At 41.3% G+C, this 242,753-nt stretch overlaps 1 protein-coding gene, 1 long non-coding RNA gene, 1 other non-coding gene and 1 pseudogene across 7 annotated transcripts; 3 read left to right on the top strand and 1 right to left on the bottom strand.

Annotated features, from left to right (window-relative positions):
- Window positions 1–17,703: 17,703 nt before the first annotated feature.
- LOC128592219 (calmodulin-like) lies at window positions 17,704–20,785 on the bottom strand (annotated as a pseudogene).
- Window positions 20,786–69,746: 48,961 nt separating this feature from the next.
- Window positions 69,747–86,153, top strand: LOC128592221 (uncharacterized). Its single transcript, XR_008381804.1, has 4 exons — window positions 69,747–69,877; window positions 80,415–80,456; window positions 83,385–83,488; window positions 86,017–86,153. It is a non-coding gene; the product is annotated as an uncharacterized LOC128592221 (long non-coding RNA).
- A 3,238-nt stretch (window positions 86,154–89,391) lies between these two features.
- On the top strand, window positions 89,392–233,341 carry PPARG (peroxisome proliferator activated receptor gamma). 5 transcript variants are annotated; one of them, XM_053600088.1, is made up of 8 exons: window positions 89,392–89,512; window positions 113,118–113,191; window positions 180,523–180,750; window positions 182,130–182,299; window positions 190,057–190,195; window positions 202,546–202,745; window positions 212,949–213,399; window positions 232,895–233,341. In XM_053600088.1, the coding sequence occupies exons 3-8, from the start codon at window positions 180,531–180,533 to the stop codon at window positions 233,140–233,142; spliced, it is 1,428 nt and encodes a 475-aa protein (XP_053456063.1). In that variant the 5' UTR covers window positions 89,392–89,512; window positions 113,118–113,191; window positions 180,523–180,530; the 3' UTR covers window positions 233,143–233,341. The 5 variants fall into 5 exon arrangements, with proteins under 5 accessions (XP_053456063.1, XP_053456062.1, XP_053456061.1 ...); XM_053600087.1 differs by lacking the exon at window positions 89,392–89,512 and adding an exon at window positions 89,741–89,878; XM_053600086.1 differs by lacking the exon at window positions 89,392–89,512 and adding an exon at window positions 89,795–89,925.
- On the top strand, window positions 165,190–165,292 carry LOC128592947 (U6 spliceosomal RNA). Its single transcript, XR_008382152.1, has one exon. It is a non-coding gene; the product is annotated as a U6 spliceosomal RNA (small nuclear RNA).
- Window positions 233,342–242,753: the final 9,412 nt, after the last annotated feature.

The following is a 242,753-nucleotide window of genomic DNA, read 5'->3' as shown; positions in this document are numbered from 1 at the left end:
AAGAAATACAGGAGAACCTCCATAGCTGACCACTTCTCTACACTGCCCACCTTAAGTTGAACTAATTTTCACAAACTGGACACCACATGTACGTATCAACACAGTAGGCCTAGTTCTTTGTGTTGACCACCTCTGTGCGTTGACCAGTTTGTTACAGTCCCTTGGGCAGTCAGCTTAACAGAGGCTCTGTTGTAGTTGCTAATACTTTCATAGTACCTATTAAATTTCAGGCACTATTCCAAATACTTAACATATACCAGCTTATTCATTCCTTACAACAAGCCTACATGATAGGTGCTATAATATTATTACTTTACAAATGAGAAATGGAGGCTCATCAAGGTCCAATGGTTGCTCAGTCAAGGTCACCCAACTGGTCAGGTGAACCCAAGCAGTGCAGCAGTACAACTCGTAGTCTTAACAACTCTGTTATATTTTATTTAATCTAGCAGAGGCAACAAGACATGATTTTATTACATTTTACATAATGTGATCAGGAAGTAAGAGGCACTCAAAAAATGCTTCACTTCCATACCCACCTCCTTTCTTCACTGTCTTTCTATCCCCTGACCCGAGGGAAAGGTGGATGAGAGGTTAGGAAGCTTGTCACCAATGCTGCTGACCCCTTGTCCTAAACCATGAGTAACATACACCATGTATCTCATTCTGATCAAATACAATTCTGGTTCTTAAAAAATTACTCATTCTTCCACATGTGATGTCAGACCAAAACCCACAAGTGGCTTATTTAGAAAATGAGTCAGCCTGGAACTGCTAGGGGTGACAAAAAGGAGAGGCATTTACCAGAGGTCATGCAGCACCCTAGTCCAAAGAACACATGGATTCTGTCCAACCCTTAGTAACAGGGCGGGACTGGGGGTGGGGGACTTCCATTCAAAAATAGCCCTCTTAGAACCTACTAAAAATAGCCCTAGAGACTAAGAAATTGGCAACTCACAATAATCAATAAATATTCAATGCATGTTGTAATAAAAAATGTCTCCAAAATGTTCCTCCCAGTCCTCTGTAGACCTTGAAGCCTTTGGTCTTATATGGGTTATGACCACTGTGAAACCACCTAGCAGTTTATGGGACTTCCTCCCCATGCCTTCACTCCAGATCAGTAAAGACAGACAGCCTCTTCCCTACCCTCTTGGAACTCACTCCCATCTCCTTGAGTTAAGATGAACTGATTCTGTTCTTTATTTATTTGTGCACAACTCTATACTTGGTACTTGCTAAAACAGTACATTTTGTGGGAGGATATAAAAATGAGTTCAGCAAGGATTCTGCCCTCACAAAGCTTACAGTAAGGGAGATAAGTTAATATAAAGAAGAAAGTGAAGTGCCATAAGACACATGAAGTCAAAATGTTTGTAAGAAAATTAAGCTTTGGTGAGGAGATGGGACCGTCACGTGTTGCTAGGGGAGCATGTGCTAGTATTACCACTGTGGGGAACAATTGGGCAATATCTAATGCACAAACCCTGTGACTAAGCAATTCCATTTCTGGACATTTACTCTAGACACTCTCTTGCAAGTGTACATAAGGAAGCAAGTAAAAGAATATTGGTTGCACCATTGTTTATTCAAAGAATGGAAACAACCATCTCTCCTAGGGGAATGAAAACGTATAGTGTGGTTTATTCACAAATTGGAATACTGTGTAGGCCTGTGGTCCCCAACCCCCAGGCCACCTGTGGCCTGTTAGGAAAGGAAGCTTCATCAGTATTTACAGCTGCTCCCCATGACTCACTGCACAGCAGGAGGCAAGTGAGCTGTTAGCAAGGAAGCTTCATCTGTATTTACAGCTGCTCCCCATCACTCACCACACAGCAGGAGGCGAGTGGCCTGTTAGCAAGGAAGCTTCATCAGTGTTTACAGCTGCTCCCCATGACTCACTGCACAGCAGGAGGCGAGTGAGCTGTTAGCAAGGAAGCTTCATCAGTATTTACAGCAGCTCCCCATCACTCACTGCACAGCAGAAGGCGAGTACCCTGTTAGCAAGGAAGCTTCATCAGTATTTACAGCTGCTCCCCATCACTCACTCCCTGCCTGAGCTCCACCTGTCAGAGCAGCAGCAGCATTAGATTCTCCTAGGAGTGTAAACCCTACTGCAAACTGTACAAGTGAGGGAATCTAGATTTCAGGCTCCTAGTAGAACCTAATGCCTGATGTGAGTTGGAGCTGAGGCTCTGATGCTGGTACTGGGACCGTGTAGTTGCAGGGAAACAATCTCAGGGCTCCCACGGATTCTGCAGTATGGTAGTTGTATAATTATTTCATTAGATATTATAATGTAATGCTGCATAATAGAAATAAAATGTACAATAAATGCAATGCACTTGAATCATCCCCAAACCATCCCCCTACTCTGGTCAATGGAAAAACTGTCTTCTGTGAAACCAGTCCCTAGTGCCAAAAAGGTTGGAGGTCGCTGATGTAGGAGTTAAACCAAGTATGTGAGGAATTCAGATGAGTTCAGATAAGATACGGAAAGAGAGTGAATAAGATGAGCCGGGCAAGTGTGCAGGAACAAGAAGCAGTGTGTGTGGTTGCAGGGGAGTGTACTTCGAGCCCAGGTGGTCAGCGAAGGCTGCACCCTACAGATGAGCTGCACAGCCCACAGGGAGGCCAGCTGGGAGGGCAAAATGCAGTCCCAGAATTTTGTAGCCTGAAGTTGCACCTCGTTCTGTTCCTTCTTTCTACAGAGGAGAAAATTGTAGCCCAGGCAACTTCAGAGGTTTGGCAAGGTCACAGAGGTAACTGGTAATAGAAGCGAATGAATCTCAATCCTATGTATCTGATGGGCTGTTCAAAACACCATCGTTTGGCAGATGAATGAAATGGGTTTCATTCCCAGGAATCCTCCAGGCAGGGAGAGGCTTAGTGGAGCATTTCATAGAGGTCAGGACAAATGGGAAGAGACAGTGTCCGGCAGTGGAAAGAACCTGGACTTTTGGAATCAAATCTGAGTTTAAATCCTGGCTCTGCAAATTATTAATGATCAACTTTGATTATAAGTTGTTTAGCTTTTCTGTGTCTCAATTTTCTCATCTATAAAATGACTACAACACCACCTTTCTAAGGGGTTGTCTTAAGAACCAAACGAGCTAAAAAACTGTTCTTAACAGCAGTTAGCATGTGAAGGATCACAAGACCATCTCTGTCTCACAGAGAGAGCACAAGTCCCACAGTCCCCGCTGCGACTCCGCCAGGAGCAGCCAAACGCCAGCCACGCCTTTCTTCAACTCCAGCGCCTGCTGAGGCTGCTGGGCAGTTCCAGTGCATCTGATGCCTTTTCCTAGGGCCATGCTTATTTTAAAGCTGAATTGGCTAAACTGAGTTGAGGGTAGACACCTGGGGAGGCGGAGGCTGCTGCCAAGGTATCACGCCAGCAATGAACACACAGGTATGGAAGCACATGTGTACATGCTCACGTGTCCCCTAAAACCACTGCAGCTATAGAAATGACAATACTCACCCAGTGACCATTGCATGCATTTTCTTTTATTGCGATTTTTGGCCGAGGCTGGGTCTGAACCCACCACCTCCAGCATATGGGGCCGGCGCCCCACTCCTTTGAGCCACAGGTACCACCCCTATTGCATGCATTTTTAAACACCTGCACCACATCCTCACTCCTACAGCAGTGCAGCTCCCTTCAAAGCAATTCCTTTGGAAGACTAAACATTTATTCCTACAAAGCTGGTGCTTATGCTCAGAAAATCGTTGCCCTTGGCTCTGTAGTATGTGAGTGGAATTTTCTGTAACTCTTGGAAGATCAGCTCTTTACTTGGAACCCAGAAGTTCCTGTGCAATCTTTTCTGTGCGTTCAGTGTATTGCACTTTTTGGCAGGTTCTCAACACACACAAGATTACAAATCATTGCTTTAGGAAGTGAATTTTGATATTTTTAAAAAATAAAAACACTTGGGCGGCACCTGTGGCTCAGTGAGTAGGGCGCCGGCCCTATATATGGAGGGTGGCAGGTTTGAACCCAGCCCCGGCCAAACCGCAACAAAAAAATAGCCGGGCGTTGTGTCGGGTGCCTGTAGTCCCAGCTACTCGGGAGGCTGAGGCAAGAGAATCGCCTAAGCCCAAGAGCTGGTGGTTGCTGTGAGCTGTGATGCCACAGCACTCTACTGAGGGCGGTAAGGTGAAACTCTGTTTCTAAAAAAAAAACACTCAATAAAAATTTCTTAGGATTCAAATCTTACAATTAAGCTAGATGATATGTAAGGTCTATAAGTCAATGAGATGTTATGTGGCTTACAAACGGGTTCTAAAGGAAATTAATCCCAGAAAAGGTGTTCCAGACAAGTTTTTCTCTTTATTTTCATAATATTTTATTTGATTAAAAAAGAGATACATTTGTTCTAGAAAATTTATGAAATACAGAAAAGCACAAAGAAGAACACAAAATAAAGTTTTTTTATTCTATCTCTATCTTTGTGTCTCTCAGTCATTCTCATCTAGATAAGTTTTGAACAGTTACTCTTTGAAATAAACATCTAGCCCCACCAAGGTTATCAGTTTTGAAAGAGAGGAGATGCATTCCAACAGGTGCATTCTGTTGTTCGCTAAAAATAAACTTCTTACTGCTGTCTAATTTGCAGATTACAGGCTACGCTCAGAATAAATTTTCCCTTTCAAGTAATCATGTGAATTATCCTTCCATTGGTATAGCTCTTTACAATCTATATGGCCCTTGGAGCTTAAGTCCTTTTACAACTTAAAAAGCACTGATTCAGCTGTCATTTTGTTTTATTTTTATTTATTTTTTATCAAATCGTAACTGTGTACAATAATGCATTTCATTTTGCTTGAGCCCCACGAGGTTCCCCGTCACTGTAGCTCACTTCACAGCATCTGGGCTTGGTTTGGGCTCCCTGGAGATGGTACTTTTTCTTCTACTTAAAGTCTTGGACTTGAAGCCTGTTGATTGTAAACATGTGGGAAAATAATGCAATTAGGCGTTCCCTGTGCTCCGCCCTCCTGTTATTCAACACCCTGTCACTTGGAGAACTTGCTTTCTATCTTGCCTAGATATTGATGGAGTCTCTCTCTCTCTCTCAAACACACACACACACACACACACACACACACATGCTTGTCCACTGGTCTGGATTCTCAGGACTCTTTCTTGTTTCCTGGGCCCTACTCCCCAGCCTGCTACCTTTATCAAGGAGATAACCCAAAAGAGAAGGGAAGGCGGGAACACCACGGAGCTGTTTACAGGGGCCCCACCCCTTGTGTAAATGAATGCTCCACGGGGAGCCCCACCCCTCTGGTCATTTTCAGCCACCTCCTATCCACGCACATCTCTTCCCATAAGAATTTCCACCCTTCAGCTAACTCCTCCAGGCAGGTCACAGCAGAAAGCTACAGCCACCTCTGTGGGTCAGGTGAAGATCAGCGGCCTCGGACAAACCCTAGCTGTTCTAGACCCAGTCCCTAGGGAAGCGAGGGTAGTGCTATGGGACTGCCCACGGGAGGGGTTCGGACTTCCTGCATCCACTCTGGAGCTCACTGGTCGTGCTAGAGAATTGCAAGACGAGGCCCAGAGGGGTTCCATAGACGCTCAGCAAATCCTGACCTTTCTATCCCCGGAGGACCTCCAGCTGGTCCTGAGGACTGCGTGGTCAGGCACTAGAAGGAACTTGGACTGCTCTTTTGGAGTTTTCCGGGACTGACACACTCTAACTCTTGGGCTCTAAAGACACTTTTGATTTGAATATTTGACACCAAAGCAGTGAGTTGCTCGATATATTTCAATACAACACCAGTAGAAAGACAAGGCCAGTAGGTTATTTCTTCTGAAGGACTGATCTTTATTCTGTCCTCCTGGCTGTTACGGGGATGATCACACCCCTCATCACGACAGCCTCCTAACTGCAGCACCCGGCTTCGTTTTCTTGCCCAGATCTGCCACTTCTTTCATGATCTTTGAAAGCATCATGACCGAAATCTTCCTGTGGCTCCCTGGGCTTAGCGAACATAGCCCAAACTCCTTAACATGCTGTTTAAGGCCCTCTACAGTCGCACCTCAGTTTACCAGACAGCCTAGGAGTAGGTAAGTATCCAGGCTTTGTGCTGGTTTCAGTACAGGTTGTTAGCTGTGGGGCTGAACATATGACGCAATTCTGAACCTCCGTCTCCCCACAAGTGACAATTTTCCCTCTCTCAATTGGTTGTTGTGAGAATGAAATGAGATAATGTATGGAGAGTGCCAGAGCTTGATATGTGGGTCACCATGAAAGTTTTGAGACAGACTGTGTTAAGTCCATTATTTCACTTGCAGGAAACAGTTGACAGCGTCCTTTCTGATTCGTCTGTTCAACTTTCAACTCCCTGAGCTTATTGGTGTTGTTGGGAGGGCTTTATTTCTTTTCATCTGTGCCGATCTTAACATTTCTTGATTTTAGTGTGTCCCAATCCTTTCATAATGACCCCTGTACATTTTATTTATGGTCACTGTTGTTTTCCAACCTCATCTCCCCCATTCGGCTGCAGCCAAAGTGATTTCCATTCACCATCTTGCTTTTGTGTTTTTATTCCACACTTAGGCTCACTCCTTCATTTTTAGCTCTCCTCGGCCTCAAAAAATCCTTTTCTTATTCTCATTACTCCCTCAATCTTACATATCCCTCAAGGCTCCGCTGAAAGGTTGCCAACTCCCACCTTACTAGTCTTCCTCATGATCTGAACCCTAAGAACACACTTAAGTTTGGCTCTGCATTTTTTTTTTTTTTGGCCAGGGCTGGGTTTGAACCCACCACCTCTGGCATATGGGACCGGCGCCCTACCCCTTTGAGCCACAGGCGCCGCCCAGGCTCTGCTTTTTTGCAAATCACATTTTTTACAAATTCACATAATTTTATTAAAATGTGCATCCATTTTGTCTCTTTATTCTGGTCATAATTTTGAACTTGTTATTGACATCTCTTTTTTGTTTTCTTTTTATTTCATGGATCCTTTTCTTCATCTTTTTTTCCTACCAAAGTCCACATTTAAGGCTATCCCGAACCCCACTTTTTTTTTTTAACATTTTATTGTGAAAATGTTTAAACGCACAGGAAGTTGAAGTAACCGTACAGCGAACATCTTTGTACCCACCATCTACATTCTACGATTAACATTTTATTATTTTTTTTTTAATTTCAGATAAGTATCACACTATGGTAATAGTAATAAAGGCTTTAAGGATGAGCTGCTTCATTCCTTGATTTTATAGATTAAAAAAAACTAGTATCCTAAGACATGAAGTAATTAGTCTAACATTCATCAATCAATAGAGCAACGGAAAAAGTAGAACCTCTACAAGTTGACCCCACAAGGGACTGTAATGAGCTGGTCAACATACAGAGGTGGTCAACATGAGGAACCAGGCCTACTGTACTGATCCGTACATGTGGTGCGTGTCTGGTCTCTGAAAATTAGGTCAATTTAAAGAGGTGGTCAGTGTAGGGAAGTGGTCAGCTATGGAGGTTCTGCTGTATATACTGATCACCTGCTATCTGTCTGATAGTTTGTCAAGTCCTGGGAATATAGTGATGAATAAAACAGATAAAAGTGATTTCAGTTTCTCTACCAAGTTTGTTCTGTTGGGATTGATTGTACCGTTCTAAGGTAAGGACTGAGTCCATAGCTGGGCTCAAGATGAGAAGGTAAGTCAGAGAGTTATCAAAGCGGTATGACCTTCAGACTCTGAAGGCAGAGTCTGGTCACTAGATCAGGTCAATGGACCCAACAAGCACATTCTCAACATCTTTCCACCCGAGACGGCCGTGTCAAAGGACATCTCATTATATCTGAGACTACCTTTCTTGTTTCTTGCCTTTTTTTATTAACCTCTGTAATAAAAAAAGTCTCTTTAGCCTAGAGACTTGCTGAATGAATGGATGTCTCCAACAGGGAAATCGTTAATAGTTGCACTATTGTGTCCAATTCTTCTCCCTCCCTCTGTCTTGTAAGTGGATGGTGCATCCTGACCCAGTGCCCAAGCAACCTGCCTCTGTCCCACAGACGCTAGGCTTGACTCCAGACCTGCTCTAGCCAAGGGCGTGGAAACCAACAGTATTTGAGTGCCGACTTTATTTGGTTTCCTCACTACCCCCAGAAGGGTTAAACTAGGTCTCAGGGGGACAGAAAGACAAGTGTAACAGAACTGTTTCGAGTTTGCAGCTGCCACAATGCCAACGTGAGCCATAAATATGTGTTTGTGTTGTGAGAAATTCCATTTGGGGAGTTATTTTCATGGTGCAGCTGATGGATACATAGTAACTAAAATAGGCCTTTCCTAGAGGTTTGCCTAGAGTGGGTGCGATTCCTCAGGAAGCTAGTTTTTAAACTAGCTCTTGCAACATTGCAAGAAGATGGCTGGAAATTGAAAGAGAGAAATTCAAGATAATAAGGGTAACATTGAGAGAGATGCTAAGTCTACTAAGGAAGAGGAAATGGTGCTTTTTCGACTTTAAAATCTTTGCATTCGTTTGTTACATTCTTCCTGGGCTACCTAGATTGTCCTTTATAAACCTTGGAATTTGGTTTCTTTCAGAAAAGCTGTGGCCTGTGAAATGATTTACAGCATTATTGAAAGATGAGGTTGCTTTTAGTAACTTACAGAGTTCTTTTAAGCACCTGCTTGAAAATAAACCTTTCCGTCAAAAAAAAAAAAAATGTCAAGTGGCACAGAAATCAGTAGGCTTTGATTTTTATCTAAAAACATGGTTATAGATTGTCACACACTAAAACTTTATAAGGAAGAGTCATAGAGAAACTTCTACCTATGGGGTAGTCGTATGCTTTTCACCAATTCCTTTCACAAGACCTACTGAACCCTGAGTGAACTCACCAAGATGTGACAGAAATGGAAATGATAGTTTTTTTTGCTATTGTTTTTTGAGACAGATTCTCACTCTGTTCCCCAGGATAGAGTGCCATGGCATCGACCTAGCTCACAGCAACCTCGAACTCCTGGGTTCAAGTGATCCTCCTGTCTCAGCCTCCCTAGTAGCTGGGACTACAGGCACCCACCACAACGCCTGGCTAATTTTTTTTATTTTCAGTAGAGATGGGGTCTCACTTTTGCTCAGGCTGGTCTCAAATCCTGAGCTCAAGGATCCTGGCATCTCAGAGTGCTAGGATTACAGGGATGAACTACCAAGATTGGCCGAAATAAGAGTATTCTAAAACCAAGACAAAAACAAAACAAAACCAAAAACCAAAACCCAGCTTTCCAACTTCTTATGAACTGGGTCCCAGTTTTGGACTCTCGATGCTGCTGTTTTCAAAAGCAGATGTCACGTTTGTCCAAGTCCCCTAACGATAACCTCCTGATGCTTTTGCAGCTCTCAGACCTGCTTCCTTCATCCTTCAAAAAAAGTTAGGCCAGAGAAAGCCCAAAGCATGATGTTCTTTCATCATAGAACATCCCTAACTCACATACCCAGAATAGCTTGGGCTGGCTCGAGCCTATACACCAATCTATAGATTATCATCAAGGCCTCTGCAAACAAAACCCAGCATCTGGTCTCGGCTGGCTACCACATAAACCTCTGCTCCATCCTAACAGTCTACTCGCTACTCCCCAGCTGGGCTTTCTTACTCAGCTCTGCTCAGGGGGTGGGACATGTGCTCCCTCTTCTGCTTGTCCTCCCTTCAGTCCCGTCAGATTTCACTACGAAGCTCCTCTGACACCGAAGCATGAGGGGTTCAGTCTTCTCGCTACCACAATGAACAAGGGACAGCCCAGGCTTTTTGACCCCAATCCTGATTGCCTTAAAGAAGTCAAAGAACATAACTCATTAGTATAGCTTCTTAAGGGCTAATTAGCACAGAAGGCAAAAAGACACACATCACATTCAAGCTTATTCTATAAGGCCAAGTTCTGCTTCCAGAGTGCTAACTAATTAAAGCTGTCATTAATGACAAATGCAAACACCAAAGTCACATTTCTAAAGTAATGCCATTGCTCAAGCAAGCCTTTCAGAACCTAGAGATAACGGGTCTGATTTTGGTGTCAGAAACTGGAGATGTTGCGTTCTGGCTGGGCGTGGTGGCTCATGCCTGTAATCCCAGCACTCTGGGAGGCTGAGGTGGGCAGATGGCTTGAGTTCAGGCGTTTGAGACCAGCCTTACCAAGAGCGAGACCTAATCTCTACTAAAAGTCAAAAATCTAGCCAGGCGTGGTGGCAGGCACCTGTAGTCCCAGCTTCTCAGGAGGCTGAGGCAAGCGGATGGCTCCAGCGCAGTAGTTTGAGAAGGATGCTGTGAGTTATGACGCCACAGCACTCTACCCAGGGCAACAGAGAGAGACTCTGTCTCAAAAAAAAAAAAAGATTGTGGGTTCTTAGGATATGTGGAGAGTAAGTCTTAAAAGGTAGAGTAATCTATGCATTCCTTAGGAAGCCTATAAACCGTAACTATTATTTTTAGTTCAGTAGTTTTCAAACTTTATTTTTTTGGTAATTGAACACTATTTTTTCGAGGCATTTTTTTTTTGCATGGAACCTTAAATGGTTAGTGCAGGTTGTAGTCAATTTATTCTGATTAAATCAGGAGGCAACAGGTCAGGCACACCCCTGGCGGGACCTCTCTGTTACCCCCTTACCCCCACAAGGCAATACTTGCAACCCTTCCATGGAAATCTGAGTCTCCAAAAATGTTTATCGCTGGTCTAGTTCAGACTAGATGTTTTAGACTTACCACTTAGCTAAGGTTGTTTTATAACCATTACCACATGCTCAAATCCACCTGGGATGCACAGGGCAGAAGCTCTCAGCAGACGGGAACTCGTGGGATGCATGCCGGAGCACTCAGGGGGCAGAGGGTGAGGCTCCCCGTCAGCTTCTGGATCGGGGCCGACCGCCTCCAGCCCAGCCACGATGGGTGGGAAGAGTTCCACGGAGAGTACCTTGGAAAATGGGATTGGACTCCCTGGCAGTGTCTTTATTCCTTAAAATTGCTTCAAGCCTTAGGGCTGCTGGCTGCTTGAACTGTCATTTTAATTAAAACATTTACCCTTAAGTGACAGGATCAATCAATCAATCTAATGAAAGATTCCAAAGAGAATATTAAAAACGTGTTTCACATGTTGCCACTTTGTTGTCACTAACACCCCTTCCAGCTCACTTTGTCTTCTCTAATGAAGTCCAAGACCCCAGTGGGTGAGATCATCCAGGATCACACCATAACACGTTTTGTTCTTCACATGGGAAAGGGAGCTTACAGGCGAAGGGGAAGAGGACGCCTCATGCCAGGTCCCACAGACAAACGAACTGAGGACAAGTCCTGCCTGACAAGTCATCATGGATAAGCCCTAGTGGGAAAACTGAACCTCCTGTGAGCAGTTTTCCAGAACCTCTTGGTGTAACCAAAGGCAGGGCTAAGTTCACATGCAGAGTCTGGTGGGCCTGCCTTCCCACAAGCCCTGGAAGGACTCAGGGAGGGAGAAAGGCGGAGAGGAAGGCACAGTCTATACAGAGGAAAGTGATTAGTTTCAAAACATACAGCAGATAGTGTATAAACGCAACATGAATGTGAGCAGGAGACCCTAACGTGAGTCAAGGCGGATTAGGGAAAAAACCCAAAGTTGGTTTTTGTAGACATGGACCAGCCCACGGGGGAAACACCACAGGTGTCAGACAAGAGCGTGCACATGTCAGGAAGCATGGGGGACAACGGTGCTCCCAGAAAACTCCTGACAAATCCTACCCCGTGGAATTCAGGCCGTCAACCTGAACCGTGCAACACATGTATCAACCTCAAGCCACTTTGCTTCTTCCAAATTATGCTGAAATTGGTTGCGTTGTTCCAAATACAGATGGTTTGTTATTAATGGGCAGCAACGAGGTGCTGGCGGTGGTGGCTTCGTGTTGTCAGCGTCTGAATCCGAGTCATCTGTTCTCCTTGCTGTGTAAGTCACCTCGCAGGACATAGACGGTTGAGATTACTGCCAGCAGGACACAGTGATGTTGGTGATGTCGATAGGGGAGAATCAGCATGGGTGGTGGCCCTGGGAGTAGGGGCTCTGATTGCTAATGGCCGGAACTGTATTCAATATTCCCAGCTTCTGCCACCTCCACCCCTCTTTAGAGAAATTTTCTACCCAGTTAGCAGAAGTCACTCCAGTCTGCTAACAGTCAATCCAGGTGTGCAGCATGAAATGAAGACATTTTCTTTCCCTTTGAGAGCGGTAAAACCTTTCTGAAGAGAGAAGCAATCATTTAAAAAAGATTTTTTTTCTAATTAGCATGTACATTTAGAATAATGTAATCTTGGAATTGAAAGGAATTTCAGATGGCATTTAGCCCAAACCCTGGCATGAAGCTGTGCATGAGGCTTGCAAAGTACCAACAGATAAACAGGCAAACTTCATGCCTTCAAATCCCATTATTTCAAATGTTGCAACATTGTATAAGAAGCGTAGAAGGATAAAAGGGAAAATAAGCCCATGTTATGTATGATATTAAAAGTATATAATCAAAGAGCTCCAGGATCAAAGGCGAAATGCAAAATGATATTGCAGGATTTCTAGAAAATTCTGATTTTGTTTTTTTATTAAATCATAGCTGTGTACATTAATGTGATCATGGGGCACCATACACTAGTTTCATGAAAATTCTGATATTGAAAAGAGATATGTCAGAATCTTGCAATGTAAGTGAGACATGCTCAAAGAAAATTAACAGCATTAAATACCTATGTTCAGAAATACAAAATGTATTAAATGTGCAACTAAAAAGTAGAAAAATAACATAAATGGAAAGGAAGCAGAAAAAAGAAATTGATAAGGATAAAACCATAAATTAATGATATTTAAAATTTGACACAAATAAATCAAAAGGTAGTTCACTGGAAAAAAATGAACAAAAGTAAACAAGATTAGTCAACCTAATCTTTTAGAAGAGGGAGACAAACCAAAGACACCAAATAAGAAATGGTAAGGGGAAAGTGTCAGAAAAAAAGCAATTTTGAAAACCACAACTCTATGCAAATACATTGAAAAACCTACATGAAATAGGTAATTGGTAGAATAGCTTTCTCAGGCTTTTAAAGCTCCTAAACATTACTATTGACTCAAAAGAGCTTTCATGTACGTGGATTTTATCTACTAAGATTTACCACATTAGGCCAGGTGCAGTGGCTCACAACTGTAATCCAAGCACTTTGCGAGGCCAAGGCAGAAATATTGCTTGAGCCCAGGAGTTTGAGATCACCCATGGCAACACGGCAAAACAGCATCTCTTCAAAAACTAAAAGAAATTATCCAGGTGTGGTTCTGGGCACCTGCAGACTCAGCGACACAGAAGGCTGAGGTGAGAGGATGGCTTGTATCCAGGAGTTTGAGGCTACAGTGAGCTCTGATCACAACACTGCACTCCAGCCTGGGCTGAACAAAGCAAGCAAGACCTTGCCTCTTAAAGAAAAAGAATTACCATGTAAGATATTAAATTCAGGAATTTAAAAAGTGTTTATGTAGTAATTAGTTTTTCTTGTTGCATGTTGATTTAAATAATAATTTTATAAAAAATAATTATGTTTTCCTAAACAAAAAGTTGCAAGGAGTGGCTTCTTTACACTTTTAAAGGTCTCTTCAACATCTGGTTTAATCGAAGATGGCTGGATTCTCTCCTCTTCAGCATTCAATCCACTATGCTGTCACAATATACTGTAGGATGACTGTACTGTATGAATACTTGTAAGAGAATCGAAGTACCAAGTCTCAGCATTATTATGAAAATAAATTTAATCTTATTTTACTTCTTTTAGAGGGTATTAGGAAGGGGGGATTCTAGGACCACACTTTGAGACTTGGTGTTCTAGGAAAATATAATTTACCAACAAAGAAAAACTACAGGTCAATCTTATTTTTTTCAAGATAAAAATCTTAAATAAAATATTCAGAGGTAGACTCCAATAGCGAGGCTCATTCCAGAAGGCAAGAATCTTTTGATACAGTATTAGGAAATCTATTAACGGATTTAATCATATCAATGGATCTAAGCATTTGACAAAATCAAACACCCATTCCTGATAGAAACACTCAGTAAAATAAGAATCAATGGATAATTCCTTAAACTGATAAAATACAAAAACCAAGAAATTATGTACATAAGTTTTATATGTGACATAGTCATGGCAATATCTTATCCCCCAGACCCATGTCTTACTTAAAGGAACACTAAAGGGAAAATCAGGCATAAAACAAAGGTGACCAAGACCGCAGTCACTGTTTCTTTTTAACTTGATTTTGGACGAGTCTATCAAGGCTGTTAGACAAAAGAAAGCAGCTAGAGGCATAAGAACTAGAAAAGAGGGGAAAGACTATATTTGGAAAAATCCAAGTGAATGGATAGGAAAACTACAAATAATGAGAGAATTTAGTTAGAAAATAGGAAATCCGGTCTTCCCCACCACTTGTTTGACATGCCACATTTTTGTTTGCTCTTTTTCATTCCATTCAGCTATTTTTCCCTGTGTAAGCCAGTGTCACACTGTTTTAATTACTGTAACTTTACAATATGTTTGATGGTGTTAGGAAAATCCGACCCTTTTCTTCCTTTCTTACTGCTTATAAATCTCTTGATTTAGTTGGGTCTGGAATGGCCCTAAAGAAGCCCTTTCTTCAGTGATATTACATTCATCATCAATACCTTGGCAAGCCAAGCTGTATTTATACACATGTAACGTCTGATGGTGTCAATTTGACTGCTGAGCTTGGAAGACAACAGACTGGAAGCCACAAACCACCATAAAACTGAAGCCACACCTAGGTACAAATAAGGAGAGCAAATGTATCCTTATTTTATGTGACATTGTGACACAACGCTGTCATCCGCAAGGTTCACGCTCAAGAAGTGTGCAGTGGAGTTCCCTGAAAACATCTCATAATGTTTACAGTAAGTATACGATGTCACGTTCAGCCACATTCATAGCCATTCTGGGCTACATGTGGCCCAGGGGTGGTGGGTTGGACATCTCTGCCAAAAAGCATCTGCACAGCAAAGGAAAAAAAAAAATCAATGAAAGGAAAAATCAACCTACAAACCAGGATTGAAAAATATATCTTCATTAAAAAATGAACAAATGAGCCCAAAAGGTATTTCTTCAAAGAAGACATAAAAGTGGCTAACAGGTATAGGAAAAGGTGCTAAACATCATTAATCATCAGAGAAATGCAAATTAAAACCACTGGGAGATATTACCTCATACCCGTAAGGATGGGTATTGTCAAAAAGACAAGAGATGACTAGTGTTGGCGCAGAGGTTGAGAAAAGGGAACCCCAGTGCACTGCTGGTGGGAATGTAGATTGGTAGGGCCATTATGGAGGTTCCTAAAGAAATTAAAAATAGCATTACCATGTGATACTTTTTTTTTTTACAGTACACTTTTATTTTTAATACCTACTATTTCATGAATTCATAGAGAAAAGGTTCTGCTGGCACCTTTCCATTGAATGTGACAAGGCTTATTATGCCATGAATTCAGGGGGAATAGGTTCCAGCACCTTATGTTTCTGTTCCACTGGTTCTCCTGTGTGCTATGCTGTACACCTACTATGCTGTGCATTCATGGGGAATGGGCCCTAGGAGCCCAGGCTCCTTTCTTGTGGCGAGAGGGCCAGACCATGAGTTGGCAGGGCCCCCACCGCCTGGGAGATGTTCAGGGAACGACCTCCAACTGCTTTCCTCCTGCTGAGTCAACATGTTTTTCCTCCTCTTAAAACAACATGTTTTTTCTCCTTCTTAGCTGTTTTGTCAAAAGTCACGTATCTCTTTCTTTACCTAGTTAATCTTTAGAAAGTATGTAGAAAACTATGCAACCCTTCCCTTTTTGTTTCTTGTTATGTTATTTCATGTTATGTTAATGATGTTATGCAGTGAAAACCATTAACAGAATGAATTGTTCTTGATAAAGTTATTTACGTTTTCCAATCATATTGTAAGACCCAAAATATGTTTTTTGTCTATGGTACTTCCTCATAAACAATCCTGCTGAGACACTATAAAATAAAACTGACCTTGTATTGTGGGGCTGGCTGCAGTTGTGACTGCTCCAGACCTCCCAGTCCTGTGCTTGCCTCTTGTATCTTTTCTCTCATTCCCCAGTACTCCCACTCTGCTTCATTCTCTTTCGTGCTGGTTTGCGATACTTTCCATTGGTTCTCACAAAGTATGCTTCTCTGGGGGAGCAGGCCAGTGCTTCGGTTAAACCCAGGTATCTTTCTCTTTGGCTTCCTTCTTTTTCTGATCATTTTCCTTCTTGTGTTTTAGGAAGCTATCTCGGCTCTTAGAGTGCTTAGTATGCTCAATACGAACATTAATCCTTTCGGCAAGAATCTTACTCTTAACTTGTTTGTTTACAACAATGCCAGGCACATGCTGGGTAACACTGTAGACTCTTCCAGTTTTGCCATGGTGACATCTGTGTGGCATGCCTTTTTGAACAGTGCCCATTCCCTTGATGTCTACAATATCACCTTTCTTGTAGATTTGCATATATGTGGCCAAAGGAACAACTCCATGTTTTCTAAAAGGCCTAGAGAACACGTATCGGGGGCCTCTCCTCTTTCCCTTTGTGTTTGTCATTTTGGTGAATTACTGGAAGATGGTGTCTCTGGCCGAAAGGAAGCCATGTGACACTAATTATTTGGAGCCTACATATGTAGTCATGTCATCTGTGGATGACAGTTTCATTTCTTCTTTTCCAATCCTTATGACTTATGACTTTTTGTCTTTCTGGCCTTGCGGCACTGACTAGGGCATTGACTGAAGTAGTGAAAGCAGATGTTCAATCTTGTTTCTGATTTCAGGAGGAAAGATTCCAATATTTTATCATTTTTTAAAGTTAATGGACTTTTATTGGAATAAAAAAGAAACCAGCATTTATTTACAACTTGGAAAGGACATAAATTATCATTTCTTGAACAGCAGTGTTGATGGCTATGCCGAAGTTCATAGCCACAGCCTACTCTGCCAGCTCCAGGTCACGGCTCAGAAGGTTTAAAAACAGAGTCCAAAGATGCTCCCTCGGTTAAGGTTCCTTATTAAAAATTAGTGTGTCTGTACTCTAGTACAGACAATACTAAATCAACATACGTGGGCATGCCACCAGGGTGTGTCATCGTCACCACGGGTCAGAGCACAGAGAAGTACAAGATGACCGTCCTACTAGTGGGGCTACATCTCAACTGTTCATCCTCCGCTTGTCTTTCTGCACGTCACCCTGAGGTAAACCAATCTGAAATGTGTCTGTTTTCAGTAAACCAGCTGTGGCAATTTATACTAACCAAATTGAACGAGAACCCATTTGAATAGGTTTTGAATTCGTTTTTTTCTTTTATCATTTTTAATACAAATGCCTGAAAATGGTCCATCATCAAGCTGCATGCACGAAAAACTGGCCAGCCCAAATCATGCATTAATATTAGCAAATGGGACTTTCAGGAGTCCTTATCATTAAGGTAGTACAAGTATTTATTGTAAAACTGATGTGTATGTAGCTTGATCTTTAGAGGACAGGACCACCAACCAATGCATGCAGACTTTGTGTGTGAACAGAAGGTACTTTTGACATTCAATTTTGCTATATAGAAACAGAATGAATAAATGAACTTTTTTCTTTTTTCACAAGAGGTAAGTAAAAGATTCAATTTGATTCTTCTAGAGAGGAAAAAGGGAGTTGAAAGTAGGTCTTCATTTTGCAGTCATCGTCTATATGAATTCTTCATAGTTGATGTGTCCTCTGCATTGGTATCTGCTTCTCTGATCATGTTATCTACATCTTCATCTGTTAGTTTTTCTCCTAAGTTTGTCATGACCAGACGTAGTTCTGCTGCACTGATATAACCATTGCCAAAGACTCAGAAGCTTCTTGAATTTCTTCTTCCTTTTCTGTACCTTTTCTTTTTCTTTTTCATTGTTGGGGATTCATGCAGAGTCCAAGAAACCGGTTACAGTGATTGCATTTGTTAGGGAAAGTCCCTCTTATAATTGTGTCTTGCCCCCAAAAGGTTTATCACACACCGAGATCCCACCCCCACCCTCCTTCTCCCTCTCTGCTCTCACCCACTCTTCACCAGGTACTAGTTCATTAGTTGTCTTCTATCAAAATTGCGTACATAGGATTTATGCTTCTCCATTCTTGTGATGCTTTACTAAGAATAATGTGTTCCATGTCTTTGTATTAACCTGTGTCAAAGTACCTTACTGTACACCTTAATACAAAGGATTAAAATCTCTATCTTTTTTACTGGCTGAATAGTATTCCATGATATACATATTCCACATCTTGTTAATCCATTTCTGAGTTGGTGGGTATTTAGGCTGTTTCCACATTTTGGCAATTATAAATTGAGCTGCGATAAACAATCTAGTGCAAGTGTCCTTATGGTAAAAGGATATTTTTTCCTTCTGGGTAGATACCCAGTAAAGGGATTGCAGGATCAAATGGGAAGCTTAAGTGCTTAAGTGCTTTGAGGTTTCTGCATACTTCCTTCCAAAAAGATTCTATTAGTTTGCAGTCCCACCATCAGTGTAAAAGTGTTCCCTTCTCTCCACATCCACACCAGCATCTGCAGTTTTGAGATTTTTGTGATGTGGGCCATTCTTCTTGGGGTTAGATGATATCTCAGGGTTGTTTTGATTTTCATTTCTCTAATAATTAGGGACAATGAACATTTTTTCATATCTTTGTTAGCCATTCATCTGTCTTCTTTAGAGAAGGTTCTATTCATCTCTTTTGCCCATTGATATATGGGATTGTTGGCTTTTTTCATGTGGATTAATTTGAGTTCTCTATAGATCCTAGTTATCAAGCTTTTGTCTGATTCAAAATATGCAAATATCCTTTCGCATTGTGTAGGTTGTCTATTTGCTTTGGTTGTTGTCTCCTCAGCTGTACAGAAGCTTTTCAGTTTAATGAAGTCCCACTTGTTTATTTTTGTTGTTGCAATTGCCATGGCAGTCTTCTTCATAAAGTCTTTCCTCAGGCCAATATCATGCACTGTTTTTCCCATGCTTTCTTTGAGGATTTTTATTGTTTCATGCCTTAAATTTAAGTCTTTTATCCATCTTGAATCAATTTTTGGGAGTGGAGAAAGATGCGGGTTTAGTTTCAGTCTTTTACATGTAGACATCCAGTTCTCCCAACACCATTTATTGAATAGGGAGTATTTCCCCCAGTGTATGTTCTTGTTTGGTTCATTGACAAAAAGAAGAGAGGCACAGAAAGAGGGAGACAGGAGTAATAAAGGTGTACAGTAGGGTACTTTGACCCAACCTTAAAAAATCTCAACCTCTGGGGGTGCTGGGTTGGGTGGTTCTCTTGAGGTCAGCAGCTCTTTGCCAGCCTGAGCAGACACAGTACCCCACCTCCACCAAACAGAGAGGACAGACAAAAATACTATAACTCAAATAAAACCAAACAAACAGAAAAACTTATGGGATAAAATTGGGGGAAAAAGAACAAGTAATAGGGGCAGAAACATTAGCAAAAATGAAGTTATTATTATTAAAGAAGGCAACAACGGAAAATTATATTTAAACTAGAAAAATGAAGAAAGAAGGAAGAAAAGAAAAATCTTGAGGGAAAATGTTGAAATTGAAAAAAAAACAAAGCAGTATATAAATCTTGCTGAATATTGTTTGGGCTACAGGTGATCTTCTGGGGTCTGAGATGTTAATCACAATGCTGATCCAGCTGTATGAGATGGAGACTGGAGGCCTCTGCTGATTTCTCGAACCCCGCAGCGTTGAGATACTAAATCTCTCCTCAGCCTGCTTAAAAGACACTTTAAACTGTTAACCTTGCTAAGCAGAAGCTTTCCCAGGAAAGTACTTGTTGCTGGGATCTGTCCTGAAGTGGCTGCCTGCTTATCCAGTGCGCCAAAACCGGTCTCGCTTTATGCTCCTGAGGGCTGAGGCTATGAGGCAACTCTGCTACTGCCAAACTCTGCAATCTCTGCTCTTCCCCAGCGTCTCAGTCCTGGACTTTGGTGCTGCTCAGTCACTCGATTACTCACCCAAAGTTTTCTAGCCAGAGCCTTGCTCTGTGACCCTAAGGGTGGAGCCTGCAGGGGTAATTTTCCACAATGGCTGTGCACAGCCCACAGTCGAACAATATTAGCTCTGTTCAGGCTCAGCAGCTCAGTCTGGGGCCCTAGACAACGCTTAAAGTCATCCGCACTCTTACCCAAGTTCTCCCAAGGTAGTTCAGTGGAGTGCCCAAGTCCAAAACAACAACAACAATAACAACAACAAAAAAAAACAAAACAACCCACAGGGACAGCCTTCCCTGTTTCCAATCTTGCTGCTATTACAGTTACAGCTGTGGCAGCCATGGCCTCAGACTGAACTAACGCAACCACTTGCTACTTCTCCACTGCTTTTGTCCTCCTTCTGGGGTCCAGAAGTCTCTCACTGTCTCTCTGCATCCCCAAAGGGATGTTTCTGGGTAAATCCCACAATCTAGAGATGCCTGTAGTCTTCTCTCCCCAATCTCACGGCGCCTACTCAGTTGCCATCTGGCTCCCTCCGTGTATCTTTCATTTTTCTAGCCATCACAGTCAAAAATTCTGATAAGTCAATGGTGCCATTACCATCAGCATCCACTTCATTGATCACGTGCTGCAGTTCAGCTTCTGTTGGGTTATGACCCAGTGACCTCAGAACAGTTCCAAGTTCCTACGTTGTGATGATGCCATGGCCAGCTTTATTGAATAGGGAGAAAGCTGTCCTTAAATTCAGCAATCTGTTCTTCTATCAGCTGATCAGCCATGGTGCACACGAGGGTAGCTGACAGAGGGTAGCTACAGCAGCACAGACAGGGGCTGCGACGGTGGGGCTGCCTCCAAATAACAGCACTGTGTCCCTGAGACTCTCAGCACCACTGCCCCCAATATTTTATCATTAAATATAATATCTGCTGTTTTTTTCCTTGTCATTTGTTTGGTTGTTTTTTTTTTAAACATTCCTTTTATCAAATCATGGAAATTACTTTATAGTCTTGTTTTAGTAAAAGGTTTTTAAAAATCAAGAATGGGTGTTGAATTTTAATCAAATGATTTTTCCCCACCTGTTAGGTCACAAGACACACTTTCTTTGTTATTATGATTGTATGTGAATTATATTGTTTGGTTTTCAAATTTTAAATCAACTTTGCATTCCTGTAATGGAACAAACCAGACGTGGTCATAATGTATCACCCTATGTATATAACACGGGTTTGGGTTTCTTTAGGTTCCTTGTATCTATATTTATGAGATTTGCCTATAAATTTATTTTCATCATGATGTTCTTGCTAATTTTGTATCTTATTGGCCCCATAACATGATTTGGAAGATGATCCTTTTTTTCTTTTCTCTGGGAAACGTTTTTGTTAGAGTGATGTTATTTCTTCCTTGAATATTTGTAAAAATTCACTGGCGAAACCATCAGAGCCTGGAATTTTCTTCATAAGAATGTTTTAAATCACATTTCAAATTGTTTAGTAAATGGAGTAAGCCTCTGTTTTGGCCACCCAAGGGACTGTAACAAACGGGTCAACATACAGAGGTGGTCAACGTAAGGTACGAGGCTTCTGCGCTGTTATGCACTTGGCACATCACTTCCTTTTAGAGCAGTGGTTCTCAACCTTCCTAATGCCGTGACCCTTTAATACAGTTCCTCGTGTTGTGGTGACCCCCACCCATAAAATTATTTTCATCACTACTTCGTAACTGTAATTTTGCTACTGTTATGAATCGTCATGTAAATATCTGACATGCAGGATGTATTTTCATTGTTACAAAGGGGTCATGACCCGCAGGTTGAGAACCACTGTTTTAGAGCTTTTTTTTAGAGACTATCTTATGGAATCATACATAATCAATACAGTAAAATCATACATACAGTATCAAAATTCATACATTCACTGTTTTCTCAGGGTTTAGTCATTCTTTCTGAAAAAAAGAGTCAGTCTTGGTCTTTTTCTTGTTATTATTACAAACATAAGTGGAGAAAGTGCTTGCCATGCTGGCTACGCCACTCAGCACACCTGGGCATTTTTCCACAGTAAATGACTCCAGCTGCATTATCAGATGCCTGACATCCTCTGCTTTTGGAGTCTCTGCAATTTCTGTGTCATTCTAACTTGCATCTTCATCAGCTGCTTCAGGCACTTTTACAATGGTCTGTACCTTGGTCAATATCCCCGGGAAAATTGCTTCTGGGTCAGGTGCATTACAGGTTGCCATCTGACCATCCATTCAAAATCTATTCCTTTGAATTCTGCCATGAGAGATCGACCGTCTGTTGGGGCCAAAATATTGTGCTCTTGGGTTGTGACAAATCCAACTTGCTTGAAGCACTCTGTATTGTTTCTGGCTGAACTTTATTCCAAGCAGAACGGACCCAGTGGACAGCATCCGGAGCGTTAACTAATGCAGCAGATGAGTTGCTTCCACAGGCGACCACAGGTTTGTGTTTTAGTGATGACCCACTGCAGGAGCTGGGCTTGGGAGTGCATTTAAATGTTTTGATGAAACCTTGGTCAAGAGGTTGGATTTTTGAGGCCACATTTGGAGGCAGAAATTTCAATATCACGTTTGTAAAGTAATTCACTCATGGGCGGTGAAGAGAGTTGTCTACCATCAGTAGGATGGACCATTTCTTCTTCATTTTTCGGTTGATACCCCCTATCCGCTTCTCAAATAGGGCACCAGTCATCCATGAGCATTTATTTCATCTCCAAGTGACTGGGAGCTCTTCAGGTTCTTGAATGCCCAGGGCTTTGCTGATTTACCAGTCACCAAGGGCTTTAGTTTCTCTCCAGCTGAGCTACTGCAAAGCAAAACCGTGAAATACTCTCTGGAAAGTTTTCTGCTCTTAGATTTGTCACCCTTCATGACCAGGCTCCTGTCAGGTGTCACCTTGAAGAGTTCACACTCACCAGCAGTAAAGTTGGCATCGTCTTTGAAGCCTCTGGTGAAGTTCAGGAACTTTCTGAGGAACTCCTCCCCAACTTCTACTGGAACTTCATGGGATTCACCACACAAGGCTTTCTGGGAGATCTCACTTCACAGCTTAAATTTCTTGAGCCAACCACTTGATGCTTGGAAATCTGACGCCCCAAATTTCTGTGCAATTTTTTTTAGCAACTTCTTTAATCAATGGCCTGGCGATTTATGGTTTGCTTTTACCAGCACTTTGCCTACTTTTCCTTCTCTAGTGGCCACATTCAGTGCTTTATCTGTGTGCAGCTGTTGCTCATCATGCTGAGAACAAGAAGGCACGGGGAAGCCCAGAAGGCCTAATGGCTCCAAATGTCACCCTTCAATCAATAACCCTGGTGAATTCCCCCAAGACCCCTCCAGAAATTTGAATTTCTCAATTCTGTGTTTGCAACTGCTCAGAACTGTTATTGTTTTTCAGCAATTTTCTCTTGTATGTGCTTTGATTATGGTTTCCTCTGAATTTTTTTTTTCCTCTGGACACTTGTTCAAATCTTCTGTTTTTCAAATATTCCACCAAAGTCTGTTCTCGAAGTGCCTTTTTTCCCTCACTTTTTACAATACCATTTATTCTTCATACAAAGATGTAATTTTTGTTATTGCATAGAATATCGTATGGGAGGAATTTATGAATTTGTTTCACATTTATTATACCATCTTAATCCTATAATATGTTATTTTAATAATAGTAAGTTGAGATGGTTAATTTCATGTGTCAACTTGACTGGGCCATGAGGTGCCAGATATTTGGCCAAATATTTACTTTAGTGCATCTGGGAGGGTGTCTTGGAGGACACTAACATTCAAATTGGTACCCTGAGCAAAGTAAACTGTATCTCCCCTATGTGGGTGACCGTAATCTAATCAGCTGAGGTTATGACTAGAACCAACAGGCCAATCTTCTCTGTAAAAGGGAATTTCTCCTGCCTGACTGCTTGAGCTGGAACATCGGTCTTTTTCTTAAGACTCAGACCTGAGATTCTTCTTGGGTCTCGCGCCTGATAGCTTTCGGACTGGAACTTACACAATTAGTTCTCCTGGGTCTCAGACCTTCAGACTCAGACTAGAACTACACAAACTGGTCTCCTGGGTCTCCAGCTTATCAACTGTAGATCTTAGGGCTCTGAAACCTCCGTAATTGCACAAACCGATTTCTTACGGTAAATGTACCATTCGTGTGTGTATATGTATGTGTACACACACACACACATGGATATCTTCTTGGTTCTGTTTCTCTGAAGAACCCTGACTAATACACAAGAATTTTTTATTATCAAGAAATAATTGATAAAGAGAATATTTAAGAAACTACAGAGAATGCCATTATATACTTCAGAGACACTCAGTTATGAATAACTTATAGAACAGCAAATTATTGATGGTAGGACCCAGCACAGTGCTTTGACATAAGAAAACTATGTTAAATATTTACTGACTGATTGATAAACATGAGAAAGTTTTCAAAGGCTAGCTATCCCCAAACTTGGCTGTACATTAGAATCGCCTGGATTCCAGGGCCTCGCTCTGAGAGATTTTAGATTCAGCAGATAGAAGGTGAACTAGGAATCTGAGTTTTACAAACACTCACCCAGTGCTTCTGCTAGGCTGCCAGCTTTAGGAACTACTGCTTTTGGGCAATCCTAGGAGTTCAAATTTCATACGTTGTATTTTTTAAAGCCACAGCAGGTTTCCACATATGTTTCTGTACATTTATATTAAGAATTAATCAGGGGCGGCGCCTGTGGCTCAGTCGGTAAGGCGCCGGCCCCATATACCGAGGGTGGCGGGTTCAAGCCCAGCCCCGGCCAAACTGCAACCAAAAAATAGCCGGGCGTTGTGGCGGGCGCCTGTAGTCCCAGCTGCTTGGGAGGCTGAGGCAAGAGAATCGCTTAAGCCCAGGAGTTGGAGATTGCTGTGAGCTGTGTGAGGCCACGGCACTCTACCGAGGGCCATAAAGTAAGACTCTGTCTCTACAAAAAAAAAAAAAAAAAAAAGAATTAATCAGAACTTGGGCCGCACCTGTGGCTCAGTTGGTAGGGCGCTGGCCCCATATACCGAGGGTGGCGGGTTCAAACCCAGCCCCAGCTCAACTGCAACCAAAAAATAGCCGGGCGTTGTGGCAGGCGCCTGTAGCCCCAGCTACTCGGGAGGCTGAGGCAGGAGAATCGTCGAAGCCCGGGAGTTGGAGGTTGCCGTGAGCTGTGTGAGGCCACGGCACTCTACCGAGGGCCATAAAGTGGGGGCAAGACATGATTGCAAGAGGGACTTTACCTAACAATTGCAATCAGTGTAACCTGGCTTATTGTACCCTCAATGAATCCCCAACAATAAAAAAAAAAAAAAAGAAAGAAATAAAATTAAAAAAAAAGAAGAATTAATCCAAACTTATTTAATGTTTTATTGTTTGGAAAGGGCTTTTATGTAATTCTCTCATTTGATTCTCATGGAGTTCTATTTTATACATGTTATAAACTAAGCCCAAAGTTAAAGGGGGGGAGCTAATTTTAATAATATTACTTCCAAATACTGTGCTAAGTGATATAACTTAAATCGTTCTCGTTTAATCTTTATAACAGCACTCCCCGAATTATTCTTGCCCTATAAACAAGAAATGGGCAGCTCAAAGGCCTTCTGTTCCTTGCCAAAGGACAGGACACAGCTAACAAGCACCAAACTGCAATTTAAGGAAGTAAAGTAGTTGGAAGTTTGGACTCCAGGATTAATAGACTTGGTTTTAATTCCTAGCTTTGTCAATTATAAACTATGTAAATGTGGTCAGAACTGCTTAACCTTTCCAATACTCAGCTTCTTCACATGTGTAATGATGATAATAATAGTATCTACTTCACAGTTCTATTGTGAGAAGTCAGTAGTGCAAGGTGTACAAAGAACTGAGCACACTACCAGGCAGCTAGTACATTCTCACAAATGTTAGTTGTGATTATTATTACTAGGTTTAACACCAAAGCCCACACATGTTCCACCATATCAATATACCTTCATCAAAGAATGCGATAAAGAAAAAAGCAGCCTGGGAGGCCACGGCAGAAAGATCACTTAAGCTCAGGAGTTGGAGAGCAGCTTAAGCAAAAGCAAGAGCCCTGTCTCTACTACAAAAAGAAAAACCAGCGAGGTATTATTATGTGCACCTGGAGTCCCAGCTATTCAGGAAGCTGAGGCAGGAGGATTGCTTGAACCCAGGAGTTTGAGGTTGCTGTGAGCTAGGCTGATGCTACAGCGTGCTAACCTGGGTGACAGAGTGAGACTAGGTCTCAAAAATACACAGAAAATAAATAAATAAAAGTCTTTTAAAAGTATAGGATGCCATTGGTTCTTCATTATTTATTGTTAACTCTAAAATCCTGAATTATGTTTCTTCCTGTTCAACAAGGATTTTGTAAATGTGTTTTGATGTTATGACAAATTTACAATCAATACATTCTTAGCTAACATAGTTTTAAATGTTTTGTTGTACGTGGTTAGCTGTAGGTTTTGTTGTTCTGCCACGTCTACTAGCCAAATCCACGTTAGCCCTGCAAGCTTTTGAAAGGTTAGAAGTAAGTCTTGTTGCTTTATCATACGTATTACCATGAAATTCTGAAAGGATTTGATCATAGTCTTTGCACACTAGCTGTGTCTATGCCTATCTGTATAACTAAAAGTGCACGGGGGCAAGGGCACACCTGGTCAATGTTGTGCTTCCTTCCCTAGCATTTAGTTTTTAGCATTTTTGTTTTTGTTTGAGACAGAGTCTCACTTTGTCACCCTCTGTAGAGTGCTGTGCTGTCACAGCTCACAGCAACCTCCAACTCTTGGGCTCAAGCGATTCTCTTGCCTCAGCCTCCCGAGTAGCTGGGACTGCAGGCACCTGTCACAATGCCCAGCTACTTTTAGAGACAGGGTCTCACTCTTGCTCAGGCAGGTCTCAAACCCGGGAGTTCGGGGCAATCCCCTTTCTAGCATTTAGTAAAGACTCATCTTGTATAAATCAATCTATACTGTTAACTACATTAGTTACTATAACCTGCTTTTAAAAACTTTTCGAATAAATTTATGGTGGTATTATTTACATATAGTAAAATGTACTTGTTTCTCAAAGGTTCACAGTTTGTGAGTTGGGGTAGATGTAGACACCCAAGTAACCATCCTCCTGTCAGAACATTTCTCTCTGGAAAAGCTTCTTCCTTCCTGGTATGTCAATCCCAGCACTGATCTGACTTCTGTCACCATAAATTAGTTTTACCTTCCCTTTTTTTTTTTGCTTCCTGGTATCACATTTGATAGACATTTGAGTTCCCAGTTTTTGGCTATTGTAGAGAAAGCTGCTTTAAGCACCCACTTACAAGTCTTTGTAGCTCTCTTAGAGTAGCTCTCTTATTTTGGCAAGTACCTGGGAGTGAAATTGTTGGGAAGGAGACCTTAACTCTCGGGGAGACTAACAAAGAGTTTTCCAAAGTGATTGAACAGTATTATAACTCCAGAAACATATCACAGGTCTGGGTGTTCTCTCCTTGTCAAAACTTGATATTATCAGTCTTTCAAATTTCAGCCATTCTTAAAAGGGCATGAAGGGGGTGGAGTCTCGTTGTGGTTTTGATTTGCATTCCCTAGTGACTAATGATGTTGAGCCTCTCTCCACGTGCTTATTGGTCACTTGTAAATCCTCTTCCGTGAAGTACCTATTTAAACCTTCAGTCCATTTTTAAAAATTGTTTTATTTTCTTCTTAAATGGATGAGCGTTCTTTATTATTTTCCGGATGTTAGTTTCTTGTCAGACACACTTATCATGAATATTTTCTTCCAAGCCGTGGCTTGGCTTTTCTTTCCCCTGTGGCATCTTTCTGAGAGCAGAAGATTATGATCTTGACGAAGTCAAATTTATCGTTATATTTCTCTCATAGTTAGTTCTTTCCTCACGTTACCTAGGACATATTTGCTTAACTCAAGGTTGTGAAAATGTTCTCCTGTGTTTTTTACTGGAAGCTTTACAGTTTTTGATTTTACGTGGGGTCTTGATCCATTTAGAAATGGCTTTGTCAGGTGAAGATCAAGGCTCATTTCTTCCACATTCTTTTTATATGGATTTTCAGCTATCCTAGCACCATCTGTTGTTGAAAAGAACTTCCTTTTTTTTTTCTTTGAGACAGAGTCTCACTATGTCACCCTCTGTAGAGTACTGTGGCATCACAGCTCACAGCAACCTCAAACTCTTGGGCTTAAGCGATATTCTCATCTCAGCCTCCCAAGTAGCTGGGACTACAGGTGCCCACCACAATGCCTGGCTATTTTTTGGTTGCAGTTGTCATTGTTGTTTCTAGCTGGCCCAAGCTGGGTTCGAATCTGTATCTCAGTGTATGTGGCCAGCGCCCTACCCACTGAGCTACAGGCGCCACCTGTTGAAAAGAATTTTCTATCCTCATTGGATTACTGCAGAGTCTTTGTTGAAAATAAATTCACTCTATATTTACATGTGTTATATATGTACGTATATGAGCTTATTTCTTAACTTATTTTTAGGTTCCACTGATTTTTAGGTCTATGCATATGCCAGTTCCACAGTCTTGATTATTATGGTTTGATACGAAGTCCAGACGTCAGGTCATATAAATTCCCTAATTTACTCTTCCTTTTTAAATTTGTTTTGGCTAGTCCAGATCCCTGTTGTTTCTATATAATTTTTAGATTTAGCTCATCTGTTTCCTTTTGTAAAGCTTGTCAGGATTTGATCATGTTGAATCCATAGATCAGTTTGAAAAGAATTCAGTCTTTTAGTTTATGAATGTGGTTTAGTGCTTCATTCATTTTGGCCTTGTTTAGTTTCCTTTAACCATGTTTGCAGTTTTCAGTGTATGGGTTTTGCACACATTTTGTGAAATTTTTTCCTAAGTAATTTATGTTTTGAAAGGTTACTATAAATATTTTTTAAAATTTTACTTTCCAATTGTTCCTTGCTCATATACAGAGATAGGATTGATTTTTGTTCAGTTGTCCCCTCTCATTCATGAGGGATAGGTTCCAAGACCCCCAGTGAATGCCCGAAACCACAAATAGTACCAAACTCTAAATACGAAGTTCTGACAATTAAGTTCATGAACGGGTCCTAGAAAAAGTGCTACATACCTTATCGCTGAGTATCACTATGGTCACCTTCAAGGCACATCCCCTGAGACAGGATGCTCCAAAGCCAGTGCCTAGTTCACCCTTCAAAGCAATTTGGGAACTCTTTCTTTGGGATGGGCATCTGAGCTGCCGTCATAGGAGACCTGACAATTAAGTTCTTGGGCTCGCCACTGTGCACGTGTGACGGCAGAACCGTACAAACAGCTCCGGAAAGTTTCATCCCCCTGCTGCTGTGTCCGAGCTCCCAGCTGTGTCCTGCTGACATGTGGCAATGGCTTCCTGAGTGGCGTCATTACTGTTGTTGCATGTTTCCCTGTACCATACGACGACATCTCTGATGGTCATTCCAGAAGGAGAATTCCAAAATTGATTTGAAGGATAGACTTGGTGCTGGCATCAGTGCGTAGCTTCTCAAAGGGAGTACTTGGAAGGGGACCATGATGGTCAGCAATGAGGCATGTAGCACTTTTTCTAGGATGAGATTGTGAACTTCATTATCAAACCTTGAATACTATTTTTCCTATACATACATACCTATGATAAAGTTTAATTTATAAATTAGGCACAGTAAGACGTTAACAACCACAATAGTAATCATAGAACCATTATAATGACGTAACAAAAGTTGTGTAAATGTGATTCTCTTGTTCACAAAATACCTACTGTACTGACCTATTTTTGAGCAGTGGTTGAATGTAGGTAACTGAAACCAGGGGAAGCAAAACCCCTATGCTGGGCTTGACTTCTCCCTCCTTGGACTGTATGTGGCTCTAACCCCCAGAAAGCTGGGGTGATGAGAGAGTCCCCCTGGCCTCTGTCTCTTCTCTTAGAGATCACAGTCCTGTACTCTCTGTTGTCCGATGTCTTAAATCTGTTGTTCCATGCACTCTGTCTCATTTTGTGGTTGTGGGCAGGGGGAGGGCAAGTTTGGTACTAGCTATTGCCTCGTGCCTGGAAGCAGAAGGCACATCATCCACTCTCTGGTCTCATGGGACAATGACAGTTCAGGGCTGTGTCCTCACTCTGGGTAAAGTAGGAGTGAATAAATGAATGAAATAGAGCAAAATAAATTGCCAGTGGTATAAGCAGATCTCCAACAGCTTAGAGAAGATTTAACTTCTCACCTTAAATAAGAATACTTTGTCAGTTTGCCTGTTTAATTTAAGGTGCGTTCTTCCTCTCAGGCCATGCATATTCCAGAAATTCTCCCCTCATGACAGGCCCCGGGTTAACCACTGAATGCCACTGAATGCCACCTCCCATGACATTAGCTGTTGGCTGTGAGTCTCTGCCAGACAAGCTTAGGGACACTGAAAATGTTCCCAACACACCTTATTTCACTGGGGCGCACACATAAGCCCTAGCTCGTATAATATTGGATATTGTATGATATTGGAGATAAGTCATCCAACCATGTTTTCAGTCAGGCATAGCAATTTTCATAGAGAAAATAAAGTATTTCTTTATAAGATTTAAAAGAATAAAATTCTGCTGCTGAGATGAGATTAGGAACACTGGATCTGTGTTCAGTGTTCGGGTTTTATTAATCATGGGGACGTGGTGAATAGTCTGGGTGGATCTCACCTATTTTTATGTCTATTCTCGCCAAGGCTTCTAATACGCTATATAGTTTATGTGAGCAAAAAATGAACCCTTAGGCTGTAAGTGAAGCTGGGAGTCTGTCAGGGATAAAACTCTATTATTGGAATGAGCATGCATATGACTAGGGAGCATCACACAACTAAGCACCTTAATGCAAACAGGTGAGTAGAAGAGACACAATTATCTCCACTGTTTAACATTTCTTCAAGTGCTCGTAGCACTCCGGCACTGCTCTGAAGATACTGTAGAAGCAAGACTGTTCCCTGGGAGACTGGGGTGGGTGTAGTTAGCAGAGAGCACGTTGTGTGTTCACGCTATGAAAGCACAGGGGTCTATGTTCTACCAAAAGTGCCACAGAAGCCAGGAGGACAAAGAATGTTTGGTGAGAGACAGCAAGAGGCAGGTTTGCATGCATTTACAATGAAAGGATTCCTGATTGTTCTCATAGTATAAGGATCTTACAGAATGTTACGAAGATTTTGAAGTTAAAAAAAAAGAAAGACACCTTCAAGGCCAGTCCTTTAATGACATTCAGGTTTGGGGCACATCCTAGTTCTTAGACTTTATGAATGGAAAAAGGTGGCAAGTATCCACTGCCTTAATCCAAGTTGTCAACAAACCCTCTCTGAAGTTATCGAAATAAGAGGAGTGCACACAGTTACTAAAGATCTTCCGGTGATAAAAGGAGGATTGCATAAACCTCTGGTGGCGTGCACCGGAATGATTCAGCATTTCACAAAAAGTTTACTTGCATTGGCTTTGCAGTGAGGGAAATTTTCAGGAATTCTTTCTGAAAATTTGCTCGGGTAAGTCAGCTGAAGGGTGACAACCGCTCACTGCTGCAGCAGCCTGGGCTTCTGAAAACTGGTCAGAGACCTGCTTTCATGGTGCCTTCTTCACCTCCACTTTCCTCCAAATATCCACTTTGACCAAATGGATGACTGAGCCAGAGCGGGATTCTACCTGCTGGTGGGAAGTTTTTCTAAGGCAGGTTACCAAGGGTGCAATGGAGGGTAAGCAAACAGGGTGCTCCCAACTGCTGCTTGCAGTTGAGTCATCTAATCCACCTGCATGGATCCTCAGCTACCTCGATAATCAAGCACGCTCCCTAGGGGGCCTGATTAAGGAAGGCAAGTAATAGGAGATGGAGGCACTCCCACAGATCTTTCCTGTGGACTTCTACCTAACAAAGCCTCTGTTGAAGCCATGCCCATTAACCTTGAACTCCCATGAGTACCTACAGTCAAAACGTGCCTACACAGAACCTTCTAAGGACAGGGTGAAGTTTGGAGAGCCAAGTTTTCTAGATGGCTATGAATAAGCCGTCGAGCTTTCAAAAAATTAACGATTCTGTAGATGGATAGAAGGAGCCATGTTTAATAACACAGCAAAGTATAATAACAATAAGTTAGGGTAAACTTTAAAATAACTAGGAGTGGGATTGGAATGTTCTTAACACAAAGAAACGTTGATACTCCAATTACTGTGATTTAAATATTTCATGTTGTATGCCTGCATTGAAATGCCCCATGTACCCTATAAAAATACACAACTATTATGTACCCATAATAGTTAAAAATTAAAAAAATGAAATAAAAGAAATTTTTCATTAACTATTCTGAGGGAAATCATTCTGAAATTTGTTTTTGCCTTACAAATAAAATGTATAGACTGCCGTTTTCTTGAAGATATAATCATTACAAAGATCAATCACAGTAGTGAGCTGTCATATGATGATGTACTTTGGCAACTGAGATGCTAGGATGTTTGGTTTTTTTCTGATATAATTTTCTTGGTTGGCTCCTCTCTAACAGATAGATTACTAGTGGTCACATGTTTCTGTTAATAAGAGGTTTGGGCCCAGTGCCCATAGCTCAGCTGCTAGGTCTCCGGCCACATATGGTGGGGCTGGTGGGTTCGAACCCAGCCCAGGCCAGCCAAGCAACAATGACAACTACAACAAAAGAATAGCCGGGCATTGTGATGGGCACCTGTAGTCCCAGCTACTTGGGAGGCCGAAGCAAGAGAATCCTTAAGCCCAAGAGTTTGAGGTTGCTGTGAGCTGTGATGCCACAGCACTCTATCCAGGGTGACATAGTTAGACTCTGTCTCAAAAAAAAAAAAAAAAGGTTTGGGTGTTTTTCTTTTTTATTTTTTTTTTCTGAGACAGTCTGAAGTTGTTGCCCTGGATAGAGTGCTGTAGCGTCACAGCTCACAGCAACCTCCAACTCTTGGGCTTAAGTGATTCTCTTGCCTCAGTCTCCCAAGTAGCTGGGACTACAGGTGCCCGCCACAACACCCCACTATTTTTTGTTGCAGTTGTCACTGTTGTTTGGCAGGCCTGGGCTGGATTCAAACCCACCAGATCCAGTGTATGTGGCGGGTGCCCTAGCAGCTGAGCTACAGGTGCCAAGCCGGTTTGGGCATTTTTATTACCTCTCTTAATTTGTAATTTTTAATTGAATCTGGGAGTAGAAACTATCATTTTCAGACTTCTTGAGCAGAGACTCTCCTGTGAAGAGAGCTCATTAACTTTGGTGCATAGGCTTCATGACATTATTTTGTCTGTTCAAAGATATTTTTTACTCACTTTCATTTGGGGTGGATGTGTTCTAAACAGGTGGAGGTTCTTGGGGAGCTGAGCTCTTTTTTTTTTTTTTTTTTGTAGAGACAGAGTCTCACCGCCTTTAGTAGAGTGCCATGATGTACACAGGACTCACAGCAACCTCCAGCTCTTGGGCTTCCGCGATTCTCCTGCCTCAGCCTCCCAAGCAGCTGGGATTACAGGCGCCCGCCACAACGCCCGGCTATTTTTTGGTTGCAGTTCAGCCGGGGCTGGGTTTGAACCCGCCACCCTCGGTATATGGGGCTGGCGCCCTACTCACTGAGCCACAGGCACCACCCGGGAGCTGAGCTCTTATTAGCTGAGATTCCAGTATGCTATCTAGTCTTTTATATGTTGGAGCTTTGATTCCCATGTTCTTGAAGCACGTGGTGGACGCTGTGCTCTCAGCCACAGGGAGCTGCTTCCCCTAAGGTTAAGTGGCCTCCCCAGGTGCAGTTCATATCCATTGACCAGTTGCTGTGGGTGTGCAAGGCCCACCCTCCCTGTTGGAGTTAACTTTGAAAGACCATTCTGGTTGCAGAACTTTCTACGAGATCAGCTGAGGCCTCTGTTGCTCCCTCACTACTTCACAGACATTGCTCCTGAGCGCAGTCCCAGGGAACCTCTGGCAGGTAAATGTCCCATCTCAGAATCTGTTTCCATGGCTGACTCCAGCCTGGCTGGTCAACTCTTCACAGTGGCATGACGTGAACCTTTTGCTGTATGTGCAGCAGGTGCATCTTGTAATGACATCATGTAATGTCATTTAGTGAAGCATCAGTTCCTTCCAATGTTGATGAGAGAAAAACTGATTATACACCAGGCCGCTCTCATTCTCCCCATGTCCGTGTGAGTTTTCTCCAGAGACTCTGGTGTCTACTTATATCCCAAGGTGGTACACATTAAGTGAGCTGGTACATCTAGGTGGCCGCAGCAGGAGTGAGTGTGAGTATGTGTGAGTGTGCCCTGTGATGGGACAGTGTTCTACCCATGATAAGTTCCCATTGTGGTTTGAGCTGCCAAGCTGCACTCCAGCCACCTGCAACCCTAAACTAGTACAAGTGTGTAAGTCACTACCTTACTTATTTTTATTAATCTTTCTTAAACGCATGTATAGCTCAGATTTATTTCCATGTTTACTAGACAACATTTAGGTCTTTATTTAGAAGTTCGATGATATTTTTGTAACCAAAAAATATGCCACAGGAACTTAACTCTTGTTGATTATCAAGGGGCCTGTGGTAAAATTGGTTTCTTCTGTGAAATCCCCTTCAAAATACCAATGAGATTCTTCATAGAAATAGCAGAACATTCTAAAATTTATTTGGCACTCCAAAGACCCCAAATAGCCAAAGCCATCCTAAAGCAAAAAGGGCGTATCGGGAAACATCACACTACCTGACTTCAAAATTTGCTACAAAGCTGTGGTAACTTAAGCAGCATGTACTGGCATGAAAACAGACACCCAGAGTCGGAGACCAACGAAACAGAATAGAAAACCCAGGTATAATCCCATGCATTTAGAGCCAACTCACCTTTTATAAAAGCACCAAGAATATACAATGGGGAAAGGCTAGTCTCTTTAATAAATGATGTTAGGAAAACTTTATAACTATATGCAAAAAAAGAAACTAGACCTTATCTCTCACCATACACAAAAATCAAATAAAAATGGATTAAGGACTTAACTCTAAGAGCTGAAAGTGTGAAACTACTAGAAGAAAACGTTGAAGAAACATTGGTCTGAGCAAAGATTTTTTTTATGTAAGACTCAAAAGCAACCAAAGCAAAAATAAACAACTGGTATCATCTCAAGCTAAAGAGATTCTGCACAGCAAAGCACCAATCCACAACGTGAAGGGACAGCCAGAGTGCGGGAAAATACCTGCAAATTCCCCACCTGACAAGGAATTAATAACCAGAATACATAAGGAGCTCAAACAACTCAATGGCAAAACACCAAATAATCCGATTAAAAAGTGGGCAAAAGATCTGAAAAGACATTTCTCAAAAGAAGGCATGCAAATGGCCAACAGGTATAGGAAAAAGTGCTCAACATTGCTAATCATCAGAGAAATGCAACCCCAAACCGCAATGTAATATTATCTAACTCCCATCAAAATGCTTTTATCAGGAAGATGCCTAGGCAATAACAGATGCTGGTGAGGCAGTGGAGAGAGGGAAAGCCTGGTACCCTCGTGGTGGGAATGTAAATTAGTACAGCCGCTGTGGAGAACAGTACAGAGGTTCCTCAAAAAACTAAAAATAGAACTACCATACTGGGCAAATATCCAATAGAAAGGAGTCACCGTGCTGGAGAGATACCTGCACGCCCATGTTTCTTTGCAACGCTATTCACAATACACAGCCAAAACATGGAATTGACCTAAGTGCCTATGGACAGATAAATGGATAAAAAATGTGGCATATATACACATTGGAATACTTTTCAGCCTGAAAAAATTAAAGAATTTTGTGACAACATGGGTGAACCTGGAGGACATTATGTTAAGTGAAATAAGCCAGGCACAGAAAGACAAATATCAACTGTCCTCACTCATATGCGGGAACTGAAAATGGGGATCTCATAAGATAAAGAGTCAATTCGTGGTTACCAGTGGCTGGGAAGGGGAGGGCAGAGGTGGGGATAAAGGGGGCAAAAAAGAATATAAATGTATTAACACTGAATAGTAAATCAAAAATGGTAAAGATGTTAAATTTTATATCTCCATTTTATATCCATAAAAAATTAATTTAATTAAAATGGCTTTGTTGGGCATTTTGCTTAAAGTCACGGATTCCAAGAACTTCTCAAACACATTAAGTGAGGGGGTGCCGCACATCTGTCTTCACCTTCTTCTGCTCCACCGTCTTAATTTCCTTTTTTTTTTTTTCAATAAGATTCCTTCTTTTAGTGGGGATTTTGAAGTTTGCCATTTGAGGTCATAAAAATTACGCTTCCGAAGACAGATCATTGGCTAGCATTTATTCATATAACCACCCTTAATGAGAGCTTTACATCTTTGCTTATAGTCTATGAAATGTCAAGAATGTTTCTTATATTATTTCTTCCATGTTAGAAATGTTGCCTTTGATCATCCTGTTTTCTTCATTCTTTTAAACCAAAGCTTATGTTCCAAAAGAAAAAAGACTGTTCGTGAGTCCCTATTTTCCTCTCTTGCCTTCTTCAAATTCCCTAGCTCTTATATTCTTGCTGCTAAAACTTAGCCAAGTATTATATACTTTCATTCTTTTTTTTTTATTTTTTGCAGTTTTTGGCCAGGGCTGGGTTTGAACCTGCCACCTCTGGCATATGGGGCTGGCGCCCTACCTCTCTGAGCCACAGGCGCTGCCCCTATATACTTTCATTTTTTTCTTTTATCTAAGGGTTTCATCCTACTATTTTGACAATCGGCTCTGATCCGCTCTCTACCATGTTAATTCCACCTGGAAGTTTCTAGTCCTAAACTACTAACATAGCCTGATTAACAAGTTGAATGCAGGGACTAGAAAAACCACTGGGGGGGAAAAAAACAAGCATTCTAATGTAGTGTACATTTTAATTTAGTTAAATCATGAATTAACAAAAAAGGAATGGATCACCGATCAAAACCAGCATGCCACAAGCTAATGTAACATTTCGCAGACTGTCTGTCAAGGAAGGGAGATTAGAGATCATCCAACCCAAGCACCTCATTCTACAGTTGCACCCCAGAAAAGAAAATTCCCCAGAGTCACACAACCAGGCAGCAGGGTGACCAAAGCTGGAACCTGAATTTGATCTCTTGACTCAGAGATCTCTCTCCTTTGGCACATAACCACAGAATTCCTTTCACTTTCTCTCCAAATCACTCCATGAACCCAGGGACTCTTCTTGACTCAATACTTTGGTGACCACAGTTATTTTAACTTCTTTGCTCTTTCAACCTCAACTGGGCTTCTGGCATTCCCAGTTCCTAATTCAGTTATGTAGCCCGTCAGCATGATTTAGCCAACACAAGTTTGCTCAAGTGAGAAAACAGTCATTTTCGTCAATATTAGTTTTTTTTAAAGAATAATCTAATAAGACCATTTTTTTATCAGCTCCAGTTGAACCCAGGGTACCCATTATTAGAAAATGTGCACATTCCGTTTATTAAGTGTCTCACATAGCATGCTTCTTTGTGTGAATTTTAGTCCCACTTACCGTAGGATGAAACTCTTTTTCTGACCAAAAAGTACATGGAAATTGGTTCACTATACAAAGCTCCATCTAAAATAAATTGGTTAATTAAATGAGTAACAAACAAATGTCCAATTATACAAATGTTCATCATGGAAATGATGGACAGAGTGGGCCTTCAACTTGTAGAAGACTCTTAGAATGATTCAAAAAAGATTTAGAGTAGGGCCAAGCAGAGGGAAAGGGACCCTGATTCAATTTCACAAATATTTTCCTTTCATATCTCTGGTCTTTGTCAATCTCTCTGGAGTCGCCAAGGCAGACAAGCAATTGACAGTTTCTTGCAGTAAATTATTTTGCCTAGAAATCCTGCGTGGCAGGTATGGCCTGACTCGGCTGGGAATGATAAACCAGCAATGCTGTTATTCGAGTTGTGAGGACCTGAGGAGCTCAAGCTACCTGCTGCTGTGTGTTCAGGCTGTCTCCTTCAGACAGTGATAAAGAGCTTCGATTTAACAGAGGGGGAGTCGGGCGAAGGGGGCACATTTCATTTGGCCTTCAGCCGGACACCAAGACCGAGAATCACCCAGAGAACGTAAACCCAACCTTGCCCTTAACTGTCTCTCCATTCTCTAGCAGCCACAGCTCCAAAGACATCACAGATCTACAAAGATTTCAGTTACAGAAATGTTTCCCTGGCTTCTTGTGAAATTTTCTTCACTGGCTTCTTAAGAAGAGTTCTCATACGTCTGGAGAGGAGGAATGGAACCTGGCCTCTCTTGTTTGCCTGAGTGAATGAACCCCACCAGAACCAGCCTGGTCCCTACCATGGGTTTGGCAGGTGCTGACCCGGAGGGCCCTGCAGGCCTTTTTTTCGGTGTCCGGCTGCTTCTCTGGATCTGGGCGGTCTCCTTTAGAAATTCTCTAGCCTCCTTCTGCAACTCACCCCATGGCGGCCGCCACCACCACTGCCCTCTCCTGGCATTCTTCCCTCGGGCTCTGAGATTCAGGCTGAGACCTGTTTTCTTACAAAGGTGTTTCCTTCCTATCTGGCATATCCCAGGTAGAAATCACGTTTCATAATGTTTTTGTCCTTTTGTTCTCAGAGGTTCTAAGCCGGCTCCAGCACACTGTCAGCGTCAGAACACCTGGGGCCGGGCTGGCTCCCAGAACCACAGGAGAACCTGCCCGGGGGCTGCTGACAGTTTCTCTGCAGTGGGAATCTTAGGACTGAGGCCCAGTTAGGAATACCAGCGATGATGTGGGGGAGGAAAACCGTCGGTTCTTTCTGCTAGAGTAAGGCAGAGTTTGCACACATCATTTCAAGGAAGCCAAGCTTTTGAGCAGAGCGAGGGGGGTGGTCTGTCCCTGCCCCTTCCTTGCAGAGTGACGTGAGCAGTCTCTGTTGCTACCTTCCTGTTGGGATGCTCACTCTGTACTGCGGGGTTCAGCTCTTAAGGGGAGCAAGAAGGCTGCGGAATGTATACAGCACAAGAAGCCCTTTCCTCAACTCTATCTTTTCAATCACTAAGAATGTTGATTCATTAAAGTCCAAACTTGTGCTGGCACCATCTTGGCCTCTCATGCCCTCCCTTGGTCTGTCACGGTCACCTCCACAAAAGCTCCAGTGAGTCAGCTGAAATGGAAAAAAGGAAAGAGGTGTGTTTCTGGCTCCCGTACACGTGACTCTGAGTAAGGAACAATTGCAAACAAAGCCCTTCAGCCTGAAACTCTGAAGGGCAGGGTGTAGGCAGGTTCGCAGCATGGCGCAGGCAGGGTCGAAGCGGCGTGTTGGGCAGGTTGGACGTGTGTACTTGCCCTGCATTTAATAATTAGAAAGGAATTAGCTCTCCTCGCTGCACTGTGGTCTGGCTTCTCATAGAAACTATTAGTAGGACAACACCAAGATTGTGTCCTTACCCACCCCCCACCCCAGTTCCTTATGTCCCAGAATGATTATTAAGTACATTTGGGCTCCTCTGGTTGATTTTGTAGAAAGAGCTGTTCGCAGACATCGAGATCAAGCATCGGCATGCAGATTGGTGGACTGTTCCCTTACAGGCCAGGACGTGAACAGGCCCCCGCTTCGAGCGAGCATTGCCCCGAATACCATTCCTTGAGGTCTGCATAGCCAGCAGTTATCTGCGGTGTTAACAGAGACGACAGTATCACCCCTCTCATACCTCTGTGGAATGCTGCTAGGTAAGAAATGAGAATTTTTCATCCAAAGCCTGGACGATCCACTCATAAAGGACCAGCAGAAACTTTGCAGGAACTTTGGATTGTTTTCCTTAATGTGAGGGTTAAACATCTAGAAAAGCACTATGAAATGTGATTTCAATCTACCTGGGCAGTTAGATTTTTAAACACACACTCATGTTTCTACAGAGACAAGTTTTAGCCTGTATGTTGGAACCCCTGGTTAAATCCCAGAAGAAAAAGAGTGAACCTGTGGGTTTCAAGTGGACTGGAATCAGGCCGCCCAGGTTCAAACCCTGCTCCTTTACTTACTAAGTAGGAGACGACAGCCCAGTGGCTAAATCTCTTTGTGCTTTGGCTTCCTCACCTGTAAAATGGGAACACTGGTGGTCCTTACTGCATAGGGATGTTATAAAGATGAAACAATATTTGTAAAGTGCTTAGAAGTGTGCCTGGCACCCAGAAAGCTCTCTATGGGTGCTTGTTAAATAAATAAAATAAAGACATACTTCTCTACTGCATTTGCTCACGAGGGCTGCCGTCATGGCCTGGACGTTATTCTCACAGTTCTGAAGGCCGGAAGTCTATAATCAGGGCGTCCCAGGGCTGGTTCCTCCGGAGGCCTCTCCCAGGCTTGGCGACGGCCACTCCTCTCTGTGTCCTCACAGGGTCTCCCCCAGGCGTGTCTGGTCCAAATGTCCCTTCCTAGGAGGACACCAGTCATATTGGATTGAGACCTGCCCTGACAACCTCATTTTAATTGAATTGCCCCTGTAAAGACCCCCATCTCCAGATTCTAGGGTTTGGGATTTCAACATGTGACTTTCAGGTCTGCAGTTCAGCCCACATCAGCCATCTTAACATGCGCTTCCCTGGCTCCAGCGAGACCTCATGCAGCTGAAGGAGTCACGTGTCGTAACAGCTACCAGGCCACAGGCAAGGGCTCTTCTACCTGTGTGCACGTCCTGTAAGCCCTGCTACGTTCACCCATTGGACTCTCACTTAAAACTAAACTCACAGTCTGTGCCTCTCCCCGGGACGTCAGGGGATGTTTCTTTAACTGGTTGAGTCTTTTTATTTTCAGGCTGTATTGGATACTCACCAGTTCTAGCATCCTTTCATTAAAACCTGTCTTTGATGACCCTTGATCACGTCACTCATCAATCCCTCACCAAAATAAAAGACTGCTCGACCCTGTAGGACCGCAGGCACATAGACGCAACATGTTTTCTGATTCATATTACAGTTTGGTTTCTATTTTTTCATGACATACCTTCATGGGTGAAATACAGAACCCTCCCTCATGCCACACATGCAAGGGCACTAGCTTACGAGTGAGAGGCTGTGTGTTAGCATCAGACCAAACACACACACACACACACACACACACACACACACACACACGCGGTGTTCTGAAAGGGGAAGGCCATTCAAAGACCTATCACAATTTTATAAATAATAACGAAAATAGGGCAGTGCCTGTGGCTCAAAGGAATAGGGTGCCGGCCCCATATGCTGAAGGTGGTGGGTTCAAGTCCAGCCCCAGCCAAAAACTGAAAAAAAAAAAAAGAAAAGAAAATCCAAGTCTAAGTTGGAATGAATGGAGAGGAAATTTTAAAAATCGATAATCTCCCTAAACCTAAAGACACAGTCTTTTGAGCTTCATAAGAGCAGAACTATCGCCTAACACTGCTCTTTGTTTTCTTCCTAGTTCCTCCATGGTAACTAAGATAATTTCCACACACATAGAGCTCAATGAATATTCATGCATTAAAAACATGTGATTGGGGCGGCACCTGTGGCTCAGTCGGTAAGGCGCCGGCCCCATATACCGAGGGTGGCGGGTTCAAACCCGGCCCCGGCTGAACTGCAAACCAAAAAATAGCTGGGCGTTGTGGCGAGCGCCTGTAGTCCCAGCTGCTCGGGAGGCTGAGGCAAGAGAATCGCTTAAGCCCAGGAGTTGGAGGTTGCTGTGAGCTGTGTGAGGCCACGGCACTCTACCGAGGGTGATAAAGTGAGACTCTGTCTCTACAAAAAAAAAAACAAAAACATGTGATTGAGTCTCAAGTTTAAAAGACACAATCTTACAATTTACCTACAGAAAATCTACGAAGCTCAATTACATGTAAAAGGCAGTACAAGTTGGAAATATAAATGACTCATAAAGGGAACTGAGAAGGAGGGAGCTTTTCTCCTACAGGACCACTTACTCAATGGGAAAAATATCCGAAATATTCTCATACAAATGAGGAACAATCTCTTTGAATTGAGATAACAGTATAACCCGCCTGCTATAAACATAAGAAGAGAAAACGAGAAATCATAGATCACTGAAGGGCTTTTGCCTTTGTTCATCTAAAACGAACCTCTCAACAGAGACTCAGAGAGATTAACTTTGTCCAAGATCATACAGTTAACTGGAAACCAACCTGCTAATCGGATTCCCATATGCTTTGGTTCCCCGCTTTGTCCTGACGATTTATTCATGATTTAAAATATACTACAGTCGCCTGATATGTACAATTAAGGAAGAGAGAAGGGAGCAGCTGGGGCGGAAAGCAGGTACAGCAATTAAGAGGTGACGGCAATCCAGTGTCCAGCGGCAGGCGAGTGGAAAAGCGACATGTGGGCTGTCCAGACAGTGGGATGTTACGCGGCCTTAAAAAGGAACGGGAGCCCACACCAGGGACAAACCTTGAGAATACTGTGTTAAGACAGATAAATAAGAGATGAGGCCTGTGGGAAGAGATGAATGCCGCAGAGAGAGAGAGGAGGAGGCATGGAGACCTTCCCCAGGCACAGAGCTCCCACCTGGGCCCCCACGCTCCAGAATCCCGCTCTGGTTCTCCGTTCCACTTACTGTGCTCATCCACCTGCTCCCCAGATCGCTCTGTTGTTCACAGCACAAGCCCCTGTCCTGCTCACACACATCACCCTACGCCCAAACTCTCCTCCACTTCTGTGTTCACTTCTTCCCCAGAGCCGGAGTGTCACCAAAGCCAAAGCCCTGTCATCCTTTTTCCAGGTGGCCAAGGACCACATCTGAACAAAACTGCGAAAACAGAATTTATTTCCAGAGCCTTCTTCCTCTTCCTTGGCTGCCCAGCACCTCCTGCGGCTCCCTGGCAGGAAAGAGGCGCTCACAGTGCTCAGCCGAGAAATTCTCAGTCTTCTGGGCTGGAGAGCGCTTTGCACAAGTTTCCCTGCCTGGTTCCTGTACCATCTCCTAACTTCCCTCCGTCCCCTCCCCCAATTCATGTCACCATCTCCTCCACACACCATCCAAATTTGCTCTCAAGGAACCATCGCACTAAAAATAGAACCCGACTTCAGAAACCACACGGTAACAGTAAGGAGAGCTTTCAGTTTATTTGTGTTACTGTCCCAGGGAATGTTGGCCTTGCAGTAGGTGACAGCTCAAATGGCCATCTCTTGAATAGGAAAATTTCAGCCATCAGAGGCAGGCCTTCGGGAAAACGGGTTTAGGGGAGCGAGGCTTTTTAGGTACAAAAGATGTCGAGCTCTCTGCCTCGTCCTCCTCATCTCCTGCTCCCTGGGCCTGGTACGTGTCCCCCTCCTGAACTCCAGAGACAGCCGCCTCTATCTTTGTGACACTGTCATCTCAGAGAGAAACAAAACTTAAAATATCAGAGAGTTCATTGGACAAAGTTCCAACTTTCGAGTAGTTTTATAATCCATATCTACTGACTTTCCTGGTTCAAAAGGGTGGTCAACCCTGGTTCTTTGGGTGGTCAATTCTAAAAACCTTCTTATGCGGACACTTCAGAAGTTTGGCCAGTTGAAATGTATCTTTTCATTTCTTAGTAAATAAACCGTTGCCCTTGTCCTCACGGAAGCCCTTCTTGCACCTGCTGCTCTGACAGAGGATCAAAATCTTGTTTGAGCTTCATCTTTTTTTTTTTTATTATTAAATCATAGCTGTCTACATTAATGCAATCATTTAAAATCTCTTCTATGTCTGTTAGAGAAGCTAATGAATGGTAAAATGGTCAAAAACTGCTGAGGACGGTGGAAGAGAAATGAAGAGGATGACTTATAGGGAACTATCAGCTCTTTATTTTACTGTGAGCTGACTCCTGCCAAGTCATCTCCTGGTGAAATAAGGAGCTGATAGTTTTTCTTTTTTAAACTACATGTTTCTAATATAACGTGGTACACAGGAATGACAGAGGTGAACCTTTGAGAATAAATTCTTCACGAAAAAGCATTTCATTGAATGGCATATGTGCCCTAAATCACCAAAAATAATGGTAATTTAGCACTGGGGTAATGAAGCCCTGGGGGCCGTTCGTAGCTGGATTCTGGCTGAGGAGTTTTGCTTGTCCGTCTGACGCAGCGCAGGTTCCCGTCTGCTTTTTCAATCTTTCCTTCCTAAGCCAAACCCCTAAACATCCTGGTGTCAGTCTTTGCCCCGATGAATAGACTTTCTGTTCTCACCTTCAGTTGCGAGAATCAGAGATCAGATAATGTTAATTGTTTTCGATGGCACTTGGCGGAAGGGACCTCTGCAACCCCCAGCTTGTTTTTTATCACTCTCTTTTCGAAGCCTTATGCCAAGTAAAGCAAGAATCCCTCCTGTAGCATACGGAAAGCCACCCCAATTTTCACCAGGAGAAAGTTCAAGACGAGAATTTGTTTTCTAAGGAAGACCAGCACAAATAAACCAGCTCCCTCAGACAGACTGCGATCCGATGAGCAAGAAAGATGAAAACACCAGCCAACCAAGGCAGCGACAGGGACAGCCCAGCCACTGTGGGAACTGACAGCTGGAATTTCTTCAAAGGCGAATCCCATTCCATAATGAGGGGAGCTGAGCTAACACTCCCGGGGAACCCGGGGAAGTGTCCAGTAATCCTCCTTTTCCTCTCTCAGTTATTTCATTTTTGTCCTGTATCGTTTGGGACAATGACTCATATTTGCTGTTGGGTAGTCAGTCACCTTTACTACTCAGCTTTCATTTTAGACATAAGGCACACAGCACCCTTTCAAATAACATGGAATTCCTTTTCTAGTGAACATGTTATGGCAAATTCTACAGACCGTAAACCTAAGTAAATCTTATTTATAAACAAGTTATCTCCTTTCATCTCCTGAAGTTTTATTTTTTTAAATACACTTTTAAAAGGAAGAAATAATACAGTTTTCCCAAGGGCTAAAACTTTAGTCTCTATTTCAACTCTTTCTTTACTCACTTGAATGGCAATGTATTTTTTTCTAATGGACTAAGTTAAACTTGGCTATTGGGAGCAAAGAAGCCAGATGCTTTTCCTAGTATTCCCCTAAGCTTCATTACCTTAACTAACACTTTCTCTAAGAATTAACCCTGAAGGGATTTAATTCATTTTCTTATCCTAAAAGCTACGCTTTCATCTTTTTGTTTTGCTTTTTTGAGATCAGGTCTCTCTTTGTCACCCTGGCTAAAGTGGCTTGGCCTCTGCCCAGCTCACAGCAACCTCAGACTCCCAGGCCCAAGTGATTCTCCTGCCTCAGCCTCCCTGGTAGCTGGGACTCCAGCCATGAGCCACCAGGCTTGGCCTGATCTTGATCTTTGAAAAAAAAAAGAGTAAAACAGAAAAAATGGAGAGTTTCTGTAAAGATTTTTAAATGTCAGGCATTAGAATGGCTACGTTCGCAATATATTTTATAATCGTTGCCATTATCACATTGCAAAGCATTTATTAAGCCGCAAAGTGTGCATGGCGCTGTGCTAAGCAGAGCAAAAGAAGAACTCCGCAGAGATAATTCCCATTTCCACGGGTGGAAAGGGGAAGCTAAGGCCGGGGCACAACCTGAAGGAGACGGATGTGCTCCAGTGGGCAAGAAGCTGTGAAGACTGAGAAACGTCTGAGGGTTTTGCTTGTTTTCACAGTTCAGTTTGTTAAAAAGCAAACTAAACCTACAGCTGCAGAAGCAGGAGAGGCCTTGAGGATCAGCCAGCCCAGCCGTCTTATTTTACCCTTGAGGAGACTGATCCCACAGTGGCCAAGTGACTTGTCCAAAGTGAAGCAAAAGACACACTTGGAATCACAAACTAGGTTTCCTAAATCCAAGCTGAATATTCTTCTCATCGCACTGGTTTGCCTGCGTGTTTTCTAAAATGTGTATAGATGCTCTGTGTCGGCTACGCCAGAACTGTTAAGGTTAGACCGCAGGATTCGTGTAAGAGGAGAAAAAGGGAAAGAGGAAGAGAACAGTGTCTGAGGGAGAGAAAAGTTTAAGCGGCGAGTGGGAATGGGGAAGGAACTGTAAGTTAACACTCAGTCCCTCCTACCAACCAGAAGTAGCAGTGAGGTCTGGGAAACAGCCGAGAACACAGCACCAGGGACAGGCTGGCTGGGTCCCGCCTCTCATCGGCTCTGGGACCCCGGGTCTCTTAACACCTCCGTACAAAGAGTTGGACTGAATTCCCTCTGTGCTGGCCTTTCCCACTGCCTCGTGCCATAACATGAGTCTGTTCTTTCACGGGCACCCAAACATTGTGTAATCCTAGAAAGAGAATCCCACGGTGTAATGGAAGAACGTGCAAACTTCCCCCAGAGTCAGGTGTGAAAATCACCTCGTAGTCAAGGGCCATGGCCTCAGCCACTCAGAAAATCAGGAAGCATTTTTGTCTGTTTCCATCTTGGTTTCTGCTTTGCATATGGGATCATTTGGGTTTGGTCTTTATTCATTTATATGTCAGAACTATGAGATCCAGGGGCGGCGCCTGGGGCTCAGGGAGTAGGGCGCCAGTCCCATATGCCGGAGGTGGCGGGTTCAAACACAGCTCTGGCCAAAAAAAAAAGAACTATGAGATCCAGATTTACTTGTTCTCAGCTTTAGGTCCATATATATGTATGTACATATGTACAGGGCGGCCATAAAGTTACATTGCACATGAACTTTTTGCCCGTAGTATCATTGGTAATAGAAGTGTTTCTTTTTTTCATTATTAATTTGGTTAAATTCTTCCTCCCTCTCCTAATTTCCTGAGTGAAGGGGCAGGGTCCTCTGATGTGGGTGGGTCAGGGTGCTGCGCTCAGCTGGGGAATCCTGTGAGCATATGGTTTTCTCACCCTGCACTGAATACTCATTCCTACATTGTCCTCAGTTAAAAAAAAAAAAAAAAGAAAATGACAACTAGATCACACTAATTGACTCCCTGATATTATGTTAAAAATGCAGCTACCAGGTGTCCACTAGATACAAAGTTGACCACTAAAATAAATTTTATGCATTCCTGATCCTGGTTAGCAAACCCAACGGTACAACTTTTTTTTTCCCCCACAATGAGCCAAACAAAAGTTTCAAACTTATGCATGTGATTATAGAGGCAAAGAGTTGCAATCATAACTCCTATCAGCAGAAGGTCAAGCTGGCTTGAAGCATGCTTAAACAAAACCATGCACTTTCCACAGCGCATTTCCCAAGGCCTGGGGTAAGCCGTGAGCAGCCGGCTACCCCATCCCAAATATTTGGACATGGCCCGCAAGTGTGTGTGTGTTTTGAGTTATGCCATTTGGATGTTTTGTCTACAGGACACTGAATATCTAGATGTTTGGTAACATCCAGATGATGGGTTTTAAAATTTTTGTTTGGATGGGATATTTGGCTTTATAACCAAGGAGCACTTCCCAACAGTAAATGGACATCATTACCCTTTAAAAAAAGCACATGCTTCATTTTATTTTAGATTGACATGAGAGAGGAGAAAAACTTCATGGCTATAACATTTTAACTCAGTTTTGTGTATTGACTTTCCATTTGCGAGAATTATAGTTTGAAATATTATAAACCAAAAAGCCCCTAAAGGTTTTAGAACATTCTCACACAGTGTCTCCCTGTCTGTCTTCTTTTGTTTTTTAATCATTAAAATTTGATCTTTGCCTTATTGGAACTATGAAGAAATCTAAATCTGAATAGCCCTTTTTATAACACACGGTCATTGTTTGTACTTGCAAAACTGGATTAAGAAATCACTGGTAGTCTTACATGTTTTTGTTTTTGCCAAAGAAAATTCAGCATATTTCTGCTTAGCCTTGAAATTTCCACCAACCAGACAGAGAGACTGTGTACCACCTACACTCCTCTTCTTAGCGCCCCAAGTCCCTGGGGAAATCTCCCCCGGAATCCTAGAGAACATGTGTCAACTCCTCTTGCGCCTTGCTCTGTTACACTTGTCCAGCCGGTGAAATAGTTCCCTAGCTGGACCACATCATGAGGGTAAGCACATCATTGGTTAAAATCAAGCCAACGTCTGTCTGTGTTTCCCCCATCCGCATTCTGTCCTGTATCCAGAAATATAGACAACAACCTTCGCTTTGGTGAGAACACCTTTCTGTGAACCAATCTTTATGTGATGGTTGTACATGATGATTTATTATAATTCCTGGACTCCCTTTCCATTTACAGCAAGCCCTCAGCATTTTATCAAAAGCAAAAGTCCATCTGTCCATACATCCTCCCACCCAGCATCCATCCATCTATCTACTTACCTACCTGACTGCCACTTTCCCTCCCTCCCTCCCTCCCACCTGTCTATCTTTAGAATGGATTCACGGGCTTCTATTTTTTTCAATGGTTTATAATTCATTGCTGTGTCTATTTTTTTTCTAGAATTCCTATTTTTCAAATTCTAGCCCAAGCCCTTGTTTATAATTCTTTTTGTTTTCCTGTTTTTCACCTCTTGGTCTTTTAGCTCTCTGCTTTTTGGGATGGTGTCTCCACATTATCTTCCAATTCTTGTAGTGACTACCTTTATCCTTAGCTATCATTTTTAATTTTCTTGAGCTCTGATTTGTTTCTGATTGTTCTTATTTCATGGATACAGTGTATTCTCTTTTTGACTCTCACAATAGCATGGAATTTGTTTTCTGCTTTCTGAATCGTTTCTGTTTGTTTTCTCTGAGTTCTCTTCTTTCGGATGATTTGTTTTGACTTTTCCATTCTGTGTATGCCTGTGATGTTGGAGGTGTTCCTCAAATGTTTAGCAATACCTGACAGTTCATATTTGAGAGCCAGGTATATTGACCTGTGGGCTTTGCTGTGTTGTGATTCAGTAGGGCCCATTTGATTCACTGAGAGGTAATAGAAAATTGGAGTAGGGCTCAGCGCCCATAGCGCAGTGGTTACGGCGCCGGCCACATACATCAAGGCTGGCGGGTTCAAGCCAGGCCCGGGCCAGCTAGACAATGACAACTGCAACAAAAAAATAGCCAAGCGTTGTGGCAGGTGCCTGTAGTCCCAGCTACTAGGGAGGCTGAGGCAAGAGAATGACTTGAGCCCGAGAGTTTGAGGTTGCTGTGAGCTGTGATGCGACAGCACTCTACTGAGGGCAACATAGTGAGACTCTGTCTCAAAAAAATAAAGAGAATTGGAGCAGATGGGGAGTAAGTGTTCTTGACACAGAGTTCCAGCAGCCCTCCCTGCTCTCTATCTGAGGTTCACCGGATGCAGCTAACGCCTGCTGCTCTTCTCCTTGCTCTGCACCTGCACGTCCGTACACTTGGGTCTTGCTCTTTCTTCACTTAGTAAAGTCAGTTAACGCTGGGCCTTCCACTTCCCGTCCACTAAAAAGGTGGAGTCTTCCATCCATTGTTGCTCCCTCTCAGATTTCCTCTGTACCGGTGAGTCCGTGCCATTATAAATTCTTATTTTTGTCATTTTGATGACGTTTCAAAGGGGAACTAGAGATAAAGATAGGCATCTGTTCCACCTTGTTTAACTAGAATGTAAACAAAAACTTGAATCTGGATGAGAGAAGCAAAGTCCAAGATCACAATGAGCATTCTGGCTGCCCGCACTTATTCTTTTCCAAGTCACGTGCAAATAGCGCCTGGGGTTGAGGGCTGTGCGTGGAAGTCTGTTTGTGGTCGGGTGAAAGGCCGGATCCTAGAGAATTAGTTTCTTGGGGACAATGCAATGCACCTTCTCAGGGGAGAATGTGAAGAGAAACGATTTACATCCCATTTCCAGGTATAATAAGTTGACGCTGGGTTTCATCTGCCCCACCCACATGCCCTTGCCAGATGGATCTAGAAAAATGAAAGAATTGAGACATCAACATGTGGAATAGATATAAATGCTATATTTTTACCATGTAAGATGTTAATTCAAAACCAATATAGAATACAGGGGTAAGTTGAATAGGAACTTCCGTCAGAAAACAGATGTTGATTTTCACATGCCCAACACTTGTGTTCAACAACTCCTGGGTGCCAGACAGCAATGGAAGGGCTCATATTCGACATTTTTCTTGCTAGGTTATCACCAATACCCTCAACAGGAGAATGTGTTTTCGCCAGAACTGCAGACAAACCCAAATGACAGTGACGAAATCGGGAAACTGTGGTTGACTCTCTACAGCAATAAAACTGGAGAGGGACCATAAAGTATAATCAGCCCAGGGTGCAGGGAGGCTTATCTCTCAGGGACTTGCTAGTTTTACCACATTCGAACAATAAAATGTTACGTAGGTTTGTAAAGAGACTATATTTTATGACTCCACAACTCACTGGAAATGAAGCAATTTGGCAGAATTAGTAGTTTATTTGCAAATGTGCGCTCTTTATGTGTGAAACCACAGCCAGTGTGCAGCTGAAGTTTCTCTTCTCAGACAGCGTCATATGTACAGAAGAAGGAAGACATATTAGGTGAGCCGCCAGATTGAGGAGAAGAGACCCCATGTATCATACGGTACTCCATTAACACCTGCCTGAGTTTTAAATTGTGTGACAAAGGAAGAAATGAATATTTTCCTAGACAACCCCTTCACAGACTTTATTGGTGGTGAGTGTTAAGAGGGTCAGGGAACTGTGCAACCCTCTAGAAAGTATTGTTGAATGAAGAAACGAGCCCATGATACAGATTACAATATACGGTCTGTGTTTAAAAGGGGGAAATGTCTGGGCGACGCCTGTGGCTCAGTCGGTAGGGCGCCGGCCCCATATACCGAGGGTGGTGGGTTCAAACCCGGCCCCGGCTGAACTGCAACCAAACAGTAGCTGGGCGTTGTGGCGGGTGCCTGTAGTCCCAGCTACTCGGGAGGCTGAGGCAAGAGAATCGCTTAAGCCCAGGAGTTGGAGGTTGCTGTGAGCTGTGTGATGCCACGGCACTCTACCGAGGGTGATAAAGTGAGACTCTGTCTCTACAAAAAAAAAAATAATAATAAAAGGGGGAAATGTCCACATCCTGTTTATAGAGGGAGTCCAGAAGTATTTGCACAAATGGTTAAGAGAGGTGATAGAAAATTTATAGGATTCATTAAACCAACTGATGACCGCCATGCCCCAAATATCAAAAATATGGAACAAAACAACTACTAATATACTGTTACTGGGAGGGGAAGTTGGTACAGCCCTACCATTTTGGAGGGAAATTTGGAGCTTCACAACAGAGAAATGCAAACTAAAACAGTGATGAGATACCATCGGTGTGTATGAGATTGGAAGCAATTTTAAAACCCTACCATTCTAAGCGCTGGCAAGCAGATGGGAAACTTGACACAGTGTAAATCCACATGACCACTTTGAAAGCATTTTGGCAATAGCTAGGAAGACTGAACAAGGTCCTACTCTGTGACTCAGACATTGCCACTTTTCATTTTATTTCAGCACTCGGTTGATTAGAGTATATCATCAGGGAGTCTTTTTGGGAAGGGTCTGTCCCCAGAATCCTTTGCCTCCCTGAGGCTGTCTGCTGTCTATCCACGTGAATGACTTTGAGCACAGCACTTTCCTGGAACTTTTCATTTATTTATTTATTTATTTTTGGAGACAGAGTCTCACTCTCTTGCCCTGGGTAGAGTGCCATGGCACCATGGTAGCTCAAAGCAAATTCAAACTCTTGGACTCAAGCAATCCTCTTGCCTCAGCCACCCAAGAAGCTAGGACTACAGGTACCTGTCACAAGACCTGGATAGTTTTTCTATTTTTAGTACAGATGGGGGTCTTGCTCTTGCTCAGGCTGGTCTCAAACTCCTGAGCTCCAGGGATCCTCCCGCCTCGGCCTCCCAGAGTGCCGGGATTACAGGTGTGAGCCGCCGCGAGCAGCCCTGTGACGTCTTCAGCCGAAGGAATTCCTTCTCCCCGGGCAGGTGGTTTGAACCTCTCCTCCAGGATACCTTCAGGGATTTTTCTTATTTTCAGCAGCTTCCATAGTATTCCTTTTGACTAATTATTTTCCATTTATTCCCTGAAATAATTTGATGTGCAAGTTGAACTAATCCTTTCAGAAGTGTTTCCTTCTGTCACTGAATCTCTCTTTGACTTGGTTTTCCATGTTTGTTCATTTCTTTGTTCTGAGATTGCACTGTTTTCTCCTCACTTCCTTTCCTTGGCATTTCCAACTTCTTTTGGATCTTATTCTTTCATTTTGTTATTTTATCTTCTCCATAATCTCCTCAAGAGTGTGAAGAACATAGTATCCAGACATTTCTTCTCTTCCCCGGGTAAGTTTTCTTCCCATCTGGATTCTTTGCTAGTCTTGGGCATTTCTTTTTCCCGTATAGGGGCCTGTGCAGGAGAGACAGATAGATTTTTCCACAGGACCCACATTCAGTTTGCTTTGCCTATTCTTTGACACAAGGCAATCAGGTCCTGGCCTATTTGCTCCCAAAATAGCATGGGCAAATTCTCCTGGACTCCAAGGAGCTTATCTGGGTTATGCACATATTTAGATCTTCTCCTTAGAACGTGAGTTTAAGGGCTGGTTTAAGTGGGTTGTAGGTTTGCTCTACCCTTCACCTGCCTGTGGAGAGCAGGGAGAGATGAGATGAAAGGGCCAGAGCTTGGGGCAGATGAGATCATGAAGTTCCGTCACCACTCTCTGTGCGTAATGAGCCCTGGAACAAGAAGTCATTCTATTGAGCTGGGGGAGAGGGAGCCTGCCATTGTAGACAAATAGCTGGGGCAATGAGGTGCTCTCCAGTTTTAAAGTGCTTTCAGGGTAAACCATCGAGCTGGTGTGTGTAGTGGGAGAACGTTCGGAGTTTCAACTTTGAGTCTGGTGTGGCCGAATGCTGCTCCCTCCCCCCACCCCATCTAGAAAACTTAATTTCTGCTTTATACAAATAAACAAAAAAACTTCCTTTCAATTTGTACCTCACTGGTGGGAAAACAAAGCAAATTCACTGAGTTTTTCTAAACTTGGCTTATGACCTGGTTATGAAAGATAGGAGAGAGTGGCTTACGATTAGAAGTGTTCGCTTCTGAATTGTCACCCAAATCCCCAATCTTCATAACAAAACTCAGTGATTTTTTTTCAGAACTTTCTCTCGATACTGATTACTTCACTGCTTTTCTCTCTTAAGAGCGGAAGTCAAGAGTCTATTCCTTGCACCTCCGTTCAGTTGGATAAAATTGGCGTTCCAGCTGATGGTATTTTTTGAAGTCTGTAGAATGGAATGGAGACCCTGGCATTGTTTCAACATTTATTATATATTCTTTTGCTCTTTCACTTCTCTGTGTACATTTGCCTTAATTTGGGGGAGGAAAATTCCTTTGCAATTCTACATTTTGGCTGCCCTCTAAAGGTCTTTTCAAGTTCATATTTTATGTATACATACATATATAATCTCTGTCATGAATGTGGTAGATATAAAAAATTATTTACACTGAAGTTTCCTATAGAAAATCATCCCTTCTAATCCTTATCTGAGTATTTTCACCTACTCTTCATCTCTCTCTCTCTCTTTCTTTCTTTCTTTCTTTCTTCTTTTTGAGACAGAGAATCACTCTGTCACCATGGGTAGATTGCCATAGTGTCACTGCTCATAGCAACCTCAAACTCTTGTGCTCGAGAGGTTCTCTCGAGCCTCCCGAGTAGCCGGGACTACAGGCGCCTGCCACAATGTCTGGCTATTTTTAGAGACAAGGTCTTGCTCTGGCTCAGGCTGTTCTGGAACTCATGAGCTCGGGCGATCCACTCTCCTTGGCCTCCCAGAGTGCTAGGATTACTCTGGCTTCACCTGCTCTTTAAGAAATCATTTGTGGTCATTATTATTTCTATACCCTTATGCTTTCCAGCAGCTTACAGCCCCAACGAAGAGGGAAGATATAGTCTTTTAAACAAAATATACTTGATTTGTTGTTTTTACTTTCTGAGGAAAGGAGCATCTGCAATAATAACATGCTTTGAGTAGACTGTTCTGTGCAGGTCAGTATCACTGCCTTACGGGTTACCTGACCATTTTTAACTTTGATATTGGTGAGTATGAACAAAGGTGAAGAAAATTAATAACTTCCAGGATCTTCTTAAACTAAGTGATTTTTGATCTACCAAGATACACCCAATTTATGTGCATACATTAAAATGGTCACCCGGTCACTTACATGAATAGTCAGAAACTATAATTATAGTAGAAAAATCAGAAAAGTTCATTAACAAACCATTTTAAAAAAAATACAAAGTGAGATAGTGGCTTATGCTTATAATCTCAGCACTTTGGGAGGCTGAGGTATAAGGATCACTCGAGGCCAAGAGGTCAAGATCAACCTGGGCAACAGGGTGAGAAAGACCCCCCCACTTAGCCAGGCACGGTTGGGCATGCCTCTGTAGTCCTGGTTACTTGGGAGGCTAAGGAACAAGAATTCAGGTTACAGTGACCTGTGATCAGGCTACTGCACTCCAATTTAGGCAATAGAGCAAGACTTTGTCTTTGGGGAAAAAAAAAGGAAAGAAAAGAAAAAGATACGAATGGCCATTAAACATGATGCTCGCCTCATTAATTATCAAATAAGTTTAAATTTAAAAAAAAGATATCATCCCATTTTTAAAAAGCACAGAACAAATAGCTTCATGGCTGAATTCTACCAAACATTTAAAGAAGAATTAATTCCAATCCTTCTAGAAGTCTTCTAAAAAACTGAAGAGGAGGAAATACTTACAAACTCATTTTATAAGGCCATAATTACCCTGATATCAAAGCCAGACAAGCAACTACAAGAAAAGAAACTTACAGGCCAATATACTTGATGACCGTACATGCTAAAAATCTTCAACAAAATACTAATAGACCAAATTCAAAGTACACAAAAGGATCATTCACCATGGTCAAGTGGTATCTATCCCGAGGATATGTGGATGATTTGATATATGCAAATCAATAAATGTGACATACCACATTAACAGGTGAAAGACACAAGCATATGATCACCTCAACAAATACAGAAAAAAGCATTTGACAAAACTCAACATCCTTTCATGATGAAATCTCTCAACAAATAGTGTATAGAAGAAAAGCAGCTCAACCCAAGAAAGGCTATATGATGTTATAAGCCCACAGGTAACATCATATTCAATGGTGAAAAGTGGAAAGCTTTGCCTCTAAGATCAGAAAAATACCAGGATACCCACTCTCACTAGGTATCATTGCCTAGTTAAAATACATATAAGTTATTCAAATAAAATGAAGTGAAATTGAACTTGTCTTTGTTCACTGATAACATAATTTCTTTTTTCCTTAAAAGATAAAGTCTTGCTCTGTCACCCAGGCTGGAGTCCAATGCCATGATCATAGCTCACTGTAATCTGGAACTTCTGGGCTCAAGGGATCTTTCTGTCTCAACTTTATAAGTAGCTGGGACTCCAGACATATGCCACCATACCTGGATGATTTTTCCTCTTTCCCTTCTTCTTCTTCCTTTTTTAGAGATAGGCTCTTGCTATATCATCTAGACCAGTCTCAAACTCTTGACGCAATCCTCCCACCTTGGCCTCCTAAACCACTGGGATTACAAGTATGAGCCATTGTGCCCATTGAACCATCAACATGATCTTATATATAGAAAACCCTGAAGACTTCATCAACAAACCATTAGAACTGATAAACAAATTAGTAAAGTTGTAGGATATAAAATTAATATACAAAAGTCAGTAATGTCTTCATGCACTACTAATGAATTATTCAACAAAGAAATTAAGAAAATAATCTCACTCATAATAATATTTTTAAAAATAGAATAAGATATTGGGCGGTGCCTGTGGCTTAAAGGAGTAGGTGCTGGCCCCATATGTTGGAGGTGGTGGGTTCAAACCCAGCCCCAGCCAAAAACTGCGGAAAAAAAAAAAAGAATAAGATACTCAAGAGTAAATTTGACAAAGGAAACAAAGCCCCATACCCTGAAAACTATATAACATCAGTGAAAGAAAGAAATTGAAGATGACACAAATAAATGAAAAGATATTCTGTAGTCATGGATTGGAAGAATTAATGTTGTTAAAATATCCATAGTACCCAAATCAATCTACAAATTCAGTGCAATCTCTATCAGGATTCCAGTGTCCCATTTCAAGAAATAAAAAACAATCCTGAAATGTGTATAAAACTACCAAAGATCCTGAACATCCAAAGTGATCTTGATCAATAGGAGCAAATCACTACTGCTATCATCACTACTATTAAGCTTCCACTACCTGATTTTAAAATGTATTACAAAGCTATAATAATCAAAACAGCATAATATAGGCATAAAAACAGATAATACATAGACCAGTGGGGAAGGATAGAAAGTGTAGAAATAAACTCATGCATACACATTGATTTACTTTTTTTTGAGACAGAATCTCACTATGTCACCCTCAGTAGAGTACCATGGTGTCACAGCTCACAGCAACCTCAAACTCTTGGCCTTAAGTGATTCTCTTGCTTCAGCCTCCCAAGTAGGTGGGACTACCAGCGCCTGCCACAATGCCCGGCAATTTTTTGTTGCAGTGGTCATTGTATTTTCGCTGGCCCAGGCTGGGTTCAAACCTGCCAGCCTCAGTGTATGTGGCTGGCGCAGTAACCACTATGCTACAGGCACTGAGCCAGTCCATTGATTTTGATAAAAGTGCCAATAACATACAATGAGGAAAGAACTATCTCTTCAATAAATGATGTTGAGAAAACTGGATACCCACATACAATAGAATGAAAATGGACCCTCACACCATATATAAAAATCAACTCAAGGGCAGCCCCTGTGGCTCAAAGGAATGGGGCGCTGGCCCCATATGCCAGAGGTGGTGGGTTCAAACCCAGCCCCAGCCAAAAACTCCAAAAAAAAATAAAAATAAAAAAATAATTGTAAGACCTGAAACTATAAACCTATTAAGAGAAAACACAGGGGAAAACTTCCACGATTTGGTCTGAGCAATGATTTCTTGGATAGGACCACACAGCATAGGCAACAAAAGCAAAAATCAGATCGCATCAAACTAAAAAGTCTCTGCACAGCAAAAGAAAGAATTAACAGAGTGAAGAGACAACCAGCAGAATGGGAGAAAATATTTACAAACCATACATCTGATAAAACGTTAGTATCCAAAATATGTAAGTAACTCAAACAATTCAACAGCAAGAAAAAAAATTAACCCAATTTAAAAATGGCTAAAGAACCTGAACAAATATTTCTCAAAATAAGATATACCAAATGGCCAACAGGCTCATGAAAAAATGCTCAACAACACTCATCATCAGGGAAATGGAAATTAAAACCACACGGAGCTATCACCATCTGATACCTGTTGAAATGGCTATTATTGAAAGGACAAGTGCCCATCGATCCATGAATGGATTAATAAATTGTGGTATATGTACACCATGGAATATTATGCAGCCTTAAAGAAAGATGGAGACTTTGCCTCTTTCATGTTTATATCGATGGAGCTGGAACATATTCTTCTTAGTAAAGTATCTCAAAAATGGAAGAAAAATTATCCAATGTACTCAGCCCTACTATGAAACTAATTCATGGCTTTCATATGAAAGCTATAACCCAGTTATAACCTAAGAATATGGGGAAGGGGGAGAGGGAGGGGAAGGAGGAGAGGATGGGCAGAGGGAGGGTAATTGGTGGGATTACACTTGTGGTGTATCTTACAAGGGTACATGTGAAACTTAGTAAATGTAGAATATAAATGTGTTAACACAATAACTAAGAAAATGCCAGGAAGGCTATGTTAACCAATGTGATGAAAATGTGTCAAACGGTCTATAAAACCAGTGTATGGTGCCCCATGATCGCATTAATGTACACAGCTATGATTTAATAATAAAATTAAATTTTAAAAAATGAATATAAATGTCTTAACACAATAACTAAGAAAATGCCAGGAAGGCGATGTTAACCCGTGTGATGAAAATGTGTCAAATGGTCTATAAAACCAGTGTATGGTGCCCCATGATTGCATTAATGTACACAGCTATGATTTACTAAAAAGAAGAAAAAAGAAAGGACAAAAAAATACAATCCTAGAACTGCAGGAGACTGAGGTGGGAGGATCACTCTTAAGATCAGAAGTTTGAGACAAGACTGAGCAAGAGCAAGCTCCCATTCTACAAAAAATAGGAAAGATTATCTAAGCATCATGGGGCATGCCTGTAGTCCTAGCTACTGAGGAGGCTGAGGCAGGAGGATTGCTTGAACCTAGGAGTCTGAGGTTGCAGGGAGCTCTGATTGTGATCATACCACTGCACTCTATCTTGGTGACAGAGAAAGCCTCTGTCTCAGAAAAAGAAAAAAAGACAAGTGTTGGTGAAGATGTGGAGAAATGTGGGAACCCTGGTACACTGCTGATGGGAATGTAAATTAGCACAGTCATTATGGAAAACAGTGCGGAGGTTCCTCAAAAAATTAAAAATAGATTTACCATATGATTCAGAAATTTACTTTGGGTATCGGGCATTTAAATCAGTATATGAAAGATACCTGCACAGCCATGTTTATTGCAGCGTTATTCATAACAGCCAGCATGTGGAATCAATGCAAGTGTCTGTCAACGAATGAAGAAAAGGTGGTATATACACACAAGGAAATACCATTCAGGCTTTTAAAAAAAGGAAATTCTGTCATTTGCAACATCATGGGTGAAACTGGAAGACATTTTGCAAAGTGGGATGAACCAAGTACAGAAAGACAAATATTTCATGACCTCGATTATGCAGTAGAACCTCTGTAAGGTGTAGCAAACTGGCCAACGTAAGGAAGTAGGCCCACCGTACTGACACGTACAGCAGTGCATGTCCAGTCTGTGAAAATCAAATGAGGGATGTGGGAGCGATGGAGGGTCTACTGTCTACGGAATTCAAAAGAGTCTAACACAGGGAAGTAGGATGTGGAAGGGTGGTCACCAGGGGCGGCGAGGAATGGGTGAACGGAGACAGTGGAGATAGGGTCAGAGGGTACAGACTCTCAGCCAGACAGGAGAAATACAGGTTAGATATCTATTGTACAGCACGGTGATAATATTTAATAAGAATGCATATTTCAAAATTGCTATGATTAGGTTTTTAATGTTCTTACCCCCAAAAAAGATAAGTGAGGTGATAGATAAGTTGTACCCAATAAATACATATAAAACTATTATTTGTTAATTATAAATAAATAAAAGATATCATGTGATGGTCATATTACCAAAGGCAAAAAATATTGCAAGGGTGGGTGTCAAAGCTGTTAAGAGTAGAGTATAAATGTCTTAACACAACAATTAAGCAAGGTGAAGTTTACGTTAACCAGTTTGATGCAAGCATCCCGAATTGTATATAAAATCAGCCCATTGTACCCCACAAATGCATTCATGTACACAGTTATGAGTCAATAAAAAAAATGTTAAGAGAAAAAAACAAAAAAATCTTTTATCAGGGTTGAGGAAAGTGTAATGAGACGCTCTGATAGAAATAAAAAAGTAAACACAGACACTCTGATAGTAAAAAAGACTAGATGGAAGGTAACTTAAAAATTCTTAGGAAGAAAAAGTTGAGGTGTTTGCTCTTTGATTTAGACATTTGGCTGTGAGGAAATTCTCTCACATAAATCATTAGAAAATAGTAGTAGTCCGTATAATTAGTACCATGTCTAAGAACACTTATTGCACTGTAACTTATCAGAAGAAAAAGACTGAAACTATGGGAGTGCCTAGATAAATTGTACTACTTAAAATGAAATGGTACGTAGTCACAAAAACCACGTTCTGGAAGAACCTTAACAACATGGGAAAAGTGCAAAATATAATGTTAAGTGACAGAGGCAGACCACTCTAGTTAGATTAAATGGTGATCTATGATACACATAGAATAAATATGGCTAGAAATATCCCCGAGTGCTATTAGTGATGTTATTTGGGTAATGGGATGGTAAGTGATGCTTACCTTTTTCTTCTATTCGTATTTTTGAAGAATTCTAGAATGGAAACGCCTTATTTTATGACAAAGCACATTGAAATACGTATTGACCCATGCTCTTCCTAATAGCCACATGTCCACACTCTGTCCTCGGCAGGATAAAGTCTATTATACATCGTTAAGATGACTCCTGGGGTCCCTCATGGTATCTTCCCTGCTTACCTTTCTAGTTTTATCGCTCACTCTTCTCAGATCTTTCCATTTGTTTAAGTCATGCTGAGCTCCTTGCAATCTCCCTGAATATGTCATGTTTATTCTTGTCTGAGCATCTCTACAGATGCTGTTTTTTCTTCCTAGAATGCCCTGGGCTTGATTTCAGGAGCGGAGAAGTTCATTCCTTTGGAGGAAAGACTAGTAAGAACAAGAGAGGCCCTAAGTTCTAAGGAGCCTGGGATATCAGGCAAAACACGGCGACAGAAACTATGGTGCAGGGGGGAGGAATAAAAGGGAGCCCCAGTTATGAGAATCAGGTGACCCCCAAACTATTAAATTAGTGGCTAGAGCGATTTGAAGCTGAGTCCTCAAAGGCTGGGCTAAAATCCTTCCACACTCACTCCCTAAAGATATTACAGATGCCCATATTTTCATCTGAAAACAAAATCAAACTCTGAAACTACATAAGAAATAAATTGCAATGATTGTACCCTTGTCTATCTTCATGAGAAGGGATGGTGGAGAATCCTTGGTGAAATAGTCATCCAGGTCTACTTCTGTTGAGCTTCATCTAAATATAAGCTTCTCAACCTCCACATCATGGAGTCCACAAAAAAAAAACACACACAATATTTTTATGACACATGGGGGTAAATCCAAGAGGCCCCTGTGGACAAAAATGATCAGCCTTAGGTCCCTGTGGGTTCCAGCTCCGGCTCGTTTGCCTTGGGGCCGAGATGATCACTATCGCAACCTGCCTGAGACGCATTCCCCACACGCCAGCTCTGATCTCCATCATTCCAGGCAGAATCTAGTCTGCTGGGAAATGCCCCCAGGAAAAGAGAGCCTCCCCCTCTTCCTGAGGTCATTTTTTCCTTTGGCTGTCTCCTCGGATGTTGCCATCCAAAGAGCAGCCGGAGGTCTAGGCCCTCACCACCATTCGTAAGGACTTTATTTTAGTGTACACCCACGATTGCATTCTTTAAAGAAGCCATTTCCGTCACGCTTTGGTATAACACCCTAACATTCTGCCACACCTTATGTACAGTGACTCGACTGGGACTTGGCATTTTAATAGATGCTCACTAAGCATCTTTCCCCTCAGGAGTCAGCAAAATTCTAGAAGTAGACACAGAAGGAAATCAGTTAGCAAGCAGCTCCCAGTGATTTTACCCTTGTTCTGCATAGGGCCCTGTCGTAGCTCTTTCAGAAAGGAAAAAGGAGAGAGAAGGCACGGGGAGCTTACATTGACCACTATCTTCTGGCTTATTTCCACCTTTCTTATTCTCTGCTAAAAGCCTAACCCCCAAAACGTCTTGCTTGATTTTATCCTATTTCATAAGAATAATGGATATGGAAAAAGGCATTTGTATAGAAACACGACCCACTGCTTACTACGAAGGGAGCCATTCAAATGCTGTCTAATACAAATGACTTGGGTTTAATTTCTTTTCACCAAGGACAGGAAAAGGATGAAACATTTTTTGACTTTCTGAAATTGCCAGTTCACTGAACCAGTCATTACCATGAGTGGCTAATGGAAAAGGCTGGTGCTCTAGATTTGAGGTTCGTTGTTTTTTCCTGTCCCCCCCGCCCACTTCTCCAGTGTAGACAAGTTGATGCTCCAACTGCATAATCACTTCTGTTTTCCTTCCAGCAAAGGCCTCCTTAAAATGGCAAGTGCCTCTCTCGCATGAGAAAACAGTAGCTACTACCCCTTCTCCGAGCTCTTATTTTGCTTAGGAATAATACTTAGTTCTCACAGTGATAGTGGCAGCCGGGGCGGCGCCTGTGGCTCAGCGGGTAGGGCACCGGCCCCATATGCCGAGGGTGGCGGGTTCAAACCCAGCCCCGGCCAAACTGCAACAAAAAAATAGCCGGGTGCTATGGCGGGCACCTGTAGTCCCAACTACTCGGGAGGCTGAGGCAAGAGAATCGCTCAAGCCCAGGAGCTGGAGGTTGCTGTGAGCTGTGTGACGCCACGGCACTCTACCGAGGGCTGTAAAGTGAGACTCTGTCTCTACAAAAAAAAAAAAAAAAAGATAGTGGCAGCCTTAGAAGACTTTCAGAGGATTTAGGCAATTTACTCTTTGTTAGAAAAAAAGTATTTCATTGTCAAATAAAGATTGAATATATTCCAGGTGTACAGCTTGATGATTTGATATTTGTATAACAATCACCACAACCAAGTTAGGAACACATCCATCAACAGCCAGCTGTACATTAGATCCCCAGAACCTGTTCATTTTGTAACCAAATGTTTGTACCCCTTGACCGACATCTTTCCCGTTTCTCCTACCCACAACCCCCTGGCAACCAGCTTGCTCGTCCCTGCTTCTATGAGTTTGACTTTTTCAGATTTCACATATAAGTGAGATCCTGTAGGACTGGTCTTTCCGTGCCTGGTTTATTTCACAGAGCATAATGTCCTCCAGGCTCTTCCATGTTGTTCCCCATGGCGGGATCTCCTTCTGTTTTATGGAAGGATATTATTCCATTGGGTGTATATAGTACCACACCTGTTATGATGGCTGTTATCAAAAAGACAAGGGATGACAAGTATTGGCGAGGGTGTGGAGAAAAGGGAGCCCTGGACACTGCTGGTGAGAATGGTGTAACCATGGTGGAGAAGAGTGTGAAGCCTGCTCAAAAAATTAAAAACGGAACTACTACATGATCCAGCAATTGCACTTTTGGGCATATATCCAAGGCATTGAAATCAGTATGTCAAAGAGATATGTGCTCTCCCGTGTTTGTTACAGCATTATTCACAATAGTTATGGTGTGGAATCAGCCTAAGTGTCCATCCACAGAGGAATGCGTAAAGAAATTATAGTACCCATACCTTACTCTTTATCGACCTTGAGGATGATCTAAACATGGTACAGACAGAGCTTTCCTATAACTTTTAAACAGACATGAGTGATGTATGGACTCTGCATGTTTTTCAGGGCATGTAAACTGTATCATTTGCCTTAGATCTATAGGCTGGGAGGTGCAGGAGGGCTTTCAGAGGCTGTTTTCTGTCACCTGGGTTAACAGGCTTGCAGGTTAGAGGTGGGGCCTTGTGTTACAGTTTTATAAGCCAGTGTGGGTAACTGCAAACAGGGACAGCCCAATCAACTGTTTTTCTGATTTTAAAAATAGCTCAATGATAGCCAGCAATTCCACTCCTGGGTATAAAAATATATGTTCACACAAAATCTCGTACACAAATGTTCCTTGCCAACATTATTCATAGTAGCCAAAAAGTGGAAACAACCCAAACGTTCATCACCTTGTGGATGAGTAAACCAAGTGGGCTGCATCCATACAATGGAACACTTTCAGCAGTAGAAAGGAATGAAACATAACTAATGCTCCAACATGCATGAGCCTTAAAAAACATTACGCGAAGTGAAAGAAGCCGGTCACAGAACCCCGCGTGGTGTGTGAGATGTTCCGCACAGGCGAATCCATAGAAGCGGAACACACATTAGTGGTGGCCATGGGCTGGGGGAGGGGAGGAGGCAACAGAAAAGGGAAATGCCTATTAATGGGTTTCTGTCTGGGATGATGAACTTGTTTTAAAATAGATGCTGGTGTTGCTTGCACAACTCTGAATATATTGAAAACCTCTGAATCACACATTTTCAGTAGGTGAATTGTATGTATATAAATGATATCTCAATAAAGCTGTTATTTAAAAATAGCTCCATGATAATTCACACACACCCCCCCTTAAGAGTGGGCTAGAAATAATGAATTCCTTGCAAAGAGGACAGAGTAGAGAGAGCCGAAAGAGTAACTTGCCAATGGAGAAAGCTGACAGACACATTCTCAGCCAGGCCATCAAGGCTGACCTGACGTGATGGACAGGGACTCACCCTTGTGTGGCCTTCCCCCCAAACCCACAACTCAAGGCTCATCATGAGAAAGACATCAGACAAATCCCTCTTGAAGTGTATTTTGCAAAATACCTGACTGATCCTCCTTAAGACTGTCAAGGTCATCAAAAACTGGGAACATCTCAGAAACTGTCCTCACAATCAACAGGAGCCCAAGGACCCATGATGACTAGATGGAATGTGGCCTCCCGGGCAGGATCCTGGGGCAGAAAAGTGACATTCAAAGAAAACTAGGAAAATCTGAATAAAAAAGCAGGCTATAATTATAATATATACCAATATGGGTCCATTGATTGCGACAAACATATTAGTCTAAAATGTTAATAAGGGGAAACTGAGTCTTACCTGATTCCTCTGTGCCTCAGTTTCCCCATCTATAAGCAGAGTTGATAATGGTACCTGCCTCATTGATTTGTGGAGTTTAAATGACTTACGCCAGGGTGTAACTCTGGAGCAGGGCCTGACGGATGGCAGGTGCTCTGTAACTGTTAGCTATTCTCCTACACTAATGATTCAGACTTTCCGATACTTGGTTTTACAATGAGAGAGTGAGATTAAGAAAAACAATCTACTAGTGCAATTATAAGGCTGGCTATATATTTTTTTTAATTTAACGTGGAAGGATACAGAATCTTCAGAATGTAATGTGTTTTGTGTAGACAAAGTAGCCCACTTCAAAAGAACCATGAAAATACTAAGGTTTTGAAGCAAGCTAGAGAAGATTGTTTTTTTTATTTCTCTGGATGACATTAGTTGGTTTTTGGTGGTGGTTGTTCTATTATGTGAGGTTAATTGAGGGTACAAAGAATTAGGTTACGATGTTTGCATTTGTTAGTGAAGTCCCTCTCATGGTTGTGTCCTTCCCCCGAGAGGTGTGCCATGCACCCTAACGTTGTGCCCATCAAGTGGGAGCACACCCATCCCCCTCTCTCCTCTCTTCTCCCTGCGGCCTCATTCCTTCTCCCCCTTGAATTGCTTTGAGTTTTTCTCTTTTGTGGGTGTGTATTAGAATGTCTGCTGGTTTCATATTGGTACTGAGTACATTGGATACTTGATCTTCCATTATTGTGAAACTTCACTAAGAAGAATGTGTTTCAACTCCACCCAGGTTAATACGAAAGATGTAAAGTCCCCATCTTTTTAAGGGCTATCCATAGTATTCCTTAGTAGGGCGGTGCCTGTGGCTCAGCGGGTAGGGCGCTGGTCCCATATGCCAGAGGTGGCGGGTTCAAACCCAGCCCCGGCCAAAAAAAAATAAATAAATAAATGGTGTTAACATAGTATTCCTTAGTATACATTACCACAAGGGCTGACTGTTTTTAGAAAGGTTCAGAAATGCTGCCCTTTTTTTGGACATTTATTAAAAAATAAGGAATGGAATATGTAAGCTCATGTTTCTCTTAAACCATCTACATTTAAGATGGATTCAGAAGGAACTGAAATAAAGTATCTACCCAAGAGGCCTATTTTATTTATTTATTTATTTATTTTATTATTTTTTTTTGCAGTTTTTAGCCGGGGCTGGGTTTGAACCCGCCACCTCGGGCATATGGGGCCGGCACCCTACCCTTTTGAGCCACAGGCACTGCCCAACCCAAGGGGAAGAATATAAAGTCAGTACTTTAGATAGTGTGCCAGGGAGGAGAAGCAGCAGGGAAACTGTAAATATAGTTAGGCCCCAAATAAAAATCACACAATTCACAAATATTACACAAATACACACAGACAAGTATTATAAATATAGTCAGTTATAAAATACAGAATGCCCAATTAAATTTTAATTTCAGATGAACTGAAAGCTATGCTGATTAGTATGATGTAAGCACTCCAATTTGTACAAATAATCAACACACTGAAATGGGCATAAATGTATTTATGATCTATGCACAAAAGACTTAATAAAAAAAAATAAATTAATAAATAATTAAAAAAATGTTAATTTCAGGGTGGTGCCTGTGGCTCAGTGAGTAGGGTGCTGGCCCCATATACCGAGGGTGGCGGGTTCAAACCCAGCCCAGGCCAAACTGCAACAAAAAAATAGCCAGCTGTTGTGGTGGGTGCCTGTAGTCCCAGCTGCTCAGGAGGCTGAGGCAGGAGAATCACAGAAGCCCAAGAGCTGGAGGTTGCTGTGAGTCCTATGACGTCATGGCACTCTACCGAGGGCAGTAAAGTGAGACTCTGTCTCTACAAAAAAAATGTTAATTCCAGAAGACAACAATTACATTTTTAATATAAATATGTCTCAGATATCACATGGAACATAATTATACTGAACAATTATTAGTTGTTTATCTGAAATTCTAATTTAACAGGTTTTTATTTACTAAACGTATTTTTATTTACTAAATTTGGTGACTCTGCTTAAAGATCATTGTGCATTTCAATGACTACGATATTTTCATCCTGAAACAATCCTAAGAAACTTAGAAGAAATTAGCAGAGCCCCCTCTGAATATCTCATACTTTTTCTAAGCAGTAATTTTGCAAGATGCAGAGGACTTTCCATCAAGTCACCAACTTCTATGGCACACCTGGGTGTGGGACTCCACAACAAGGAGTCTTACCTAACCAATACAAACATTGTAACCTAACGGCTTGTATGTACCCTCACATTAATCTGAAATTAAAAAAGAAAAGAAGAAAAAAGAAAAGCCATAATGTTAATAATAGCAAAAAAATAAATAAATAAAAGTCACTAACTCTTAGGGAAAAAGCAATTAGAAGTTACAACCATGCCACCTTTTTTATTTTTATTTTTATTTTTATTTTTTGTTGTTGTTGCATTTGGCCGGGGCTGGGCTCGAACTTGCCCCCCTCGGTACATGGGGCCAGCATCCCACTCACTGAGCCACAGGCACCACCCACATCCATGCCATCTTTAAAGAAATATAAATTTACTGAATCATTTTTTTCCATTTAAATTCAGGAGTGAAAATGGTTTATGTTGTAACTTGGGAGAAAAAAGAGGTGGCTAGGCGTGAAGAAAAGAGAAACAAAGTAGAACAAGAAACCTGGAGATGGAAGGAGGCGTGCACACGGATGTGAGGGAAGATGGGGGGGGGGGGTGGACAGAGAGAAGGACCACAGGAAGCCGGACACAGAGGCTCCCGGGGAGCCCGCAGGGGCCTGAGTAGCACAGGGAGTGTTTGGGACGCAATGGTCATCTTCCCCGGATCAAAGCCTCTCTCTGGACTGGGCACAATTAAACTGCAGGTTGGGTGTGCAGTATCCTACCCGCGCTGCTGCGACAGAACCCTTTGCTTCCAGATGGAGTACATGCCGGGAAGGAGACAACCGCACCCAGGACTTTACCTTATTGATGCAAACAGTGCAACCTAATCGTGTGCACCCTCGTACTAATCTGAAATTTAAAAATAAAAGAACCTTTTGCTTTAAGCTGAGACCACCCGGAATGAAGGAAGGAAGGAAAGGAAGGTGTGACAGAGGATAGGAAGAAGGAAAACTGGGGAGACCAGAGGAAGAAAAGGAACTTTCACAGGTAATCATTGATCTAACTCGGAAAGAGAGATGTTTACAAATAAACAACAGGCCTGCTCAGTGGCTCACGCCTGTAAGCCTTGCACTGTGGGAGGCCGAGGCAGGTGGATGGCTTGAAATCAGGAGTTCAAGACCAGCCAGAGCCGGGCGTTGTAGTGGGCACCTGTAGTCCCAGCTACTCTGGAGGCTGAGGCAAGAGGATCTCTTGAGCTGCTGTGAGCTACGACACCACGGCACTCTACCCCAGGCAAAAGAGTGAGAGTCTGTGTCAGTCAATCGATCAATAAAAATAATGAACAATCTTGAGTTTGGCTTGGTAATTAAATCTCTCTCTTTCTCCCTTTCTCTCAGTCACACACACACACCGTGATTAGACTCTCTGTGTTTGACCCTGACTCATTTCAGTTTCCTTTTAGTCATCATTGGACTTGGATAATTGGCAATGGTAGGAAAGAGCTGAGTCACCAAAGACAAAGTATAATTCAAGTAAATCACCTATAAATCATAAAGATTCAGTTGCACATTAAATTGTTGCCAGGCCTAAAGGGTCAGACTTTGAGAAAAGATTTTGAGCTGCTATACATATTTTGGATCAATGTCAAATGGAAAATGGTAGTATTTTACTATCAAGGCTGGGAAAATTCCTATTTTTTTTTTGAGGTAGAGTCTGGCTCTGTCACCCCAACTTGAGTGCAGTGGCATCATTATGGCTCGCTGCATGTATCTTATTGAAAGGAAAATTTCCTTCAATATCACTGAACTAAAATATAAATATGGTCCTGGTTCAGGTGTGTACATACAAAAACTTTTTCTTGTATGGCCCTAGTTCTCTGATGAGAAAATGCCTAATATTAAAACAGAAGGATGGTGAGAACAGTATGTGGGGTTGTTTAATTTAGAAAGAAGGCTGGATAATAGCCAATAAATTTCTTGGCTTCAAATAAGACCCTGGTGACATGTTTCATTTTGATTTCTGAGATTAATTAATTATGGGAAAAATCTTAGAATTTATTTAAAGGGTCACATGGGAAAAGTCACAACAGCAATAAGAGGTTTGGTCTGAGACGGAGGAGGAGTTCCAGGATGGGATGACTGGCATGTGGAAAATTACTAAGAAACAAATAATGGCTCATGTTTGTGGTTTCCAAATTAGAAAGGAGAAATTATTTTTGATAGCACTGTAGAGGCCGTTAGAACCTTTATGTACTTTTAGGGGGAAAGAACTTGGTACATACTGAAAATGGGAAACTTTTCTAAATTGTTCAGAATTGTATCTTTAGTATCTATCACAATGCTTGAGATTTATACATATAATTGGCTCACTGTATATTACACATAATGAAATATGCATACTAATAGTATATTTCAGTGTTTTTCAACATTTTTTTTTTGCTTCTCCTTTCCATTTTATTTGACGAGGTATATACAAATCTCACAGCACACTTGAACCTATAGTTTATCTTCCACGGCACACTTAAATTATGTTGTTCCCCAAAAAAGTTAAAAAAAAAAAAAAAAGGATATACTTACTGTGCTTCGGATTTCTTTTAAAAATAATTTAAGCAATGATCTTTAAAATTTTTTGTGATACACCAATTGAAAATCCTGGGTCTCTATCTCCTGGTATGTATTATCAAACATTTAAGTAGAAGAGAAAAAAATTTAAGAGCAGTTTCAAATTCTGATCAATGGAGAAACTGGAAGATTAAAAAGAACTTTCACCGAAGAGAGAAAGCCCACTTTAGTAGACCAGGGCCGGCTTTGGCTATTTAGGCTCCTTAAGCACTTGCAAAAATCACTGCAAATAAAACTACAAAAATGAGTGCGGCCAAGGCCCCAGATTATAAAGAAAGCTACAGGGCTCCGGTTGAAATTGAAAATACAAACATGAAGATTTATTTTTGATCTATTGTCCATCCACATCTGAGGATAGTTTCACAAAATTTGCTTTTCAATTTTTTCTTGGTATACTGTAGACTATTTGGGGGGCTTTTAATATAGAACATGTCCCCCAAAAAAGAACACGGCAGGGGAGAGAAAAATAGAGAGCCAAACTTTAACTTGTCTCTCTTAGCTCTCTCTTTAGTCTTCTGCAAAGATAATAAAAATAATGGCAAAGTCACAAGTCCCGTCACATACTCATTTTTCTTTCTCAACTTCCCTATTTATCTCATGTCTGTCATCTCCCCCGTTGGAATTCTTTTACAGCTTCTGATTATTTTTAAAAAGTCATATTAACAGTTTGTTCCACATAGTAATTTTTTTTGCTGGAAAAAAATATCCTTAGGGGTGATTTAATTCTTTTTTTTTTTTAATAACAAATATCCCTTGCCTCATCCGACTGCAACTTTAGATTTTGCAGCTTTCCACACACATTGCTTCATCATTTTCTCCGAAAAAGATGACTTTTTAGAATTGCCATGATGTAAAGGTTACTCTTCTTACAGAAAATTCTAGTGAAGCTAAATCCTCCCCCCAACAAGAGCACTGAGGTAGGTAAACAAATGGCTTAAATACACAATGTTCTTTCTCTGTTTGGTACAAGTCACTGTTTGGTACAAGTAATAACTTTGAAAAAAAAATAACTAATTGCGTAATTCTCAAAAATCACAAAGTAAATATCTCTAGTGTAGTTCAAAATCATCACGTTTTTCAGTTAGAGTTGATGATTGCTTCTGTTCCACTTAAAAGTGCTCAGTGCATTCAAACTCTGAAACGTGCCTTATTAATCATAATTCCTGACCCACAAATTCTATCATATTCATAGCAACAATAAAACTTTTACTTTTGTGCATGGTAGTAGAGGAAGACTGGACCTGAATATTTATTCAGTAGCTACCGTTTTTTTGGCTCTGTGTCGGGATACAGGTGTGGTTCCTTTCTAGATTTCACATTGTCTGGAATGTTCCATGTTTTGATCCAAAATATACTTTATGTTCCACAAATGAGAGGAAGAGCTTGGAGACCCGGATTACTTTACAAAAGTAGTTGAGGTTTTGTTTTTTTTTTTTAATTTTTTGAAACAATTCAGTATTCTGTGTATTTTATTTACATTTTCTTGGGATACTCGTCCCCAAATTTGACTTCTACTGTTTTATTAACTGTGAAAGTAATACATGAACTTCTGAAATATTTGGAAAATAGTAAGACAAGGAAAATCACCGGTACTCTGTTCTCCAGAGACAAAACCTTGTAACGATTTGGAGTATCTGTCTTCAAGCTTTTAGTCAATTTTAAATTTTGTGAAAGTTGGGTTTGGATCCTGCTTTTTAAATAATATTTTGCATGCTTTCCATTTTCAACCACCTAGGGTGGGAGATAAATTTTGTTAGCTGACATTACTGCCCCCCAACAATCCGGAATCTGATTATGCAAAATTGTGTGTGTGGGGGACATTCCAGGTATAAAAGTGCCTGATGTGACAGAGAGGACAGAAGAGCCTCAGAGGGAGTTAGTCTGAAGACACTGTACCAAGCGGCAATTCCCAGACTACACACTACACGAGCTCAAATTGCTTTGGATTTCTGCAGATTTTGAAATTACTTAAAATAAATTTCATGCTACTAGCCCAAATAAATCCTTTCTAGTAGTTTTTTTTTTTTTGTCTGAATGGTTAGTTATTGGCTTGCAAATGTTCACAAAGTATTAGAGTACAAGAAATGTTCATTGGTATTAGTATTTTAGATTTCAATAAGGAGTAATAATTCTTAAACATTTTTCAAATACCTTTTTGGTTTGAATAAAATCATGGCACATAAATTCTTTCCCTCAAACTATAACAACTCAATAATAGTGATTACGGCCTGACGTATTATAAAAGTATTGACCTTGTATACTACGATGCAGTTAGACTCCCTAAACTATTATATTTCAGTGCTTAATTAATCAATCATGTACTTCCTCTTAAAATTAAATAAACACACACGGTCTTATTTAAGATTTAAATTAGGTGAAGTATTACAGGATCTCAGGGTTTTTTTTTTCCAGAGACACAGTATTCATTCTGGGTGGATGTTGAACGAACATGTTTATAAGTTCCATTGGGATGCAAAATAGTATGCTTTTGTTTTTCTCCCGCTTTGTTTTTGACAATCAATTCCCCGTACCTCAACTTGGAAATTTTCTTCACAATTTTCAGATAAATTTGTCAAAATGACAGCATGTGCTGTCCTTTGCTGTTTTATTTCTGTCCACTACATGTTAGCTAATTCTTTAAACTGGGAATTTTTTGCAAGGATCTAGAAAAAGAGAGAAGGGGATAGTTGTTGCCAAATATAATGGAACAGATTGTATTTCTATAAGTGACTTGTAGGTATGTGCTGCAATTTCCGAATAAATGTGACTTGAATTCTCAGGCCAGTTGATGCAGAAATTACACATTCTCCCACAATACAAAAAAGTAATGTCACAAAGGTGAATTCTAAGATACACAGTGACAATAAAGAGCCGTCAGCACACAGTGGGCAAAAGTCCTAGCAAACTTGAAAAATATTTAACGGAACAATAATGGAGCCATGCCAGATGCTAAAAGTCACCAAAGATAATTTTAATTGTTGTAGATATAATGGTGTTCAATGACAGCTGTTTTGGAACAAAAAGGTTATTTCCTGAAAATTTCAGTAAGTTTTCTCCTAAAATAAACTCTCATTGATTGTTAAAATTACCAATTGTCTTTAATGGCAAATGGACACCAAAGTTGGCTAATAACTTTAAATATGGAGTCGCTCCTACATGTTGATTTGTAAACACTATCTGGAGGAAAAATTAAAAAGACATAATGTAGCCCAGTGTTATTTCTCCCTATGGAGAAATTACAGAGCTCTTATGTAAGAGAAGTAGTTGAAAAAAATATCTAAACTACTTACAAACTGAATGTTGCAACTTTCCCACTAAGCACAGCTTCCTCTCTTTTTTTGGAAATGACAAAAATAAGCTTTTTAAAAAAAACAACAACTAAATTTTGCTAAATTATACATTTAAAAATATTATTTAACAAAAGAAATCTAACTTAGTAAATAAAAGTGTGTTTTGTGTGCTGGCCTAAGGTACAGAATAAACTGCTTTAGATCATGTGTTTATTTATACATAAGAAGTCTCTTTGCAGTTTACTTGACCTAAGGTTAAAATTTTATACATTGCACTTAGGGGTCCAATGGTATGTTTTGTTCTTATAAATTTTAAAAATTTATATTGACATCTAACTAGGTAAACATAGGAAATATAAAGATAGCACATTTTCTGGGAGGTGCCTGTGGCTCAGAGGAATAGGACGCCGGCCCCATACACCGGAGGTGGTAGGTTCATACCCGGCCCTGGCCAAAAACTGCAAAAAAAAAAAAAAAAGAGAGAGAGAGAGAGCACATTTTCTTTTCTCAAGTCAAGACATGTCATTCCACTTTGTTATTAATTCATTTATTGCTTCCATTTTTTTTTTCTAATTAAGAAAAGTAAGATGTGTTCACAAAGCAGTGAAATTAAAAAGTTTAGGGAAAGGGGTGGTGTCTGTGGATCAAAGGAATAGGGCGCCGGCCCCATATGCCAGAGGTGGTGGGTTCAACCAGGCCTGGCCAAAAACTGCAAAAAAAAAAAAAAAAAAAAAAAAAAAAAAACACAAAAAAACACAACTCAGTCATTGAGATTTAAAAAAAAAACGTTTAGGGAAAGATTAGAATAAGAATCACCTGACTTAGAATAAGAATCACTTCACCACCCAGAGATGATCACTGTGAAAACAAACTTATTTTTTTCCCTGGCATGTTTCTATACAAATATATACGTATACACATATACAAATACATACATGTATATATACAAATATAGCTTTAAAAAAGAAGTAGTATTTCGTTTCTTGAAAAGATTTTACTGAACAGTTTAACAGTGATGAGAAAAGCACCGAAATTTTAAAAAAGAACTCTCATTGTTCTTAAGTACTGGAAGAATTCCCATTACCCTGAGATATTTAAGAATTTTCGTTTTATTCTATTTCATTCTGTTTCTGCCTTGGGGGGTCCACAGCATTCAACTGTAGGCCCCTACTAGGTAGTAGTGCAATGTTTTCTACTTAAGCATTCCTCTTAAGAGTGGTTGGTTTTAAAAATAGCCAGGCAGTATGGGGTGGTGCCTGTGGCTCAAGGAGTAGGGCGCTGGTCCCATATGCTGGAGGTGGCGGGTTCAAACCCAGCCCCGGCCAAAAAAAGAAAGAAAAATAGCCGGGCATTGTGGCAGGCGCCTGTAGTCCCAGCTATTCGGGAGGCTGAGGCAAGAGAATCGCTTAAGCCCAGGAGTTGGAGGTTGCTGTGAGCTGTGTGAGGCCACGGCACTCTACCGAGGGCCATAAAGTGAGACTCTGTCTCTACAAAAAAAAAAAAAAAAAAGAGTGGTTGGTTTTAAGAATACATTTATCAAAATGATGCATGAAATCTATGTTTTCAAAAGATGAAAAGCTAAGAGGAAATTTCTACGAGGTTTAGTCTTCTCAAACAAGTAATTAAACATGGAAGTAATTTAATATAATCAATAGTGCTTACCGAAATCAAAAGTTTTAGCATTTAGTCATTTTTTATTTCATTCTCTCGGGTAGGATAGTCTAAGATTTATTCTGCAGTTATACTGCACTGACTTTAAAAAGAATTAATCTCTGTGATGACATGAAAAGACCTTCTTCAGTGAAAAATTCACAGAACATTGCATGACAAATATTGTGTGCTAAACAATGATAAAAACGGTGTGTTAAAGGGTGTAGATACAGAAATACACGTATTTGCTGCTGGTCATTCTCAAATGCATAGAAAAGAGACCAGCAAGAAGCATCTCAATGTGGGAAAGGAAGTGGCACTGGGAGGATGCGAGGGAGAACTACAACAATTTATTCTAGAGACTTCTGTATTCCTTTCAGCAAAAATATATTTATGCATTACTGGTATAATTCTTTTTAAATGGAAGAAACGGAGTGACCCAACACCATTTCTACTAGCCCTCTGTTAGTCTGAATTCTAGTCATTTCTGCAGCCATCTAATTGTCTTTAAGAAAGTCGCAAGCTCCTAGCAGAAATACATGCATAGTCCTTTGCACTTTCCCCTGGCCCAGCATTAGTGCTCTCGCCCAGAAGGTCCCAAGGACTGCAAGTCTTTCGTAAACTTGTGAAATAATGACCTAGAGTGTGACTGGCAGCCACTGCTCCACCAGAACAGCAAAGCCATTGTCTTTTGGAGAGGAATCTACAAAGAAATAAGAGTCTGGATTTCATTCAAAGTCTTTATGATGACATTACAAACAAAATACAATAGAATTAATTTTGTTTTCTACTATAATTATTAGAAACTCAGTTTAAGTAAAGTTTACCCATCCTTGGCCCCTACTTTTTTCAAAAATAAGATCAGGGAGAACTGGAACTCATTCTCATTTCTAATACGACAACAGGTTCAGCAAAGACCTCTGAAACGGGTACTAATGCTTCTGTTGCCAAAGGAAGGATTCTGGGTGCTCCATTGAGGACAGGAACAGATGGAAGGAAAGAGGATGTCGGATTTTACAGTGTGGACACAGGAAGGGAAAGTGTACCTGGATACTGTGCCCTTAATGTTGCTATTTAGATAGATATGGCCTAGTTTGATAGGGCAAGCACATTCTGAATTGTAGTGTAAACAAGAAATTCAATCTACTTCACCAGGAATGATGTTAATTATGTTAATGAATTCCAAGGTGAGGCTTGACACCCATAGCTCAGTGGTCAGGGCACTGGCCACAAACACTGAGGCAGGCAGGTTCGAACCCGGCCCAGGCCTGCTAAACAACAACAACAACTGCAACAAAAAAATAACCGGGGGCAGCGCCTGTGGCTCAAAGGAGTAGGATGCTGGCCCCATATGCTGGAGGTGGCGGGTTCAAACCCAGTCCTGGCCAAAAACTGCAAAAAAAAAAAAAATAGCCAGGTGCTGTGGTGGGCTCCTGTAGTCCCAGCTACTTGGGAGGCTGAAACAAGAGCATTGCTTAAGCCCAAGAGTTTGAGGTTGCTGTGAGCTGTGACTCTACCAAGGGCAACATAGTGAGACTCTGTCTCAAATAAATAAATAAATAAACAAATGAATTCCAAGGTGAGAAAAGACTGAATGGAAATTTATTTCTGGTGGTTTCTTTAATAAACTAGCATTTATTATTCAAACTGGCAGGTCTTTTTATTTTTTTTCCCTTCCCAGATCTATTCTGATCCAGCCCGGGAAATAGAACTATGGCTACCCAGACATCCATTCCTTCACCTTGAGACTTCTCTTTCTTTCTCTCTTCTCGCTGGCTTTCTCTCCTTAGCTGATCATCATGTACAAACCTCTCTCATCTTCAAAACAAGAATTAAAAACAAAGAAACACCTTGTTTAGACTCAGTGTCCCCTTTGTCCCATCTATACTTTATGCTCCACTGACAAAAGTCTCCAAAAAGAAACGGCGTCCACTCTGCCCTTTCTCAGCACTGCTGGTACCCGGCCATGGCCAAGAGCTGGACTCACAAGTTAGTTCGAACTGAGTTATAATCTTAGCTCTGTTGCAAACTAGTGGTGCAACTCTGCTCAAGGTTTTTCTGTGCTTCAATTTACTCTCCTGTACTATGAGGATGATAATATCGTGATGCTTTCCCTAAAAGGGGCACAGTGCAGATTAAACTGCGTAACACTACAGAGCCCGATCCCTTCATCACAGGCACTCAGGAAGTGCTTCTGACTGGTGTGGCTCTGCTCCTGACATGGCTCTCACCAAGCTTCCCAGGACATCTTATTTGACAGAGTTGTCCGCTCTCTTCCTTTGACCTTCATCTTCCCTGGCCCTTCTCATCTTTCTTTTTCTTCCTCTCTAGTGGTTCCTTCTCAGATTCCCCCTATCCCTTCAAAGCTCGGGCGGGTGGCTCATGCCTGTAATCTCAGCACTTTGGGAGGCTGGAGCAGGAGGATCACTTAAGGCCAGGAGTTTGAGGCTGCAGTGAGCTATGAGGATGCCACCACACTGTAGCCTGAGTGAAAGAGGGAGACTTTGTCTTTAAAAACAGAAAGAAAAGTAAGGGGAAAAGCTCATGTTCGCAGACATGCCTCCTCAATTGCTCTCCCTGGCAATCTTGTTCCCATCAACGGTTTCCATCGCTAGGTAGACAATGACACGGCCGCCTCGTGTTTCCACTCCAGCCCCCTTTTCAAAGTTAGAGCAGTAGTAGCCATTTGTCTGTGGACAGCCTCACTTGCTCAAGTCAGCAACCTCGGGTCAGCTTAAACTCCTGCTATCTAATGCAAATGGACTCCCCACCCGGAGTCCCCTTTTCCCTGTACCCAAGTGAGATGCCACTTTGATCTGCTGTCTGCATTATTGCCTACTGTTTGTTTTTAACTTGTCTGCCTCTGGACTGTGAGCACGCTAAACGCAGAATTTTCGTCTTTCCTCTTAACACAGTGTGGGACAGAGAGGATGTATTTAACAAGGGTTTGAAAGTGGGCCTCCGCTTAGACGATTGCCCAAGTTTGATTAACACCACTGCTGTCTCAATCACAGTATTATTAGCCTAGGATGTAGCAAAATGAGGCAAAGAAGGCTCAGTACAATTTCAAACAATTTAGAAAATAGTAAATCTGTTCCTAGATAATTAAGAGTTAACTGCATACTGGAGTTCAAGGGAGCCTTGCCAAGTCAATAAATTACTTGCTGTTTACCGAATACCAACTGCTTTCCCCACACGCTCAGTATGTTTACTATTTCCACTGCTTGCATGCCTTACTGAGAATAATTGGAATTAAATATTTTTTTTGTGAGAAGAGGTTCTTTTGGTAAGATACCATCTTAAATGAAGGCTCTCAAATACTTGACAGGGCAATTCTTCTCCATCTTGTTGGAAGCTTAGACTCCATAATTCGCATGATAAAGAAGAACAGTAAAACTATATCCTTTATTTTGAGCTCTACCAAAGTTTTTCAGTTTACTACTTTGTAATAAACAGCAATGGTTCTCAAAATTTTTTTTTTTTTTTGTAGAGACAGAGTCTCACTACTTTATGGCCCTCAGTAGAGTGCCTTGGCATCAAACAGCTCACAGCAACCTCCAACTCCTGGGCTTAAGTGATCCTCCTGCCTCAGCCTCCGGAGTAGCTGGGATTACAGGCGCCCGCCACAACGCCCGGCTATTTTTTGGTTGCAGTTTGGCCGGGGCGGGTTTGAACCCGTCACCCTCGGTATATGGGGCCGGCGCCTTACCGACTGAGCCACAGGCGCCGCCCAATGGTTCTCAAATTTTAACATACACAAGAAACACTTGAGTCAGGGAAAGAGAGAAGGAATTGGGAATGAGGAGATGTTCCCTTTGCTTGAAATCTTTCAGATTTTTATGAGAAAAAAATGTGTTTATGAATAATTGTGTAGCTAAATTAAAACTTAAAATATCATGCAGTAAAATACCATGTAAATTTCAGATTCATGAGCTCCAGCAGGTAGTTCTAATTAGTCCAGAAATTTTGAATTCTACCTTTCTGAGATTAGACACAAACAGCTGATTGAGAACCACTGATTATTAATATTTAAATGGAAAATTTTTGAGTAATTTTTCAAGTGAAGTTCAAGTGTAAACGTTTCTTTCATAAAAAGGTAACCACAAAAACTGCTGGAAAAGATCAGTTTAAAATAGTTGACTTTGCAGATAGACCACTACAAATAGTTAATACTAAGACTAACTGTTCATAGTTTGCCAGAATTCTTAGATTTATCTTAGAAGTATTCCAAATTATATCACATTTTTTGCATCAGATAGTTTCCCTTCTAGAGTGCCAACTGAAGTAAGGGCCGATTAAACTGTATGGTTATCGGGTGGCGCCTGTGGCTTAGTGAGTAGGGCCCCTGCCCCAGGGGTGGCGGGTTCAAGCCCAGCCCTGGCTGAACTGCAACCAAAAAATAGCCAGGCGTTGTGACGGGCGCCTGTACTCCCAGCTGCTCCGGAGGCTGAGGCAGGAGAATCGCGAAAGCCCAAGAGCTGGAGGTTGCTGTGAGTCTTGTGACATCATGGCACTCTACCGAGGATGGTAAAGTGAGACTCTGTCTCTACGAAAAAAAAAAAAACAACTGTATGGTTATCAACCAGGGTCTAATCTTTAGGCCTTGCAAATAAACAAGATTGATCTTCATTCATTGATCCATCTACAAATATTTATTGAATACCTACCATGTATTAGGCACACAAGCGCTTGGTATGTAAAGTACTAGGATTTGGGGAGATCTTCCTATTTGGAATAGAGTGTTATTTTGAACATAACAGCAATTCAATAAATGCGTGAGTCGCTGATTAAATTTAGTGTAGAAAATACTATCTTTTGAAATCTATACAAGAATGCTGTCAAAAAAGTTGCATTGTTCGAACAATAAAGAAATGTTTACACTTGAACTTGTTCATTGTTCAAACAATACTTCCTAACAAGTATTAGGAAGTCCCTTGGTAATGGTGGCTGTTAGTGATGTCAAATATACAGCCATCATAAGGTAAAGTTGAACAATATACTTTTAAACAAAAAAGGCAAAATTAAAGGAATTCTAAAACCCAGACTTAAGCTAGAAATACACTTTTTAAGATTAATTGGATAACTCTCAACCTTATTTGCTAAGAAAGGGCCATTCTGGAAAATAATCCATTGTAGTCAGCCCAGCCCTTCATTTTTCTATAATACTACATGAAATATAGTATTATAGAAAAATACGATAAAAAATTGTATGGTTATCAACCAGGGTCTAATCCTTAGGCATCGCAAATAAACAAGATTGATCTTGTAGATAGATCACTACAAATAGTTAATACTAAAAGTAACAGTTCATTGATTGTTGATTGTTCAACTTTACATTATGATGTATTCCATAATACTATATGAAATATGGTATTATAGGAAAAAATGAAGGGCTAGACTGACACAATGGATTATTTTCCAGAATAATCTCTTGCTTAGCAAATAGGGTTGAGAATTATCCAATTCAAGATAGTAGACTTGAAGATGCATGTATATTTACCAACCCTCCCTGCCCGAAAAATCCATTAAAATAAAGCCACTGCTAGTCCAGAAGGCACTTTTCAGTGATTTAGAAAAAGGTGCCCCCTTCTTTCAAGTAGAGCGGGCATGTGGCCAGGACGCCAGACCCTTTTTTGTTCCCTCATCTGGCAACCTGTGATGAGTTACAATCTGCACAATGGTGCCACAACTCTGGAGTCCCACAGCGACAAAACGCAGCAGGTGGGTAGAGACAGGCAGCGTGCAAGCACACTGGTTCTTACTTAGTCAGGAGAGGATAGAAGTCATCATTTTCTTTCTTGATATCACTTTTTGAAGTTTTTTTTAAATCAAGATACAATTCACATACCATAAAATCACCCTTTTCAATGTACAATTCAGTAAATTTTAATATACTTCATAAAGTTATACAAACATCACCACCCATTCCAGAACATTTTATCACCAACCCCCCCAAGAAACTCTGTAACTATTATCAGACATTTCCTGTTTCCTGCCCCGGCCCCTGGCAACCACTGATCTCTTTTCTGCCTCTATGGAGTTGCCCATTCTGGGCATTTCATATAAACGGAATCATACAGTATCTGGGCTTTTGTGACCATTTCTTTCACTTCAAAGCATGTTTTTGATCTCGTCCATGCTGAGAAACTTGCATCCGTATTTCACTCCTTTTTATGGCTGAAAAATATGCTGCTGTGTAGGTACACAGGATTTTGTTTATCCATTCATCAGTTGATGGGCATTTGGGTTGTTCCCATGTTGAGGCCATGACAAATCATGCAAACATTTGTTAACACGCGCCTGGACCTTTCACAAGAAGCTTATATTCTGAAGGTTTTTAAATCATTTCAAGAAAAATGGAAAAAGTCATTACTGTCATCAGAGGCTAAGGAGATAATTTCTCTTTGTTTTCTTCTCTATTTTTCCCTTTAGATTCAAATATCCTTTCAGTGTTTGATTGTATTGAGTTGCCCGTTTATTGAATTGTTAATGATCGTGTTGTTTACCAATGTAGGTTTTATACAACATTGCCTCCTGTAAGCATGTCATATGACAGGTAGGTAGATTTTTTTTTTTGTTTTAATTTTTTGGAAGTGCCTGGGGATACCCTTGGATTATATTACTGAAAAATCATAGGGACAATCACGTTTTATAGGACCAGACTGAACAATGCCTTAAAGGCTGATAATTTGCTTTCTATCCTTAATAAATTATGCAAATCATCTAGGCCACTGCAATTTCATTTGGTAAAAGAAGTGCTAAAGAAGTCAACTAAATTAATCTTTAAAAATCTCTATGCCAAGAAAGTCAACTTCTTAACTACTACAGGAATAATTTTTTTTTTAATTCTGCTTTCTAGGAGAAGGTGCAGAGATTGATCTGAAAGAAATTGGTTTACTGCAATTTTACTGAGAGAATAGGTGTTATAGGAGATTAAAATCAGAAATATGCTTTGAAGCGAAAGAAATAGCCAGCCATGTTATGATGGTAGGAAGGTGCTGGCCAAATATAATGCCAATATAGGAAGAGTCATGTGACACTCCCCCACCTGCTTTTACTGTGTGAAAGTTTCTAAGCATGCAAATGCAGTTCACGATCCACCTACTAGTCACTCAAACATTTAAAATCCAGTAGAAATGTAAAACAGAGCTCTGCCCTGTGCCAAAATGTCATGACTCAGAAAGGGGGTTCAACCCAAAACTGGAAAGAAGGCTCTTTTGAGGGCCCCAGCAGCAAGAAGTCTGCTGGCAGGTTGGCTCTGGCCTTTCACCTGCATCTTACAAGGGTACATGTTAAATTTAGTAAGTGTAGAATATAAATGTCTTAACACAATAACTAAGAAAATGTGGTGAAGGCTATGTTAACCAGTTTGATAAAAAATTTCAAATGGCATATAAAACCAGCACAGTGTACCTCATGATTGCATTAATGTACACAGCTGTGATTTAATAATAAAAAAAAAGTATCTAAATGCCAGAATATCTCTCTGCAAAAGGGGGAAAGGGAAATTATATTACTGGACAGTAACAGTGGAAGAGCTTAAGTATCGCTAAGCTAATCGCTCTTGGGCTATTAAAAAGCCCAGGATCGGGGGCGGCGCCTGTGGCTCAGTGAGTAGGGCAACGGCCCCATATGCCGAGGGTGGCGGGTTCGAGCCCAGCCCCGGCCAAACTGCAACAACAACAACAAAATAGCCAGGGGTTGTGGCAGGCGCCTGTAGTCCCAGCTGCTTGGGAGGCTGAGGCAAGAGAATGGCGTAAGCCCAAGAGTTAAGAGGTTGCTGTGAGCCGTGTGACGCCACGGCCCTCTACCCGAGGCCGGTACAGTGAGACTCTGTCTCTACAAAAAAAAAAAAGCCCAGGACCACACGTACGGTGCATCTTACGAGGGTACATATGAAGCGTACTAAATGGAGAATATAAATGTCTTAACACAATAACTAAGAAAATACTGTGAAGGCTATGTTAACCATTTGATGAAAATATTTCAAATGGTATATAAAACCAGCACATTGTATCCCATGATTGCATTAATGTACACAGCTATGATTTAATAATAATAAAAAAAGAAATGCAAAAAACAAAAGCCCTGGTTTTAAGCCTTAGCTTCAAACTTCCCAGTCCTCAGACTTTGCTCCAAATGGAAATGAACAGCTACTATTCATACATAGTAGCTATTGTATCAATGTATCAAGAACAAAATTCGCACCTGGGTCCAAATGTTCAAAACAAAATTATGTTCATTAAAAACAGAAAGGCTACCTAAGTAAGGCTCAAATCAGTAGCCGATCTGCTGGGGACTTATGTACGTGAATTTTGATCTGGAGACGTAATGATGAGAATCCAGCTTCTAAAGGTAATGCGTTAATATTGTTTGTAATAAAAGTTTGAGCACCATGTGCCAGATCCTAGGGTTGTAACAGTGAATGAAAAAATCAGAGAGTTTACCTTCTAGTGAGGGGAAACAGACAGCAAGCAAGTTTGGAAGTATAATTTCAGGTATTGATTAATATATATATAAAACTTCAGGTGTGACAGAAAGTAAAGCCCTTAGGAGAATAAAGAATGACGACGGGGGTGGTGCCTGTGGCTCAAGGAGTAGGGCGCCAGTCCCATATGCTGGAGGTGGCGGGTTCAAACCCAGCCCCGGCCAAAAACCACAAAAAAAAAAAAACAAAGAATGACAATGATGGAAGCCTCTTTTTTTTTTTCCATTCATATTCTTGAATCATTTTATTAGTTTATAATAGGCATCATCAAATGATAGGTTTGCATTTGTTTATGAGTTCAAACTCAAAAACTGATTTCAAGCATTTGATGTAATTTCCTTTAAATCATCTTCCCATCTCACAACATTGCATTATTTTCAACTAAATCCCAGTAAACTCCGAATTGTCCGATGGAAGCCTCTTGATGAGGCAACATTTGAGTTATTTCCATAAGAGTAGATTTGGGTTTCCAAGTTAAACGCTCAGCCACCAGGCATTCAACCTGGCCTGCTCGTTTGGTTTCAGGGACCATAGTGCAGTCAGTACTGGGCAGGATAAGATTAATAAACCATAACTTGTGCGGCCGGCCGGAGTGCTTCCATCTTAGTGAGGGAAGATAGAGTTTACTGAAAGGTGACAAGCGTTACAGGCTTCTGGCCTGAAGGCACACTCAGGAGGGACACAGGGAGTAAGGCTGCCTCCCAGGGAGGGCTTCCAGACCAGGCAGAAACACAGCAGGGGGTGGAAGCTGAGGGGCACGCAGCCTCTCCATCTTTCTCACTTATTACCACACAATATTTGACCACTGCAGCACAAGAAAGGGGATTAAGAAGGTGCCAGAAGGTGACGGCCCCCAGGGCTCTGCCAACCCAGGCCCCACCACTTATCCCCAAGTTGAAGGCACTAAGATCTGCTGTAATCTGTTCCTGGCACAGGACCATGTTTTGTGTTTTTGTTTTTCTGGTAACTAAAACTACCCTAACTACCTCTCCCCAGGTCCAGGTTATTTGTGCTCTACTCGGCCTGAACATGCTCACGTCCCAAGGTCCTAGGGAAGGCTGTCATGTGGTCGCACAACACAACGGTTTGCCCCAGAGATGGTAAGAGCTGAAAAAAATGTCAGTCAGGAAACTTTTCTGATAAATCCAAAATCTGCCCGAATAAATCATTCTGACCAACTTTTAAATAGAAGACAGTTTTTTATTTATAAAACAATTATTTAAAATTGAAAGTTTTATGATGAAATTACATTGCCTGTGATCTGCATCAGAATTCTACAGGAGACAGGGACAGGGGTGAGGATCCAGATGAAACAAGACTGACCACGGGTTATGGGTACATGAAGGATTCATCGTATTATTCTGTTTTTAGGTATCTAACATTTTCCATAACAAAAAGTTTTTGTTTTTATGTTTGAGTTTTTACAGGACAAGGCCCAGGACCTATATATTCACATGGTGTCTGGAGAAGACCCTTCTCATGCAGACAGCTGAGGGTTTTCAGTTATTTCAAAAATATACTCATTCAACTAGTCATTTTTTTACGTAGAATGCCCATGTAGACTGATAACTAAATAGAGAACATAAATTTTAAAAATCTTCTAAAATTTAGTGTCCAAACTGTATTTTAATATTATTGAATGAGTAGCAGAAAAAATTCATAGTGCTTTTACCTAGTTGATAAGTAATATTTATTGAGTTCCTTCTTGGGGCCGGACTTGGCAATTTTTCATGTTATCTCATTGATAAGGTTACATTGATGAGGTTTCCAGTAAGGAAACTAAGCCTCAGAGTGGTTGGATCTCTTGTTCTAAGTCGCAGTAAGCAGAAAAAAGGTGGGAGCTTATGTCATATTTATACTAGTACTTGATTAAAACAAAATTCTTGAAAGGAAAAGATATGTAGACGGTAAGAAGACTCACCCTTGTATGATAATCATGAATTCATTCTTTTTACCTCTTGATACTTAAGAGGCCAATTTGATTTGCAAAGTAAGTTAATTTGGGGGGGGGAAGTGAAAAAAAGTTGAGAAATCAAGGTAAATGGCTTTCTTTTTATTCCCTGAAAACCAAAGTGCTTTTGAACCTTTAAAATATGTTTTTCAAACCATGAAAACCTTAAAATGTAAATAATCAAGCTTAAAACTATTAATATTAAAATTACCAAATGAAATTTTCTTAAAATTAAATATCATTTATTTCATAAATGTTTACAAGATACAAAATATAAAATGCTTTCAAAAATCAACTAGCAAAAGAAAAACCATTATTTTACTCAGTATTTTTAAGAGTATTACTGAAGAAATTATGTTCCTTTTACAGCCTCCGCAAATGCTGGGATTATAGGCATTGAGCCAAAAAAAAAAAAATTATGTTTCTTTTAATTTTTTCAAATTACCTAAAAGAAAGGTCTAAGTTGAGGTATTAAGAAAAAAAAAATATTTGGCTATATTCTTCATAGTTTTTTCCTTAAATTAATACATAGCTTTATTATATTCTAACCTAGTGATTTGAATACCATCAAGATTAATAATTTTATTAAAATGTTCCAGAATTTTTTTTTTTCTTTATAGGCAATCACTCAAAACAAAAATAGAATGAGGCAAGCAGAGAGGTACAAAATAAGAGAAAAGATCAAGCAATTCAAAGTTAGAGGGAAGGGTAACAAGCCTGGTTTTGGTACTTAAGACCTGTAACAAATGGGTAAAGCATTTCTTGAAGGGCATGATGACAGGGGGCCGAATGGAGAGGGGAGGAGAAAGGGACCTTAATAATTCAAAGTAAAATTGGGAGATTGCAGGTTCAATTTCACAACTAAATTTAAAAATCACAAGTAGCAACATGTTGGAGTGATTCAAAAGGTAGATGCGTTTGTGGGAGAGTGTGTGTGTGTGTGTGTGTGTGTGTGTGTGTGTGTGCGCGCGTGCATGTTTAACCCGTCCAGCATGTTGAACTGGTTATGATTTTTTAAATTTTAAATTAAAATCTTCTAAATCTCCTGGGAATTTATAGTGCTCAGAGATTGATAAACGGTGTCTCAGATAAAGAGGGAGAGTAAATGTCAGGACCCTGCCTGTACACAGCTCCTATAAATAAGCAACTCGATCAGAAGACTGGAAATGTAACCGATCAGAAGACTGGAAATGTAACACATCACTTTCCCTAAACCCAATCTGCAAAATGATTACCTGTCACTATTAATGCCACTTCTATGTTTCACTTAACTCTTGGATAATAAAGAAAAAATTTCGGGATGATTTTTAATTTTTCCCTTAAAAAGTAACATACCACTATTTTAAAGCACTGAGATCTATCCAGTGAGGCTTGTTGGAGTAACATGGAAATTGAATATTCCCATTCTAGCAATGGGAGTTGACGAACTCAATTATGGTCAACTCCCATTGCAAGACCTTCTCAATATAATAGACATAGTATACAGTTAGGAACTTGGGAACAAAGTTCCCTTCCTTGGAAGAAATGTAAATATGTCTGCAAATCTCAACTGAGAAAAACAACTGAGCATTATATGCAGGGGGGGGAAAAAAAGTCCCATGGGCCCAAACACCCATTATTTGGGAGGAGTTCTTGTGATTGGGGAAGATTGAAACAAGTATAATCCTTTGTTTCTAGGAACTCCATATGGATCGTGCTGGCTGTGTGAGCTGCTGCAGGGTGGATAACCATATGCTGTTTATCATTTTATCCCCAGCACTTAGCAGAGGGCCTGGCACCAAATGAGCACTCAATAAATGTTTGTGGAATGAAAGAATTCTACAACTGTAGTTTATACAGTGTTTTTCCAACTTTTAAAAATGTGGTTCACAGTAAGAAACACATTTTACAACAATTCCTGCTACATGCAAACACAGCCACAAAGTAACACAAAACTATGAAGCAACACTTTAATCAATGCAGGAGATGCATTCTGATCATTTCTGTTCTGTTCTTTTTATTTGACTAAAAAAAAAATTTGTTATGACTCATCAAACTGATTTTATAACAGATTAAAGGGTCTAGACTAGCAGTTTAAAAAACATTTATACTGTTTTATTTTATATTGCTTAAGCTTGTACATTTATAAATCTTGTATATTTACAGATACCCTTTAGGGAAAAAAAGCACATTTTTGATCCAGAAGAGAGTTTAGAGATATTCAAGTCAACTCTAAAGTTTTGCACCATTTATAAATTCACTGATGTAGGATTCCCCTCAGTCACTGTTGTTGAATTATGGGGATTTCCTCACCAAAAGCAGACTAGCCCCTTACTTTACATCAAAGAAAAATTTTACTCAATGTGGGCCGGGTGTGGTGGCTCATGCCTATAATCCCAGCACTTTGGAAGGATGAGGTGGGAGGAATTTAAGACCAGCCTGAGTGATATAGCAAAACTTCCATCTCTACAAAAGAAAAATATAACTCTATAGGTCTTGATTTTGTAGTGCAGATCCCAGAGCTGTGAATAAGTAGTTCTTAATTATTTTATGTAATTAAAATAATTTCAGGCCATCTATAAAAAAAAAAAAAGAAAAAGAAAAAGAAAACTCCAGTGGATGGAAGACCTAAAGTAAAAGCCAAGCCTATAAAACACTTAAAAGTAAACTGAGGAGTAAATTTCATGGTTTTAGATGAGTCATTGATAATCCACTAAGGAAAAATAGGTACATTGAACTTTGTCACAATTAAAAACTCTCGTGCTCCTGTTGAAACCATCAAGAAAGTAAAAAGATGATTTAACAGATGGGAGAGAATATTTGCAAATCATGTATCTGATAAAGGACTTGTATACAGAATATATAAAATAATTCTAACTGCTCAACAATAAAATAAAAATAACTCAATTTAAAAATGGGAAAAGGATTTAGACTTTTAAAAATACAAACAAAAAATTACACAAATGGCCAATAAATACATGAAAAGACACTCAGCATGATTAGTCATCAGAGAAATACAAATCAAAACTAAAAAAGATACCACTTCTTGCCCATTAGGTGGACTAAATTTTTTTTTTTTTTGTAGAGACAGAGTCTCACTTTATGGCCCTCGGTAGAGTGCCGTGGCATCACACAGCTCACAGCAACATCCAGCTCTTGGGCTTAAGCGATTCTCTTGCCTCAGCCTTCCAAGTAGCTGGGACTACAGGCGCCCGCCACAACGCCCAGCTATTTTTTGGTTGCAGTTTGGCCGGGGCTGGGTTTGAACCCGCCACCCTCGGTATATGGGGCCGGTGCCTCACCAACTGAGCCACAGGCGCTGCCCCAGGTGGACTAAAATTTTAAAGACAGTAACAAGTGTTGACAAGGATGTGGAAAACTCAGAACCATCATACATTGTGGGTGAGAATGGGAACTGGTATAGCCACTTGGGAAAACTGATTGGGAGTTCACCATGTGACCCAGCAATTCTGCCCCTAGGCATATAGTCAAGGAAAATGAAAATATATGTCCACAAACAACCTTGCACATAAATGTTGATAGCAGCATTACTTATAATAGCCCCAAATGGAAACAACCTAAATGTTCACCAAATGATGGATGAATGAACAAAATCTAGCATAGCCATAACAATGGAATATTATTTGACCATAAAAAGGAATGAAATTCTAATACAAGCTACAATGTATATGAGCAAAACGTTATGTTAAGTGAAAGAAGCAAGTCACAGAAGAGCTCATATTGTATGACTCCAGTTATATTAAATGTCCAGAGTAGGTAAAACACAAGGGCAGAAAAACATGAGTTACCTAAGCTTAGGGAGCATGACTGTAAATAGAGAGGTTTCTTGTCAGAGTGATGAAAATGTTCTAAAGTTAGATGACAGTGATGGTGGAACGACTTTGTCGATAAAACTCATTGAATTGTATATTTTAAATAGGCAGTATTTAAATTTCAGATTATGTAAATTGTATTTCAATAACGCCGGTATTTTAAAAAAGCAGATTGCAACTCTGGAATTTACAAGAAGTAAGATGTAATACTGAGGCCTAAGTGTAAAATGCTGAGTCCTGTCCACCTGACGACCTAAATGGCAGGCCACAAAAGGGTAGAGGGGCTGTCGCGGTCAATGGCCTTCTTGGAAGTTCCTGTGAGACCTGTAACGGGGCGCGGTGGCGCACACCTGTAATCCCAGCACTCCGGGAGGAGGAGGCAGGTCGATCACCTGGGCTCAGGAGTTCGAGACCAGCCTGAGCAAAAGTGAGACCCTGTCTCTACTAAAAATAAAATAAAATAAAAAATTAGTAGCCGGCTGTTATGACGGTCCCTGTAGTCCCAACTACTCCGGAGGTCCTTGGGTGGGAGGCCGAGGCAAGAGGAGTTTGTACTGTGAGCTATGATGCCAGGGTGACAGGGTGAGGCTGTCTCAAAAAGAAAGAAAAAAACCGAGGTTCTTCTTATTTTAGGGGATGGGGAGGGAGGACGTGACTGCTGATTTACGCGCTGAGCCTTCTCCTTTGCGATACACACCCTCACAAAAATTTGCTTCAAACCACAAATGATGAGCTTCTTACTGGAGAGAAAAGAGCAGGAAATTGAGATGCTCAGGACGGAGCGCATCATGACGAGCGTCTCCAAGTCACCGGCGTTCCCCGTCTTTGCCTCTCCAAGCAGGGCCAGGCCTGTTCACGATGCCCAGGAAACAATATTGGGATAGGGAGAGAAAGGACTCGCGTCTTGGAGACCTGAGGCTTTCTCAACGCACCAGCCCCCTCGCACCGGTCACAGGGAGCCAAGGTTATGAAAGGAAACGGCTCAGCGTCCACCCAGCGCATTCCCGGTGCAGGGCCCCCAAACTTTCTCCAACTAGAAAACTTGAGGTTCCCAAGCGCCACACCGCCGCCCCAATTCACCCCACGTGTCTGGGTCCCTCCAGAAAGAAACACAGCTGGAGCGGTTAAGAAATTCTGTTAATGAGTTAAAGAAATGCTTTTAATGATTAAAGCGAAAACTCTCTTTGCGAAGAACGATGTAAATCGAGTGTACATGCAGAAGGGAGGCTCTGCCAGTGTGCAGCACCCCCGAGTTGCAAGAACCAGGAGATCCTAAATACGGTTTGATTCCATTTACAGTGAATGAACCTGAGAGCGACATCCTGGGACCACCATCCCTCGGACGCGCGGCTGGAACGCAGGTCCACGCCTCGCTCCCCCGCGACGGGACCGGCCCGCGGGCATCTTTCCGAGCTCCAGGTCCCTCCTCGGGGACCCGGGACCTTTTCTGGGCCGCCTCCCAGCGGTGGCTGTGAGGAGCAGGCGAGGCCAGGGGGCCGGCACCGGGCGCAGCGCGGGCGCCGGAGAGCAGCGGCCCCGCCGGCCCCACCGCGCTCCCCGCCCCGCCGCCCCCGCGCGCCCGCCCCCGGCCCGGCCCGGCCCGGCGTGTCCTCGGGCAGGCGGGGCCCTCCGCACTCGGAGCCCGAGCGCAGGCCGGAGCCGCCGCCTGGGGCGCTCTGGTCGGCCGCCGGGACACCGGGAGGGGCGCCGCGCCGCCGCCGCCGCAGGTCAGAGTCCGGGTGCCCCGCGGCGCCCCGAGCCGGCGGACAGAGGGGTAGGGGACGCGCCGAGGAGGAGGACCGGGGAGGGTCCGGGCGAGTGGCGGGGGACACGGTCAGAGGGGAAGGGGACCAAGGAGTCGTGTCCCAGAGGGCTGGGACCGGCAGGGCGCGCGGGTGACAGGGTGGGGGGTCCCGGGCCGAGGTTCGCGCCCTGGGTTGAGTAGACCCGCGGCGGAGGGCACGGACAGCCCGTGAGGCGCGGGGTCGGAGAACCGCGCACGGTCCCAGCACTAGCAGACGCCAGCGCGCGAGTCGGGGCTCCCAGAAGAGGCCCCCGGGTGAGAGCGCGCGGTGGGTGGGGATCGGAGCAGACGGGGACCGCCACCGCTGCGCCCCAGTCCGGAGTGGGCAGGGCGTCCGGGCCAAGGAGAAGCGCAGATCGCGCGCCCTCGAGGTCCCCCTGCTAAGGAGGTCTCGTGTGGTCCCCAGAACCCGAGAGCACAGCGCTGTGTGTGCTTCTTGGTGACAGTTCAGCGAGGGGCGCACTCGGGGACACCGGCTTTGGAGCTCTTAAGCGCTGTGCTGTCCCCGAGCCAGGGAGGGGCCGCGTCAGGGGCAGGGTTCCCGGGATGCAGAGCAGCCAAGACCCCCACGCCTCACGCCCAGGTGTCAGGACGGGCTCGGTCTCCGCCGTGAGCGCCGACTGGGGCCGGGCGCGCAGCCCTCGCCTTGTGGTCTGAGCGAGGTAGAGGGTGCAGGTTAGCAGAAAGTTCCCAGCGCCCGGCCCAGGGGGTGGAAGGGGGTGTGTAGCCGGGGTACTTTATGCCTGGGTATTTGGGGAGGAGCCTAAGGTGAGGAGGCAGAGACTGGGAGTAACCAAACTGCTGCTTTTATATAAGGCGGTTGGTAGGTAAACGAAGGGGCCTTTACCTCTGCTGGAGATCAGGAGGCTGCGTGTCTAAGTCCTTCTTGTTAACTCCCATTCCTTAGGTGAGTCGGCTCACTCGAATTGCATTTTGTTGAACTGTGTTGGTGATATATCCGGAATGTGCAAGATTATTATCCTATTATTCTTAGATCATTATGATGGTGTGTTGCTCTGGTTTGATAACAAGGATCTAATTATTCACTTGGGCCTGAGCCTACTACCAGTGGAAGAATAGGTTAATTATTTTAGGAGAAATAAAGTTAAAAAATAGTCATCTGTCCTGAAGTAGGTAAAGGGTTTTTATTTTCCATTCCTTTCAAAATTAGGGAAGGAATACAATTTGTGTAAATTTATCATTTGAATACAAAACCTGACAAAAGGCTAAGCGGAGTGGTATGGTACCTGTTTCTGGGAAAATTCTTGATTTTGGTGTACATTGATTTAACGTCATCGACTGTTATCATCATTCACGAAACCGATTGTTAGCTGGAGTTATAAAGAGAACAGTGGATAATTTACTCTTTGAAAGGACCCAGGCACATCTTCCACAGAGCTCAGGTGTTGTATGGCAGTCTTCCTGTCTGTCTGCAGCAGGTGATCTGTTCCTGTCTGAAGGCAGAACCGAGGATGGTTCTGATTCAGAAAACCTTTCGGTCTAGGAACTGACCTGGCTCTTCGCTGTGGCTTCTCTCTTTAAGAAAGATCTTCTGCTCTTAAGAAAGTTTGACAGAAAACACTCATAGCATTGGGAGCAATATTTCAAAAGATTGTATTCAAATGTTAAGGTAATTTTCGTGTACTATATTTTCAATCAGATTCTCCGTGGAGTTAAATGCGCCACCACAGTATTCGTTTTAATACACAAAACTTTAAAGCTGCTGTTGTTAGGCAGGGAGGCGAAGTGTGTTACAAAACCATCCCTTTGGGTCTTATTGTATACTTCACCCCATTTCCTCCCTTATTTAAATCATATGATATTTGATATTTAGCTGATAATTATATCTCACATTAAAAGATCTTAGGATCAACTGGTAGCCATATCAATCTGTTGCAAGCCACTGGAAGGAAAAACAAAATACCGACAACTCTTTTTATTTTTAAGCCAAAAACACTTTTTCATATTTAAAAGTTTATGTCTGATTCTTACAATAACTGCTACAAAACCGTGGTATCCATGAAGTATAAAATTTTGGAGAGTTCTAGGCTGAACACTTTTTAGACCCTGTTTTCTCATTCTTTGACATTTAAAAATATATAATTTATTTTTTTAATTAAAACTAAAATGTCCACCAGCACCACCTTCTTCATTGAGCTAAAGAGAACCTTGAATATATTTTCATGATTGCTGTTCTCAACCATGAAATACAATATTTTCTTTGAAGGAACTAGTTTCCTTAGGTTGGTTTGTTTCAGAGCTACTTTCTAAAAAAATCTAGATTAAATTTTTTGAAAATCACAATGTTAATCTCAAAATTCCTATGACATTAACATTTATACAGGAGGACTTCAGGTATCTGAGTTAGAAATGGATTACCAGTCACAACTAATTGTTTTTAATCAGTAAGTTATATGAATATAAATAAATACTTATTTCTTCTCTTCTGTAATTCTCTGAAAATAAGGAAGTTTACCACCAACCTTAATTATCAGGATAATTATGTGTGTGGAAGTTGTGTAAAAAGTGCTACTGTGAAAACATATACTAGAATTAATAATATTTTTAATTTAGTTTTCAAATTCTGAAATAGTTGTAACAGGAGACCTTCATGAAGTAGGAAAACTGTGTTCAAATGATATTTTCCTAATGTTTTACACATTCTGGGTAGTACTTTCACAGCATCTGTACATGCCCAGTGCATAGGACAGAACATGACAATCCGGTATGTGGGTGTCTGTCTGCTGAATTCGCTGTCACTTGAACTTGGAAATATAATATGTGCATTAGGTGTGGCAAATGTACTGGAAGACGGTTTTGGTCTCATAGTATTCTACTAAATATATATCTGTAGAGGATTTTCAAAAAAAATCACTCATCAAGAAAACTAGATGGAAGTCACTAGTCTGTAAGCACAAACATATGTGCCCTGCCCCAAATTGTCAAACTAAATTTCTGACTGACTTTTCTTATTTTTCTTAGTAAATCTCTATATTAGCTATTTCTTTCTCTCCTAATGCCTAAAAGCAACAAAAAGACAGTGATTTTTAATTGCTTACAAAGCAATTTGAAACTGATCTAATTTGATTCCACAAAAGAATGGTAAGATCTGTGAATAACCATCTTGCAAGCAGAGATAGCCCTTGCGTGGCATACTTTGGTTAGTTTCGTAGCATGCTAGATCGAAAATTTAAATTTAAGATTATTTGAAATCTTCCTGGGGTTTCTTACTTACTGTTTGTATTTTCTCACCATATAGTGGTAGATTGTGAAGAGTTACACAATGTATTTTTTTAAAGCTTTTATTTAATAAAAGTGGGATGTTTTTAATTTATCTAAAACACTTAAGAAGGGTCTTGGAGGGTAATCTACTCAAATACAATAGGCCGTATTTTTGGGAAAACTCTTGTTGATGTTAAGGTGACAAGTGTCACCATATGCATAAGTTATTATTTAAAAAGCAGGTTATTCTTAATATTTCTCTTCAACAATAAATGCACATCCATATTGAATTACTGAGCATATAATTCGTATTATGAATATTTACATTTTTAGCTATTTGCTGGGGCAATTCACTATCCTTTCTAACTCTGAATTGTCTCATCTGTGAAATTATTCTTGCTCTTTTTGGTATGATTTTAAGACTTTATCAGTAAACCAGTGTATCTTAAATGAAACGACCTTGGCCCTGAATATAATCGACGTGATAATCTAAAGAGAACCTTCATGGATATCTGTATCATTGCTAACTCTTTTTATAAGTAGCTAATAGTTCACACTAGTACTAATTTTGAGATTATTGTTAAGAATGCAGATGGTGCTTCTCATTTGATCAATTTATAAACTATTTCTGGCAATATTTCATTATTACTGAATTTAAAATCATACAGGGTGTCCATAAAGTTTGTGTGCAAATTGCACACAAAGGTTTAAAATCACTATTTTAATGGATTCAAGTTGCACGGATTGATGATGTCGTTTCTTTCCTTTGTGTCTGAGAAATCTCAATAGATAGAAAGCAATTTGCACATGAACTTTAGGGACACCATGTATTTGTTATTGGCAGATAACGTTGAACAAACATCAGTCTAATTAGTTACTTTTATTCCAACTTTGTGAGCCCTGTGTAGGCCCCCTTATGTCATACTGTACATCCGAGGCATCTGGAAGGCGCAGGGATTGTGCTCTTGTTTGATAAAGCTCTGTTCCTTGCATATTTTGATGGCATACCTGGGGCTACTTAATGTATGTTACCCAGGAGCAAGTTTGTTTTAGCAGTCCTATGGTTCATCACATCAGAAGACAGTTTAGTGTTGGAACCTGAAAGACTAAATAGTGACTGGGCTTCTCATTAATATTGGGTCTCTTTCAACAAGGAAGAATCAAAAAGCAGTGTTTTAGTGGCTTGAAATATTCACATGCCACCTAGTAACCCATCCATGTACTAGTAGGGAGCAATTGGAAAAGCATATCATTAACTACACATCCTCCAAATAAACTCTCAAGTCTTCATATGAATTTTAAATAATACGTACTATTGTGAAGTGTCTTCTGTTGCTAAGAGTGAGGGACTTGAACTGAATATGTCAAACAGAAGGCTTATCCCAAGCAGTGCTTGGGTGATCAGAAAAGAGAGTGAGGTGAAAAGAGGGATCTGTGTGTTAGGGCTGGGATTGTCAGGCCCTCTCCCCCTCTCCAGGCCGGATCTGCACAGTGAACTGGCGAACCAAACTGCTCTGCTTGTGGCTCAAGTAGGGACTTAAAGGATGGGACAGTGGAAGGCAACAAGCTAGTGCTTCTAGGTGGGGTGAGTGTCTCTTCCCACTGATTTCCCTTGTAATGGGGGGATGTGGGAGCTGCATTATTTTCCGGTCTCTTAGTTTAACATCTGGGCTTTCTCAGAGTCTTCGCTTGTACCTCCAGCTATACCTTGAAAATCTTTTGGAGGACTGAGTTCAGTGAATTTCTTTTCTCTATTGAGATTTCTCGGATACGAAGGAAAGAAATGACCTCATCAATTCATGCAACTTGAATCCATTAAAACAGAGATTTTAAAGCTTAGTATGTCAGGCTTCAACTGGATCATAAACTAGATGGTGTAACAGTTTAGTTCAGTTTTGATTCAGTAGCTGTTTAGGAAGCATTTTTATTCATGTCATTGATTTTAGAAAATAAAGTCATTGCTAATTTTAACTGTATCACTTTAAAAAACAATCTTACTATATGGACTCATCTGGGAGAATAATGTGTGGATAAGATGTGTGGAGACAAATTGACCTTCTGGGAAGAGTTCAGATTAGCATAAACAGGGGGTGAGAAGTCCTTCACTGCTGTCACAGATAAGGAGCAGCCAGATATGGGGTTGGGAGAGAAAGAGGGAAATACCCTGAGGAGGAGCGCAACAGATCTGTGTATATTCAACTCCCACAATCAAAGGTTGCATGATTACTGTGTACACTCTTAAAATGTAAGGTTGGTTTCTAAGAATTTACCCTGCACCTCAGTGACACATAGGATTTTAGAACAGTCTTAAATTCTAAAGTTACCACTTAGCACTGTTACTCCAGGGCTCTGTACTTTGCTATAGAAGATAATCTAGGAAAAGGAATTGAAAAAGGTTACTCTTACATCCTGTATGTTTAAGGAATACGTTTTCCTTTATAGAGAGGGGAGCAGGGAAACATAATTGTCAGAATGCCTGAGTGCAGTGATGAAGTTCTGGAAAGAATGTCTTAATCTTGACCCCAACCCCTCTGTCCGTCGTCATTCACCTCTAAAAATGTCTTTGTCATTTGAGGGTTTGGAGTCTACTTTTAAAATGCCAGTGTTCCTAGCAGAGTTAATTCACTAAACTGCTATCAGCAAAAATACGAAAGGTTAATTCCTTGCTTCCTTCCCACCTGAAAATAAGGCCTTTGAATTACATACCAGTGTGGGGTCAGAGAGTGACCCCACTGCTGGGTTTTTTACTCGTTTGGTTGTCCAGCTGAATCAGATGTGTGGAAATCATTTCGGTATGCGACCAAGGAATAGAAAACATATTTAGAGTTTGAAAGAGGGGGTCAGAAGAGGGAAAAATAAAATGAAGGTAATGCATGCCCCCAATGTACCCATAAGCCAGCCCCTGTGAAGCAAAATATGAAAATAAGCATTTGGAATAGCAGTATTAGGAAAAGGTATATTCACCCATCATGCCTTTTTTTCTCTTAAAAATCAAAACAAATTGCAAATCTTTCTGCAACCATTTTAGACCTCGAAGAAAACAAGCGGTTATTCTGAAATATCAGTTTACCCAGGAAATGTTATCAAAGTTAAGAGTTATGAGCTAGTGCTTGCTTAATGTAAGTAAAATACCTGAACATTACCTCTTCACTATGTCTTTTATTTTCTCTGTGATGTCCAGATTATCATGTCTTCATGAATTAGTTCTTTCAGACTTTTAAAGTAGCTTCCTAAGAGATTGAAATGGAAAGGACTTTTCAATCACTTCAGGAAAACAAATGTGCCAAAGACATATAAATAATGCTTACTTTTTGGGTACATCCCACAGATCATAAAATTTTATATATGTGTAATTTCTCTATGATTTTTGAAATAGTTATGGGAAGCCGTAACTGTTCTCTGTGAGAAAGAGAAACTTAGTAGCCATCTCAAAAGCAGGTTCATGGGGGGGCAGCTAAGAGGTGGTATTTAGCAGTTAGGTATGGGCCACCCTCCTGACTAAGGACCACTTACTTGTCATTCACTTTTTACGTCGTCTTGCTAAAGTCTCTGAACCTAAAACAGAGACTCCCACAGTCTTACATTACTAAATGTTGTTTCTTTTCTGTCAGTTGGTAATTACCTGTGTAAACAAGTTTTTGATTACACATAGAAAAGTACCTATATAAATGCTCTTGTTTTATGTGGTGGATAAAGTTTATAAAAGAGAACAGACATACGAATGATATAAATATAAATGAAGTAGAAACTTAAAAAAATTATTTGCATATGTCCAAAGAATCCAGAAAAGTAAGGAGACTACCCAGGCATTTGGCCGTGCGGAATTGCTACGTGTTTTCCTAAAGCATTTGGAACTGCTTAGAAACATCCTGATTTTATTTAAAGAACATATACTATATATTTTAAACTTCGTTTTCACCAAGGTTCAAATGTGTTAGCTTTTAGGACTAGAGCAGTTCAATGACTGCAGAATTACAGATTATCAGTTTCTTGAAGGCAGGTACCCACTGGGTTTATTCATCTATCTCCAGCATATAGTGTGGTGCGTACACTCAGTTAAGTGTTTTCAAAAGAATAAAGACACAGTCTAAAACAGTAGTTCTCCAAGTGTGGTCCTGGGATCAGCAGCACCAGCAGCATCTGGGAACTTGTTAGAAATGGTAATTCTTCAACCCCACCCCAGACCGACTGAGTCAGAAGTTGTGGGGGTGGGGCCTACCTATCTGTTTTAGGGATTCTGGTGGGTTTGGGAATCCCTGTTCCAAGAGAATTCCTGCATCCCCCGTGACAGCTTGGAGACCATTTGCAGTGCACTTAGTTTGAATTATTATTATTTTGCAGTTTTTGGCCAGCACTAGGTTTGAACCTGCCACCTCTGGCATATGGGGCCGGCGCCCTACTCCTTTGAGCTACAGGCACCACTCCAAGTTTTAATTATTTTTAGAAGGATTTACCTTGGCCTATAGTTAAGTTCTTTGCCATATTCCCATTCAAAAACCTCTTGGGACCATCCCGTAACATCACCCCCATTGGCTTGTAATTTTATCACTTAGAAAAGCTCAGTGTTGTTAATGAGCTCGTGTCAGGAGGGGCTGGCTGGCTCACTTCTTAGAGCCTCACTGGTTCTTTTTAGTTTAGAATTGTTGCTAGTAATCCTGAGACTTCCAAGTCAAAGACTACAACTTCAAAGACTGGATTTTATTTAAATCGTTGAGCCCTGTTCGCTATGCTCAGTGGTTAGCGCGTCAGCTCCGCCAGGGGAGGCAGGTTTGAAACTTACCTGATTAACAATAAAATCGCTGAGAATGCCCCAGCCCTCTAGGACTGGTTCATGTTAAACAGATTTACAAAATACGGATTTGTAAACCTCAATTCTAGTTCAGTAATAATAGAAAATATTTCCTTCCTAGTGATTGGTAATGTGGTTTTAAAAAATTTTAAGTTCTATAATTCAGGGATTGAAGAGATTTATACTTGTATATATCTGATGCCACTATAGTTAAAGTTCAGGCTGCTTACAAAGTATTTGGGCAATATTTTGCACACTCTCATGCTATCCCCCCACTTCTAGGACTTTTTCCCAAGGGCTGGTGGATATAGGAAAATCCATATACAAAAAAGACTTCCGTAAAAGCATAGTTAAAAGAACCCATATTTGGAAGTAACTCAAATATTCAACAGTAGAGGAATGGTTAAGGAAATTATGGTAAATTAGGTGGAACATCATACAATTATCAGTGACGACTTAGAGAATTACTAGCAACTCTGAAAAATATTAAAGTAGAATATATAAAATATATGTGCATTATTGATTGCAACCTTATAAAAACACATATGTATGAAAAAGTCTGGCAGGGAACATTAAAAAAGGATAAGAGTTAAATTCAAAGGTATGGAAGGCTTTTTGTCTGTTTTTATATTTTTCTCTATTTTCCAAATTTTAACTAGTAACATAAAATTACAAATATACATTTGTAACTTTTCTTCTTTTTAGCATGTGTACGATTCATACTCAGTAAAGATCAAGGCATAAATTGAACATTGAGAATCCTCTAGCTATTTTATTCTTTTAAACCCATTGAAGATAAATGTTAGGTATTACATGATTTTTTTTTTCTACTGTATACAAAGTTTATTTCATTTTAATTTTATTTCACAGGTTGGACTTCCCTGCATTCTTTACTTGACTAGTCTCTATGTGGGATGGGAGAAAATCCCCTCTCTGCTACAGCCTCCTAATATATTCATAGCCACTCATGAAACTGGGTTTTGTTGATTTCTTTAGCACTGCAATTTATATATTGTTAGCACACCCTGGCAAATAGAGCTTTTAAAAACGACGCTTCCGGAGTTACTCCTCTTTCAAATTTTTTTCTAATTTTTTTTCTATTATGTTCTTTTTTCTAAAATTGGATGACCTCATGATGGAGTTATTTGGTTTTCCAGCTCTCGAAAGAATGTTAAACCTGTAATCATAAATAGCAGTGGTACAGAAGCATGTGAAGGTAAACTTCTGTGACACATGGTCACTTGGAGCCCTTGATATAATTTGTGATAATAATTTTTAAAATAACAAGAAATCTAAAGTAGCAAGTAAGTAAAGATTTCCCAAGATCTGTGTGAACACTGTAAATGTTATACATATTTCTGTACCTGTACACATATGCGCACACAGAGTAATAGCCTTTGAATTAATTCCTGTTCCATTTTTTTCTGTTGCATTGTTCTAGAAATCCTAAGGGGAAAATTCAGTGCTTTTTGCCTTTAACACAGGTTACAGATTACATTTCTCTTGTCACTTTCTTTGCAATTTATTTTGTGAAACTTGTATCATGTCCTAGCATAACCTTTACTTTAAAGGCTTAAAAGCTTCTTAGAAAGTTTATAACAGTAATATTAAATATTTCTCTCTTACGTCTGAGTCCTGCTTTGGATGCTATAATCCTTCATGTAGGCCCGCTGCAGTTAACAAAATTCAGTTTACAGATCTTAGAATTTGTGTGTAAAACAAAACTTGATGTCATGGTACCTTGGAGAAGAAAACTACTGAGACCAGAGCTCTTTTTTTAAATGAAGATTTATTTATTCAACACATATCTACTGAGTTGCTACTTTGTGCCAAGAGCTATTTTAGATAAAGAGGATAAAGCAATGAACAGACAGACAAATTCCATTCCTCCTGGAGTTTACGATTATGGTTATCTAGATTTAACAAGAACATTTTTCAGTGGGAGAGTCGGTGACTAAGAGGAGGTAACTTGGTCTATGCCTTGTAACTAGACCACATTGCTGGGCACTGTGGAGTCAGGTGGATCCCTCTGGGTCAGATACAAGGTAGGGTTTTTTTTTGAGACAGAATTTTACTTTGTTGCCCTCAATAGAGTGCGGTTCTGTCACAGCTCACAGCAACCTTCAGCTCTTGGGCTAGGCGATTCTCTTGCCTCATCCTCCAGAGTAGCTGGGACCACAGGTGCCCGCCACAATGTCAAGCTATTTTTTGTTGCAGTTTGGCCAGGGCCAGGTTTGAACCCGCCACCCTGGGTATATGGGGCTGGCAGCCTCCCACTGAGCCACAGGCGCCGCCCAAGGTACAAGGTAGGGAAAACAAATCTGTGTCCTTCAATATTTTTCCCACATCTCTTATTATCATATTATTTTACGTTATACTGTATGTATTATGAATTGTATATTATATATAATGTATTTATTGTATATTTCTATCTCAGTAATGAAGTTATTAATAAAGGAGGTAGGAACACATTCTTTGTTAAGAAAGTATTACTATTCTTGAAAATCCAAATGACAATAAGATTATTCGTTTTGCAGAAGGATTATTTGTTTTATAATGTTCTCACAGTGGTTTTGTTTGTTTAATTATCCAAGTGGATCTAGCTTATAAATGAATAAACTTACAAAATATTCTTTACATCTAACAAGAGAGTTCCTTAAAAATATCCTGTTAAGGTAAAAAAACCTTTTTCCTTGGGGAGTAAAGTTGAGTACTTTTCTTTAGAGGCCAAGTAAGAGCATTCACATATTTAGAAAATAATATTTGAGTAAAAGGTGACCCAGGTCTTATTTTAAATGGCCATCCTTTGATCAAAGTATTTATTATTGCTGTTCCCAATTTCTATTTTCACGAATTTCAGTTCTGTTTTTAAATTGCCAGAAAACACCTTTTTAATCACTTAGAAATAAATTCTGAACAACGTGAGTTTTGTAGGAAAAATGATTAAGGAAAATAAATCTTGGAGGAATTTATATGAAGTTAAATTAGAATTAATTGTTTTGTATATACAGGGCTATGGATTGTTAAAGGGGAACTCAATGCAGATTTAACCAAAACTTCTGAATTTTGCGTTTCTCTAAGTTTATTTATTCCATTCCACAAACTCCACAGACATTTACTGAATGACCACTTGCTTTTCAGCACTGTATATCCTTACATGGAAAATAAAATCTGTCTGCCTAAAAACATGGCCTTATATGTGGGGAGAATAGAGATTTTGTGTCTTGAGACTGTACCATGCTGAGTAGATCCAGCGTCCAGTGCTGGGCAGGCAAATTACCACAACTCAATAAAAGTTGAGAAAATGACTAAACGATTGAACGTAGCATTTTGGCATAGTTTTGTCTTCGGCCATACACATGATTTGTGCTATATATTTGACTATGCCTGCTGGAACAATCTTTGATCCTAACAAAGCACCATAAATACACACAATGAATTTATTTTTCTTATGAACATTGATTTTTTAAGTGTCAGGTTGATTTCCTTTATTGTATGACATGCATATGGACTATTTACCTTGGCCACCCGCTTTTGAATTCAGAAAATACAAACTAATTTTAATCTTAGAACAAGGCAAACGTAACTAGAGGGCTGATCGACTGTCAAGTGTAATCTAATGTTGTTCCCTATTTCGAGTTACACGTTATATTTGCTGAGTATTTGCTGTCCGTGGACAGGTTCTGTGTACCAAGCAGAATTGTTAGTTCTCAGAGAATGGGAATGTGTATTGTAGTGCTCACTGTTTTTACCCTAATTTACAGCCTGTAGCGTGGAGGACTGGGTGCACTCTAAGTACTTTATTAAGACTTTCCGACTTGATTTTTATTTTGAGGAAGTGTGTGTCCTTTTTTCAATATCGCTTACGTGGGATTCTCCACATTCTTAGGGAATTTCCTAAATTGCTCTTTAAAAAGTTAATTTCTATTTTATGTAACGTTCTCATGATACATAATGACATCAAATTCATGCCAGAAGAAATTTCCATTTTGTTATTCCAAAGCAGGCAAAATGGGATATGAAAGGGGAAAAATGTTAATTATAGACTCGACAGTCTATGTTGGATCTTTAGGTTGTTCTGGTCCGAAGAACAGGTTTTTTAATGGCCTAAGGGCCAGAGCCTGCTTCACATTCTTGTTCGGAGGCTTCCAGTGGCAACTGCAACAGATTCTGCTTAGTATTGGAGCTGGAGAAAAGTTTCTAATAATGCATAATACGAACTGTTATTCAGACGTATTACTCGTGCATAAAATAAAGCTGGTTCTTTTCTTAAACTTTGTTAAGTGTTTGGTACAGCACTCTCAAGTTTGGGCCTATTCATTTGTTTATAATATGTAATTTAATTGCTCAGCCATTTCATAGATGAATCATGAGTATTATCATCGTAATTATTTAACAGTTAATCTACTTTTACAAGGTAGATAAGAGTTTATGAGCAACTTCACATCAAAATACCAAGGAAACTGATTTACATATAAAAGCAAAGCAAATACGCGGGCTTTTTTTTTTTTTTTTTTTAAATAAATGGCCTTGTGACATCCTTGGACACCCACTCTCCTGGGTAGGCCTTCATCTGCGGATATAGGACAAAGGTAGGAGTCTGTTCAGTGCGTGGAACTTCCATCCTCTCCACCCTTGGGCAACCTGCCATTATCCTCCTGCGAGCGCACCTGTTCAGCTACTAGGGCAGAGAAGTGCCCGACCAGACACGAGGAGGCACTGCTCTTACCAGGAGACGATGACAGGACGCAAAGTAAGGAGCTGAAACCGGTGTGAGGCTTTCTCTCCTTGGTCATCCGGACTTGGGTTTCCTTGCTTTCCTGTTCCTTCACATATTGTTGGACATGGTGAATTTCACTCCTGTGTGAGAAGGTTACCAAAGCTCCTGGACAGCGAGGTGTTATAATCTACACAAATCAGAAAGGGCTAAAATTGAAACAGTTGATCAAATATCCACAGCAGTGTATAGGATTAAGGGTGGAGATAAGTCAGGTAAGAAAATAAAGACTGCAGAAATTCGGAGAAGGATGAGGTCAGGGTGGAGCAGAGGGTAGGAAAAGCCTTGATGAGAAGGTGGGGATTGAACCAGACTTCTGAAAGCTCAGAGATTGATGGAGCAGCCTTGTGAAAGATACTAAGAAATAGAAAAAGAAGGGGCGGCGCCTGTAGCTCAGTGGGTGGGGCGCTGGCCCCATATACCAAGGGTTGCGGGTTCAGCCAAACTGCAGCAAAAAAGTAGACAGGCACTGTGGTGGGTGCCTGTGGTCCCAGCTACTCGGGAGGCTGAGGCAAGAGAATCTCCTAAGCCCAGGAGTTGGAGGTTGCTGTGAGCTGTGATGCTACAGTACTGCACTCAGGGCGACAATGTGAGACTCTGTCTCTACAAAAAGAAAAAAGAAAAAGAAGAGCAGAATCAAAGTATATGATTCCATTTGTATAAAACATCCACATTAGGGAAATCCACAGAGATAGTGAGTAGATAACGTGATGGCCAGAGGCTGAGGCGGACGAAAGGAGGGGGTGCCTGGTTAACGGGCACAGGTCTCCTTTGGAAGTGATGAAAATGTTTTGGAACTGCGTAGAGGTGATGGTTCCCCAGCTTTACGAATGCACTAAGTGGCACCGGATTCTACATTTCAAAATCGTGAATTTTACCTCAAATTTAAAAAAAAGTTTCCAGCTCGAGTTAGCTAAAGAGGAAGGAGAAAAGTATTTCCATTATAAGGAAAAAAGTCTTGAAATAGTGAAGAATCACGGAGTGAGGGGAAACTTTGCAGAAATGAGCCAATTTGAAATGAGTAGTGAGAAGTAGGGTTTGAAGTGTAGATTTTAGGTCAGCTGGTAAAGGGTTAGGAGTGTAGGAGCATCAGTGTGGGTTTTATCTCACATGGAGTGGGGCGATTCTAGGTCTTAACGAAGAGGAGTGAGACGATTTAATCAGGAGATTGATTTGGCAGTAGTGTGCAGGGAAAGCAGTCAGGAAGCTGTTGCAAAATCCAGGTATCGCAGGAGGAGGGCTGGCAGGGATGAAGGGGCCGCGCAGATGTGGGCGATGCTCCGAAGCAGGACGGGCTGGTCTGTGTGGCCTTAGCCGGGCACGCTCTGCACGCTGTTCACAGAGAGGCTGAATACAGATTTGAGGTTGGACTTAAAGGTCCTGTCCAGTCCTAAGGTGCTATGATCCTCTATTCTGTAACATTAACGTCCCTATTCTGTAACATACTCCCCTCACAGTTGGCTGTATCAGAGCACATTGAAAACTTTTTGTTATCATCTTGACATTCAAGTGCAAGGTTTTGCATCGTATGAAAGTATCCATAGTGGATAGAAAAGAAAGAAAACTTCCTTCACCCCTTCATGGGTGACTGTGTCCTGTAGGGCAGTCATCATTTGTATTTATTTCTTCTCTTTTTAAATTAAATTAAATTTGTTTGAGAACTGTGTCTTCATAGCTCACAGCAACCTCAAACTCTTGAACTCAAGCAGTCCTCCAGGTGCCGGCCACAATACTTGGCTAGTTTTTCTATTTTTAGTAGAGACGGGTCTCGCTCTTGCTTAGGCTGCTCTTGAGCTCAGGGGATCACCCACTTTGGCCTCCCAGAGTGCTGGGATTATAGGTGCGCGTCACGCCGCAGCCCCAGTCGCTGTTTTTGTGGTTCCCTTGCTGTGCGTCACCCCTCGTGCTAGACCCTGAGCCTATAGCTGTAAGACACACGGACTCCTTCCCTGGTGGCACCCTCAGTCACAGAGATAGTCCCTCTTTGTCAGAGGATTTCTAGAAATCAAAGGGAGGCGTAGTAAAGCTCAGTATGAGGAGAGAATTCTAGTGACCATGCCTTCCCACAGTGAGAAGGCTGCCTTGTGAGAAAGCAAGACTTGGGCGTTAGACACAGTAACACGGACCCTGAATCATCTGTCAGGAGGTCTTGCTTTGGTAGGAGAAATGAACTTGAGCATGAAAACAGTAAATTGACTGTTAGGATTTCTGAGCCTCTTCTCTCTTTTCCGCAGCCCCACAGACGCTTAGTGGCTGTGTTGATCACAGTTGAGTTGTACTTCAGAGGATCTGGAGGCCTTAAAGGTCCTGTCCAACTCTAAGGGGCTATGATCTTCTATTCTGGTGTGTTTTTTTGTTTGTTTGTTTTGCAGTTTCTGGCCGGGGCTGGGTTTGAACCCACCACCTCCGGCATATGGGGCCTGTGCCTTACTCCTTTGAGCCACAGGGCCGCCCGATCCTCTATTCTGTAATATGAACATCCCTATTCTGTAACGTACTCCCTCATGATTGGCTGTATCGGAGCACCAACGTCTACCAAGTTTCTGCCCATTTTCTTCAGTACTTGTCAGGACACTACCTAGATTTGCATGCAATTTCAGTTTTAAACATATCTGTGCCGTGAGTGCCCAGTTCTTTTTAAAGCAAGCACTCTTCTTTTCTGCCTTCTCAGCTATTCATTTATTTCCAGTTTTAATATTTATAGTAAGTTCCTCTTTCATGTGAAACTTGTCACAAGCGATGTGAATTTCCGCTGAAGCGAGTCCCACAAATCCCTCTCGCTATGGGGCCGCTGATCTGTGGGCATCATTTGTTCTGGTTCCTGGGACATCATGTCGTAGTTGAAAAAGACCCGGCACAACCAGGCATTTGGGGCCGTCTTGGGGATGCCATTTTGCTGTGGGTGAAAGTTTAAATAACTTTCAGCTCATTTGACGTAAGTTATCACACATGTCAAGCTGTCACTGTCAGACGCTTAGTGGCTGTGGTGATCACGGTTGAGGACTGGAGGACTTAAGATTCCTGGAGAGTGATATCTTCACTATATTCAGGGGGCAATTCTAGAATACTTTTTAACACAAATAGGAATATTATTTTCATAAGGATTATTTTAGTGCTTATAGTGTCAGGTGAAGGAAAGTGTTAGCACCAAAGAAAAACTTGGTTTCACTTTAAGTCCAGTAGACTATTTGTTTTGATTAAATAGCTGCTTTCCAATGTACGCTGTTAGAACAGCTTATACTTTTCATTACAATATGTGTAAGAATTTTGCATGTGCCTAGACCGGTGCCTAGGATATAGTAGGTACCCAGTATTTACTGACTGTTGAATATTGTTCCGCGAATGTGGGGCCATGGTAGACAGACGAGACATTTAGAATGGAAACGTGTGTGAGCACAGGTGCCAAAGTAGGGACGGTGTGAATGCAGAGAAAATCAAAGGCAGTTTCCTTAAAGTAGCATTTATGTGTGATTACCGATGGGAAAATTGGGGGTGCTGAGTCATTTGGGTGGGTTCTTAATCTTTAAAAGACCAGTGACAACAACTTCTCATGCTTATTATCCAAAGTAAATAGCTGAACTTGAGCATGAAAACAGTTAACTGTGACTCTTAGGATTTCTGAGCCTCTTCTCTCTTTTCAGCCTCTTTCCCCCCTCCCTCCTTTGCCTCTCCGTTCTTTCCCCTGGCTCCATCTCTTATTCTCCCCTCCCCATTCTTTCATTTCTTATATGTCCTACACTTTGTTTCTGTTTTTCCTTCTTTCTTGGCCTCTGTTTCTTTCCCTCTGATGGCTCTTTTCTTTTTCTCTCTGCAACTGTAAGACTGATATGTGGTATATTTTTATCTACTAATCAAATGATCAAATAGGGATGTTTTTATTCTGAATTTAGTATGCACAAAATGTTTATGTTGCTCTTTCTGAGACAAATAAAATATCACTTATAAATGTGTTTTGATTTTTTTTTTAAAGTGTTGAGTCTCTGATCCTTAAATTGACAGACTATTGCCCTTGACTCACAAATCCTTGTAAGGCGTGGTGGCTCGGGAAGTCACGCCTGACTGTTGTTAACAACCTTGGTTTCTGTCCTCTTTTTTCCAAAGGGCAGGTGGAGCAGATGCTCCTTCACAATCTCCTTTTTTATCACATCTTCATACGTGGAGTTACACAAGAGCTGTAATATTTGTCTGTTTTGTTCATTTGTGTTCCGTGTTCAGAATGCTGCTAACAAATAGCAGATGCTCAGCAAATAATTGTTGCTTTAATATTTCAAATCTGCAGTCTCATTTTACTTCCCAACCCCAAATTGTTATCCTAACTATGTGAAGTGCTACTATTCATTAAGATAACTTAGTTTATAATCGATTTATAAATGTAACCATATGATTTAATGTTTAGAAAATCTTTCTTTCCATTCATTCCACCTTTTAGTTTAAATCCTAAACCGAGTGTCAATTGTCCTCCTGTAGGACTATCCTGTAATTAACTCAAGCACCAAAAGAGCCATCTAGCTATCGATAGTAATAGTTAATATTTACTGAGCACTTATTCTCTGTAGCAGGCTCTCTTTTAACCACCTCACATATATTATCTTGTTTTTGTCTTTCATTAACCCTGTACATTGTTAAGACTAGAGGAAGAAATAGGAACAGAGAGATAAAATAACCTGCCAGGTGATAAAACTAGGATTTGAACCCAGGTAGTATGATACTCTGTCCTGCACAAGAGCCTGATATCCCAATATTGAGAATGAGATGTCTACAGCCCCTCCCCAACTATTTCACATTTAACAATTACGTCTACGCAAGTATAATCATATTCAGATATAAACATGGATGAAATTTAAACTTTCAGTTGTGCTAGTTCACCACAATTAGTTTGTGTATTTTGTAAGTAGTAGGCAACTTCAGAGTGCCCATTTTTGTTGTATGATGGGTAAGGTAGATCACCAAATCTCTAATTTACATTCAGTAACGCCATCATCCCTTATAATCAATCACTGTTGGAAATTCTTTTTTTTTTTTTTGTAGAGACAGAGTCTCACTGTACCGCCCTCGGTAGAGTGCCGTGGCGTCACACGGCTCACAGCAACCTCTAACTCTTGGGCTTACGCGATTCTCCTGCCTCAGCCTCCCGAGCAGCTGGGACAGGCGCCCGCCACAACACCCGGCTATTTTTTGTTGCAGTTTGGCCGGGGCTGGGTTTGAACCCGCCACCCTTGGCATATGGGGCCGGCACCCTACTCACTGAGCCACAGGGGCTGCCTGTTGGAAATTCTTTATTTCCTTTTACTCCCTTTCTTAGTTTCCTCTTAATTCAAATAAATTTATTTTATTTTGTCATCTCAGAATGTGGAGGTGAATTGAATAGAGCAGATTTTGTTTAAGTGTTGTAAAAATCTGGGGAAGGGGGCGGCGCCTGTGGCTCAGTGAGCAGGGCGCCGGCCCCATATACCGAGGGTGGCGGGTTCAAACCCAGCCCAGGCCAAACTGCAATAAAAAGAAAAAATAGCCGGGTGTTGTGGTGGGCGCCTGTAGTCCTAGCTACTCGGGAGGCTGAGGCAGGAGAATCGCCTAAGCCCAGGAGTTGGAGGTTGCTGTGAGCTGTGTGACGCCACGGCACTCTACTGAGGGTAATAAAGAAAAACTCTGTCTCTACAAAAAAAAAAAAAATCTGGGGAAGGACGTCATTGGCCCATCTTGAGTCTAGCCTCTAATGGAATCATGGGGTGGGCAGAGGGGACAAAAATTAGTCATTTGGGAGTTCATATACTCCATCTCCTCCCAACCCACCAAAGGGAATTTAAATTTGACAATACAATCCCCACTGGCCCTACCCTTAGAAAAAGTTGATCTTACAAGGTCATGTCCTATATTTTTATGAACAAGTTTTACCGAATGGGTAGAAATGAGCTGGTCGTGAAAGTCCAGAGAAGAGTTAGGTTGCCATACAGAATAAAGTACTGGGAAGGAAAAGAAGACAGAGAGGTCATGGATTTACGGAGCTGGAAATGGAGAAAGTGTTTTGATGGAAGAACTTTTGGTGAAGGAGACACTTTGGATACTGTGGTGTATGAAAAAAAAAAAAATGGAAAGAACCGGGGAGAAAGGGATAAGAGAAGGGTTGCTTTGTGGTTATGGATTGAGCCCCTTTTCACATGATTTTTGTGTGTGTTTGTTTTTTTTTTTGGGGTGACAGAGTCTCAAGCTGTTGCCCTCAGTAGAGTGCTGTAGTGTCACAGCTCACAGCAATCTCAAATTCTTGGGCTTAAGCAGTTCTCTTGCCTCAGCCTCCCAAGTAGCTGCGACTATAGGAGCCTTTTCACATGATTTTGAAAGAGAGTGGAATTTCGTTTAATTCTGTGGGGAGTGAGAATCAGTCAGTTGAGTGTTGAATTGTGCTTCTTTAGAACTCTGAGCGGAAGAGCTGTGGTTAGAGATAAAGATTTGGGCACTAGAAACAAGTAGATGTGTCTGTGCATGAGAATCCCAAAGGCAAGCATATAAAGAAGGCTGAGAAGGGATTTGTAGAACACACGAATTAGAAATGCTCGGAAAGGAGACGTACCAGGAAAAGGGACTGAAAGAGGATGCGAAAAGCTGGTCTCTGAGGACCTACAGAGACAGGTTCAACAGCAGGAGATGGACAAAACGTCCAGTGCTGTAGAGGCAGAGACGTGGTGTGCTGGAGCCAGGCTGGTCCAGCCTGTGAAAGTCAGTTGTTAAATTTGCAGGATTTTAATGAGCCAACTGTTAGGCACAGCCATTAGTAAAGACTAAATCATACACACTAACCATTAAATAAGTTGCATTAAAAACAAAGGTAAGAAATACACAAATCAGGGCGGCATCTGTGGCTCAAAGGAGTAGGGCACAGGCCCCATAAGCTGGAGGTGGCAGGTTCAAACCCAGCCCCGGCCAAAAACTGCAAAAAAAAAAAAAAAAAAAAAAAAAAGAAAAGAAATACACAAATCACACCACGCCCTAATTGTTTTGCACTGTCGAGATCATTCCTGTCAGTTGTGTCTGTGGCAGAAATACCGTATAATGTCCGTGCTCCTCACCGTCTCTTCCCGACTGTGCTCAGTGACATCACCTTGGTCATCTGAAATCAGTCACAGGAGAATTTACACGGAAACTAGCAAATGCTACAAAACTCAGAGCATTTTTCCCTGCAAGGAGAGCCAGTTAAAAATTGATGAGCATGGGCGGTGCCTGTGGCTCAAAGGAGTAGGGCGCCGGCCCCCTATGCCAGAGGTGGCGCGTTCAAGCCCAGCCCTAGCCAAAAACTGCAAAAAAAAAATTACCAGCGTGCTGCTGGAATAATAGGGCAAAAATCAAGAAAACGCTAATGGATTTCGCAGGAAGGAGATAACATGTGCTTGAGTTTCAGTAGAAGGGTGGGTGACAAAAACCACAGTAAAGTGGGTTCAGGAATGAAATAATGAAAAGTGTAGACACAAGTGTTCAAATAAGTTTGAGAACTATGGAATTACAGAGAGAAGCAGATTGTTACTATTGATAGGTTTTTTAACTTTGGCACTTACCAAAAATGAACAGATGAAGTTTATTTTATGATGGGAGCTTTTCTGTTGGAAAACATTAAGGAACAAGTTACCTGCAGGACACGTCTTGGACACTGCTGTGCTAGTATTTCACAGTTTAAGATGATAAGGTTTTTAAGTTTAAGAACAATATTCTTTTCCTTACAGTTCTTACATTTTTAAAGAAATTTTGTTGAGAATGGATGTTGAATTTTATTGCGTACTTTTAAAAACAATGTTCGGTAATCATATGGTTTTTTAAAAAATTGACCAGGTGCTATGATACGTTTTGATAGATTTTCTAATATTAGATCTTCTTTGACTCTCTGTGACAAACAGAACTTGATGATGGTGGTTCATTCTTTTAGTAAATTATTAAGTTTGTTAATTAGCATTTTATTTGTCATTCTAAATCAATATTAATAATGGGACTGACAATTTTCTCTTTGTTGCCTGTCAGGATTTCATATTAGTATATTGTTGCTTAGACAAATTAATTCAGTTACTATTTTTTTTTTTTTTGAGACAGAGTCTCACTATGTCACCCCGGATAGAGCGCCATTGCATCGTAGCTCACAGCAGCCTCAAACTCTTGGGCTCAAGTGATTCTCTTGCCTCAGCCTCCCATGTAGCTGGGAATACAGGCACCTGCCACAACGCCCGGCTATTTTTTGAGACAAGGTCTTGCTCTGGCTCAGGCTGGTCTCAAATCCGTGAGCTCAGGCAATCTACTCACCTCAGCCTCCCAACTGCTAAGATTACCAGTTACTGTATTTTTATCTCTTGAGAAACAGTTTACCTAGGAAGAAAATGATCTCCTTGAAAGTTTGAAAACGCTCACCTGTAAAATTCTCCAGGCCAAGAGTTTTGGGGGGAAGTAATCCTTTGAAGAGGATTCTTTTGTTAATTGTTTTTCTATTTCTTAAGTCACTTTTGCCATTTATTCCATTTCAGACAAATTAGTGTGAGTGAATTGCCCTTGCTCTCTAATATTACCTATTTAGACACTGTTAAAAATCCTATGCCAGATATAAAACTGATATGAGCAGGCTTTATGGTTCTGTTGAAGGGTGAGGATCTGTCTGCTGACTTCACAGCCACTGGCTTATAAAGATGTAATCCTTGATATATTCTCCCCCAAATGGATCTTGTCTCTGCCCTACCATATTTTATGTCTGGAGACTATTCTAAGATACATTGTAACTCTGAATTGTCACAGAAAATAGAATATTGATCTTAGTAGTGGAAGAGGGTTTGGGGAAAGTTAGGGAATTCTGTCTGCTTCTAAAAGTAGCAGGAACCAGACCAACTTTCTGTTCCATCCAACTTTAGGACTACAAACTGGGAATTGATAGATAGAAGTTTCTAGAAATCCATACTGGCCTCCACTCATCCCCATTGACTTCTTAGCGAATTCACATGTATATTTAAAAGGAAATTAGAACAAATATCAAGGAAAGCTGATAGGGCTTAATCTTAACCTGGAATCAACACTCTAATTTTTTCACATAAATTTTTTTTTTTAATTAACATTTTTTTCCTTCTGTTTTCACATGCTTGAGCCCCATTTTTGTAGTTGCCTTCAATGTAAAAAAAACGTCAAAGCGGTCATCTTTTACAGAGCTCATGTGTTATACACATTGTGTCCAATGAACAGTTTTGGTGTAGTTGTCCCTCTCACGTCTGGCTAATGAATTACAAAATGTTTATGTGAATTACTACAGTTCAGCACTCCTGCAGGCCTAAAACACTGACAAATTGGCTTTTTTTTCTACAGAAGAAAACAAAATGGTTGGGAAAAAAAAATTTTTTTTTTTCCATTCTGAAAACAAAATTGTTTTACTATTGAGTTTACTACTGAGTCTTCATCAAAAGGTTTTTAATTTCCAAATAAAAGTACCAAACGATGCCAGAAAAGACAGAGAAATAAATAGGCAAAACACATCGGCCATACAGTCTATGTTCTCTTATGTTAAAGACAAGTGGGAAAACATTTTATCTTCTTGGTCTATTATTTTTTATGCTGTGCATCAAGTAGTAGTTTCTGTGGAACTAAGTGGAATTAGTTCCACAGAAATTCTAAGTGGAAAGGTACAGAGGTAAAAAAGAAGCAACACAGAGTTTTGTGTGGGTTAGATGTGCAGAATGTTGGGTCTGGGTGTTGGAAGTGTTCGGGCTCTGATGATTTTGGCACTGGGTGCTATTTTGTCTTTATGGATAACACTGCTGTCCGGGAACCCTTGAGCCCTTCCTAGGAGACAAGAATGAAATGCTAAGACCCCGCCTTTGATTCTGCCCCTGCACAGTCAGCTTCACGCTGCATCTGCCTTGCCTGTGGGGTTGCCACCATACTTTACCTTAGATTTAACCTAGAATGAGGTTTTATTTTACGAAGTATCATTTTTGCAATGCATAGCTCTTATCAAACATGTTTTCAAGGCTCTTAATCCTTTTCAGATCTAACGTCACTCAAGTCTGCCTAGTAATGTGGGTATCATCATCACTAATTTGATACAGAAGGTGGAAAGGGCCTTAACTCGTAATATTGACTGAACTAGGATAGTAGGTGACGTAAATCTAACACGTGCCTCTTTTATGAAATGATTTTTAAAAGATTCGCCAGCGCTGCGTGATTTACGATGAGTCGTTTTGTGGTCTGTTGGTTACTTCTGGAGAACACAAAGCATCCTAAGCTCCAGGAAGGCAAACGTTCAGAATGAAGTGCCACAGAGAAAATAAATTCACTGTGTGTGTACATTTTAGTAGCCAAGGTGATGTAAGAATCGTGAATAGGTGTATATATTGAGAGTCTTGTTTCTTTTTAATTGCTCAGATTTGAAAGAAGCCAACTCTGAGCCAGAAATATACAACGAGAAGGCCATTTTCTCAAAGAGTCGCCCTTTAACGGTAAGTGAACCCAGAATTTATTATGCTAAATATGTATGTAAAAGTATCCCTTTAAAATGACATGCAAATTCTTCATAGCACTTTATTGTGAAATGTCTTAGAGAGCTTTTGTTTTTGAATGCTCTAGTACTTTCTGCCACCTAATTTACCAGCCAGTTGGAGTACACTGTAACATATTTGTCTAAGACAAAACAAAGATAGGAAGGTGACCTAGAAGTTGAGAAATCACCCAAATCCTTAAAAACAAATCCCTAATATGTTGTTTACACCCTTCTTATTTTTTTGTTTTACCTAAGTAATAATTACAAGTATATTGTTTTAGGTTCTTATGATACTTACAATTAAATCGAGATAAAAATTAAGCTCTCTTGCCTGGTTTCCCCGCCGTAGAAATAATCTCTAGTCACAAAGAAGAACGTAGTTGCGAATATCCAGATACCGTCTGCCCTAGGAAGAAGAATTGCTGAGTTACAGCTAGGACTCTGCGTGGTTTCCTCCCTGGGACTGATTTTCTTTCTTTCTTCTTTTTTTTTTGCAGTTTTTTTTTTTGGCTAGGGGCAGGTTTGAACCTGTCACCTCCGGTATATGGGGCCAGTGCCCTACTCCTTTGAGCCACAGGCGCCACCCTTCCACCCTGGGACTGACTAGATTGGGATATGATTTTAGGGGCTCCAGGCAAAGTTCTGGGAACTACCACAAAAATGTATACCTTTGAGGCCTGATCCTACAATTCTAAGGCAGTTCCTTATCCCCAACTGCATTTGGAAAAGAAAGGAGACTGTTGTTAATGCAGTTTTTATGTAGTTTTAGGAGTGTTGACTTTGGTAAATCATAAAAGTCACAGGCTAGGCGCATTTTCCTCAAAATGGCCTAGGCACAAGTGATTCCTCAGAAGCAGACTAGATTGTAGTTTCCAAATACAGGCTGCGCATACCAAATCTGAAAATCTGAAATTCAAAATGCTCTAAAATCTGAAACTTTTTGAACGCAGATATGACACTCAAAGAAAATGCTGAATGTGGAGCATTGTGGATTTTGAATTTTTGGATTTGAGATGTTCAAATATAAATATTCCTACATTGAAAAAAAATCTGACATCTGAAACACTTTTGGTCCCAAACATTTTGGATGAAGAATATTCATCTTGTATCATTTTTTCTTAAAGCAGCAGTTCTCAACTTGTGGGTCGTGGCCTCTTTTTAACAATAAAAATACATTGCGGCATTAAGAAGGTTGAGAACCACTGCCTTAAAGGAAACCAGAGCTCTTTGGAGAAGGGGTTGATTCCAAGGTTAGGGCAAGGAAAGCACAAGATGAGCCTGAAGGATCTTGTGGTGCCAGAAAGTAAGGATGTTCTCAAAAAGGAGTTGACCCGAAAGAGCACCCAGGGGCCAAAGATGAAAGTTTGAGCAATAAAATAACTATTTTATTGGATTATAACCTCCCAAATAAAATGTATACACGCAAATCCAAACTGACCTAAGTAAGCGACTGAATAAATAAATGGGCGAGAAGGAGAACTTTTCTTTGCAGAAGACTTTAAATTAATAAATGTAAAAGGGGGCGGCGCCTGTGGCTCAGCGGGTAGGGCGCCTGTCCCATATGCCGGAGGTGGCGGGTTCAAACCCAGCCCCGGCCAAATTAAAAAAAAAAAAAAAATGTTTAAATAAATGTAAAAGGAATGAGGGAAATAGAAAGAAAGTTGTCACAAAACCACAGCAATGATAGCTGTGAGCAGAATTCACAGCTGGGTGAAAGTTTAAGGAGAAACAAGATATTTGCTGTAAAGTAAAGTATTTCCCCTAAATATTTATTAATTACAAAGGGAAAAAAATAGTAGCTTTACCAGTAGGGAACTGTGGACAACACGTTGGCAGTAAGACGTACTGGGCTCATATACCCCTGGAGGACGTCCTGAACAGCAAATAATTATCTTCGGAATTCTTCATCTAAACCCATTTAGAACTGTGACAAAGCTTACAAACCTTAATAGAGAGACATTCCTCATGGAATATTATGCAGCCTTAAAGAAAGATGGAGACTTTACCTCTTTCATGTTTACATGGATGGAGCTGGAACATATTCTTCTTAGTAAAGTATCTCAAGAATGGAAGAGAAAGTACCCAATGTACTCAGCCCTACTATGAGACTAATTTAGGGTTTTCACATGAAAGCTATAACCCAGTTACAACCTAAGAATAGGGGGAAGGGGGAAAGGGAGGGGAGGGGGGGGGGAGGTGGGTAGAGGGAAGGGGATTGGTGGGATTACACCAGTGGTGCATCTTACGAGGGTATATGTGAAACTTGGTAAACGGTCTGTGAAGCTAGTGAATGATGCCCCATGATCATATCAATGTACACAGCTATGATTTAATAAAAAAAAAAAGAAAAATAAAAAAAATAAACAGCTTCTTTTACCTCTGGGAAAAAAAAAAAATACCCGGTCCTCTTCAACAGTGTCAGGGGTATAAGGACAAATCTTTACTGAGGAACTGCCACAGATTTGGAGGAGAATGTCTCCTGACAACTAAATGCAACGTGGGATCCTGGATTGGATTCCAGAACCAAAAGAGAACGTTAGTGGGAAAACTGATGAAATCCAAGTAGTTTATAGTATTGTACCATTGTCACTTTATTAGGTGATCATTTGTTTTTATTGTTCTTTTATTATTTTTTAATCGACAAATAATAATCATCCACGTTATGGGGTACAGTGTGGTATTGACGTATGTATTGATAGATATATTATTATGTGTAATTATCAAATCAGGATAATTAGCATATCCATCACCACAAACATTTATCATTTTTTGTGTGTGTTGGAAATCTTTTGAAATCTTTTCTTTTACCTATTTGAAAATACACAGTAGATGTTAATTATATTCATCTTATAGTGCTCTGAAACCTGGAACTTTATTCTTCTGATCTAGCTGTAGTTTTATATCTGGTAACCAACCTTTGGCTATCCATATACTCCACCAACCACCACTGTTACCAGCATCTAGTAACCATGATTTTATTCTCTACTTTTTTTTTCTTTTGAGGCAGAGTCTCACTTTTAGTTGCCATGGGATAGAGTGCTGTGGCATCACAGCTCACAGCAACCTCAAACTTCTGGGCTCAAGCGATCCTCTGGCCTCAGCCTCCCGAGTAGCTGGGACTACGGGTGCCCGCCACAACGCCCAGCTGGTTTTTCTGTTTTTAGTAGAGACAGGTCTTGCTTTTGCTCAGGCTGGTCTTGAACTCCTGAGTTCAGGGGACCCACCCGTCTTGGCCTCCCAGGGGGCTGGGTTACAGGAGTGAGCCACTGGCCTTACTTCTACTTTTAGGACATCAACTTTTTAGACTTTCACATATGAATGAAAACACGAGGTGTTTGTCTGTGCCTGGCGGCTTATTCCACGTAATATGTTCTCCATATTCATATGTGCTGCCTGGAATTTCTTTCTTTTTTGTGGCTGAATAATGTTCCATTGTGCACATTTCTTTGTCCATTCATCTGGACACTTAGGTTTATTCCATCTCTTGGCTTTAATTACTAGTTTTGGTCATTGTACTGTGGTTGTAATAGGTTATCTGTAGGAGAAACTGGGTGAAGGGCACAAGTGACCTTTTCCTACTATCTTTGCAACATTTCGGTAAGTCTCAGATCATTTAAACAAATGTTTCAAAAATCACCTTGAAGTCACTAGAGTCTCATCATTTACAGAGTGAGTTTTGTTCATTTCCAAATCTTGGAACAGAGCAAGGCAGGGGCATTCTTTTCAGAAGGGCTGTTGATTGAGCTGTTTTTAAATCCTTCTCAAACACGCTCCCATCCCCACCTCTACAAGTTTGGTCTGTACTTAATCTATTTACTGCTTCAGCTGGTTACTTCCTCTAGAAAACCTGAACTTGGGAAAAATTTCGCAAAGTTCTATCTCTTTGGGATCTACCTTTTAGCAAGGGTTTTTATTTGGTGATAATGAGGGCCTGATTTGAAGGTTCAAACCATAACTAGGAAAGTCTTTCAATCTCAATAATAATCTCTTAGTCCATCAATCTTCACCCAAGACATGATTTGAATAAGAATTTAGAGTCAGTAATGTTGTATTTGTTTTAATGGTGAGATGAGAGAAGACCATACTGTTTTCAGGCAAACTGTCTGATAATTCAGTGAATGTAAGTAGTATAAGAAACTTCGATTCTTTTTTTTTTTTGAGACAGAGTCTCCCTATGTCGCCCTCGGTAGAGTACCGTGGCATCACAGCTCACAGCAACCTCAAACTCTTGGGCTTAAGTGATTCTCTTGCTTCAGCCTCTTAAGTAGGTAGGACTACAGGTGCCTGCCACAATGTCCAGCTATGTTTTTGTTGTTGTTGCAGTTGTTTAGGTGGCCCGGGCCAGGTTCAAACCCTCCACCTTCGGTGTATGTGGCTGGTGCCGTAACCACTGTGCTACGGGCGCTGAGCCAATGAACTTTGATTCTTAAAGGAACTCAATGACGGCATTACATCAGTTTAATTGAGAAAAGCCTAAAGCCATTTACAATTAAAAGATCAAACTCTTAAAAAATAAAGGACAGGTATGTACTTTGAGATCTGTAAATACATGAGTAGTCTAAATGCAAGCGTTTTGGCATGAAAAATGAAATGCCAAGTATTTGGAATTTGACCCTGAATTGTTTTTGCTGGCAACTCTTTTTTATGTTCATCCAGTTTAGGAAACTAGTTCTTTTTTTTTTTTTTTTTTTTTTAGGTGAAATGAGAAATGACAGAAGTTATATCTAAAGTAGTCAGATTCATCAAAACAGGCAGTAGGATGATGGTTACCTGGGGCTGGGACAGAGGTTGAAGGGAACGGGGATTGTGTGTTTGATGTGTATATTGAGTTTTGTTTTGTGAGATGTAAAGATTTGATTGCTCACACGACATTATATATGTTCTTAATGCCACAGAATGTATGCTTAAAAATGGTGAAAATGATACATTTTATATGATGTGTATTTTATCGCAATAAAAAAAGTAAAGAAGAAATAACAGAAATCTTCAGCAGTGTTCAAATGCTTAAGGAGATATTTATCTTTAAGCACTTTTTTCCTGGTTTAATCTAGAGATGATTCCCTGTACATCATTTACCGACTGGCAGTTTAAATGGCCCCTATACCATAAATTGTGAAGTTAAAAGAAAAAAAAAAGAACTTGGTACACAGGAAACATCAGAGCTGGGTGACTGGGAGAGCTGCTTGTGGGGTTAATTTATAACTAAGGCAAATGAATCCATAAAAAGCAGAAAAGCCCTGTAAGAAATATGTTAACTGATAGTAAGGGAGAAAAAGGGTTTAGATAAAAGATATCTGAGCTTGTTTGGTCCCACTGATTTTATGGCTGAGGAATTCAATTATAGGTGTACTGGGCGGAGCAAATCACAATTCTGTAAATTACTAATAGGATTCCATGATGGTTATCATTTTCTGTATGTGCACACATGCTGGGTTCATCCTGCCTTGCCTAGCCAGACTGCTGTGTGTGAATTGAGGGTTTCAGGACTGAAGCACAGGGAATGTTTACTGTTAAAACCTTGAGGGTGAGGGCGGCGCCTGTGGCTCAGTCGGTAAGGCGCCGGCCCCATATACCGACGGTGGCAGGTTCAAACCCAGCCCCGGCCAAACTGCAACCAAAAAATAGCCAGGCGTTGTGGCGGGCGCCTGTAGTCCCAGCTACTCGGGAGGCTGAGGCAAGAGAATCGCTTAGGCCCAGGAGTTGGAGGTTGCTGTGAGCTGTGTGAGGTCACGGCACTCTACCGAGGGCTATAAAGTGAGACTCTGTCTCTACAAAAAAAAAAAAAAAAACAAAACCTTGAGGGTGGGTGGTGGTCCTTGTAGAGTGAGATTCGAAACTAGAAGAAATTATTTTTGCTTTTAAATTTTGACCATTGGGTTTGTTTCATTTTACTTTAATTTCTTTCAAAATATTTTTATTACTGAAAAGCCATGAAATATTTTTAAGATAAGAACACAATCATGCAAAAACCATTTTTACTTCTATAGTTTCTTCCTGTTCTTATCATCATGTATATAGTTTGTTTTTTTTTTGCAGTTTTTGGCTGGGACCGGGTTTGAACCCGTCACCTCCAGTATATGGGCTGGCACCCTACTCCTTGAGCCACAGCTGCTGCCTCATCATGTATATCGTTTTTATTGACTGTGTGTGTAACATTTGACACTCAGCTTCTCGCTGTTATATCACATAGACTTCTCATGTTTCTACCTGACTTTCAGATTTTTCATAGTAGGGACATGACAGTTCATTTTAGTGATATGATTTACCAAGCCAGTTTCTTTTAGGTGGTTCCTGTTTTTTTTATTATTATATAATTACTGTTTACCATGAATATCTTCATGCACATATTTCACTTAATTTTTAAAATTATTTTCTTCAAATAAATTGCCAGTGATAAAAAAATAAAGAAAGAAAGAAAGAAAGAAAAAAAATAAATAAATAAATTGCCAGGAGAGGAAGTTATATGTTAAAGTGTTCGAGCAATTAATTACATTACTCTTGGAGTATTAGTTTTTATGACATTTTGAAGTGCTATAAGGATGTATCAATAGCAAGTGAACAAAATATATAAAGTGTCAATATATTTTAGAGATACACTTAAAGGATTTCTGGTCACTTCAATGGATTATCATTTAAAGTTCTATGTCTGTGATAGTAGTGGGAAGGTAGAGTGTGAAGGACTTGACCAGTTTTGAGATCAGAATATCCGGGTGGTTTTTTGTTGTTAAAAAACCCACTTAGGCGGCACCTGTGGCTCAAACCCAGTCCCGGCCAAAAACTGCAAAAAACAAACAGACAAAAAAATCTACTGAATATCAAGGAAGTTATAGATTATCTTCGGAGGCTATGCCGAACAAATAAAATGTAAAGACTGTGTTGTGGGTCCCTATAGCCTTTATTTTTTTCCCCCTTTATGGCCTTTAAGCTCAAGTTGCTAATTGCTTTTGAGAATGCAGATTTGACAGAGTACAACTTCCACAGAGATGGATTCAAATCAATTTTAAAAAACATTTACTTAAGGCGGCACTTGTGGCTCAAAGGAGTAGGGCGCTGACCCCATATGCTGGAGGTGGCGGGTTCAAATCCAGCCCTGACCAAAAAAAACAAAACATTAACTTAAAATTTTGTTCTTAATTTTGTGGTTTGAATATTTGAGGGAATAATTTTAGAATTAAAGATATAAATAAGAGAAAATGTTAGCATACAAAATAATAGAAAAAAGAATTGTGGGTGCAATTATTTCCTTTTTATTCTCAGCTTTCTGTTGGGGGGTTAAGTGTCTTCATAATCTCTCCTTCCCTAATTGTGTTTGCCTCAAAAACAAAACATGCAGTTGTGAGCTGTATAATCCCAACCATGGCACGTGTAGTTCATTAGTTACTTCCAACAGCGCACACATTACAGTGTGTATCCATTTTACTGCAATATTATGTAGTGAGAGGTCGGTAACTAGAGATTACTATTCTTACTCAGGGAAAACGGGGGGCAAGGGTGGTCTCTTTCATGTTATTGTAGTTTTTTTTCTTTAAGCTCATGAACTTCTCGTTCTTCCGTCCCAATCCTGTGATCTGAAATAATTTTAATTATTAGACGTTTGATATTTTTAACCTTTTATACTCCCCCAAGATGGGACATAGGAAGTTTAGTGACGTAAACATCTTTAATAATCTTTAAAAGTCATACGACTTGGTAGCTAGGACAAGAAACAATTAGGTATAAATTTCAGGGAAATACCATAATGGCATGATTTTTGTTTTCTTTTGTTAGCGAGCCGCCTGGCTTTCCTCTCAAACCCAGAGAGTATGTAGTGTGGTCTCCTTTTAAGATTACACTTTGGTCTGCATCACAGAAATGTATGTTTCCCTAAGTTTATCCACTATAATTTGTGATGGCTATTTTTCTTATCTGCGAAGGAAGTACAGCAGCTCCCACTGGGGAAATACCATGTTGAGTTGATCCTAAAATAAGAAATCTAAGGGAAAGGTCACATCCTAATAACTTGTGCAAATCTAAATTCCCATGGAGCTTTAAAATCATTTCGTAGGAGGAGAGTATTAACAATGTGTTGTTGAACTTCTTCCAGATAGTGTCATAAAATTGAAGCCCTTTTGTATTACAGAAGCAACCGCTGAAGTATAAATACAATTGATAGGATCTAAATTTTTTTTTAGCCATTTATTATGAATATCCAGAGAAAAATCTAGTAAACCACAAAATCTTTTTTTGTTACTTTCACTGGAAATATAAGATATGTCACCCAGGAGATTTATGATAATTGCAAATAATGAAAACTATTTTTCCTATTATTATAGAGATATTTAATACTCAACTTTTTTTTTTTACTCATACTGATGTCTGGTTGTACTTTGGAGTAACGCTGACCATGTCATCCCAGAGAAATTCACTGCTTTGGGAGCTGGGACCCTGGGTGATAGTCTCTCCTTTTCTATTAACTAGCCATCTCTGAGTTTTCTTATCTGTTAAGTGTGAGGTGTTTATTGTGAGGGTCAAGTAAGATCAAGTGTATAAAGGGCTTGGAAAAATTTTATAGCATTTATAACTTTAAGGTTTTTTTTTTTTGCAGTTTTTGGCTGGGGTTGGGTTTGAACCTGCCACCTCTGGCATATGGGGCCGGCACCCTACTCCTTTGAGCCACAGGCACCGCCCCAACTTTAAGGTATTAAGATAATCATTGCCTTTACTTTTTTATCTCTTCTGAAGGAAGAAATCAAACCAGAGACGCCACAAAACTTACTCCATCGTACTCCAGCTAATAGCCCCTGGTGGACCTGTGTCACTGCCCTGCTCACTGGCCAAGTCTAAGTCCTTCTTTAAAAGGCTGGGATTTTAATGGAAGCTGCTCCATTATTCCTAGAACACAGATAGTACATTTTGCAGTAAGGGTTTCCTAGCAAATAATAACTTGTCCGAGGATGTGTTGTCTGAAATGTGTCTCGGATATTTATTTATTTATTCCTTGAGAGAAATGTGCATCGTTTTTCCTTCGTCTCTGCTTTCTTGTTAGGAACTAAAGCTGAGCAGAATGTGGTTTTTGTCTTTTCACCTACTGCTATTTATTCTCTTCCTAGTGATAGTGTATTTTCAATAATTTAAGATTTATGGGATCACACCTGGGTGCCCCTGCCTGCTGGAACCCAAACTGTAGCCTGAGCCATTTGTTGAAATTACTTAGATATTTCTGTTTCCATGTATTTCCGTTTCAGACCCCACAATAACATGTTACCATATAATAAGAAAAAAAAATACAAATTCCTGACTAAACTCGTATCTGTATGATATCAGTTCTAAGAAGCTCTGCAAAGATTCAGTATCTTTTTAATATCTTTGTTCAAGAAAAGCATTAAGCTCTTTCATTGCGTTAATTAGTTCGGTTTTTTATTTTATGTTATGCACGCCAAGAGGGTAACATCAGTATTGGACCACATATATACCAGAAAAAGCTGTCCTGTGCTCACGGGAAACAATCACCCTTTTAGAAGTGCACAGTCTCTGAGTCTGACAGTGTAGACTCACTTCAAGTTCGCATCCTTCTAAGGAACAATGGCCAGGGAAGAGTAGGGGCCGGCATGGGAGGCTGGCTTGTTTTCCCCTGCTCGATACGTGGAAGTTACAAAAAGTCTTGCTGATGGCTGTTCTTAGTATAGATGGGGCAACTATTCTCCACCAGAGGTTGGGGTAAAAGTAATAGCAATGATGGAAGAGAGTCTAAGAATTCATTTTTTTTGTTCACTTCTGCTCTTATATGCCAAATGCTGCGGGGGGCAAACAAATCTTTCCACGTATGAACCTGATTGCTGCTAGTATACATTTTTCTAACCGTCCATTTTATTCTCATTGATAATGTTGGAGTTCGGACTTGACTTATTCCTCACTGAATGATTGCAAATTGCCTTTCTCACTCCATTAATCTGCCATCTCCACTTCATCCCCCAGTCCTCAGGGTGACCTTCCTAAACCACCCCGAGGACATTTCCCTCTCAGCCTGCCTCCTCCCCAGAGCCATTGGCTTCACCTGCTCCCACAGGTCTATGGTTCAGACATACCAGCCTGACCCTGGAAATCAGAGAAACTTCCGGCTGCCCCATGGTCCTTTCACAGGACTAAGCTTACTACTGGAATGGGCTGACTGTCACATTGTTGATTTGACAACTTTCAGTAGTATACTTCCTGAGAACACGGACAAGCCTGAGGGCATCCCTACTGTTTAACACCATTTCTAGCAACTAGTATGCCAGTGATATAATTATAGTGTAAATGAGATTAAATTATTCAGATAACACTTTTTTTTTAGACAGAGTCTCACTTGTTGCCCTGGTTAGAGTGCTGTGGCGCCACAGCTCATGGCAACCTCAAACTCTTGGGCTTAAGAGATCCTCTTGCCCCAGCCTCCTGAGTAGCTGGGACTACAGGCGCCCACCACAACTCCCAGCTATTTTAGAGATGGGGTCTTGCTCTTGCTCAGGCTGGTCTCGAACTCATGAGCACAGGCGATCCATTTCTCCTAATTAGATATAGTATTTTTAGCAGTCTTGACTTTTATTTTTAAATTTACCAATGTGAGATGCAAAGCATGCCTCAGAATCAAATTATTTCAAGAAAAGAATTTCCATGAGGGGCGGTGCCTGTGGCTCAGTCGGTAAGGCGCCGGCCCCATATACCGAGGGTGGCGGGTTCAAGCCCGGCCCTGGCCAAACTGCAAAACCAAAAAATAGCCGGGCATTGTGGCCGGCGCCTGTAGTCCCAGCTACTCGGGAGGCTGAGGCAAGAGAATCGCTTAAATCCAGGAGTTGGAGGTTGCTGTGAGCTGTGTGAGGCCACGGCACTCTACCGAGGGCCATAAAGTGAGACTCTGTCTCTACCAAAAAAAAAAAAAAAAAGAATTTCCATGAAAGATATGAATTTGCAGTTTTGTGGATTTAACATATGCATAGACTTTTTTTGTTGCAAATATTGAAAATTAATCCATAAAAACATGTAGGTGCCTTACTCCAGCTACTTTTTAACCTGGGTAATTCAAGGATGAGGAATATTCAGTTCACAGATTGGTTTGTGGTCTCTTAGCTTCCTACAGTATTTGAAGCAGGGCTTCTAAGTCCGGTGAAAGGCTAGACCAGTTATTGGTATTGAGATTTTTTGGTTCTTGTTTGAAGGAGTTATTGAACTACCTTTCTATAACCAGCACTATTCTACACTAAGTAGAATTGAGATATTTCTTTGCCGGAGCTTGTTTCAAAGACAATATCTGCGACTAAAATAAATAGCAGAGCTGGCCAGCGTGTGATTGAGGAAAACTGTGCAGTAAAAGTTGATTGAAGGAAACATTCAGAGGAAGGAAAGCCGCAGACCTTTAATGGTCCGTAGTCGCCGCTTTGTGAGATGGTGGTGCCTGAGCTGAGCTCTTAAAAAAAGATAAGGGATACAGGAGAAGAGAGAAGCTGCAAATTTCAAACGTGAAGAGCATCGTGGGGAAAGTATTTTGAAGTATCCCTGGGTGTATCAAAGAGTGAGGAGTTCGAACTTTGGCTACGAGGCTCAGGGGAACTTGAAGATTTGGGGTATGGAAGTGATAGGACAAATGCTGTGTTTGGAAAGGACCAGTAAAAAAGTAACTTAAGTAGTGTGATGACTGAATAAAAAAATAACGAGGATGAAAGGAAGAGAAGAGTCAAAAATGAATTTTTGGCTGATGTATGAAGAGAGGGAGGTATTAAAAGAAAGGGAAATAAGATTTAATAATAAAAAAAAAAGAAAGAAAGAAAGAAAGAAACAGGGAAGAAAGAGTCTGAGGAGGATGAAAGATGAGCTTGATCTTGCTTGGACTTGTTGCCCAAGACATGCGGTCAGGTGACTGGACCTTGTTTCAGAGGTCAGAATCTGACTCACTGCTTTGTGTGCTATTACCATGGGTTGTGGAATGTTTCAAAAGCTGAGGTCTTAATAACACAAAGGTAGAACTTCAAAGAATAAGACTCAAGAATGGAGAGAATGGTATGCCTCCTTGCCAGAGAAAGAGAATTTTAAGAAGAGAACACAGAGCTTCTGTGTGCCTGACATGGTACCAATAACTTGTAAAATCTTATTTAGATTGAAATAAGCCTGTAAACCAGGAATTACCATTGTCCATTTTTATAGGTGAATTAACTGAAGTTCGGCAAGGCATAAACTATGACCTCAAGGTCATACTACTAGTAAAGGGGAAGTCTGGATTTAAATTGAGATCTGACACCATCCTCCCCACGCTCACCTATTTTTTTTTAAATGGACTATTATAAAATGGTCATGAAAGATCAAGAAGAAGGAAAAAATGAGTAAGGCCATTAAAATTTCCAAGACCTTGAACTTTTCAAGGAGGAAATCATTGTTTAAGATTATATAGCTTAAGAATCATGGTGGGGGGCGGCGCCTGTGGCTCAGTGAGTAGGGCGCCGGCCCCATATACCAAGGGTGGCGGGTTCAAACCCAGCCCCGGCCAAAACTGCAACCAAAAAATAGCCGGGCGTTGTGGCGGGCGCTTGTAGTCCCAGCTGCTCGGGAGGCTGAGGCAGGAGGATTGCCTAAGCCCAAGGATTTGGAGGTTGCTGTGAGCCGTGTGACGCCATGGCACTCTACCGAGGGCGATAAGGTGAGACTCTGTCTCTGCAAAAAAAAAAAAAAAAGAATTGTGGTGGGAATAGACATTCCAGCGAGTTGAGGAGGGAATAGTAAATAAATGGAGGAGGCACTTTAGAGCCTTCAGGACAGTTCTAAAGCAGCTGAGTCAAGTCCCATGGGGAAGAGTGCAAATGAGTGGAAAGAGGGGACGAGGATGGGGGTGAGGTCTCAGAATAGACATTAAAAAGACAGACCTTGGGAGGAAAGGCCGCTCCCCTAAGTTTGGAAGAAAGAATAATGAGATTAATGTGCCAACTGTGCCAGTGAGGATCAGAGGGGAGGCAATGAGAAAGGTGTCAGATAAGCATAGATTTATAAAGCCAGTAGTTATAATTATACCTCCAATGTTACATTTTATTTGGAATAAATCTCAAAAAAGCAAGGCACCGTGGGAGTTAAAGACATGGGGGAGTTAAGTGACCCTGGTCAAGTCACTTCCCCACATCCAGCCTCAGTTTTCCCATATGCTGGACTAGTTAGACAGATGGATCTTTTACGGGAAGGACTCCTCCTATACTGTACTTAACTTTCCGAGCGACGTGGAATGGAACAGCCTTCAACTGTTCACAGACACGGCAACCATGACGCTTTATATATACCAAAGGACTGGGCGCAGATAACTAAAATTAGAACTAATAACTTCAGAGATAGGAAGGAAGTTTTTAAAACAGAAGTCCACAAGTCAGAATTTCTGTATGTATCCCTCTTCCCCCTTATTAAAATTTTAATTGTTAAGAGGGACTTTACCTAACAATTGCAATCAGTGTAACCTGGCTTATTGTACCCTCGATGAATCCCCAACAATAAAAAAAAAAAAAAAATTTAATTGTTAAAAATGTCCAAATATACGAGTAACCATGAACTCTCTTAAAAGCAAAGATGATAACCCATTCTCTGTTGTGTCTCCAGGGTTAAGCATCGTGCCTAAGAGAACAATTACTCAATAAATATTTATTAGTTGAACGAAAGCTGAATAACAAAATAAAACACCAATAAGAGACTCTTCTCATGTTTTCCCTCCCCTTTGATCTCTTTTCTCAATCCTTTCCTGACAACTTGGGGACATGTTAATTATGCTAAAGATAACCACTTTTCCTGTCCTGTCTATTTTTGTGTCATTTTAGTTGGTTTTCATTTGGTTGCTATGTTGACTTTTTGTGAAAAGGGAACTAAACTTGTGAATTGACTAACAGATAGTGGAAATCTTAGGATTTTCAAAAATACCTTTTGTCGTCAATTCAAAATTGTTATTCTATTTGTCTATCTTTTGTTAATTTCAATTTTTACCAGTAAATTTCCTTTCTAAAAATTAATGGAGTTTTATATTACAGGGGGGAAAGGTGATTTAGAAGAACAAATCTATTTCTGACCAAATTCAGTGATGCTGATGTAAGAAAAAAAAAAAAAAAAACCACAAGAAGTCATCACAAATTTAGTAATGCTTCCCATCTTAAACACAATTTCACTTGTCCTCTGGATAGTAAAGGTTATGCAACGTCACTGTAATACCTTTCACTTCCTTATGGGCTTTTGCTACTTACATTACCCCTGAATATGGTAGTGGAGTTGTAAAAAGCCTGAAATATAACAATATAGTTTATTGCACTTTTAGTTAGAAGTGTTCTGCCAAGATGAGCTGAGAAATAGAGGAAATGGGTTTAAATTTACAGCAGTCCAGTGATACAGAATATACTTTCTCCAGACCACTCAGACAGCAAGCCAATTTTTAACTTTAATTCAGTACTTCATATTGTGGAAAAGTTACAGCTCTAACAAAATCAGCAGACACATCTCTGGTTAATGTTCTTAAATGAGAAAATTGACTGCAGTAGTACTTGTCCAAATGGATGTTCGTGTAGAATATACAACTTTCAGGAATATTATCAATTTTCCTTAGTGCTGTTTTCAGCCTTCTGATTAGGAATCGGGGCGAAAGTGGCACATTTCACCATTAGCACATTACCTTCCATGACCTGGCAATTTGAAGAATGTCTGCCTCTTGTTTCATTACCAGGCTTCAAGCCCATAGACTATCCTTGACCTTCTCTTTCCACGAGGTAGAGATTTAGAGTTTTTGTTTACAATGGGATACATTTTTTAAATGCAGATTTATATACATGGCTTGATTCTTAGGTTGTAACTAAGAGACTGGGCAGGACAGCCGTGTATCCAGAAACTGAGTGTTCACCGGAGGCTGGACAGATGGCCTTTCTTCTTTTTTTTTTTTTTTGTAGAGACAGAGTCTCACCCTATGGCCCTCGGTAGAGTGCCGTGGCCTCACACAGCTCACAGCAACCTCCAACTCCTAGGCTTAAGCGATTCTCCTGCCTCAGCCTCCTGAGTAGCTGGGACTACAGGCGCCTGCCACAACGCCCGGCTAAACATTTTTTTTTTGTTTTTTTTGTAGAGACAGAGTCTCACTGTACAGCCCTCAGGTAGAGTGCCATGGTGTCACACGGCTCACAGCAACCTCTAACTCTTGGGCTTACGCAATTCTCTTGCCCAGATGGCCTTTTATAAGTCAGGAGAATAGCACATCTCATAGCAGCGGTAGTCAGCCATCTGTGAAAATACGAACTTGAAGGAAGAGACTGATTGCTTTTACTCCTTTAAAGGTTTGTTCAACTTTAGCTATTTTTTTTTTTTCAAAATATGCACCGTCATGGTATTATTTTAAGAGTGATCGATTTACTGTGATAAACATGGGTATGCCCTTGTAGGAGATGCTCTTATCGTTTAAAATACAGGCAGTAGAGTGAAAAGAACCAAGTAGTAAAAGAAGGAAGCTGGATTTTCTTTTTCTACCCACTCTGTCACCCTGGATAGAGTGTGCTGGCGTCATAGCTCACAGCAACCTCAAACTCTTGGGCTCAAGCAATCCCCTTGCCTTGGCCTCCTGAGTAGCTGGGACAACAGGTGCCAGCCACAAAGCCCAGGTATTCTTAAGAGACGGGGTCTTGCTCTTGCTCAGGCTGGTCTGGAACTCTAGAGCTCAGGCAGTCCACTCACCTCAGCCTCCCAGAGTGCTGGGACTACTGGCGGGAAGCTGGATGTTTGAACACTGGTGTTTCTTTCTCTTTGGACTGCTGCTGACTTTTTTTTTTTTTTGGCTGGGGCTGGGTTTGAACCCTCCACCTCCAGTATATGGGGCCGGCGCCCTACTCCTTGAGCCACAGGCGCCGCCCTGCTGCTGACTTACTTTCACCGTTCCATTTGCCTCTCCGTCAGCAGTGTCACCAATTCTGTTACAACCTTCTGTATCTAGAGAGTTCAAGCCCGTCTATAAATCAGTAGTCTGCGTAGAATCTTGGCACATGAGATCTCCGTCAATAAGCAAGCATGTTGTTTATATTTAGGTAATTTGAGTGTCTGGCTTCTGGGTATTTGCTAAGACCAGTAGAGAAAACCTAAAGAACAGAATATTTACTGAGTAATCACCTTTTTCCATTCGGTGGTTTTGATTCCAAGCAGCCTGAGAAAACTAGCAGCATAGTCTAGTTGGTAGGTCTTGACAAGAGAATGAGGAGCCCAAACTGAAAGGCAGTGAAGATCACGGCGGAGAAGCGCCACAGCAGCTGGCAGGGATGCCTGTTAGGCGCTGTTGAGAAAGGCTTCCACCTGCCCTCTGACTGCAGAGGCAGAGACTCCTTCCTCCAATAGCAAGGAACAAGAGTGGCGGTCATTCCATAGTGTAGTAAGTTGTATTTGATTGGGGAAAGTTCTTCGGAACTTATATTCAGATCAGAGAAGAGGTGTTAAAATCCCAGCATTTGTCAGAATCACTCAGCCAGTTGAAATTTATGCGTGTCCTTTGTTATAAACAAAGCAAACAAAATACAACAGCTGAGAACGGTTCTTTGGTACCTACAGGACACTTGTAAAGCTCTGTTTCCCCTTGCAAAATATGTGTGCCCTAAGGGTAAAATTGCAGAAAATGGTATTAAGTTCTGTTCTTAGAACCTTTCATGTTCATCACTAAGAATGATTAATAATTAACATGAGCCGTAGAATTGAAGTTTGTACTGCTGGATAGGTATAAACCAGTTATGGGGACATCTGTAACTCCAAAAAGAGGAGGTGGAGTAGATGGTGAGTTGGGCACTTAAACCACTGCTGATTCTTGAGGCCCTTGATTGCAGAACAAGTTTTCCTATGAAAACAATGTGTGTTTTACACCTGTGTGTATCTATTAGGTCACCGACAGGTTAGTGGTCTGGATATCCAGCCAGTATAGGACATGCTGCCCCATTTTCTCAGATTTGTTAATTGTAGTAAAATACATTTAACACAAAATTTATCGTCTTAATCATTTTAAGTGTTCAGCTTAAAAACCTGATGATAGTCTCATTAGTGTGCGAGCATCACCCATATCTATTTGCAAAACTTTTTATCAGCTGAACAGAAACTCCACCCCTGTCAAAGAACTCCCCATCACCCACCTGCCAGCCATGATCACCTCTGTTCTATTTTCTGTCTGTCTCTATGAATTTGCCTATTCCAGTTATTTCACATAAGTGCAATCATATAATATTTGTCCTTTTATATATGGCCTATTTCACTTAGCACCGTGCCTTCAAAGTACATTGAAGTTGTAGTGTGTACCAGAATGCCATTCCTTTCTATGGCTGAGTAATATTTCATCGTATGGATATATCACATTGTGTTTATCCATTTATCTGTTGATACATAATTGCTTTGTTTTCATCTTTTGCTATTACAAAGAATGCTGCCATAAACATTAGTGTTCAAACATCTGTTTGAGGCTGAGTGTGGTGGCTCACGCCTGTGATCCTAGCACTCTGGGAGGCTAAGGCAGGAGGATCACTCAGGCTCAGGAGGTCAGGATCTGGAGATCAGACTGAGCAAGAGCGAAACCCCCATCTCCACAAAAAATAGAAAAACTAGTTGGGCATGGTGGCAGGCATCTGTAGTCCCAGCTACTCGGGAGGCTGGGACAGGAGGATCTCTTGAGCCCAAGAGTTTGAAGTTGCTTTGAGCTAAGATGACCCCACAGCACTCTAGCCTGGGGCAACCGAGTGAGACTTGGTCTCAAAAAAAAAAATCCATTTGAGTCTCTGTTCAGTTCTTGGGGGGTATTATGCCTAGGAGTGGAATTGCTGGGTCTTACAGTAATTCTGTGTTTTGCTTTTTAATGGCTAATATGCCATTCTGCATCCCCACCAGCAATAAAAATGGTGCTAACATCTCCACCTCCCTGACAGTACTCTTTTATTATTAACATTTTTTAATAGCTACCCTGTTAGGTCTGAAGAGGTATCTCATGTTGGCTTTGATTTGTGTCTATCTAATAATCTAATATTATATATATCTAATATATAGATCTAATAATATATATTATTATTAGATCTAATAATAATATATATAGATATATATCATATATATCTGATAATATATATTATATATATAATAACTAATGAGGCTGAGCGTCTTTTTGTGGGCTTACGGGCCATTTACATGTCTTCTTTAGAGAAATATCTATTCAAGTCCTTTGTCCATTTTTAACTCAGACTGTTTGCCTTCTGCCTTTCCGTTATTCTTTGTTCATTTTAGCACCTACTTCTCTGCACAGTCAGAATATGATTCCATTTGAGCACAGGTAAATGCTTATATAAACCTTCTATTGCCACATACATTGAATTAAGGTCAAATGATTTTCATTTGGTTGTCAAAATCGGTGAGAATCTATCTCTCTTCAATTGAAAATTTGGTTTTTTTTTTCTGATACTTCGATGCTATGGAGTTCCTTGTATTCTCTTCAAATCTCAGTTTAAGAAGCCCATGTTTAGGGCATGATTCTCTGAGAAGTACTCTGGAAAATAAATATCCGTTTCTCAGAATGATGAAATTTTAGACTTGGAAGAGATAATCTCTTTCTCAAACTGGGATCCACAGATTCCTGGAGATCCACAAATGTATTCTTGGGCTCTGTGAGTTTTAGAATTTTAAAATATTATGGGCGGCACCTGTGGCTCAAGGAGTAGGGCACCGGTCCCATATGCCGGAGGTGGCGGGTTCAAACCCAGCCCCGGCCAAAAACCACAAAACAAAAAAAAAAAAAAAGGTAAGAAGAATTTTAAAATATTATATCTATATCAAGAATGGTCTTAAAAGGTTGTTGTAAAGCCCAAATCTCACAATTCAAAGACACAGTCATAGAATAAGACTTTGGTTTCTTAAATCCGTTTTCTCAACCTGAAGTCTCAGGACTACTGGGGGGTCAGAGGACAGAACATTGGCAGGGCAGTAAGATTTTATTTTTCCATTTGAAAGAGACTCACACATGAATGAACTTTAGGAAACAGTGATCAAATCCAACTCTTCTCTTTTTGCAAATAAGTCCTAAAGAAGTTAAGTGACTTGCCCAGGATCACACAGCAAGTTAATGAAACCAACCAACACAAAAACTCAAGTCTTCTGAGGCCTTATGCAGCGTTCTTTGTGCAAGTATGGAGATCTGGCAGCGATCCTCTCTCTACTGAGTTTATGATGTAGCAGAAAGTAAACAATAAAATGACAAGTGCAGTGAGGGAGAAACATGGTAATATGAGTTGTATGGATTGAAACTCTCATCTTTGAGTCTCAGGGAGTGCTTTTTATGCTGACAGTTGAAGAGAGACTCGTAATCACCTGGATGGAGTTGTGAGAAGAACCGGGTTTTCAGACAGAGGAAGTAAAGTGTGGGGGCTCTGAGGTGGGAACTAGCTACTTACTGGTTTACATGGAGAAAAGTTGTCCCATAAGATTTCAGGAGAGAAGCAAGGTCTAGATTCTCCAGGGCAGTTTGGGTTTAAGACAATCTGAAGTCCATATAGGGTTTAAACTGCGAGTGACGTAATCTGATTGGCATGTTGAGAAGATCCCTCTGGCTCCAGTGTGCAGAATCCACCAGAAAGGTGATAACAGCCCACAGGACGCCCAGGTGGGACGCTATGGCAGGTGCGTGCGAGAGGAGAGTGCCTTGGATTAGACTTGATAAATGGGAAGAGATGGAGAAAAGTGGCTGAACGTAAATGATTACCAAGTAGAGTTAAAAGAACGTGAGGATTGATTTGATAGGGGGATTAGGACAGTCAATTGTGACTCCCTTTTTTTGGCCATCATCAGCTGGAGGAACGTCGGAGCCATTTAGTAGGATAGGGCTTCCTGATGCAGTCCAGTTCAGCAGAATAGATGATGAATACAGGTTTTGATCCACTGAGTTTGAGTTGCCTGTGAAATAATATCCATGGAGATCACAAATAGATTTTTTGGTATATCGGGTCGAGGCTCTGACTAGTGAACTAGGGCAGATAATTTGGCCTCAGTATATCCATGATATTTCAAAATCTTACCTGCTGAGGTAGAGCATGTAAATTAAACATGTTTCTAATTCTTTTGCCATAATCTAGTTATATGAAATGGTGATGAACTAGAAAGTACAATGTTCAATATTGTTCTTGGGAAAATTAAATTTCTGGTTAACTCAGTCAACCAGAAAGCCCCTTTCATTTCTGCTGGTGTAAAATCTGTCTTCAACATATTAAGCCATTTTTCCGTGTTGGTAAATATTATCAGGTAAAACAAAGATTAAGTCGAATTTCAATAACGCTGAATGGATGAGTCAGGAACTTTTAATGTTTTAGATCTCTTTTGACCAGCAAATAACATTTTAATGTAGATATAGAAAAGGTTGAGGATTATCTCAGGAAGTGCTCTGGAAGCTACTTTTAAAAATAAATTACTTTTTAGCTACCTTTCCTTCCTTGATATTTGTCCATTTCTTCTAAAGATGTAAACTTTGAGTATAATAAGGGCTTTTAATAGTTATTCAAGGTTACATTGCATCTCTTTTTATTTAGTATGTGGGGTTTTTTTTTTTTCGGTTTTTTGTTTGTTTGTTTTTTTGTGGTTTTTGGCCGGGGCTGGGTTTGAACCTGCCACCTCCGGCATATGGGACTGGCGCCCTACTCTTTTGAGCCACAGGTGCTGCCCTAGTATGTAGGTTTTTATACACAGTAGAACCTCCACTGTTGACCCTTTAAAGCGTAGTTTGGGGAGAAGGAAACTAATATAGAATTTGACTTACTATGTATTAAGTGCTTGTGAGTGCTTTGCATTCATTATTTCTTTTGGTCTTCACAAACAATCCTATTTTACAACTGAGAAAACCTGAGATTTAAAGAGATTAAATAGCTTGCCCAAAGTTATACCACTGGTAACATTTGGTAGGAGATGATGCTGGGATACTAGCTCAGGTGTATCTACTTTTTTCTTCTTTGTCACCCAGGCTGGAGTGCAATGTCATGATCGTAACTCACTGTAACCTTGAATTACTAGACTCAGGCCATCCTTCCACCTCAGCTTCCAGAGTAGCTAGGACTAGAGGCACATCCTATTATACCCGGCTAATTTGTCTTAACTTTTTGTTGAGATGGGGTCTCACTATGTTGTCCAGGCTGGTCTCGATCTCCTAGCCTCAAGGGATCCTCCCACCTTGCCTCTCACAAATGTTGGGATCACTTGGGCCAGCCCAAGTGCATCTCATGTTAAAGCCAACATTCTTTCTCTTTATATCTCTGTATCTCACAGAAGTCAGGAGGCCTATATTCCAGCAGCAGGGCATGTTTGCATTCACTGCACCCTGAGTGCCTGGAATGCAGCACCTTCCTGTTTCTCTGTGTTCATTCCTTCAGCTGTTAACCAGTTTGGCAGTTGGTCAATTTTGATCCAAGCAATAATAGTTACTGAGATGCTGTTGGGTGACGAGGATGGGCCATGTCACAGAGACGTGGTAGCTGTCTCTCAGGAGGCCATACTCTTTGGAGCTGTATCCTGCTCTTGAGACAAGCCCGTTGTCTTCCATGGAGCCATTTCATGTCGACATGTTATTCTGAGTCCCTATGAAACTCTGGGGATTTTTTTCATTTATTTGGCAACTAACCAGATGCTACCTTGTGACATCTCCTCTGTTATTGGCTGTAATTCTTACTCAGATCACATGTCTCATTACTTAACCTCGTTGGAGCTTGTTTCTCCCAGAAGATTATAGATTCCTTACAGGCAGGCTTATATTTCTATTTCCCACAGTATCTTTGAAATAGCAAATTTTTTGACTTGGTTCGCTCCGCAAATGTTTGTTGATGTAGGTGAAATTTGTTTTTAAGTTTAGATTTTACTTCCTGGTCGGATGATCTTGGATATGTTGCATGGCTTCTGTGAGCCTCCTCACTTTTCAATAAAATGGAAATAATTTCTATCTCTCAAGAATATATATAATAAATAATATAGGTAAAGGTGCTCTAAAAGACTATACAAGTTATTTTATATTATGGAGTCAAAGTCAACCGGTCCTGAATTGCTCCACTAGGTCCATCATGGACCAGCATTCACTTGAGCTATTCCCTTGACCTACTTTTATATAGTATCCCAACACCTAGCTCATTAAGAGTTTAACATCTTTATTTGCTCTAAGTTTATTTCTATAATTTTTTTTCTTTTTTTAATGTATTCCCAACTGTTAGTCTTATTTATGCCTACAGACTTAAATGGCGTGAATTTGTTATCAGACTGGACTCATTTGATGGATCGCAAGGTCTGTCAGTTTGATTAATGGGCTCATACTACAAAATTGGCAGTCATAGTGATTATTGTTAAATTTTATTTCAAAGTAGTTTAATCCATTGATGTTTCAGTTTAATAGAAAGCATTTATTGTTAGGATTAGATATCGATATGATTTTTAGTATAAGTTAGAAGTTAGAGTATGTTCTCCAGATAATGGTCGGACTGGTACCATCAAAGCAAAAATGGTATTGGGCTGTGTTAGTGGGACATTGGCAGACCTGAGAATTAATAATCCAGAAATACAATCACTTCAATAGTTACAGCTTATGATTAAGATTTCTCAAATGCAGGGAGGTTCCTGTGGCTCAAAGGACTAGAGCACCGGCCCCATATGCCAGAGGTGGTGGGTTCAAACCCAGCCCGGGCCAGAAACTGCAAAAAAAAAAAAAAAAAAAAAAAGATTTCTCAAATGTTGAGCATTTACTGAACTGAAGTATCCTAGCTTTTGCCACCATTGATGTGTTGGTTAATTATAGTCATCAAACCAAGTTGTATTTTGCTGCTTTCATTTAAATAAACTATTTTGATAGTTGAAAAAAAATATTTTTCATAGGACAATTTCTTTTTCTCTAGCTTTTCTCTAGTGGCTTCTATGGAGTTAACGTCTCTCAACTCTTGGATGATTTGAAATACCTAAATTGACTATTGTTATTTATGTTGAAAGATATTAAAATGAGATTTGCATTACTTACTTCACATCTGGTTGCTTGAAAAGTGGCCAGATACAACAATTCTTAATGCAAGAGAGCCCAGGGCAAGACTTTGCAATTCCATCCTCCCTTCCAAAACAACTGCCTTGTGTGATCCCTCGACATTAAAAAAAGAAAAGAAAAGCGAACAAAGAAAATCCACTCCACCACATCCTAATTATAGATTTACAAGGAAAGTACGAATATAAAATTTCTACATGAATGAGCTCTACCCATTAGAAATGGAAGGTAATGTGTGAGTGGGTGGGGGGGAACTATGACATTAATGACCCAGTTTCCAGTTGCCAGGACCAAAGTCATTACGACACCTCTTTTTCCTCTAAATCTCCTCACCTTGCTTAATCGCCGATTGATGGTTGTCCTGCTTTGCCTGGGAAGTCCCCAGTTGATGCCCATTGTCTGGCGTGATTTTTAAGAGAGTCCTCTTTCTCCCTTACAAGTGTGCCAGTTTGGGTAATAAAATATATGCTCATCTTAATGTAATCCTTTTATCTCAGAGAGGGGAACCAGGGGGTATGAAGTGAGGAGGCTGAGGCTGTATTAAAGGGAAAATGATATTCAGGTTGAGACAGTGGTAGAACCAAAAAGCCACTGATCTGAATTCTCAGTAAAAAGGTGAACTTAACCTTGGGCTGGATGTTGGTGGATGAACGCTTTCTGAGCACGCGCCATATGCCAGATTCGTGCAGGTTGCTGTTGAGGAGGAGAGTAACCAGGTCAGGAGCTTGCGGTATCTTTTATGTAACACTAACGTTGAGCTTCCTGTCTGAGGTTTTCCCTGTTATGAGTCCTTCACCTCTTAATACTCTCTGAGGACTAGTGATTCTGATAGGTCACAAAAACACTTCGGAGGAAAAACAAAAAAGATGGAAGATAATAGTTCTTTAGAAAAGTGGAAACATTTACATTATTCTTGATAACCTTGCTCTTCTTTGAAAAGGCTTAGCTAAACAGTTGTGCCCTTTACCTTAATAATCTAGTCAATTAAATTTTATCAACTGTTGAAGTCTTGCTGTGAGTATAATTCTCCTTTAAAGAGTCCTCCAGATTTGATAGCGATCACTTTTTAATGCTCAATTGTTGCGTGCTTTGATTTTATTTAAAGGTTTTGATTTTAATAGTAATAGCTATGATTGCAAAATCTACCAAAAAATAAAGCCCCAAAAATTACTCATATTCCTATCACCCAGAGATACTGTTGTTAGCGATATGGCACAGTTTCTTTCAACTTTCTTACGTGGGTATATATTTTAATATTTATTCAATGAAGCTCTTAAATTATAACCTTAAGGAAAATGTTTTTAGTGTTCTGTTAACTATAGGAAAACACTATTTTGCAATTTGCGTAGAGCTTTAAAATGTATAAGGTTCTTTGATTTGGTAACGTATTTAATCCTAATAACATTCCCGTATGACAGGGCAGATATTACTTCCCATATTACATATGGAGACATTGAAGCCAAGACGCGCCAGTAACTTGGCCACAGACATGAGGAACTCGTACAGCCTAGACTAGAACCCTGCGCTCCTTCTCTGCACGACCTAAGCAATTAATGATACTAGAACTTTCAAGTACAAAAAGCTGAAGCAGGTCTAAGGCACTAATAATGAGCAACTGAACATTTAGCTGGGAAAAGAAGGTAAGGAAGAACATAGTGAATAACAGTCTTTAGGCTTGTTTAAGGGCAGTCTTCAAAGAATGATAATCATCTTTCTTAAAATTTCTTCTGAAAGTGCAAGAGGGCTGAGCCTCTTATGGACATTGAAGTTTGGGGTAGGTTACTCTCCCACAGGCCTTCAAAAACATAGTGTGGTGACTTGCTCCTGTAGTCTTCAGCTGCTATTGGGGAAGCAGAGGGAGAAGGTTTGCTTGAGTCCAGCCCAGCCGGGGAAGCACAGCAAGATTCTCTCTCTCTCTTTTCTCAATTTCAGAATGTTACAGGGTCTGAGCCAATCCATTATAGATCTGGAGGGGTGACTGTATAGCCTTCCGCAGTTTAAAGTTAGCCAACGCATCTTTGTTCCCAGTGCCAATGGTGTGAATACCAGATCTTAGATGCTAAATTAAAGGTTCGGAATGTAATCATCCTTCAGTCATTGGTAGAAAACGAATTCATTTCTTGTCTCAATGTTAGAGACCATCTTATTTCTAACACGATTAAAGGCTCAGTGAGATGAACGACATCCAACTTGGAATAAATGCTTTGTAGCTGTGACGTTGATGAGGCATGTTTCAGGTTCAGCTCTGTCACTAGCATGATTTTGCGCAAGTCATGTCACCTCTTTCGTCTTTGTTCATTCAACAAGAGGGTTAGAAAGTGTGTAAAGTCTGTTTCAGGTGTCTTATTACTATATACATCTTACTATAGCTTGAGTAAAGCACAGATTTCATGGAAAAAGATTTTTTTTTTTTTTGGCTGGGGCCGGTGCCCTACTCCTTGAGCCACAGGCGCCACCCTTGGAAAAAAATTTCTTATGACTCTCACATAATTTTTATTAAATATAGCTTAAATATGCATAAAACGAGCTACAAACTCTTTGTTTCTAGCTCTTATGTACCTGCACATCCATAACAAATTTGTTTTGAAGGTATAGATCACATTGACGTTACAAAACCCTCAACATTAAAATTAAAAGTGCAAATATGGAAATGACTACTTTAACCACGTGTCTCTCGAGGTTCAACACCCTTTGCTAGTCAACGCCTTACCTATGATTAAAGTTTCCTTGAATTTTTCTCTTTCCAACTTCATACAGCAGGCCTGGATCTCACTGGACCTTCTGTTAACTGAGATGTATCGTTTACATAGCAAAAGTTTGTCATTAATCCTGGACAACTAAAGTAGTAATACTGATGAAATCATAAATATAAATTGTCATAAATAAAAAAATCATAATCATAAACTGCTTGTCAGTGTTCAGCTATGAATTTCATACATTTTTTTATAAATTTTATATCCTGAAGATGGAAACAAAATGGAAAACGGAATTAAAACGTTTTTCTCAAAAATTGTCCAAACTGAACACAGACAGAATGTGCCATGTCCGCCCACAGCCTAGTCTGGATTATTTAACAAAAAAAAGCAATCTGTGACTGCCACAGGCTACACCATGAACCCCACAGCTCAACCTCAGAACCTCAAAAACATTATACCACGTGAAGAAAACCAAAGGCATGAGGCTATATGGGATTCCATTTATATTAAATAACCAGTAAAAGCAGCAAATCCACAGAGGCAGAAAAGTAGATGAGAGGTTGCCTGGGATTGGGGCAAGAATTCAGATTCAACTGTAAATCAGGATAAGAGTTCTTGTGCTTTCATTAAATCTAAAACTGATGTATGGTGATAGTTACAAAATTTGGTCAAGTTACTAAAATTTATCCCATATAAAATATATCTCGATAATGCTATTTTTAAAAACTTTTTACCAAGAGCTCTAGGACCTCCTGAGAATATTATCTATTAGATATTTGCCAGCCCCCTTCCAATGGAAGGAGACCCAGTTGAAAAGATATGTTTTAGTGGAACCGAGGAATGGATCCAGTAATTAGAATAACATGGATTCTGGCTTTGACTTTGTCACTAACTCTGTACCTTTTGCACAAGGCCTCAGGTAAGTCACTCAGCCTCTTTGTACCTCCGTTTTCCCATCTGTAAATGAAGGGTTTAGAGTAATTGTTCTCTACAATTTCTCGCACATATGACAACCTCATTCTCCTATTTCTGTTGTCAATTAATCCAGATCCCCTAATGATTCCCCAACCTCAATTCAAAGCCCCTGGGTTCAGCCTGACACATCATCTCCTTAATCCTTGGTCACAAAAGCTTCCTGACCTCACTGCCCAGGTCTTTCAGATGCACAGGTCCCAAAATATTTATCTGAAGGTTCCCTACTAGACTGGATGCTCATCTTTTGTTAATTCCCCAGAGGCTATGTTCTCATCCTGTGTAACCCTCTTATGGAAGCACTCCCACAGATAACAATACTCTTCCCCTTCAGGCAGTACATGAAATAAACAATGGACTATACAATAGAATCATCCTATAAGATGACACCGAATGAGAAACTGGCCCATTGTTTTCTCCTGCCGCCTAAGGAAAGAGTTGTTATCCTGCTCTTTGGATCCGCTTAAAGATTTTGGTGGGTCCACCTCCTCAAATTCCCAGGTAACAGTGAAGCAATCTGGCCTCCTTCCCACTGCTCAGTTCAGTGTGTGGGATATCTGTCAACTTGCCCGGAGTGACTGAGCCATTCCTCTGACTGTGCGCAGTAGATAACAAATAAAAACATAATTAGGAGGACTGAGTTTAAGTCTCAATTTTATTTTTATTTTTGGAGGGGGCACTTATTTTAGAGTTGGAAAAGTCCTTTCTGGTCTTCATGTTTTAGTCTTCTCCTCCTGACTTGTGTGTTTCCACGTTTCTGAAGGTTTCAAATGAAAAGTTTATTAAAATGGAGGTCATGTTTGTAAATATAAAAACATACTTCCTAGAGCTTAGTACGTCTGAAGAAAAGTACCCCTGGAATATTAAGAACAGATTAGATGGTTGGAATGTGGTTTCTTCATCCAAAAAGCTGTCAGGAATCTTAAATTCTTTTCCTAAAACGACGCTGATACAGAACATCACTTAGGAAGAACCATTCGAGTTTGTATTCTACCCAGCCCTTATCATTTAGGAAGAAATATCTGCTAAAAACTGAAAATCCCTCTTAGTGGAAATTGTTAGGTAAAACTGAAGCATTAGTTCTATCATCAGGGGTTAGTAAGTGGTTTTAAATTTATGCAATAAAAAGAAAACGGATTAGATATCTGAAGAACCAGAGATTGTGCGTCCCGCCTGTTAACTGTCACAGGACCAAGTCGGGTGTGATGGCTCACGCCTGTAATCCCAGCACTTGGGAGGCTGAGGCGGATGGATTGCCTGACCTCATGGATTCCAGACCAGCCTGAGCCAGAGCGAGACCTCTTGTCTCTAAAAACAGCCAGGCGTTGTAATAGGCGCCTGTAGTCCCAGCTACTCAGGAGGCTGAGGCAAGAGAATCGCCTACGCCCGAGAGCTGGAGGTTGCTGTGAGCTGTGATGATGCCACAGCACTCTACTGAGGGCGACAAAATGAGACTGTGTCTCAAAAAAACAAACAAAAAAATACTGTCACAGGACCAAGGAAATCAGAGAAAAATGAAGTTGAAGTAAAACTGTCTAAAAATAACTGACAAAGAGAAACTTAGTTATGTGTTTTATGATATGAACATTCAATGGACAGGGGAAACGTGCTTAACTGAGAAAGTTTGAATTTATTGGAAATATCTACCTTTTCAATAAAAGAGAACCAACGGTAACAATGGTCTTCCTTTCCAGTTGGAACTACATTGCTCTGTAAGCACATGGCTTTAGTAGCTGCCAGAGAGCCTCCCTTCTAGGCTCCGATGTTCAGTCCTACACTGACTGTCTTCTGATGTGACGGGGCGGGAAGTGCACAGCCCTAGGGTATATTCAAGCCAAAGATGTTTGACTTGAATCCCTAAGTCCCTAGATACGCTATCCAGCATTTATGAGAAACGCAGGGAATAAAGGATCGAGCTCAATGATACTACAAGAAAACAGCCAGACCAATGGAGAAGTTGAGACATTCTGCCCCAATCTCTTCCTTTAGTCAGTGGCCTTAAAATGAAGTGCATTGGGGGCAGGTGGAGGATGGGAGGGTGGGGGATTATTGTGCTTGATTTTAAAAGGCTTGAGGGATGTCCAGCCAAATGTATTTTATCATCCTGGATTAGATTCAGGTTTGTTTTTTTTATTGTTAAATCATAGCTGTGTACATGAGTGCAATCAAGGGGTACAATGTGCAGGTTTCATATACAATCTGAAATATTCTCATCAAACTGTTCAACGTAGCCTTCATGGCATTTTCTTAGTTATTGAACGTAGACATTTGTATTCTGCCTTTAGTAAGTTTCGCCTGTACCCATTCTAAGATGCACCGTAGGTGTGGCCCCACCTATTACCCTCCTTCCACCCTTAAGCTCCCCCCTCCCTTTCCCTTCCTTGGGCCTTTCCCCATAGTCTTGTGCTATAGTTGGGTTATAGTCTTCATGTGAAAGCTATAATTTAGCTTCATAGTAGGGCTGAGTACATTGGATACTTTTTCTTCCGTTCCTGAGATACTTTGCTAAGAAGAATATTTGAGTATGGTCGGGGTATTGTTAGAAATGAAAACTTAATTAAATGAAAAGATAGAGGTTATGGACTTTAAAAAGCAGTTAACCTCCAGAGAGTACCAGATCTCATTTGATTAACAAATACACATATTATATATGTATGTATCTCTATGTATCCTATACATATTCATGAGCATATCTATGCATAGAAAAAGATCCAGGTAAGGGCAGTGCCTGTGGCTTAAGGGAGTAGGGCGCTGGCCCCATATGCCAGATGTGGCAGGTTCAAACATGGCCTCAGCCAAAAACTGCAAAAAAAAAAAAAAAAAGTCCAGGTAAACACTAAGAACTCAACACTGATAATCTCTTGTAGAAATATAATGACTTATTTTTTTAATTGGTCTGTATTTTCTAGTTTTCAATAATTAGTTCTGTAAGAATAAAAGGTTATTTAAGAAAATAAAACTACTTTTTCTCAAGGAGTGGGGCGCCAGCCCCATATACCAGGGGTGGTGGGTTCAAGCCTGGCCCCAACCAAAACTGCAATAAATAAGTAAATAAAACTACTTTTTCATATAGAAAAGTGAGAGTGTATTCTTTCCTTCCAAGAAAATAAAACTGCTTCCTTTGAGGAAAGAAGGTATAAAAACTACACTGTAGTTTGTATCAAAAAAACACCAAGCTTTTGGGTGCAAGGATTTAATATACCTAAACCCTGTTATTCTTCGTTTGAAACTCTCCGTGTCTTTCCTGGAGAGATTTCTGTTATCCTGCTCAACTCAGGTTTATTTAACAGTGTACACAAGAGCCTGTCAGCCTTAAACAGTAGTTGTAAGGCATTTTGATTGGTGGTGTTAGGCTCCCTAGCTTGATGAAATTCACTGCCCGGTGTCTGTTGGAGTTTCTATCACACAGCACAGACTCCCATTACCTTCATTCTTGCTTTTTTCACTTGATTCAGTCTTGCCGTCATTTCCTCTCCTTGCCACAGACCCCCAGAGCTTCTCAATTTTCTTCTCCTTCCTGAAGCCTTTCCCCATCCCTCCATCTCCATCCCTAGTCAGAAGAGCTCTGTTCATCCTCCGAACCTCTTTAGTACTCAGTTGCATTTGGTTTAAATCCCTTCTCTGCCTTTTATTAGCTATGGGACCTTGAGGCTCAGTTTTCTCATCTGTGAAATAATGATGATAAACTAGCTCACAAGCCTGTGAGGGGTAGAGAGAAGGGCTGAAAATCTGTGGCTGTTCTGTTCCAGGCAACCTGATCCATCACTGGATTGCTTGGTGTATAATAGGCCATTATCTCGTCATAGTCTCTCCCTCATCGTTTTCTGAGTGTGTTTCCTTTTCATGAAATAGAATTACCTGTAAAGTTTTTAGACAGTCTAATGAAGATTTTATCTTTTAAACACTTAGTGCAATGTGGGATCTCACCTGATGTGCACAATATGGGGCTGTTCAGCACACCCCCGTGGGTGGAAGGCTCAACTTCAACTTAGAAAGGAAAGCAATGTAACCTTAACATTTGTACCCTCACATTAACCTGAAATTAAAAAAAAAAAAAAAAACAAAACACAGCACCTGACAGTAAGTGCTCACTAAATGTGGAATCTGAATCTTAAAGCTAGTTTATATTGGCTCGATGCCCGTAGCACAGTGGTTATGGCACCAGCCACATACAGCTAGACTGGCAGATTCGAACCTGGCCTGGGCCTGCTAAACAAAAAATGCAACTGCAACAAAAAATAGCCGGGTATTGTGGCAGGCACCTGTAGTCCCAGCTACTTGGGAGGCTGAGGCAAGAGAATCACTTGAGCCCAGGAGTTTGAGGTGGCTGTGAGCTGTGCCACAGCACTCTACCCAGGGTAACATAGTGAGACTGTCTCAAAAAAAAAAAAAAAAAAGCTAGTTTATATTTTTTCAGTCTACTTGATTTCACGGATGCTGCTTTAAGATATACTGTATAAATTCAAATGGAAACTCCTAATTAGAACAGAATTTATAATGTTGTGTTTTAACAGAAATTGTTAATGAGACAAACGTCTAGGTTGACCTAATCTACTATTAACTGATTGAAGATGAACCTTAGTGGAAAACAGATACAAAAATATGCTCCATGCTGCCTGTCACTTGTCACTGAAATTGAATTTACGATGCATTGATTTCACGTTTTATTTTATTTCCTATCAGCTCTCTGCTTACTGTCATGAATAAAATGTCTACTTCTGCTAAGTGAACTTTTAAAATTTGTACTTGTCTTTGAAGAGCCCATGTTCTATTTGTGTACCATTTTTTCCCGAAACATATTTTTGTAGCTCCTTTTAACATAAGAACAAAATGATAAGAGTGTTACTTGATGACTGTTTTCATTATTTTATCAGTCAAGTTTCATGTGTAAGATTTAAAATTTTTATTATAAAATTTCATATTACTACAATTTCGAGAGCCTATTTCTGTCCTAGGCACCGACTTATTTAAATCATCCTTAATTCTCACAACTCCTTTTTTAGATAAGAAAACGGAGGCTTCGGAAGGTAAAGTAGCATGCCCAAAGCATAAACATTTGTAAGAGCTTGAATTCAAACCCAAGTCTTTTTGATTCATTCTGTCATACTAACTGAACACAAATTATGCAAAGCTTTATGAAAAAAACTGTTACCTGGTTCCATATGGAAGTTCTATTCAATAGTTGCTATTATTTTCTTGTTTGCCTTTGAATAACCTCCCGGTGTTGCTGTGAGCTTCAAATGAAATAAAAACACTGTACAGTTCTGAGGTGGGACTTGGGGGTGGGGGTGTTGATGTTGTTGGAGGATGATAACCTCAAAGTGGAGGTTTTCACAAAGCATTCCTTTCATTTTCATAAGAGCTGGGAACTATATCAATAGAAACAAAAACTATTGGTACCAAAAGAATCCCAGAATACTAGGATGATTCAAGAAGAAATCTATGAATGAGGCAAGAGAACATTTGTCTGCAAAATGAGTATCTTAGTTGGCATTCAAATATTATCAAATTTTAGTTACTAAGGCAAGTTGTTATTGAGTGTCTGAACTCTGATGCCGTTTTCATAGGTAATTCATTCATATTAAGTGAATGATGTCATAGTAAAATGCTGTCATGCTGATAGCATGAAACGTGATTGTTCTTCACATGACTGTTGGCAATAAGGATCCTTGATTTGAACAATTTATTTGAACATCTCATCGGCTTATTTTAACAAGATGGGCACAGGCTGGAACTTTGGGAATTCAGATTTCTGGCTCAGACTCTGCTGCTAATTCTGTGGATAATGCTTTGGGCAAATCATTTCATTCCTCTGGAACCCATGTTCCTTATATGAAAAATTTAAGAGTTTGAATGTGCTAATCTCCCTGGTGTTAAGTTTTGTGAGTCTGTGATTTCAATAGCCCTTACATTTCCCTTAGTATGCTTATTTTACATGAACTAAACTCGAGTGTAGCTGTATAGCTGTGGGGCCCCGTGGGTTTCTAGCATGGGTCACCAGTGGTGGGATTTGTTACCTAAGACATCTCCACATAACTGATCTTGAAAAATTAACTGATAAAATCTGAAAACAGAAGAAGGTACGTGTTTTAGAGGTTTAGGATTTCTCACCAAATGAACATGTGTCAATTGATAGTATGGCCCATGGTATTTTATTATTTATTCATCTCCAACTTACTGGAGAATTTCAGATAATACCTGCAAAGACATATATAAGTTCATATATAGACATACATAGTTCAGGTGGGACGTCTTTGGTTCAGAGTTACAGTGATTTGAAGTGTGTCATTGATTCCCTAGAAAGTAACCAGACAGGTAAGACTCTTTTTCAGGTATTAGAGGCAAGTGAACCTTTTCGAGGGGGAAAAAAGAAAGTTTTCAATTGTGTTTTCTTTCGAAACTTTTAGTTTACTATTGGGCATTACTCTTCCAGAGGAAAAGTATATGCTGTTACCTTGTTATCTGTCAGGTATGAGAAGAAAATAGTCACTCAGGATTAGAACGTGGATAAGACTATGATACAGAGTATTTGCATTAAATGAGCTAATTAAAGGCATATTATTCAGTATCTCAACATTAGAACCTAGAGGCCCTTAAGGATTATCCTATTGTGCAGATAAGCCTTCTTCTCATTCTAGAGATGTGGAACCAAAGAGTTGACACAACGAATTTGTGGCTGAGCCCAGATAAGAACCTGAAAACCTAGGCTTTCTGGCACCAGGGTCAATGTTCTTTAATACTACTTTAACGTCAAGACGACTTCTAAAAAAATTACCACACATTAAAAAAAAAAAAATTACCACACATTATATCTGCTGGAGCTGTTGGGTTCAAGTTAATATCATTTCTTCAAAGCTGTTTTTCTTTACATCAAAATGATCTAGTCTTTTAATTTAATGTTACTTTTTGGAAAATCTGAATAAAACTATAGTTTGCAATGATAAAGAGGGATGAAGTTTGCCTTTCAGAGAAAGTGACACAGCCAAGTACAGTGATGGGTGCTCAGCCACCCAGAAGGCTGAGACAGGAAGATCACTGGAGCCCAGGAGCTTGAGAACAGCCTGGGCAACACAGCAGGAGTCTGTCTCAAAAACAAACAAACAAATAAATGATTTTTTTAAAAAAACGACACTAATGCTTTGAACAGTGGGATTCCTTTGTCTCTTTCTGGGGGAATATCCTGGCGGTGGTTGGCGTTCCATCTAGGAGACAGGATTATTTGTTCTTCTCAAAGGCTTGTGCCCCCCTGGCACATCATCCTCCCATGCTGTCTTCCCTGTGACTATGAAGAAACTCTGGCCTGATGCAACCACCCCTTGAAGATAAGGCTCCCAGCCAACTTCAGTTGCACTAGGAAGAGGCAGCCAGTCTTTGGGGTGGGGGGAGAAATGAGTGAGGTGAGGTGGTCTTGCTGGTTGTGAGCCATTACCTGGCTCCCTTCAAAGGATCATCGAGAAATTTAAGTCTTGTTGGAACAAGAAGAAAATGGGTGCTGTTATCAGTTCATTAGGTTTCTAAACTCCTTGAATGAGACACGGGGCACTAGTGTGGCAAGCAGCCGTTCTTTCATCACTCTCATCATCAATAAAAACAAAAAACATGGGGTATAAAGCCAACTAGGGATACTGAGCCAGGGTCTAGGGTTATAAAGTGTTATAAGCCCTCAAGGAGCTTTTAGCTAACTAACTTTGTAGCTGAGTAGCACTTACAGCGTTAAATGAAAAAACTTTTAAAATGACGTTACAGCAAACAAAAAAATACTGTACACGTAATGCTACACCGATACTAACATAGTTTAGTTCACACAAAAGAAAAAAAAAAAAGCAATGGAAGCAGTTTTAAAGATCTGAACTCAATCTAGAGATAAATTTCAAATGGTAAGCCAAAAGGAGATTAAGACTTCGAGGGGAGCCAGATAATTGCTAAGGTTTTCATTATCTTTCAAGAATAAGGCAACGCAAAAAATATTTAATATCCTGGATCATGTCAATATTTTATGTAAATCATGCCAACACTCAGTGATACTAAAAAATACTTCATAGAGATAATAACACCATAATTTTATTAACTGTTGGGGTTTTTTTTATTTTTTTGACTCAATTTTTATTAATTATTGTTTTTTCACTAATATTATCAAAAAGTCTTACATAAATGGCTGCCAAGCACTATTATTCCATTTACATGGATATTATCATGAGTTCATATATTTAATCCACATAAATCCTTTGCAAGTTGGTAGCTATTTTTCAAGAAAATAAAATTGCCGGATTCTTCTTTTTTTTTTTTTTTGAGACAGAGCCTTAAGCTGTCACCCTGGGTAGAGTGCCGTGGCATCACAGCTCACAGCAACCTCCAACTCCTGGGCTCAAGCGATTCTCCTGCCTCCGCCTCCCAAGAAGCTGGGATTACAGGCGCCTGCCACAACGCCTGGCTATTTTTTGGTTGCAGCCATCATTGTTCGGCGGGCCCAGGCTGGATTCGAACCCACCAGCTTAGGTGTATGCGGCTGGTGTCTTAGCCACTTGAGCCACAGCACTGAGCCAACCATTGAATTTCTTAAATGTTTTTTTCTTTTTTTTTGTTGTTAAATCATAGCTGTATACATTAGCGCAATTGCCTGTACCGATTCTAAGATGCACCATAGATGTGGCCCCACCATTGCCCTCCCTCTACCAAAACCGCCCCCCTCCCTTCCCCTTCCTTGGCCCTTTCCCCATATTCTTGTGCTATAGTTGGGTTATAGTCTTCATGTGAAAGCTATAATTTAGCTTCATAGTAGGGCTGAGTACATTGGATACTTTTTACTGTTGGTTTTTAGACCCTCTCTTTTTGCTATTGAATCATTCACAACTTTTATTGGTCTAATTGCCTTCTCCAAAATGTACTAAAACTTGGAGATTTTTTTTTTTTGGCTCAGTAATTATTCAGATTCTTTTAGGCAAATGCGGGTTCTAGAAAGTCATATTAAAATGACTCTTCTTAAATATTAAAGAGTAACCCTCTCAAATACCAAACTGAATTTTTTTTCAAGTGTCATAAACAAGGATAGAGTTAAAGAAGCTTCCCTTTCTCCTCATTAAATGATCACTCCCCACTCCCCTTGCTCTTTCTCCCGTTGAGGCTGTTTTTGCACCCCAAGCCACATCCATATCCCTGTATTTCCAAAGCCCAACGAGAGAGAACCTTTTTCTCAACCTCTGCCTTGCACAAAGCCCTACATCTCTCCATAGAAGAAATCAAGTTTGCATTTGTACATCGTCCATGTAGAAGTGGTCTTTTACTGCCCTTCCTCACTCTGTAACATACCCACATTGTTCTCCCAGGGAGCTCTCCCCCATGGGTGGCAGTTGACTTTCATATCGACAAACAAGTGCTGAGAACCCATTGGTGTAAAAAGCACCCCAGGCGAGGTCTAAAGCTGCAAATCTTATGATGCAGTTACCATCATGCTCTTTATTACATCGTATAATATCCTTCTGATTTTGATAGGATGAAGGGTAGGATGCTGGGGGATTTTAAGGCCTTGAAGGGAGGGTTATTCCCATGCATGTCAAAACCCTTATACATTTCCTGGTGATCACATACTATTCACTGATAGTAACAACTTTAGTTAAGCAAATGTATTATTTCTAATACCAATGCTTGCTAATTGACCTTCAAAGTTAATTAAACTGAAAGATCATTCTTTTAGGTATATTTGGATAATTTTTTTTTCTTTTTCTTTCTTTTTTTTTTTTTTTTATTGTTGGGGATTCATTGAGGGTACAATAAGCCAGGTTACACTGATTGCAATTGTTAGGTAAAGTCCCTCTTGCGATCATGTCTTGCCCCCATAAAGTGTGACACACACCAAGGCCCCACCTCCCTCCCTCCTTCCCTCTTTCTGCTTCCCCCCCATAACCTTAATTGTCATTAATTGTCCTCATATCAAAATTGAGTACATAGGATTCATGCTTCTCCATTCTTGTGATGCTTTACTAAGAATAATGTCTTCCACGTCCATCCAGGTTAAAACGAAGGATGTAAAGATTTTAAATATCGTTAAATGTGAGCTCATTCTCAGTTGGAACCTTGGCTGACCAATGTATTTATCTCCTAAGCCAAGATTAATATCTGGTGCTTAGTATATTTAGTAGAATCTCCGTAGGGGACCACCTCCCTACTTTGACCACCTCCTTATGTTGAGCTAATTTTCCTAGAGCAGGTGTGCACAACGTGTGCCTATCAGTTCAGTAGGCCTAGTTCCTTAGTCACCACCTCCATATGAATGGGGGGGTGAATAGATGGATGGATGTAAGGTGAAATTAACAAGCTTTTTCATTTTCTCAGAACAACACAGAAGCATAATTAGATACAATAAAATTGGTTTATTTTCATCCTTGTTGATGGCCATGTGAGCAAGCTGTTGCTTCAGTGACCCAGCACACTCCAGCATGATAGGACAAAATATTATCATTAACACAAACCATGACTAAACGATCTTCATGGTGTAACTATTTTGCTAGTAACTTGGGGTGTTCTGTGTTGCTTGGTTTGTCTGTGCTGTCAAGACTTTAAGCCGCAGTTGCTCAGCCTGCTATGTGGCAGGCTCTGTGCTGATCAAAATTGTACATTTTTCCTTATTTACTATTTTTGAGCTCTGTAAGATAAGAACACACCCTTCTTGTTCATCATCGTTTCCCTAGCACTTAGCTCAAAGCTTGCCACCTATTGCCAATAAATATTTGTTGAACACACAAATGAAATACCAGGAGTAAGCCAGGTTTTTGCTTTCAAGTAAAAAATACTAGCGGAAAAAGGAAGGGCGGGTTGTGTATGTGTTATCAGGTCCTGGTGCCATAGAATAATTGGCTGTTAAAAATGTATCACTTACAGGGCGGCGCCTGTGGCTCAGCGGGTAGGGCGCCGGCCCCATATGCCGAGGGTGGCGGGTTCAAACCCAGCCCCGGCCAAACTGCAACAAAAAAATAGCCGGGAGTTGTGGCGGGCGCCTGTAGTCCCAGCTGCTCGGGAGGCTGAGTCAAGAGAATGGCCTAAGCCCAAGGATTTGGAGGTTGCTGTGAGCTGTGTGACGCCACGGCATTTTACTGAGGGCGATAAGGTGAGACTCTGTCTCTACAAAAAAAAATGTATCACTTACAGAGCAGCTTAAGCCCAGTGTGAGGACTGTTAGAGGCTCGCTGCCTGGCAGACATGCAAGTCGAGTGGTGTCTCAGAAAAAAAGAGATGAGAGGCAACAGAGTCCAGAAGTGAGTTGCTTTGAGGATAGTATTGACTATCCTCAATACTTGACTCTGAGTATTGACCAAATTGTAACGGAGACCGGTACAGAACTGGAGGACCATGTAATACGATGGCCTCAGAAACAAAACCAAGAAGGTCCCCGAGAGAGCTAGGTGGCATGAATGAGCTGCCCAACTCCTCGCTTCACCCTGTGCTGTTCAGACCCAGTAAGCATTTCACTCTGAAGTTCTTGCTGCAAAACTCAGAAGCTCTTCTGAGGAAACTTTTACTAGTCCCTTTGAAGGATGAATAACTCCTCAACATAGATTAAACACACACACACACATATTTCAGTTGGGGAATATTGGGGGAGAAGTGTAAATCAGGGAATTATTGCCATCTGTGGAGGGATCTTTTAAAATCCACAAGTCACTGCAATTAGATTAGGCCACTCGTGTGTCATTTGGCACAGCTAATGTTTCTCTTTGCCAAAAAGGGCAAAGGCCCTGAGCAAGAAGCCAGTTTTTTCCTGGTTACAAAACTGACCACAATTCCTCATCAGCCTAGCAGGGTGAGTCTGTTTTCTTTTTTTCTGGTGATGCAGTCCTCACAAAGAACTCCATTTCTGCGTTATGACACAGCATCTATCATTTAAACATCAACTGCTGTTCAAGTGTCAACTGGTGAGACATGGCTGCATTTGCTATTGATGGATAAACGGAAGTTTTAAAAAAGCAAACTCTGATGTATATAACATTGAAACCATATCAGACCCTGTTTTTATTCTCTCCATTGAAGTATATTTTGCCATCGTCAAACAAGCAAGTGAATATTGGCCAGTCTCTGCGCTGGTAATTCTAAGTACTGTACAGCTCACACCCCTCACAAGACACTAAGCATGTGGGTCACTGGCGAGACGGTGTAGCAATATTTTCCTTGTAATGTACCAAGTCTTGCCAAAGCAGTGAACAACATTATGACACAACATTTTGTCACAGCTGGCTCCCTAACAGAACAGTGCCAGCCAATTCAGACCCCGTCCTTTGTTTATTAGCACCTCTCCCACATACTTGGAAACTTATGTCTTGATTCATTGGGGTATGCACAAGTTCTGTTACCGCAAGTCTTTTAACGGATTGATCTTTTGCAAGATAAAGGCAAAATATCAGTGTGAATTACAGCAAATCCCTATTCCATGCTGTTATGGGTGAAACTCTGGCAGATACTGCTATTGACCCAGAGGATGATTCCTTCACTGATACACTGTCTGCAAACACATCACAAGGTAAAGTCTGTCCCCGAAACAAGTACTGGGGACTGTGGGCACTTATGTAAGGGTGAAATTGCTCTTGTTTGTTTTCCTAGCTAGATGTGTTCTAATACCATCATGTATATAGTCTAGGATTTTACTGTTTCGTTTGCTGCTATGGTGTGCACTTGAAAACATAGTCAGAACTTAACTAAAAAAAGAAATCTAACCTAATCCGTATTTTATCTTGGTGCGTGGCCCCCATTTTCTGCATTTTAAGCATGAAAGATACATGTGTATCAAAAAACAATCTTTTCATTTCTATTTCCTGAGTTTTTGTATGTTTCCCCCCAAATAGAGAAGGGCTTTTTTAGAATACTTGAGGGGTTATTTTTCTCCCTTTTCATCTTAAATACCTCCCATAGCAGTTTTTATCTCACTCACAGCGTTTTTATTCCTCTTGAAATACTCCCAGCATGTTTCTGTTCTGCTTTGAAATTTAGATACGTGTATGTGCGTTTTAACTCTGCCAAAGAATGGTATGCTCCCAGAATGTAGGACCTAGCTTTATTCTTTTTTGTATTTCTGAGGATACTTCCTAGCATGCTGCCTAATGTGTTACAGAAGAATACATCGTCAGGACCTGGAAAAATATGTTCCAAGCATCTCGTTGTACACATAAAGAAAATGAAATCCCTAAAAGTGTAAATGCCTATTGGCATGCTAACTGAACTACTATTAACTACTATTTCAATTCAGGTAAATTAGATTCAAACAGATACCTCATTTTCAACATTTCCTTCTTGGCCATTGCAAAATCTAAGTTCTTCATTTCTATACCTCCTTCTGAAATTGGAGTTTCTTAGCATAGCTTCTTCTGTTGTATATTGTTTCATATTTATTTCTCCATTTCTACTTGTTTTGCTCTCATAGATTAAATACAAGATTAAATAATAGATGGCGATAATTATTGTGATTCATATTTTACGATGTAAGCGCTAAAGCATTAAAATTAAATCACTTCATTGCTTTACATTTTAACCATTTTAATTATGCTGGAAGCCTAACGTTTGACTCTATCCGTCACAATTTTTAAAGTATCAAGCTTTTAAAAACAAAAATGTTAAAAAAATTTTTTTTAAATGTTTTCTAAAATATTATTTTATTGTAATCATTTCACTCAATATATAGTTCTATCATCTGAGCCTCTTAAATGGAATTTTTATGATGTTCTAGAAAGTCCTATTACTCTATTTTTCTGCAAGCCATAAAGATTATTACTATCTTTCTTTAGTTATTAATTCAGCCTGCCTCAGGGCAGAATGTCCTGGTTCTACTGTGAAATAGTTCTTGGGTCAAAATTTGATAGTTTTGTCTGTTTGAAAATAATATGTCTAGAATGGAGTGCAACAAAGATTTTAGGTTAAGGAGGGCCGAGTTCAAGGTGTTCAGGGTGTTCAGGGTGGGGCATGGTTATGTGATTGAAGTTAGTTTTCATTCTGTACTAATCTCTGTTTTTAAGCTTTGAATTTGAACTGTATTGAACTTTTTTGAGTCTCAAATCCCTCCAAAAGAATGATCTAGTACTTTTCTTCTTAATGAACATGGTACAGAGTAGAATTATTAGCAGTTAAAACATTTTATTTTGTAGCAGTGATTGAACTCTTGTCTTCCGTGGTCTGTGGCTACTTACTGGTGAGTTCCTACAGCCCAGAGAGCTGTGATTATTCCTTCCATCATATTCCATAGATGCCCGTTAAATATTAACTCCACCCTTGCCAAAACAAACAGACAGATTTGAAATAAATTAGTTATATGATCATCACTAGCTATCTGAGGCCAGCAGAGATGGAACCCTGTGGAGATGAGATATTTGGCTTAGGTATGGAAGTTAATTTAGATGGTTCTTTTCCTTCATCAGAGGCAAAGTATAACGAGGGGTTGTTGGAAGTTCCTGGGTACTGCTGCTGAAGAAAAAATAGCACCTTTAGTATGAATGACCCAAATGTCCAGCTGTGTCTGTCATATTCATGAGGTTAAACTCTCCACTGCCCTTAACCACCATGCCCAGAGAGGACTGGCATGCTCTTTCCTAGGCTCCATTTTTACTGTGACCCTTTTATGTTAATTCCTTTTTCTTTTTTCACCAAGGGCTCCTCAAGCAACCCCAAGTAACCCCACACTGGCTCTGAAACCATTTCCACTAATAAAAATTGGCAAGACTGCAGGGAAGCTTCTACAAGCTCAAGCTGAATAGGCCTCCTGCTTTTACTGCCAGATTTAGTCCCGTGTGAATTTTATAATTTTAAGTTGTTGCACCAGAGCATTGAAAGATGATGACACACTTGTCCTTTGGAGCTGATTGAGCAATGGAAATAAGCCTTAGAGACATGATAAATGCTGCAATAGACAATCCCTCGAAACGAGAGTCTCTCCTGAGGTAGGAGCGAGTGAGTGATTGCACACCATTTTTATTGAGTGTGCACAACTCCAAAAACATTTACATAATCGGCCAGTATTTTCGCCTTTCCCGAAGTTTGAAGGGACCCCTGTCGTGCTAGAGAATATAAGGAGAAGTCCTATCTTCAGCATAGACGGACAGTGTGTGCTTGAACCAGTTATTTTTCCTCTCTGGCCCTCTGTTCCTAAAGTCCTTGATGGAGTTAATTGTTTTATCCTTGTGGTACTGGTCTCTTGTGGATAGAATAGAAGGCTCTGATACAATATCCTAAATCTTATGGAATATGGAAAACAAAAACCTGTGGAATTCTTTACTGCAGTTCTATGAATGAAATGGGGCTTCTGCACATTCACCCGTCAGTGTTTTGATAAGGAAATGATCAGACTTAGGGAAAGCGTCTTTGTATCTGATTTCTTTAAATGGAGAAACTATATACTTTCATTAACATTTGCCTATGAAGAAATTGAATTTCCGAAGGTTGAAATCATTTTTGGGCCTCAGTGAAAGTGATGATTGCATGTTTTCTTCTCAGTGATATTGAAAAACCATCCTAGATTATAATGTTCTCTATAAAATAAAGTGGAAGTCCAGAGAAGTTTTGAGTTCCTGACACAGCCCTGAATTTCATAATCTCAAGTGTAATAACAATTTAGGGCCTTTTAGTTGAGTTGTACTGTTGTCCGTATTAATTTTTTTCTTAATATGGCTTTGTTTTATTATTTATTTCTTATCTGACTCTGATTAACCTTTCTTGAACACCAGGACTTAGTAGATTTGGTAGATTTTCAGATTCTGAAAACCTCTTTACTGTTTTTTTAAAACCTGTCATTTATCTTGTGCTTTCCCCGCATGAATTATAGGAAACACCCCAATAAATGTCATTTGTACTAAATGCTTACAAGAAAACACAGGTTTTCTTTAAATCTCATTTTCTTCTGGCATCCCAGACAGATGCAACTTGGCTTAAAAGCTCCCTGACAGCAATTATCCTTTTAAGCTGCTAATTGCAGTATAAAACCTGGGTCATAAAATAAAAAACAAGTTTTATACCTCCGATTGTCATAGGTTACTGTTTTCAGCATTCTCACAACTTTATTAGGATGACTCTGGGGAAATTCTAAAACCTTCATAGTTCTTTATTAGGTACATATCTCCGAGTCAGAGGAAATCTGAGCAAACTACATTTCTCTGTTTCTTAAATCAACAGAATTGACCCAGAGCTTCTGTTGCGTTAGCTTCCTCTGGACACGCTTAAAACAGACGCTCAAGGCCTCACACCCATTGACTGGTGTTGAATATTTGAAAATGTGGCTGATCATGAATTGGACTCATTTGAATGTAACTAAGTTTCCTGTAAATTTCTTCCAGATTATCTTTTTTGTAAATGTAGTTTTGCACCTGTAACGACTTTAGAGACACAGAAATTTGGCACGTGTGACTGATAGCAGCAACTGCAATTCAACTCTTACAACCTCAGAATTAAGATCACGTGGCTATTTGAACACACAGTATTTTAGACCCATGTAATTTTTATTTGAGCAAGGTGTTGCCAATGGGATATCGAGGTTCCCACAAGTCATGAATGGCACTTGTGGTTAATACTGTAAAGCAGGTTTAAAAGAGTCAACTGTTAATTACCTCCAGGGGAATTATACCTCTTGCCTCATAACAGGCCTCTGCACGGCCTTTTAGCTGACCTGCTAAGTGAGAAACTCTGCCATCCAATGCAAACTGTTAGATATATGGTCCTAAAAGTCTGTCACATTTTCTTTCTTCTATTGATTGAGCGCCTGCTGTTTGCAAGGCCCTGTAGTGAACACTGGGAAGTCTGGACACCTCTGCCTGGCTTTTCCCAGCTCTTATTTATGGATTTTACCACATGCCAATTGTTGGCCTGCCCTGCTCTGTTCAGACTAATCTCTTTGTCCCGAGAATAAGCTATGCTTACTCTTGCCTTCAAGTCATGGAGTGCCTTTCCTAACTCTTCCGCCTTTTCAAATCCTCCCTCTTCCTCAAGGTCAAGTTGAAATGAAGTAATCTCTGCTCCATGATGTGTTCTCTGACTGCATTACTGTGAAGTGCTCTCCATTCCCTCTAAACTGAAAATGTGTTTGGAATCTCTCTTCTTCCTCCTCCACTGCCACCCACCTGGTCCAGGCTACGGTCTTTGTCTGGATGCTAGTCTCCTGATGGATTTTTCAGCTCCTCCCAGCCTAGTCTCAACCACTCATCGGGAGGGATCATGTCAAAATGTAATCAAGATCTGTCACTCCACTCAAAACCCTACGATTGCTCCCCGTGTCGCTTATAACAAAAGCCTAAGCCTGCCCCATGCCCCGCTGACCCACCTCAGCTGACTTCTCTGGTCCCCTCTCCTCTGCTTCTGTCTCACACTCCCCCAGCTTTGCTGGCCTCTGTGCCGTTCCTCCCTCATTCCAGACACACCCCTGCCTTCACGCATCGGTCTTGAAGCCCTTTGCTCTGACATCCTCTTGGCTAAACGCATCCTGTCTTTCTCATTTCTGGTCAGATCTCACCTTCTAGTTGAGGACTGCCTTGGCCGTCCTATTGAATTGTCCGTCGTCCTTGCTGCCCTCCCCTCCTTTACAGTTTCCTGTTTCAAAAGCATTTATCATCATCCTACATACCACATAATTTATTGATGGATTATATTTATCGTTTGTTGGTCTGCTTCACCCCCAAGAATGTTATGTTAACCCAGGAAGGAGGAGGGTTTTATCTCCTGTGCCCATCGGCTGATACATTTATTCCAAGTGCCTAGAATGCTGGGAGATAGTAGTGCTCATTCACAACTTGTTAAATGAAAGACCAAAGTCCTCTAATATTTATGGTCTCTCTCATAAAATTTAGCCCTTCATTAGAGACTGTCTGGTGTTATTTTCTGTTTTAGGAATTCCCTAAGCGAAATTATATAGTCACTGGGGAAAAGACCCATGTTTTATTCTCTATTGCACAAAATGCCTCATACGTTGTAAGTATCTACTAAGTGCTTGTAGACTTATTAACACCAAACTTATCTCCCCCCGGAACTCAGCAAACTCCTGAGGTCAGGAACTGGAATATGTTTAGTAAATAAAAGCTAAAATATTAGCCTGTGTTAAATATTATTGTTGCTAATGAAAATAAACCAGTCCTAGCTGATAGGCTATAAACCAGGTGCACACGTGTGCTGAATTATCTATTATTCAAAGTTATTTCCATCACGTCCTTCAGTTAGTTTGAATGTTATTCAGATACTAATTTTAATATTAAATGTTTATGAAGTCCTTAAATCCCTGGCTTCTTCTGCAGTCTGGCCACTTGTTTTGTTTTGTTCAGTTTTGTGTAAGAGACAGAGTCTTACTATGTCACCCAGGTTGGAATGTAGGGGCCCAATTAGAGTTCACTGTACCCTTGAATTCCTGGTCTTAAGTGATCATCCTGCCTCAGCTTCCTAAGTCTCTGGGACTAAAGACACATGCTCCTATGCCCAACTACTTCTTAAAATTTTCTTGTAGAGATAGGGTCTTGCTATGTAGCCCAGGCTGATCTCGCACCCCTGGCTTCAAGTGGTCCTCTCATGTTGGCCCCCCAAACAAATGGGATTATATGAGCCACTGTAACTGGCTATCTGCCCACCTTTTGATACTTGCAATACTCATTTGAACCTCTGAAAGACTTATTTGCTAGCAATGCTTTTATTTTTGTTTGGCGAGGGCCGGGTTCGAACCCGCCACCCTCGGTATATGGGGCCGGCACCCTACCCACTGAGCCACAGGCACCGCCCTAGCAATGCTTTTCAAAAGTGACTTGATTAAGTAACTGATATCCAATCTATTAAAGCACTTCTAGGTAATAGGGGCCTGACAGATGTTACTTCTGTCTTCTTCTCACCTTAAAATAGAAGCTACCACTTTGGGTTAAAATAGGTAACTGGAATTTTGTATTACTGTGATTAGTTAAGTTAGACTTACTGTTTACTCTCTTGCCATCTTTTCCTTAGCATGTTTAAAAAGAACATTTAGATATTACCAGATAAGTACGTATTATTAACCAGGGTTCCAGAAGAAAGAAACCAAAGTTGGATTACTTGTTTTGGCAAAGAGCCAGAGGCAAAACTAAGCAACAAAACAGGAATTCTAACATCTTCTGCATGTTCCAGACACGTGAGCTTACAGATTTTAATTAAGTCACATCTTTGGGGAAAAGTAAAATATTCTTCTATTATTATTCTTATCAATTTGCTTTGCTTTAACAATTAAATATGTTTGATGCCAGATCATTTAGTCATATCTTACACTTTACCTAAAATTCTGCCTTTAGTTTAGCAATTACAGTTATATACTTATTATATGGATGGTCTGGGCATATTAGTGGGTTAAAATATGATGCTAATAAGGGCCAAAGGTGTATGTTTGATGTTGAGATGGCCAGATTTACAAAGAAATCTTTGCCGTTGATACAACCGCATCCTAAGTTATAAACAGTTGACCTGGGGAAAACCAATCCAGCTTTCGAGTGTGTGTGTGCTATGTAAAATCTGGTCGTCTTCGTTAGGGTCAGTTAGTTATTGTTATTAAACAGTGTTGGGTAACATAAGGGGATGTTGGTGACAGGGTCCTGAACCTTTTCTTGGGCTGTCAATATCAATGACCTTCCAAACTATAATCATCCCATTGGCTCCACATAATTCAAACCCATCTCCACCAGAAAGCTTCCCTGCTTATTTCAGAACACGTGGGTCTTTTTCTTTTCCACATTTCTAGAGCACTTAGCTCCTCTGTCACTAGTTCAGTCTCTGTATTTCCTTCAAGGTTAAGAACTACAATATTATGGAATTTATTTATTTTTTTTTTTGCAGTTTCTGGCCGGGGCTGGGTTTGAACCCACCACTTCCGGCATATGAGGCCAGCACCCTACTCCTTTGAACCACAGGTGCCGCCCATTATTATGGATTTCTGATGTGGCTTGAAAAACACCTGGCGTGTCGTATTGGTTATCTTGATTTGAGATGTTTTTGGTTTTATATTAGTGACTGAACATTTACTGAGCTGAAGATCCTGAGAAAGGAAAATGCCAAAGAAAACTCCGAAAAGGAAAGGTTTGGGGAAGAGAAAGACGGTAGTAAAATATAATGGTGACTTTTTTAAGAAGCATAGTTTATAAAATAGATTGTTGATACGAAGAAAAGTTAAATTAGCAGAAAACTGGTAGTTTGAATGGATTTAACACACTGACTTCATGTCATTTACATGGAATATCTCAAACAACTCAACTGATTGAAGCAAATTAACTTCCAAACACAAGACTCCTCATGTAAGCATGAGTATTTAGAAAAAAATTTAACTGCATTGTTTAAAAATATGGTGTCTTTGTAAAGCATACTAGGCCTTCCACACAAGCCAAATATATCAGTTCTAAAGCAAAACAAAACTTTTCCTACATTCTCCTTTAGATAAAATGTACACCCTTTGAATTTTTACCTGCCCCATTTACACTTGATAGGAGGTTCTTGGTTGAACATATATTTAGCCTTTATTGGGAAAGGAAGCCAGTTACAAAAACAGTTTATTTAGGACTAATTTTACTGGTCATTAGGTTGCCCAAAAAGCAAAAGGACTAATGTTAATAACTGTTTTGTAACTTTAGAATTGAACAGGTTTTAAACGAAATGTCCTAGAATTCTGTGACAATCCTTTTAGCATGACTGAAAGAGTTTTTGTTGGCTTATTTGGTTAGTTTACGTGTTTCCTTCTATCATTACCTATCATTACCTAACATTCTCTCTTATATAACCTTTTTACTGCAGTGTAATACAGAGAAAGAAAAGTACCCAAATCATTTTCAGTTTAGCCATTCTTGTGGGTGTCAGTGTGGTGGTATCATATTGTAATTTAGTTAAGCACGTCTTAAAATATTTGTTTTCCATTTGGCTATCCTGAGTACCTGCTAAGTGTTTGGCCAACTTTTATACCGGGTGCTTTAGATAAGTGTGCTAAGATATTGTCAGATACACGCATTGCAGATAGGAATGTTTTCTCCCATTCTATATGCTTTTTCACTCACGTACCAAACAGAACTTTTTAATCTTAATATAGCCCAAATATACTAGATTTTTCTTTTATGGTCAGTGCTTGCTATAACCTTTTGAAGGTGACGATCCGTGAAGTATCTTCGTTTTTATTTTGAAAGTTCTGTAGTTTTATAATTCACGTTTAGATCTGTCATCCACACAGAATTGGTTTCGTGCGTGTTGTAAGGATGCCTCGTGTTCCATCTGAGTGTGCCGTTGACCTACTTCATTTATTCAAAAGATGGTTCCTTCCCCATTCCACAGCAGTGACCTTGATCATAAACCAGGAGCCGTGTGGGTGTGGGCCTGATTCTCCACTTGCGCTTCTGTTCCATTGGCCTATACGTCTTTGTTTTGGATGAGTTAGTATACTGTCTTAGTTACCGTAGCTTTACAGTTGGTTTTGGTATCTGGTACTGAAATCCTCCAGCAGTCTTCCTCTTCAGGATTGCCGTCTTATTCTTGGTCCTTTGAATTTCCACATATGTGTTAGACCCACATATGTGTCGATTCCCACACAAATGTGTTAGCATTTTGTTTGGAATTGTTCTGAATCTATAGATAAATGGGGAGAGAATGAAAGCTTTCTAATATTGAATTTTCCAAAAACATGGAGTGTCCTTTTCTTCAGGTATTCTTTAATGTTTTTTTCAATAATGACTTTGGGTTATCAGTCTAGAGCTCTTACACATACTTTGTTAGATTATTTTTTTCCCTGGGTCAGTATTTGATGTTACTGAAACTATTTCAAAAATCTTTTTTTTTTTTTTTTTTTGAGACAGAGTCTCACACTGTCACCCTAGGTAGAGTGTTATGGCCTCACAGCTCACAGCAACCTCAAACTCTTGGGCTCAAGTGATCCTCTTGCCTCAGCCTCCCTAGTAGCTGGGACTACAGGTACCCACCACAATGCCCAGATATTTTTAGAGACAGAGTCTCGCTCTTACTCAGGCTGATCTCAAACTCCTGAGCTCAAGCAAGCCACTTGCCTCGGCCTTCCAGAGTGCTGGGCTGACAGGTGTGAGCCACTGCACCCAGCTTTCAAAAATCATTTTTAAATTTCATTTTCTGTTGTTGTTGGCTTATAGAAATATAATTTTTTTAATATTGGCTTTATGCTAAGAAAAATCTTTGCTAAATTCTTATGTTCTTTTTTTTTTTTTTGCAGTTTTTGGCTGGGGCCAGGTTTGAACCCGCCACCTCCAGTATATGGGGCCAGCGCCCTACTCCTTTGAGCCACAGGCACCTCCTGTTTACTGTAATTTTTTTTTTTTTTTTTTTTTGTAGAGACAGAGTCTCACTGTACCGCCCTCAGGTAGAGTGCCGTGGCGTCACCCGGCTCACGGCAACCTCTTAACTCTTGGGCTTACACGATTCTCCTGCCTCAGCCTCCCGAGCAGCTGGGACTACAGGCGCCCGCCACAACGCACAGCTATTTTTTGTTGCGGTTTGGCCGGGGCTGGGTTTGAACCCGCCACCCTCGGCATATGGGGCTGGCGCCCTACTCACTGAGCCACAGGCGCCACCCTGTTTACTGTAATTTTTTTTAATAATTTTTTTCAAAACACAGTCATGTCATGTGTAATGTTAATTTTATTTCTTCTTTTCTTTCTTTTAAAAATTTTATTCTTTATTTTTCTTATTGCATTAGACAGACTCTCCAGTATGGCATTGAATACAAGAAGTCAACTTGTATACCAAGTAATTGGTATTATCATATTTTTCCTGACCTGGAGCAGAAAACTCTAAATATTTCAAAATCAAATATTATGACCATTCTAGGCTTTTTGTCTGTCTGTGTTTTTTTTTTTTTTTTTGACCAGGGCTGGGCTCAAACCTACCACCCCTGGTATATGGGGCTGGCACCCTACTCCTTAAGCCACAGGTGCCACCCTCTGTCTGTGTTTTTTATAGATATTCTTCATCAGGCTAATGAAGTTCCCTTTGCTTCCTAGTTAAGAAAGTTACTTTTTAAATTTGAGTGAATGTTGAATTATAGCAAATATGTTTTATAAAACTGTAATATCTCTGGAAGGAGATGTAAAACATGAAAAAAATGTTTACTGTGGACATTTTAACATCACATCGCAACATGTTTTAAGCTAGTATGTAGTACAGCTAGTGAAAATCTACAAAGCAGCCCCAAACCACTAGTGGTTGTATCTGTTCTGACGCTTTGATACCCACCCGTTGTCTTTTCATTGAGTGCTTGGCCAGGAAAGGGAAAACAAAAGAGCATAATGTATCATACTGTTTTGCCAGAAACAACTCTAAGTAAGAAAGTGGCTTCCCTGCTCTGATAATTGCGAGTTTTTAGAGGATCTTCAGTATAAAGTATTATTTAAAACCACTGACCGAATCTATCTTTTCCCAGTTGCAGGAAGCTCTTTGACAATTAACCACGTTTGAGGGGTGGGTGAAGCAAAGAGAAATTGTAGTTGGGCAGATCTTGGTGGCTTCCTCCTTTCCGAGTAGTTATACACTGTTCTGGAGTATTCCCTTCATTTTTTTCTCTTCTACTCCTCTTCCCCATTTTCATTCCTGTATTGCTGCAAAGCCAAAACCAAAATGTGGAGGGGGAGCTAGCCAGGGAAAACATTCCAGCCTCTTTTTTCTGACCTAACCAGGCTCCTCCTCCTCCACTTCCTCTTCCTCCCATCTGCCCCCTCGTCTCTCTTCCTCCCTGCCCTTCCCTAACCCTAACCTTCCCCACAAGCAGGGCCTCCCCCACTGTCAACATCCAGCACCAGAGTGGCATATTTGTTGGAATCAGCAAACCCACATCGCCACATTATTATCACCCGAAGTCTGCAGTTTACATTAGAATTCGCTCTTGCCCTTGTAAGTGCTGTGGGTTTGGACAAATGTACATCCACCATTACAGTATATCACAAGAACACCCCCTGCCCTAAAAAACCTTCCCTCCAGCCAACCCCTGGGGACCACTTATCTTTTACTGTTTCCATCGTTTGGCCTTTTCCAGAATGTTGTGCTGCTGGGAGCAAGTACTAGTAACCTTTTCAATTTGCCTTCTTTTGTTTAGTCGTATGTATTTAAATTCCCTTCACATCGTTTCACAGCTTGATAGCTCATTTCTTTGTAGCCCTTAGTAATATTCCATCATCTGGACAGACCAAAATTTATCCATTCATCTACTCAGGGTGTCTTGGTTGCTTCCAGCTTTTGACAGTTATGAATAAAACTACTATGAAGACCAGTGTGCAGATTTTTGTGTGGACATAGTTTTCAGTTCACTTAGGGGAATACCAAGGAGGGTGATGGCTGGATCATATGGTAAGAGTACTTTTAGCTTTGCAAGAACTGGGCAAACTGCCTTCCAAAGTAGCTGTGCTATTTTGCATTCCCATCAGCAGTGTCCCTATTGCTGCACATCCTCAGCAGCAGTGCTGTGGTTAGTGTTTTAGATTTGAGCCATTCTAATGAGTGTGTGGTGGTATCTGATCGTTTGAATGTGCTCTAAGGACATAGGATGTTAAACATCTTGTATATGCTTACATGCCTTCTCTGTACCTTCTTGGGTGAGGTGTCTGTTCTGGTGTTTCGCCTTGATTTTTTTTTTTGTGGAGACAGAGTCTCACTTTATGGCCCTCGGTAGAGTGCCGTGGCCTCACACAGCTCACAGCAACCTCCAACTCCTGGGCTTAAGCGATTCTCTTGCCTCAGCCTCCCGAGTAGCTGGGACTACAGGCGCCTGCCACAATGCCCGGCTATTTTTTTTTTTTGGTTGCAGTTCAGCCGGGGCCGGCTTTGAACCCGCCACCCTCGGTATATGGGGCCAGCGCCTTACGGACTGAGCCACAGGCACCGCCCTTGCCTTGATTTTTCAATCAAGTTGTTTATTTTCTTATTGAGTTTAAAGTGTTCTTTGTGGATTTTGGATAACAGTCCTTTAGCATACGTATTTTTTGCAAATATTTTCTCCCAGTCTGTGGCTTATCTTCTCCTTGTCTGGATGTAGTTTTGCATTGAAGCAGAAATTTTCAGTTTTTTTTTTATTAAATCATAGCTGTCACGGTGGCTCATGCCTGTAATCCTAGCACTCTGGGAGGCCAAGGCGGGTGGATTGCCTGAGCTCATGGGTTCAAGAAATTTTCAGTTTTAATGACATCCAGCTAATCAGTTCTTTCTTTCCCACTTCAAGCCTTTGGTGTTTTATCTAAAACGTCATCACCATACCCAACTCCTCCATTATCTCAATATAGTTATTGCATTCAACATTCAGAGCTATGATCCATGTTGAGTTCATTTGTATGAAGGGTGCTCACTCTGTCAGCACATACACTAAAATTGGAATAATACAGAGAAGATCAGCATAGCCGTTGCCCAAGAATGACAGATTCGTGAAGAGTTCCATATTAAAAAAAAAAATTGTATGAAGGCAGTAAGTTCTGTGTCTAAGTTCATTTTTTCACACGTGACTGTCCAATTGTTCCAGCACCATTTGTTGAAAAGACTGTTTTTGCTTCTATTGTGCTGCCCTGTTCTTTGTCAAAAATCACTTGACACATTGGTGTGGGCCTATCTGGGGCTCTCTGCTCTGTTCCTCTGATCACCTTGTCTGTTCTTTGCCAGGGGACACCATCTTCATGACTGTAGCTTTACCGTAAGGTTGACGTCATGTAGTGTCAGTCTTGTGACTTGGTTCTTCTTCAATACTGAGTTGGCTGTTCTGGGTCCTTTGTTTCTCCACATACACTTGAAAATCAGTTCATTCATTGTCTACAAAACAGCTTGTAGGGATTTTGAGTGGGGTTGCAGGGTGCAGATCCAGTTGGGATGAACAGGCATCCTGGCCATATCAAGCCTTCCTATCTAGACACATTTCTCCATTTATTCAATTTGATATCTTTCATCAAAGTTTTACAGTTTTTCTCAAATTTTGGACAGATTTTGTTAGATTTGCACTTAAGCGTTTTATTTGGGTGGTGTGCTGATACGAGTGGTAATGTGTTTTTAATTTCAAATTCCTCTTATTCATTGGTGACCTTGCTGTCCTAGGTCACTTTTTTGTCTGTTCTAATTTTTTTAGGTAGATGATCATGTCATGTGCAAGGAAAGACAATTTTATTTCTACTTTCCCATTCCGTACATATTTTGTTTCCTTTTCTTGTCTTATTGCATTAGCCAGGACTACTAGTAAGGCAGTTGAAAACCAATAGTGAGAAAGTATATCCTTGCCTTGTTCCTGATCTTAGTGGGAAAGCTTGAGTTTCTCATTATGATATTAGCTCTAGGTTCTTTTTAAATATTCTTTGTCAAGTTGAGGAGTTTTCCTTCTGTTAGTAATTTGCTGAGCGTTTTTATCATGCATGGCTGTTGGATTTTCTTAAATTCTTTTTCTGCATCTATTGATGTGATCGTGTGATTTTTCTCCTTTAGCCTATTGAGGTGATGGATTACATTGATTGATTTGGTAATATTGAACCAGCCTTGCATACCTAGGATAAATCTCACTTGGCTGTGGTATACAGTTCTTTTTATACATTTTTGGTTTCAATTTGTTAATATTTTGTTGAGAATTTTTGCATCTATGTTCATGAGAGATATTGGTGTATAGTTGTTGTTTTTTTTTTTCTTGTAATGCCTGTTTTGTTTTAGTATTAAGGTAATGCTGGCCTCATAGAATAAGTTAGGCAGTATTCCCTCCATTTTTATATTCTGAAAAAGACTGTAGAGGATTGGTGTAATTTCTTCCTTAAACGTTTGGTAGAATTCACCAGTGAACCCATCTTGGTCTGCTGCTTTCTGTTTCAGAAGGTTATTGATTCAATTTCTTTAATATATGCCTATTCAGTGTGTGTATGTCATCTTGTTTAAGTTTTGAAAGATTGTATCTTTCAAGGAATGAGTTCATTTCATCTAGGTTATTGAATTGTGGGCATAGAGTTATTTATAGATTTCTTTATGATCATTCTCATGTCCTTGAGCCCGTAGTGATAGCCCCTCTTTCATTTCTAAATAAATGCCATTCTTCCTTTGCTGTTTTTATGTGCTAGGCAAAGTATGAATTTTAATTAAACCAGAGATGCTATTCAGCAGATTTAGCCTTCGTGAAAATTAGATTACTAGTAACATCTCCCTTTAGAAAAACATGCAGCTGAGGCAAGATTTGGCCCATAGAAGAGAAAATGAACTTTTAAAAAGCTTTAAAGAACAAGACCTTTTCTAAAGATGATGATATACCCTTGTTGATCTGAATTTGAAATATTGCTCTGATACCTTCTGGCTTATTATAAAGAAGTGTGCATATAGGGCAGTGATTTTTCAACTGCTGTGCTGTGAGAAGATCTTAGGTGTGCTGCGAAAAATTTTAAAGGTCATTAGTTAAATTATTTTTGAAAAAGGTTCAAAGCACAGTAAGTATATTCTTTTTTTTTAACTGTTTCTTTTTTTTCTTTTCTTTTCTTTCTTTTTTTTGAGACAGAGTCTCCCTTTGTCAACCTTGGTAGAGTCTTGGGCTTAAGCGATTCTCTTGCCTCAGCCTCCCAAGTAGCTGGGACTACAGGAGCCTGCCACAATGCCCAGCTATTTTTTTGTTGCAGTTGTCATTGTTGTTTAGCTGACCAGGGCTGGGCCTGAACTCGCCAGCCTCGGTGTATGTGGCTGGCGCCATAACCACTATGCTATAGGCACCAAGCCATTTTAACTCTTTCTTTTTTCATCAACCTAATTTAGGCGTGCTGTGGAAGTTTTAACTATTGGTTCAAGTGTGCTGTGAGATAAAACATATATTATGACTCATATAAACATATATTAAAACTCATATATTATGACTTCTGCCAAAGCTGTCAATGGGAAATCAAACCATAGAAACATTGAGTTTTGTTTTTAATATAATCTAAGTAGACAAAAGAATTAAAATGCATTTTCTTATGTTGAAGGAACAAATGACACCCAAAATAAAGGGGTTCTGTATCCAGAGTGCTACAACAAAGTGAAGACCCCAGATTCAGTACTTATTAGTTGTATAATGTTGGGCAAATCACATAGCCCTTTTATGTCTAATTTTTAAAATCTGCTAGATAGTAATAATAATTGTATATAAGCCATAGGACTGTTTTTAATTAGTTTAAAAATTGTTAGCTATTATTATTAAATTATAATTCTGCTAATGGGCTCCAGAGTCTTTTTCCTCCTTTACTAAACAAAATCCCATACACTACATGAAGGAAAAGAAATGAATTAGTAGAAGTTCTTTCTTTTTTTTTTTGAGACAGAGTCTCACTATGTCGCCCTTGGTAGAGTGTTGTGGCGTCACAGCTCACAGCAACCTCAAACTCTCGGGCTTAAGTAATTCTCTTGCCTCAGCCTCCCAAGTAGCTGGAACTACAGGTGCCCACCACAACGCCTGGCTGTTTTTTGGTTGTAGTTGTCATTGTTTGGCAGGCCCAGGCTGGGTTCGAACCTGCTAGCTCCAGTGTATGTAGCTGGCGGCCCTAGCCACTGAGCTACAGGCGCCAAACCAGTAGTAGAAGTTATTTTTTAAATGCTTGAGTCAAAAGGACACACATCTATTGGTCAAGCATCAAAGCTGTTCTCTGATTTCCTTTCATTTTACTAGAAGCAACATTAAAACTTTGTCTACTTGTTCAGATTATGACATGATAATTCTTCTTCAGAGGACAGGGATATGCATAAGGGATAGACCTACTGTTAGATAAAATAATGGGAAAATATCACAATAAGAAGATGCTTAATTTTTCTTAATATTTCCTTTTATCAAAGTAAAACTACTTGTCTGTCGTTTAGAAAGTCAGTGAGTACAAAGCTTTCGGTGAAGAGAGGAGCTCCTCAGTCTGGCCGCTAGGTCCTTCTCCTCAAAGGCAATAATTTTAACTCTTTCAGACATTTCTTCCAGCATTTACCTTCATTTCTCTAGAATAACGTGTATACTGTTTTTAAAAATTGTATTCATTACCCACTGACTGCCCACCATAGGAGATAAGGATTTAGTCTTTTACCAGCACACTCCCTTTCACAAAACACACACTTCTCCTCATCTGTAGCTACTTGTCTGGGGTGAAGTTGGTTGTCGCGGCTTGACCTTATAAAAACTTTGACAGTTCTGGTTATGGAGGAGCCAAACAGTGCCCTACAAGTCCACTTCCTGTGCTGTGTACTCTACTAAGGTTGACAAAGTGAGACTCTGTCTCAAAAAAAAAAAAAAGAAAGAAAGAAAAGAAAAGTGTAGTATAGTTGTTTGTTTTTCTGGAGCTAACTTTTTTTTCAGTTAGTAATTGCTTGTTTTTGTTGTTCTGTGTTACATAACCCATCACTAATTTGCCCTTGACTTCTCAGAGTTTATAAAAACGCCTCTCGAAGTGATGACATATATCTGGTATTCTGGTTTCTTGGGTGATCCCCCCTGGCAGTCTCCTCCCTCCTGTTCCCTCACTCTTATGTTTAGATCTTTTGTTTTCTGGATCTCAAATTTCCCCTTTTTTTGTTCTGGTGTAAAAGGCTAGGAAAGTGTACAGGGAGGTAACTGTTTTGGAGTACATATAGATTTCTGAAAATGTCTCTATTCTACGCCCATACTTGATGGATGGTTTGCCTGAGTATAAAATTCTTAGTCGGAAACAATTTTTTTCTCTGAGTTTTGAAAAAATTTGTTCTATTGATTTTCTAGCTTCCAGTGTTACTGTTGAGAAGTTGGATATCATTTTGATTCCTGATCCTTTAAATGTGACTTTTTTTTTTTTTTTTTTTGCCCTTGTATGGAAGTAGATTGTACAGAAAGGGCATTCATCTTCACAGCGATTCCTTCTGTGTGGTTTAACAAATTCTTTCCCTCTTGGGTTTTGTTATTGTTCTTTTAACCAACATAAATCCCTGGACTCAGGCTTCCTGAAGTTAAGGAAAAACTGAGGGACAAATGAAGAATACTTTTCTTTTCTTTCTTTTTTTTTTTTTCAGAGACAGAGTCTCACCTTGTCACCCTCAGTAGAGTGCCGTGGCATCACAGCTCACAGCAACCTCCAGCTTTTGGGCTTAGGTGATTCTCTTGCCTCATCCTCCCGAGTAGCTGGGACTACAGGTGCCAGTCACAATGCCTGGCTATTTTTTTTGTTGCAATTTGTCCAGGGCTGGGTTCAAACCCGCCACCCTTGGTATATGGGGCCAGCACCCTACTTACTGAGCCACAGGAGCCGCCCTAGAATACTTTTCAAGTTTATATGGGGTAAAGGGTAAATGTACAGGGGATAACTATATTTTTAGGGAATGGGGGGGAAAGAGATAGATCATCATTTCACAATCTTCCTCCAAATATTAACCACAAATGTTGACTGCTCTGCCTTCCCCTCTTTTGTATATTCTCGTGAATGATTAGCATATTAGTCAAAGTCTCGCATTAAACCTATTTAACCTCACTTACCCTAGCATTTCCTAAATATATTTGACCATCAGATATGTTTTTTCGTTTTCATTATTTTTAAAGAAACATCATCAACATATAGAGCACACTTGGGGAAAGGCCCGAGAAGGCGTGGACTTTCCTGGCTACAGAAAAGCAATCAAGCCTTGGAAAGAGCAACCAGAGGGGCTGTGGGCTCCTTCTCCAGAGGTCTAGAACAGGACATCTGTGTTAGGTGTGGTCCTGTTTGAACAATAGGTGTTTCTTTGCTGGTGTTTCTTCCACTTCCTGTCCCCTCATGGTAATAGGGGAGGTTTTTAGCCCAAGTTTTATATGACTGGAGTACCGTGGTTACTAATATGCACAAAAATTACAACTATGATTATTATATTTATTGAGAACTTATTAAGTGTCCAAGCCAATGTTACCTGCTTTATATATATCTTATCTAATTTAATCCTTCTAACTCTACGAGATAGGCAATATTAATATTGGGGATAATTAGGTATAAAGAGATCACAAACCAGAAGGGCAGGATTTGAACTCAGGGCATCTAATACTGTTCTCATCCCCCTTCACTGTTATTATTCAGAATAGCAACCTGTGAAAAAAACAAAGAAAACATGTATATCTGTATTTATTATGCAAAAACTCAGACCAATCCAATGGTCCCTTTGTTGGACCATTCAAGACTGTTTCCTAAATGCTTTGATTAATTCAGAGTTTATTATTTTTGTTAGAGGCAAATTCTTTTTTTTTCTTTTTTTTTATTGTTGGGGATTCATTGAAGGTACAATAAACCAGGTTACACTGATTGCATTTGTTAGGTAAAATCCCTCTTGTAATCATGTCTTGCCCCCAAAAGGTGTGGCACACGCCAAGGCCCCACCTCCTCCCTCCTTCCCTCTCTCTGCTCTCCCCTTCCCCCACTCCTACCGTGTCCTTAATTGTCATTAATTGTCCTCATATCAAAATTGAGTACATAGGATTCATGCTTCTCCATTCTTGTGATGCTTTACTAAGAATAATGTCTTCCACTTCCATCCAGGTTAATACGAAGGATGTGAAGTCTCCATTTTTTTTAATAGCTGAATAGTATTCCATGGTATACATATACCACAGCTTGTTAATCCATTCCTGGGTTGGTGGGCATTTAGGCTGTTTCCACATTCTGGCAATTGTAAATTGAGCTGTAATAAACAGTCTAGTACAAGTGTCCTTATGATAAAAGGATTTTTTCCTTCTCAGTAGAGGCCCAGTAATGGGATTGCAGGATCAAATGGGCGATCTAGCTTGAGTGCTTTGAGGTTTCTCCATACTTCCTTCCAGAAAGGTTGTACTAGTTTGCAGTCCCACCAGCAGTGTAAAAGTGTTCCCTTCTCTCCACATCCACGCCGGCATCTGCAGTTTTGAGATTTTGTGATGTGGGCCATTCTTGCTGGGGTTGTTAGAGGCAAATTCTATTTCAGATTTCTTTCTCTTGCTTTGTATTCTGTTCCAATTTGCCATCTGGTAGACGGTTTCTTACATGAGATTTTTTTTCTCTTCATACATTTGATGTCATTCATAGACATTAATTAAGACCCCAAAACTTAGATCTGTGAAAACTGGCATACGTTAAAAGCCCTTTTTTCAATACATGTTACATACAGCAACCCCTGGTCATGCAGTGCTGATAGGCCAGGCTGGGTTCGTGTTCCAGCAGCCTCCCTCAATAACCATGGACAAATCACTTTGCCTCATTTTCGTAATTTCCTCAAATGAGGACCTTAGATGTTCTCAAAAAGACTTAATATTGCTGGATGATTTTGTCTCCTCTGTCAGCTACCGTGATAGCAGAAGAATTTGAAAATTCCCAGGCCAGTGGCCGCTGCAGAGTGATCTGCATGAATCAGGAAGGAGGGGCTGGATAAGCCAGTCGCAACTGTGAACACCTGCACAGAAAACTGAAACTAATGGAAAGAGATTGAAAACTCGGGGCTAAGTGTCTCTCTAACGTCATTTCCAACAAGGCTGCTAAGCATCAGAGAATCTGCGAAAGACTTGTCGGGTACACACACTTGAGGCCCAGCTTTACCATTTCTCTAATCAAACGTCCCCTTAGAGTGACTCTTCATGGCCTGTGCCAGCCCGCATGCCACTTGGCGCTTCATAAGTGTTCAGTGAAGGTTTGTCGAAATGAATTGTTGTTTCCTATAGAGCTGGCCGGTCAGGAAGAGATTTAAGACTCTTTTAATATTGGCTAATGTAAATAATTTTAAGGAGATGCAACCTTTCCCCAACTGTTCTTTTTTTTATATTGAAGTCTCATCTTTAATAAAAGCAAATTAAATTTTGCTTCATATTTTTAGTAAAATTATTTAAAGAAACATAAAGAAGAATACATGAAAATAACTATTAATAACAATAGTATCATTGACTCTTATTAACGTGGCTCGCAATCCAACTACACTTGAAATGATGTCAAAATATTTTAATGTTATTTATTTACAAAGAAAGATATAAAATGGTCAAAATATTCCTGCATCCCATGTACTCTTATACTTTCACAGTCTGCCTTTTGCCTTTTGTGATGTTTTCTATGTTAGATTCAGGCATTTGCACCCAAGCTATTCTAATAGTAGCTCCCCCCACCTTAATAAGGGGCAACGTCAAACCCTAAAGGTAAACCGTTTAGTTCTAGGACTTGATTCTGTAATTGAGCATCTTTCTAATCCACTTTCATGACCTCAAAATATTATGCCTATCAGGCTAAAGTTGTCCCTTTATTTTTTCTTGAAACTGGTTGTATTTTTTAAAAATACATTATACTTTGGAATATTATGAAAAATCTGCTCATTGACTATAATAGAGTTTAAAGCCAAGTTTGAAGGTCTTAGATAAATGGCACTCATCCAGGTCCTTGCTCACCAGGTCTGCCTAAAGACTTTCCCCTGCTCAAAACACACTGAAGTTGTGAAATAGATGGCTATGCCCTGATGCAACACCACTTGGGTCCCTCAGCTGGCAAGTTAACATGCTTACTTGTTCCTGAGAAGGGCTGTTGTTCATGCAAATATTTTGTTCATTTCTTCTTTCATGAGTAATTGCACGGAGTAACAAAAAACACCTACTCAACTTACAGCTTGGCACAAACAGTAGCTTATGTTTTCTAGAGACAAAATTAGAAGCAGGCTTCCTGGACCCATCTCTAAGTCAAAACAAAATAAAACATCTAGGGAACGGCTGTGTCTCCCCGTAACTAGGGTCCATGCAGTAATATTGTTTCGGTCAAGGTGTCCCAAAATACAAGGAGAGAGAGAAGGGGAGGGAGAAGGGAAAATGTGTGTCCGGGAAATATTTTCATGGAGATGAAGAGGCAAGCTGTATTTCTTTCTTCCTTTATCTTTTCTACTTAGAAAAATAAGAAAATCCTATAGAGTCAGTGGTTCTCAACCTTCCTAAGGCCGCAATGTATTTTCATTGTTAAAAAGGGATCGCGACCCACAGGTTGAGAACCGCTGCCATAGACCCTAATCTTCCTCCTATAACCAAGAGGAGTGGAAGAAACAGTACACTTTGTTGAGGGTAGGGATTATTGTATTTTATTTATAATATTGAAGACTAGCATTTTGGAGGGGTGAGTTTAAGTCTTAGCAAAATGAAGGCTGTTGAGAGGGTATCTTTGATTTTCTGTCTCTGACACCAAAATGGAAACTCATTTTACTCTTCTCTATAACATATGTTCATTCTCTTGGCAAGAATTTAGTAAACAACAAAAACAACTGTCCATGCAGACTAAAGGGGAAATGGAGAAACGGAGTATTAAGATGCTGTCTCTTGGCTTCAAACTGGAAATCAGATGTGGAGGTATCTGTCAAAATCTGTCCTGGTTAAAGGACAGGTACAAAGTGCTGCGGGGATACGGAGAAGGGAGGGTGTTTTTACACACTTTGGAGGATTCATGGCAAGTGGCATTTGGACTGGGTTTGAAAGGCGTGGAGAGAAGGTAGGAAGAAGATGCAGCCCCTGCAGGGAACGGCGTGAGCGGAGAGGAGCAGAGACAAGAGCGAGGCGCGGGACCCTGGGCACAGTAACCTGGGTACACACAGTGACTGCCACCGGCGGAGGTGACATCTGGGAGGACCACCGGAAAACAAGCTGGAAAACTCAGTGAGAGCTGCGTCATGCAGGGCCCCATTTAGCTTGAATGACGATCTAAAAACACCTTAACCTATTGTATAGTTTAGTGTTTTTCTGGCTTTTCTGCCAATAGACCCTTCATAGTAGGGGACCCTAAAAACAGCATTCCTTCCTGGAGCGCGGAGATGTGTAGGCAAGGAGCCTGTTCCTACTGTGGTGGCAGATGTATGACAGTATACATTTGTCGAAACCCACAGAACTTGCACAGGAAGGGTGAACCCTAATGTAAACCGTGGGCTTTGGTTAATAACCGTGTGTCAATATTGGCTCCTGGGTTGTAAGGAGTACAACATAGGAGTGTAAATGTTACTAACACGGGAAGTTGCGTGTGGGTGCGTGGGGGAGGGAAGGGGCAGAGGGGAACTCTGTACTTTCTCCTTAATTTTTTTTTTGTGCAGAAGCTTTTTATTTTTTTTTTAATTGTTAAATCATAGCTGTGTACATGAGTGCAATCAAGGAGTACAATGTGCTGGTTTCATACACAATCTGAAATATTCTCATCAAACTGTTCAACGTAGCCTTCATGCCATTTTCTTAGTTATTGTATGTAGACATTTGTATTCTGCATTTAGTAGGTTTCACCTGTACCCATTCTAAGATGCACCATAGGTGTGGCCCCACCCATTACCCTCCCTCCACCCTGACTCCCCCGTCCCTACCCTTCCCTTGGCCCTTCCCCCATAGTCTTGTGCTATAGTTGGGTTATAGCCTTCATGTGAAAGCTATAACTTAGCTTCATAGTAGGGCTGAGTACATTGGATACTTTTTCTTCCATTCCTGAGATGCTTTGCTAAGAAGAATGTGTTCCAGTTCCATCCATGTAAACATGAAAGAGGTAAAGTCTCCGTCTTTCGTTAAGGCTGCATAATATTCCATGGTATACATGTACCACAATTTGCTAGTCCATTCGTGGGTTGATGGGCACTTGGGCTTCTTCCATGACTTAGCAATTATGAATTGGGCTGCGATAAACATTCTGGTACAGATGTCTTTGTTATATTGTGATTTTTGGTCTTCTGGGTATAAACCTAGTAAAGGAATTATAGGATCGAATGGCAGGTCTATTTTTAGGTCTCTAAGTATTCTCCAAACATCCTTCCAGAAGGAACGTATTAGTGGGCATTCCCACCAGCAGTGTAGAAGTGTGCCCTTTTCTCCACATCCACGCCAACATCTCTGGTTTTGGGATTTTGTTATGTGGGCTACTCTTACTGGGGTTAGGTGATAATCTCAAAGTAGTTTTGATTTGCATTTCTCTGATGATTAAGGATGATGAGCTTTTTTTTATGTATTTGTAGATCGTAGTCTGTCTTCTTTAGAGAAGTTTCTCTTCAGGTCCCTTGCCTACCCTGAGATGGGATCACGTGTTCTTTTCTTGCTAATACTTTTGAGTTCTCTGTGGATTCTGGTTATTAGACCTTTATCGGAGGTATAACCTGCAAATATTTTCTCCCATTCTGAGGGCTGTCTGCTTGCTTTACTTACTATGTTCTTGGCTGTGCAGAAGCTTTTTAGTTTGATCAGGTCCCAGAAATGTATTTTTGATGCTGTTTCAATTGCCTGGGGAGTCCTCCTCATAAAATATTCGCCCAGGCCGATTCCTTCAAGAGTTTTCCCTGCACTCTCTTCAAGTATTTTTATAGTTTCATGTCTTAAGTTTAAATCTTTTATCCAGTGAGAGTCTATCTAAGTTAATGGTGAAAGGTGTGGGTCCAGTTTCAGTCTTTTACAGATTGCCAGCCAGTTCACCCAGCACCATTTGTTAAATAGGGAATCTTTTCCCCACTGAATGTTTTTAATTGGCTTGTCGAAGATCAAATAACGGTGAGTAGCTGGATTCATCTCTTGGTTCTCTATTCTGTTCCAGACATCTACTTCTCTGTTTTTGTGGCAATACCATGCTGTTTTGATCACTATCGATTTATAGTACAGTCTGAGGTCTGGTAGCGTGATTCCTCCTGCTGTGTTTTTATTGCTGAGTAGTGTTTTGGCTATTCGAGGTTTTTTCTGATTCCATATAAAACGAACTATTATTTTTTCAAGATCTTTAAAATATGACAGTGGAGCTTTAATAGGAATTACATTAAAATTATATATTGCTTTGGGTAGTATAGACATTTTAACAATGTTGATTCTTCCCAGCCATGAGCATGGTATATTTTTCCATTTGTTAACATCTTCAGCTATTTCTTTTCTTAGAGTTTCATAGTTCTCTTTGTAGAGATCTTTCACATCCTTTGTTAGGTATACTCCCAAATATTTCATCTTCTTTGGCACTACTGGGAAAGGAATAGAGTCCTTGACTGTTTTTTTGGCTTGGTTATTGTTGGTATATGTAAAGGCTACAGATTTATGGGTGTTGATTTTGTAGCCTGAGACATTGCTGTATTCCTTGATCACTTCTAAAAGTTTTGTAATAGAATCCCTAGTGTTTTCCAGATATACAATCATATCATCTATGAAGAGTGAAAGTTTGATCTCTTCTGACCCTATGTGGATATCCTTGATCGCCTTTTCTTCCCTGATTGCAATGGCTAAAACTTCCATTACAATGTTAAAGAGCAATGGAGACAATGGGCAACCTTGCCTGGTTCCTGATCTAAGTGGAAATGATTTCAATTTAACTCCATTCAATACGATATTGGCTGTGGGTTTGCTGTAGATGGGCTCTATTAGTTTAAGAAATGTCCCTTCTATACCAATCTTAATTTTTATGTAAACCTAAAATTGTTCTTTACTTTAAAAAAGGCTACTAATGGAAAAAAAAAAAAAGACACAAACCGTCCTTTTAGCCACAAAATATATTCCAAGTACAATTTTTTTTAGGGATTTCATGTTACACCTTAAAAATTACATGAACTGGGTGGCGCCTGTGGCTCAAAGGAGTAGGGTGCTGGCCCTGTACCAGAGGTGGCAGGTTCAAGCCCAGCCCCCAGCCAAAAACTGCAAAAAAAAAAAAAGAAAAATTACATGAACTTTTCATTCTATTCCTTAACACATAAATGGCTATTTTCATTAAAATTTTCCCCCAAAGCTTCTCAAGGTACTAAATGAACCTATAAATCTCATTCCTGTATTAAGAAGCATGACTTCGATTGGCAGGGAGTGCTTGAAGTTGTAGATTAAAAATGAAACCAAAAAAAAAAAAGAAACAAAATTAAACCAGTAAAATAATGAGTCGCCCATTACTCCAGCAACCCAGATACTTTTTCATCCTTACTTTCATTTCCCAGTGTTCATACAGAGGCTTATACACCTCTTTTAACTCAATCAACCTGTTTTATTGGTTTTTTTTTTTTTGCCCCAGGCTAGAGTGCTGCCCTGTCAGCCTAGCTCACAGCAACCTCAAACTCCTAGGTTCAAGTGAACCTCTTACCTCAGCCCCCTGAGTAGCTGGGACTACAGGCACCTGCCATGATGCCCAGCTCATTTTTCTATTTTTTAGAGATGAGGGTCTCCCTCTTGCTTAGGCTGTTGAAACTCCTGAGCTCAAGGGATCCCCCTGCCTCCACCTCCCAGGGTGATAGGATTACAGACGTGAGCCACCACACCCGGCCTAAACCTTTATTTTGTATATAGAAAACTTTGCAATAGGCATAGTGAGAAATACAGGGTGTCCCTAAAATGAACTTTATGGACACCGTGTAGTCACTACATGTCACCGTTTGTGGATACTACAATCTACCCAGGAGAGATATGCTTTAATATGAAAAGAAGTTGTGCTAAGAAAAATAGAGAGATGAAGCATCAGCCTGCTGAGGAGATGGACAGAATAAATGGAGTGATGTTGGCTTGGCAGGTTTGGAGGGATCTTGAAGCACAGGGCAGAGTTGGGTGAGCGCCCCTGTCATTGGGAGCACAGACTTTTTCCTGGATGTCCTTAAGGCCCAGTTTGACCTTGAAGCTTTCGCCAGTACACATTCCTCTTTTTGGTGTGCAGTGTTTACACTGTAACACAGATGACTTACGGTTGTTTGGGTGCTTGTTTATGTAGCTACTGAGACATGTGAACCCACTTGGTGCCTAAGGAGTCCTGAAACCACAGGAGCACGTTCACAGGACTGGTCTCGTTATTGCCCCTTACAAAATTCCCAGGCATTTTGTTTTTCCTCTGAAGACCATTGCCTAAAAGTTGTAATCCCATGCAAAAATTAGCCACTGAGAACAAACTTTTTAGCTTTCTGCTTGCTGGGAAAAAGCCTGAGCCCTATTCCCAGAGACCCCTGGGAGAGGAGCCTTTCCCCACGCACAGGAGAGCAAAGAGAATAGATAGAGCTTCGGGTTGAGTTTGGGTCTTCTGCTTCCTGGCTGGTGGACCTTGGGCAGATCACTGTACCCGGGTCCTAGCTTACTGAGCTATCAAGTGGGGATATTAATCTCAGATTAGTGGAATAAAAGGTAGGAAGAAGTAGCCCTTCCTTCCTCCTGCCCTTGTACTGAATTTCACAGCCACCTCATTCAGTTATTCACTCATCTAGTATTTAATAAAGAAATATGTATTTAATGAGCACCCACGGTGAGTCAAACCTTTTTTTGGCCAGTGGAGATAGAACAAGCAAGACTCACAACCCTCTGATTTCAGGAGCCCTGGAGTGTCTGAGCAGTCCGTCCCTTTGCCTCCAGAGCCCCAGTTCTCCACTAGTGGTTTTGACCCCATAGTTAACATTTAAAACACTCGGTGATGGCTTTTTGAGGACCACTTGGAATAATGAACTGGTTTCAGGTACCCTGAGTCAGACACATGTTTATTGCATAAAGTTTCAAAGTCTACACACTCCGTGGCCCACAAGTTCACGTTAAGTACTTAGGATCCAAACCAGGCACGGTTTCATCGCACTTACTTCAACAACTGTTGATATTTAGAAAAATGCATGTGGCATGTATCATCTGGAGCAAACGATTCAATTATCTGTTGATGAATGAATGGATAAAAAAACTACAGTTAATTTATATGCGTGTGTACACACATTCCCCGTGGAACATCATTCTGCTTTACAAAGAAGGAAATGTTAGCATTTGGCATGACACAGATGAACCTAGAGGCGGTTAGACTAAGTGAACTAAGTCAACCACAGGAAGACAAATACTGCAAGAACTCACTTATACACGGAATCTAAAAAAATTGAACTCATAGGCGCAGAGAGCAAAATGGTAGTTGCCAGGGGCTAGAGGCTAGGGAAAATGGGGAGGTGTTGGCTCAAATTTCAGTTATGCAGGATAAATAAGTTCTGGAGATGTAACATCCAGCAAAGTGACATGGTTAATAATACTGTACCTTGGGCGGCGCCTGTGGTTCCATATACCGAGGGTGGCGGGTTCAAACCCAGCCCTGGCCGGACTGCAACAAAAAAATAGCCAGGCTTTGTGGCAGGTACCTGTGGTCCCAGCTACTCGGGAGGCTGAGGCAAGAGAATCGCCTAAGCCCAGGAGTTGGAGGTTGCTGTGAGCTGGTTGCTACCGAGGGCCATAAAGTGAGACTCTGTCTCTACAAAAAATAATAATAATAATAATACTGTACCTTATTATTGAAATTTGCTAAGAAAATAGAGCTTAAGTGTTCTCACAGCACACACACACCAAGGTAACTGTGAAATGATGAATGTGTTAGTTAGCTTGGTAATCATTTTGCAATATATTAAAACATCACTTTTTGTCTACCTTAAATATAAAAATTTTTGTCCGTTATACCTCAGTAAAGCCAGAAAAAATTTAAATCAATAAAAACACTCATTACTAGACTCAATTCTGTTCTGTAAAAGATAGTGAGAGAGGGGCATTTGGCCTGGACGTTGATGTGAATATATTTGTGCATCTGCACTATGAGGGGATCTCAACTGTGATACCCACACGGTGGTGAGTGGCTTCCTTCCTATTGTCAAAACAACCAGGTCGTACTAAGAAGGCGTCTGTGTTCTCTTCTCTCATTGCGATAACCTAGAAGAGATTACTTTATCAAAGACTTTCACTTCCCTTTCTCTGCATCTTTGAAGATTGCTCTGTTCTCCAGGACTTAACTTCACAGGTCCTCTTTTTTTTCTTCCCCCCCCTTCCAGAAATCACCATGGTGGACACGGAGATGCCGTTCTGGCCCACCAACTTTGGGATCAGCTCCGTGGATCTCTCCATGATGGACGACCACCCCCACGCCTTTGACGTCAAGCCCTTCTCCACTGTTGATTTCTCCAGCATTTCCAGTCCACACTATGAAGACATGCCATTCACAAGGACAGACCCAATGGTTGCTGATTATAAGTATGACCTGAAACTCCAAGATTACCAAAGTATGATGTTTACTTTCACTTTTCAGACTAAGACTGGAACTAGACTAACCTCTCAATAACCCTGGAATAAATAATGTTCCAGAGATTAGAATTTTATAGAGAAGGCATTTACCATGTATTTATTCCATGAAATATCAGGTATCTACAATATGCAAAAAGGAAGGTGGCCCTGGGCCAGTCTTTCCTGTTCCCCTCTCCTTCCTTTCTCCCTTCTTTCTTTTCTTGTTTTCTTCCTCCTTAGGAGCATTTTCTAGAATTATTCCATTGCCAGTTGTTACTCAGGCCAAGAGTCCATCATCCGAGCTTTAAATTCTTTTGGCCCTTTATAAGTTAATAAGTAACAGTTTCAAGTCACCTTATATAACTTATCATCACTAAATTACGATCACTGTAGTCCATTTTTTTTCTAATCTGTCATTGGAGATGTTTATACTGAGCTCTATTTTTCAGCACACATTTATATTTTAACACTGTGGCCTATCAATAAAGCTTCATGCCATTAAATGAATTAGCATCCAACATCAGACTCAAGAAAAACTAGAACTGCACTTTTGAGGTAAAATATATTTCTGTGATGCTATTTCCTTGATTTTTATCTCCTGTGGGCTGACATGCTGGTTTTCCAAAGCCACCACGATGTAATTGAACAACCATTACTTGACAATAAGTAAGAACTTCCTGTATTTCTAGTTTCTTTCTTTCTTTCTTTTTTTTTTTTTTTTTAGCTAAATAATATACTTGGTTATATTTATCTGTGTGGTTTTCAGTTAGAGCCTAATATGGACATTTAATAGGCCTGAACCTAACCAGAAAAAGGTAGAGCTTACTTTTCTGTGGGTTCTTCCACCATCTCTCAAAGACTATTTTGCAGACTGCCTCCTTTGACTCAGCACTAGTGGCCAACTGGGCTCTTATTTTTCATGTACGTACAAGCTGGACATACCACGACCTTTCCCCAGCAATGTTCTTTTGTGGAAGTGTTTTTAAAAATACTTCTAAAATGTGACATTTAAATAAAATATATAATTTAATATTGTGAGGAATGCCAACTAACAGTGCATTTTTCTAGGAAAACGACCTTCCTGGTCTCATATCTGTATGCTGTCTCTCTGTGCTGTGGCAGTGCGGGGTGTCCAGGGGTTGTAAAGCCACACGCTTAGTTTCCATCACGGAGGAGGCTCGGAGATGTTGTGACTTGCCTGTAATTATAAAGATTACTTTCCTGGCCTTAACTCCACTGTTTTTTCATGATCCATTGTACTTCTACATGGACATAATAAGAATACGGCATGCAGGTGTACTCTGGTGACTCGCCCTGTTGTCTTTTGAAGACTGTTTTTCACGTGATAATTCGCCTCTCGCATTTTTCCAACACATAGGCGCGATCAAAGTGGAGCCTGCGTCCCCACCTTATTATTCTGAGAAGACCCAGCTCTACAACAAGCCTCATGAAGAGCCCTCCAACTCTCTCATGGCAATCGAATGTCGTGTCTGTGGGGATAAAGCATCGGGGTTCCACTATGGAGTTCATGCTTGTGAAGGATGCAAGGTAAAAACAAACAAAGACTTCAATGAAATTTTCCCTGTCATTCATTTCCGGTTGCAAATACTTTGCAAGGAATTGAGATAAAATGGTCAAAACTTTTTTTTGGCAGAGCCCATCCTTTAAATGATGTAGTATTTGAAAACTGATTAAAGTAGGATTGCTTTTCCCTACATCTTTTTCTCCAGATTGGTTCTTTGAGACACCAATCTAATTTCACCCTCATGTCTTGCAGTTTTTTTTAAAAAGGTGACTTGTCCAAGGAGTCCTGGCAAGAAAGTGATAAGCCGGCGCCAGGACCCAGATGTGCTGAATTCGCCAGTGTTTGCCCTATACCATGTCATATTTTACATGTGTAAGGTGCGACACGTTATTTAAGTCAGCAATCATTTGATATTTAGAACAGTCCTACATGGTTGCCCTTACTTTGGGCCACGTTTCAGAGGTAGAAAGTATGGATTAGTAAGACTTGCCCAAGGCCATCCCATAGGAAGTGGATTTAGGTCTAGGCTCAGAACTTTATGTCATGTTGACTCCAGAACCAACGTTCTGTGTCTCTTTATTCTGGCATCACTTTGAGCCATGTATTAGGCAAAGGCTAGCAGGTATGACGGTTTCAGAATGGAGATACTGCTTGTCCCTCTTTGTGAAAAACAGTATTTTTGGAAATTCAGACACTTAGTAACAGGTTGCTTAATTACTAAGAAAATAATATTAATCCACTCGTACTTTAATATGCAGTCTTTTAAAACAGTTGTGATATAGTCAGTGAATAAAATCGTATTTATTACATGCTCCAGGGCATAGAATAAATCATTCATAAATATTTACCTTATAAAATAAACACTGCCTCTGTTGGACTTTCTATTCGGAATAAAGAAACAGAACAACAGTTAGGAAAGAGTTAGGAAATCTGGGTTTTTATCTGGATGTTGGGCTACAAGAAGAAACTGATTTTTCTTGAATTTTTACTAGGCAGCAGATCTCACGCAGGGTACTTTTGCATGAGATCTATAAAATAAAAGAGTTGAACTGGATGATCCCTAAAGTCCGTTCAATTCAGCTGATTACTCTAAACGCATCCTAATACTAGATAGTGAAAAGAGACAAGCTGGGAGGCAGCTTTGCCACTTGCTAAAGTCACTAGCCAGTGACAGACACGCTGTGTCCCTCTGATTGGCTACCCAAGGTCTTCTTCATCTCTAAGCTCTTCAGTTTCAAAACGACGCCTTGAAATGCTTCCTAGCAAGAGATGCTTTTATTTAAAACGCTAACACCCATTTATTCTGTGATTCAAACCAAACTAAAAAAAAAAATTGTGATCTTGTATGAAATCATTATATGTAATTAAGGTCTTGATAAGTAGTAAGAACGTGTCATATTTTGAGTTAGATTTGTACTTGTTTGAGTAAGTTTTTGCTAAATTCTGGGCCATATGTAATAGAAGAAATCATTTGGTTTTGATCATGTTGATCATTTACACTCATAAATAAATAAAAGCAGCATAATTGGTTAAGTTTCCAAGCAAGAGTAACTTGCTGGTTACTGTTTTATATTATCTGGCAAAGTGCTTACAAAACTAGAACCTTTAAATTGTTCCACCCTAAACCTATTAGTCACATGTTTGTGGAGAGCCAAGATTACGGAGAATAGCTGAAAATGGGAAAACATAAACATTGTCAGTAGTTGGTTAGAGTAATAAATCTAAGTTCTGAAGGCACCAAAACTAAAAAAATAGAAGCAAGCAAAGAAGGAAAGTAGCAAAAAGAAGAGAGAAAAGAAAAAGAAATCCAAGAGCCTGCAAGTTAGGACTGGGAAGGGGAGAAGGCAGAGATGGAGAATACACATTTAATAAAACCTGAAAAATACAGGGGAGTCCTTAACCTGCCACAGATTAAAAAAAAAAAAGGAGTAAGGCGCCGGCTCCATATGCCGGAGGTGCCAGGTTCAAACCCAGCCTCGGCCAAAAAACTGCAAAAAAAAAACAATAGAAGAAACTAATAGCATTGTATACCAACCTGCAATAATTCACAAACCTTCCAAAGTGTGGATGACAAAATTCCTAGACTAAAATGCAAAGAAAATTATGCTCACTTGGGAAGGGAAAACAGACATCAGTATATAGATGAGAATCAGAAAAATGCAACAATATCATTGGCTTCTCCAAATATGTCAGCAGTTCTCAAAGTGGGGTCTAAAACATTTTCGAGGCATCCACGAAGATGAAACTATTTTCATAATAATAATAAATTGTTACTTACCGTTCTCACTCTCATTCTCCTAAGTGTGGTGTCCTGGAAGCCACGTGACGTGGGCTGATGACATAGTTCTAGTGGCTGATGAAATGTTTGCTTATATGTTCTTGTGCGTAATAATTTCTCAGTTTTAATTTCAGTATGATTATGTCACATAAACAAAAGACCTTTGAAGTCTTCCGTAATTTTTAAGAGAGGGAAGGGGTCCTGAGACCAAAAGGTCTGAGTACCACTGTTATATAAGATAGGGAGTCTGAAGGAATAGTTACTCTTTACGACTTTGGAACTCAACGAAGTTGTTGCCACATTCTGAGGACAGCTGTGGCTTTCAGTAATCAGTGATGTCTCCTTCTTAGCTCATCACCAGGACTGCAGGCAAAGCCAGGAAAATGAAATCAGCAACTCATCTGTCTTTATGTTCTGAAAGGTGCTTTGGCAGTTTAACATTGCCATTTCAGTAGAAGGTGAATTATACCCATAATTAGAATGTAGTTGACCACAAAGCTGTGGACTAACTTATGGATTGAAAAGAATGGTTGTGTCGCCTAAGACAACTGTTGGTAGGTCTCCTTAAACAGCTTCACAGTGCAGGTGGAAAAGGTTTATTTTGGTGATTCTTGCCAAAATTCAGTCAAACAGATGGGAATGAATAGATTGGGTTTGGATTCAAGTGAAATGGGGACAGATTCTTGGGTGTGTTAATATTGCAAACTTACATCAAATAAAACCTTTAGCCCCTGACAGATAGGTGTATATGCTTTAGAGCTTGCACAGCTATCATTTGGATATTGCCTATGAATTGGATACTTTTTTCTTTAGTAGGTTTCATCCTGTTCTTGCATCTTTAGCAAAAGATCATTTTAGAACAGTAAGATACAAGTGAATATAATCTGCCACGCAATACGGTGTGATCTACCTTATCTCTTCCCACCTGCTAGTGAATCATCAGTGAGGAGCTGAGTTGAGGGCTTCAGAATTAAGCCACGATTCTCAAGGGAGACTGAAACACTGGTGGAAATTTCGTTACCCCTAACAGGGAAAGCAGATATATATTGGGATTGGCTGATACAGAATATAGAACAGCTGCGTCTGAATTATTTAAAGAAAGCACAGGATCACAGCAGTGAGTAAACAGCAGTAGACTGTCAGGAATGACCGGGAAGCTTTGAAAATAAGACTCGTGATCTTCTAAAAGTTAAAAAATAACTATTATTGGGTGGCACTTGTGGCTCAGTCGGTAAGGCGCCGGCCCCATATACCGAGGGTGGCGGGTTCAAACCCGGCCCTGGCTGAACTGCAACCAAAAAATAGCCGGGCGTTGTGGCGGGCGCCTGTGGTCCCAGCTACTCAGGAGGCTGAGGCAGGAGAATCACCTAAGCCCAGGAGTTGGAGGTTGCTGTGAGCTGTGTGAGGCCACGGCACTCTACCCGAGGGCCAGAAAGTGAGACTCTGTCTCTACAAAAAAAGAAAAAAATACTATTATTGAAATAAAAAGTCAACATAGCAGAAGAAAAGATTACTGAACAGAAAGAGGTATGCAAAAAAAAAAAAAAAATTGCTGAGAATGAGGCCAAGAATATCTTAAAGAATATGTCCTATCCAGCATCTTCTGGGATTTGAAGGTTCTTTTAGTTCTTGAAGGGTTGGCAGGATGTTTGAGTAGGGGAAGGTATGTTGTCTTTCATGCAGAATGGTTGAATGTCTTTGAATGTCTTTCATGCAGAAAGTAATGAACTTTGGTGGAAAAGGTTTGTTTTCACTTTGGCCAATGTAATTATATATTTTGTGTGTTATTGGTCTGCTCTTCTGATTTTTACTTTCTTAATCAATATTAGCGAGTAATTAGTGAGAAGAGAATGGAGAATATAAAAGAGAAGTTCGGAAACGTGAAAGCTGGAATAAGAACATCTAATACTGGGAACAAATAGAGTGTAGACAAGCAACCAAAGAGGAAAGAAAGATGACCTTGGGGAGCAGCCGACAAGAGCCTCTCAACAGCAGCAACAGAAGCACAAAGATAATGGAACGCAAAGTATTAGGAAAAAATAACCCAGGACCCAATTACGGCCAAGAACGAGAGGGAAATGGAAACGTTCACATGTTAAAAGGAAAAGCAAGACAGTGAAAAAGTACATTTCAAGGATACTAAGCCACAGAGAGAAAAGATCTATAATAGATAACAGATTAACATCTAGAAAATTCAATTTAAAAACATATATGTTTAAAAAAACATATATTTATACAGGGTGGCTCCTGTGGCTCAAGGAGTAGGGCGCCGGCCCCATATACTGGAGGTTGTGGGTTCAAGCCCAGCCCTGGCCAAAACTGCAAAAAAAAAAAACAAAAAAAAAACCATAATAATTCAATTCAATTTAAGGCCCATTGCCTATAATCCTAGCACTCTGGGAGGCTGAAGTGGGTGGATTGCTTGAGCTCAGAGATTTGAAACCAGCCTGAGCAAGAGCCAGACCCCATCTCTACTAAAAATAGAAAAAAATTAGCCATATTGTGATGGGCACCTGTAGTGCCAGCTACTTGGGAGGCTGAGGCAGGAGGGTCTCTTAAGCCTGGGAATTGGAAGTTGCTGGGAGCAATAATGCCATGGCGCTCTACCAAGGGCGACAGAGTGACACTGTGTCTCGAAAAAAATAATTAATGAATGAAAATTCAATTTAAAGAAAATGCAATTAGAAACTGGGAAGTAAGGGACGTACAAGTTGAAATCATATTCTATTTTGCTCAGACTGGATTGTCAAAAATTTAAATCTGACAGCACCAGGTGTGGGAGAGGCTAGAATATTCATGAACTGCTTGTGGGAGTATAAACTGATACATCCACTTTGGAAAATGATCTGTGATTTTCTTTTAAAAATGTAGCATTCAAGGGCGGCGCCTGTGGCTCAGTGAGTAGGGCGCCGGCCCCATATACCGAGGGTGGCGGGTTCAAACCCAGCCCCGGCCAAACTGCAACAAAAAAATACCCGGGCGTTGTGGCGGGCGCCTGTAGTCCCAGCTGCTCGGGAGGCTGAGGCAGGAGAATCGCTTAAGCCCAAGAGTTAGAGGTTGCTGTGAGCTGTGTGAGGCCACGGCACTCTACCCGAGGGCGGTACAGTGAGACTCTGTCTCTACAAAAAAAAGAAAAAAAATGTAGCATTCAAATAGCATACAATCCAGAAACTCTACTCCTAGGTAACTCTCACACATGTGCATGGTAAAATATTTGCAAGAATATTTATAGAAGCACTGCTCATCAGAGCAAAAAATCAGCAACAATTCAAACATCCATCAACATGCCAAGAGATTAATAAACTGTATTGCACTCATAAAATGCAATATTGTATAATTTTGAAAATTAATAAATCAGAGCTTCTCACTAAAAAGTGGATAAATCATAGAAACCTAATCCCAAATTATTAAAAAAAAAGAGTAGCCCCCAAAACTACATTTAGTATACCACTTGATAAAGCCTCAAAACAACCGTAAAGCTAAATAGACATTGTTTGATTATACATACTAAGTGATAAAAACAGTTTGTTCTTAAAGGGCAAGGGAATGATAAACACAAAATTGGGAGTACTGACGACTTTGTCAAGGTCATGGGGCTTGTCGTGTCTTAGTCACGGTTTAAAATCACAGTCACTGACAAAAGTCAGCTGGACACGGTGACTCACACCTGTATTCCTAGCACTCTGGGAGGCCAAAGTAGGTGGATTGCTTGAGCTCGTGAGTTTGAAACCAGCCTGAGCAAGAGTGAGACTCTGTCTCTACTTAAAATAGAAAAATGAGCTGGGTGTAGTGGTGCACGCCTATATTCCTAGTTACTCAGAAGGCTGAGGCAGGAAAATCACTTCAACCCAAGAGTCTGAGGTTGCTGTGAGCTATGAGGCCACCTCACTCTACTTAGGGTGACAGAGTGAGACTCTGTCTCAAAAAAACAAATCAAATCATAAACTGTGAAATATGTGCTTTCTCACTTTATAGATGGAAAAGGAGGAGAGGCCCAGAAAGAAAGTTAAGTGACACATATATTCATCCAACAGATTTTCGTGGAGCACTGCCAGCAGGTGGTTGGGTTACATCCAGGGGTGTAAGAGACCATCCCTGCCCCCGTGGAGCTCACAATTCTAACTGAAAAGTGAAGGGCGGGGTGGGAGGGGGACAAACACTTAAAGATAATAAGTAAATTCTGGTAATATGTTAGAAAGGCATGGTGCTATTGGAACCATGAAAAACTATAGCACAGTAAAGCAGATGAAAAGTTCCAGAAGAAAGGTGGGAGCAAGGACAGGCCCTGGTATTAAAGAGGGTGGTAAGCCTCACGGAGAAGGTGTGATGTGAGCAAAACGTGGAGGCAGCGAGGGCAACATGGGCAGGTTCAACTATGTAAGAGAAAGAGCTTCCCACACCAGAGGAAGAGGTCCAGAGTGACTTTAAGGACTTTGGCTTGATGGACTGGAAGCACAGAGCTGCATCAGCGGAGATGGGCAAGCTGCACGTGGAGTGAGTTAGTAGGGGAAGGTCAAGCCTCAGTCGGGGACATGCTGGCTTAGGCCTGGCTCTTCTCCAAGTGAAAATGTTGAGTCAGCAGTAGAACATACTAGAGTTCAAGATAGAAATCTGGAGAAAGTCAAAAATGCATGTCAGGGGCAGAACAAGCACAAATTCAGTGTTTTTGGTACCAGACAGGGCCAGATAAATTTGAAAGAATTAACTGTCCAGTTTCGTAGAGATGAATGCAATGGAAATGTGTTAAGAATCTGGGGAACCCCATGAGGAGCCCCCAAAATGGAGTTGGAAACTATTTCTGAGTAGACTTTGTTTCCATAAACATAGCAGGATAGGCTATGTTTGGCATGGATTGGCATAGGCAACATAGCCGTAGATTTTCTGGGGATTGATCTGTTATTTCTCATGTTATTTCCTATTATCTCTTTCGGTCTGTAAGCTACAAAGATGATAAGGCACCCCTTCAACCGTATAAATAAATGAAACGAATTCTACAGGAAATTATGCAACATCGAGAATTCCAAAAACATTATCCACATGTGGAGTTTTACTGGCCCTGGTCGTGTTTTAGAGTGAAATGATTATAACGTTGCCAGACTGCTTAGCACAGTTATAAAGGCCGGAGCATGCTGTTGGAATGGTTTGCAGGGAGAGACTGAACCGATTACATGGTGTTGTATTTGCGTTACATTAAATCCAGAGCACTTCTTAGAGTGCTTGGCTGAAAACCAAGTGCAGAGCCAAGATACAATGACATCAGCTGGAAGTGGTCCGTGTCTAAGAGCTGAAAAAAGGATCTGGTGATCCTCTAGCTCTTTATTTTGTAGCAAAGAAAATTGAGTTCCAGAGAGGTTAAGTGACTTGTCTGAAGTCACCAGGGACAAACTATGTCAAGAACCCCCCCCCCCAACCCAGGCCGGTACATCTTTGGCCCTAGGTTGCTGCTTCCATGGATGGCAAAGACTTACTAGTTACTTCATTTTTTTCTGTATCCCTTTGCAGGGTTTCTTCCGGAGGACAATCAGATTGAAGCTTATCTATGATAGGTGTGATCTGAACTGTCGGATCCATAAAAAAAGTAGAAATAAATGTCAGTACTGTCGGTTTCAGAAATGCCTTGCAGTGGGGATGTCTCATAACGGTAAGTGAACACAGATAATCATGTACCTTGTTATTCTCCTAATAGTGTCATTGGGCACGAGGGCCATGACTGAAAACGTGTCCGGTTTTTTCACAAAATGCCAGAATTCAGAATATTACAGGCTGATAAAACATTTCTCATTTAGGTTAGTGTCTGTAAGCCTTTAGTTTGGAATCCATCTTCCTGTGGTTGGGCATTTCCCATGAAGGGGGAAGAGACTTGAAAATCCAGATGATGGGGCCGTGCTTGTGGCTCAAAAGAGTAGGGCGTAGGCCCCATATACCGGAGGTGGTGGGTTCAAACCCAGCCCCTGCCAAAAACTGCCCCTCACCCCCCCAAAAAAAAAGAAAAAGAAAATCAGATGATGGAAGAAACTGTAGTTTTAAAATAAAAGTAATGATAATCGTGATCAGTTTTTATGCTGCTTTAATAGCACTAAAAGCAGAATTATATTGGGTGGTGCCTGTGGCTCAAAGGAGTAGGGCACCAGCCCCCTATGCCTGAGGCGGGTTCAAACCCAGCCCCACCCAAAAACTGCAAAAAAACTCCCCAAACAATTGTATTTTACTTATTTGTACCTGTAGTTTCTACTTTAAATGTAAGAAAATTCTGAGGATTTCTGAGTATGAAACTTTTAAGGGACATACAAGAATTTAGATTTAATTTTTTTTTTTTTTGCTATTTACTATGCAAAGATGAGTGTTACACTGTGCTGTTGGGAGGAAAAAGAAAATATTTTAAACGGCCTCAAAACTTCAATGTCAAAAATATAATAAGAGAATAGAACTTTCTACTTTTTAAACCTGTATCTAAAAACAGGCTAGTGTAAAGGCACAGTTGATAAATTTAACATCCCCTTTGGATATACCACAGCTGAATCATTTACCTGTTGTTGGACATTAGGTTCTTTATCATTTTTCACTATTATAAATAGCATTTCAGTGAAAATAAATAAAATCAAGCTTAAGGGAAATAATACAGAGAAGACCCAAGGAGACCTATGTTTTCTTGAACGATAGAACTAACTTGTAAAATCAGGGATGATTGGAAAAAATAATTCCTCATCACCATTTGGTTCTAATTGGTTGACTGGCTCATAAAATAAGTTTGAGATATAATTTGATAGTATTTTGTTTGCTCGATATTAGTGGGTTCTTTCAATAGAAACAAAAAATGCCTAAGCAATCAAATTAAATCTGAGTTTCATTTCATTCAGTACCTTATTTTTTCTTTCTTTTGCTTTCATCTCTCTCAAAACCAGTCTGGAAAGAGGATCATCATTGAACTCAACCTTTATCTATATGGACTTGAAAGCATCTGAGATCATTAAATTTCTGTTCTATCAGGCAGATGTTTGTTTTTCCCAGTGGAAACCATCCAGATATTTGGGAATCCTTAAGTTAGTGATACCTTACCCTTTAAAAATGTTCACAGAATTATATTTGTATCATTGCTTTTACAAAAAAGGCAAGAATGTGTCTTGAGTAGAGCTGTCCACAATACTGAACAGGATGGAAACTTGTCCAACTTTTCTCAACAATTGACTACGCATGCTGGATAGCTGTTCACAGCTGCAGTCATGGGTTACAAAACAATTTGCTGGTTTAATTCCATCAGTTTCCTTTTTATTTCAGACCCCATAAAACATAAGGGCAAGTTTTCAAGTCAAGGGTTATATTTTAGATGATGCAATCACGTTGCAATAAACTTATTTCATGTTTATGAAGAAATCATTGACTTGGAGATGACCGTCCCCGAGACGGCCTAGGAAAGTGGGCCAGTTCCACTTTTAACACTATTTTTTGTCTATTAAAATAATTGTTCCTTCACACATTCATGTAAAATAAAATTCCTGTGACTTCACAGGCGCTCCACATGTTGGCGTATTTCCTATTGCTTTCAGGCACTCTACACATTCACATAAAATAAATCTCTTTTATTGCTTATTTCCCATTGTTTATACGCAAACATTACTGAAAGCCCAACCTATGTAATATGGATGGTAAAATTTTCTCCTTCCAGAGAAGTCGAAGAAAGCTATCATAAACTTGATAATAAGGTCATCTTTTGACTTCACTTAACAATTAACTTATTCTATTTAGGGAGGGGGCAGTCTCGATAGGGAGTGTTCAGTTAAGCAAAGCAAAGACTTAAATATTACGACGTCGGAAATGTACCCAGTTCACGCTTAAATGATTTCATACACGACAAGGAAATCCCTTCTGAGGGGTTTTTATGGGAATTTGCGGCACAAAAGAGAAAACATCAAACTCAACAACTGGGTTTTGATTTGTTTTGCCTGTTACCCTGATGGAGAAAACACTTCTAAATACAAAGTGTTCTAGGACATTGTAGTGATTACTTGAAATGCATTGCTTTGGCCCCTGTGAAGCCAGCAGGTTCAAGGTTTTCATTCCCATAGAATGTCAGGCTTCTGGTGTTTTACCCAAATCAGCACCCAGCCATGTCCAGTGTCAAGAAGCCATGAACATCCCCCAAGTAAACCGACTCCATTCCCTGCACTTTCGTTTCTGCTCTTTGGTTTCCGTGTAGGCCAGTTGATGTAGTTAGCTTCTCCTTTGCCACACGCTTACAGCTTCAAAGAAGGCTTCCAGAGGGCGGCACCTGTGGCTCAGCGGGTAGGGCGCCGGCCCCATATGCCGAGCGTGGCGGGTTCAAACCCAGCCCCGGCCAAACTGCAACAAAAAAAATAGCCGGGCGTTGTGGCGGGCGCCTGTAGTCCCAGCTACTTGGGAGGCTGAGTCAAGAGAATCGCCTAAGCCCAAGGATTTGGAGGTTGCTGTGAGCTGTGTGACGCCACGGCACTCTACCGAGGGCAATAAGGTGAGACTGTCTCTACAAAAAAAATAAATAAATAAAGAAGGCTTCCAGAGTAACCATCCAGGAGCCCTAACGGCCCTAGAGACTATTGTTGGACAATAGCTGAACTCAAACTTATCATGATGCCCTTTCAACTTTGAAAATTCTGATTCCATATAATCAAACAACCTAAGTCACCGAATTTCTCACTTTTCAACCAGCTGTTCTGTGCCTCCTGGACAACGTTAGTCTTCCCAAATATGTATGCATCTGACGCGTCCCCTGAATTTAAAAGCTTTCATATGTGTGTTTTGGTGCCATAAAATATATTATTTATGCACCTGTATCAGATCTATATGGTCTGATCAGTTGCCCAGCAATTTAGGGCAGTTAGTTTGATGATTGTGTAGTAATGTCGCTCCAGGGTCCAAATCTGAAGCAGCCTGGGCTGGAGAAAGTAGGAATGGTTTATTAGGATATGTGTAGTGAAAGCTCTTTGGATGGAACTTTCATCTTGATTGTGACACACAGCTAAACATTATAGAAGACCGTAGTTTCAGAATTCTCCCAGTTGAGACACAGTCATTTTCTTAAATACCCACTCTCAGCACTGGGTAGAAAAGCGCCCAGGTGTTGGATTGACTGGTAGGTTTTAAAAACACATTTTTTGTTTCTCTATAAGTAATGAAGATAAACACAAGTTTCAATTCTGGTGGTCATTCAACAGTCCATCATTTCTAGACCAGGGGTTAATCCTCCTGATTGCTCAGAAGTCTTCCTGAGTCATCTCAAATACCCTGTCTAGACGCCACCTTTAGAGGAAAGCTCAAAGTGAAAATAAAGCAGAAAGACAGACCCGCTTTCTAGGCCGCCAGTGGTGCATGTAACCTACTGAGTGCTGCACTGGCCGCTATTCGTTAGTAAAGCTGTTGTCTGCCCCATCTTGATAAAAATACTTCTGTGGGTAATATTGGTTTTTCAGTCAAATGGGCACTTGCACACATTTTTATAGTTTTTTGAAGTAGTAATTTTGATCTTAAGTGCTATTGGCAAGTTCTTGATGTTAATCTTATTTTTAAAATATGTCCTCTGTAGTTTTAAAGAAATCATTTAGGTGTTAAAAATTTTGACTAGTAAATGTTTCCAATTCAGAACTGCTTTTTATAAATGAACTAAATAATAAAATAATGAGTTTAGGCTAAGGGCGTTTTTTTTTTTTTCTTTTTTTTATTAAATCATAGCTGTGTACATTGATATGATCATGGGGCATCATTCACTAGCTTCACAGACGGGCGTTTTTTTTTAATGTAAATTTTTTTATTTTTTTAAGAGATGAGATCTCCTGTGTTGCCCAGGCTGGGCCTGAACTCCTGCGCTCACGTGATCCTCCCATGTCTGCCTTTTGAGTAGTTGGGACTACAGGCCCTCACCACTGCACCCAGCATAAGCGCATTTTAAAAACTAAGCTAAAGTAGAAAAGATTTGACTCGTTTATAAGTCATTCAGTTAGGTTTTTCCTATGTAACATTGAGATTCAACAAACATTATATTTGTTATAAATTTTAAAACTAATGTAACCTTCCCTTTGGTGATTAGGATATCCTATGATATAAATTATAGGGGTATTTTCTTTTATTTAAAAAATGATAACAACTTTAAAAATAATTTCTCTGCCAATCCTGGTGGCTCACGCCTCTAATCCTAGCACTCTGGGAGACCGAGGCAGGTAGGATGCCTGAGCTCAGGAGTTTGAGATGAGCCTGAGCAAGAGACCATATCTCTACTAAAAATAGAAAAACTAGCCATGAGTAGTGGTGGGCGCCTGTAGTCCCAGCCACTCTGGAGGCTAAGGCAAGAGGATCACTTGAGCCCAAGAGTTTGAGGTTGCAGTGAGCTATGATGATGCCACAACACTCTACCCAGGGTGACAGAGTGAGACTCTGTCTTAAAAAAATATTTTTCCCCCCAGTGGTCTCAGTGGCTTCATAAAAATGCAGAAAAATAGTTCCACCAATTTTGTGGCACTCAGCATTTTTAAGGTGGTTTGGGCACTTCTGCTTGAATACACTGGGCCTCTGTTGATTGCATCTTTGACACCCAAGTCCCACTTCAAATGCCGTCTCTTCCATAAGGCTTTTCTGACTCACTGCTCTTTGTTTTAAGTGTATTTTATACCTTCCTGTGACGTCTGCATCACAGTCGAAGCCTTAAAAAGCAAGGGAGTGATCACATCTATATCACTAATATGCAAACTACTAACACCAGTGAAAAGGATAAATCAGAGGGGGCAAAGACTAGAATCAGGGCCATCCATCGGAAGACTGATGCCATATTAGGAACTAAGACATCAAGAAGGGTGAGAAGGAGGGAAATTGAGAGAAATATCAGAGCAGTGATCAATGAATGAAATGTCTGAGGGAAGATGGTTGTCAAGAGATTGTTCAGGGTATCTAGTCTGGGTGATAGAATGGATTAGCCAAAGAAAAGAGCCAGCGTGGAGGAGAAAATCTAAAATCTAGTTTTATGTTGTGTTTGAGATGTTTATGAGATATCTGGAACCCACGTACAAAGGAATATAGGAAGAAGTGAAAACAAGGATCCAAATCTCAGGAAAGAGAGAGCAGGAGCATTAGCACCTAACGTGAGTTAGAGAGAAAATCAAACTAGAAACACCAGGGTATAAGCCAAGGAAGAGGCACTATTTCTTTTTTCTTTTTTCCTTAGGCAGAGTCTCACTTTTTTGCCCTCGGTAGAGTGCCGTGGCATTATAGCTCACAGCAACCTTAGACTCTTGGGCTCAAGTGATCTTCTTGCCTCAACCTCCAGAGTAGCTGATACTATAGGCACCTGCCACTACACCCGGCTAGTTTTTCTATTTTTAGTAGAGGTAGGGTCCCACTCTTGCTCAGGCTGGTCTCGAACATCTGAGCTCAAGCAGTCCACCTGCTTCAGCCTCTCACAGTGCTGGGATTACAAGCATGAGCCACCACCGTGCCCAGCCTAGGAAGAAGCATTATTGAAGAGATCTGAAAGTAGCAGGCAGAAAGATAGGAGGCCCAGCAAAGCAGAAAGCAAGACGAAAAATATTTAAATAGAAGATGGAGATGGTGCCTAGTATTAAAGGCTGGGAGAATGCAGGAGAACTCAAGTCGATTGAGAACTTAGCAGAGGCCCTTAGACCTGGCCAGGAGAAAAGTTTCGGAGACTTTCAAAAGCAGTTTCGGTAAATACAAATGAGGCAAAAGCTAGATTGCATTGGATCAGGAAATACCAGGCCTGGACACTGCGCTTCTGCTCAGGTGGAAACCCAGGGCCGGTAGGAGAGGTGCATGGGGGCACAGAGTCTCCCCCAAGAGGTGTCCTTCTGTTCCTTACACCGCACTCCCGGCCCAGTCTGAGTGTTGCAGTGTCTTGCATGGAACAAGTGTTCAGTGAACGAATGAAATGATGTCAAGCCAGACTTCAGGGACACAGAGTTAGAAGGTGACATTTTGTTCATCTCTACTTTGGAAAGAAACCTAGGCCAGTGTTTAAATGTTCTCTAGGGATGATTGTAAAATGATACCCCTACATAAAGATAATTTAATATTAGCGCTATGGTTGCTCCTTACTTTACCTTACAGGAACTAGAAAATGATAGCTGTTAGATTGCCAAATCCTGCAAAACATCAAAATGCCCGATATTTTTTTCCCTTTAGGAAAGAGAGGTGTGGAAAAACATATTGTCAACAGCCGTATGAAAAGCAACATTCTTGTATAAGTCTTGTTTACATGCCAAAAAGCATGTAAAAACGGAAAAATTCACCTTGAGACATGGCCTTGAGGCTTTTCAAAAAGCTGATAGGATTGCAAATTCATCCTTTAAATCTGGAAAGACAAAACTATTTTTAATAAGACTCATCTTATTCCATTCTTCTATTTTTTACTGATTTATTACAGTAGAGCCTCTATAGGTTGACCACTCAAGGGACTATTAAACCGGTCAACATACAGAGGTGGCCAACACAAAGAACTAGGCCTGCTGTACTGACGCGTACATGTGGTGCCTGTCCGGTCTATGAAAATTAGGTCACCTTCAGGAGGTGGTCAGTGTAGGGAGGTGGTCTTCTATAGAAGTTCTATGTATTTTGAAAATCTAGTTAATTTTTGTAGTTAAGTAGCATTTATCTTTAGTGCTTGTACAGTTAGATAGGTGTTTTTAAAACTTATCAATTAATTATTAATTGCTTCTTAGTGCTAGACCCAGATCCAAAAATCAGGTATCTTATTATCCATGTGTTCAGTAATGTCCGTATTAAACATTGAATGCTATTTCACTCTGTAAAAGCACGTTGTGTAAAAGTAGACTAATTTACTTTTGCCAGAAATTGAGTCTCCATCATTCTGATACTGACAATTTTTTTTTTACCTGGATACCTGAGTTCTCTGTAGGTGATTAATTATCCCAAATATGAAACTGAATTGCCAGTATTCTGGAAGTTGCTCTATGTGGCAGGTGCTAGATCTCTAGAACAGACAGAATGTGTCTTTTTTTTTTTTGTATTTTAGGGCCTCAAAGACTAAACAAACATTGCTTTGAAAAAAAGAGCCGAGCGTGTTCTCAAGTACCGTGTGGACATTTGTAGGATTTTGGAGCTCATTTAGAGCTCAAAGAAGGAAGCTTTAGAGATCTTGTTTCTTAACTCCCTCATTGTATAGAGAAAGCATTTGAGATGCAGAGAAAATTAAATAATTTTCTAAAAGCCACACAGTGCGTTTGCCACAGAGCAGATCAGTATGCCAAGGCTGCTCTCCTGATCTATAACTGATAGATAATCCTAGTCCCCCGGATCACTTCATCCTCAAGTAATAAAAGCTTGTTTCTTGAGCGTTACCAGGTCTGGGCAGTCTGCTCAACTCTTTCTGTGCCTTCCTGCATTACCTTATATGATGTTGATGGGTATGATTATATGAGACTCAAAGGTAACAAAATAAAATTGGCTTTTCCCCCCTTAAAAAATGAACGCAGAATCAAGCATAGTGGCACCCAACTGTCGTCCCAGTTGCCCGGGAGGCTGAGGGGAGAGGATAAGACTGGAGCCCAGGAGTTCAAGTCTAGCTTGGGCAATGTATCAAGACCCCATTTCCCCCTCCTCCCAAAAATGCATGCAGATAAAAATTTTTATTTCTTCTGCAATTTCACATTTCTGTATGTTTATGAAAATTTAGTCTTACCAAATGGGATGTATTTTTCATCCCACTATTGAACTTCTTATGTATAAAAAAATGCCAAAATCACCCAATGCACTAACAGGTTAATTGAACCTAATTTGTAGCATGGTCATCTAACAAAACAGACAATTTATTCATTAGAACTTCAACTTACACAAATTCACATTTTGTTTAGATTCTAGAAGAAGAATTTCACTTTTTTTTTTTGAGACAGAGTCTCACTCTTTTGCCATAGGTAGAGTACCATGGCATCATAGCTCACAGCAACCTCAAAGTCTTGGGCTCAAGCAATCCTCCTGTCTCAGCTTCCCTAGTAGCTGGGACTACAGGCACCCACCACAACATCTGGCTAATTTTTTTTCTGTTTTTCGTAGAGAGAGGGTCTCACTCTTGCTCAGGCTGGTCTCAAACTCCTGAGCTCAAGCAATTTACCTACCTCAGCCTCCCAAACTACTAGGATTACAGGCATGAGCCACCATGCCTAGCTGATTTTTAAAGTCATTTTTGGCTATTTTTGTTAGGTCATGGAAAAGCAGGACTAGCATATGTAATAAGTGGCTGTCTTTGGCCATTTGTTTATTCAAATTAGCTTTTCTGATTACCCATTAGGTAAAAATTGCTTTCCTAGGCGTGTAAGCTTTTTTTGTTTATACTTTCTTACTCGTAAAAATGTATCCAGCACTTAGAACAATACCTGACTCAATCATCACTCCATAATTATTTACTGAGTGAAGAGACGGTTACTACATAATAACTGAAATCCAGGAGCAACAGATAGTTGATGATTCTAACCCCCTCTGTTTTGTTATGTGATAACTCTGATTTTCTCCAGGTTATACACCAAAATTTCTTCTTTTACTAGTCCATAATTCTTACTTGGAACTTCTCTCCTGATCACTTTCACAAACTTCCCACTGTACATGAGGTCTCAGTTTCTGTTTTAAGCTTGCTATTTTAAAGTTTAGGTCATCAAACATGTATGTTACCCACTCTGTGTATTTTGTTACACCCAGCAACAAGGGTAAGAGAACCTGTCACTCATCTCATACAATTTACATTCAAGTAGAATAACCAAAATAAGCCAACATAGTATAGTAGTGTTACAGTTTGAAAATGTGAACCAAAATATGCATACAACAGGAGCCCATTTAGGAAGCTTTTTCTAAACTGTCCCCAACTCCAGATTTTTTATATACTTTTAATTTGGTATAGGAGTGTCTTATTAAAGTGTCCCGTGGAAGACACTTAATTTTAGAAAGTTACCAAGTGATTTTTTTTTTGAGACCCTGGGTAGAGTGCCGTGGGGTCATAGCTCAGGGCAACCTCAAACTCAAGCTATTCTCTTGCCTCAGCTTCTCAAGTAGCTGGGGACTACAGGTGCCCTCCTTGGTGCCCAACTAGTTTTTCTATTTTTAGTAGAGACGGGTTTCGATCTTGCTCAGGCTGATCTCAGGCTGGTCTCCAAATCCTGAGCTAAGGCAATCCACTTGCCTCAGCCTCCCAGAGTCCTGGGATTACAAGCATCAGCCACCAGGCCCAGCCTTCAATTGATTCTTACGTGCTCTGCGGCTCGTATAGCCTCAGTTCTCCAAAGAAAACTACTGATGAGGCCGGGCGCCGTGGCTTATGCCTGTAATCCTAGCAGTCTGGGAGGCGGAGGGGGTGGATTGTCTGAGCTCACAGCTTGTAGACCAGCCTGAGCCAGAGTGACACCTCCCCACATGGCACTCTACTGAGGGTGACAAAATAAGACTCTGTTAAAAAAAAAAAAAAAAAAAAGAGAGAGAAAGAAAGAAAACTACTGATGACCAGGGAATAAACGTAATACAGTTGTCTATCAGTATCCTGGGGGGATTGGTCCTCAGACCTCTCTTCCGACCTCTACAGATACCAAAACCCCTGGATGCTCAAGTCCCTGATATAAAATGGCATGGTATTTCCATAGGACCTAGACATATCCTCCCATATACTTTAAATTATCTCTAGATTACTTATAATATTTAATTAGATATGTTATGCTATAAATAGCGACAATACTGAGGGCTAACTTTATAAGAAAGCAAATGATTAATTTTTTTTTTTTTTTTAGAGACAGAGTCTCACTCTGTCGCCCTTGGTAGAGTGTCATGGCAACCTCCAGCTCTTGGGCTTAGGCGATTCTCTTGCCTCAGCCTCCCAAGTAGCTGGGACTACAGGCGCCCGCCACAATGCCCGGCTATTTGTTGTTTGCAGTTTGGCCGGGGCTGGGTTTGAACCCACCACCCTCAGTATATGGGGCCAGGCGTGGCCCAGCAAATGATTAATTTTATCTGAGCAAAGTGGTCAGGAACAGCCACACAAAATATTTTGAAGGAATTTGCTATCTGGGTTTTTTTTCCATTTTATTTCAAAATACCTAATCTAAGGATTTAGCATTGTTACTGTTAATGACAACCATAAACAAGATTCCTGCCTTCATGGAGACGGCATAACAGAGGAGGGAGGAAAACACTGCAGGTCATTTTACCATGGTCAGTGCTGTGAAGAGAAGGGTCATGACGTGAGGGGCGCAAACAAACTGGTGGGGGTGTAGGGGAAACTCACCAGTAGTTAAGAATGTGAACAACCATTCCCATCCCTGCGGGACAAAAACAAAGAGGCTGGAGAGCAGTAAGTAGGGAGACAGATTTTTGACCCCCAAATTGCAATGGTTTAAAGTTTTCTATTCGAAGGGGTCATGTGCAAAGGACATATTTATTAGAAGGGTCTAAATACAGGCTAATTTAATTTAAAGGAATCCTAACCCAGAGGTTATTTTCTCCTTTCTAACTCCCAGGTGTCTAAGAAGGCCCCTGCAACACAATGGTTGTGTTCATTGATGATAAAGTTTCTTTAAGGTCAACTGAAATGAGTTTATGAATTTGAGACTCAAGGGTACAGATCAGTTTCTTTTCTGGTAAATCCAAAGTAAATTATAAGTACTCAGATGGAAATGTTTCCATGGGCTTTTACTCTTATGTCAAACGTTTATGTTACAAATGCTGCTTTTAGCATAATACCAGACAGCAAAGGTCCATCCTTCTGTTCATCCTGGTATTCCATAACCATTGGCTGATGCCACCAACTGCAAGAGGCACAGATGAATGTCACTCAGTCTCTGCACTCAAAAGCACGTAGCCTAGTAAAGGAAACCATCCAAAAAACACACCGCCATGATCCCACCTGGTGAGCCCAGGGATAGAGCTCTGCTTGGGTAATAGCAAATATGATCACCGAATGCCCATAATATTGGAAAATGCGGAGTCCACCGTGTGCCCCAAAGTCACGTTATTCCCAGATAATAATTTTGCTGAGTATTGGTCGGGAGGAAGGAAAACTACATCTGAGTTGAAAGGTTACAAACACAAGCTCTTGTCCCCCCCAACTTAGGCCTTACCAACCTCTCTGAAGTGTGCCCTTCAGCTCGCTTTCCTTTTCTTCTTCTTTTATACTTCTTCACCCCACAAGAAGCCAGATGGTAAGGATGTTGTCTTTCTGCGAAACATCTTTAAGTGGCAATTCTGAAGAGTCACAGGATAATTAGGGCTTCTCTCCATTACATATCATAGTACTTTCTGGCCTAATAAGATGAAACAAAGCACCATCCATTTTTCTTTATAACAGGAACAAAGATCATTCAAAGTCTCTGAGAACAAAGCCTTGGTCTGTACAACTTTGAATTCTATACAGTTCCTTAATTTAATTCATGAAACAGTGATCCTTCTAGGGCCTGATCTTATGTCAGGTGCTGGGGATACAAAATAAATAAGACACTTGTTCTGGACACCGACTGTTCTGTGGTGGGATAAATAGGCACGTAAAATAAGTAATTATAGCACAATATGAAAATTGCTGTCGTTAAAGTATACACTAAGCGTTGGTAGAGTACAGGGGAAGGAATAATTAACTCTGCTTGAGAAAGTGAGGAAAAGCCTCACAAAGAAGATGACATTTGGATTGGGTTTTGAGGGATGAGTAGGAGTTAGTTCTCAATCATTTCATATTTAAGTGACCATAACTTTCCGTCCTTTGCTAAATTCTTAAACGCTTTCACCTTCTCAGCAGGATCGTGTATTAACGTTTTTAAAATGAAAGAAATGAACACTTTAATTTGTACTGATAGTACTGCTACTGTTATGAAATAAAAACATGAGCAAGTTGGTCGATAGGAACCAGAATTTAAGATTAGTGGAGGGAGGAGGGGCTTTTACTATGTGGGAACGAGGGCCGTGGGGAGCACAGTGTACATTAGGAGCAGTAGTAATTCATTGATTCATCCTGTCATTCCTCTTCCTCTGTAGCCATCAGGTTTGGGCGGATGCCACAGGCGGAGAAGGAGAAGCTGCTGGCGGAGATCTCCAGTGATATCGACCAGCTGAACCCAGAGTCCGCTGACCTCCGGGCCCTGGCAAAACATTTGTATGACTCATACATAAAGTCCTTCCCGCTGACCAAAGCAAAGGCGAGGGCCATCTTGACAGGAAAGACAACAGACAAATCAGTTAGTTCTCTTCTGCTGTCTTCATTGGGAGTGGCTGGGGTTTTCTTGTTTTTTGTTTTTTTTTGGAATCAATGATTTACTGTGCTACACGTGCATAGGCAGAATACCGTTCAGCTGTTGGCTGTCAGCGTAGTGCAGGCTGAGCCTAAAATGCATGATGTTTTCAGATAGGACAAGTAAACATTTTGAAAAGAGAAAGAAGTCCTCCAAGTCCTAATAAAATCTTTGAGAATAGTATGAGAATTTATATCTTAATTTTAATGAATGAACTGAACCCCCCCCCAACTCATGCTACCTCTATCTTTTGAGATCAGTCTCTTTTTCTTGGCATCAGAATAACTGGCTACAACATTTGTTCAAGCAGCCCTGCTTTTCTGTGGGAAGGGCTTGACCTAGGTTTGGAAAAGATATTCAGTCCCACTATTTTACCTTTCAGGAGAACTCCCAGAGTTACCTCTTAAGACATTCAAGGTAGGGCATAAAAATGCATTCCAGATTTTAAATTGCTTTTTTTTCCTTGGAGCACTGTATTAATTATTCCTAGGGAGCTGGGAGCTCTAGTCTTTTATTATATGTGTAAATTTTATCTTCTGCAAGGCTCTTGAACTGCTTGGGCTACCCCTATGATTCTCTGACATCTTAAGACTCATTCAGTAGCATGGTTCAGAAAATTCAGATGGGTTATAATTGTTACTAAATCAGGTTTTCCAAGAACTAGAGCTGTTCCCTGATTAGAAGCTGAGAAAGTAACATATTCAAAAAAAACAAAACAAAACTCTGCCTGGATTCCAGGCCCAATTCTGCCATCAGCTTGGAGTGGGACTTGGACCATGTCTCTGTACCTCAGTTTTTAAAGACAGGGTCTAGCTTTGATAATAATGTCTGCAGAGTTTTCCTAGGGCAGTAAGCACCAAATGCACACCTCCAGGAGGGCTATGCCATCTCTTGATAGATACGCGTGACTTTTTCCCCTTCCAGATATACTGTTGGGAAAATTGCCCTTTTATGTATTTTGATGACTATCCCAAGAAACTCATTTTTTCTTTTTAGCTAAACTCTTTTAGTAGACTCAGTTAATAGAAAAAGAAAACTACGGGATAGAGCCAGATGCCAATAAGGACAATGAGTTTTTGGATTTGCAAAAGAAGTCTTTTTTTTTTTTTTAATTAAATCATAGCTGTGTACATTAATGCAATCACGGGGTACCATGCTCTGGTTTTATATACAATTGGAAATATTTTCATCACACTAGTTCACATAGCCTTTCTGGCTTTTTCTTAGTTATTGTGTGAAAACATTTATATTCTACATTTAGTGAGTTTCACATGTACCCTTGTAAGATGCACCAAAGGAGAAGTCTTTGATACCTTAACCAAAATATACCTGGATCCACTTCCTTGCAATTAAAAAAAAAAAAAAGTCTTGCACCTTGAGCAAGTTCAAGTCACGTGGCCATTTTACCACCTCTTTTTGAAGATGAGGAAACTGAAGTCCAGGGAAGTTAAACATTTTGCCTTACGCTTTCACAGCAAGCGTGCTGAAGACACGGGACTGCAGTGCAGGCTTTCTGGCCTCAGAGCGTTCTTTGTGTGAGACTCCCTGAACTCCACAATACTTTTGGAAGTTAGTCTTTTCCATTGGCTGGCAATGAGCCAGGGAGACATAGACAGACATACAATTTCCAAGTATGATTTATGTTTATCAGTTTTTAAAACAGGAATTTTTTTACCTCGTTCTGCTCGCCCAACATAATCCCAGCTGGGAAATTTTTGCTGTGCTGTTTCGTTCTTGAATTACAGAGTCAGGAAGTCCTTGACTGGGACTGCCATCTTCCAAGTAGCTGGGATGGCGGAACGTAGGGGAGAGTGCAGCTGTGTTGCTGTATTGGTGCAGTGAAAAAATTGGACCATAGCAAATCAAAAGTCAATGAAGACCTCTACGTGGCTGATTGGACTACAGAAAATAAACTATTTATGTCCAGGTAGAAAATAAAAGGAAAACTAGAGCTACGTGGCCAAAGAGAAATAACACTTCAAGGAGAATCACACAGCTTGCTGAGGTCATGTCTAGAAACCAGGACTGCAGCCAGGGAGACCCAGATTGCTGAAAGGGACCACTCCCTACAGCATACATCACAGCTTTGGCTAAAGCCGTTTAGCTTCCAGGAACTGCTTTCTCGCCTTCTCTTATCTCCCATCCAGACCCACAGTCCTTAGTGAAAAACCTACCAGTTTAATAGTACCTGGAAGGTAGGAGAAAGACCAAAAGAGAAAAAAATGCCCAATAGGCAAGGATTGAAACTGACATCGCTTGTGGCCAACACACTCTTACCAGTATTACTGAGGGGACACAGAGCCCAAACCACTGTAAATCACTTTATTAAAACCTCACTCCACTTGGCTCCTTGAGTCAAGTCTTTGAGTTAAAAAACAAGATAATTGGGGGCAGTGCCTGTGGCTCAAAAGAGTAGGGCTCTGGCCCCATATGCCAGAGGTGGTGGGTTCAAACTCAGCCCCGGCCAAAAACTGCAAAAAAACAAACAAACAAAAAAGATAATTGGAGGGGCTTTATGGAATAAATAGGTATTAAGCTGTTTTAGGGGAAATGGCAGCAAAATCCTTGATTACGGGTTTCTCAAGTTTACTGGCTGAGTGTTTGTCATTTTTTTCCCCTGTGGTAACTAGGACTATGCTTTGCTCCCGAGAGTTACTTAGACTGTATTTGCTAAATAAGAGCTGTTGCCTATGTCCTTTGAAATTCTGGACTTTCAACAGAGGGCCTCTAACTAGCCCAATATTTGCTCACAAAATTGGACATCATTAATGATTTGGATACAGAAAGAATTGCCTCTAGTTGGAAAAAGAGAGACTGGGCCAAATTAAAATAATCCGTTTGCTCATGACACAAAACTGAACTAGAATTGTTTGGCCCTCTCTTTTCTCCTTATCTTGCAAAATCAAATTAAGCACTAGTGGAAAGAAATAGTTTAGAGATGAATATAAGAGAGAGAGAAAAAGCCCAAAATGTGATTTCCAATGAGACTAGAGATTAGTTCTTTATCTACATGGCCGTGTTATTCGTTTGATAGCATCTGTCTCCGGGGTGTTGTATTGTTATCTCTTGGCCAGGGCTCATGAAAGTTAAGATTTGCATTGATAGGAAAAGTTGTGCAGAAGTGTGGACTCTTGAGAGGAATGGGAGGTGGGCGGTTCCAAAAGTGGCGTGGTTGCGCAGTAGAGCAATTGGGGTCTCATTGTACACCCTGCTGGAGACTGATGTCATGGGTGTCGGTCAGGCCAAGCCTGGCGGAGGCTTCAGCATAGAGGATGACCAGTTACCCACCTTTGAGAAAACAAATGACTCGACCGCAGAGGCCATTCTTCGTGTTTATCTTACTGCTCAATTTAACTGTTGTGTATTTCCGAACGCCTGCCTTCCACCCTCTCAGCATTTGCCTCCCCGCGCCACCCAGGGTCTCTCCCCCACTCTCCAACTAAACTTCCCTCTATATCTTCTTTCCTGGGGCCGCACATAACTTTCACCATAGATAATTAAGGGCTTCTGGTCCCCTTCTATCCCCTTTAACGTGCTCTGTTGGTCTATGATGCCCAACTTTTCATCGTCTTGCCTAACTAAGAATAATGCTTGGGCACTTTAGGCTCAGGACTGGGGAAAAATAGGATATACAATCATGGGGCCTGGATCAGCAGAGAAGGAATTTTAGGTTCCATAGGCCTTTTGGCCATGCTCGGGATGGAACTGACTCTCCCACAATCCAATCCCTTTTAGTGCCTTGTACCAGCCAAGGACCCTTCTTTTAAGAGATTCTGCTGAGCTCTGGCAACTGTACTTGTGCTAGAACTAGGGTGTTGTGTTTCAGGAAGGCAGTTTGATCACTGAATGGACTTTGGAAGTTCCTGGTGTTTGACTATTACCCTCGTGTGATGATCACACTGGGTGTATCACTGTCACATGACCCCGCGTTTGTTGATAAAAATAAACAGAGAGGGGTTTTTAAAAACCATTCTCAGTGCCATAGTTTGTCATAAAACAATAAATAGAAAAGCCCTTGGTGTGCCTGCCAACTTCCCCCCAGTATCTGAGAGACGGTGAAGCTCTGGCTGCACTCGTGTCTGCAAACAGGGAATAAAACTTTTTATTTGTGCTATTCTGGACTTTGGGTTCCAGAGCATCACGTTGTGATAGGTGTGTGTGGAGTCCCTGTATTTATAATTATAGGAGCAAACTAATGCCATCAGAAAAACAGTCATGCTAAATAGTACGTGGAATAGGAGACTAATGAATAATAAAACCAATATGGAAATGCAAACTTCTGTGAAAACATTTCTGTACCCACTTAAGTTTGTGCATTCTAAAATTTACAGTGGCTGTCAAATCTGGTGACTCACACCATTAGAAAGATACCCTTTTAAATTCTACACTTACAGCTAAACAAAGTATAGTCTTTTTTTTTTTAATCTCTGGGAAAACCTAATTGAGCTGGAATTTCCTCCCCTAAGAAGAGAGACATTGGGTGAACTGTCAGAGAAAAGAGGCTTTAAAGACTACAGAAAAAAAGAGCAAGATTCAGTGCTGATTTATTTCTGTGCCTACTAGAAAAATTAGACCCCTGGAATCATTAATCCATGTAGTAGTATTAGTAAAATACATTATTTTATTGTCAGTGGTTGTCAGATGTAACAGATCTGTTATAACAGATCTGAACCAGTAGTGTTCTTTCAGAGAATGAGTAAAAAATAGTATTTTATATAGTTAAGAAGAAAAACACTTGGATTTTTTTTTTCCACAGTGATTGGACTCAGTTGGCCAATGCCCTTGTTTACCCACTGAGTAACATTTTGGCTGGCAGCTAGATGATTTTTTAAGAGCTGTGATTATGTGCTAGTTCATTAAAGTGTGAATAATTCTTTGTATTAAGTTTTCATTTGTTTGTCTTAAATCTCTAAACCACTCAGGAAAGCAGAATTGCCCTTGACGGGCTTTCAAACTTCAGTTGTATTACACACAGCCCTTCACCCGCACCCCCTAGGAAACAATAGCTCAAAGCCACTGCCTTAAGATCCCAGCATATAAGAGCTTTAGTTTAAAAGCCCCAGTTCATTCCAGAACAGTGATTTTGCTAGGAAAAAGAAGTAGGGAAGGGTAGAAAACAATAGAAAGGGAAAGGAACTCGCCTGGGAATCAGGAGCTCTGGTTCTAGCTCAGAGTTTGCTATAAATAGCTCTTTGACTTTGGAAAGTCTCGTGGGTCAGTTTATTCATTCGTCAGAGAACGATGGCACAGATTATTTCTGAAGACCACTTATGGTCGATAGATCCCAATCGATAGGTTCTCAACAGGAGGAAAATGAGAACGACAGGAGCAGAAACCAGAAAGAGGTTGAGAAAACCCAACCGGTGACTGTGGGGTTAACATTCAGCTGATGGAGGAGGCTCTTGTGCATCAAAATTGATGAGAACAGGGGAGAGAGGAGCAAAAGGGAGAAGACAAGCCCTAAGAATTCAGGGTTCTTCCTTAAAAAAGAGGAATATCAGGCAAGCCCCAAGAGATAAGGGCCACACTTTCCCAAGCCAAGTCTAACCCTGGTGAGGTTACCAAGTGATTATTGAGGGCTAGAGTGGTCTGCCGCACTAACTCAATCTGCCAAATTAGAGAATCCGCCCAGAAGACCCTTTGCTTGCTGAATTGATGTCTCCTGTTTGCTTGCTTTAGCTTCTCTTTTATTATTCAAAAGGAGCTGCAAACTTGGGGCATTCACATTTAATACCTCTCTTAACTCGTTCTTAAAATCGGGATGTTATTGGATTACTAAGGAATTCTACTGATCTGCTTCTCCTTTCAAAAAAGTAAACTTTTATTGCTCTATTTTGTTCTCATCCTGAAACCTGTTTCTCCCATCATCATCGTGTTCCACGTAGGAAGCATGTCATAGATCTCATGGGTCATCATGAAAGTTTTAAGACACACAAAAATCAAGAAAAATGAAATCCAAGCAGATAGAAACAAATGAAGCCCTCCTGGCGACACCAACACCCGTGAAACTTGCAGGGATGAATAAGAAAGGATCCTGGCAGCTGTGTTCCTGGGAAGCAAAATAATGAACCATAACACAGTCTGTCTTAAAACTTTCGTAATGACCTACCTGAATTTACTCATCTATAGAAATGATCCCACCTGGCTTTGCTATGTGAAGCCATTTTTGAAAATCAAAATATATCATAATAAGGTATATTTGACGTATCTCTTAAAAAAAATTGAGCCAGGCATAGTGGCTCATGCCTGTAATCCCGGCAGTTTGGGAGGCTGAAGTGGGAGGATCACTTAAACACAGGAGTTGGAGGCTGCAGTGGCTGTGATCGCGGCACTGCGTTCCAGCCCAGGCAGCAGAGCAAGACCCTGTCTCTAAAAATAAGTTAATTAATTAAAATTTTTTTTTCTTTTTTCATTTCCCCTTACAGAAATCATTTTGCTTCCCTAGAAAAACATTATATTCAAGTGCCACTTTCTTCATTCTATTCTTCATTCCGTTCTCCAGACCTTTTGCTGGTCTGTCCAATATATGAAAAGTACAGGCATTAGCACGGCCAGCAACAGATTTGCCTTAAGGCTAATGAAGTTTAGGCTTCGGACCCCTCCCTTGCACAGAGCCCCTTCCAGTGCTCTGGGAAAGGGCCTGAGCAATTTTACTCTCATAATTTGTATTTTCTTAGAGAAGGCCTCTCAGTTGTGTACAGGTCAGGTCCCACAAAATGTGGTTCCACCTCAGTGATGTCCTAGTTGTCATTAAGCTTTCTTTCCTGTGAAGGAGGGATGCTTATCTAATTTGATGGAGTGTCTGAAGATAAGTACATGATTATCCCCAGGCTAGAGTATAAAATCATTAAGACAAAATCTGAAGATGATACGGCTCATCCAATGATGGCAGATCCTCGAGTGACACTTCAACAAGCTCATTGAAGATGTAAGGGCTCCCCTTTGCTTTGTAAAAAAATACAGAAACATGTCCGTGGGTGTGTAGTACATTTTACGTGGAATAGGTTTGCAGACGTGTAACGTCAAGTTGATGATTCAAGGTAAATTCTACAGGCCACATGTGACTGAGGTTTGAAGAGGCCCCCTCTGTGTGAAGCAGACAAGCCACTCGCTATCTTCCTATTAGGGTTGAGGATAAGGAAGTTCCTGGTTAATGTGTGACAGGCAAGTGGCCTGCTTGCAATCTAAAATGTGATTTGGCGGCAAAGAAATGCAGACCATGCCTGGGGGTCACTGGCAGTTTGACAGAACCAGGTGGAGGTGAAGGAATCTTTGCAGACTCCAGAAATGCAATAAAAATAGTACCATCTGATACGAGCAGGGAAAACCCAAAACTCCACCTGGTGTTCATTTGCGTGTCAATACCCAGAATTCTGCCGGCTCACCACTGTTCAGAATGCTGAAGGGATTTAAAAAAAACTGGAAGAGTTTGGCATGATGGTAGGGTGCTGATTCCTCTCTGTCCTTGAGTGTTTACTGCCAGGAAATCCTGACCAACCTCGATTGCCAAGGGGTTAAAGTCACATTGTTGTTAAATTGGGAGAGAAAATTAGCAGGATTTTGTGCCCTAGGCTCAACTATCACCGAGTTTCAAAAACAGGAACCTGGGGCTTCGTATGAGGGGACAAGGGAAGTAGAGGGGAGAGTCACAGGGTGATTTATCAGGGCACAGTTCCAGATAAATGCTTACATGGAGGTGAAAGAATTTTATGTATAGGTTCTGTGCCAAGAAGCCAAGTGGTTGAGCAGAAGCTCATCTGAGAACTGAAGTGAGCAGGCCGGGGTCCAGTCTTTCCGAGTGAAGAAGCGATGGCTTCCTGCTTGGGTCACCAACTCCTGCCTGTGCAGCTAGTCTAGTCTGGTGTCCATACCGTCATAGTCCCATAGCAGAAAGGAAAGCCAATATTTCACAAATGTAAATTATAACACACCTATAAAACACTTGAGACACAAAACCCACGTTTTCTCCAGGGGCTGTGAAACCGTCGTTATCCATTCAAATTTTTCTCATGATTAGGATCTCACGTTCTGGGAAATACAGGAAATGTTCATGGACATGACTAGCTCTGCCTTTCTTTTTTCTCCTGTTAATACCAATCCTGAAGAGAAAAAAGAAACATAAACACACACATAAGCAAAGTGCTGGGTGGTGCCTGTGGCTCAAGGAGTAGGGCACCGGCCCCATATACCAGAGGTGGTGAGTTCAAACCTGCCCCCAGCCAAAACTGCAAAAAAAAAAAAAAAATCAAAGTGTCCAGGAAACACGGGAAGGACAGGATGATTGGGTCCCAATTTTCTTGAAGAATTAATTATCCATTCAAATTTTTGGAATTTGAACCCTGAACCAAGTTCTGGAGACAAACCTGCTTTTGAGTTGCCATGTCATCCTGTTTTGCAGTTTGCTAACAGTACAGTTGAAGTCAACTTTTTGGTAACAAAAGTAAAAATAGCTAGAATAACTCCAGTACATGGTGTTGGTATGATGTGAAAGTTTGGACATCTATTCAACATCGGAGTGTTACTTCCTCGGGTGTAGAACAGACCCAGTAGTTTGGTGACTGTGCTAGAGAGATTAATAGACTCTCCGACCAGTGGATCTTGAAGCTGGTTGTAATGTCCACTCCCGCCCACCTCCCTCTGTCCATTCAAGAGGGAATTCTCAGCATTTCTGCTCAAAAGGAACATGACTTTCAGTCATGGCGAGGCGATGCTTGCCTCCCTGATGAATAAAGACGGGGTTCTCAGATCAGTACAGCGGAGACTTCACAGTCAGTGTGTGTGTGTCACACCCTGCTTCTGGGTGCAGAATCTCCGCTGGACAAGAAATGGAACGCTTTGATGCTATCTACTCCCCGTCTGAGGAAATTGAGGCCTAGGCCTTAAGTAAATGACTTAAATCACGTAGCCACAGAACCCAAGCTGGACCCTCAAGTCTCACTCCAGAGCTCTGAGACATACAAGTATAGGATTTAGGGTTTACTTTCTCATAGCGTTTAGTATATGCAATCTAAAATGAATAAAATATCGCCCCTCTCAGTGAGAGGAGCCAGGAGAATTTCACAATGACCACAAATCTTTGGTTAGTTCTATACAAGGAAAGGAAAGAGAAAGAAAGTTTCGTGACCAACGACAACTTGCTTTTGAAAGCATCCTATTGCAAACTTGAGTAATGGATGCATGTATTTTATTGATTGTTTGACCCATAGGACTTACTTTAAAATACAAAGTCCCAAACCCTTTTTATTTATTTATTTATTTTGCCACTTTCTGCAGCATATACCTAAGGGCTTTCTATATCTGCTTCTTTTGAAACAGCTTCCAGAGGATTAAAAAAAGAAACAGACATTTGGGGGGCTCAGTGTTTCTGATCTGCTTTCAGAGTGATTTTTTCATAGTTAAGTATACTTTATATGCACACTGTGTTTCATTTGTGATCTGAGCAGATTTCATCTAAAACTGAAAAGTTATGTGCAAATTGGTATTTTCAACCCTGAAGTGCTGAAATGATTTTTTTTATTGAAAGATGGTTAAAAATGTATTTCACAGAAAGCCAAAGTAAAGAATAGAATTTGTATCATTTTAAAAATTAAAAAACTCTCAGGCGGCGCCTGTGGCTCAGTGAGCAGGGCGCCGGCCCCATATACCGAGGGTGGCGGGTTCAAACCCGGCCCCGGCCAAACTGCAACCAAAAAATAGCCGGGCGTTGTGGCGGGCGCCTGTAGTCCCAGCTACTCGGGAGGCTGAGGCAGGAGAATCGCGTAAGCCCAAGAGTTAGAGGTTGCTGTGAGCCGTGTGATGCCACGGCACTCTACTGAGGGCCATAAAGTGAGACTCTTGTCTCTACAAAAAAAAAAAAAAAAAATTAAAAAACTCTCCAAACAACAGAAATTGGAACTGTTAGCCAGTCATAGGTGAAAGGTTACTTTGTAAATTCAAGAGAAAGAAGACCCAAATTAGTGAATGTGTTTCGTTCCAGAAGATAATTAAGATGCATAAAGAAAGGGTGTTTTTTCATTATTAGGCATATTCGACATTAAAGGTTTTAGGTAGCGACTCCGGTGTACATAAAGAAACAATGTTTTGAACTGGGATGGCATTTGCGGAGAATTAGAAACCCCCAACTCAGCCATGTCTCTGTTTTATTTGCAGCCATTTGTTATCTATGACATGCATTCCTTGATGATGGGCGAAGATAAAATCAAGTTCAAACACATCACCCCGCTGCAGGAGCAGAGCAAAGAGGTGGCCATCCGTATCTTTCAGGGGTGCCAGTTCCGCTCCGTGGAAGCGGTGCAGGAGATCACGGAGTATGCCAAGAGCATTCCTGGTTTTGTGAACCTTGACTTGAACGACCAAGTAACTCTCCTCAAGTATGGTGTCCATGAGATCATTTACACAATGCTCGCCTCCCTGATGAATAAAGACGGGGTTCTTATATCAGAGGGCCAAGGATTCATGACAAGGGAGTTTCTAAAGAGCCTGCGGAAGCCCTTTGGTGACTTTATGGAGCCCAAGTTTGAGTTTGCTGTGAAGTTCAATGCACTGGAACTAGACGATAGCGACTTGGCAATATTTATAGCTGTCATTATTCTCAGTGGAGGTAAGATTTGCTTTTCCATCTTCTATGGGGGTGGGATGGTGATGGGAGGGCTGAAAGAATTTTGGATGTCCTTATTGTTTGTCTGTGTCCTTCTCACCATATCCTTACCACACTTTTCAGACACAAGATGCCAACGGCAGAACACCATGAGAATCTTACTTCACACCCAAAATACCGTACCAAGAAAGAGTATCATAGGTGTGCAGTAGGAATGGTCTGGGTATAACCCTGGCTTTTTTATCCCTCACTACATTATTTCCAATTATGAGAATCAAATGCCCTCTTCTTCTTTTTGTCTTTTCTTTGCCTCATGCCTTTCGAAGGTCAATCCATTCTTTGGTTCTTTTAAGTAAGGACACCTATGACTTTGCTTCAGATGATGCTGTCTTGGATGGAGAAGGTACTATGGAGTGTTTTTGGTCCAAGGATGCTCCTGCCCCACCGTCAGTAAGATACTACTTGTAATGGCTGGGCAGAGTAGCTCACGCCCGTAATCCTAGTACGCTGGGACTCTGGGCTGGGTGGATCACCTGAGCTCAGGAGTTCAGACCAGCTTGAACAAAGAGAGACCCTGTCTCTACTAAGAATAGAGAGAGGGTATTGCAGGAGGCTCCTGTAGTCCCAGCTACTCAGGAGGCTGAGGGAAGAGGATCTCTTGTGTCCAGGCATTTGAGGTTGCTGTAGAAGCCAGAGCACTCTACCCAGGGCAACAGAGTGAGATTCTGTCAAAAAAAGAAAAAAAGGATATTACTTTGAATTGCTTTCCCCAAATTAGGAATTAAGGAATGTATGTATGTAGGTGTGTGTGTGTGTATATATATATATATACTGACCTCCGCTGGCTTCTCAGGTGGACCTTCCGATAGCTTCCCTTGAAGTGCCTTTGTGTGGGGGCTAGGTGTGATTAAGAATGCAATCTTGGCTTGCACCTGTAGCTCAAGTGGCTAAGGCACCAGCCACATACACCAGAGCTGGCAGGTTCGAATCCAGCCTCGGCCTGCCAAACAACAATGACAACTACAACCAAAAACTAGCCAGGCATTGTGGCAGGAGCCTGTAGTCCCAGCTGCTTGGAAGGCTGAGGCAAGAGAATCACTTAAGCCCAGGAGTTGGAGGTTGCTGTGAGCTGTGATGCCATGGCACTTTACCCAGGGTGACAGCCTGAGGCTCTGTCTCAAAAAATAAAATAAAGAATGCAATCTGAACCAAAGAACACAAAGTAGAGAAATAAATTGAGTTATTTTGTAATTTGTTGTATTTCTGGCCTTGCAAGCACATGACCTAACTAACCAACTCCAAAAGCCAGGTTTTATTCTAAATGTAACTTTCTTTTTTTGTAAGTGTAACTTTCATTAGCCTATCTCATTTCCAAGTTGAATAGAAGAAAATGTGTAAAAGTTGTTTTTAAACAACAGTTTTCATGCTGAGATAAGACTTCAGGTGAACCGTTTATGTGTACTTTATAGTGTGTCTTCTGTTTGTAAAAACTCACCCATTGCAGCAACAGCACAGCTGCACAATGTGTAATAAAAAGCAAGATTGACACTTGCACTAACTGGGAGCAGAAAGCTTCTGAAATCAGATGCGTAGTGCTTTAGTAGTAATAACAAGAGCAGTAACAAACATGTAGTACTTAACTGCGTGCCAAGCTGTGTTAGCCACCGGGGAGGGAAGTACCATTTTACAAATGAGGAAATCAAAGCACTGGAAGCTTCACTTACTTGCCCAGGGCTCCACAGCTAGGAAAAAATGGAGCCAGGGCCTGCACAGTGGCTCATGCCTATAATCCCAGAACTTGAGGAGGCCATGGAAGGTGGATTGACTGAGCTCAGGAGTTCGAGACCAGCCTGAGCAAGAGCAAGACCCCGTCTCTAAAAATAGCCAGGCATTGTGGTGGGTGCCTATAGTCCCAGCTACTCTGGAGGCTGAGGCAAGAGGACAGCTTGAGCCTAGGCGTTTGAGGTTGCTGTGAGCTGTGATGCCACGGCACTCTACCAAGGGCAACAAAGTGAGCCTCTGTCTCAAAAAAAGAATGGAGCCAGGGTTGTGAACCATGCAAACTGGCTCCAGAGTCTAGGCTCTTAACGTCTACACGATGCAAGATACTGCCTGTTAGACGACTAGGGTTCAAATAGATAATAGAATGGCTTAGATGAACTCTGGAGCTAGGAGTGCAGTGTCGAGTTGTGATTCACCCCAAAATAACTTTTTGAAGTTATGTTTAATAGAACAAAATTATACTATCTGACATGATTTACTTTCTTGATCAAATCTACTTCTAAATCAATCCTTGGCCCCCATTCCCACCAGGATCTTTGAGCAAAGAATGAGACTCCAGTATATGTGAGGTTCACTGGGACAAAAATGTTAAGTTTTTAAATACCAGTATGAAAAAAGAGTTGATATTATCAGCCAATATATATATATATTTTTTGGCCAGGGCTGGGTTTGAATCTGCCACCTCCAGCATATGGGGCTGGCGCCTCCTCCTCTGAGCCACAGGTGCTGCCCTTATCAGCCAATATTTTAAGGCACACTTTATTCTTTATAAAACATGAAAATACATTCTCATTTTACATATTTCTAATATTTTTCCTAAGCATACTATCTATCCCATGTCTATATTCTTTCCACTTTTATCTGTTTCTCGTGTTGTGACATACTCTTTGTTAATTAATATTTTTTAATTTGTTAATAAAAGTGATACATGGTCATTTTATAATTCAAAGAGTACAGAATGTTATACGTGAAAAGTTAAGATCTTTGTCCTTAGAATAAAATAGGAGTAACAAAGTCCTGTTTCTCCTACCAAAACATTTATATGAAAACGGACACATACTTGCACGTGTATAATATAATACAGGTTTGTAACGGTTTATATTCCTGCCGTGAATGCTAAGGGGAGCATCTCAAATAAGCCATTCAAAGATGCTTAGTTTCTAACTAGGAAAGAGGCAGATAAGAAACAATCGTGATGATTCTGGGCTTTCTGGATCTGAGCACTGTTGTTCTGTGGGCACAGCAGACAGCAGTGTGGTTCCTTCTGGAAAAGATGCCATTACTCCTCCAACTAGATTTCTCACAAGCTAGACGATTTGAAAATAGGCCTTTAAAGTTTTCATTAATTGATCGAGAAATACCTCTGGAATAGTTTGATTCAATTTCATGGATAATTGCAGGCTTCAGCTTTCAAGTATGAAAATTAAAAATGGTACCATTGGGCAGCGCCTGTGGCTCAGTGAGCAGGGCGCTGGCCCCATATACCCAGGGTGGCGGGTTCGAACCCGGCCCAGGCCCAACTGCAACAAAAAAATAGCCGGGCGTTGTGGCGGGTGCCTGTAGTCCCAGCTACTCGGGAGGCTGAGGCAAGAGCTAAGCCCAAGAGCAGGAGGTTGCTGTGAGCTGTGACGCCACAGCACTCTATCTCTTAAAAGAAAAAAAAAAAAGAAAAATGGTACCGTTCACCGGCCTTGGTGGCTCACACCTGTACTCTTAGCACTCTGGGAGGCCAAGGTGGGAGGATTCCTTGAGCTCAGGAGTTTGAGACAAGCCTAAGCAAGAGTCAGACCCTGTCTCTATTAAAAATAGAAAAACTAACTGAGGGTTGTGGTGGGCGCCTGTAGTCTCAGTTTACTCAGGAGGCTGAGGCAGGAGGATTGCTCGAACCCAGGAGTTTAAGGTTGCCATGAGCTATGATGACCACCAGGCACTCTAACCTGAGGCAGCAGAGTGAGACAATGCTACCAAAAATAAAGAAAAAGAGCAAGATTTGCCATGATTTGCATATCACAAAAGCCTAATTCTTCCCTGATCCAAATTGGCTTTTGTAAATGAAGTCAATAAACAGGAAGTAAATAAGAATGAATAAACTGGCCCCCTGTGTTTGTCCAGCTCGCAGGAATTTCTTCTTTCCTCAGGCTGATGAGGTGTAGGCCAGGGAAACAGAACTTCCCAATCACAGAGTGTGCTCCGGTAAGATCAGGATCACAGTCGTCTGTGGATGGTGAGATCCATATTCCAGATTGTGGTTTATTAGAGTAAGACAAAATTTCTCAATTAGTTTTTCCCCTGTATTCTGGATTTTCCAGAAAGGGAAAGCGTTCATGTAAGCAGGGGGCTTTGATCCAGCAAGTGAATTTCTGATTCTACCCAATCTTAACAATGAGCGATCATCTTCTCCTCTGCAGTTTATTCCGAAGTCTATCAGTTGCATCAGTGGTTTCAGAAAGACGTGCTTTTGTTTTCTTTTTTTCTTTTTTTTGTGATTTTTTTTTTTTGGCCGGGGCTGGGTTTGAACCCGCCACCTCTGGCATATGGGACCGGTGCCCTACTCCTTGAGCCACAGGTGCCGCCCAGAAAGACGTGCTTTTGCTATGGATCCGTCGGCCTTGTTCTGAGCTAGGCTTGGAATCACAGAACTCTGGCTCTGGTCAAGGCACCTGGGGCCCTAGACTCAGGGCTAGATGAGAGAGAAGAGCACCACGGAAGGTGGTGAGGAACTGGGTATTAAGGGAGGGGGTTGCGAGGGGAGCCAAAGAGAGGAGTTTTGGATAAACGTAACTGATTTGACCCAACTATTTTCTGGGGAAACCAGAGTTGCCACCTAAGACTGCTGCTGTCCGCTGCCAACCCTGAGAACTGCTGATAGAATTTGCTTTGGGCCTTAGGTTTGTCCGCTGCTCTTCCTCTCTGCTGTTCACTCAGCTCTCACTCCGGCCTCCTGAGAAAACATGGCCCAGTTCTTACCTCCTCTTTCTCTTCCCCTCTCCACCACCCCAGAGTAAGAATGAGAATCATAAGGAACAGCACTCCAGAACCAAGGCCAGTGCTTTAAACCTTTTGAATAGGCATTCTCTCATTAGATCCCGACATGTGTTATGTTCTTACTTCATAGAAAGAAAAGTGAGGGTCATAGACACGAGCAATTTGTCTAAGATCTAACGACTACTGTGCAGTGGAACTAGGACTGAAACTGCCACCTCCAGTTACCCTGCCCCCTCTGCCACCTGGTCGGCGCAGTCACTCTTGAGTTGGTGGCTGCAGCCTGCTTTCCCTTCTTCACATTCCCTAAGTTGTGCCCTACCTCTAAGCCAGAAAAGGTAATCGAGGTAAGTCCTAGCTTCCCTTTGCACCCTCTGGTCTTCCGGATAGGCTGGTTGGCGTCAAGAGTAATAAAACTACCTCCAGCAAGGGCATGTTTGCAGCTGGCGCCACAGTGTCATGCCAGCCACACTAGCAAACTCCCCAAACATAGCCTGCAACCACAGCCAAGTGTACATCTCAGCAAAGCTGACAAGCCCCAGGACGCACGAGTGGATGTTTTGCCCCCGTAAGCGTTTGCTGCCTGGTGAAGCAAAGAGGAGGAGAGTTCCAGCTGGGACTCTGCAGCGGGCGAAGCTCTGTTTGTTAATTCAAAACAGTTTGGAGTCCATTTCAGTTCTTCCTGAACTTCCAAGATACAGGGGAGGAAATTCACTGGCTTTTACAATGGATTTTTTAAGACAATCTGGCATTGCTGTCCTAATGGCAGAGAAACTGCAAATATTGCTGCAGCCGCCACAGACGGCGAGTCACGCGGCCTCTACCCTCTGGCGTCTGGCGAGGTGACGCAAACCACTGAGAGGGCAGCCCCTCTTCCCAGCAAGCCCAACGCTGCTCCTTCTCTGTGAAGCCGCTTTGCACAGCTGTTCTTGCTGTGTGATCCTTGACGTTTCTGCTGTTGAGCAGACAGGAAGAAGAGAGTAGTAGCAAAAGTGGAAATCATGCTCATTACTGTACACTGGCATATCAAGGAAGAGTCGATATTCTGGTGTCAATTGGATAACACCTAGTTCTTTCAGGTCAGCAACTTACCTCCTATGTGGCTCACCCATGGGTCATGGCCAAATAGGCAGATAGATTTTTTTTTTTTTGAGGACAGGATCTTGCTCTGTCACCTTGGCTAGAGTGCAGTGGCATCATCATAGCTCACTGCAAACTCCAGCTCCTGGGGTCAAGTGCTCCTCCTACCTCAGCCTCCCAGGTAGCTGGGACTATAGGTGTGTGCCACTATGCCCAGCTACTGTTTCTATTTTTTATAAAGATGAGGTCTCTGCTCTTGCTCAGACTGATCTTGAGCCCTGACCTCAGAAGATCCTCCCACCTCGGGCTCCCAGAGTGGTAGAATTACAGGCAGTGAGCTACCATGCCTGGACAAGATTTTTTCATTTGCTAGAGTTAAAGTAGAATCAAAGCACAGCAGTGGCCCAGCATAAGACAGATACTTGTTGAATGAATAATGATAATAGCTACCATTTGTTGGCTACTTCAGTGCACTCCAGAATACACGTATGCGGTGGGCCCTTCACTCACGTTCATAATCTCTGTCTAATCTTTCCTGCAGTTCTCCATGACCTATTGTTAGGCCCATTTTATGGATGGAGAAAACAGAAGCTTAGATAGGTTAAGCAATTTGCCTAAGGTCACAGAGCTACTAATTGGCAAGACCAAGGTTCTCTCAGACCTCAGAACTGGCTTACCTCAGCTTAGACACTACAGTCTTTTGTGTTGAGAGGTGGAAGCCTCTCAATTACTTTGGACTTAGAGTTCTGTGGCAGTTTCAAAAACTACCTATTCCCATATGGCCTCCAAATATTATAATTAAGGATTTCCAGGTTTTAGTTCAGATTTTACTTAGTCATATCCAAAGTCTGTCTTAAGACAGCTCTTTTACCTAGCAAAATTAGACACTAGGCTTTGATAATTGCTTGGAGAAGGAACAGGGCCAGGTGAGGAAGCTGAAGACGGGTGATCTGGTTCTTAAATTTGTTCAGAGAGCAGGACACCTGGAAACAATGGTGCTGTTTGCAGAACTCTGAGCAAGACGATAACCTTTAAGTCACTAAGCAAGCACATTTCTGTAGAATCAGATAACCATCTTATGCCAGGTTCTGATGTAGATAAGTGGTTGCAGAAAAATTTATGGGAGGAATTTTAAATTGTTAAAGTACCACCCAGTACCTCACAAGCAGAATGACACTTCCTCAACTGTCGAGCCCCACAGTCCATCTCACAGAACACAAGTGTTCTGCAAGCACAGAGTTTGGGGAACGCTGGTTTGGAAGTGTCCCATCTCTATTCCCCTGTCTCTTAACTGCCCTTCAGAATTTTTAGAGTATTCCCAGATACTCTAAAACTGGAAAGCATCATCTTCTTTCTGCCACTAAAGACAGACTATGTATACCCTCAGCTTCGGGAGCCTCTTATAGCCCAGCCCTGAGTCTGTTAGCATCTTCCTTACTAGTTAACTGAGCAGGAGACAAAACTCAAAACATTTTAAGACTTAGATATCGAAAATACCGTGAACAACAATAGGCCAACGTTCTTCTCCCTCTCCTGTAGCAAGTCCATGTTCAGCTGCCTGATCCATCACGGGGCTTTCTGGCCAAGACGCACACTGGTGCCCACGTGGTGGAAGTTGTTTCTTTGATTCTTCTGGTGGCACTGCAGATGAACAAGGACATCTGCTTTCTCTTGAACAGGACAGCCAACGAGTGTTATTGATGGTTCATACCCCCATCTGGGCTGTGATTGTGTTTCAGAGTAGTGACACTTATGTATTAATTGGACAAATATTTAATGGGCACCAGCGCTGTGTCTACACAGGTTGTGAGACTCTTCCCTTAAAAGGTCCCTCCCTCCTGGTGTGTTGCCATGACAGGCTGGCAGAATGGCTTTGAATAGTGACTCACTTTGAGTTATCTAGAAATGTCCCCTCATGTCACTATTTTCATAACCCCATAGATTTGGTTTGACAGGGGTGAGTTCTATTTATGAGTTCTCAACTGGCACCCAAATTCTAAAAACCAGAGAGCAGAGGGTGGGGATGGGGTGATAGGGAGATGAAACATCCTAGAATCATCTGATAAACATATGTTTGCATGCGCGCACACACACACACACACAAGCTTTTGTTGTTTGTAGACTATGGATGCATCTTTATCTGTGACTGCTTTAGAAATAAAATCCCCTCCTCAGCCCCGGGCTGGAGAGTTTAGGATCAGCACAGCCAGCTGCCGAGCCAGAGGCAGACCACGGAGGGGTGGAATGCTGAGTCATTCTGTCCCCACACCGGCAGTCTTGGAAAAGGTTCAGTCAGTCAGTGGGCTGCTTCGTGGAGCACTTTATCATTTGGGGCTCTCATAATGTGTGTGTAAACTCTGGGTGACCCCAGGCAGCCTTCCAGCCTGGCACAAGTCACCCAGACATTTAGACAAGATCATCTGCAGTGAGGAAGAGCGAAACCGAGCAGGCGCCCCACTCCGCGCAGAGGCCAGCACAGGTGGTTAAGGAGTCACTCAGTCCTAGAGAACTTCCCGGGTGGGGTGGGGGGCTGCCAGCCTCACCAGCAGGTAGACCAGAGAGGCCGGAGGGCCTAGTGGAATCACATGGACCAGAGTCCAAAACCCCCCACGCCATCTCTCACTGCAGGTGCAATTGTGGGCAATTCTTTACCTCCCTGAGCCTTAATTTCCTTATCAAGTGAAATAACACGATGTGAAGCCTCTGGCACAGTGCCCGGGACCTGTTAAGTACACAATAAATGCTATAATCATTTTCCCTTTTTCCCTGCACGATATAATTTGAAGTAGCTTCACTCAATCCTGCCAGTCACATTGCTTGAAATTCCAATAGTCATTCTTAAAATCCTTTATTACAATATAAATACTCCCGGGGAGATAATCCCTTTATCAGCTCTGGGTAAGGGATTAAGTGTGGGTTGAGAACAAACCCAGAGATACTGGAGGAAAGGAGAGCCTCGGAAGTAAGGGGACGATCCGAAGCCCCGCTGCCCCCCAGGAGAGGACAGTCAGGACAGTAGATTTCCACTCCCCCAGAATTCCCAGCAACTTCTGGGGACGTGATGTGTTTAGAGGTCATTTTTAGAGATCATGCCCAAAGGCTCGTGAGATCACAGATTCTTCTCAAAGACATTGGCAGGGAAGACCCTGGGGCGGGGGGTGTGGAGAAGTGATCCTTGGCAACTTGTTATTTTGCTTCCGGTGTTTGGTGTTGCCATTTCTAGAGGTTGAGGGAGGAGAGAAAAGTAGGCGTTCTTAGTCCTCCCTTCTCCTTCATTCTTTCCCTACCCTGAACAGGGGAAGATCATTTTTCTCCGCATTTCCACTCCACCCTCCTTCCTCGACCCACCCTCCTACCCCTCATTTCCAGCCCTTCTTGGACACAAAAGGAGCCAGAAAGTTCTACATTGCTTCATTTAAGGGAAGAACGACAGACTGCTTCCCTGATCCCGACAAAAAGGAGGGGTGCAAACCACCTGGCTGTACTTAAAGTGAGTGACCTTGAATAACCCAACCCAACAAAAGGTCCCTAACCCAGGCTACAAGGAGACAGGAACACAGGGACTCCCCGGGACAGACGTGTCAAGTCCTATTTCCATTCTGAGAGATGCAGAGACAAATCGGAGGCCGCACTCAATTCACCACGGTGCTTTCAAGTGAAAGAGTTTGGAACCTGGCAGAGAGGAAAGGGTCACCCACCTTGTCACCAGATGGGTTTGTGGCATTCTGTGGTTTGGGAGTTGGCTTTTTGTAAGTGTGAGTTAAGTGTCTGAGATGAGCTACTTAAGGGGCAGATAAAGAGAAAATTAGCTGGGTTTGGTTTTATGGTTGTGGTTATCCGCCTCCCCCATCCTGGCTAAATCATATATATTAGAATTGGACCTACAGAAAGCATTTATAAATGGGAAGCCATTGTTTCAACAGGGAAGCATCAGCATGTTAGCCTGCTTCAGCGAACTCCGCCAGCCACATTGCAGACTGTGCTGCTGGCAGGTGATCTTTATCTGTTTGTGAAAGCGTTTGCAACGTCTCTATTTTATGTTGTCTCCTTTCCCTGGAGAGCAGCAGTCAACTTAATTGCTCCTAAAATCACCCAGTGCTCAGAACTCTGATTAATTTGGACTAGCCCTGCTAGCATTGCTAATAAATCCCTTGCAAGGTGCAGTCCCAGAAGTGGAGAGGGGAAAACATCTGGAGGTGGGGAGAAGTCTGAGCAACGGAAGGAGAAAGACTAGGAAAGCTGTGGGAGGGACCCATGGAAGCCAGAGATGGTGGGAGGGAAAGTGAGAGAAGTTTAAGCAATACTATCAAAAGTAGTAACATCTAACTCAGTATGTGCCAGACACTGCGGTGAGCACTTTCAATGATGTAGTACCCATTTTATCCTCTAAACAACACTGTCAGTTACATTACCATTACAGCTCTGTTCTTTAAGTGAGGAAACCAAGGTACAGAGAGGTTAAGGAACTTGACCAAAGTTAAGTAACTTGGAGAAGTTGGAATTCCAGCTGTTTCTCACTAAACCAGGAGTGCTTCTCCTGGGCTGCACTTTAGAATCACCTGGGAGCTATTACAAATCTTGAGGGTCATAGCGTGGGCCCAGTAAATCAGAGTCTCAAGGGCTGGATCCCAAGCATTAAGCATTAGTTTGTTTTTAATGTCCCTGGATGATTTCAGTGTGTAGCCAAAACTGAGCATCCCTGTACTAAATTAAGCTCCAGTTCAATTTTTTTTTTTTAAGACAGGATCTCACTCTGTCGCCTGGGAAGAGTGCTGTGGTGTCAGCCTAGCTCACAGCAACCTCAAACTCTTGGGCTCAAGAAATCCTCTTGCCTCAGCCTCCCAAGTAGCTGGGACTATAAGCACCTGCCACAACACCCAGCTAATCTTTTCTAATTTTTTGGTAGAGACAGGCATCTTGCTCTTGCTCAGGCTGGTCTTAAACTCTTGAGCTCAAGCGATCCTCCTGCCTCGGGCTCCCAGAGTGCTAGGATTATAGGTGTGAGCCACCATGCCCAGCCACGAGTTCAAATTTAAATATGAGAGACCCCATGTGAAATGTTCTCAAATTATTTTTTTCTTAAGGTAGGATGGTAGAAAGGAATTACTATAGGGCCCCAACAGCATTTACTTAGCTGAGTGCACAGTTTGCCTTATGCCCACCATGATGCTGATGGGTAGATCAGACGAGTATCCCTAGAAGCATTTCTTTAAGAAAGTAGTGGATTTAGGCACCCTGGCTTTTTGTTTTGCTATTGTTCGTAAACCATCTTGCACACGTGCATTCAACCACAGAATGAAGGCCTAGCATGCATGGTAGCTCACACCTGTAATCCTAGCATTTGGGGTGGTGGAGGAGGGAGGAGCTCTTGAGGTCAGGATTCCTTGAGATCACCTGGAGTGAGAGCAAAATCCCATCTCTATAAAAATTAGAAAACTTACTGGATGGAGTTGAAACACATTCCTCTTAGTAAAGTATCACAAGAACGGAAAAGCAAGTATCCAACGTACTCAACACTAATATGACGCCAGTAGATGATCAGAGACATGCCCACACAAGTGAAAAACTCCACTTAATTCAAGTTAGAGAGTGGGGGGCATGGAGGAGGAGGAGGGGAGGAGGAAGGGGGATTGATGCGCTTCTTCTTAAGGGGCACAGTGTAAGGGTATATGGCACACCTGGGTGTGGAACGCTACTACAGCAGGGACTCTGCCTAGCAAATGCAAAATTGTAACCTAATGTGCTGCCCTCATATTAATCTGAAAAAAAAAAAAAAAAGAAAAATTAGCCAGGCATGGTGGCAGGCACCTGTGGTCTCTTGGGAGGCTGAGGCACGAGGGTTGCTTGAGCCCAAGCGTTTGAGGCTGCTGTGAGCTATGATGACATCCCTACACTTTAGCTAGGGTAACAGAGTGAGATTCATTCCAAAAAATAAGAAAGAAAACCTACAGGATGAGAACTTGCCCAAACCCTCAAGTACGTCCACATCAGGAATTATTTTCTTGCACTCCTGAATTTCTGCTCTGACCAAGAACTCAGAAACCGTCCATTTCTTGACTGTTTCTCTGCTACCCACGCCCGCTTACAATCCTGCCAGAAACTGCCTTGCTCTGAACAAACACAGAGAACTGTAGTATTTTCCTTTACCTATTTCATTCTTAACCATGACCTTAGGGAAAAAATGTCATTGTCATGTTAAATATTAAGCTCAAACCCCGAAAGAGTGAACGATTTGTCCAAAGGCACACAAAGCTCAACTGGAAGAGAGACAGGGTTCAAATGCGGCCTTCGATTTCCATATGGATTGCACCCTGAGAACATGTCTGTGAGTTTAGAGGGCAGTGCAATAAAGGACATGAGAGGGAAGTATAAAAAGAAGTTAGTCCGGGGCGGCGCCTGTGGCTCAGTCAGTAAGGCGCCAGCCCCATATACCGAGGGTGGCGGGTTCAAACCCAGCCCCGGCCAAACTGCAACCAAAAAATAGCCGGGCGTTGTGGCGGGCACCTGTAGTCCCAGCTACTCGGGAGGCTGAGGCAAGAGAATCGCTTAAGGAGTTGGAGGTTGCTGTGAGCTGTGTGAGGCCATGGCACTCTATCCAGGGCCATAAAGTGAGACTCTGTCTCTACAAAAAAAAAAAAAAAAGAAGTTAGTCCGTAAAGTGCTGAGTTGCACAAGCGGCCCGACCTCCCCGGCAGTGTTTCACACCTAAAGTAAGGTCTTTTGTTGTCTGTGGATCAGTTTGCAGCTGCCCTGCCATCACACTGGTTTGTTCTAAACGCCCTGGGTCCAGCCTGTTTCCGATGAGTCTCCATCAGAGAGCCAGTAAGGAGAGACGGGGAGAGCCAGGACGGCAGCTCCTGGACCAGAGACAAAACCATCTGCTTCTGTTTTTCTGCCTTTTCTTCAGGAGACCCTGGGGTGGCTCTCCGGTTCCCAACTGAGATGATTCCTCAGAAAATCTGTGTTAGGGAAACTCCTCGCCCAGGTGGGCAGATCCCAAGAGGGTCAGGGATTTTGAATCTGCTTGAGATAAGCTCTTCACGTAACAGAACAAGATCTGGATAAGATGGAAGCTTTGTAGATTTGCTCATAATCAGCAGTGCTCTCTAATCAATTCCAGGACTGTGTGGATGGAGACCGGAAAGGTTTCCTTCCCAGTTCTTAGCAGCCTGGGGATTGAGGAACCAGTAATTAACTCCAGCCTCCTGGAGAGGAGAGCTAAGTCCTGGAGTCTGTGAGTCAACACGCACTTCCCAAAAGGGCCCTCCAGGCAGCCCAGGCCAACAAAGGGGACCCTTGACCCTGACCCTCTTCCAGACTCACCACTAATCCTCAGCAAGGTGCAGGAGAAGGGTCTCTGAAGGACCTTCTAAGAAGGAGGAGTCTAGGGGCTCCGGTCTGAGCGAAGAAGGAAGGGAACAGCTCTGGGTGTTTGGACAGACTTCTATGACACCTCACTAGCACAGTAAAGGTCTGAGCTTACGTGGACAGGATAGTGGAAAGAAGAGAGGGGCGCAGGGGAGGCCTTGGAGCCAGCGGGAGAGTAGAGGGCAGGGAGCAACCCTAGAAAATCTCTTTTGCCCTTGACTCTAGCTCTTGCTTAAGACCAAGGGAATGAGGCCAGGAGTTCAAGACCAACCTGAGCAACAAAGCAAGACTCTGTTTCTATAAAAAAAATTTTTTTAATTACCCAGGCGTGGTGGCTCATGCCTATCGTCCCAGCTACTTAGGAGTCTTAGACAGGAAGATTGCTTGAACCCAGGAGTTTGAAGTTGCTGTGAGCTATAGTGATGCCACGGCACTGCAGCCTGGGTGACAAAGCAAGACCCTGTCTCAAAAAAACCTCAAAGGAAGCTTTTCTTTTTAAAATAAGCCATGGGTTCTAAATTTAATGTGTAAGCCTGTTCATACACCTTTCAATTAGAGTTTTGGGTTTATTTCCCCAGTTGAATTATACAGAGGAAATTATTATTATTATTTTTATTGTTGGGGATTCATTGAGGGTACAATAAGCCAGGTTACACTGATTGCAATTGTTAGGTAAAGTCCCTCTTGCAATCATGTCTTGCCCCCATAAAGTGTGACACACACCAAGGCCCCACCCACCTCCCTCCTTCCCTCCTTCTGTTTCCCCCCCATAACCATAATTGTCATTAATTGTCCTCATATCAAAATTGAGTACATAGGATTCATGCTTCTCCATTCTTGTGATGCTTTACTAAGAATAATGTCTTCCACTTCCATCCAGGTTAATACGAAGGATGTGAAGTCTCCATTTTTTTAAATAGCTGAATAGTATTCCATGGTATACATATACCACAGCTTGTTAATCCATTCCTGGGTTGGTGGGCATTTAGGCTGTTTCCACATTTTGGCGATTGTAAATTGAGCTGCAATGAACAGTCTAGTACAAGTGTCCTTATGATAAAAGGATTTTTTTCCTTCTGGGTAGATGCCCACTAATGGGATTGCAGGATCAAATGGGAGGTCTAGCTTGAGTGCTTTGAGGTTTCTCCATACTTCCTTCCAGAAAGGTTGTACTAGTTTGCAGTCCCACCAGCAGTTAAACGTGTTCCCTTCTCTCCACATCCACGCCAGCATCTGCAGTTTTGAGATTTTGTGATGTGGGCCATTCTCACTGGGGTTAGATGATATCTCAGGGTTGTTTTGATTTGCATTTCTCTGATATAAAGAGATGATGAACATTTTTCATGTGTTTGTTAGCCATTCGTCTGTCATCTTTAGAGAAAGTTCTATTCATGTCTCTTGCCCATTGATATATGGGATTGTTGGCTTTTTTCATGTGGATTAATTTGAGTTCTACAGAGGAAATTATTAATACAAATGAGAGTAAATGTTAGAACTTTGGATAGGGTGTTAGTGATAATCTAGTTACAGAGGAGAACTTGAACCCAGCGACCTTCATCAGTTTTCCCCAGGTCACGGAGCTGGTGAGTGAAACCCAGAAGTAGAAAATGGGACTTTCCCCCTCTGCTGTCTTCCTTCCCGGAACCATTTCGCTTTGACAGAGGCTCAGTCAGGGGGACAGAGGGACTGATCTGTAAATGATCTAACTTGTCATTGCAGAAAATGTACTTAATCCATGGCAAAATTTCAGCCTCTCAGCCAAACTTCATCCATCACATCATAAAGAATAACTTGCCAAAGAGAGGTTTAAAAATCCAAACCAGATTCTTCCTACTCCTAGAGGGGCTGGCTCCGTTATACTGCAGCAAGCCAAGACTTTCGAGCCAGCCTTATACAGTTTAGGGTTTGATTGTTTGATAAACGAGATCTGGTAGATTAACGTCATCTCTTCAGCAGAATTTTTGACCCCACTGATGCTATTCCAGAGGAAGGGGGACAGAGAAACGGCTCACAGAGCCAGTGCCCAGGCTGCAGAGAGCCTGGCTGTGTGGTCTCAGCCCCGGAAGAGCCTCACTCAACACCTGTCTTTACCCAAATTGCTGCACTCAGATGCACATGCACGCACACTGCCCTTGGCCTTTGAGATCTTGAACATTTGTTAAGAGGGAGGATTGGCAATCATTAATCAAAAGGCACCAACTGGGGATCCAGCTTTCCTGGAAGCATCAGTGGTTTTCCTTATCCTACGAGCAGCAGAGAAAGCCACACAGCTCTCAAAAGGGCACGATTCCTTCTCAGAATCTGAAATTTTTTTTTTTTTTTTTTTTTTTTTTGCTGATGATTCAGAAATTAAATGCTGAAATTTTTAAAAGAAAAAAATGATGCGTATCCCAGTTTAATGGGAGGTGTTGGAGTTGTTAAGAGAAAAAAAAAAATCAAACCCAAGACAATTTCCTTCTGTAATGGCAAGCAAAGGTACCTCTGAAAGTTAATTTAGGAGAACGTTTACAGTTCTGAAAATCCCAGACAGCTCTGGGTGCTCACATTGCTCTCCTGAGCCTCACCTTACAGGGTAAAAGTTACTCAAGTTTATTAGATAGAAGAATACACCACTCACAGAAGACTTCCTCGCTGTATGACGAGTCCACCCTCAGGCTTGTTCACCCGGAGAATTGTTCACCAACCCGGAGAATTGTGCTGTTTGCATCCAGGGCTCTTGGCCAGAAAAACCCTCTCACTGATTAACTCAGTCAACCGAGAACGTCCTGTGTTTCCACCGGTGGTTCAGAGACAGTCAGGACACAAATTTCTGTCCTTACGGCCTTGAGAGAGGAGAGACAAGAAACTCAGTACTGATACTACTAGGTCCTCGGCTTAGGGGTAGAGCACGTGGAATCAGACAGACTTACAGCCAGACGTCAGCTCTTCCATTCACTTGTAAGTGGCAGACGTTGGCAAAATTTAACTCCATTCTCTGCATTGTAATTTCCCTCTCCATAAAGTATGTCCTCAGATTAAGTGACTCATTGTGCATGAGGCCCTTAGCACAGTCCTTGGGAAACAGTAAGCATTCCGTGAACGTAATCTGGTGATGAACACAACTGAGATGTTTATAGGGTGCTGTGGGGGCCCGAGAAAGGCAATTAGAAGAACAGGGGAAAGGAGGGGATCCCTGTCAAGGAAGGACTCCCCGACAGAGTCCTGTCACAGGCTGAAGGGAAGGGCATCATGTCTCAGGGAAGAGGAACAGAATCTGCTTAAGCACAGAGTCCTGACCCAACATTGGGTGTTTGAGGAACTTGGCACAGAAGTAGCTTAATACCCCTCAATATAGAGCCAAGGGACCTTTAAAGAAATGGAGGCTACAGGGCGACCAGGACCAGGTCATGAAGGGTATTAAAAAGCAGGTAAAATGCACACAGTGAAGGAGGAAAGAGTTCAGAATTTTAAAAGAGAGTAAATGACCTTCAAGAGCTTAAATTTGAAATCAATCCAAGATTGTCAAGCAAGTGTCCCTGAGTGTTGTACAGAAACCCTGGCTCTGGGGAGCTTTAGTGAGAAAACCTGTATTCTGACCCAAGGCAGCAAACTTAGAAATTAGAAAATAAAATTTAAAAAATAGGAAACAAAAGCCAAAACCCAAACTTCCTATTTGGAAATTTTAAAACGTGTTTCTCTATAACTCTTGGGTTAAAAATAAAGTTGTAAGACAGTCTATTTAGAAAAGAACTGTGAGAGGACTCTTTATTTATTTATTATTATTTTTTTGCACAGTTTTTGGCTGGGGCTGGGTTTGAACCCACCACCTTCAGCATACGGGACCGGCACTCTAACCCTTTGAGCCACAGGCGCCACCTGAGAGGACTCTTTATTAAAGCCCATGTGATGAAACCAGAGTGGTGTGTAACAGGAAAAGTTAGAGCCTTATTTATATTTATTAGAAAATATATTATTAAAACATGTTTTTAAAAATACCAAAATGAAATGAATTAAGCATTCAACTCACAAAACCGAGAGAAGAAAGTAAACCTAAAGAAAGTGAAAAAGAAGGAATTAAAGGGTGGCGCCTGTAGCTCAAAGGAGTAAGGTGCCGGTCCCATATGCCGGAGGTGGCGAGTTCAAACCCAGCCCCAGCCAAAAAATAAAAAAGAAGAAGAAGAAGAGGGAATTAGATGCATTGGAAACAGTTTTTAAAAAACAGAGTTTATTAATAAAACCAAAAGCTCTACTTTCTAAAAAGCAAAAACATAGATAAACCTTGGACCAATCAGATTTCTTAATGAGATAATACACAAATAAAGAGCATTAAGTAAAGGCCCACTAATAAAAATAATAGATTTCAAATTCTAAGACAGTATCATATACAACTCGGTTCTCATATAAGTTACTAAAATTTTAGTTTATAAATAATAGAAGGCCTGAATAGGTTCAGAGCTATGGGAGAGAATGAAAGCCGGTGGTAGATTTATCACCAAGCTTAGATGATTCTGCAAATAGATTCTCAGGAACAGATAACTACTCTACAGACATAGAGTAAAGACCTCTAACTCGGACTAGGTAACATTTATTACCCAAACAGGCAAAAGATGGCACCAAAAAGAAGTCTGGGTCTGTATCATCTACAAATATAAAAACACTGAATAAAATATTAGCAAATGAGTGCAAAGGTATAAGGAAACCTATTTATTCATGATACTAAGGTGAAGATAAAACCCTATCTCTTTACACAGCCTCTCTCCTTAGATAGAAAAATTTTACAGCATTTGATAAAATTCAGCAACATTCCTGTCTAAAACAAAAACTTCAAAGCTCTGGGACAGGCAGGAATAAAACATACCCACCATATTCTATAACAAACATCATATTAGTTAGTGAGCCATCAGAAGCATTTCCTTCAAAGTTAGGGGTAAAATAAGAAAACTTGCTATTGCTATTATTATTTAATACCGTATTGGAGGTTTTAGCAATCACAGGGTGGCAAGGAAAAGAAATATGAAGTATAAACAGTGCAAAAGAAGAAATAAATAAAACTACCACTGTATTTGCAGATGTAATTGTCTACTCTCCAAAAGTAAAAATCTGTGATTAAAAACGATTTGGACGCCAGGTACAGTGGCTCACTCCTGTAATCCTAGCACTCTGGGAGGCCGAAGCGAGAGGATCATCTGAGCTCAAGAGTTAGAGACCTGCCTGAGCAAGAGTGAGACCCCCATCTCTAAAAACTAGCCAGGCTTGAGGCAGGCGCCCACAGTTCCAGCTACTTGGGAGGCTGAGGCTAGAGGATCACTTGATCCCAGGAGTTTGAGGTTGCTGTGAGCTATGATGCCCTGGCGCTCTACCCAGGGTGACAGAGTGAGACTGTCTGGAAAAAAAATAAAAAAAATTTGAACTGACAAGAGTTCAAAAAATTGAAATAGTTTCAATACAGTAAAATTAGCACAATTTTTCTACACATCAGCAGAGAAATGTTAGAAGATGTAATGAAAAGAGTCCATTTGCAAAAGAAGCCATGAAAGTATCTCAGAATAAATCTAACAAGATTTATATGAAGAAGAGCAAAACAAGTTTAAAAGTATAGTTGACCATCTCCCTACACTGACCACTTCCTTAAATTGGCCCAATTTTCACAGACCGGACATGCATATTTACATATCAGCACAGTAAGCCTGGTTCCTTATGTTGACCCCCTCTGTATGTTGACCAGTTTGTTACAGTCCGTTGGGTGGTCAACTTACTGTAATTTTAAGCTGTCATTTCACAAACTGCATCAAAAATAATTAGTGAAAATTACCTGCAGTCCTACCACTCGGAAGAAACCGCTACTAAATCGTTAGGGGTCTATCCTTCTGAACGGCATCAGCATTTAAAAACTATGTTTTGTCATGTTGAAATGAAATATACTACGTATGAAGCTGTGCTAAGAAAGAAGATAGAGGCTATCAAACACAGATTGGTTAGGAAAGAGCAGAGATTGAAAATCAGATTTCAGAGTGAACCCATGAGCAAAAGAGGCCTCAGTTTGGGGACAGGATTAGTTAGATGCCATGTTACAGCACCACCAGATTCAGTCCTAGGCAGGAAAAGAAATCCTCTGGAAAGAGCTCTGATTGGTTTGGTTTTAATTTCATCCTCAATTCTGCTTACCTTCTATCCACACCCTATTTAAGAAATTAAGCAAAACAAACAAACTAAAAAAAAACCAGTTGAGTTGTTTGGCCCTGCAGAGGTGGGGCCTGGAGGGCTCTTTGACTCAACCCCCTGTTGTGTCTCCCGTTCTGCTCCCCAGATCGGCCCGGTTTGCTGAATGTGAAGCCCATCGAGGACATCCAGGACAACCTGCTGCAAGCCCTGGAGCTCCAGCTCAAGCTGAACCACCCCGAGTCCTCTCAGCTCTTTGCCAAGCTGCTCCAGAAAATGACAGACCTCAGACAGATCGTCACGGAGCACGTACAGCTCCTGCAGGTGATAAAGAAGACGGAGACGGACATGAGCCTTCACCCGCTCCTACAGGAGATCTACAAGGACTTGTACTAGGGGGTCCTGATCCACCGCAACGTTTCCCCGCTTCCAATTGCACTATTATTTTGAGGGAAAAATCTAACACCTACGAAATTTACTGTGAAAAAGCATTTTAAAAAAGAAAAGGGTTTAGAATATGATCTATTTTATGCGTATTGTTTATAAAATACATGTACAATTTACTTTTAATATTAAAAATTACCGTATTATGAAATTGCGGATGGCAAAGGCTGAGTCTGATGTGTCCCCGCTCAACCCACCCACCTACCCCCCGCTTTTTTTTTCCCCTTTTATTTTCTTCTCAGTTCTTTTCTTTCCTTCCATTGTTTTTTCCCTACTTCCTTTTTCTTGTAGGCATGTTTAAAAATGAGAATGGAACTGCTAATAAACTTTCCCTCTCAGTAAATTAATTTTTCACTCCATTTACAACTTTTCTGAACTCCCACCTGCTTTAACCATCACAACATAGGGGAACTTCCGGACTAAAAACTGCTCAAAGCGTGTGTTCTGTAACCTAAATGTGCTAGTTTGGCAGCATCTCCCGAGGCTTACCAAACGTGCTGTCTTCTTCCACAATCCTTCCACAATCCTTAACCACCAGCAGCCTATTCTATATTCTGCCTGCTGGGGGGACACTGGCGCATACCCACGGAGACAGCATGGGCTGAACAAAGCACTGTTCGAAGCTCTGTGGGACACAGACGTGTTTTAAAGATTTGAGCACCTGCCAAAAAGAATTTACAATTAATCAGAGGAGAATAGATTAATCTTTCTTCAAACGGGCTCTAATACACAGTAGAATGACGTGCCAGGTGAACGAGGCAGACTCTTCAGGGCTGTAAGATTTCAAAGGCGGTAAAGATGAATGAAGATTGGAACAGTCAGGAAGGAATCTGCAGATTTGTTTAAGCGGGCCTCAAGGAAGCGTTGGACTGGGCTAGACAGGCAGCAGAAGAACAGACATTCTAGGAAACCAAACTAGTAGGAGCAACAACAACAAAAGAATGAAAAAGAATGAAGGAGAAGAGCTACTTTCTGGTTCCTGCTCCGCATAGAGCAATTTTTCTGTGTCGTTCTTCTTGGGACTCCTTTGCCCCAAGATCTCTTACTTTTCTGAACTCAAAGGCTATGTATTCATATCATTCATGTAATGCTTGCCTCCCCAACAAATAGATTGTAAGTTCCCTAAAGGGAGGGACTTTTTGGCACAATTAATAGACTAGTTGGCTAAAGCCACCAAATCCACTTTCACTGGCTACTCAAGAAGCCAACATACCATGTCTTTGAAGAATGTCTTATAATCAAAATATCTTAAGGCCTCGGTTATCTGGAATGGTTATTTCCATTGACCTAAATTATATCGCTGCCACTTTTCCTTTTGTTTATCTTTCCTTATGGTATGTATTTACACTCGGGAGTACGAAGGTTAGATTTGAGACTTTCAAGCCAAAATATTAAGAAAACTCTTTTCGTCTTTGACTTCAGAATAAGCATATCTCCAAAGAATATGGCTGTAGAAGTGAGGCCTAAAAATGGAGGATCTCTTACCCTTTAGGAGAAACAACTTGGGAGCTCAAACCCTTAGAATGACACAGACAGCCAAGTCACTGGGGCACCAAAGACTGAAGCCCTTGTCTACGTGACATCAAAACATTGGGAAGGAAAGTGACAAATTCGTCAGTCATATGGCTCTTTTATTTTTCCTGATGCCAAACATATTTTGAAACAGCCAGATGACTGACTGGAGTCTTCGTGCTGTTTGCCCCATGCCTAGAGTTTATCCCCTGTCGAGAGATCTCGAGAGAGAAAAGGCACAGGTAGAAGGCAGGGTGAAGAGCCTTCCAAGGAGGTCCCTCGTTCACAAGGTTTCTCAAACAAAAAGTCTTTCAGCTCAGGCTGATCTCAGTTCCCACCCGCGCTCTCCTGCTGTCCAAGCCTTTCCACATTATTGGAACTTTTCTTGCCAATGGAGAGAGGAAGAGAGAAGCTCTCAGCTCTTTGGCACTGATGGTTAGCATTAAATAGCTTTTAAGTCCTGGCAGCTTGCAAATTCCCATCTCTCTGACTTTTTCCCTGTGGCTTGGATGACCATTTGCTAAATATTTTACGACACGTTATATTCAGCCTCCAAAGCTCCTGCTCCTTTCTCCCGGCTCGCTCTCCCCCATGGTGACTCACAAGTTCATCAACAAATGTATCATCAGTTATTCATAGCACTTTCTCTGGACACAAAGACACTTAGGGATTTGTGTTAACAAAAATAGGAAGAAAAGTGACTTTGGTCAAGAGTCAAGAAAGGGTTTCCAGGCTCCCACCAGGGCCCTACCCCTGCACCTCCTTTGAACGGGCTCCTTTCTGTCTCTGCTATGTGGAGCCCAGGAAGGTCAGGGAGGGAGCCAGGGCTGCAAGCCCTGTTTCTAAAGCCACAGTCAAAACCCAGGATGTCCTGAGTTTCTGGAGTCATTTTTAAAATTTGGGTACAGAACAAGGAGACTGGGGGTGGGGGAAGTGGGGGGGGGTGGCTCTGCAACAAGACCTCAAGAGGTCCCACTGGTGTCACCAGCACATTCCTGGTTACAGGCTTGGGGACAGAAACCAGAAGGGTAGGCCGGGCACGGGGGCACACACCTGTAATCCCAGCACACTGGGAGGCCAAGGAGGGTGGATCATTTGAGCTCAGGAGTCTGAGACCAGCCTGAGCAAGAGTGAGACCCTGTCTCTAATAAAAATAGAAAAATTAGCTGTGCATTGTAGCAGGCACCTGTAGTCCCAGCTACTTGGGAGGCTGAGGCAGGAGGATCGCCTGATCCAAACAGATTGAGGTTGCTGTGAGCTATGATGACACCATGGCAGCCTACTCAGGGCAACGACAGACTGAGACTCTGTCTCAAAATGAAAAAAAAAAAAAAGAAAAGAAAACAGGAGGGGGGCGGCGCCTGTGACTCAAAGGAGTAGGGCACCGGCCCCATATGCTGGAGGTGGCGGGTTCAAACCCGGCCCCAGCCAAAAAAAAAAGAAAGAAAGAAAAGAAACCAAGAGCATCCCTACATCAGCTCTACCAAGAACAAGAGAAGGCAGGGGAATGAGGCTTCTGTGGTAGGCTTTCTTAGTCCTGAACTCAATGACTTTCCTGGCTTCCTCAAGGCTATGGAAGGGAACTATAGAAGGGACATCTTTTTTGAGGGTGGGCCCTGTCTTGCTTGATAGCAACCACTAACTGTGGTCCTGATAAAAGGGGGGGGAGGTGGTGAGAGGGGTTGGAAATTAGCTCCCGGGTCCCCATTCCCTTGGAAATACCTGTAGGGGGATAGGCCTGGGGGCTCCTAATTCTAAATCCTAAAAGAACCGATGTCATTTCCACCCTGACTGCCCCTGTTGTTTTCTAATCCCTCCTTTTCCCACTACTCACTGGAACAATTTGAGGTTAGGAGACAGAAGGACCAGGACACCTGCTGGTCACTATGCAGCCTCCTGCCAGCTCCCAGCTGTCTCTGTTTACACCATTACCATTTGCACATGCCCACACTCACATGTGAGTGTTCGTGGTAAGCCCTCCAGGTAGTGCATCAACATGACCTGAAACAGCAGCTCTTAGAATTCAGAAGACCACACATCATCACGGAGTCCCACCGCATTCCTATGGCATTCATTAAATGCATCATCCATACCCCAGTCCAGTCTTACCAGGATACAAAGGTGAGTGTGACTAGGCCCTGCTCATAAGAGAAACACAGTCTGTGAATGAATCATCAGTCACAACTCAGCAGAAGTGACAACTGCCCAGAAATGCAAAGGATTCGCAGAGGATGTGGTTGGGCACAGAAGTGTCAAGGTACTTCATGTGTTCAGTGACTGGCAAGGGGATGGGCTTGGCTGCCACAGCGGAGGGGCTGAAAAGTGGATGCAGCCAGGTCAGTGTCCAAGAGCAATGGACAGAGTGCTCCTGTCCATGGGAAGGAGCTCTCTTGAGCTGTATTCATAAGCAATTTGGCTCCAGAGAACACTGCCTCACAGAAGAGGGACATGATCAAATTTGCAATTTGGAAAGTCAGCTTTACAAAGGTCAACACTCCCCAAAGTAGAAATCCCCTCTGCAGTGTTTCCAATGGTTGTCCACGCCCCTGTAACAACTACTTGTTTGGGATGGAAGCTCTCTCCAAGCCCCTTGGTGATTTCCATCCCTACTCCGGGCTCTGCCCCTGGGGTCATACTTGTCACATGCTTGTTCCTGCACCCTAGGGGCTCTGGCTGTCCTCCTCCCCTCCAATCTGGCCACAATCTCTTGGCCCAGTTACAGACAGCTTAAGGACACTTACACCACCACGCCCCCGGTATCCATTCCCCACCATCCTTCACACATCCCCCTAACCTACAGAGGTCCTCTGCTGCCAGGAACTTTGCCTCAGCTTCTTCACCTAGTTCATGAGAATCTCAAGGTCATTTTTATTCCCATGTATCAAAACCTGCCTGTCCTACATCTCATTTCCAGAAAGGGCCTGCATCGGTCATACTAATAGAATTCTGGAAAATTAGAGTTCCAAGAAGCCACCAGACTTACTTGATACATGAGGACCCTGAAGATTGAGGAAGTAACATGCCTGAAGTTAGGAGTTTACTAGTTGAGTCAAAGGTGATTCTGATCACATGGTGTTCTCAGCAACACTGCTACCTGCTCTGGGGGATGAGCAGGTTAACAAGAGGGTCTGCGGGCGTGGGATATTTGAGCTAGTCGGAGCACCTGCCGTGGGGAGTGAGGGACTAGAATGGCGCAGAGCCATTGTGAAGGCTGCAAGATTACTAGACAAAATTCTTAGGACTGTATCTAACGCACAATGTAGTATTTGTTCAGTAAATGGCAGCTGTTCTTGGAGACGGTATCCTGGTGTGAATTTCACAGTTACACTGCTTTGGGTTAAAATTCTAACTCCGCAACTAATTTGTAAATAAAGGTCCACTTCCCTACGACTTCCCATTTTCTCTATGGATGGTAATCTTTGAGACGCCCTGTATAACCATCTAGCTTTGGCCAATCTCTTCATCTTTTTAGGCTTTAATTGCCCCCATATGTAAAATGGGATAATAATAATCCAGTTTACAGGGTAATTGTGAGGATTAACTGTAATAATGGCTATAAAACACTTCACACAGGTTTTTGGCACCTTCGCCAGTCACTAGTGTTGGCTGGTGGTGTTATTAAAGCGCCCTTCATTTAAGAAGCCGTCCTGAGCCATGAAACAGGTTCTTCCTGTTGACGTGTTCTGGTTTTCACCTGAATATCCCCTCAGTGCAAAGCCAGGTAAAGGGATTGACTTTTGGCATTTGGCAGTAGAAATTCTCTCAAAAGATTTTTCCCTCAACCCATAGTGTTGGGGGGAAAAAAAAATATTTGAAAGAGAACTGCTATGTTCTGATTTAGAACAAATGCTCAGCATGAAGCTACAAAAACATTTCTCCCTAAGTAATGGTACTTTTCTCTTGTGACTTATGCTCCTAATTTTAGAACAATATTACATAGTTTGAATGTCCAGAGGGGTTATAAAGAATAAGAAAATTGCTAATTTGAATCTGTAGGGAGTGGGGTGGGATATTTTCATCCCCTCTGGAGTTTTGTAAATATGTTCCAGGCCAAAAGTTCCCAGGGGAGTAATCATTCCTGAGATCTGTTCAGTGCCATGGCTAGTCTCAAGGAGGATCCAAGTGGCTTCCTGCAAGAATTGGAAAACTGTGATCCCTTTTCCACAATACTGGAAACCACACAGTGTGTACAGAGTCTCCATTGTCCGTGTGCAACTTAGCCCTGCCACTTTCTATGGGTATGAACTTGGGCAGCTCACTTTCCTCTCTGGAGACATTGTACTTGGCCTATAGAACTCCCTCAGCAAAATGAAATCTAATTCTTTAATCATGAATAAAGTAGTGGGTCTCAGTTTCCCTATCTGTAAAATGGAGATAGTAGGAACGACCCTACATGAAATATAGACCATCAAATGTGGCCAGGTGCAGTGGCTTATGCCTTTTAGCCTAGCACTTTAGGAAGCCGAGTTGGGAAGATGGCTTGAGGCCAGGAGTTAGAGACCAGTCTGAGCAACATAATGAGACTCTGAATTTACAATAGATACAAAAATTAGCCCCACATGGTGGAACATTCCTATAGTCCCAGCTACTTTGGAGGCTAACGCAGGAGGACTGCCTGAGCCCAGGAATTTGAGGTTGCAGTGGGCTATGATGATGGCAATGTAGTCTAGTCTAGCCTGGGCAGCAAAGCAAAACCCTGCCTCCAAAAAAAAAAAAGAAAGAAAGAGAAAAAGAAATCAAATGAAGGAAGCAGAGTAGGCCTGATCACCACTATTTGCCAGTAAAAGGGTTAGGCCCAGTGAGATGGAGCTAGCACAAGTTTCCACAGAACAAAGGGAGTGGCAGGGCTGAGACCCGCCCTGGTTAGGGTTCTTCCCAGCATGCTGTGTTTTCTGTGGAAGAACCAAAGACGGTGTTGCCAGTGGCAGGGTACAAGCTTTTATACGTAAGTCTGAACTTTGCCTTTGACACTTACTATGTGCAACCTCAAGCAAGTTGTTTCCTGTCTCTGGACCTCAGCTTCTTCATCTAGTTCAAGAAGATCCCAATTCCTATCCTACACGGTTGTTCTGAGAATCAGAGGTCATATATAGATGAAGTGCCTTGAGCCCCATAAATAATGAAAATCTTCCGAGAACAAGTACCTCCAGCCTCACAGGATTTGCTAGAAACTCATCCTAACTGGGGCCACTGGTGACTGGCGTCCTTCAGAAAAGAAATGTGAGACTCCCCACTATGAGGAATTGTCCCGTGTTGGTCCAGGTTCTGAGAGAGGTTTGCAGTGGGCCTTGGGAAGTTTGCTGAGCCTCAGTTTCCCCATCGGCACAGTCAGAGGGCTGTTCTGCCCTTCCAGCTCTGACATCACAGGACCACGGGGAGGCTGGCAAGAAGGCCAAGTTCTTTCTGGCTGCCATCACAGCCTGTGCTCTCTGCTGCCTGAGCTTGTGTTCTACCCTCCAAGAGACCCAGGCCTGGACCAAGCAACAGCCAGCACTCGTTAAAAGCCTGGGGCTGGTCCAGCCAGAGGGCTAGCAGCCTCCAGGGGGAGGGGAGGGACACCGGATGGGTGGCTGGTTCCCACCCAAAGCCACACTGCTGCTGAGAGAGGGGCGTTGTGCTGAGTCAGCGGGTTGGCAGCGCCTGGCCTGGGGTCCCTGGCCGCCTGTGCCTGCCAGATGAGCTGGAGCCAGGGAGGCCTCCAAGAAGCCAGCATGTTATCAATGATGCTGATGATGCTGCCGCTGCTGCCACAGCAGTGGGAAGTGCGCCCTGGAAAAGCCTGTCCCCAGCCAGGCCTCCCAGGGCTGTTGGTGAAGGGAGGACAGTTTTAGGAGCTGCCTCCTACTGGCAAGCTTCTACCAGGGCTGCCTCTCGCGTCCCGTCTCCCCACTCTGTCCCCTAAAGAGAATAATTATCCCTCTCCAGCACCAAGTACAAGTCTCTCTTATAAACAAACTGCTTTCCATCTAGTTCCTCCTTCACCAAGCCTGCTGAGGTAGTTTATGGGTCAGGACCCCAGCAGGAAACAGACGGCACACTCAGAAGGGGTGAGGGAGAACATTCAGTGCAGACATCATATGCCAGGTTGTGGGGATAGGGGAACCAGGAAGGGTGGTGAGACAGCCTGAGGCCAGCCACCAAGAAAGCCTTTATACTCCCACAACACTGAGGGACAAGGGGAGGAAAAGTGACCAGAGCTCCAGAGAGCTCCCAGGAAGCAGGAGCTACTGTGGGCCCCTGAGGAGTCCGTCTGCCAGCAGGGCAGAGAGGGATCTGGAGAGTGCACTCCCTGTCCTCTCTCTCCTCTCAGCCTCCTGTCAAGATCTCCCATTGCCCAAATCCAACCAGTGGCCAGAGAACGAAAGAGCCAATGGATATCACCCTCATGAGTCAGCCATCTGGGACACACAGCCTGGTGGAAAAGTGGGGCGGGGATGGGTCAGCCTCCTGGGACACACAGCCTGGTGGAAAAGTGGGGCGGGGGGGGTCAACCTCCTGGGACACACAGCCTGGTGGAGAAGTGGGGGGTCAGTCTCCTGGGACACACAGCCTGGTGGAGAAGTGGGGGGTCAGCCTCCTGGGACACACAGCCTGGTGGAAAAGCCGGGGGGTCAGTCTCCTGGGACACACAGCCTGGTGGAAAAGTGGGGCGGGGGGGTCAGCCTCCTGGGACACACAGCCTGGTGGAGAAGCCAGGGGGTCAGCCTCCTGGGACACACAGCCTGGTGGAGAAGTGGGGGGTGAGCCTCCTGGGACACACAGCCTGGTGGAAAAGTGGGGCGGCGGGGGTCAACCTCCTGGGACACACAGCCTGGTGGAGAAGCGGGGGGTCAGCCTCCTGGGACACACAGCCTGGTGGAGAAGCGGGGGGTCAGCCTCCTGGGACACACAGCCTGGTGGAGAAGCGGGGGGTCAGCCTCCTGGGACACACTGCCTGGTGGAGAAGCGGGGGGTCAGCCTCCTGGGACACACTGCCTGGTGGAGAAGCGGGGGGTCAGTCTCCTGGGACACACAGCCTGGTGGAGAAGTGGGGGGTGAGCCTCCTGGGACACACAGCCTGGTGGAGAAGCGGGGGGTCAGTCTCCTGGGACACACAGCCTGGTGGAGAAGCGGGGGGTCAGTCTCCTGGGACACACTGCCTGGTGGAGAAGCGGGGGGTCAGTCTCCTGGGACACACTGCCTGGTGGAGAAGCGGGGGGTCAGTCTCCTGGGACACACCGCCTGGTGGAGAAGCAGGGAGGTCAGCCTCCTGGGACACACCGCCTGGTGGAGTAGTGGGGGGTCAGCCTCCTGGGACACACAGCTGGTGGAGAAGTGGGGGCATCTGCAGGGATAAACAGAATATTCCTACCGGTGAATATTCCTATGCCCATGAAAAAGAGACAGAAATTTAAGTCTGAGATCCCAGAGCATAACTGTCCGTTCTGCATTCCAGCTCTGGTCCTCCTCGCTCTGAGACGCCGCGCTTCCCGCTCCCACAGCTGGTGTTAGACCTGCCACAGGAGAAGACCTGGAAACCAGGCAGGAAGCGGATGGGGGTTGACTGCTGCAGCATGTCCTTACTCCCGACTCCTCAGCTGGGACTCAGGCACCATCCTATGGGTGCTTCCTACATATTTCCAGCACGTTCCCTATAGACCTGAGGAGTATGGTCTAATGGAGCCCAGGCATATTTTATTCTAAAAGTTAGTGTAAGCTTTGTGGTTTTCTCCTATCTTTTTTAATTTTATTTTACTTTTTTATTAGAGACAGGCTCTTGCTCTGTTGCCCAGGCTGGGGCAATGGTGTAATGTTGCTCACTGCAGCCTGGAACTGCTGGGCTGGAGCAATCCTCCCACCTCAACCTCCTGAGTAGCTGGGACTACAGGCGCTCACCACAACACCCAGATAATTTTTTTATTTTTTGTGCCAATGGAGGTCTTGTTATGCTGCCCAAGCTGGGCTCGAACTCTGGTCTCAAGCAATAATCCTCCCACTTTGGCCTCCCTAAATGCTAGCATTGGGATTACAGACATGAGCTGTTTACCCAGCCGTAAATTTTAAATTATCGT

This window comes from Nycticebus coucang, chromosome 8 (genome assembly GCF_027406575.1).
Source record: "Nycticebus coucang isolate mNycCou1 chromosome 8, mNycCou1.pri, whole genome shotgun sequence".
NCBI classification, from domain to species: domain Eukaryota; kingdom Metazoa; phylum Chordata; class Mammalia; order Primates; family Lorisidae; genus Nycticebus; species Nycticebus coucang.
The sequence above is the reverse complement of the archived record's forward strand: the minus strand, read 5'-3'. Positions and strand labels throughout refer to the sequence as shown.

Excerpts from the sequence above, each read along its gene's own strand:
- PPARG (XM_053600084.1), top strand. The coding sequence starts at position 152,332 with ATGGGTGAAACTCTGGCAGATACTGCTATTGACCCAGAGGATGATTCC. Across the intron at positions 202,746-212,948 it reads GAAAGACAACAGACAAATCA|CCATTTGTTATCTATGACAT; the intron begins GTTAGTTCTCTT and ends TTTTATTTGCAG. Across the intron at positions 213,400-232,894 it reads TGTCATTATTCTCAGTGGAG|ATCGGCCCGGTTTGCTGAAT; the intron begins GTAAGATTTGCT and ends TCTGCTCCCCAG.